This window comes from Rhyacophila brunnea, unplaced genomic scaffold (genome assembly GCF_057557595.1).
Source record: "Rhyacophila brunnea isolate RB1 unplaced genomic scaffold, BYU_Rbru_1.0 scaffold_15, whole genome shotgun sequence".
Taxonomy (NCBI): domain Eukaryota; kingdom Metazoa; phylum Arthropoda; class Insecta; order Trichoptera; family Rhyacophilidae; genus Rhyacophila; species Rhyacophila brunnea.
Genome location: NW_028232806.1, coordinates 23,188,269 through 23,476,626, shown reverse-complemented (window position 1 = coordinate 23,476,626; position 288,358 = coordinate 23,188,269). Strand labels below are relative to the sequence as shown.

The window sequence follows — 288,358 nt, the reverse complement described above, 5'->3', positions numbered from 1 at the left end:
GAGTACAAAAAAGATAAACTCACAAACAAAAATAAAGAAGTCTTTGGATGAAAAAAATCCTTTGGCAGTAAAAAGGTTTAAAACGTGTACCTACGTTATTTGTTGTGATCACCCTTTACCCGTATAGGCTGTTTATCTTTATCCCGCGTATTTCTGCGCATCGATCCATCTTCATAGGCGTCAACTTCGGTTGCTTTCACCTCTCCGTGCATCCTCTTCATCGCTATTCCATCCGCCGTGCCAATATTTGATATCGTCCCCCTCCGTCCCTTTCTTTCCAGTCCCGCAGTACGCCACTGAAATATTAATACAAAAGCGTGCTTTACATAAATGCTTCGGTATTTTTTATCACGCGTGTTTTCTCGGAATATTGCGAAAAGAATAATTTATCTACATACATGGATATAAGTAGTAGGTACTTGCTTATTTTTGAAAAAATATTAATCATAGATTCGACTTAAATAAAATCATAATTTGAACTATCCATCCCTATATATTTCATAAAAAGAGATTTACATGTTAAGTTTGTAACCTTTTTACTGCCGACAAATTTTACGATAAACATATCACATAAGCGTGGAGTACAATAGTTTTGACAGAGCGACTCAAAACGATGCAATCGCAATTTGCTCAATTTCAATGTTAGGTGTTTCCACTATAATAGGTTGATACCGTACTTTATCCAGCTATTTTTCAAATACAATAAATCACTTTAATAAATAATTACAAGCTAAAAGAACTTTTTATAAACAACGTTTTTAAATTTTCTGTTGAATCATATAAACTTGACTCTACTAGCTTAAACGATCAAAAAAAAAATTGTATTTGATAGAAATAACACTGAAATGTCACTTTGACACTCATATTGATTTCCATAGTAACTCACGCATATATATTAATAATTTCCTAGCGACTAATAATAGTGGATTGGATTACGGATGTCTTCCAAAATAACTTTTCATACAAAACAGAATTAACTGAAAATGAATTTAATTCTACTTAAAAATGGCTAAAAGTATTTTAAAAATGCATTGTAATTGTTTTCTGATATTTTCTAAAAGTTTAAAATGTCTAGCTAGTCGGAAAGTTAATTAAAAATCGATTGCAAGATTTGTACCGGACAAACAACCACCGGAATAACATTTAGTTAGCTCGAGTGACATCAAGAAAGCGGTCACATGCTGGTTTGTTATAGTTTAGCCATCGTTTACCACAGAGTGACTCAAATCGCGTATGTTTGACTTTCGTTGCGTTAAACCTGATACGGTTTGCGCGAACGTCGCGTCTATCATTCATCTTGAACTTTTCATCATCATTCATCCCGAAACCAAGTAAAACCGTGAGAGTAACATTCCGAACCGTCCGTTTACTAGAGCGTACGTGCGTGAACGGCTCCAGCGAAAAGTGCCACCACCGCCAAAATATTATTGTAACGTCGTCCTGAAACAACTTTTGCTGGTGCATTTTTAGAACACTGACCATTGCATTAATTATGCCTTTTTTTTTAATAACATTATTAATTTAAAATATATATATAACTTCTGAAAATCATTATTAATTGTTTTCAGAGGTTTTAAATTGCATTAAAAAATAATAATATCGAGGTTACTGAGCCAAAAGAGCACAATATTAGTATGTTTTCAGCGTCCTAAAATGCATCGGAAAAACTTGTTACAAGACGTAGCTACAATAATTATATATTCGTATGTCGCTCAAAAGTTAGACAACAGTCAACAGACGTCATACAGCGGTAGCCAAGGGCAATAAACGAGTATATTACCGAGCTATTTGATGCTTTAAATTTAAATAATATAGTTACATTTACAGCATCAAATCGTAAATCGAGAGTCCCTTGGCTACCACTATATAATATGACTACGATATTTGTTCAGCCATCGTCTACTATCAAAATAACAATATATTCGACCTATTACCTTTTCAGCAACCTCTTGACCTCTAACAAATACCCAACATTATGTCATACTTTGCAACTCGTAGTTTTTTAATTTCTTTTATATTATAGATTAATTTAATAAAAAAAGGTTTTTTAGTACTTATTCCACATTTATTAAATTGAATACGTGTATTAAATAAGGTTCTAAGTACCAAAAAGTAGTATTGCCTGTAGTTACAAAATACCGAGTCATTGCAGTAAAATTTCATGAAGCAGACCTTTTGAAAAATGTAGTTTTACAGTGTGAAGCAATTACGGCAGCTTTCTATAATTTTAGATATAAAAAACTCGCAAGTATCAACACACCATCGTCAGCTATTTTATATTGAATGCCGTTGACCACTGCAGTGCTACTTACACCATTATAAATAAAACACGCCAACGGACTTACAACGTCGACAGGTTTAATTATTTTGCCGTATTTTTTTGACTTGCTTGAGGCACTTAGATTATAGTTGAAGTTATTGGCGTTGGTATGTAGAACATTTTTCTATAAAAATGTCAGTTTTTATGTTTGTGGTACTTAGCGCCTTAATTAATACACGTATTCAATTAATCTCGACTGGATTCGTTCGCCATTTTCAACTGAATAATATTTATAAAACAGGCATTTACCAAAATAAATTCAAAATGCGACACAAATAATCTACCAATACAATAAAACTTTGTCAATAAAAAAAATTTAAATGAATGAAATTTCATATTAATATTTCATACTAAGTACATCTTTATGATAATAAACAAAAATTTTAAAACTAATAACATAAAACAAAAAGCACTTACAATAATATTTCAATATATCACCAAACAAATATTTATGATTAGTTAATACAATAAACTTTGATTAATAATTCATTTATAAAATTTACAATAAATAATAATTACAAAATAAAAAGAACTTTTTATATACAATGTTTTTAAATTCTCTGTTCAAATATTATGCTCAATCTTGTACTTGATTTGAAGTAAATAAAAAACAAACAAACAAACAAACAAATCTAGAATACTGAAGTGACATTTTGATTTCCATAGTAACGCACGTATATATTAATAATTTAGTTGCTAAGACAACCCACTTAGCAATCAATAATAATGGATTGGATTACGGATTTCTTCCGAAATAACTTTTTATACAAAACAAAATTAACTGAAAATTAATAAGATGGATAAAAGTATTAAAAGATTGCATTAGCATCGTGTTCTGATATATTTATTACTAAAAGTTTCAAATATCTAGCTAGTCGGGAAGTTAGTTAAAAATCAATTGCAAGATTTGTACTGGATAAACAACCACCGGACAATAATAAGAATACGAGCTAATAAAAACATTGTTAAAATAAACAATATTACCAATTGATGGATAAACGAATATAAACAAAAATATGAGTCAAAATAAAATAATAAATAAAATAAAATAAAATAATAAATAATGTACAATCGATAAAGTTATCTGAAATCAATAAGATAATCCCAAATATTATATAGGATACACAAGATGAGAAGAAGAGATGACACAAATTTCAATTGATCATTAAAATTATCATTATGCAAAAATTTATACATAATAATCTCTAAGATTTCCTGTTTATCCAATTGATAAACCTACTATTAGAAAAATATGAACATTGATATATTTTTTTTGGTTAATTGCTCGAGCATTAAAATATAGAAGATGACATTATAAAAAAGAAAGCTTTAACATTATTATCAGTGGCTGATAAATTGAATCCGTCATAATATTGATTGAATTGAAAGTGAACAAATAAGCTGCAACAAATAAGCTTTAAAAAAATCTGCCAAAAAACGCAAACAAACTAAGTAATAACCCAATTATGTCGCGTAAATAACTTTCAATAAAGTCGAACCATTCATTGTGTTACTTAATGAAACAAACAGAGCAATAATTAAAGAATAACACAAAGCGATTGTAACCAAACAATTTGACAGAGCTTTAAGTTATAATTGAATAAATTATCAGAATTCTCGTTTGAACAAAAATCAACAAGTCTCTTAGGTGTCATTCATTTTTCAAAATTGTTCAATGAACTTGTGGAGCTTTGCATAGATCTGCATTTGTAATTTATTTCAATTAGAAAATTGAACAGTGCACGTGGATTATATTTAAAATTTACTGTGGTTTATAATATAATATAACTCTGTGCCACTTGATTAATGTTAAAACTTTCGAGACGTCGTTCTTTATGGAAGGTAGTATACATTTAAATAGAAAAATATAAAAGTACCTACCACCGGTTACCAACCCTTCAAAATATGTTTTCTTAAATCAAAAAGGTTTCAAACACTTAATCTTAGTTTTAAAAATTCACAGAATCTGGAAATGGATTTAAGTTTTGTATTTTTCGACTTGATTAATTTTTTTCGACCTGGGTTTTGCTTTTCGGTATCTTCAGGCATTATGTGCAGTCACTATAAGGTAAATACACACTGACAACGAATACAAAATTAATTATAACTTATGTAATAAAACTTTATCACCTACTTATTAAGTCAACAAATTATGAATAGTTGAAGTGTTTTTGTAAAAAGCACCTATCACTTATTATACAATCAATAGGCGTATACATCGTCAAACTCTAATAATAATAATAATCAATAAATACATATATGGACTAGTACAAAATTTGGTACAAGTCGGTTTACTAGAAGCCAGGGGAAACCTGCGCTAATTATCATAGACGATTTTGGCAAAATTCATAAATTCATAAATGAAAACCTAACCAAACAAATCATCCAGTATATTGGCTATTTTCAAAATTTGTTTGCCACTGGCTTACCTTAAACCGACAAGAGTCCAAATCTTAAATCCATTAGAATTTACATTCAAATTCCAAGTATGTACCTTTGGTCGATAGTATTAAAATATGGTTATTTTTAATTTCTTTGTGTAGCAAAATAATAATATTTATAACCAAAGTAATATATTTGAATGTTTTCGCTTAACTGTAGTTATTACAAATACAAAAACATTAATAAGTCTAAATAAATGAAAACCTGTTTTATTTAAAACACTAAAATGTTAATAAACAGTCATCAAAGAAGTAATTTTAAAATTTTCTTTTGAAATAGTAATTAAATATTATTTAAGAACTAAACATAATTATATTTACAGAATGCGAAAAAAAAATGTAGATTTTACAATTGGATATTTAACTTTGATGTTGATTTGCTTAGTTTAGTCACGGTACACTTGTGTTAGTTTAAACCTCTAATATGATTTTTGAACAATTGTTTGAATTTTTTGTGTTTCTACGTTTTATATTATTGTAATCGTCCCTTATATTCTTAATTCTATTTTTGATTACATGTTCGTACATTTTATGCGGTAAATCTTACGAATTAATAAAACTTTTAAGCCAATTAATTTATATCAATGTCGGAAAGATTTTTAGATTTATTCGGGAACAATTGGCGACAACACAAAGATAGAACCCTACAAACTAAACCATCCCGCACCACACTCGGTTTTAATTGAGTATATCACGTTTGAATGTGAAGCATTAACAAGTTCCTTTTCGCTTGGGAATATCTCAAGAGCAGACACCCAAGACTAAGGTCGTAACGCACTCAAGTATGATTTGACTGATTTTACGATGACTTATTCTAACAAAAAATTCCCACGAGAGAGAGAGAGATGCGGTGAAATGACAAAAAATAAATTACTCTAATTAATACATAAATATTTTATTTAAAAAAAAGAGTTAAAACAAGACTGAATATGTGAAGAGACCTTCTCAACCACAGTAAAAAGCTACATTTTTTAAAAATTAATAATTTTTTCCTTTGTGGCGACCAAGTCGGATGGCCCGATCGGACCAACAGTTAGTTGTAGACTTAAGTATATTGCTTGCTTTTCGTAAACAATTTCGGATATTCCCATAGGATGTGTTTGGAGTTTGACCAAAAAAGAAACCAGGATATCCCCCTTTTTCACTGTGTGCAACGTTCGCTGTCAGCTAAATGTAACCCTTTTCACATACTTATGTGACGATTTCATTCTTACTAATTATATTCAATGGCGTGAGGTGTATAGATGTCATAGCATGCCGGCATAGATCATGGCCTGACGCTGGGCAACATGGGGCTGATAGGGCCCTAGCCTGAGGACCCGAGGTCAGGGTCGACCAGATAAGTGAGATTACATACATCACAAATTTAAAATAATAGTAAAAAAAGTCGCCTGCAGTGCTATTTTACTTCAAAAGTAGAGAACAATTTTTGATTATTGGGCACTCGACAACTCCATACTTAAAGTGGATATGTTCATAAAAACCAAAAATCATTAAAATTCACTGAAATACCTTTAATTTTACCTCGAGCACTATTTGAAAAACGCTACTATAGATCGTTGCATTTACTTTAATCTTAGCGATAGGTAGGGGGTCCGCCAACAATCCTAATCTGGGGGCCCACTTCAAGATGTGGTGGCTATGCTGTAGATGCTCTGCATCCCCAAAAATAATTGATGTAGAACTATTTCATAATAGTATGTACCTACCTAAGAATTTATTTATGCAAATCGTAGGATAAATTTTAATTAAGTATCTAATTCTCCTTCAAAAAAGTGTTTATTACCTACTTAATTATTTTCAAAATTGCTCAAAGCTACTAGGCCACAACACGACATACATTTTGTATATTATATTTTCATCAATATTATTAATTACGTAACTCTAATCAGATAATAATACGAGTATATAACAAATATTATGTATATATTTTTTTTAAATAGCATACCTATTATAAAAGTCACCGCACGCAATTGGTATAAATAGTATATTTTATTTTTTTGGAAGGGCTTTTGAATCGCGTCCAATCAAAAACATATAAGAAAAAACAAAGAAGTAACACAAGAGTGACAACCCCAAATACGATAACAAACAACCGTGAAAGTCTTAAACAATACGTATGATCGTATTTTTTATTTTATCTGTGCGTTGTAAATAAGGTGAACACAAATAATAGCAACACAGAGATAACTAAACTAATATGTTTAGTAAACATTTGCAGTACACCTGTATTATTCAATTCAATGTCTGTACAAGACAGGCTCACCCGCATTTCCGGGAACTCTTCGGTTTGCTATATCAATATTATTATTACTATGATGTGTAGCATGCTTTGAATTCATGGTACATACTTACATATATGTAAACTGTCCTTGTTAAGACGTTTAATTGTTCAAACAATAATAATTTAATACTAAAGTTGATAATCATTACATCACAATCACCATCGTCAGCCAGGGTTCATTCATCCACTACTAAATGAAGTCTTTAACTAGCTCATTGCACAGTTATCAGCCCCTAGTATTTTAAAAGACCTAATAATTTTATATTATGTATTAACAAAATAAAAATGACAGTTTCCATTCTCGTAAAAGCTATAAAAAATGTCATATTTCTTTCTTAAATGCATATTCTCTTATTTTATTATTATCACACATATGAAATTTTTAAACACTTTGTTTAAAAGCTGTTTCATTGCCATGTTCGATCATTTCAAGATTATAATATAGACCTAAGCAGAGTGGAAGTTGTATTAACAGATTATTTTATGAGACATTTATGATAGCTATTTTCTCAACCTACCAGGTCCAAAATCTGACTCTAAACTCACATTTAAAATGAATAATATGTATATTTACGAGACCCAGGATCCACAACATATGCCAGCATATTATCCGCTTGGCCATCATGTGCGTTGCTATAAAAAAGAAATTACACATTTTCTTCGTTTTGCTAAGATTTTATGAAAATTAAAACTGGCGTTCGTGTTTTGCAGAGCTTTCAAATGCTGTGCGATCATCGCAGAAGTAAAATCACTGCATTGGTGCCTAATATACGATACTGTATTGGGTTCGAATGGCGCTCGATTCGATTGTCTCTATTAGACCACATTACTTCTTTTACGACCTTCGAGACAAGCGGTCATTTTTTCATTTAATAAAGTAATTTAATTAATTTTGCAACTCATAACAATATACAGTTATGCCTCCGATTAATATATTAAACTCTAACCAAATTGTCGATGATTCAAATTAGTATAATACATTGCGTAAATGCAAAGTCTGTGTCTTGATTTTTTTAGCCCATTTCCTTAATAAAAAATGTTTCATAAAATAAATTAATCTTTTAGCTATTCTTATAATATTTTACATACTTAAAATTTTACATTTTTTGACGTAATAGAAAATCTTTTCAACAACAACATACGAACTCATAATATAACGTGCATAATGATATCCTGAATTATTATCGAATCTATCGTATTCTAAACAATTGGTCGTGCCTTCGGAGCCCACACTTTTCTCCTATATTGCCTTCTGCGTATTCATGAAAACGTTGATAGAGAAGATAAGAAAATACTTACCATGTTAGCAGCGTGATTCGATTTCTTTATGGTATGGATGTTAATACCTATTTACCTTATCAACTCCATGAAACCATACGTCATACTCTTGAAGCTAATTATTGTCTGCTAGATTATTCTGCATAGGTCTAGGACGATTTGGCGCCGAGCCAACTGGACGCCACGCAATTCAAAAATAAATAGACATTTGGCACTTTTACGTAATTTAAAAAAATATATATATTATTATTTATATTTAAATATTTATACTATGATTTAATAGTTGGTGAGAATTTAAATATGCAGACGTAAATAATGATTTAATCGTGCATATGTTTAAGTTCTAACGAAAAAAGAGTTTTTATTTTTAATTTTTATATAAAGCCTTAGGCATGGTAATTCTCAATCCGTAATAAAAAAACATTATGTTAAGAGTAAAATGAATTAAAACTACTAAGAAGTAGATAGAAACTGATTAAAATTTATCATCTACGTTCTATTTACGTATCTACGACAGTGCAGCGTCCAATTTTCCTGGCGTCCAGTTGTCCCATTCCTTCCTGCGTTAAGCTCTCCTGTTTTTTGGTCACATATCATGTAGAAAGGATAAGAACCTGGAAATTCGTGATATTTTATTTGGTTGAAGAAGACGAGGAAGCACCACATTGATGGCTTAAACCAACAGTGCTACTCGGGTTATTTACTAATACAGGCTCTAGGTAGAACCAAGCCGCAAATAAAGCTGCTTCTCAAAGGCAAAGTCACCTGGGTCATGAGATCCGAAAGGAGAAAATAATGCAGTCAAACAAAAAGTACCTACCTTCCACAAACAATGAGGTAATGTGCGTTGACTGTTCGACAATGAAAGTAAGAAACTTGCTGTGTATACAATCGTCTCAGGTAGATGAATTATACAATAAAATAGATCTTTCATATTAGTGGGAGCCACGACCACAGGCTGGCAGAATAACTTACGAGTATCATGATAATATACACTACCGTTTCCAATCGACGACTCACAGAATAAACTGCGTTCTTTATAATATTATGACGTATACTTAAATATACAGTCCACTTGGACAAAAATTGATATTTTGAGAAGAGTCGGAAAATAAACAGCTAATTTCCAAATATTTAAATAAAGTTTTGAAATGTGACTAAAAATGTCAGAAATATTTTAAAGCCTGAGTCCAAATAAAATTATTGAAAATTGTTCACTCCGTGGAATTCTTAATCAGTAGCGTTATTTTTCGATTTGGCGAGTGCACATTTTCTTGACAGTTGCGGTCTTCGTGTTTCAAAAATCGCTGAAACTGTTTATATTTAGTTTGTTATTTTTAGTTGGGCACGATGCCTGCCTAATTTGTATGTAAAAATATTGAAATTTGATGAAAATTATTATGCATTCATTAAATCAGACTACCTCAAAAAATATATGCATATTGACTGTATAAAAACGTTTTAACAATATTATTTCAAGCATAATATAACACTTTCACGTAATTTTCTTCTGAATTATTATTTTATAAAAAAAGACTGAACAACATGAGCATAGGTAACTGCGAATATTTTAAAGGTAATCTTTTAAAAAAAAATTGGGTACAGTTCGGTTATGAGGAATACAGCAGAAAACACATTTTGAAAATACCCGTCATACTGGATTATTTGTTAGGTTAACCTAACCAAACCAAACCTAACCTAACCTAACCCAACCTAACCTAATCCAACCTAACCTAACCTGAACTAACCCAAACTAATAAATAATCCAGTATATCGGGTATTTTCAAAATGTGTTTTCCGCTGTATTCCTCATAACCGAACTGTACCAAAATTTGTTATGTCTTTTGAATAACTTTTTTCTAAAAAATATCTGCCCAGTAAGTACTTATCTATTATGTTGTATATATATTATATTTTGTTCCCATGACCAAGCGGTAACGTGTCGGCTAACAAAGTTGTCGGTTTCGAACCTGGAAAAATCACATATTTTTTCTTCAATATGTGTTGGGTTCTATAGCATGAAGATAATAGGTTGTATAATTAATAACATACATTTATCTTAAAACATCTTTTAAAGCGGCTAAAATTAACATCGAATTGTCAATAAAATTACTATAATAATATATTATATACAAATAAATGTGTATAGATTATAGAAAAAAAACAGTCATGAGTGTACACAGTCATACAATAAACAAGATAAAAGTACACGTCACAATGTTTTAATTCAACTGATCCTATCCAATAAAACACCGTTATGTACATCCAAAATTAAATAACCAGACATTTACATATATTTTTATTCGAAATAAAATATATAATTTTAAAAACCTTTATTATTTCGCTTTTTCAATTTTTCTAATGTCAATAATATATTCTGTGTTTCAAAAATGACATAATTATTATATAATTTTTCTTCAAATAAGGATAAAAGAAATTTTGCATGTACTTTTAACACATTTTTTTCATAACTTAAAAGTATATTTTTTAAATGTCTGTAAATAAAATTATAAAAAAAACTTCCTTGTTTAAATTTAAAAACTTTATAATATTCTATATTACCATGGTAATAATTTGGTTAGAGCTTAAAACTTTTTAAGAACTATTTTATATTCCTAATTATTTTCTTTAGAATAAAAATACATATTAATGTCTGGTTATTTAATTACGGGTGTATATTGACTATATTTTATTAGATTAGAACTGTTGTATTAAAACACAACGATCTTGTTGTACATGTCTCTTGATTATTGTATGACTACTCACATGACCGTTTATTAAATGTTAGAATTATTTATTAAATTAATGGTGTATGGACTGGGATATTATTAGGTAATAATTAATTATTTAACTTTATCGTGTAATTTTAATATTCGTAGTTGGTTAAGCCAATTATTGCGGTATTTAATACAATATAAATGTCTTACCCGCTTAGCATACTATTAACAGTTAGTCATTGATCATTCTTTAACCACGTGAGTGTAAACACTTATAACCTGTAAAGGATTACAACAATTACGTGTACAAGATTTGAACGTCAACTGACGCGTACAGGGTGACTCAATAAACAGTTAATGCGCGAGAGTGGTAGTGCTAGTGAGTGAGAACCAGACCATAGAACCAACCTCATCATCATTAAAAATCAGTGCCTGGCATCCTTAGTATAACCCTATCCCTCCAGCATCCTAATCATTCCCGTTATATTACAGTCCAAAGCGCCGCCAATAGTTTAAGTCTTCACGGAGCGATTAATTTTTATTGTTAGATGTATTTATATGGGTAATATTAATTATTACATTTAATCACTATATTCAATTTACTACGGTCGGTGATACCATTAATTATTGGTATAATCAACGTATCTAAAGTTGCGTGTAATTAACACACACACTCAATTTTATTTTATGTATGATACGATTATATTAGTATATATTTCATAGCTAACAATTGATCAAATTCATATATTTTATAGAATTACCTATAAATATTCAAGGTAATGCAAATGATTCATATTTTAAAATATTCACGTCACGCAGGACAGTTGTAACTGTAACAGCTGGGTAAACTTTATGAGGGCAAATGTAATATCTTGGCTATTCCCATTCGATTAGAATCCACTAAATATATCACGATATTAAATATATATATGTCTAGCATCAGACTATTACAGTTATAATAATAATATAATCTAAAACATCCAAAGCCTCCAATGGCGCGACCCGCCCACATCTTTCTGTTTACAGTGGCGCGTCCACGAATATTTCAATATTTTCAGAAGGTTGTGAACATAATAATATTATGATATAATTAAATCGTGTGCTATTTTTTACAACTACAGTTTCATATTTTTCCACAAAGAAATAATAATAAATAAAATTACACATAACTTAAAAACATCTCAGAAATATACATAAAAGAAAAAATGTGACGCCAGACAGGACTGAAACCTGTATCCATCGGATTTCACTTAATGTGCTTTACCAATTATTTAGCTAGCTGCGTCATACCAAATAGTAATGCTACTGAATTTTTTTACAAATTTTATTATTATTGTCCATAGGCTTTTTTGATTTGATTCATAATACTAATCACCAAGTATTCACCTTATTAACGAGCCAGCATCAAGAATATACACTTTTTAACTAACTATTTTTTTTATTCAACGAATAATTCACAAGCTTTAAGAATGCAATAAGTATTCTAAAGCTGGTGACCTATTACAAATGTATAATGAAACACAGAGTATTGATTTGAATGCTTTATATTAAAGTACCGATGATATTAATAGTGCAATCGATAATTAAAAATTATTAGAAAGTTCAAGTAAGTTACAACAAAAATCTTGGAGTGATCCGTGACGTCGGTTAGTAAAATGAATACCTACAAAATCCGATCGTCAATAGTTACTTAATTTGGAAAGCGCTTTAGAGAGTATTAAGAGCCATTAGTTAAAATTTGTCGCGATTAAATATGATGCCTATAGCATAGTGGTATATGTGCATGGGCGCGAAACCCGAGAGATGCGGATTCGATTCCTGCTGGGTGTCTTACTATTATCAAAAAAAGATTTTTTCTATCGTTGATAATATATTTTCTCAGAAGTGTTATTAAAATTAAGTATGTTCAAGAATGTACTTATACCTTTTTTGCAACGTTTTTCTTAGCTCGTATTCTTATTTTTCCGGTGATTCTTTGTCCGGTACAAATCTTGCAATCGATTTTTAACTAACTTCTCGACTAGCTAGACGTTTAAAACTTTTAGAATATATTATCAGAACACGATGCCAATGCATTTTTTTAATACTTGTAGCCATCTTTAATACTTTGGACGTGGAAGACGCACACGGTGCGTAATGACCAGGCGGCCGATCGATGTAATTAACGTGCATTTTAAAGAGGGCAATTAAAATCTCATTATCTATTCAGCAGCGAAAGCGTTAGGCAGAATTGAATTCATTTTCAGTTAATTCTGTTTTGTACGAAAAGTTATTTCGACACCATTATTGGTTGCTATTGGTCTGGGGTCCTAGCAATTAATTTAATAGCGATACTACTGAAATCAATATGACATGTCAAGTACAAATTTTTTTGATCGTTTAAGCTAGTCAAGTTTAGTCAAGTTTATATGGTTCAACAGAAAATTAAAAAAACGTTGTATATAAAAAGTTATTTTTATCTTGTAATTATTACTAATATACTTAACTATGTTTTCATTCAATAACGAATACGTTTACAAATAATTAATGTTCATTGAAGAATATTCCATTCTTAAATTTTGTGTATTATTATTCTTTGTGAATAAAATCAATAAAAACATTTCATTATAGATTTCCGATATAATATTATGTTATGTAGGTAAGAGGGTTCTTACAAATAGGTAGCACAAAGGCAGATTTACATTATTACAACCACGTAAGTACGCCATTTGGTGTAAGATCTTAGATCGGAGACCAAGCGTGAGTTATGGCGAACCAATAAGTGACACGCGGCCCAAAGCTCTGGTCTTATGCCTAACTGGAAAAGCTCGCCTTTGTGGGGGGGACAAACTTCGACGGTGCGAAGAGACGCCGCGGCGTCAATAATAATACCCTGATCGTAAGCCTATGCTCGATATTCGCATGTTAAATTTTAGGGAATTTATTGTGGTAAGTTTTTACGTGAATTTTATTTACCTACAACTTTCTCAAATATATATAATGGAATATTACATTAGAATAATCATTGCTACATTACTTGATACAATATTGACTAGTATGTACCAACTTGTTTTTAATGAAAACAAGTCAAATTAAAATAATATAAAATGAACATAAATCACTAAGTAAATCAAATATTATGTCTAAGATAAAAAGTATCCTTACATATTGGATCAATATGTATTTTATGCAGTTTCTAACATAATTTCAACAATGATTGTAACGATATACCTACACAAAGTCCAAATAAAGTAATAATATAAAGCTTAAATTTGTTTTTATAACTCGGATTTTTAGCATATTCAAACATTATAATCGTACACTTTAATACACAACTGACACAAAATAAAAGTACTTACTTCTTACACATTCAAATATGTGTACAATTTTATTATTTGAAAAAATTAAGTATAATATATATACACATACAGAATATAGACAGTGAAACCTAGGTCACTAAAATGATTTAAATTGAATACTAAAATCATCTATCAATTAGAAATTAAATCCAAATTCCGTCATATTGATAATATTTTATTTATAAAGTATGTATAAAAATCAGAAATATAGTATCGTCACTGTTCTGGCAGAAGACACTAATTCGAAAAAATGACATATTGAGTTAGTTCTACCAAAATGTTTCTTATTTCGAACTTTACCGTCTGGAAACCTTCTTAATAAATATACAGTCTTTATTTTAAAGTCATCCTTTTTACGACCACTCAATAAACTCACATGATAGACCATTTCAAACATTTTAACAACTTTAAAGTTAAATTACTCAAAACTAGTATTCTCCAGTTAGTGTGTTCTGCCAGAACAGAGACGGTATCTACTACATATTATTTTATTAACAAAAAAATACTAAATTTGTGAGATAAACATCGTTAATATTAAACACGGACGTGGGTCAGAGGCTGTCGGCTTATATTATCATAGGTCCCGGGTGCAAATCCTGGGTCTGACAATAATATACATGTTTTTTTCTCTCAATATAATATATTTGGACCTGGAGAATGGACACATTATATTAAGCAAGTGGCTAACATCTATTTCTAGTAAAAACAAAAAAAAACTAATAATACCAAACTTCCCATAATAATATTAATAATATGATCTTATTTGGATCATACATGGTTAAAATATAATATAATCATTAAACACTCAGATTTAAATTAATTTAGAATGTTAAAATAGAATAATATTATAACTAAGAATATTAATACTGTTATTCATTCCACATATTATTTATATTGCTATCTTAATTGCATGCACAATTATTACCGTTCGTGGTTTCCCTTATTTAAACTTAAAAGATTATCTAAATATATCCCAGCTATACGATTTTCCTCTCGGTGAAATGTTTCAGAGACAACTGTTACCTTAGCAAAATAAATATTGAATTTAACAATTAGAATAATGTTATACCTTATTACATAGTATATCTATTACGATTTTCACCGAGAGCTATTAAGCCCAATCGTGATCGTCAGAACAAATTCGTGAGTAGACATTTTAAGGCGTATCCTTTCCGGATTCCCTCAAACAGAGGTCGTGTATGGAATTCTTATATAGAAGTGTACGAGAAACATGAGTGTTTTATTCAAAGTAATTTTCACATTTTAATGTAATAATATTTTATTCAAGGTTCGTATAACAAATGTGTTGAAAACTTTTTATTATAAAATATAAAATTGGAAAAGATTCAGAAACATAATTGATTTATCCATCTTTAATTCATCAATCAGAGTTAAACTAGTTTTTTCTTTTAATTTATGTTAATAATAATTATTTTTTCTGTTCAATGAATAATTCACAAGATTTAATAATGTAACATCTTTATTGAACATAAATTATTTAAAAAAACGCCTCAGAGAAATAAATAACTAATTACTAAAAAAAATCTTTTTTGGAAAAACTGCGACGCCCAGTGGTACTCACATCACATTCACAGAATTTACGAAAATGTGCTGTATTAACTAAACTTTGTACATACGTCTTATCTAATTGCAACGAAATTAACTAATAATTTTAAAATTTTTGAAGCGCTTCACAAATTGCGATAATTATGGCAGTCGGCTTTTGAATATATTTAAAAGCAAAGTATGAATTACCTTAATTACTAACAACTGGTAAAGATATATTTCATATGCTAAGGGACACCTATGATATAAAGAGTTTTGTGAATACATTCATAAGTTAACACTTTTTCAAGATACACTTGAGATATGTATCAGCTACTGGCCTGTAGTTATCTACTGATGAATCTGTATCACGAGGTAGATTTCTGTAATATTTTGAGAATTATATTATCATTGAATTTTAAATTCAAATAAATATAGGTACTTTTGACATCGAATAGCCTTTTTTGTTCCGTTACCAAGGTTATAAATTATTAAAAAAGATACAAAATGATGCAAATGTAAATGCTATACTTATCGACTGCTAAATCTGCAAATCAGCAAACTGCAATTTTAACCAAAAATGAGATTTTGGTAATATGTTGTTATAAAGCAAACAAAATTCTCTCTCCGCTCATTATATAAATTTTCTTTATAAATAAAAGAGACGCTAAAATAGTGTATTAGTTCATAGCGCAGCTTATGAAGTGTATTTTTGGAATTGTTAAATTCCGCTCGATAGATAAATTAGATAAAGTTTTTTCTCCTTCCTGAACAATTTGCCGAAATAGAGTTAGCCGGTTTGCAGATTAAGTAATCGACATTGCATTATTTTTCCTTCTGTGTATGGTCTAATGTATATGGTAAACTTTCAATATCCATATCTAGTGAATACAATCACAAATCGGTTTTATTTTTCTTAACTTTGACCAATGAATCTTTAGTACAATATGGCATCTATGATTTTAATAAACAGATAAACTATTAAAATATTAAAAAGCCATTGTGCATTCATCCCAGGTGATGATTTTACTTGCTAACAAAACTTTGGCCATTGCTGAGTATTTCGCAATGTTGCATGTCGGTTTTTCAGTCGGCAATTTCAACGTTGAATGAGGCGTTCGGCATCCTTCTAACAACGTGGTCGCTATCCCAGAAGAAGCAACTGCTACAGCATTTTTGTATCTCGCACGAACAGTAGCCAAAATCAATGACATGAGGAATGTCTTCCTAGTTCCATTGGGCGCGTCGAGGAAAAATAAGCCACCATTTCCATCATCAATGGCCTTCATTAACGTATCGTACACTTTCTTCTGTTGAGGGTTCAACAGTAGATAAATTAGATAAAGTTTTTTCTCCTTCCTGAACAATTTGCCGAAATAGAGTTAGCCGGTTTGCAGATTAAGTAATCGACATTGCATTATTTTTCCTTCTGTGTATGGTCTAATGTATATGGTAAACTTTCAATATCCATATCTAGTGAATACAATCACAAATTGGTTTTATTTTTCTTAACTTTGACCAATGAATCTTTAGTACAATATGGCATCTATGATTTTAATAAACAGATAAACTATTAAAATATTAAATCCTCGGCCATATATGGTAGACTAATCCACAATTGAATGAAACGATCTTAAATATTTGTCGCACGCCTTCCGCGACTTCCGATCGGCAAAAAATGCGCCATCTTTTATTTACTGCGCGCTTTTATATATCGCCGAAATGCGCGAGGGAATAAAAATTCAAAAAAAGTACTCGGCTCCCCGCCACGCAGCCCCGAGACATTTTGTATGAATAGGCTTATTCTTTGAAATATCACACAGCATACTGTCGATAAATTTTCTATATCACCTTGCATACAATATTTTTTACTTTATTATTTTTTTACCAATACACGCCAGGATAACATCGTGATAAATTGCAAATTATGCTCTGTATAATTTTGTTTATTTTTTACCCTGGGAATACCGGATATGATTAGACAAATTTAAAAAAATGTACCTATGTTCTTTTCGAAGATATCGTTTGAATTTGGAAAGTTGTATTTATTTACTTTATAACAAAAACGTCATAGTATAAATATAGCTGAATATAATAATTGACCAGAGGCTAAACTGGGCAGGCTATGTCCAGCACATGCCTGAGTCACGGATACCGAAGAAGATCCTCGAAGGAAACCCAGAGGTGAAAGACCAGTGGGAAAGCCACGCACACGATGGGGTGATAACATTACAAAAGATGCCAACCAGCTGCTAAAAATCAGGAACTGGAAAAGACGTACGGAGGACCGTTCCGGCTGGAGGACGGTGGTGGAGGAGGCCGGGGCTCGACTTGAGCTGTAGCGCAATCGAAAAGGAAGAAGAGTAATAATCGACAATAATTACTTGCAGTAGACAAACATTTATGTTAAAAGCACAGTACAATTATTAATAATAATGTAAATTTATAAATGCGGGCAGTATAAGGTGTAGCCAAAATGATCTCTTACTTATGTAACTTTAGATAGGTGGCTAGTGACGACAAAATGATCACCCCTACTCTTTTTTCATTGTTCACCTAATACCGTCGCGACGTTGAGTTTCCGTGTGCCCGCCTTTCTTAGGATTTTGGCTAATTGCAACATGTCGACTGTAGAAAGGAAAAAGAACGTAACCATCAGTTTTTTTTAAATAGGTTTTGTTGGATAATAACGTTGTACATGACAAAATACACCCTTTGTCTAAAAGACAAAAGCTGTAAATGTTGATTTATTATTTAAATTTAGTTGGCAACAAAAAAAAAGTACGAAATGATGTGGGAAAATCCATATTTTTTGTTGGTTTTTCTTTAATTAACTCAATAATTAATATCAGGTTAGGAATATAAAACCAAATTGTTAATTAACATGCACTACACGATTATGTCTATTTTGTATTTTAACTTTCACCAAAAACCATAACAAAAACGTTTTTTTTGTGCCTCCTGTAAAATTTGATGTGGATTACGTCCTTTTAAAACGTCATTCCTCCTCTAAAGTCGATTGATTGAGAAGACAATATTTAGTTATAATTATTTACAATATTTTTAAAGCTAATTTTATTTTCACAGGAACATAAAATAGCTACAACTAGATCTTAATAACCCAGAGTAATAAAGTTGAAAGTTGGTTCCGGCATAATTACTGGTGAAGAATCAATATAGTGTTTGCCATTAGATGAGATGTGTTTTTAAGGCGTAATGTACACTGGAATTTAACGTATTTCAGTCGAGACGAGTTTGTATGTGCAACCCAACTTAATCATTGCTTCATCTGCGTTTGTAATAAAATAATAATAAGTCATTATTTTAATATTTAATTCCTAATAAATCAAAAATATTGAAATTTCACATACCTACTATAGGTACTGCCATTACACTGACATTTCTTTAGGAATACTATTGTAGTTTCAAGGTAAAAGTGATTATGATAGTTTGGTTGCAATTTTATTGAAATAATCGCTTTTGAAATAAATCATAGTTTTCAAAATACTCTTGCTTAAAAATTAATTGGTATATGTTTTTTTTTATTTCTTTTATCTATTTATTTTGCTTACATGTGACAAAATCTATAATATTTAAAAAAGGGCACAATCATTTACAAACATTGTTATTATAATCTTAATTTCGTAAAAACGCGACTTGTGAGCTTTTACCCTACAACCATAGAAGTGTACATTTACCATTAGCAATTGCACATGGTGCTAAAGATGCCAACAACGAAACATTTTGCATTCTGGCATATTTCGATGATTTCATAATTATTAATAAATCGCGGAAATAATACTTTAACATAATAGTATGCAAGACATTTCCTTGTGGTGGTAAAAAATATGAAAATGGAAATATGTGCCAACATTATAGAGAAACTTTATGTAATTTTTCTGTTATTTTACATGAGGCACGTTTCTAAATTGAGCATAGTTATACGCAAAGCAGCCAAGCCACACAAACCTCAAACAGAGATAGAAGCACTTTATGTAGAGTGTGTTTCTTCAAATCCACAAAGCCTCTGTATACTATTTGTACCTTTTGAATGATAGATATTATATTATATTTATATGATTTTGTGTAACTTAAGCATAAAATCTATGAAATTTTGGTGTTTTAGCAGTCCACGCTGTTTTGTGCAAAACGGGCTTTTTAGAATATTCATTCTTGAATGCAGCCAACTCTTATTTTTGTAAGAAAAATCGTTATTTTTGCATCTATTTTCTTAAAAAAAACTTCTAAGTTATTAAAGTATTATGTGGAATTTCAAAATTATGAAAATAATTCGAAAAACTTGGAATTTATACTTTAATATTTAGCTGCCTGTATATAAAAATCCTATATGAAAAATCTGTATAGTATAATTGGTATATTATATTATATTATATTATATTATATTATATTATATTATATTATATTATATTATATTATATTATATTATATTATATTATATTATATTATATTATATTATATTATATTATATTATATTATATTATATTATATTATATTATATTATATTATATTATATTATATTATATTATATTATATTATATTATATTATATTATATTATATTATATTATATTATATTATATTATATTATATTATATTATATTATATTATATTATATTATATTATATTATATTATATTATATTATATTATATTATATTATATTATATTATATTATATTATATTATATTATATTATATTATATTATATTATATTATATTATATTATATTATATTATATTATATTATATTATATTATATTATATTATATTATATTATATTATATTATATTATATTATATTATATTATATTATATTATATTATATTATATTATATTATATTATATTATATTATATTATATTATATTATATTATATTATATTATATTATATTATATTATATTATATTATATTATATTATATTATATTATATTATATTATATTATATTATATTATATTATATTATATTATATTATATTATATTATATTATATTATATTATATTATATTATATTATATTATATTATATTATATTATATTATATTATATTATATTATATTATATTATATTATATTATATTATATTATATTATATTATATTATATTATATTATATTATATTATATTATATTATATTATATTATATTATATTATATTATATTATATTATATTATATTATATTATATTATATTATATTATATTATATTATATTATATTATATTATATTATATTATATTATATTATATTATATTATATTATATTATATTATATTATATTATATTATATTATATTATATTATATTATATTATATTATAATAAAATGAAAAACATATTATGAAATTGAGAAAATAATGTTTATTAATTGAATGTAGAAAAACACACCTTACAGTCAGGATTTTAATAATTAGGTAAGTACATGATATTATCATTTGGCTGCTTTTGCTGCAGAACGAATGTGGCATATTTTTAGAACGCATTTATATGACATTTTTGTATGACAGCAGCTTAGTTGCTTTATGCAAATCGAAAATGTCATATTCTGCGATTTGAAAAATCTCTAAAACGCATTTATATGAGATTTTTGTATGACAGCAGCTTGGCTGATTTGTGTAGAACGTAAATCAAACGTGTGAGATTATGGAAATCACAATAACTCATTTTCTTCAAAATTGTGACTTGGCTGCTTTGTGTATAACTACGCTCAATTATAGATTAGTTCTTTTTTCGTATATTGTATTATAATAATATAGAAATTAAATGACATCAATACTAAAGGCATACCTACAGGAACTTTTATCGGGGTAAACATTAAAAAAATTATATGTATCTAAACAATACAATAGTTAATGGTACGGGTGGTTTGAATAGCAATGCATTAAAGCGATCAAAACTTACTACTCGTACTGAAATAATAATATAAAGGATTATACTGCACGTAATAACGATTGAATATATTACAGTTTTAGCAACGCTGGTACACGGCATATTAATATATTGAACGGTGCAGTAACTCTCGTACTTGATATAGCAATTAAAAGACTTCTCAACATTTCAATGGGTTTTGACTTTTGTATTGTTTAGCATTAGCATAATTATTTACTTGGACATAATGTAACTTAACTATATTTAATATTAGTAAATGTATATAATATTATATTATATGTAGGTATGCGAAAGAAAAATATATGTCTAATATCAGTTTCTGTGAAAATATACTAATGGATGTTTTCTTTTTATATTATACTAGCTGACCCGGCAAACTTCGTACCGCCTCAGAATCAATAATCTTGTGTTAACTTATTAGCTGAATTAAATTCAGTTTTTTATTAAGTTAAAATGAATACTCAAAATGAATAAGTTCAATAAATGTGCAAAAATAAAATCAAAATGAAAAGTATTTTAATTATATTGACCTGTACATACTGTACACACACGATGACCGCGTGGATTAAGCGCCGGTCTATAGTGTCGAGGGTCTCAGGTTCGAATCCTGGGTCTGGTAAGTTCACATATTGTAATTCAATTTCAATTCAATGGTGACTACCGAGCCAACTTTCAGTCGTAAATTGTGCGGTGGCAAGCCAGGCAGATCCAATGACTTTAAAAATTCAGTTGGATAGTTGGTTGCTTCGTCTTCGCTTGTACAACAGTCGATAGATTTGAAGGAATGCAGTGGACCAACGATTTTATTTTGAATTGTGAAGTTTAAGTGATCCACATCTTTGTTCTTTACCGCAAGAATGCTCGTTCACTCAACCAATTGTCATGTTTATGATTAGCAATGATGTTTGGTAACACTTTGTTGATGAGTTCGTCCTTAGTCAAATTTAGAAAAATTCAGCGGAAACGAAATCAATCCGCTTGATTCATCGACAGAAACACGGCCGTTACCGATAGTCAGCAATTGCTTGGAGAAATCTTTGGCAGATGGATCGTTTAGCAATGTAACTCGCATGTTTGTCGTCAGCTGAAGTGTCTTCAAATAGCACCACAGAATCGATGATTTGAGGCAAGCATTTATTTCATCAGCAGCGGTCGGTCTTGGAATGACTGGTAGTGTTTGGCGAAAATCGCCAGATAGTAGAATCATTGTGCCTCCAAAACTTCTTGAGTCATTGCGCAGATCTTTCATAGTTCAATTGAGTGCTTTCAATACGCGTTTGTGCGCCATTGTGCATTCATCCCAGGTGATGATTTTACTTGCTAACAAAACTTTGGCCATTGCTGAGTATTTCGCAATGTTGCATGTCGGTTTTTCAGTCGGCTATTTCAACGTTGAATGAGGCGTTCGGCATCCTTCTAACAACGTGGTCGCTATCCCAGAAGAAGCAACTGCTACAGCATTTTTGTATCTCGCACGAACAGTAGCCAAAATCAATGACATGAGGAATGTCTTCCTAGTTCCATCGGGCGCGTCGAGGAAAAATAAGCCACCATTTCCATCATCAATGGCCTTCATTAACGTATCGTACACTTTCTTCTGTTGAGGGTTCAACAGTAGTACATTCCTTCGAACTGATTGGTCCAATGCATCTCGATCATATTCACAATCACGTTCCAATTCTCGATTGAAAGCGTCGTTCATTCCACGATGTGGCGTTGGCATTCCTAACTTGACTAAAAAACTGCCACACATGAGGTAACACATGTATTCGATCATAAGCAAAGCCTGGTTATGTATCTCCTCATTCACCTCGAGATCGGGATTCCCTGAACTGACACGAATTCGATGTAAAATGTTTTCTGACATGTCATCCTTGTATTTGTTTTACAGTTCAGGTGGATTCGATGGGAAGCATGTCGAAATAATGATAGTAAATAAAGTGCGTATCTGATTTAGAGATGCAGAAACAATTGCTTCAGCGATTGTCATATCGCAATGAGTATCGTTTTCAAGCAAATTCAGCTGTTGACATGAAGCACGAAATGTTGGGCACACCACACCATTGTCAGTTAGACATTTCGACTATCTTTCTTTCTTTTGTTTGTTTGTTTCTTGTTTATTGTTTCTGTCATGTATCAGAGATGGCGTTGTATACGGATTTAATTTTTTTGTGATTTTCTTTTATTTTCAAATGCGCGAATGGTTCATTGTTCAAAATGTCAAAATGTATGAGAAAATTAATTTTATTCATAATTTTCTTTTCCGTGAATCTTTCCGATGTTTTAATAGTTATTCTGCTATTCGGGGCTGAGACAAATCCAACAAATTAAAGATCGTAAAAATCGGTCCAGCCGTTCTCGAGTTATAAATGGTGTAACTAACCCGACTTTCTTTTATATATATAGATAGATTATTAGTAAAAACTCCTTTTAAAGTGATTATTTTATTATAATAATTGTTAAACTTGTAATCTTTTTTGAAGAAATCATAACTGTTTTGCTCACTAAAAAGTAATTAATGGTAGAGAAATTCTAACTGAATTAACTATCTCTATTATTTACGATTACTAAATGCATGTAAATACACTTATCAATGGAGTCAAAAACAAAATTTTAAATGGTGTAGATAGGTGAAACGATACGATTTTCAAAGAGCACACGGTACACCAAAAAATTTAATTATGTGTTTCTGTAATATTATTTTTATAGAAATAATAGTATAATGTGGAGTACAGTGGCAGTTTTATTTTTTAATGGACACTTTCGGATTGAAACTCGGGTGTTTGTTCATAAAATAATATTGTCAATGTTACATTTATTTTATTATATTGAACGTATTAAAATTACAACTTCTATGTAACTTACTGTTAACTATCATAGAAACCATATGAAAAGTACAAGAAAATATCAACCAACACAATATGGACATATTTTAAATGTAGCAGAATAGAATTGTACGGATTCTATAAATATTTCAGGATACGCTGATGTTTTTTTAGTCATTTGCGGTGCTTTTGAACTGTATTTTTTGCATTCCTGTGCAATTTACCCCTATTAAAAAAACTTCACCGTTTTGGAAGCTGTGTTAATATTTGCATTTTGTCGGTCACAAATTTAATATAAATTGTTTTAAATGCTTAATAATTAAACGTTTATTGGTAACCACAAAACCAATCCCGGATCCGCTGCGTGGTAATGTTTGCTTTTAATGTTTTCATAATATCACATGCTAGCGACTTGTAATATAATAAAATATATTCAAAAGTTTAATAGTTTAATAGTCATTATTTTAAAATACATCATTTTGGAAAACCTCAGAAACACACGTATATAAAAGTTTGACCTAGTAAGATTCAAACTAACATTATTGTAACTGTCCAAGCCGGTGTTCTTGTCCTTTGAGCTATCGATCCGTCTACGATGCATGCTAATAATTATCATAACTTAGGTACGCTTACTAAGAACTTCTTCTTCCCCCAATGGAAAGGCGACCAGTTTTGTAATTAATTAACATAAATAATAACTTAACTGTAAAGTTAACCATTTTTTTAATGACTTAGTTTTACATTCGAATAAGTATTTTTGTATTCAATATCAGATATATACAAGATTTAAGAATAGATTAATGTCTAAGGCACTATTCTAATTTACTGGTGTAGAGTAATGTGGAATAGAGATTACGACATTGTTCGCAAAGAGAGAACACAAATTAATGGCAGATATTTTAAAGTTACATCACAGATTCAAACTAATGACTTGAGTTACACATATAATAAATATCTTTAATGTCAGATTCTAACTACTTGACGATTTTAATACTTCCATTTTAACGGCGCTGCTTTACGGTAACGAATCCTGACTTAAATCAACCGTTAACTGAGCGCCAATAACATATGCATACAGCGGATATAAAATACTCTCTTCAAGAGTACTTATTATGAGATAAGATGGCATACCCTCTCGTTATCTTAAAAGTAAAAAACCAATGTTTAACCTGAGTCTACCACTTACTATAATCGCATTAAGAGAGTCTCAAACTGGATAATCCTTCCTTTTAACTGACGTATACTATACGGTTGAGCTACAAAATGCTGACATGACCTGAAAAAACTCAAAAAGACTGTCGAGCGATATACATTTTTGAAAACGCCGTGTGGTGTCCATATGCTTCAACTAAAGAGTGTATATGGACTAATAAATATGAACACTATAACAAACCATGAGTAATAATGGAAGTAGTGTAAAGAAACAGTAATGTAGTAGCAAGTAGTTGTAGTGAAACAATCACAGACAATTCCTTAGACCGTGTTAGATGTAATTGTAATCTCACATTGAGTCCTCTGATGAAATTTCAGTGCCTTATGCATTCGACTATAAGGTGCTGAGTTCTATTGCTGGTGAAGTCATAGTATATTTTTTATGCTATTTTCTGAAAGCCTGTTTGTTTATGACTGTTTCACTTGTATTACTAATTACACACAGTCATTGGGCTAATGGCCCCTCGTAGTTATCAAAAATGTAATATTAAAAAAAAAAAAAAGATACCTATTGAACATTAGTTGACTAAAGTGTATCAATATATAACAGAAAAATGAGAATAATATTCGAATTCGCATAATAACTGTTCCTAGTCTTGTTATAAACACTAGTAGACTGGTACTACTATACAGAAGTAGGGTAAGAGGTACAATGATGGGCCAGTTAAGCGAATGGCTTGCTTTGATCGGTCAGAACAAGCTTATTAATGCGGTTTTATTGAAATGCAATTTTTTTTCGTGTTTACAAAGCATGTATATTGATATATGTGTGTACATATTTTATAATACCAAACATGGTTATTACAAAAAATATAAATGAAAAAAAAATCGCAAAAAGTACAGTGATGGGCCACGCTCAGATAGTGATCGGCCACTTTCCAGACAGTGATGGGCCACCCGTCTTTTTCTGCATAAATTAAACAACTAAGGCTTACTTTTCAATAAAATAATGAATCAACGTGTCTAATCTTATGATATAATCAACAAACATACTCCTTTATCTCACCGTTGATGTAATAAAAGAGGATAAAGTGACAGAGAGTGTATTCTAAGGTCTTAGAAAATTATCGACCTATCTGTTGAATACTTCATCATCTGAGTCACTAAATAAAACATCAATCTCAATTGGGACATGGACCTGCTGAGATTTTGGAACGCAATTTGAATGGAAGCTATCTTTATATACTGAACATTCTAATTTAATAAGATGTTTTATTATTATTTCACAAATCGCACAACGATTTTGGCCGCCATTTTTTAAACTTTATTATTTTTGATTGCCTCTACTTTCAATTGCCTCATTAAAATGTGTGGTTTTTTCTTTTATTCTTTTTATCTTCCTCTGCACTTTTCTTGTTTTCCATTTTTTGATCTTAAATATCTCTATATTTTTGCGAAGTGATGGCGAATGGAACTCTTTGTAAAACATGTTTATCGTTTATTTTTGGTATCTGAGGCCATGATAATGTTTGAATTAGAACTGTAGATATATTAACCATATTATGTTCATTTATTTCTTCCATGCGTTCAGTATCTATTTCCATGTTGCATTCTCTGACGGCACTGACACGTTAGATACATTTAATTGGGTTATATTTTCTATGCTCTTGCTGTTGTCAGATAATGACTTAATTTGATTAAGTTTTTCCGCAATCGGTAGGTATGGTATAAAAATGTTTTATCTGTTTACGTCAGCTAGTATTTTGAATATTTTTAAGCTTCTCTTCTGTTTAATTGCCCACTACATTCGTTAAATCTTTAAGGATGAAAACAGCATTTTGCGATATTTTGCAGCTTTAACTGGAGGGAAAACAGTTATATCTATAGGCTGAAGAATCCTAGATGCATTAGGATTATAGTGCTATAAGATTTATTTCAAATACAATTTTAGACAAAGCTCACTAACTTGGTAGATAATATGTGACTTATGCCTTTCGATAAATAATATAGGAAACTCTATTCACAGAGTAACCAGATTCGGATAGAAAATATTTCCAATGTATTGTGTATGGTGGCACTCCGATTTTTTTTTTTGCAACTTCGCATAGTGATCCCCCATTTTTATAAAAGTATGCAACAGCATCATCTATAGTTTAGCATCATATTTAAACTTAAATTATTCAGTATTTTGATATTCTGAAAGAAATGGGAAGTTAAATGTTTCTAAATACAGTGATCGGCCAGTACAAATTCAGTGATCGGCCACGTGGCCAACGACTGTCTAAAATTAAAATAACATAAAAATAAAAACGGCAGGTACCATAGTGCATTATAAATATTGTATTTAGCATAAAAAAGTTAACTAAAAGTAAAAAACCATTTTTTCAGTCATGGGCCAGCCCGGCCCATCATACAACTGCTACATATATTTAGTGCAGTAAATGGCCACCCAGCTAGATGTGTCATTTTAACTTAAAATAGTCGTAGACTTAACATAATTATATGTTTGAATATCCAGCATAACGATTATTAAATAAAAAGTATAATTAGTAATATAGTTAAAGAGATCTTACCTTCCAAAGTATGTTATTTCCTTAACAAAAAGTTAAGCAATTGTCTGACAAAATGCAAAACGTGTGACTTGGTATACAAAATGGTCACTTATAGGGTCAGTTCTGCTACCTATACAGGAAATAATGTGCTAGAACCGAAGTATATGATGTTGTGAGTCACATATAGGAACAAATACCCATCACTTAGGTTTTTAAATACCTATTTTTTGTGTTTTACTGCTGAGTGGCCCATCACTGAAGGGTGGCCCACGATTGTACCTCTTACCCTATAAATTAATATTTAAAATAACATAAAATTTTATATAACATGCATAAAATATTATATTCATGTTATTTTAGAATAATATTATATTGTAGTAAACAATGCATTTTCAGGTGGAGTTCATGGGTTCTGGCATGTCTCAAAATAATACTAATACACAAAATACAACTTGCGTTTACTACGTACTGATATATAGTATATTATTTCCATCAAGCTAGGTAGCTGTTTATCTCTTTCCATTTCGTTTGGCATACTCATGGGTGAATAAGACAGCTGTATAACACAAAGGTCTTGCCGGGCTATTATGAATTCAGCTGAACTGGAAATTCGCTAATGAGATTGCATAGTTAGTGCTACGAGTCTGTTCCTAACTGTATTGCACATTTTTTAGTCGGAAAATACACTTCTGTCCAGAATTGCAATGAATGTTCTACAAAGTTTCTCTCGTGATTTGCATATTATAAACAAAAAATAATTGGTAGTAAAATAATATTCAAAGTAAATAGTTTCTCTATCCTCTCTCTCCAAGGCCGTCTATATAGGCCGCAGTACTAAATAGTGATAGTTATTGCCTAACTTGAAATGCAAGGCCGTAATATAATATTCAAAGTAAATGATTAAGAATTTAAGTTGCATATTATTTCATCTATTTTAATTACGTTTTACCATTTTTTTCAATATGAAATAATCATTTTTTTCAATAAACAGTTTAGCTTATTATTTCATTCGAGATATAAGTAATCGCTAGTATTGTCTGCGCTTTTGTGTGGACTGTAAATTGGAATGATTGGGGATGTGGTTGCTAGAGAGGGCGGTTAAAATGGGAATCGATCCAGGCGCTAACCTTGATGTCGTTTGGCTTTATAGCAGGAGCAGGTGCCGGGTGATCCATTCACGCATTACTAGGCAAATGGTTTTATTTATCACTTGGACGGTATTATACACTTCTAAATAATATGAATGATGATAACAAGTTAATATGAGACACCCTGTGCCGGTAACACGGCTTGATAGGTGGTCTAATTGACTGAGTTTTCTATGAAACTCGAATTGAATTGTGGCTTGGACGACGGTCATATGGTAGCAAGTTGACACGGTCGCGGTCTACGAATAACTGCATTGATATCAATCACGGCCGACTGATGACTTGTTAAATAGTTAAGCGCCTGGATGACAACAATAATTGAGTATAGTAGGTATGAAATATTTGTGCTGATTTAAGAATTAGATTGGGATCATAATCATAAGTATTATTGTGATCAAAATGCACAGTTTCGTACCATGACATGAATATAATATAAGGTCTTGTTTTCACTCCAAAGACGGTTTTAAAGGCTTACGTCATAACATCAGTGTTGTCATCTTTTTCTATGCAGATTAAGAAAGTCGAAAAACCCTTATATATTTTGTATATAATCAAAATTATAGTATTATAATTAATTTATGGTAAATGTGAATCCTCTTCTTTCCTGCGTATCTTTTACATGTCCAGGCATAATATAGGTTGCCAGCTATATTTAAAAACCTAGTACTAAATACATAGTACAACTTACTTGTGATTGTGTATCATTAAGCAATGATTAGGTAATCTTCCGCAAAGTCCACTGGAAGTGGCGTGCGTGTTATGGATGGCGCGAGGGATCTACCATGTATTATCGGAGGCAGATACTACCTCCGTGCCACCCATAATACGCGCGTCGTTTCAAGTGGGCATTGCGCCATATATTGCCAAGATCGGCGATTTAAGTGGAAGTGAAAAATATAATAATATATTTATTTATATGTAAATATATGTATAAGTATGCTCGATATAAAGTGTTACAAAAGGCTAACCTAATGTCGTAATCTCTGCATTTGACACTTAAACTCATGTTCATTTTTATTTAAATATACAGGTGACTATGTTTAAACACCTTAAATAATAATATATTGTCAATATTGTCATTTTTTTAAACAAAGAATTAACTGTATGTAGCTAGCTCTTACGATGACAACATATTAAATATTATTTATTATTAGGTCCTTTTGATGACTAAGCGATAGCGTGTGGGTTTATAAAGACATGAGTCTCAGGCTCTAATTCTGAGTCTTTCAAATTAACATGTTGTTTTTTTGTCAAGTATAAACCAGATAGGTTTAGCAACTTCACTCTGTGGAGGCTTATTAAGCATAGTCCCTATATCTTGAAGCGGACCCCCTACCTACCACTAAGGTTAAAAGTATTCTGACGCTCTACACAGGCGTTTTCTAAATGGTGTTCGAGGTCAATACAAATTCAGTGTATTTTTAGCGATTTTCAACACAATGGAGACGAATTATGGAGAATATACAAGAACCAAAAATTGCATCGTACAACCATAATATATACCAATTTTAAAATGTCATTAACCCTGAAGTCAAATAGCGCCGCAGACGACTTTTTTTACTATTAGAGCAAATTTGAGATGTGTGTTTATCTCAATTATGTGGTCGATCCGCCACGCCGGGCCCCGTCTGAACCCGGGCCCCTGGGCTAGTGCCCTGTCAGCCCCCCGTTGTGAGGGCCATGCTTATAGGTATAACTCAAGATAGAACATAATAATATTATGTTCCATCTTTAGCTATGAGCTAGAGCTACACAATATTATTGTGCATTAATTTACTTTAATTTATTTACTTGTGTGACGTAATAAATAAGCATATTATAATATTTGAAGTATTAAACTTGTTATCTGATATATTTTTAATGATTGTGTAAGAAAACATTTAATAATAATGTGTAATTTATAATCCGAAAACTTTGTGTCAACATTGTAGCCAGCTGGCCTTTTTGAATCAGATTTTTGGCTTTACACTTCCTCCTAACCTTATTAATTCTGGCACATGGCCAGCTATACGAAAGTCTACGTACAAAAATCACAATCAAACCCTGCAAACTGACTATTACCATTACGTCGAACAATTCTACCTTTGATTCTATTCCCTAAACCCTCATTTTCTCTGTCTGGAGGGAAAAAAGTCCCTCTCCATTAGTGAATTTACCTTATCTCTCTGATACGAATGTAATAAAATTTAGTATAAGTGATACAAAGGAAACATTTCTCTTTGGACATACGTTCTTACCATCTGGCCACTTATATGCCTGTTCTTGGCGATAATAAAAAATAATTTATTGCGACTGAGGGAAATTCAACACGTCATTTTCTACACATAAACCTGTTGTAATTATTTGTTATGAATTGCTAACATTATACACCGTAGACTGCTGCGATAAGAGTTTTACGTTATTTATCTGCTGTTTTATTGTGTTAAATATTTTTTTTTATATGTATAATAATATCATAATAACACTAGGGTGCAATTTGCAATAATATCAGCCTACCTGCTAACACATTTTTTTTAAATATACCTCAGTTCTAATAGTATTTTGAGTCTTGCCTGTTTAGTGGAAGCCAGCGGCAAAGGAATTTTGAAAATAGCTGATACCCTGGACTATTTGTTAGGTTAGATTAGGATAATTTAGGCTTCAAGACGCCCCCGCCTGCCTGCGACGGTCGAGTATAGGCTTAACGCTACAGCGCCATCCATTTTCAGGGCTGGTTGCTTCGGCAGGTGAGTAACAACACTCCTTAGCGGATTCCGACGTCCATGGCCACCGTCCTGCTGTCCTTAGCGACCAATGCCTATTATGGTTTCCGATGAGCGTTCATTGGGCGCCTTAATTGGCCCACTTTGCACTCCCATCCGAGCTCCGACTTCATCTCCGAGCAAGACGGAGTTAGGATCATTCTTGAATTCATGAATTTTGCCGATTTACCTGTGAAAATTGCCGCTGTTGCCACCTGGCTTCTAGTAAACAGACCTGCGCATCTTTTCTATACAAAAGACTGATATTGACCACTATCGGCAGCTATCGAGGGTAGAGGGTAGTTTTTCACTTTTTTTTGTATCAAAGTATTAGAATTTATTGTAACAATTACAATAAGTTAGCCGTCTAAATAGTCAACACTGTCTACCTCACTCTAAAATTTAACACAGCCAAGAGAGGTGCTATTAAAACATAGCACTTATTGTAACAGTTACGACTAACTTATTATTGTAATTGTTACAATTAGTGCTAATACTTCGATACAAAAAATTGAAAACTACCCTTGATAGCTGCCGTTGGCGATCGATAATAGTCTTACAGTGACGTCCCGTGGGGGTAGGCAGATTGAGCGTCGCTTAGGGGCGGTAGTTACTCGAAGGACGGCAAATCGAGGAGAATTATTTGGTATATTTAGAACTAGCTACCTAAGATGAGTACTTAATAACGAAGATATCTTCCCTTTAAAAAAAAATCAGCCCACTGGGACTGTATTTTTTGTCAGGTCCGCGATGTTGCCGCATTTCTTCTAGAGATGTCACTGTAGTTTTGTGTATTGAATAGATGCGCTGAACCCAATAATAATTTATTTTTATTTATTTGCTATATTCAAGACATGTGCTTCATAAACTCATAAGTTGGCCACAGCGGCGGACCTCGAAATATTTCAGTAGGTAAAACTATAAACAATATGTTTTACAATTATATATCTATATAATGAAATTTGTCAGATAAGATTTTTTTTATTAAAATATTTATATTGACCGAAAACATGATGCAATATGCATATAGTTATAATTATTGTTGGATAATATTGCCATTTGCTAAATCTGTAAACATGTGCTTATGAAGAACTGATCGATATCAGATTAGATAATTCGCTTGTAGTGAAATTCATTAAAATAATCAGAGTTTTGGATAAGGCAACATCAAGAATATCTAAAGAATGTCTATTACAAAATCAGCACAATATTCGTCATTACCCAGAATAAAAAAAATGAGCACAAGTCATGCCTTTCAACGGAAATTTTTGAAGATTCCCTGCGAATTACCTTTTTTAACATTAAAGCTAATATTAAGTATTGTTATGTAAAAACATGCAACCACATCCATGTTATTCAATTGATTTTGTAGGCTATACGTTATAGTAATGTTTTATTATTTTATTTTGTTTGTGATAAGTATATTAGGTATATATTACTTATACATAACTAAACTACTTTATTTTTCAATAGAAGGGGACCAGGTTTTTTTTTACAGATTTTGGGAGTCTTGGTATGAAAAACTTGGGAAGGACTGTATTCTAGACGAAGCTTGATGTTAAAACAGTTCCCTCTAACCATTAATGTATTATTGTATTTTGGACGAAGTGCACGAAAAACAAAATGACACCAAAAGTTACGCTAAAGCTTTTGTCTGCCAGAATGATTACTCTATCGGCATTATAATAAATGTCAATTTCTCAAATTGCATTTTTTTTTGTATACATGATTGTAGTTTTTTTCTCGCCAATGCGTCTGCATATTATTAGTACTCCAGGTGTTTATCTTATAAATACATATTATATTTACTTATTTAAAACCAAACTCCACCTACATTGCAATAAGGTCGATTCTTGCCAATTTTTGTCAGATGTCAGAATAGATTTTGTAAACATTAACGCAAGAAATATACCTAATGAGATCATACGTAACTTAGGGGTAGTATATTTTAAATGACCAAAAAATGCGAATAAATACAACTTTTAACAGTAGATTTCGTAGAGTTGAAGAGCATTTCTCCTGCGACGCTAGCTGTATATCCAAAGTTGTATATGTGGGTAATAAAAAAAAAAAAACCTTTTTATTTCTTACAGATAAAAAAAGTAAATGACAGTGAATTGACTATATCTAATGTATATATATCCTATAATTATATCTGTTATGTATATATATATATTATATCTATGTATGTTTTTTTTATATTTTATCTAAGTATATTTTATATTTTTGTATGTTATATATAATATATATATAAACATTAAGATTTTTATTTTGTATATAATACTGATAAATAATTTTTATATATTTAAACAGTGGTATGTAACATTTATATAGTATATATTTTTGTATTTGTAACTTAAATAATATTTTGGTTTGGTTGGTTGGTAAGAACCCCTCTTCAGGTGAACGCCTCCTCCAAAGAAAGAAGTCCACTGGACTCTGGGATTTGTTTGTTTATTAGTTTGTTGTATTGCGTGGTTGTATTTTCCTTTGGAGGGTTGTGGTCGTGATCTTCCTCGGTAACTAACCGTATTGGAAGATGGTTTTTGGTTCTTGTTATAATATTTTCATGTATGAGATCTTCGTGGGGGGGGGGTTGGTTGCTATGTATTCTTATCTTTGTTGACTTGGTTGTTTGTTATAATGTTGCTATTTTTGTTGACTAAGAAGTTCAGCATACCCGGTTTCGGGGCTCCTTCTGATAGGCTGTTTGATTTTCGAAACGATGTCTGTGGTTGGAGCGTTTTGTTCTTTTCGGTGGCTTGAATGTTTCTATCGTTCTGTGGAAGGGGGTTATATGTGGATAGTAGTATTTAGATGTCTTTCTTTGGATGTATGTATCCATTTAGGGTCTAGAACATTTCGGCGCTGGGACAATTGGGTGCCACTTAATCGAATAAAATTCGAAAATAAATAGACGCTCGTGAATTATAATATGTACTTTTAAAATATATACCTATTTAATATTATTATTTATAATAAAATTATTATACTAATATTTAATACTTGGTGAGAATTTAAATATCCACTACAATACAATATAATAATGATTTAATTGTACATCTGTTTAAGTTCAAATGAGAAAAAAGTTCTTTAATTTTTATATAATGCCTCAGGCGTGATAATTTTCAATCCGCAATAAACATCATTGTGTTAAGAGCAAAATGAATTAAAACTACTAAGTAGTAGTTAGAAACTGATTAAAATTACCTATCTACTTTCTATATAAAATCATGAAGAACCTATATTTATTTCATCGGCAGTAAGGCGCCTAATTGTCCTGGCGCCCAGTTGTTCGATTCCCCCCCTTTATGATAGACATATATACAGTATAACCTCGTTTTTACGTGCCCGGTATTCACGTTTTCCCGGCAATTGCGTATAATTTTTTCGGTCCCGATGTATTTCAGTACATTTAATACCCGCATTTACGTTTTTCTTTCCCGCGATTTACGTCGGAAATATTCAAAATATGCAAGTTACGCGCGCTTCTGAAGAACTGTCTGATGAAGACAAGGTTGATATTCCAACAAAAGAGGTTCACCGAGGGTTTAAAAACCTACTTTACAAACTTTGCTGATATCCAAGATGACACTTTTAAATGTTTATATAATCTTGAAAGAGAATTACATAACAAAAAAACAAAAATGCAACAAACTAATATACATATTATGTACATGATTTTTTCAATAAAAATTTAAATTGAATGTTGTTTTTTAATAAAACATTATTTTTTTAGAAACATAAAATTTTATTGTTTTTTTTTCAATACCCCCCTTTTACATTTTCCCTCCAATTAGCTTTTTTTTCCAGTCCCTTAAAAAACGTATAATAGGGGTTATATTGTATATATATATTAAAGTAAGTAGTATAATATTATATAAAATTTGATTTCATATAATTTGAAGGGTGCTCAAGACTAGCTATTTCCCTAGGAATGTGCATCTACCACAGTACACGTAATTTCTGTCACTAATGTAGTACTCTGGTTCTTAATATAAATGTCAGTCAGGTTTCGCAAAATAAATGGTGCATGCATAATGAAACAACAGAGAAACCCTAAAGAGGAACTCTAAAGATAGTGGTTGAAATGATGATGATGATTATTTAATATAAAAAGTTAAAACACAAGTCATTTAACATAATGTCAAAAAGTTACAAAATCAGTGACGTCCGAGATACGTCGCAATAAGGCCTAATATGGGCAGCTGGGGGATGTCAATTCTGTCATTCGGGCAGTGGCGTGACGGGCTGTTTTGCATGGCGCATAAAAATAATGGCGACCCCGTGTCACTTGCCACGTGACAAACGACCGCCCCGAGCGTGAATTATGCATCCCTGAGGATAAACAGGGAAGAAATTAGCTAAGTGCGGGATAGCGTGGGACTCTACCGGAGAGTGATTCGCCTGAGTATTCCGGCAAGTCGCAATTCAAACATGCTACTAAATGGATAGGTACTTATACGAAAGTAAGATCCGGAATGTATACCTTAATTTTCACCGAACAATTAAGTAACAAATGCACAGAATGTACATTGTGTTCGAATCCTAAATCCGCAGTGCACAGCTACTGGCTCGATCAGGTACCGTTGGAAAAAAAAACATTTCAACCTCTGACGACTATTTTCCAAATAATAAAATAGAGGAAACTTATGAGTTGGGATGTTTTACCAAATTAAACCAACAAATCAACAATACTTTACTCGAGACAGAATATTATTATTTTAACAATAAATTTTAATAATTTGATAGTTAAATAAAGACCTCCATGCTCGAAGGGTGGGTGACCATAAGTGTAATATTAACCCAAGTGTCCAGTGCGAATCTTGAAAAAAGAACATTTCTTGGCGCCATAACTCGAGACTCTGTTCTTTCTGTACATATTCTCATAACTATTGCAACCCAACTATTTCATCGTAATAATTTAAACCAGTGTTTTCCCTGTTTAAATGTGTTTGCGCGGATGAGAATCTCTAGTCACTGTTTTAATACGGGTCTAGGACGATTCGGTGCCGAGACAACGGGGCGCCATTCAATCGAATAAAATTTGAAAATAAAAATAGAAGTTCCTGAACTAGAGATACTTTTAAAATATATATTTAATTAATTATATTTAAATTATTATTTAACAGTTGGTCGGAATTTAAATATACCCACGTAAATATTGACTTAATTTTTCATACGTTTAAGTTCCAACGAGAAGAGATTTCTTTTATTTTTATAATAATACAAAGCCTCAAGCATGATAATTCTTAATCCACAATAAAAACATTATGCTAAGAGCAATATTAATTAAAATAAGGTGCTAAGTAGGAGATAGAAACTGATTAAAATTTCTCGTCTACTTTCTGTATACAGTCGTAAGGTCTATTTATTTCATTCGACAGTGCAGCGCCCAGTTGTCTTCATGATATACATACTAAATCCACTCGTGTCCTCCAAAGCTTTCCTCACTCAAAACCCAATTAATACTACAAATTAAATAAATTATGTATATAATGAAGTAAAAACTTGCGTAATCAGATCATGCGTATCACCGGAATCACTCCACAAAACTCAGTGTAGCATAGTTTCAAACTTGTATTGTGATACTGGCAACACACAACACATTGTCACGATACTTGCAAAGTGTGAATATTACTTGTGATGCTGTTTATGAAGGGAGAGGCTGTTATAATGATTAAAATCCTTTGTTGGCATACTTACATAGTGTAATGAAATTTAAATTACTTACAATTTTTGTAAAAGAAAATGTGTTTAAGGATAATAACAACTAATGTTATTATAAAGTTATCCTAGCAACACTCATTCGAATTTTATTATAAAATTTCATTTACTAGATTAAAACTACATCTTTATCCGAAAAGGAAACTTTTTTCAATTATTATCAATTTTCACACATTTTTATAATTCTAATCATTATCAATGAGTTTTAATTTCGATGGAAATGCCCTTCAGTTTATGGTTAACTGCATCATAGCAATAGAAATGCCTATTAGCTAAAAACAACTCCATGCTACGAGTTTATACTAGTGTGTGTATACTAATACCAATATACCGACCAATAAATGACCTTGATTGCCTTACAGACTATCAGAAATTATGTACGCATCAAATCTATGCAAATTTGACTAAAAACCTGTTCTATATGGTAAATCCACAGAACAACAAATTAATGGGAACTGGCTTACCCTAGCGGCCCTAGCCTAATTGTTATAACTGGGTACATATCTCGAATATGGAAAAATATGTGATAATACGTGTTAAAGAATATGATATTTTCAATAGTTACGTCCGTATCATAATATGCATTAAAGTTTGTCACGTAAACATAACGCGCATTTAATATTTGTGGACAGTCGGAACGCTTTTAGTCCCTAGGTTTTATGGCTTAAAATATTAAAACGAGCCCTACATCAAAAATACTAACCTGCCCGGCAGGGTAAGCTAGTTCCAATTATTGTTGTTCCTTGGGTAAATCAATGGTCTTTACATAATTAGTAGGCATTGTTTCCTATATCCTGATAGCTTTAAATTTATTGGTTAATATATTCAATAATATTACATACGAGCGATCACCCGCGATTTCTTCCTCATGAAATACAGAAATAAAAAATAAACATATTATATAGTTATTATTTTCTCCCTCTTCGGCACTATAGCCTGGGTTGGGATATGAATTTATCCACAGGTGACGTCTACTAACCCCTACATCCCTCGCTCGTCCTCTCCAGTTTCTACGCCCTACCATCGTGCAACAGTCATTCCATCTTGTTTTTTTTATCTAGACAGATATAGGTATACGAGGGATGCTGAACCTTTTTGTGCTTAAATTCCAAAAAAAATATTTTATCTTGACAAGGGGTATTTTGAAGTTATACTTCTATTGGCGCATTTGGAAAATCAGATCAGACTGTATTTTTGGCGTGTGACATGTAACACATAATTTATTTTTTCACACGAAACAAAACGCACTCGATTGGATTCAAACCACCGATTGTTCGGTTATCAGCCGAACGCACTACCTTTACGCCACAGTATGATACTGCAATCGTGACGATTATACAGTACCTATAATATTATAGTTTAGAATTGTTCCGTTGCCAAGGCAGCAAATTTATTATTGTCGGCCATTTGCAATTCCTTACGTAAACAAACCATTAAACGTCAGAGTGACAGTTGGTACTTTAAAAATAAAAAGAAACCATTATATAATTTAGTAATATAAATTAAAGTGTATAGAAATAAACCAACGGCGTTCCAGTAAGCGGTCCTTTTTCTTGAGTGTGTAATTTAACAAGATAATTAAGAGCTAGTCGAAGAATCTAGTTTATCAAAGTTTTTTTTTTTGTTTTGTAACGCCAAAGAAGTATAACTTCTAACGCGCGTACATAAGTACACACACCGATTTTTTTTTTAAAATTAAGAACCAAAGAACATTTTTAATGATCAGGTTTAGTTGTATATATAGGGTTATTATATACTTGTGGTACGAATTTCACAGTCCTGTCATTTGATACCTGTCAAACATTTCGCGCATATTTTTCAATTAAAAGTCTACCATTTGACAAATGAACCATCTATTTACCGCATAGTGCATACAAATTGTACAACCATACTACGAAAATGCCAAATCTTTGACTGTCGTCTTGCAAAAATGAAGGTCAGAATTCTGTGAATACCTTTACGCCACAGTATGATACTGCAATCGTGACGATTATACAGTACCTATAATATTATAGTTTAGAATTGTTCCGTTGCCAAGGCAGCAAATTTATTATTGTCGGCCATTTGCAATTCCTTACGTAAACAAACCATTAAACGTCAGAGTGACAGTTGGTACTTTAAAAATAAAAAGAAACCATTATATAATTTAGTAATATAAATTAAAGTGTATAGAAATAAACCAACGGCGTTCCAGTAAGCGGTCCTTTTTCTTGAGTGTGTAATTTAACAAGATAATTAAGAGCTAGTCGAAGAATCTAGTTTATCAAAGTTTTTTTTTTTGTTTTGTAACGCCAAAGAAGTATAACTTCTAACGCGCGTACATAAGTACACACACCGATTTTTTTTTTAAAATTAAGAACCAAAGAACATTTTTAATGATCAGGTTTAGTTGTATATATAGGGTTATTATATACTTGTGGTACGAATTTCACAGTCCTGTCATTTGATACCTGTCAAACATTTCGCGCATATTTTTCAATTAAAAGTCTACCATTTGACAAATGAACCATCTATTTACCGCATAGTGCATACAAATTGTACAACCATACTACGAAAATGCCAAATCTTTGACTGTCGTCTTGCAAAAATGAAGGTCAGAATTCTGTAAAAATCATTGCCCAGCCGAAGGCTGTATCAAAGAAAGGAGACTGATGGTGTTTTGGATCGCCTTACACTTGTTTATATTGATCAAGAGATGCCGTTAGATGCTGTGAAAGTTAATTTTTGATAGGATTTTTGGACTAGAGAAATCATTTTGTTGTCCTTCTTCCTTAATGTTAATGGTGCCACCGTAATAGTCAATAGCATCCGCTATAGGAAAATGACAATTGACTTTTTTCGGCTGGAATTAAAAGATTTTGATTTGGAAAACATGACAGTGTCTTCAAACGGGTGGTATCACAATATGCTAACAGCTAATGAAACACTGGCTTTATTGCATGTAAATTCAATTCAATTCAATTCAATTCAATTTATTTTTTTAACATATTATGGACATTACAAATTATAAGTTTAAAAAGTTTGTAACATGACATGAAACATTAATAATAGAAAAAACGTTATATAACGATAAAAATGAAAATATAAAAAGAGAACATAATATAAACATACAAAAGCAGTGAAAATACAATTATACATCAATAAAAGTTCAAAGAAGTACACCGAGGTTGCTAAGGAGACCCTATTTTAAGAATTTATTATATTGTGTCCACTTAAACTCACCTCACGCAAGTGGAATATATCAACACCCGAAGCAATTTGGATGAACATAGTTATCGCCCTCCCAATTGGCATTACCAGTGGCAGGTTGGTTCTGCACCTTGGGAGAATAAACAACTGATGCTTTGTATTTCTAAGGTAGTTATCAGGGACACACAGATCATTACTGCCCAGAATGGTAGAGCTCTCATTTATACCTCGTATAAGTCGACAAAAATATAAAGACAAATTGTATCAGAACATGGATAATCCTTCATGAACAGACTTATTTTTATCGTCTCTTTTAATCATTGTATGCTGTATCCATTTGTATGTCAATGATACGAGCGAATGAGTGTTGTGATTATTTTTACCCATTGGGTATATGTGGGTAGCTATTATCATTTTTTTTCTCAGTGGACGTTACCTTAACAAAAAAAACACTTTTATGATAATGTTTAAAAAATCATAAAGAAAGAGTAGTGTAAATTTTGATTATATTGAACATGTACAATTTTTATTATACACGTTCGATAAAAAATATTCAAATGAGTATGTGATTTTATATTTTTTGCAGTAGACGAGCCTTGTTACACCCCATGTAGTACCAATCCTATTAACATAATCGAAAGCTCTTCCACAGAGCTTTTGCGATTGTTTCAAAAGTTCCTAAGCACTGCCATTATAAAAAAATCCGAGGCATTCTTGTCTCTTAAGGTTTTCCCTTTTTCAGTTAGGTTAAGTGTCACGGGTCATGTATTGAAAATAGGTTTCGCAAATGGCGGTCGACTTGCACAAATAGAGTCTGTTCATTTAACTAAACTGCCTTGTCGTGACCGGGAATGTCTTGAGGCATTTTGAAAAGGCTTGTTTCTGTGCTATCGATGGTTCTGAATAAAACAGCCCGTGGAAAACTCAATTGGTTTATGACCTTTTCATTACGAACCTTTTCATTGGAAACTATTCATGGCACACATTTTTATTTATTTTGATAATATAACGACAAAACACATTATGTATCACACATATTTTAAAAATGTTTTATTATTTGATCTTCCATCGTTTTTGGTATAATTAAATTCGTAGCTGGAAAAACGATATATTCTAAACGGTAGGATAACTGATTTATTATTATTATGATCACAGAATTAATTGAAAGAAGAATATCATAGGTAGGTACATAAGAAAGAATGAAAAACCAATCTTTTTGTTATGACAGATTTCTTTGTACTTTGTATAAGCGTCAGCTTAAGGCGAATCCTCCACCTACCAGAGGCATAGGCTTGGAATTTGAGACATTTGTTTGATAACCTACAATTTAAACTGTATTAATTAATAATGAATATATATCTGAAAACATTAAAAAAAATATTTTTTATTTAAGTCAAAGATAAACTTGCAATTTTAAAGTAAATGTGAAATTGTTAAAGGATCTCATCTTATTATTACTTAATTATTTGATGGTCATATTTATTAATAAAATTTAGTTTATTAAGTTTTCTATAATCTCAAGAAGAGATTTTTGACTAATTCACAGTTTTAATATTTTTATATAATATATTTTAAATAACATCGATTTTTATAAAAAATATAAATGTGTATAACTTGAAATCCTTTTTATTTATATCTAATCGTGCTTCAATATTGGGAATTGGGACCATACCAAAATAAGATCTTTTTAATATTTTCATATACATGTGTATTAACTAATACAGTTTAAATTGTAAATTATCAAAAAATGTCTCAAATTTCAAGCTTCGTATTTATCCGCTAAGTGCATCTCGTTGGTAGAGACTTCGCCTTAAAATAATAAGAAGTTGTGATATTTAAGTTACTATAATATTTGGATTTCATGAAATAGGTATACAAAGGAAATTATGACATCAAAATTATAAATATGAGATATTTCTTTGACGATAGACGCCTTGAAAAATCTAAAACATGGTATTTCAATAAATTTAATTAAAATATTATATACCTACTTAACTTGTCACAGCTCACAACTTCATCCGCATAAAAAACGGAAAGAAAAGTAGAAATATATACTGAATGTAATGTAATATAACTTTACAAACTTTTGATACATATAAATGAAAGTTTGCCTAAATAGTGACAACAATGTAATCTTAAAATGTGGAAGTTTTGTTTATCAATAATATCAATTGGGTCGTTGAGTAGCAAAATCCAATCTTGTGATTTTTTCTACTCATCACAAAAACGGTTTTTTTTCATACCTCTAAGAAACCTGTGGAGATTCGACATAAATAGTACAGTCGTGTTTATTTTTTCTTAATGAACTAAGAATATACATTGCATATTATGGTATTGGTAAGATTTTAAAATTCAATTAAACTCTTCCTAGACCAAACCATAATAGTGGAGGTAGGCTCTGGAGATCTGATAAAAATAATACACACCTTGTTAGTCATAATTGTTTGTTTTCATTAAACTAAGATTAAAAATTGCAGGTGATTTTAAAAATTTCCTTATACTTTGCCTAAACCAAAACATAACAGTTAAAAAATATTCTTCAACCTACAAAATACCTAAAATTATTTATAGTTTAATGGCATAATTTTAGATATTTTATACATTACTTCGACATGGTTTCATTGAGGTTTTAAAATTAATCAATACAATATGCAATTTGTATTCTTAGTTCAATGAAAACAAATAACTATGACTGATAAAGTTTCATGTGCACTATTTATGTCGAATCCTCACACTCCATCTCCACCCTTTGTCACTGCTATATGGAGTGATATTATAAATTTTAGAACTTGAAATTCTCATATAGAAGTATAATATCGCAATGTAGATAAACAATCATCATGTATGCCATAAACTCATAGACTCAGTAAAATAGATACGTCAAAACAGAAGGCGATCTTTTAATATGCCAAAATATAAAATATTTAGTTTACATGTAACAATCATACCAGTCAGCATTAAATGAGCAAGACACTATTTATGTTTTGTTGTCAAAATAAAACAATAGAGCGATAATGGTGATCAGTATTTTCTCAATCATAACCAGATCAGTAGGGTCTGTTATGATTTGTTAATTGCGACAAATATCTCTTGTAATATTATTATATACTGCATTTGTATAAATTGAAAGGTGGATTACAAAAACAACATAATATGTCGGTTTTTTCATATTTGAGATTTATATGTCATTTTGTTTTTTGAAAAGTTGTCTATATAAATGTTCTTATTTGCCGCTCTTTCAAAAACAGCACATAACACGAATTAAAAGGTGTTATGGTTTTTTTAATCTAGCAAATAATAACATTTGCCCTTGTTTCTATAAATACATCATAATAATTTAGTCAAATGGCGTTGCTTTATTACATAGTACTTCAAAAGTTCTAGTGATTATTATTTCTTATTGAAAAATAAGTACGTATTGTGTAGTATCGCATCAAAAAAAATCATAATCCACAATGAAGAGATTCTGTTTTTTTGCTTTTCTGTAAAATTGTTCAGTTTTGACATATTACGTTGTTTTTTAAAATCCACCCTTCAATTTTATTATTGGAAGGACAATACATGAATCCTGACTCAGTCACGCGACGCACTACTATTGTCACGAGTCCTTTGCTCGACTTAATCAACCGTCATTCCACTCGAATCAAGTCTCTCAGTTCATTAATATAATCAATATCTTGATCACATCGATCTTACTAGTACATCCGTATCCGCGATTATGACCTCACGCTGTCAAATACATACTGTGACTATCAATTTTATTCAACTACACCAAATAATAATATTGTAAATTCTAATAATTCTGCCACGCTCTTGGAAAACAAGACGTCGTTATACACCATTTATATTATAATACAATTTAATATAATAAGTTTCAATGCGTATCATAAAATATAATATAATATATATATATATACTAATATCTTGAGATTGTGAGATTGCTGTTCCAATTTAACTTTTACTGTCGTAATGTGGCTATTAGAATCACACAATCGCCGAATTGTAAACGCAATCAGACCAATCGTAAATTTGATGTGTTCGCTGAACTACCCCTTTCTTATGCAATTTAAACGCAATAAGATAACAGATCTGTAGCAAACCAAGGGTGTATAAATAACAGAACCGGTGTAAAAGATTAGCCGCCTCTGGTTAGAGTAAATGCAAGTAAAAGTTTAAAAAAATATTATCTTGGATGATATTTTTTTAGATATAACCAGAGATATAGGTAGAAATGACTTATATTTTCTTTATTAATACTAGTGATAACCAACTGTCTTGCTAGGCATTGCATCCAGATTGGTGTTATAATCACATTGTGGTGGATTCAAATGTAATTCGACAATAAATCTAATAATAATGATAAACATTGACTTGAAGTACCTGATTACTTTTTGTAGTGGTTATTAAATTTAGGAAAACGGCATGGTTTTTACTTTAGAATATTTACCGTCAAATACATTTACGACTTGAAATAAAATGTTTAGAAAAAAACAAATAGTGAAATAAAATGTCCTTGATATTGTCATTAAAATTAATAAAAAAAACATGTTTAACGTTAATCGGCTTATGAATATTAATGATATTGCAATCAATTACCATTTTATTTATATTTAACTAGCAAACAAAGCTGGGTTTAATTATTTACTTAATTAATATGTATTTAATAGCCAAGTACAAAATAAACAAGTCTCATATTGTTATAGCCAGATAGTGTGTTTAATATTCTTGCTCTGATGCTATCACAGAAATATTAACGAGACTGGCGAGCTTCGATTACCCATACCTTTACAAATATTCAAACTAAAATAGAAACGTAGGTACATCGATGTAATAGTCAATGTCAATAGTGATGTAATACGACATAAAGGAGATGGAGTTGTATAAAGAAATACAAGCAGCTATTTCCGATTTTAGATTCAGCCGCCGGTTTGTCAGGCACACTTTGCCCACAGGCACGCGGCGGCTCTGTGGGGAGTTTCCCAGGGTTTATAGTCGCTGCCAATGAATGCGAGAATATGGCCCGCCCAAAAAAGGTCAACAATGAATAAAGTAGTAAACCTCGGCGGCATACAAATGTTAAAGTCAACACTTGCACGTTGTAACAATACGAAAGTACTGTAAATGGCGCGATTGCCGTTGTAAACTGTATGATTAACAGACCTTGCGTATGTCATACTACCTATATAAAACTGTACCTACGAAGTATAAAAAAAAATGTTCTCAAAGAAAATTTAGGAATAGGAAATTTGTATTTTCCTATCGAGTGTGTTTTACTGCTTACATATTAATATCTACTATCTAGCATGATCCGTTTACGTATTATAATATAGACAACATGACGTGTTCAAAATAAAATTAGGTACTACACAATATTCTTTCGTAATAAATAAATATATAAATACAGATGAGTGACGGGAAATGTTTGGAAATGCAAAGTTTTGTTATATTTTAATAATAATGATTAATTACTAAACAACGTTTTTGTATAAGTATATCAATATTATTACTTTAATTTTAAATAGTGAAACATAATTAAATTTAGTGGAATATTGTCTAGGATATTAATATTAAAAATAAAATACAGCATGTAGGTGCTTACAATGAAACTACATATTATATTGTGATATATGTGATTTTTATAGATTTTTCACACATGTCAAATAACTATTACATTAAATAAAATAAAGCAAAATATACTTCTTCACTAGTTACACTTCTTTTAATATTTGTCAGAACCGGTTTGGTCAAAGTTTCAAAGGGAAAAGGCCAACACGAGTTGACAATCATTGTTCCTACTCCGGTATATATTTAGTTATTGTTTTCATATCCTCACGGATTCTGAGCCACGCCAACTACTCACTGTAATGTATATCTCTTAACACTATTTCGATTTGACGGCTTTGCATTAAAAACTTTTCAGGATGATCGATATGAATTCACTGATTGTATTGGATTTTATTGAGCTCCCCAAGTTTCTCGTAAAGTTTGTGTTTGTGAGATAACACACTAATAATAATAATCTATGAAAACCGTTTTTTTTTTTATAAATACAATTTAAAGCTTAACGCTGATCCAGTTATGAATACTTGTAATATTGTAAAATCTTCACTCTTTACAAAAGTAACTTACTTTATATTCGTTAAGAGGCTACGCATATGAATGAAACACAGTTTTCAGCATATTCGTTTTCATAACAATAATACATTGTGAATAAAATAATAAACTTTGATTATTTCGAAAGATAACATAATGTTAATACTTAGTATTTTTTAAATGTACTTACTCAATTATCAGATGTTATTTTATATCAGAACGCAAGCAAAATTTCAAATTAATGTTTGCGTCAAAATATCGAATAAGAATATGTAATCGGCTCATAAAACTTAACATTTTAGTAAAATTTTGGTGTACGAATAAACGTACTACTAAACTTGCTATAAATAAGCCACATAAGCGTGAAGTTTAATAGTTTGGACAGAAAATATGACGTAGTTAGAGCGACGCCGACCAAGAGAAAATGATGCAATAAGCCTAATCTAAAATCAGTCGGGAATAATATTGGTAAAATTAATTAAATTTACTTTATTTAATTCATCCGCATTAGAATAAAATAAATCACAATGTCAAGGTTAAGTTATTCTTTTTCCGTAATGATTAGAATTAAAAAAACTATTTTATGTATCGATTGTCAATCATTGACACCTCGTACCCTGACATTCAGTATTTTTAATAGCGGAAATTAAAAAGTTATAAAAAATTAGGTAATCAGATTAAGTAAAAACATAAATACAATAAACTTTAAAAATAAACTCAATTATTTTTGCACTAAACATATTTTTGTTTTTACTTCATTTCGTTTAATATTTTTTTTATAACATTTTAATTCCCCCCTGTCAAAAATGTTGAATATTAGATACGAAGTGACAATATTAGAGAATCGGTATGTATTTCTTATTATTGAGCAGTAAATTAATTAATAATTAATTTCATGAAAAATATCGTAAAAGTAAGGGATGTTTTAAGCATTATCATTATTAAAAATCACAAACACCCACGGTTTGAGAAAATCACACATATATATTGTATTGTGCCATAGGAGCCTTATGCACTGGACTACAAGGACCCATAGGTATACAAAATAATAAAAAAGTGGCTTACACAATACTATATCAGTTTATTTAAATAATGCTTATACGTGTTCATAAATACAGCAAAAAATATAACATCTCTTAACGGCCCCAAGTTAAATATTGTTGGTAAATTAATCATTATAAAATTATATTAGAAATCGTTATTCTTGGTTACTTACAAAATAATTTTATTAAAGATGTAAATCTTTAGATTCCTCTGAAGCCTTTCAGTATTATTGTATTATATTCCGCGGTATGGAATTTTTAAATGAGGTGTTTACAAAAGCGGCCGGAAAATTCATTCAATGTTGAAAAGCGCTAGCAAACAATATAACAGAAGTAACTGAAGCTATAAACAGGAAAAATCCTAATTGTCTGTCGTAATTTTTTCATGACTGATGTTTCCCTTCAATTAACCTTTTTTATTTTTTTAATTTATAGCCCAATAAAAGGCTCTTATTTTTTACGTCGGCCATTTAAATATTTTAAGTGCGGTGCTTGGTGCGTATTCTCCCCTAATTATTTATTCAAAACTTTGCAAAGGACATACGAGAAAAAGAATTTTATATTTGAAAGCTTTTTTCCCATGCTACATTTTAAAATATCATTTCATTTAAAGATAAAACAATTGTAACGTAATAAATCAGTACTCCAAATGTAATATGGCAGTGCACCGGAAAGATTGTGGAACCTTTATTTTGTACATGCTATACTCTCCGATTACTGTTATCTTGCAAAAAAATAGTATTATTGTGTCAACAAAATATGTGATAATAGCGTTACAAAAAATATTTTCAAAGGAATCATATTATCAACGTTAATATTTATTACGACTAAAATTAAATGTGTGTTTAATTTAAAATATTTTGCGCCCTATGAAATTGCTTGAAGTTTTTTTTTTGTCATTCATACAGTACATAATAGTATGATCTTATCAACAGAATCTCCCAAACATGATTGATTGGACTGCATTTGAATTCAAATCATCCTCTTATAAATATAATATAATGTTTCCTTTTCTCGAGAAATCATATCAATCTAATACCCGTAGACGCAAAATTGCAAATATAAAAGTGTGCGAATTGATATAGTATTTTTACCATGATTTATTTTATATTAACTCCAACTGATCGCATTTATAGTAGGTAATTTTTGTGCTGAATATTCATTATAATCATTTTTTGCGAGTATAAACACAATGTTCAATAGTTATGTTGAGATATTTGTATTATTATCCACGCCCAACACTATCACAATCCATGTTCATGGTCTCCGGGCAAACTACAATAATAAAATTATTGTCTGACCAATTAACTGCAAATTGTTTCATATGTAGTTCAATAACATTATTACAATATATGAAGTAGGTATTAAATATGCAATTATAACTCAAATTATTATTTCCATACCGATATTTAGGCTCAAACTTTTATTATTAAAATTCTAATAGATTTATATTTTATACTATCCCATCTGCGACCCGGGCATATTCAGACACTATGAAATAATGTCTAAACAAGCCCCATAAATATGCACCAAACCAATATGTATGTATTAATACTATCGACTGAAGGTACTTGATGTAATTAGAATTTCAATATGTATGTATTTTTAAAACTTTTTTAATACCTTACATTAAGAACATAAAATCGGAGTTAAATTGAACTATTTTTATTCACTAAACAATTCCTCTTGAGAAGTGCTCTCGAAAGGCTGTGTTTTTTACATATCTTTACAGATTACTTTTAAATTTTTTTTCACTATTTGTAATATTTTTTGTGTAAAGTAAACGACAGTCAACCTCTTTGTTATGAATCCGTAATCATTTCATTAGTGTAGATGTAACAATCAATATTATTCATAATAAGCCGAGATTTATTGACGCGGTAAAGTTATTCTTTATCTATTCCCTGGCGAAAGAAGCAGGCTCACTAAATTTCTTCCACCCCTGTGATTTTTTTTCCATTCTTTCGCCCGAAATATGGGCACCAATGGCCTTGATATCTTTTTCAATACAGCAGCTATCTTTAGGCGATCTTTGGCCCTTTTATTACGTCTTTAGAATAACTTATGACGAAATTTATTCAACGATGAATATATAAGTCATAATATGTATTATATTGAAAAAACCTTTATTGATATAAAAATATCATAGTTTTATTTTATATGATGATCGCATATTGATGAAATATTTTTTATATAGATGTAGGTAGGGGAAGGTGTTATACCTGTGGAAAAATTTTGGTTTTTCATTTCTAAATCATCAAATATATTATATGCCATGTTTTTGATTTCAACAGTAAAGTTGATTATCTAGACCAGCGGTTTCCAACCTATGGTACGCGTACCACCGGTGGTACGCGAGTGGATAGTTGGTGGTACGCGAAAAATAATCAGTAATGGCGGACATAAAAAGTTTAAAAAAAAATCAGTCATAAAAATAACATTTAAACTATTGTATTTTTTCTATAATTAAAAAATTTAATTAATAATATACAATCGATAACTTTTCGGAGAAAATTGCCTGCGGCGCGTTCCGTTTTTTGTATACAAATAATTTTATTTAATTCTATGTAATTTTTTTTTATTAAAAATTAGTTAAAAAAAAACTTCTTTAAATGTCCTGGTTTTGAATTTCGACAAGAAAAGTCACCCTATAAAATTTATAAAGCAAATAGAATAACAAATTTCTCGAAATACAATCATTTTTACGAAGTGGTACAATTAAGCGTGATGTACTACCAAGTGGTACGCGAAACAAAAAGGTTGGGAAACGCTGATCTAGACTTATAACTACAAAAAAAAAAACATATTTATTGCAAACAGTTTTTATTTATTGTCAAATATCAAGGTATGGAACTTGTCCACAGGTACACACTATATTGTACATGTGGACAGCATAATATATTGTACTTTTGGACATACAAGACAATAATATACTACTAGCCATCGTATTTTCACCCAAAATTTAAATTTTTGAGGTTATATATTGTATTGAATGTAAATTGATTTTTAACTCGATCGGACTTACCCACTATTTGAAGTAAAGACAATTTTGAAAAAATATCAGTCCTACCGACAGAATATTTTTGTTTTAAATACTTGATTTCAATATCATCATCATTTTTATTTGAATAACTCAAGCAGCGTAATATTTAGAAGAATTTTTTTGTTTTTAAATTTATGAGAACATAATCGTCCCCTTTCATAACATCATCTTTCTCGATTGGTTTCAAAGACGACTCTTATGCTGGGTCCACACTCGCAACAAATTGCTGGTAACCTCGTTAGGTTTTACGATAATCATGATATTTATCCTAAAGTGTAATGAGGTTGCCAGCAGCTTGTTGCCTGTAAAATGTAAAATGCTCTCTCGTGAAATAGCTCCACAGGCGACTTTTTTACCTGCTATTAGAGCAAATTTTTGATGTGTGTTTATCTAAAATATCTGATTGACCCGCCACGCCAGGCCCCCTCTGAGCCCGGGCCCCTAGGCTAGAACCCTGTCAGCCCCCCCTTGTGGGGGCCATGCCCTACATTACTAATAATGTATTTATTATTAAAAATATTCGATCGGTGTGATTTTGACTATTGCAATGTATAACCCAATACTATAGTATTAATCAACCTCAGCTTATTCACCCGATCTAGTTATGTTACTACACACATGATAATAAATCCTTGTACATGAACTAAGCATCACTAATATTATTTACTTACTTTTCATGATTATAACATTTCAAAATGATTCTAATACCTGCTATATATCATAAAATTGATTAAAAACGTCTTACTTGAACAATAACGCCATTTGAGTGGCTAAGAGACTTAATATCTTTTATTTTATTCTTACAGTTACAGGCACTTCGTTAAGTCCGGTGGCATGATCTTGGACGCGTCTCCAGGATGCTCCGGAGGCAGCAACGACACCGCCAGTAGCTTCGTCACCAGAGGCATCGGGAGGATAGTCGGGAATTGGAGTACAGGCAAAGGGGGAGCGGTGGTCGCCGCGCCATGAGACGCGCGAGTCCTCGCCGGCCGCTGCCACTCACGATCCTTACCATCCTGTACACCGTTCTTGGTGGATCGGCCTTGGCCAGTACAGGTGATTTTTTAAATTAATATTAATCACAACACGATTAAAAAACGTATAGTATATTTTTATACCAATTCAATTGTAGATACCCACGTGGTTACGTTTTGTTGTAGGTTTAATAATGTTTATTATTTTGCTTTCGTATTTTTGGGCCCAGAAGATAAACGGTTCATTTTAGTCGAGCCAAAAAACTTATCTCAATTGAATTGTTTTTGTCACCGATAAAAATAGTAGTACGTTACGTGAATTAATACAATATGTTACTTATTAAAGTGGTGATTCTCTTTAACGAAAATGATACAATCGATTCGATTTTTTTTTTAAAAGAGCCTTTAAACAATTTAAACAAGTCATATACCTAATTAAATTATTCCAAAATCTACTAAAAATTAATCTTTCTGACCAATTTGTAATCGTATTTCTTTTATAACATCGATTTAGATTTCATAGAACAGATAATACTAGACTATCATTAAACAATAACGTCCCGTGTTAGAAGGCAGATCATGCGTTGCTAAGAGACGGTAAATTAAGACAGAAATTGCATTATTCAGCAACATAATATTTTATAGTGGATTTCACGAACACGATATTATTAATTTTGGCCCCGAAATCAATCGGTGCGTTGGATCTCTCCGTCACCAAACGCGTCACTACATATTATGTCAAGTGTAATAGTTTTTTGAATCCACTGAAATGGTTGTTGTTTTTAGACTTACCCAGTTTACCTCTCGATGGGAATGATTAAATAATCAATAAATTGGAAATATGATAATTCGTACACGTCTTATGTAAGACTTATGTAGGATTAATATATTTTAAAGACATAAGATAATTTATTGATAATCGAGATTACATCATTTTTCAATATTAGGAAAAATCCTGGGAAAAGTTTAGGCGAAATGGGAGTCAAATCTCATATCATATCAATGTGCAGGTAACTCTGGATTTATTTCTAATGTGAGTATATTATGTTTAATAAATTTTAACGTAAGTGTTAACCTAGTCAATAATCTTTTTCTTCAACTGTTTTAATATTTAATTAAATTTAAAACTCTGAGAAAAAAACTTAAATAAGTTAGAGGACTACACCAATGTTGATGATGAACAAAAATAAAAACAAAATGTTATCGTATACCTATAACTACGCTCTCGCTGTATCGCTAGAGTATCAGATAGAGTTTAGTTCAACTGTTCGAGATTGGAGACATGTTGTCCGAATTTTCAACTACTTATACCTACCAGAATGTTTTGAAGATGGATTTATAGCCAAAAATTCGATTCAGTTAAAATAGAATTAATAAAAAAAATGTTTAAAAATGACGACAATGAAGTTCTATCACGTAAATGGTATTTCAATTAACAAAAACTATTATCATAATGAGTGAGTAATAAAATGGAGGCTATAGTCTATAATTTAATTTCCCAGCAGGATCATATTTTTGTTTTTAAGCATGAGGATGTACCTACCTATGTACTAAAGAGATAATCCATTCTGAATTAATTACAATTTATATTCTACTGTAATCTATTTTTAAAGAATCGTAACAGTTACTCTTTTAAAGAATAAATAAAAACATAAATAACTTAGTATTTTTTCTCGGCGATTCTTTCCGCGCAATACCTGCGTATCATAAAATTTTAATCTTTGTTTTTGTTGTTGTGTTCTCCAATATTTGTTTCGGAAAAAGCGCTTTCAAAAAACCGTAAAAGTATATTAGGTACTTCGTTTTTAATTCGAATGCAAGGTAAGTTTCGATAAAATGCGAAAGATTAAGAAGAGAAAAAAATACAAATAAAAATGTGGGTACATCATTACAAACCGTGTAAATACGAATGCACAGGTTTTATTTACAAAAGGAGCTTTTGAATCTTAAAATATATATACATTCTTTATATACAGAAACATTTATAACATTTTTACTAATTCCAAAGTGAAACAGGCATTCAAGTACCTGTACATAATATGAAAGACGCTTTTTCTTTTGTGATTCGTTTCGGTGTGACAATAGTATACACGAAAAGTCATAATGCCAGACCCGTAAGTGAGATACTGAACTCTATAAATGAATTACTTAGGTAATGATATTAGCTTACTATTATGGTTTGCCTACACGAAATGTGTGGTCTAACTTGGTGCGAATCATTCTTTATCTATCTAATAATGTCGATTTCAAGTGTTCAAATCAATACATTACGACAGTCACTATTAATTATCTAGGGTAATAAAAATCATAATAGTCATTGTTGAACTAGGTTATTATTGAGAAACTTGCTGATCGCAGTGTCTTACGACTACGAGGCTATAATATCATTGCCTGTGACAAAATGCTGATGCTAGATGAAGCAATAAAATTTATAGTGAAATGACTTGTTGATTTTATTTTGTTGAAATTCATGCTGATCATGCATAAGATTATTGATCGCTATATTTCGCTTGCCTCTTTTATATTAAGTTGTTTCAAAACTTACCTTTTATTATAACTGGACAACTGTATTGTTAATTAATTTTTTTCTTATGTATAACTGTATTTATTTTTTGATTTAATAGTGCTTTTGTATCTGCTTGTTATTAGGACTATCGCTTATTCATTTATAATAATATTTCTTATGCTTATTATGTTGTTTTGATAATTAACTGTATGAATAATAACACAAATACATAACTTGTAAAAATATATATATTGTTGAATACAATTGATAAGTGTGCTATGGAAGTTAAAGGGTTAAGTAACACGTTCTTTATAATTATGCTTTTAATAAAAAATCTTTATCAATTCATAAAAATACTGCTTTAGATTCATACCCGCTGCTGTACTATGGGGTGCAAATATTTGTATTTGCGATTCCAATAAAATACTTGAACGTAACATAAAAAATGAATGCGAGCAAAGCGATTTTTCCTGGTGGCATAAGCAGCTTACTAGTCACTTGTGTATGTTTTTATCGCTCCCACACAGTGTTTGTTAGTTTACGTTCTATTTCCCGTATATATGTGAAAACATCTCAGGAACGAGTATTGAAAAGAAAATAAAATATAAATTGAAAAGATTTCATTCAAATAAGTATAATATGATAACATTGTTGGTTGGGCGCTTACGGGCGTTAAAACCTCATACAGCAAGACAAAAAACATTCCTGCGAGGAAGACTCTTGGAAGCTATTTTTTTAATTGATCTATTACAAAACATGCCCTTACTTTTTCGTACAGACTGGTTCAAACATATACTTATTGAGAGTTCTGTTTTCATAACTCACAATCTCCGTCAATGCTTGTTTTTGGCAAATCGAAGAAAAAAAACAGTTTTCTCAGTACAATTTAAAATAAATAGTGTGATTATTATAATTGTATTCAATACATTATCAATAAAAAAATGGGTTGTTATAAAAAAATGGTAACTTACTCAATTTAAACATTGAGAATATTAGTTTTGCTGTGAGTCTATGGATAATGTTAGTTAAGAGGCATGAAACAGACGTTTACACCATCACATATAAACAAAAACTGTCTGCCATGACAGTTCAATGTGGCACTCTTATTGGCTGGAATGAAGGTTGTTAGTTTAGAAAATAACAAGTAGTTGGAGAATGTAAGTTTTAAAAGTAAATCATATTTTCACATTCGTTTTAAATATACCTTTGTGTGTTTAGAATATTACGTCATACTTTCAATGGACGGTGTGAATACAACGAACATTGCTGCATTCAAAACTCATTTTTTTTTGTATATTATTGAATTTGTGAGTTATGAAACCAGAGAGCAGCTCTACGGTGTCTTTGTTTTTTTTTTGTTGTTGCGTAACTTACGAGGAAGTGTGTGCTCTTACAAGCTACCCAATTATAATGAATACATACGCGTTTAAAAAAATCCAACAATCTTTATTATAATATTATATTGTGGGATCATTACAATATCCAGTCGCATCGGTTTGAAAATCAACGAGGAAAGAAACCAACGTTTTATACAATAGAATTTGCTCCATTCCTGATTTCCTACTGATTTGTTTTTAATATAAATTGTCTAATCCTAAAAAGATCATAAAATAGGCCTACACGGAGTGGATATTTAAACTATCCCAGTTTTGGTTTTACGATAAACGGCAGTAGCGAAGACTCCATACTAGGCGATTATTTAAAGCCTACCTTCTTAAGAAAAATATTTTTTAATTTTATATTGACATATTACATAATATAATCACATAATAATATATTCAATATGCCCAACGACATCTATCGTATAATTGTCATAATAATTTTACGATCTTTTCCACTATTTCAATAAGCACTATTTATGGCATGTCTCGAAGGTTTAAAAAAAATAAGCGACATCTCGTTTCGCTTCACATATTGTATGGATTACGTTCGCGACTAAGACAATTTATTCAGCCAATTATGTAAGTTGAAATCTGATATTGTATCTAAGTCTGTGTTTTAAATACAGAAGTATTTTAAAATGCCTAGTTTACGGGTTAAATTATAAATTGTTATGGAACAGATTCACAACAATGGATATTTTAATTATATTTTGAGCGTATCTTGCGAGAAAATATATAGTTCAAATTAATTGCTTAATTTTATACCATCTGTAAGCTTTTGAAATTTTTTCGATTTTTGAGTACCTACCTATTCATCAGTAGTTGTGTCGGATTATCTTCTTATTTCTCGTAAATACATCTAACAAGTGTGCTTTCTGCACAGCCTACCTGTTTCCAAAAGTAACCCTTCGCCACTGATAAACGGATATTAGCGGTTAGCCACTTGCTCAACCTGTTAGGTCTATACCACACTGAAAAACCATATATTTGTCAGACCTAGAATTTGAACCTAGTACCCACAACATTATAAGCCGACGTGTAAGCCGCTCGGCCATCGTGCATATCACGATAGATGACACTTTATAAAGAGCTTGCTAACTTATTCGAAATAGCTAGAGCAACATTCAACTCGATGCGGAATGTTTAAGACACCTAACTGCAAGTGCTCTGTTCAAACCAAATGGCCCATATTCGAAGCCTACATTTTGGCTGTGTTGCTTTACAGTAGCGAGTCATTGGACCTTACGAAAGCTCAGAATAACCGTATACTGAGATTTAAGCACACATGTGTTGCTAGATTTCAAAATCAGCCAAGTCCATAATAGATGAATAGGAGAAAAACAGCTTTTTGTTTTCTCAATTACACAGTCACAAGGGTGAAAGTTTATATTATTTCGAGTATAGAATATTTAAAATTAATAAATTCCACATTTTGATAACGCAGAAATGTTAGAAAGCAGTAGTTTTTCAGCAATTCACAAAAAAGTCAAAAATACCTAAAGGTGGACTTGGCTGATTTTGAAATGTAGCGACACAAATATTTGCGGTAGATACCAAATGTATGGATCAAGCAATCTATCATCTTATCGAAGATAAAGAAGCAATTTTATAACTGGCTCGGTTATGTATTACGGATACATAAAGACAATTTAATCTAATTTGCCTGTTTTTGAATCCAACTAGATTTCGATGTCCAACGCATATATACATCGAAGCTATAGGATGCTTATATGATCTGGGAATATGCAAGAATACTAGTAAGCATTAGAGATTCTTATTGACACCATATGGTGTTTATATGCTTTAACTTACTGAGGAATAGATATTATCGAACTAAAAAAGGAAGTGGGATCACGTAACAGATCCAGTTTTTTAAAAATCAGCCTAGCATTGCTAGACTAATTCACGTGAGGCGGGTAAAAATGTGACTAAATATTAGCATCTTATTCTTGAATGAAATACGGTTTCATTTTAAAACATCGCACGTCTCAAAAATAGTTTGGTTGGTAAATGTTAGTAAATGATACGTACGCATTTTTTTTAAATTTTGCATAGAAAACAGATTTTTCTAAAACATGAGGTTATTCTTTTTATGACACAGCTAATTTAAGACATCGAGATGCTGTCTGTGAAATAATACCAGATGAATCAGAAAGTATTAACCTTTTTCAACGATGGCATACCATACGAATGACCACTATATTATTCAGTGACGTATCAGAATAATTATTTTTATACTGCCATCATCGTACAGTGGTTTTATTATATAATGATTATTTTACAGCAAAAGTTATGTTCTTAAGCGGAATGCAGAAACATTTGTCATACTCATAACTAAAATTTCCTTAGCAGAAAACACTATGCAGAAACATTTGGTCATAAGTTAAGATCATTTCTATTGAAAATAATACCATATTTAAAAATTCTCTTTCCTATAGTTTAGTGAAATTATTTTATAATTGTTAAACGATAACAAAAATATGACAACTGCATTTTATAAATGCAATAACTATAAATACATATTAATATTTAATTATAATACTCTTATGTTTCCGTTAGTCATTAAGTATCATAAGTCATTATACGTGATTCCACAGGCACCGCAAGATATTTTTTTAACATGGTAACACTAGCGTCAAGTGTCATTCTTCACCTAGCATTTTGTATTTCTGCGGGCTGGCGTATAAAAGTAAAATAATATTCTGCAAGTGCATGCCAAACGAATTAACACTATCAATATCCATATTGAGATACATTGTTAAATAAATTTGAGTGTATGGACTGTTTTATAGACATGCGAATTTATTTTGACAGCAGCTGTCAGTGGTAAATGGTAATACAGAAGGGGGCGTGTTCATAACAAAAGTAGTCTATGGTTAAGGGTTCCTTAACTCTATAGGTACTCAGGATTGTCTATAGTTAAGTCGTGCATTTCGGCGACTTATCCTTAAGATTGAAATCTTAGATTGTGCATTCCGCTCTAATTTAATATTATATAGGTAGTCGCAATTTTATAGTCGTAATCATATTTGAGAGTTATTTTGTAACTTGTCTGTGCTTCCGATTGAAATGGATCTTTTAAAATTCGATCTAAGTATTTTTTTTAGTATTTTTTGAGCTGCCAGTTAAAAAGAATATTTTTTGCATTGAGCATTTTAAAGTTAAGGCTCATTTAGACGAGTCACTGCGGATAATCATTGCGGATGATCATCCGCAGGGAATTGCATTCAAGCATTCACTTATTGTTTATACTTGTCACCGAAAGTGAAATATTCAATTCATTCCAAAATGATGTCAAGTGAAATTGCGGTGCAGGTTGGAATTCAAATAAGTTGTGATTGTTTGTTATATGAATGCAGAAATTTCGTCTAGAGAAAGAGAAATAGGAAAAATAGGCGTTAGTGGATAAAACCATGGGTAATACAACGTAATATTATTGGAAATATGATGATGATAACAGTACTCAGGGGCGCAGTGCGCATGTTCAGCATTTTTGAAATAATCCGTAGTAATCAAAAAATGATCTAAAAGTAGAACCAATTGAATTTCATTCGCTTTGATTCCGGATGATCACGTTCGATGATTCATTGATGAGTGTGCGTTTACACGGGTCACTGGCAATGATTCCTCCGCGATGATCGTCAAAAATGAATCATGTGAATCATGATATGAAATAACTGAAAAATTTAATCTAATTAAACGATACTTTTCAAAAGGTTTGGACATGGCCTCCACACGGGGGGGGCTGACAGGGCTCTAGCCTGCGTGCCCGGGCTCAGGAAGGGCCTGGCGTGACGAGTCGACCAGATAAATGAGATAAACATAGATCAAAATTTGCTCTAACAGTAAAAAAAAGTCGCCTGCGGGACTATTTTACTACATTATTATTAATAATTAAAATTATCGATACAATTTTAATAGATGTACATATTAAAAATACAGAAAATCGCTAAAAATACATCTCAATTTTACAATGTACACCATTTGGAAAACGCTACTGCAGCGCGTCACACTGCCTTTACCCTTAGCGATAGGTAGGGGGGCCGCCAAACATCTTAGCCTGGGGGCCCGTTTCAGGATGTGGGGGCCATGGGGTTGGATATTATTGGCAAGACTATGAAAGAACGAGAAGAATAATTATATTTGAATTTGTTTCTCTAGGAATTAGTAAAGTGAGTTAGTCAGATATCAGACGTGTAATAATATGTTAATAAATTTAATCACACCAGTTAATATTATGTTATAATATTAATATTAATTAAGATTCAAATGTTGTCAGCACTTTTTAAATCATGTTTAATTTTGTTTTACAGTATCGATGACAGAACCAGCTAAAACAAGAAGCGAGTATACACTACAACTGCAAGAACCTTCCTTTCTTTCCGGACACATTGAAGTATCAGACACTAAGCCTCCAAGAAAAGAGAGAACTTTGCAACTACAACCTACCCCACGAGCTTTTCCGTTTCAAAAAAGCTTTGACCATAAAAACTCATCATTCTTATATTTCAATCGAGAAAAGAAAAGTAAAAACAATACCATACGCGCAATTCAAAACTCTCAACTTACTAATAATAATAATATGTTGTTTTCAAATGGTAGTGAGTGTAACCGGTGTGCTTTTGTTAATAGTGAAAAATTGGATTCAGTAAATTCAGAACTATTACGTAAAATACGAAGTGATTCTTTTGAAAATGCATCTAAAGTGTTGACGAATAGAAATAACAATTCAATAACATTACTAAAATCGCGTTTAAGAATTCTATCGCAAGTTTTGGAACATGTGGGAAATGCAACATATTCCCCATTAGAGATAGAAAATTTAGTGAGAACCAGAATGAACGATACTCTAAAATCGTCGCTCGGCTCTGTCGACGTGATGGTGCCCAGTCTGGCAGGGATGGGCGAAGAGTTTCTGAAATCTGTTGAAAGAGCTAACGCTTCGGGTGGAAGTGTAAAAAATAAATCGTCCATTCAGAGACTCGGCAGGACTGATGCGCCGATGTTGAATTATATTTTCGATACGTATTCGTCGCAGAATAAACACCACCATAGAAACGACAGGTAAATAATTACTAATGTATTAATATATTTTTAATATTATATTGTATAAAATGTACCCATATGCTATTTTTGAGTAAAATATCTAAAAAACTTCCTTGCTCATAATTAAATGTATTCAATTTTAATTTATTTTTTAACATATTTTGGACATCACAAATTATAATTTAAATACGTTCACAACATGACATGAAACATTATTTTAAAGAAAAAAATAATAAAACGATAAAAAATGAAAACTTAATACGAGAACATAATATAAACATAGAAAAGCAGTGAAAATACAATAATTGTATATGTATATGTTTATATAATTATTATACATCAATAGAAGTTCAAAAAAGTACACCAAAGGTGGTAAAGAGATCCTATTTTAAGAATTTATAAAATAGCGTCCACCGAAACTCATCTGCAGCATGGCAGGTTGATTCTCCATCTTGGGAGAATAAATAACTGATACTCCCTATTTCTAAGATAATTATCAGGAACACACAAGTCAATACTGCTCAAAATAGCAGAGTTCTCATTTATACCTCGTATAAGTCGAAAATATGTAGTTACAGTACAGCAATAAAGCAAGAAATCGATGATAGAAGACACTTTATATTATGAAATACTTGCTTGACATTCTTGTCTATTACTAACTATTCGAACTTTTTTTTTATGATTGCAACTATCTAGGTATCTAATATAATATATATATATAACTGTGTATGGTTTTAACAGTATCAAAATATATATTATGAATCATCATTCATCAGTTACATCACCATCATGAATTGACTTGTCATTGAGGAAGACATTCATTCATTTGATACCAAATGTGGTACATTTAATAAATTCCTTTTTCCTACTATGGATTATACTTAAACATTATTTACTCGTCTTTATTTATTATTTAATATGAGACTGTCAGTATCAAAGTCGGTAACCGTCAAGCATATTTAGAACTTCAAATAGAATAATAATATCTTTTTGCAAACATAATAATATTAAACAATAATTATAAAAAGCAAATAACGAAATAAAATAATATCTTTTACGTTAATAAATGAATAAAAAACCATATAGAAACATTACTCTTAAAATATACAAAATACTGATGAATATAAATTACCTTTCAATCAACCTCTGGTTTAATTATATTTAACTTACTAATGTAGATAGGCTTAATATTTTATGAAAGTAATAAATGCGATGTAAAAGTAATTATAGGCTGCCGACTTGAAACTAAGATCCTCATATTTAGTGACATGTTTCATCAGCTAATTTTATTACGTTTTCAACACTTTACCTAGTAATTGTATTTTATTAGATTTACTAAATATATTAACCGGCGGGGGTTTAGGATCACATAGGTCTATCTACAATAACGCAGTTTTGAGTTAAATGCAAATAAAGATTATAATACTATGAAATTCATTAAATAAAGTACATATTACTTAACTAAATTATCTTGTAAATGGAACTTTGTGTAACTAATAAATATGATTATGGCATTTTCGAATTTCGAACACTAGATTTTAAACATGATTTTTTACTTAGAAATAATATTTTCACGTTTTTTTATTGTATGCATTTGCTATAAACGATAATTAACTATAGAGTGGCTCATGGATACGTATATCTGAAATGATACTAATGATGCTCGATTTAAGGTCTTTGACGATTCACATTTTCACGACGAGAAATGACGTGGTTGGAAAACTTTTCCTGAAATAAAAACATTGTTTCATCAGCATTATGACAAAATGTTTAATTGATTCAAATAAATATTGAATATGTCAGATATCGATTTTAATTTAAAATTTCAGTTATTGTTGTGCCACCCTCTATATTATCTGTCTCTCTAAGATGCCTGAAGATGGAAAAAAAAACAATATTATTGAAGCAATTAGGATTTAAACTCTATAAAATATCTACCCTCAGCCGATAGTATTAACCTAATAAATAATTTGATGATCGCAAAAAGTTCGTATTGTTTGCTGATCATTTATTTAAAAAAAATCGATCCAAACAATAGCAGTAAAAAATACAAAGCAAAAACAAATCGTTAGAAGCCAAACCAATTTTTCCACCTAACATAATTAACTTTTATTGTATTAAGATAAAAACAAAAAAACGTCTACAACTTAGAAGCTATGTTGTTAATTTTCTTCAAGTTACCAACCGGCCCAAAGAGAAACCTAAGAAGTCTTGTTTACTCTTCGAAGCAAAGTTAAATAAGTTTCCAGTGAGTTGCTCCAGCAAACCAGTTCTCTTTAAATATTGGCTTGGTACACCAAAAAACTATGCATGGATTCTCATTAAAATAATAGATTTGATTTCTTTATTAAACGTTTGGCAGTAAAAAAAATCGTGTTAATGAGAAATTAAATTCATTTTCTTACTTTTAAATAAGCTTGTTTCAAAACCCACTATAGTCTGACCGTAACACAAAGCTGTAAACTTCAATAATATTGTTAGTTATAACCAGGAATTCCAATCCCAGGATCCCGAACTATTTTCGATACCTATGAATCCCGGGATTGGTAAATATAATCCCGAAACTCTCGGAATTGATTTTTTTATCAATTTTTATAGAAAATAAATTTAAATCGAAAATATAACAGAAAAAATAATTTTAATAACATATAACTATATTAGAAATAAACTGAGTTTGAATGAAGTTTGATTTATTACCCATGTGTTGCAAATTCATTTTATTTTTTTACATAAATTAATAAAAATGAGAAAGATTGGAAAAAACAATGCTTCACACTTTTAATCCTTAAAGCGCGAACGCCACAGCAGTTGTGTCCTGATAAGGGAGCCATTAGATATAATTAGCATTTTATAAGTAGTAAAGTGATTCCACCATGATATCATACGTTTTACGATAGTTTCATATTTGGCTGACTAGTTAGATTTATGAAGCGAAAAGGCCATAGTATAAATTATACTAGATTTATTTTTGACCGATTTGATCAATGTTATTTGTACATTTATAATAAATTTATATTATTAACTATTGAAAAAATGCCAATCTCGCGACCAGTCCCGGGATCCCGGGATTGTCAAATTTAATTGTAATCCCGAAATCCCGGGATCAAGATTTTGGCTCGGGATTGCATTCCCTAGTTATAACCCATACTTTGAATGCAATAATTAGGTAAATTTAAGAAAATGATGACTGTTGCATATTGAAATAAATGAGTTAAAAATATGCAATCATAAATCTATATTTATTAGTTAATTGTATTATAAAAAATAATATTAGCAATAATGTAAGAGCTTGTGTATAATGGCATACATTCAATTATTATGAGAGATTAAATTAAGGACGACATTAATTAAAAATTTTAATAATACTACATATTGTATTATAATTAATTAACAAATAATATAATCTAATAATATTCGACGAAATATTTGGATTAGTCTGATTTTCAATACTCATTTATCAAGGTTAAAATTTTATTATGTTACATTAATCAAGTTCGTCTATTGAATTTTAGTATATCTGACTATTAAAAACATATTTCGAATTTAATTTCCGTTCATAAATTAAATGAAAATGAATTAACGTCAAGTACGCTCGACTATTTTGTAATGAATGGTTTGAATATTTAAATTATTAATTAATGATAAACTCACTGAATATGACATGTCGTTACTATTAATCAAAAAACTCTGCTTTATATGACATTACAATATAGTTATATATATTATATATATAATATGTATGTTAGCTTCATATTTTTATTATTCTCAACTACTAAAAAGTTTATTAAACTAAGTATTTATTTAACATTTTTTTCCACCAAATAATTCACAAGATTTAAGAATATACTAATGAAATGAAATAGAATATTAATTATTTGCATGGTGCTTGCTATTTGGCTAAAAACTATTTTAATAATTCCATTAGAATTTACTTTCCATGCAATATACCTAGTTAGTCTCGATAGTGATATAAATATGAATGTAGCTACATACTGAATATTAATCTAGTCTATGGTTCTAATAAAATTACCAAAACAAATTTACCGGTAGCATCCACCACAAGACTTACAGTATATAAGATAACCTGGAGATGACTGATCCAGAATGTCATTACCGAAGTGATCACTAAACTTGATGTCAATAAAATATTTATTTATTCAACGAATATTTCATAATACTTAAGAATCGAATACTCTTTTTTGAATATAGATAATTTATAAATACCTTTGAAACATAGGTTTTTAAAAAATCAGACACTATTGACTTACTACACTTGTCTATGGGATGTGTGATATATTGTTTATAAAAAAACTTACGTGCTTATTCATTAACTACCTGATATAATCATATATGTGCTAAGTAACAATTGTGTATGTAGTAAATACGTATTTACTGAAAAAGTACAACTATAAACCATGATATTTTAAAAATCCTTTTTCACAGAAAAAAATGGACTTAAAATAATTAATGTTAGCTTTGAATTCCTATAAATAAATAAAAATATGACCAGCAATGTAACATTAATTATCAATAACTCAAACCCTTATTTCTCACCACTAATAATAAAATAATAATATGTAATTAATTCAAATTTCGTTTCTCGTACTTATAGTGAAACACATTGTGAATAAAAACATTTTATAATATAATATTATAAAAGATACTATTTAAGAAAGAAGCGTATACTAAATTAGAAATTATTATATCATTACTTGTCTTGTATGTAGTCTTTTTTGGCGCTGTCTTTTATCTAAGATTAACAGTCACAAGTTACAGTACATCTGCATATTCAAATCAGTTCACATCAAACCTCATTACTGATCATTTTATCGGCTCGAAAAATCCACATCATTCTGCGCTATAATATCAATATCTAAAAATTTTGATGATTCATTCCTTAAACGTTAGTGAAAATATAATGAAGTACCTGACCATCCTGAGTATTAAGAGTGATAATTAGATGATATCAGAAGAGATTCTAATGTCTTACAAACGTGCTTCATGCTGGTTTAATTCTAATCTTGATTTTATTCTTCGTGTAGGCGGAATCCGAGAAATTTGGCTGGCTTTTCCACATATTTTGTTTACTTATGACATTTTTTTTTTGTAAATTCATGCTAAGTCCACACGTCTTATTTATATGTTATTCACTTATTTACAGTATGAATCCCAATAAAAAAGTTAACAACCTCTGATGTTATATATATAATATATATATATATATATATATATATATATATATATATATATATATATATATATATATATATGTAAAGAGAATGTTATAGACATTCTACAGTAGCAATGCGGGTAGGCTTTCATTTTCAAGTTATCTTAAGGAATCGCGCCAACAAAATGTTTAACTTTGTAAATCTCTGAAACAAGACTTAAATTGGTTTGTTGCATGTTATTCTGTGGAACGTGTTTCCGAATCATCAGAGATTAATTATTAATAGTGAATATTTCGATTTACTTAGAGAACTAAGTATAATAAATTATTATCAATGGTATTTAAGCATTAATCCAACTTGTGATTTGTTTCCTTGTTGCTTACTTGTTTTTATAGAAAGTCAAAGTATACTTTCGGTAGACGTATCTTGAAAACTTCTTGGACTTACACGATGATAAAATGTTGAAATCCTTTAAATAAATAGGGAGGAGCAAAAACTTTTTTATTCTATCGAGTATAGAATACTACAGTGCCTTAGCCATATCATAAAATATCAAAACTACAGCTTTCTTCAGTTCATCTTTAAAAAAAATCAAAGATATAATAATATGCAGAAGAGAATAACGTCAAATTTTCCGGTTTTAAAGCTCCATGATTAGTATGACTACAGCTAAAACCAAATTGTTCTACATAGTAAACGATACAGTTATGAAGTTGTGGTTGCGCTCTTTTAAGTAGTTGATAGGCGCATATAAGTATGAATTCTTAAGAATGACAGAATTGTAAACCATTCCTCGTAAGAAAACGCAAAAGTATCTTAAGAGTAGAAAGAGATGTCCTACGAGTTTCAAGAAAGTGCAAAATAAGTTATTTGGAAAATAATCATATAAAAGTATCAAATTTAAACTTAAAATACCAAAAACTAATCCCAAAATCAAAGTTAATTAAATACTTCAAAATATGAAAATAAACTCAATTTCTATCGCCTTATATTCAATCAATACTATGATTGTATTGTTTTTGTTGTCTTACTGTAAGCTAAAAATTATCCTCCCACCAGAACTTGAAGGCACCACTTCAGGTAGCGGAGTTATTATGGTAATTTATACGATGAACGTTTGATGGTTACATATTATATACATATATATATAAATAAATTTACGTTTTTTTTTTCGAAACAATGAGATGTCGTATTGGAGAGATATGGCCGTTTAGCTTTAAGATAACAAAAGACGCATTGTCCGTAGAGCATTTCAGATAGTACTGTGTCAATTTTGTAAGATTCAATAAGAACATTAATTTTATAGCTGTCTTTATTATCGAATACTTGATACTTACGAACACGTACTTGTTGACCTGTTTTATAATCATTCAGAAATTTATGTAAATATATACTACTTATATGAATGTACATATTTCTAATTTTCTTATGTTTTATTTAGACATTAGTTTAATCTCAACACTACACGGTCTTCGATTTCCGTTATGACATCTCATAATGATCTGTGACATGGTCATACATTCAATTTTCTAGATACATAATATACACCACGGTTAATATCAGCATAACGGACATGGTGATGTGGCGGGTGGTGACGATAAAAGCTCAACTTATTTATTAAAAAATAATATTACTGTGTTTTTAACTGAATTTATTACCGAATTTAAGTTAATTTTCTTTAGCGTAACGAGATCCAATTACTTCTTCATTATTAAATTTAATCCTTGACCGGTGCTTTAAAAAATGTCGTTTATAAATAAAGCCCTCTCTTAATAATTAGGTTAATTATTTTTGTAGAAAATAATTTGTTAAATTTTGAATTTATAATTTTTCAGCACTTTTTATTCATGAATATAATATTACGCAATTGCCAATTATGTCAGTTAAACACAGTTTATGACCTTTCTTGATGATCTCGAAGTCTTTTATCACTTTGAGTTTATTGAATCAACCACTTAGCTGTATAAAATAATAATAAAAAAATCTTAAGAGAAAAATGCTTTATTATGAAAACCCTCGTGAGATATTCTGAAAGTCATTTTTGTAGAAGAAGACAAATATAAAAGAGAGAGATAATGTTGTAATCGATTCGGATTAGACTCTATATTATGATCCTTTAAAAGGTTCCCACGATATATTAAACGGAGGATTACATTTTAATGCTGCATGGTACAAAGCCTTATGACATTTTTTCAAATATTATAACAATGCATATTTTACAAATTTTGTAATTTATCGGTTCGGTAATACGCACTTCATCCGATCTTGATTTTTTTAAATAATATTTCATTACAAAAGTGAGAATTGCAAAAAGAATATTATTTTTTTTTACGAATATATAATTAATATAATTAATTGTTTCACCAATCATTCTTCACGTAACGACATGTTATTAGAAATATAATATATTCATTTGTGTTAAGTATTTTCGAATATACCAGCATTATTTTGTATTATTTGTTGATAGTTTGTAGATACCTAGTTTATGTTTTATTTTATTTATTAAATTCAACCAACAGAATCAATTAAGAGATTAATTTTACTTATAATAATAATATAGAATAAAATAATATATAATGGTCCCAATATAGGTGTATACAAAAAAACATAAATCAAATTAAATTAGATGAAATAATATTATAGGTAAAGCTGTCATGAATATAATTAGAGAATTATTGAAAATGGTTAAAATAGAAAAACACATTATTAATAATCATAATAAAAATAGAAAAAAAAAATTAAAAAAGAAAATATGTAGAAAAGTACATATTATTATACATATAGACAGTTAATATAAGAAAAGAAAAAAACGATAAAAAAGCATTCTTTCAGATATTATTAGTTGTAGATTTTAGAGTAACTTAATTTGAAGGAGTCAAGAGAACAAAACATATCCACTCGATCACTGTGAAAATTCAAGGTTCTGCAGAATCTGGCCAATGGCCAATTCTGACCTAGATTGGTTTTATATGTACCAATTTATACAATATAAAGATATGCTAGGTAATGATATAATATTATATAATAAGTATATTATACTATAACCGATTAAAACACATTAATTCGTGTAGATATAGATTGAAACTGATTTTATAAAAGAAGTCAAACATTAAAATGGCTGTAACTCTACAATACTTTTTAAGATTAACTTCCGGCATTAACGCCAAGATATTTTCTTCAAACCTTTTTGCAATGCGATTCCACATTATATAGAGATTATCAATCAGATTATATAATCAAATATGCAATATTATTTCAACAATAATTATTTAAAATAAAATCTTTTTCGGCAATAATATTATAATAAATACATTTGAAAAAAATACTAGCAGTAGATCGACCCAGGCTTATGCAGAAACTTTCTATAAAATATATGCACAGCCAAAGATATCGCATTAAAAAAAGTCTTTTGAAAAACGTAAAAATAGATCTTACGACCTTTTGATACTTACAAGATTAAAACTTTTGAAACGAAAATCACAAAACTCCAGAATCGGCTGGCGATTCTGCCAGTATGAATAAATTTCATCTAATAATCTTTAAAAAGATTAGTTACCTATCTACGTCTTAGTTTACTGAATTACGGTTATCGAAAATATTTTTCAAGTTATTATTATCTTTCCATATTCTTACCATAAAAATAAATAATTTAGTTTAAAAACAAGTTAAAATACTTTCCACATTATTTTCATAAAATTTCTTTTTTAAATAAAACAAAAATACGCCATTTTTTTATATTTCAGCAGTAATTTAAAACATGATTTTTTTAAATGGCGTTTAGGACATTATAATGTTTCAATAATTTACTAATTTGTTTGCAAAAATAAATTAATGTTTTATTTGTAGTAGTAAATTATTTGAATGGCAGGTAACCATGGTTACCGACTTTAAAATTAGCAGTCTCAATTGCTTTTTTACTTACTAGTTCAAATCTGTATAAATAAAAAATAAAAAACTTTCAAAACTATTGTATTACATACTTATTTCAAAATTAAATTCAGTAGACTTGGAACGCTTAATAATTTAACCATTTATATAATTATTTATAGGAATTTATTTTTGCGGATGGCTGGAAAATGATTTTCCAAAATCCTTGCTCAACGAAATATAATAATACCCTACGCTGGCTTAATCGATTATGTTCCTCGGAATTATCCAAAGCCTTCGAAGGCTCTACGATATGTGCGTGTTTGGATAATTCGGTTAGTAGTGATTATGGAGGTCCAAACTAGGAGAATTAGTATTCTGTACGGCCGCTGGTCGAAGCGGATGTGTTGATATACTTTTGGTAGGAACCCTTTCACAAAGGATAATGTTATTTCTATATAACCAGATAGTCAGTAAAGCAGTGTCAAATTTTGAAAATTTAATGCAGGTATTTTTGAACACATTATTCGAAACAATGTCAGAAAAAAAATATTCAAAACAATCCTAAAAAAATAGTTTCGGTGAATCTACATCCATCGTAAATCGGATTGTGATCTTTATTGATAAAGTAATCAGTACAATAATTGCCCAGGTTTTTTAATGTGTTTTATGGATCTAAACCTAGAAGTCTACTCTAGTACGGGGGTCGGCAAACCGGGGCTCGCGAACCATATGCGGCTCTTTGAGTATTGGCGTGCGGCTCTTTGCCAAATTCTCAATTCTTAATTGTTACAAAGTCTTTTGCAAAATTCACAATTTTTATTTTGTCATTGATTTGTACACTTATTATAATATATAATGACATTATCGTGAGCCTAATTTTTCCTCCCTGATGGTTGGTGCAAAAAGGTATGATTGTTGTTGTTTTAAATCCGCCCATTGCAAAGGTCGAAAAATTAAATGCCACCAAAATTGAGGATTTGGAGAGAGAAAAATGCAATTAATTTCACAACACAAGTGGAGCGCTCCAAAAGATCTACATAAGGTAGATACTACGATATTAAATACATGGAATAGCTTTCCGAATTCATATTCGAGTCTACAATATGTATAAACCTGAAACGCCTGAAATTAAAAACTACAAGTTACATAACTAACACACAGAAACTCTCCAAAGAAATGCAAGGAAGGTCATTGTTCACATTAGTTTTAAGGAATGCGTGAAAATTGTATGTATTTAACACTTTATAAATAAACAATTATAAAATGTAATTAATTCATTTAAATAAATCATATTTATAAAAATATACGAATGGCTCTCGAATTTTTTTAACCGTTGTGCCACTCATATTTGGCTCCTTTGGTTTAAGAGTTTGCCAATCCCTGCTCTGGTAGGTTGAGCGGCTAACACCAATTTATTGTGAAAAATAAAAGTCGGTTAATACAACCTGCACTCTGTGGAGACCCATAATATGATCTAGTTAGGATCAAACATGGTAAAAAAAATACATTGTTTCAGCATTTTTACTGCATCTATCGTTTATCATTATAAATTCAAACAAAACTATAATAAAATATAATAATATCGACTGTGATCACTTGATGGAATGTTAAATTAAATTTTCGAACACTATGCGAAGTAACTGCATATTCTCACCTCAAAAGGTAGAGAGAAGCGGCTTTATGCATTCTTTATTGTTTAGTTTAGTGTATGGTGAATGGCGTCGTCTATTATTTGTGTACTTTGAGTGATAAAAAAACACAGATGGTTGCTTAGAAAACGGCGAGTTTTATTCGCAGGACATAGATTAGTGACGTATCCGCGCAAACTCTGTTTCAATTCGACGTTCTCTGGATGAGCAAAAAAAAAGGGTATTGCCACAGCCAATCGGTAATAAGGCGACTACTACATGATTCATCAGTTCTAAGCAAAACAACTGTCATAACACATTTTTATTTAACATATTTTGAATATTATTATAAATAACGAATATATTTTGGGCTTGTAAGTCTGTTGTCGTGTAGTCATTGATGCTCATATTTTTATGAGTCTACCCGATAATTTATTTTGGCCTCTTTAGGGTTCCATGGAATTAGATCCTAAAGGGTGTCACGTATAAAAACTATGATCTAAATAAGTATAGCATATAATATTATAAAGGTAACAACAAAGAATAAATATGTGCCGACTAGCTAATGATACGAACTCTTATCTGGGGTCGTGGCGATTCTAGAGTTCCAATCTCTCCGAGAATTCCTTACCTCCCGGTGAAATAGAATACCTGTGCGTGAGTTATAATAAAGATAGTTAATCCATATCAGGTGGGCGCCAACTCCAAAGCTAGAGTAATAAATAGTATGAAAAGGAAGAAAATAAAAGATAGGTTAGATTAAAAAATGAGGTTATATTATGACATTACAAATTTTGACAGTTGATAACCATTACGCCTTGCACAGACGTGACGCTGTTTGAATCTACACGTGGAATCAAACGGCTATCTGAGAAATTACGCTCTTCTTGCAATTTTGTAGAAAGACATGGATAAAAACAATATAAATGGAACGATACAGCTTACTAGATCAGAAACTTTGGTTTGATCGGAGAGCCGAGAATATGTCGTCAAGATTTGACATATTGCCTACTTTTCCATACGTCCACCATGATGTCCAATGTAGCAATTAGCGGACTAACTCCGGTACGTCCGACCTGTACCGAGGTTCCCACGTAAGCTCCTCCAAAAAACCTATCTTCTTGATACTTTTTATTAATCTTCGCCGATCCGCCAATCAACAAACATTTTGACACTCGTTTCCGCTCGGCCGCCATCTTGGTACCATAGACGTTCGGTAGTTGCCAGTCTATAAATCTCGAACGTCATACTAGTGGGCATATTTTTTATAACATGACAAGGGATGATACCTTTAGTGATGTTAAAATGCATACTGACACATAATACAATTAATTTGGCACTGGTATTAATTTTGCAAGCGGTGTGACCACTCAACCAAAATATAGTACAAACAAATAACTCACAAGGAGTGCCTCAGCAATACATTGTGTGGACGGATTTGATAGATTCTTCTTCTTTTCTTTCGACCCTGTTCGATCCTAATAGTATCATATGGGCCTCCACAGAGTAGAGGTTTGTATTAACTGATATTGTTTTTACGAGAAATGGATGTCAGCCACTTGCTCAACGTATTAGGTCCATACTTTGACTAATACATAAATTTAAAAAAATGTGTACTTGCTAGAACCAGGATTCAAACCATTCGACGATCCAATCAATTTTTCATAGTCAGTCATTACATATATTTTAAAGTTTGTAGTCAATGTACTTTACGAGATAATTGAAGACATATATTCCACGTATGTGTAATAGTAAAAAATGTTGAGCTTTGCGCTTAATAGCTTAGATTTTATAATTATTAATAAGCTGAAACACAAAAATTGTATTTTTCTTTGTATCAATTTCAATAATTACTGAAATGTATTGATTATTTCGATGAGTTTCACTAAATGACATTCGTTATGAATACTTCTGAGGAACACAACAAAGATAATTATTTAGGTATTTATAACTTCTAAAAATAGACGTCGTTTCGCCCCTGGTGAATTTTCATATCACCAATCACCCAAACACAATATAGCAATCATCTATACCTTTACCTATTAGTTTTGCAAATACGTGTGGGTGAAATAGAACCTTTAAGTTTTGAAGGTTTCAGACTTTTTACAGCAGGCAGGCAACTGGCCTTGTTAGAAGGTTTTTTTATTAGCATTCTAAATAAAATACATACATTCAAATTAAAAAAAAATTGTTTACTCCCTAATAATAACTCATCTTGTACTTATAATCAGTCTTAATTGGGCGTATTACACGGGAAACAATAATTAGTTATGTAACCGATCCTGATACGTTCTCAGGTCTTAAAACTTCTGTCACCCAGGGACTCGAAATTTCAATTTGCGTGTATTGACGACGGACTCACTTGATTCCAAATGCATCCCATTAGAATCTCTAATTGTATTTTTATAATCGATTGGAGATTGACGGAGAGTCGACGCTAACTGCAGTATTTTTTTTCCCATTTTTTTATATAAATCACATGTTTACTATGCTTTGTCTAGTAATTGCCACATTATAAATAAGATTTGGCTCATTTACTGTCTCAACAGCTAATTAAATTAAAAAAGATTTGAGTAAGTACAAAGTTAGTATTATAAGTCGAGATATAACTGAAGGCTTTGGAAACAAAAACGAAACTTTCCATTTTAGTAAAAATGTTGGTAAAACAATAAAGATGTATCATTTCTCTGTTAAAGTTATAACTGTTTAACTCTACAACTTTGAATAACAGTGTTTTAAAAAGTAATTTTTAATTAATGTTTTAAAATCATTTTTATAGATTATCTATAAAAAAGAAACATAACATTTATTATAGAATCGAGAATGGTGTTCTTGTTTCCTAAAGCCTCATTACCGTAATTAAATTGTAGTATCTTGATATAGGTATCCAATCAAAACTAATAATTTACACCGTCCAATAATAATAAGAACTAGAGGTTATGCTCTTTCGGCTATCTTTGTATATTTAAAAAAAAAATATTTGTAAAAAAAATATACAACTACCTAGTATTATTATTTTTAATTGGCTCTATAACCCATTATGAAACATGATGCTTCACAAAAATCCCGAAGATGTTTCTTATACAAAGAATATTAACAAACAATGCTAAAAAAGAAAGATAAATTTAATGGATATTAGCTACTTGCTTAATGAATAAGGTACATGTTTTGAGTCCAAACAAGACAAGTATTGCATCTTCCAGTATTGGAGTTCGAACCCAAGATACATAAATTCGTCAGCGAACATGATATTACTCGTCCATGGTAGGCGTAGCAGTAAAATATCGAATTCAGTCATTATTGTGAGTAACTGATAATATTGTAAAATGAAAGAGCCTAGTATATTATAGTGGTATAAAATATATAAAAATCATTATAATAATTTACAATCAACTATTTCTTTTATTCAATGAATAATTCACAAGATTTAAGAATATATCATTCTGATTATTGAACATATATAATTTAGAAAACGACTTTCTGAGAGAGTATAATATTATAACCAATAAAAAAAATATTTTTTGAAAAAAGTAAGCCACCCCGGCCGGGAATCGAACCCTGCATCTCCACGGGTTTACGCCCCATTCCGTCGCATTTAATCTAGTTATTAATCAAAGTTATAGTAAATAGTTACCTATTTTGATTTAAGAAACAAAAATCGATTGCCAAAGTAGCTTGATTTGGAAGAGCGCTGATGAGTAGGTATTAAAAGTGACCAATAGTTAAAATTTGTCGCAATTAGTATGTCACGCCGTAGCATATAGGTTAAATGCGACGGAATGGGGCGTAAACCCGTGGAGATGCAGGGTTCGATTCCTTTTTTTTTCAAAAAAGATTTTTTCTATTGGTTATAATATACTCTCTCAGAAAGTGTTTTTCTAAATTATATATATTGTAATAATTATTTGTGGAATTGTTAATTACATTTTATTTTGACTAATTTCGTTCGATCAAGTAATAACGGTAGAGAAAATAGAAATAAGATAAAATATTTTATTAATAAATTATGAATCTTAAAACATTTCAAAACAAGATTTTCTTAATACAATATTCATTCAAGACTCAAGACAAAATTTACAAAAGGAACACAATTATGAGCCTCTTTTTTGTTCGATGTGAAAATTCTCCCCAGATTAAAATACATTAAAGCTGTTTCATTAGAAAAAGAAATTCAAATAAAATTTATTTCACAATACAGCGCGCCCGATTTTTGTACCATTCAGAGATGGTAAATTTTTGAGACGGTAAATTTTAAAGATGGTAATTTTGAAGGGTTCAAAATGTTCCCTCGAAGTCGGTCACTTTCCAGCTTTGATGTCTCAGGCAATTTTACGCCCGCGTATATTGCTTCCGGTTTTTAACAGTAATGGCCCATCAGATGTTCCAAAGCCATTTTATTCTATTCTGAACGTTTTCTCTTCTGGTATCGTTCCTTGCAATTTATCCTAAACTTGTAATAAATGTTTCTTCACTATAATATATAGCTACCTAGAACCTATATATATATATATATTATATTATACTGTTGTACTCAGGATTATGGTACTTTACGGGGAATTGAAGGAAACTGGACATGTTCACGATTCGGGAATAATTGATAATGGGCGCTTACCTTGTGGTTATGTCCGACTAAACAGTATTTATTTTTTTGATACTAATTGACATTAAAGCATAATATTATTATAATATGATAATTATACACGGTTATGAAAGTGATCTTTAACTTATTGGCGATGCTTGAGATAACACGATCTTTCGGCCCGAAAATAAAACAAATCTCTAGAAGTCACATTTTTTAAATCAGCAACACGGTATAAACACAAGTAACAACTGACGTTTTCTCAACTACCTGCCTGCAATTGAAGCGCTTATAATAATGTTAGGTACCGTTTTTGCAGTGAAAAATGGCATCTTGTTAAAAACACATATTGAAATTTGTTTGTTTTATAACATAATATATTTCGATATACGATAAATAATAACTTACTAGTTTGAATGGAAGGCTGAAAACTATTCCTCCTAAAAATATGTTAATAAATACCACTCTGTGAAAGCTTTTAATCTCAGCATAAGAGAAAAATAGTTTTAGGAAGGTATTTATTTTTCACTACAATATAGATATTGTAAAAAATAACAAGGCTCACTATAGTCAAGCCGCGACACAAAACTGTGAACTTCTATGATAGTGATAGTTATTGCTCAAACTTCAAATGCAAAATGGTAAACGATTTGTAGAAAATTAACTGTAATAGGTACTTTAAAAATCTTCATTTATTGCTAATAGGTTACCGCATTGCATTTAAAGATTATCAATTACTAGCCTACCATCGTAATTCACAATTCAGTGCCACGGCCTGAATATATTGTATAATAATGGTGAGTTCTAATCTATTATCATACTATTTCCACTATTAATTCACAATTTTAGAAAAAAATGTATAAGTTTCAACAAAATTGAATAAATATTGCGCTTCCAGTGTTGAAGTACAAAATAGTACAAAAAATAAAAATATATTGCCGACCAAAATTAAGTTCTATCCTTTACACATTGTTAAACTTTTAGAATAGCAATCATGCTGAAGAATTAACTGTTTTCTTTTTTATCATAGCTTCATGATTTAGAATTAATTTTCTCATAAAAATATTCCGGTTATCTTTTTCATAAAAACATCTACTCACATTGTGCAGTATTAATACTATCACGTAGACAAAAAAAAATACTATGGAGACGGACATTCACGTTTTTCTTAAACTCTAAATCTTATCGATTATCTACTATACATTTTACCAAACGATTAATTCCGAGCAGAGATTATGGCGCTGTCAAATTATGACTATTAATAATATTCACCTCCGGTGGCACAATTAAAAACTGATACACAATAAACGCATTGTAGTGATTTGTAAAATTCAGGATTTTACAAATACATTACATAACGATAATTATGGAGAAATTTTGATTGGCTTTTTTCACTAAAAATACAATTAAACTATTTGCTAAGTTTTTTCTTTATAAAAAAATATGCAGAGGGTAACCTTTATAGCAAAACCTATTATTTAATATTTTAATCATTAATGATTTTGTAAAATATGATATTTTTAACGTATTTTTATTAATTTAAAAAATTTCAATTTTTATAACAAATAATAATTTGAATATCATGATTTTATTAATATTTGTTATTCATTCTTTCGAGGAAAAACCATGTTTATTTAATAGGAGGGCAGTAACCATGTTTAATGAAATTGCTTCGGATATTGATATATTTCACTTACCTACCTGAGGGTGAATTTAGGTGGACGTTGTTTTATAAGTTTTTAAGATAGGGTCTATCAAAGTTCACTCTGTGTGCTTCCATCTACTTTTATTTTGTTACTTATTTTATTTATTTTCTTATTTTATTTCTTATTTTATTACTTATTCTCTGTATTGTTATTTTTAAAAAATATTAACACTTATTTTATGTCATGTCGTGAACGCTCTGAGTTTATAATTTGTTATGTTCATTATATGTAAAATAAATAAATTTGATTTGAATATTAAAAACAAGATAAATTCAAATTATATTTTTTATTAATCATTTTGTCACCTTCTAAAGAACTTAATAAACTACATTTTAATAATAAAAATATTCATAAGATACGAATACCTACTAATAATAATATTTTTTCTAAAAAAATATATTGTTTAAAAAATAATCTTTTTTAAGTACTTAATATTTTTAGATAACTATTGATTATTTAAAATGAAAATTATCAATAAAACGTACTTATTTAATTGAAGTTTTCAAATTCACTTACAGAGGCATTAAAATATCCTTTCACCCTAAAAAATATAAACAAATCTCATGGCCACAAACCATGGATTCAAAAATAACTCTCATACCCGAGAAAATTCATTAAACTTTCACTCGGCAACCGCAGCCGTTTCTCTTGAGATCAAAGCTGCTAAATAGGGGATGGCCAGGAAGGGGTTTTTTTAATGCGCCCATCCCTATTTTACCAAGCCCGTTTAAATTTAAGGAGAGCATTAAATCTTCATCTTTGATAATATGGGTGCTTCCTTTCTTTTTTTGACGCGTTCAAATCCATTTTAATTGTGATTTATTTCTATTCATTTGATTCATAAAGAAAGTAGATGTTATCTTTTTTATGGACATTTTATGCCGTAATTAATATTAGTCTACACAATTTGGATTGCCTCAGAAACATTATAATATTATAGATATTGACAAATTATTTGGACCGAACGGATAATATTTGTAGATTCACCGAATTCCGACCAATTGTATAAGTTATAACGAGAGAGTTTTCCTGTTCATTTAATATTTGAAAACTTAATTAAATTATTAGGTAAAATATAAAATGTGACAATTAAGTCATAAGCACTAATTTAGTAATAATATTAAACTATCCAAATAAAACGCATTATAAAAGTCATTTCTTTAAATTGTTTATGTTGAATACCCAGTTTTGCAGTTTACAATTACATTAATATCTATTTTTAACGAATTATTCACAAGATTTAAGAATGCCCATTTTTATTGAACATACCCACATAATTTGAAATATCTGAAAGAATTATGTCAGGCCTATCAGGCACCATTAGCGAGGGGTGCAAGACTAGTAAATGCGCTCCCTAAAGACATAGACATTTTCAATGATGTACTTTGCATTTTATTTTTGAAACTGTATTTTTCTGTATAAAATTGTATATTTTTCGTTCTCAAAAATTATATTTTTCTGTAATCAATTGTACTTAAGTATGTTTTGATTATTTTTTTTTGTTATTATTATTGTTATTATATATATATTTCTTTTTCTATATTCTCTTCTCTGTTGTGAGGGTAATGTTTGACTTATAATGTAAATCTCATGTTGTGTACGTTTTGAATTTAGATTTGTTATGTCCACAATGTTTTGTATTCTTAAATAAATAAATAAATTAATAATCACTATGAACAAAATATTGATTATTAGCAGGTGCAGATACGTTATAACTAAATTGTTGTGTGATCCTGACACCGGTTAGTAATTTTAATAGTTTGGTTTAAAATAAAACAGCCAGCTGCCAACAATAATTAACGCAATTTAGAAAGCGCTTGAGAAAGAATTGTAAAAAGTAATAGTTTAATAATAATAGTAATAATTTAATAATTTTCGAATTAGATAAGAATCATGTAGCTTAGTTTTAGAGCACATAGGCACAAATCTCAGAGAAACAGGTTTGCATTCCGCTGGGCATCGTATTTTTTTACATTAATTATCTTGGATGTATTACAATAATTTAATATGTAATTTAGTTATTAAAATAAAAAAAAATGTTTAATTCTCTGGATTAAGTATCTTTAGATGAGTACGGACTGTAACATGCAAGGACGATAATTGCATAAATGATTTATTGTAGCTGACTTAAAAAAGAATAAGGTACCTATAGTAAGTATGTACGCAAATAGATTCTTCACCTATACACAATAAAGGCTTTGCATGATTCATGGACTTACGTTTGATGGAATTATTTGCAGTTGAACACTAGATAGTATTTTTGGTCACCTGAATAATGTCTTAAAAATTGGCCTCGTGTTGTGCCTCAAAGTATTCATTTATTTCGTAGGTATCTTAATCCATGTAATCACATATGCATGAAAAACATGAAGTTTAATCCGACAAAATAGAGGTCCAGAAACTTTGAGCAGCATAGGAAGTTGCATACTAAGCATGTTTATGGTCAGAAAATGAGATACTTTGATAATGAAAGAAACGAGCGTATGCGATGTTATAGAATTCGCTAAAGGTATTAAATAGAAGTATATGGGCAATGTATTCATCCAGAAGTGTTGAATAGATGAAAAACTTTTGAAAAATGGACCTAGAATCCAATGGATTGAATAAATTAATAACGTAACTAACGGAATTATCTGACAAAGAAGTGCACGTGGCTGATCATAATTAAATCAGCTTAGAGAAGTATTCGTTCAGCAGTCACATACCAAAACTATTATAAGAAATAGTATGATATGTATGTTGATTTGGTATTACATTTTTTCGTTGCAATGCCTACAAAACTGTAAAATACGCCCAACAACAGCGTGTTCATACCAGTGCTATAAATTTTAAAAATAGTACCCACGTAAATTTAACGTACTTACAAACTTGTTAAAAAAAAAACAAAATAAAGACACGCGTGGTAGTTTATAATATAGGCTACTAAATTAACCGAGTTTAAACTTTCCTAACCAACACTATAGTAAAACTTTTGTAATATTTTATTTTGCAATGAGCTTTAAAATTCACAAAGATTGCGTCGTCGGTTGCGCAGCTTTAAAAGTTTCTTTTCGAGAGAGCTTTTCGCCAAATCATGTGGGAGCTATTGACTTTAATTTTTAAGAACGTGAAACGTGCTTAACACCTTTATCCCGCGGGAAGGAAATTGTAATACATTATTTAACCTGCACTGAATCTTTGTTACGATTCTTGCCTTCTTATTGGAACTGAATCGCTATACAAATGGATGTTTTGGGTATACATTGAATAATATATTATCATTATTCTCCCGTTTACTATCGGCAATAATCTACACATTATTACACAAAGACATTTTCTAACAGATTATTGTATGTTTATTTTGTCGACATATTACTATAAGCACTGATTTAGCTTAATAGTGTTTTTTTGTAAGACGAGCTACAAAGCCCATCCAAAAACGTGCGGTAACAATGTAAATCAGTGGCTCCCAACTGGGTTTCTACAAAACTCAAGTGCTCCGTCAGAATTTGCATACACTTTTTGATATTAGAGCTATAAATAGTTTAACACGACATTTTTAAAACAGCGAGAGTTTTACTTTGGAGAGATTTTTTTAGTTAAAATCAAATTGTAAGTGACGCCACCTACTATGCACGGTGGAAGCACGGCTTAAGCGTTGGACTATAACGCCGTGGGTCTCAGCTTCGAATCCTGGGTCTGGCAAGTACACATATTGTTTTTCAATTTGTGTGTGAGTCAGGGTATGGACCTAATAGGTTGAGCAAATTGCTGACATCCATTTCTCGTAAAAAAAAAAACAAAATCTGTTAATACAAACTTCTACTCTGTGGAGGCTCACATGATCCTATTAGGATCGGACATGGTCGAAGAAAAATTTGACGTTGCAGTTAAAGGGTTTTGGTATTAACCATATACCGAATACTACTAGCAAATTCCAGTTCAAGTATTTATTATTCAGGGTTCGCATATTATAAAGCAGCGGCAAATGTTGCAAATAATAATTAAAAACAACTTTAGACAGTAGCGTGCAACTGATAAAATAGTCGCCTGTGTTGCTATTTCTGAAACAATGGCAGTGGATGCATCTAGCATTAAACAGTGACGAGTATATTATAGACAATTCCTAGAGGTGTTCAAAATACAGAATACGTTGTCATGTGAATGATTATTATAATAGTATTGTATTGAAAAAAATAAACCTTTCTCATTGAATACATCTTCTAACAATAATTATTTATATATTGTAATACATAAACCAAATTATTTTATTTTTCTCAGGTTTGGTGGTCCCAAGTTTGAATCTCCAGGAGGCGAATTGTCGGTCGATACTGACGCTGATGCTGAACTGGACTGCAGAATATCTTCACTACAAGACAAATTGGTAAATTTATCATAATATTTTCATGTATCAAAATATGTCAGAGATTTTAGAAAGTAGCATTCTTTATTGAAAATATATTACTCAAACCATCTTCAAAAATATACTAGGTACCTAGTTAAAAAATCATAAGATAGAATATTTAACTGAATTAAGATTCAAATACACATTTTTTTTTTAATTTCCAGTGACTTCTCTAACCAGTATGCTGTTTACCAGCGTACATTTAAATCACAATACCAATATTTTTTAACTTGATAACTGCACACATGATTTTAATTTGGATTTATTCAACTATAAAAATGATAGTTTTATCGGAAGTGAGATGGAATAAGGAACCGGAGGGTAGGTTGACTCCAATGAATAACTCAGAATTTGGTGCGTGAATGAAATGAACCCTGGTTTTATTATCTCCTTCCAAATAAATATCAATTTAATTATTACAGGTAAGTTTACAGATTATAATTTAGATGCGTGAAATCACGAGTATGCGTTCTGATGGATTTACAAAATCGATCGGGCGAAGCTGAACGATAACATTACGGTTACATCTTTGATAACTGACTGACGTATTGATTTCATGTACTGAGTGTTTTTATAGTGATTCGATACAATAGAAAATGCTGCTATCACTACTTGAATATTTGATAATCATGCTTTATTGTGTAACGCATGATTCGTTTCATAAAGTATAAACAATTGATTTCAATTTGAACAATTATGCACTTTTTAATAATTAGGCAAGATTGATTTTATACAAATAACTTTGTGCATATCATAGCAAACTTAATTAGCATTATTTATTAATTTTCTATATTATTGATTAATTGAATTATTAAATTATTTTTGCTAAATTACCTTTCTGTTGGATTTTGATTGACTCACATGAATCGCTTGTTTTATAATTTTAACAATATAATGTTGCAAGATATATTGTAGTTGTACATTAATGGTTTCATGCCAAGTCATGCGGACGGTAGGGTATTGCCATACAGTTTTATTATATGCCCCAAATATACATAAATTTTATCCGCACTAAAACTGAAATAAAATAATGACTGTAAAATTATCATTAGCAGGCAAATTTATCAGTAATTATATAAAAATAAACCCATAGTTCTATTGTTTAAACTGTATTATTGGGTATTTAAACGTTTAGATTTTTCTATGTCATAAATATTTTGAATTGAGTTATAATTAGCTGCTTTTATATTTCTGTACAATAATATTGATATCCGAAAATAGTATTTAGATAAATAAATATATCTCTGATGGTGAAGTAATGGACAGAATACTCACGTAAATCTGCAAATCACGGGTTTAAATCACATAGCTTTACGTCATATTGTTATTAAAAAAAAATGTATCCGTAGTACGAATCCAATTGGCCAATGATGTTATCTTTTTCTTTAAGAATCGTCTTCTAAATGAAGGCAAGATATCATTGTATAAATCCCCATCTTATGTATTGCAGTTCGTAGAATGTGGTTTAATTAAACCACCAGCACAATTTCGCTTAGTAAAGTAATGCATCGTATATCCTGCTCCCTTTCTTCAACTGGAAAATTCTTCGCCGAATATATTCAAAAAAATATTTCAAACTTAAATCAAAACTGTGTTTTTTTTTGTTGTGCATAATATACGGTTTGGATAATTTTTGCAAAAAATATTAACGTATATAAAATTTTGTTTGTGAAAAAAAGCTCATCACTGACTTAGACCACTAACAATTATGTATTATTATCTTATCAAATATTTTGTAAGGGCAGTGATCAAAATTAATAGCGTCACCAGAACCAAAACCGCCCCACACCACGCCCGGTTTTAATCGGACGTATCACGAGAGCCTACGTTTGGATATAAAGCGTCAGTGTTTTTTTATGATTTGGAATGTATTAGGAGCAGTTACCTAATACTTATGTCACCATGTAACTCAAGTAAGCTTTAACTGAATTTATATCACTTTCAAAAATACTCATGTGAGAAATAATTACATTGAAGCAAAAAGAAATTTAAAAAAATGTGGTAAATAACAAAAGCTAATACAACATTGTCAAATGTAAAGATTTTTTAAATACGATTAAATTTGCTTTTGCGACAACTAGGTCGGATTGTATGGTGGGACCAATGACATTATTAATGGACAACGCACTCAATACAGTAGCTAGCAAGTAAATTCGCGCATAGCGACATTCACACATGTATGGGTAGACGTCACGCAATTCCCATTATGCGATATCATGCATGGGGAATTTATAGCAATATGACCTTTATTGTAATGGCGTTAGAACAGTGTTTCTAGTGGCAATGTTCATTATTTGAGCGAACCCGTTCGAACCAAACCATTCGGCAGACCCGGCAAAAAGCATCGGGAATTTATAACAATATCACCTTTATTGTAATGGCGTTAGAACAGATTATGCCATTCGGCAGACCCGGCAAAAAAGTGAGTGTCATTTTTTTCCAGATGCTTCGTCCATATTTATGTCATTGGATGGGGCGAACAGGTAGTTAAACCGACTTTAACAGCTTTTTCCTTTCCGTACACATTTTAGGACGTTCCCATGTTGCATTCTGTATTTTCAATATACGCATGTTGAATGGGTAACAAGTCTAAGCCACCGTATTTATTAAATAATTGACTGGTTTCACCATTTCTTATTATTTGGGGAAAAAACATAATATGTATGTGCCTGCCTCTGATGGTGGCATTCCATTTTTCTGCCAGGCTTGAAACGCCGCAACCAGCCCTTTCTTTTCCATACACCATACCGTACATATTCCCAGAGTATTTGGTTTTCGTGGGTAGTTTTTAATAAATATTTTTATTTAATAAAATTCTGTTTCTATGATATCTGCCCCATTGCCCTATATTCTGCCATATCCCGGTGATGCAAATGTAATTATCTGGAACGTTACAAGTCTCAAACATTATCAAGTAACTCGACCAAAGTATGCAATGTTTCTCTAAAAGACAAACAACATTAACATAACAGCGAAATTGAAATCTCCGACATCTCGCGGCGTCTGACAAAACTTTGCGTGGGGCAATTCCGAAATCGTTACTGTTCGAAATTTGCGTTTTGTATATTGTACGGTTTTGAATATTTATGAGAACTGCAAACTATTCGATTCCAAAGTTACAATGTGCTTTAAATGACGCTCCGCCTTTATTTTACGTTAGTTATTGCGCATAAAATACAAATTCGCAATTTCCAATTGTCGGTCGTAAAACGCAAAATATTTACGCAAAAAGAATATTGAATTTTTTAGAACTTAATTTATTTATTAACATTTTTTTTAATCTAACAATTTTGAACGTAAAATTTTCTTACTAATAGTAAGGAGCATTCTATACGAATATGTAAAATGCAACGGATTACCGGTTACCAAAACGTGACCATCAAAACGAGGTTAATCTGGTGCACAGAACACAAACACTGTGACTGATTACACATGACAAAATAGTATGACATAACTGGTAGGTACATCAAGATAACTGCTCAATATCACCGCCCGAGGCGTTATGAATGCTTCCTTTTATGACTAGTAAAACGTTTGGTGAATTGATACACTTAGCGTTATCTATAAGATTACTGCCTACATTTAAGGATATGACATTTAGTGGTCAAATAAGTTGAGTTAGCTGCAATATCTGTGATCACAGAACAGAATAATAACATAGAAATGCAAATCCCATCACAAAACATGACGGAGCCGAATTTTGTTTATAATTTTATGATGGTCAGACCAAAGATTGCAGTACTTATAATAATTACCAATATTAAATGCGCGTTTTGTTTGCATGACAAACTTTAGGACATATTATTATTATAATTACAGACGCAACTATTGATAACTACATATTATTTTTGTACATGTGTTTACGTGTACATGTCAGATATTTTCCCCATTATTTTAGTTTTTCCTCATGATGACATATGAGCCACCATTTAATCACTTCGATTAAACTGTTTTTTCATTATTTATATGCACAATTCAGTGTGGATCTTTGTCGCCTCACGAAAAGTGTATGTATTTGGTACAGAGAAAGCACCCGATGATTTGAAAAAACGGCTTACAACCTTCATGAAAAAACGGTCTTTCACTATTATAACCTTCACTCTATGGAAGCACATATTATCTAATTGCGACCGAAAATTATTATTAACAATATTACAATATAAAGCTATTTTTATTGTGACGAACCTTTAGTATGCATTATGTAACATATCAATTAGCACAAAGAGCAAATTAGTAATATTTGATTCTGTTTGAAGGTATCTTGGGCACGAAGAAGACCAGGAGATGACAACTTGGAGCTGCTGACGATTGGACAGCAGACTTACACTGGAGATATAAGGTATAACGTTTTTATTATGTTATAACCTAATTAGCCAATATTAAAAAAATGTCTAGTTAGGTTATAGACGTGTGTTGTTCAGTTTGAAACCATTGATTATAAAGATAGTACGTAGACAGGTAGGTGCAGTTAAAAACTATACGCCTCATATGATGATCTCCTATACGTGATGTCTGTATTCGGCAAGCCATGTCTCAATGATGGAAGATAGCGAACCACACCAGATGTTCCTTTTCAATAGATCTTAAAGAGGAACATGATTCAGGAGACATAATATAGTGTAGTTATTAGACTGTGTAAGACTGACACTAAAAAAGCTTGCAGTAGATACAGGAAAATGATTTTACTGCATGTATTTTTTTTTTAAATAATTTTATAAAATATTTAACTTTTAATAGTAGGGGATGAAAGGTTAGCTTTAAAAATTAAGCTGTAATTAATATCTACTTTTGTTAAAATTTACGAAATGTTGTATTATTTTATTTCAAAATATTTTGAAATATTGTTTTGTTAATACAGTTTGTTTAATAATTATTATATAATACTAAACATTATACACGATAAAACAAAAAGTGATGAATAATGTTATAATAATAAATCGTTTAACTGCAATAGTACCTACGACATATTATATTAGCTACGGAATATATAATATTTATTAATATACAAAATAAATATCTAATTCCAAGATTGATTTTTTATCATTCATTAAATGCAAACATTTTAAATCGAAAAAGTAATTTTATACTACGACAAATAATTTTATATTTAAAAGTGTAGAATATAAAACCCGTGTTCTATTGGCATGCAAGTCAGACGATTTACAGTAATCGGATTTTTTTTCACGTAGAGCACTCCAATTTGCGGACTTTTAAGTCCACCGAACAGGTATGTTGGATTTCAAACATGTTTGAAATTTTACTCTCGGAGTTTCCAGAATTATTTGTCCAACCACGGCGTAATTTCGATTTGACATTAATACGCAATCATTTGGACCAAAAATACCTGTAATTGTTTGAAACATTTTTATTGATTTATTTATTCATTAGAAAATGAGAGATTTATTAATTATTTTTTTATTCTAATATATTATGAATTTTTTAAAGAAAACATAAAATTTGTGTTTTTTTCACTTGTATATTATTTAATGCAAACAACACAAAAAATTTCGTGATTATCAGAAGTCATTATGATATTTTTAATTATCACAACACTGTCAAAGTTCGTCTTTTTTACTAGTTCGTTAATCGTCCATTGGTCAGTAGTAGAGCATAGACAATAATCGAACGACTCGGACTTTTGGCTAGTCAATGGAGCGCCAGCACAAGAGTTTATTTGGCAGTACAATGTTAATAAAAGAAAAATGTTTCAAATATTGGCATTCCGTCATAGTCTTTACTTAGTACGAATCAAAATAATAATTTTATTTATAAAAGTTATAAATGCTTTGTCAAAAATATTATGTATTTCTCTCATTAAAATAATAATAATGCGTTCAGTAACTGGCAACACAGAACTAAAGTAAAATAAAGTTATTCTCCGCCCGATGTAAAAGTCGCCACGCTAAATTCAACGACCGCTCTCGTAAACATTGCCTAACAAAGCACGAATTCCATCTGGTTTATTCAAGTGTTAACTCTGAGATGTGCCCAAGGCAGGGAGGTTATTAAAAACTTTTTATTTCGTAGAGAGGAAGAGTGGCACGAAATTATCTCAAAGCAAAGACATTTTGTGTAATAATTTAAGTAAGTGTAGGCGTTTTGATCAATTATTCCGTTAGTTCCCTTTATCATCCGCCACAAAGTATTGTATCGTAATTAGGGCTGTTATTTTATATCACAGAAATGCGTCAAATACTTAATCATCACAATATGTGCTGTCACGTGCTATCACAGTAAGCTGCCGCTACGGGAAAAAGTGTGTAATGTCATCAGACTGATGCTCCGATCCCGTAGCACATTTTGAACCTTTAAAGTTTAAACGAACATTGTCAATTAGCAAAATCTACTGAAATCACCACAAAAACAATGAGATCACCTTACGCATATCGCGCTACATCGCCAACCACATGACTCGATGAACGTTTTTTATTATGTTCTGCATGCCTACACATTTTCGACTCACGTCAAAATGCGCTCTCTTTGTTTTATTTTTTCGCGATTGAGTTTCTATTAAATTATTATCTGTCTGGTGTTTAGATCTTGTTTAATTTGTATTTTTCTTGAATTAGGTATTGTTATTTTTTTATTTTTTCTTCTCCTTTTTTCTCTTTTAATTTGATTTACATGTACTTTTTATTCTAAATGTCATGTTTTAAATGTCTTGAATTAATATAATAATATAAATTTGTTATGTGCTCAATGTGTCGTTTTTAAATTAATTTAAACAAATACTAAACAAACCATATGAATTCATCTAGGTGTACAATCCAAACTCTTTTTCTTCTTTAAGCACTACGGTGCATGGTTGCAGCATCAGTCCCGTGCGGTTCCGTCTCGGGACGGAATGAGCACTTAAAATCACTTCTTTCAGACACGTTTAAAGCGTCATAGAAAGCGGCCGTGCATATCAACGGTTGTGCATATATGACGGGTGGTGGTGGGCACTTTAACGTAGTACCTAGGTAATATTCTTTTAACTAATGATATTAACTACTAAATTTCATATGCAGAATGTATATAAAAACAAGGAAATTACTCGTTCTGTTTAAAAATATATATGTTTATTTTACTGTTTAAAACGTTATACTTGATTCTAAACATCAAAGATTTTACTGAGTTGAAAGCTTACAAAACACTTAAGTGAGCTTTTCCGAAGCTATTTGCAACACAATCTAAAAGCTCCGAACATACAATATTGTATTTCTGCACGCAGGTTCTCAGTGGACTTCCGACAGCCTGATAATTGGCGACTTGTTCTACGAGGAGCGAGGTCTCACGACTCCGGCACTTACGAATGCCAAGTCAGCACACATCCTCCCCTCATATCCAGGCTACAACTGAGCGTCAATGGTAAGTAGGCTCCGTTACCTTAGATACCTGTGGTGAATATTGAATGCTCACATGTAAATTAGTAATTCAATCGGTGTTATTACATATTATTTAAACTGGCATTTATGTGGTAGAATTATAATTATTATAATGGTCTTGAATGAAACGTTTTTTGACAATTAAAAAAGTACACGATAGAAAAATAAAACGTATAAAAAAAAACTGGGTAAAGACAGTTTCTAATAAACCCAAATGATGGAGGCCTATTATACAATTATAGTCTCCCTACACACATACCTATTGAAGTTCTCGCTACTATGCTAATAAAAAGTATAAACATTCTAAACTAAATAATATCTACTACATACAACTTTGTATTTATTTCATCATACTCTAATCAGTGTCTAAAACTCTTTGCTAAACGAATTTGAAACGTTTATCTTGACGTGTGAAAATGTTTAAATACGAGAATTTTCAAAACTATTATTATCATCTTATTTGAGAAATAATTTTATGCCCACAAAGCCTGCATTAAATCCGTTCAATAGACGACAAATTCTCAGGAAGTACATGGACAGCATATAACTATGGATTAGCGTCACCAACTTAACGTTAGTCTTACTAGATCTAGCATTTTTTTCTATATAATATATGACATTATATTCATAGTATTTTTATGAAAGCAAACCGCTTAATTAAAAATATTATAAGAATACTTTGAATATCCCTTTACAGCATATTGTCGCAAATTTGCAACATTTCAAATTATTTCGATGTAGCCAATGCCATCCGTGTAAATGATCAAATAATATCCTTTTTCGATGCCTAGAAAACTGTTTTACCATAAACATCCTACTTTACCGATTTTATTTGGACATTTCAAGAAATAAAGTATTTCTGCATTTCTGCTTTGACAGTTGACAAATTCGTATGTACGCGAAAATCTGCATTCGTAAATAAATAAAAAAATGTACAGAAGATTGAAATTGGTTGAATAAAAATATCTACACATCAAATAAGGTGTGTACATTAGTTTTTTTATAATTGTTATCATTTGGTTTTGTATTTTGTCATACTGAAATGTAAGATTTCCTAATGTCGTAAATCTGCGACACCACAGAGTAAACATACAAAATTTAATGGAATTTTCGAAAAAAAAAAATATTATTTTTCCTTCATTCGCAAGGCATTTTGACACCAAGAAAAAATTTTAAATTTCAAAAAAAAATCACGCAGTGAAGGAATATTACACAAGATTTGCTTGAAAATCTTAACATAAAATGTAAAATACGATATTTTAAGCACTGATAAAATTTCCTACTTATGAGTTATTTATTAATTGCAGAACAAAAACTGTATTACTTATTTTTATAATGTAAAAATAATGGTTTCTATATATTTTAATCTAATTTTGAGAAAATCTAGCATTTAGAAACTCTACCTGCCATTGTTGTGAATGATAGATAGTTGAAAACTCTGCTAGGGTTCAATTGCAATAAAAATTTCTATGGGAAGCTTTCAACCAGTAATAAACTGATCCTGGCTAATAATGACAATGATTGATAATAATATAAGTATACCTAGTCAACGAATAAAACAAACCACACAAAATTACTAATTAGACTGAGTGTTTGACTGCGCAAAATTAGCTAAAGTATCAATGCTTCATGATAATATAATTAATGTCATTTAATGACGACATGTCCTTTTCCAATGTCGTTAGTGTCGTACATTGTCTACAGATATCTTTTGCTAATCACATGTTTAGTTTGCTATTCACTTATCAAAATAGTTTTTGCTATTACCGTTTCAAATTGGAATTAGAACGTATCTACACATACGCGTTTTATTATGCCTTCAATAGTTGGAAGGTAGAAATAGTTTGATTATGCGAAAACTATTTATAATAAATATGTTTTTTTTTGAGATACATTTGTGGGTGTTGGTGTGTGGGTTATCACTTTGGGAGTCGTCGATGTATCGTAGGTTATGTGTTGAGGATGATGATGAAGAAGTCGAAGATGTTTGCAGGAGCGAATTTTATTAGGCGTAACGGTTGGTACAATAGTATGTTACAGCAGTTATGTTACAATACCAAACTTATGATAGGTACGGATCCGAGGTCTGCATCTCGGTACAATCAGATGTTGGGCGAAGCGATATAGACACTGCGATGATAACAGACTGGAAACGTATATTCGAGTGACATTTTGATAAATCATTATTCGTAATTTATACAATCGAAAGTAATACCTAAACATTATATTCCAGTACGTAATTATATTGAACGAGTCAGCGGTTTAAATACGAGTAGCTGTGAATTTTATTTGTTATTACAGCCATAATATAACATGATACTATGGGAATGGATATTAGACTAATTTTACATTACGATACAGTATTTAATATCGCCAATCAATCTGCTGACTCAGGTAAACAGTTGTTTAGCGGTATATGAGTCCATGGGAATTTATTATTGCGGTCGAATAATTTGATACATTAAAAATAGATATAATGATCAATAATATACTGACAGCTACACATTCATAAATAAAATACTTAATTGATGAACCTTTATCTATCAGGAAAATTTGACATTTTGGCAAGCATGAGTAAATAATGAAGCTATAGGTATAGAAGGACCAAATAGGCTGGAGAAGTCTATTGTATTGACATGAATAATAAGATTAGATTTTTTATAATGCCACCTGTAGCGCACCATAAGTGTAGCAGTGAGAGTAATTCTCCACCACTTTTTAGTAAGTTTACCAATAATTAAATTCTGATGTCTAAATAATCTGCCACAGTGATACAGATAGTCAATAAAATCGTTTTGGATTACCATAAAATAAGTAGTGAAAAAATGTTGTTCATTATAAAATATGACTTTATGATTATTCATCGGTGATCTATTTGGCAAATTAAAATGGCAACTATTTTTATAACATAAATTGATATTTCCATTTTATCTACAACATTTCCCGAATAAAAAATAGACTTTTAGTTACCTACTTTGCTAATAAGAAAGATTATTAAATATCAGTGTTGTTTGGCCATGACTGCTTATTTGATAATTTTATGTTAAAAGTAAAAATTGGCTCACTATGGTATTATTTTCCATTTGCTAATAACCTGATATCTGTATTTCATTTGAAAATGCTCAGTACGCTATGGTAATAATATGATGATATGTGAACAAATAGAGCGGTTAGTTTGGTAAAAACAAGAAAACAAATAAGACCTTGTCACCTTAAGTGACATTTTCTTTCCTAATTAGCGGAATAATTGAAAACCGTATTATTATCATATTCTTCTTTTTAAAATGTATTCTCAATATTAGACAAAAAAATTGAACCGTTATTTATCGGTAAAATTTAAAGTTTAAAATTGCTATCCAATAATTCAACACTTTGCGATTAATACTATCGACCGAGGGTACCTACATACTTGATGTAATTTGAATTTAAATTCCGATAGATTTAAGTTTTGCACTATTCCATATGAGTAGTTTTTTTGCGACCCGGGTTTCACCTTTCGGCATCTTCAGGCACTATGTGTACTCAACGAAGTGCATTAGACCACTAGAATTCAACATTTTGCAGTTAACAGGTTATTCAATTCAATTCAATTCAGTTATTTTACATATTGTGGACATTACAAATTATAAGTTTAAGATGTTCACAACATGACATTTAGAAACAAAGAAATATTATTAAAACAATATTAGGTACATAATAAAAGAGATAGATCAGTAATAAGTTATTCTACAGTATAAATGTGTAAATATAAAAAATTATATAGTTACAAGGAAGTACACCGGATGAGTTAAGCAGACCCTATTTTAAGAATTTATAAAATAACGTTCACCTATACTCATCCTCCCGTAGATGGAATATACCAACATCCGAATCGATTTGGTTGAACAGAGTTATTGCCCTCCCAATTGGTATGACTAATGGCAGGTTAGTTCTGCTCCTCGGAAGAACAAACAACTGATGCTCCCGATTTCTAAGATAGTTATCAGGGACACACAAGTCAATATTACCAAGAATGGCAGAGGTCTCATTCACACCACGTACAAGTTCTAGCACTTAAACTACAGTATGTAAGCATACCTAAGAGAAAGTCAGTTGGATAAAGCCACGGATAGTATCCATATAACCTCAAATAAAGGAGTCTCAAAAATTTATTTTTTACTCGCTCCACCATAAGGTCATATTTCAACTGATGCGGGGCCCAAACAATCGACCCACTCTCAAGCCGACTTCTCACTAAGGAATTATAAAGAATTTTTAATACAGTAACATCTGAAAAGACCCGGGAAGTACGCAAGACGAAGCGAAGGTTATGTTCAAATATGGCTGCTATATTCTAATAATATTTCAGCATTTGACTTATGTGTTTATACACAAGTGTGCAGAATCACTTTGACTTATAGAATCAGTAAAAACCGAAAAATTGAATTTTTTGACTTATGTGGTTTTACACCCCGGCCATAGATATATTATAATACTGACATCAGATGTACAAAAATATAAGTATATTTTTAATTTTATACAATAATACATTTTGTATTAATATGATTTATAGTAGATAATATGAGAAAAGATAGGGCATAATAATGACATATTATACTTTTTCAATGCAAAAATTACAGATTGTTTAAGCTCCAAAAATAGCCCAAAGTAAAAGAAAATGTTCTCTACTCATAAAGTATTACTAGATTGTGTATAAAATGAAATGTGCTTTAGCTAAGACGGTATTATTGGATATACGTAGGATGTTAATTTAAGCAGTAAGTTGTTGTAGAAACGACCTCAGGCCATTATACTTAGAGTGTCATGTCTCATAATCCCCATACAACCGACCGGAACACGACCGACCTGACCGACATTTTCTTTTAGTTTCATTATGGTTACGCTCAAAACGGCAAGACAATTTACTTTTATAGAAGGTAAGCGAAGTCTGCAATAGAGTATTTAAAAAGTAGAATGTAAGTTCAACTTTTTCTATATTTTGTTAGATTTATAGACGTAGAGCAGAAAAGTTATATTGCTATTTTATTGTTTCCAAAACAATACGTATTTTTTCTCAATCTGTTTATTATTTCTCGTAATTATTTTTTTTTACTTTTTTTTACTTTTTTTCATGTACTATTAAATTTATAACTATCACCTAAGCTATATCTACTTTATATTTTACCGTATTAGAAAATATATATTAAGAGCAATAAAGTAGGCTTGAAAATAAATGTAACAAAGGCGAAAGTCATGTTCAACTGCTTTGCGGACCAAAAAGAGATCCTCATCAATGGCACTCAGCACGAACAAGTCAAAAACTATCTGGGACAACAAGTGTTTAAAGATGGGTGTATATTTGACGAAATTGTTCGCAGAGTAAAATTGCGCTGAAGTGCTTTTGGCCGCCTGAATAATGTCTTTAAAAATGACCTCCCACTGTGCCTAAAGCGAAAAGTGTTTAACCAGTGTGTGCTTCTCGTAATCACATATGCATGTAAAACATGGCCCTTAAGTAAAATCCAAAAACTTAAAGTACCACAGCGTGGTATGGAGAGGTGCGTGCTGGACGAAAGGACAAAAAGCGGAACAAACAAGGGTTTGCGATGTAATAGAGTTCGCTATAAACCTCAAATGGAAATGGGAAACACATAGATCGAAGAAGAGACAATCGCTGGACAAATCTAGTCATTCAATGGTACCCAAGAGCAACAAAATGTCCACAAGGTAGACCTAGAGGCTGGATCGATGAAATGGTTGAGTTTTGCAGAAGTACGTGGAAACGCAACGCACAGGACCGAGAGAAGTGAAATCAGCCTGGAGAGGCCTTCATACAGAATTGTTTTCTGCATAGTTTTAATTTAAAAAACGTTATTTAAGCCAACAAGTGAATATAGCATTGCTATTCCCATTACGCACTAAATAATAGTTACTAATTAAATTATACGCGCATATTATTTAAAGGTTTTTGAAGACATTTTGGCCATTTGAATGACTTCAATAATTATTACATAATTTTGTTAGCAGTGTTTAATGATGATGGGATAAGTACCTACCAATTGTAGGCGATTTAGGCAATCTTTTTTGTTATTTTAAGTGAGGCGAGTTCTTAATAATTAACAAGAATTAAGATTTTTTTCGTACATCCTTTGATGGGATTTTCAATTAGTACCTATTATAATATTAGTTAGTAAAAGCTCCTATTTTCGTTGGAATTTTTTTGTCTAGACAAACTTACACTTTCTAATGGTAAACTTATGTAGCCTTATTTAGTAGTTTCCGGCCTTCCCGACATTAGTTATTATGAGTTCAACAACCTTCGTGATGCTTTTAAATGCTGTTAATGTTTTAACCTAAGTTACAACTGTAGTTTTTCAATCTAATGTCACACCAATGTAAATGAGCTTTTTTGGTATTCATATATTCCCCTTTTGAATCAAATATTTGTCTGTGCTCCCCATACATAAAATAAAAACCCTAGAGAAAAAAATAAACATTGTAAATTTCACTGTTTTTACAATAACCATCATGTAGGGTTAGGAGTCGATACTCTAGCTTATAATAAGGAAGGAAAAGGGCAGCAGATATATGGGTAAGAGAAGAAGAAAATAAGGACATCAATTCCCGCGGAATTTGTGGCCAATGTTTGATAGATGACGGAACAGAAAAAATAAATATTGTTATGTCACCGGGAAACCATTACCTGGAACCTCATATGAGAAGCTAGTGTCTTGCGTGTTTCATTATGGCGGTTACGTACAATGTATAATATACGTCATATTTTCATATTACACCGCCAATGTATCTCTCAGTTTACTTAACTGTATCGCTACAATGTTGATCAATAATCTCAGCTAAGCTTAAAGCTCATACTTACGCAAGTCTTGAATAAGCTTCACTTAGCTTTTGTTATTTCTTTGGTCACGAAACACCATTATTGTATAAAATATTATCGCCTTATCAAAATTTCACACGTTGCTGTAAGTCTGTGGTATATTTAAGTTGTAATGATTATCACGTTGATAAATTCATGGGGTAATCTTAATAATCGACTATGCAATAACATTATAATATACATTTAGTAAATATATATATTTTCATAAGATTCAGCGTTTTCTTAGTGGCAATTCATGATACATTTAAAGGGTAATTAAATTTAAGGGAGGACATGCTCAGAGTAGGTCAAAATGGAGCTTTTATTCTATTTTCAAAGCATGATCCTGGACATTCCTTAAACGTTGTAGATAATCTATTTATATAATTTTGAAGCCTTATTATCCTTTATTTTTTTTTAAAACATTTGATGACTGCATAAAGTATTTTTATTACATAAAATAGTATTCTTTTAAACCTCTCGCTCTAATGTTTTAGAATATAGTCATATTTCAGTACATGCATGTGCAGTGGTGTTAAGATTTTTTACATTTATTAATTTTAAACGCATTTATTAAACCATTAGAATAATGTATGTCGACATTATTATAGTGAAATATTTACAATAAAAAATTATAATGATAATCTCTGTGATCCCAAATTTGACAAGAATTAGGCATTTTATTTTTCAAAAAATGGGCAAGATTAACACATTTGAAGATAATTATGAAGATATTAATTATAAGCTATGTTTTTGACCATTCAAGTGTAATAAACATCCAACGAATAATGATTGCAATATAATAATTATTGACCTAAGAATAAGGTAGTGTTTTTTTTTGAAATACGCCATTTCTTTTGGCATTCCCCAGTAGTTAAGCTACAAAATACGGCCGTAGCCATAAATTGACAAACTAAAACTGAAGTAGGGAGTAATATTATGATAACGCGCGTGTTTGAACATGTAGGTACTGTTTAAAAAAAGATTTTTTTCGGTTAGGAGCACGTCCGCCCTTAATATGAGATATATTATATAAATAATATACTGAACTTTTCTCTCAATAAGTTGATTATGCCACAAACTGTATGGCATGTAGCACCATCTTATTGGAACCACGTATAATCAAAATCATCTAAGTTATACAAAAAAAACAGTAATCATGTATCTGTGGAGTTCTCCATTGACAACACTGCACTTTTAAAAAAATACGGTCCAATTACACCTCCAAATCTTAAACCAAACCAAACTATTAATTATTGTTATAGATGTAAATCTGTTTCAAGAATGGCATGTCATTCATTACTTCAAATGCAACAATTGTGCTATTTTAAGAAACCATTTAACCAAAAATGAGCTTTATTGCTGAAGAATTTTCCCAAACAAGTTGCCCTAAAGCCCAATCAACCAAATATATATATATATGTCGTTTTCTCCACATCCTAGTGTGCCAGCGTTTTCATGGAGGTCCTGAAATACTTCTCTTACAGTATTTTCATTGCATTCTATATCTTATTCAGTAAATATATTTTTTTCCGAATATGTCCGATCCTAATAGGATCATAAATGGGCCTCCACAGAGTAGAGGTTTGTATTAACAGATTTTGTTTTTTACGAGAAATGGATGTCAGCCACTTGCTCAACCTATTAGGTCCATACCCTGACTCACACACAAATTGAAAAACAATATGTGTACTTGCCAGACCCAGGATTCGAACCTGGGACCAGAAGGTCCAGAGAAGACCAGAAGACCAGAGGTCAAAAACATCCGCTTGTAGATTGAGGCTAAGCCAGTAAATAGGGTGGACCACGTAAAGTACCTATGTTGTCATCAACAGACACTATAGTGAATATGAGAGTATAATTTAAAAAATATTCTGCAATTGAGATAGGTACAAGTCTGGTCACCGGAAGGAGAAATTAACGAGGTAAAATTTTTCAGTTGTCAAATCGCTGCGATATGTTACGGCAAGCGAGGTATTTGCTCATCATAGCTTGACCGTAATATATTATATTAAAATATAAATCATAAACTCTCAAGTAAACTCCAACCGAGATCTTAGAAAACTCTCTTAGTACATTCATTTTGAAAGACATCTAACAGTATGTGTGGAGATTTGGCAGATAGTGGGGAAGAAAAAATATGGCAGTTAAATATCCTTAATTACAATGTTATTGTATATTATTCATACAATACATAATATAGGCAGGCGATGGTCTAGTGCAGGGGTCGGCAAACTCTTGGACCAAAGGAGCCAAATATGAGTGGCACAACGGTTAAAAAAAATCAAGAGCCGTACGTATATTTTTATAAATATGATTTATTGAAATGAATTAATTACATTTTATAATTGTTTATTTATTAGGTAAAGAAGATATCCCGAATAAAACTAACGTAAATATATGTTTTTATTGTTGAAATTATAAGTATAATTTTTACAGAATATGAATTAGGTACATAAAGTTTTCACGCATTCCTTAAAACTAATGTGAACAATGATCTTTCTTGCATTTCTTTGGAGAGTTTCTGTATGTTAGGTATGTAGCTTGCAGTTTTTAATTTCAGGCGTGACTCCAAATAATTCTCATCGGTTATTTGGCTTCTCTAAATGCTATTTATATTGTTCATGCTTTAAAATAGTTGTTCTCATAAATATTGTTATGTAGACTCGAATATAAGTTCGGGAAGCTATTCCATATGTATTAAAAATCGTAGTAACTACCTTATGTAGATCTTTTAGAGCGCTCCACTTGTGTTGTGACATTAAATTGCATTTTTCTCTCTCCAAATCCTCAATTTTGGTGGCAAGACCCACAAATTTTGAGCTTCATAACCCTTTGCTTATTAAATCCACCAATAAAATTGTATTTCAAAAGTGCTCGTGTCAATATCAAATGGAGAAATATTTAATTTGTCGACTTTTGCAATGGGCGGAGTTAAAACAACAACAATCATACCTTTTTGCATCAACAATCACGGAGGAAAATTAGACTCGCGATATTGTCATTATATAATATAACAAGTGTACAAATCAATGACAAAAAAATTAAAATTGTAATTTTTTTGTAAAAATTGGGAATTGGGAATTTGGCAAAGAGCCGCACGCTAATAGCCAAAGAGCCGCATGCCGCTTGCGAGCCGCGGTTTGCCGACCCGTGGTCTAGTGCAAAAAACCCTGGCCATACGGCATTCCCGATGAGGTCATAATATAATATTATTTATGTGATTTTCTCAAAGCCCGGGTGTTTCACTTGTTTCACTGATTACACGACTGTTTCACTGAACTATCATCATTGGGCTTAATGCCACTCTGTTGTGGTGCTAAAAATATATTATAGTATGTATATATATTATATTATATATGTATTATTATCCAATCTTAATATTATATAAATTGTAAAAGTTTTAATATTACTAAATTCTCTACTAAAGTCGGGGAGGGAATATCGAATCAACTCTTGTCAATGACACAACCACAAGACTCACCTAATATACCCCATTTTCATCGTTCTCGGTTGTAATTTTATTATTAATGAAACACTGTACATGTTGTATTATATTGTAGAATAATTAATAATACCAAATCAGCTGTTTACTCTACGCTTTGACAAAAAGTGAATCATATTATATAAGTTTTTTTAATAAAGCAATTTATATTATTCCCTCTAGTTGTATTGTGTTAAACGTACATTTTTATTACATTGTATTCCAAATATGTATATAATTTTGAAAGACCTTACAAATATTCGCATTTGAAAAAAATTGAGTGAGAAAGAACCGAGTGAGATTTGAGCTGACAACTTTCACTAGCCGGGCGAGTGCTCTTATCTTTTTAGCTATCAATTCACTTGTGACTCAAGCGAATTATTTCTTATTGAAAGTTTTAAATTTTGCCAAGAAATGGTAACAAGTTTTATGATGAAATCATTGCAAAAATATTACTAATATAATTTATAGATCACGTGATGATGCCTTCGGAATGTGGTGTTTTTTTGATTTATTTTTTACAGTAAAAATATATATATATATATAATACATATATTATAAACCTATATACATATTATATATTCTCAGTGTAGTGAAACAGTGGTGTATTTATTATTAACCCAGGCTTTCAGAAATAAATGTATTGTGACCTCATCAGGAGCCGAACTCGGAGCCCCGCACTAGACAACGAGGTCTGCCTGTTGGCGCCGAATGCTTCGCATTTCTTGAACAAAGCATAGGACGAACCTGTCAATCATCCTCCTCAGACTCAGATCCCAATCAGACTCCAGATAAGGGAACGGTTCTCGATAATTATTTTGCTTGAGACACATTCTGCAGTTTATTGAATATAAATATATGAATATACATATTATTCGGCGGGAATCAGATAATTATAGTAGATATTAATAGTTTTGAGTAGCCTCCAAGGAAGATGAAGCAGAGGAAAAGTCAAGTGAAGGAGCTAACTGTGGGCAGCCTTTACTGAGAGGTGGAGAGTCTAGGTCAGTTAGAAGATGACTACGTTTCAGGGTAGCCAAGATCCTCAGTCATATTAAAAGAACGACCAAGTAGAAAGTACTACTATTCTTTTATTCAATATAAATACACAACACTTAGGTAAAATTAGATTTAAATTATTGAAAATAGAAAATGTTATATTGATTGTATTGAGTTTTATAACTAGATGTCACTAGTAGATACGCATATCATTAAGACCACAAAAACTCTCTTCGCCTGTCACTATTTAAAATGACTGCTTTTAAATCGATACCCATACGTAAATTGGCGGCTACAGACTTTCCGCTTTATTTTCATCCTATTTAATTGTTTTGACATTCTAAGCTTAATTATTTCACCCTAAAAACTGTATATTATACTTAAAGGTTTAAACAAAATATATGATAGTAGTTGTGAGTTATTTTGCAAAAAGTACACCTTACATTTATTAAAATTACTTTGGCAATTATTATTCCCAGCTACTTTTAGTATAAGTAACATAATAGGTACTGGTTTATAAAATAAATAATAACATTGCCAGTACCGGAGTTTAGCAGTCTCGAAAGTTTCCATAACATTTGTATACATTTGCATACATTTTCATATATTATTTCCATACAAATATTATCCAGTTTAGTTAGCAGCCCACACTATAATCATATTATGTTGTAAGCTTATCCGTCTTTAATTTTTTTTCTGATTTAATGTTCTGATAACGCCTCTAAAAATATTGTACAAACTAATATTACTAATTACCAGTACTGTAGATTTGACAGATTAATGTAAATTTCCCAGCGTTTTATTTGTATTTCCAAAAATGTTATATGTATAATCCGAAATGAGTTCAACCTCTATTAGGGTAATTACATGTGAACCTTTAATCCGTGGACCCAAATAAATGTTTACTTAATGTAATGTATAGTTAAAAAGAAATGGGCTTAGCATAATTATTTGAGTGAAATAATTTAAATCCAAAGTAGGATAACATACCCGCATGAAGGGTTTGTGTTGAAGGATTTCAGTATATTTAGCCATTTTTAACGTACAATCATTAAATATACATAATTTTGAAAACATTTCTGAGAAAATATAATATTATAACCGATAGAAAAAACCTTTCTGAAAAAAATAAGTAATCAAAACTGCATCTCTCGGGTATTGCGCCCACGCACTTAGTCCACTATACTAAAGGAGTCATACTTAATAATCACGACAAATTTTAACTTTTGGCTTTTTAATACTCACTGAAGCGCTTTCCAAATTTATCTACTTATTGGCGATCGGCTTTTATATTTTCCAAGATGTTTTGTTTGTAACTTACTTAAAGTTGCTAATAATTTTTAATTAACTAATATAATTTTGAAAAACACTTTCCGAGAGAGTATATTATAACCAATAGAAAAAATCTTTTTTTGAAAAAAGTAAATCACCCCGACGGGGAATCGAACCCCGTATCTCCCGGGTTTACGCCTCATCCGTCGCATTTAACCAATTTGCTACGGCGTGACATACTAATTGCGACAAATTTTAACTATTGGTCAATTTTAAAACCTACTCATCAGTGTTCTTCCAAATCATGCTAGTTTGGCAATCGATTTTTGTTTCTTAAATCAAAGTAGGTTACTATTACTATTACTTCGATTACTAACCGACGCCGTGGAATTTCTCCAATATTTTTTTAGATGTAACCACTTGCGCTTGCTAATAATTTATAATTAACTATTTCTTTTATTCAACGAATAATTCACAAGATTTAAGAATATGTCATTCTGATTATTGAACATATATAATTTTGAAAAACTTTCTGAGAGAGCTAAAATTCATCGCAATTAGTATGTCACGCCGTAGCATATTGGTTAAATGCGACGGATGGGGCGTAAACCCGGGAGATACGGGGTTCGATTCTCCGTCGGGGTGACTTACTTTTTTCAAAAAAAGATTTTTTCTATTGGTTATAATATACTCTCTCAGAAAGTGTTTTTCAAAATTATATATTATGTTCAATAATCAGAATGATATATTCTTAAATCTTGTGAATTATTCGTTGAATAAAAGAAATAGTTAATCAAAATTAACTATTTTTTTATTCAACGAATAATTCACAAGATTCTTGTATCTTGTAAATTATTATTCGTTGAAAAAAAAATAGTACAATCATTAGCATGAATCATTCCGCTGTTATAGGAATGTCCCTCCATGCTGATTCCACTTCTTTCTGTTGCGTACGTTTCGTTTAACCATCCAGCTATCTAGGTCTACTTTTTCAACTAATACTTCAACATCTTGAGTGCCTATAAATCACTATTTTTTCCAGAGATACAAGATTTTTACACAAACACTATTACATTTTACACCCATATTTTGATCGCTTACAAAACACAAAACAATGTGAATAATAGTAGAGGAATGACATATTTTTCTGGCATTACAGCCACGACGACATCACTTTGCAACGGTGTTAGTGACGAGACGCCTACAGTACCAGAAGAATCTGATACCATTTTATCTTAATAGGAATTGTGAAATTAACCAGAAACTTGACTATTTTTTTTTCAATATTAAATACTTAATAATCGTATTATACAAACAGTTTACTATAATATTGCATTCGAAGTATAAGCAATAAGTAGCACTACATTATAACTAGACATCCATAATTGCCATAATGCTACGACCTTACTATTGAGATAGAGGTCATGATAATTTATAACCCTTGGTAAATTTAACTCACCCCAAGCATTATCCTTTATTTCTATTCCTAAAATTATCGATTACTCAGTAATTATTTATAGTATTCATCGCTTAAGATAATAATATTATTACATTGAATGAGCAGGCATAGCGTTTTTTTTATAACTAAGTATAGTATTATATAATATATTATATTACATGAAATTGAAATGTTTCTCGTATATCAAATATAAATCATCCACTCTAAAAAAACAATGACATCTCCACATTAATCGGCCCCATTCGAAATGACAGTTACCACGAAAGGGGATCTGTCTTCCATTCAGGATTATTGTTGATTGATTGATTGATCAAATGCATTCAAAGGACTTTACTTACAATTCTGTACGCCACAAATCCTTTATTCTAATCGTCTAATGCGTATAAGTAATTTAGCAAACAGTCTAGCAAATCTCTATTAGAAATATACTAAATTCAAAATTAATTTTATGATATGAAATTATACATATACAAATACCTTTTAATTGTATGTTTTATTTTATATAATGAAAAATATTCTATCATAATCTACACTTGGTAATATTATGTAGTACACCTATTAAATTTTTTTTTTAATTCGATTATACATACAATGATTGCTGATAGTTTAAAGAGTTTACATCAACTGGTAGAAAAGGTTAATGAGGTCAGTAATTTTTATGGTTTAAAAATTAACCTCAAGAAAACAAAACTATTACTAGTATCAAAAATAGCGACACCAGACACCAACACAAATTTTGACATTAACAGCGAACCAATCGAACGTGTGACCCATTAAAAATATTTAGGTACATGGGTCAATGAGAAATGGGACCAGTCTCAGGAAATAAAAACTAGAATTGAGATCGCAAGGAGCACCTTTTTCAAAATGAGACGCCTACTTAGCAATCGAGATCTTAACCTAGGACTGAGACTGCGTATGGTATGTTGTTATATGCTCTCAATCATTTTCTATGGTATGGAAGTATGGACGCTAAACCAAGAGATGTCACGGAGACACGCTTTCGAGATGTGACTGTATAGACGCATCCTCAAAATTCCTTGGACTGACCGGGTGACAAATGTTAAAGTTCTCAATCGAATGGGGAAGGACCGAGAAGTTCTACGTAGTATCAAAACGAGGAAACTACAGTACCTCAGCCACATTATGAGAGGACAAAAATACAGCATTCCCCAACTTGTCATTCAAGGAAAGATCAATGGGAAGTGTAGCAGAGGACGGCGCCGCATTTCGTGGCTTAAAAACCTCCGTGATTGGTACGAGTGCAGCTCCACTGAACTGTTCTGGGTAGCAGACGACAAATATAAGATCGCCTTGATGTTGGCCGACCTCCGCTAGGGGATGGCACAATAAGAAGAAGATACATACAATTACATTTTCTTCACAATGATGATATACAGTATTGTTCAACATTTTTCGACCAGTAACCCTTTTTGAAACTTATATTATTATTTTATCAGTAGCGAAGACTGGAGATATGCTGTTAAGATTCGCCATACATAGTTGCATTATACTCTGTTAATGATACGTATTTGTTTTTATTGAACTAATACTGCAATTATTTACAGATGGTGTTGGCTAGTTTTTAAAAATCAATTAAACCCTGCCTAAAACAAGCCATGATAGTTTTTTATACTTTGGGCGACACGACAAACTTGTGCACAATTTGCATTCGTACTTATTTGTTTTCATATTAGTAATATCGACCGAATGTACTTCATGGAATTTGAATTTAAATTCTAATAGATTCAAGCTCTGTACAATATTCCATTTAAGTCGTTTTTTCGACCCGGGTTTTGCCTTTCGGCATCTTCTGCTTCCCGTTTCATCTTCGTTTTTTACTGACACTTCAACTATTCATAATTTGTTTATTGTATTTTTGTGACCTCTGACTAGATAGGTATGTAATGGAGTTTTTACCTACTTTATTGTATTGATTTACTTTATAAGGTAAAGTAAAGAGTGTTCGTTGTCGGTTTGTGTTTACCTTTGGTGAGTATACACGACGCCTGAAGATGCCGAAAGGCGAAACCCGGGTATTAGAATTTATTTGTTTTCGTTGGATTAAAAATACACATTACACGTCATCTTGTTAGTTCATATTTTTTAATTCAAAGCTCTACCTTATCCAAACGATTATAGATAAAAAATATTAGTCCTATAAAATATCCAAAGTTATGTATGATTTAATTGTATAATTTTAGATATTTTATAGATATACAAGTATTTTTTGACTATTATTTATTATGACTTGGTTTTGCAGAGAATTGTGGTCTTGAACATACTTACATAATTTTGAAAAACACTTCTGAGAAAATATATTATAACTAATAGAAAAAATCTTTTAAAAAAAAGTAACCCCGACTGGAAATCAAACCCTGCACCTCTTGGGTTTACGCCCCATCCATGCATTATCTTCTATGCCACAAGGTGACATGGTAATTGCGACAAATTTTAACTATTGGCTTTTTTATTACCTACTCATCAGCGCTCTTCTAAATCTTAGTGTTTTTCAAAATTATGTTATGTTCAATAATTAGAATAGTACATTCTAAAACCTTATGAATTATTCGTTGAATAAAAGAAATAGTAAATTATAAATTGTGGTCTTATTTCATTGAACACATTAAATACGACTGACAAAGTTTAGTGTGCACTATTGATGGTGGATATTAACAGCCTAGCTCCACACATAAATACACATCAAATAATGTAAGATTCAAAAAGGGTTACTTGTCAAAAAATGTTGAAAAACACTGATTATTCTCCATGTTATGCTACGCATATTTACTTTAAACGTCAATCACCCGTCAAATAGATAATTAATATTTAATGATTCTTTAAATTGTATACAACTCTGCAAAGAACATTAAATTTCTTTAAATAGCCAATTGAAAGCAATAATTGTGGACAATATAACTAAATATTTAAGTCTTTTACAACATTCTTAAGTGCCTTAAATTTTTGACATATTTTTCATAGAATTCTTTCATCATCACGAAAATACCGCAAAGATTAAATATTCAAATGAAAGTATTTTTTAAATTTGTATTATTATCCGAACGAATTTTTTGCTGAATTATTTTTCAGCCATTTCTTTTTGAACTATTCAAAAATGATACTAAAGTAAACATATTTTTTTTGAGAGCTCCATAAATATTTATTCAAAAAATATAAAGCATGAACGAAGTATTTAATGAAAACAACTCTTTTCGTGGATATTTGCATAAAAAACAAAAACACTTTTGCGAAACAGAAATCTTTCGAAGGAAAGATTTTCCTGGTGATTTTTGCTTTTTATTATATTTTTTTGTTGGTTTTTATAAACAGTATGATTTGGAAATATATATCAAGTGAGAAGATATTATGCTCGTGTGATTTTCACAATGTATTATTATTCATACTGAGAAATATTTAAATAAATTTCGCATATAAGTATGCCCTTTTCAACCTTATGAAAATCACTTTCTACTATATAAAGTAATAGTGATAATTATAACAAAGGTGAAACATATTGTATAGAGGCTTAAAATAAATGTTATTATCAATCGTTTATAATATCTGTTTTATCACAATATGATAAAGTAATAATTAACAATTCTCGTGAATTTCCAGCTATTTACAAGGTATTTTAAGAACATGCTTGGAATACACTATTGTCCATTACCCTTAAATGCATGATGGCAACCTTTTAATATCGGTACATATTACCTCTATAATCTATCATATTTAAAATTATTTTAATATAATACCCGTCGAAATAAACAATGACTATTTTTTTTATTAGTACAATTTCTCGACTGCGGAGAACTGCAAGCTTTTAAATATAATTTAATTCACACAAAAATTTAAGAATAGTACAGTTTTTTCCTAAAATTTCGCTGAATGCACACAACAAAATGTCTTAAAGCGTAACGCATTAAGTACAATAATCGATTATTTACAATAATTGACAAAAGCGATAATATATTAATTTTTTATCGGCTTATAGTACATATTGTATTAATATTGTTCTATCTTGAAAATTTATAACGATGGAAAAAGAATACTATCGATAGAACCAATAAAAACTTGGAACGACGAAATATTTATATTAAATAACTGTAGACCCCTCTGTATTTTAAAATATGTACTTACCTTAATAATTGTATTAATGGTTTTTCAAACATCATATACCTAATTAGAAAAAACACAATTATAAAAAAACTCAGAAACATATTAGAAAAAAAAATCAAAAAAAATTTAAGCCGAGTGGGACTCAAACTTACGTTTTCACTTTCCAAATGTGTGCTTTCGCCTCTGAGACCTTGTCTAGATGGCGCGTGTTCCACTCCGCTTTACGTTCGAGTACCAAAAATGTGCTACGCCCATATAACGCGTTTCATTTGGCTGAGAATAAGCTAAGGCCAACAACTCAATCATGATACACGGTTCCTTTGAGATTGTGTAATGTGTTGAGGTGATGTAATTTATTTTGAAATGGCCATTATCAAGAGTTCCGCGATCGCTCGACCTTGTCGCACGACAGAGGTGTGGATGGCTCAATGAGGTCACATGTACCTGGAATGCGCGCGAGTTAAATCACGCCATCTGGAAAAGGCCTATGCAATCAATGATTAATTTACGATTCATTGGATTTTCTTATAACTACGGTTTAACTGAGGTTTTCATCAACCATGAGTCAATTTAATTTGTGATCAATTAATGTAAATGACAATACAAACATTATAACAAACGTCTGACGCTAGTTTAATTTTACAACGTTTTTATAAGGTCGTATTCTTATTTTTCCGGTGGTTATTTTTTTTCCCGGTACAAATCTTGCAATCGATTTTTCCTAGCAACTAAATTATTAATATATACGTTCGTTACTATGGAAATCAATATGAATGTCAAAATGACATTTCAGTTTTATTAATTCTATTAAGTACAATTTTTTTTGATCGTTTAAGCTAGTCAAGTCAAGTTTATACAGAAAATTTAAAAACGTTGTATATAAAAAATCTTTTTATCTTGTAATTATTTGTTATTGACGTTCTTGTATTGATGAATAATGAAATTATTATTCTTTCATTAAATATTAAATAATTTATAAGGTTTTATTATGTTAGATTCAGGCAACTCTCGCACAAGAAAAACATGTAAGCAGACAATATTCCTGATATTGGTATATCCATTGAACAAGATGAACTGTTCTCAAATCATGGGTAAACATGTTATGTTTTGAAAAAATATGCAAAGGTTGAACTAGTAGATATATTTTTGAAATACTAAAACATTTTTTCTTTATACGAAACCACTCTAAATAAAAGCATAGATTTCTAATAAAATACTTCGGTAGAAAATTTTTTTTTTACCTATTATATAAACAGCACCCCTTGCTACATACTCGAATTCACAATAGTCGACGATCGTTACCGAAGTCATCAATTACGCCCCCGTTTTACCACCGTCCTTTTGGTATAAGTTTACACTTTGCGGTGGGAAAAAAAACAGCAAGAAAGCGCGGGGAAAAACATATTTCCATTATAATTTTAAACATCACAATATAAAAGTTTACTGGTTTTTAATAAAGGGGGGGTTGAAAGTTTTGTGCCACTCGAGGGAGAGGGAAAAAATAGAAAAATTTGCATCGTATTACGGCCGGGAATATATTCTAGACTTAATAAGCTCGTCGCGGGGCTAGGGACTTTTTTACGTTTGGTTTTATTAGGCATTGTTTTTTTTCTTCGTTGCGAAGTGTCGGATCGATTTATAAAAAAAATTGTTATTACAGTTTTGATGCTCTTGCTCTTAACGTGTATTCAAAATATTGTTTTCAGATCTCTTTTAACATTAATATGACGTATTAAATTATAATATATATTATATTAAGAGTCTTTCAATTATTATATCTGTAGATGGAAGAAATAACAGGACTAGACTTAAATATTAAAAAAAATATTTAATAAGTATTCCAAATTAATCAGAAAGAAAAGATTTTAATCTAATCAAAAGACAAGTGGTGATTTTTGAATTATCTTCCATTTTGTTTTTCACACTTAGTAATGTCGTAAGGGAATGACGTAAAGTTGGTTTATTGAATGCTTGACCAATGGTAGGTTACGAATAGACAGAAGGATTTATTGCGTGATAAAGTAGCCCAATTTTAATTTCGCTTAACCAACAAAAATACAATCTTAATTACAGTTCGTACAATGAGAAGTTTACAAATAATATTTACGAAGAATTGTGTTTGCAATAAAAATTATTTAACGTCGAAGCGAGAAGCGTGTAGTTAGTTTGAATGATTTGAAGGTTCTAGTTACTGTTGTATTGCCACTTTTGTTCTTATAGTAAAAGAAGACAAAGGGAAATCAGATTCAGCGTGGGTTGACTGACCACTGTAGGTTCCCACCCTGTGGATTATTTCTTAGAAATTTGTCTGTAAAATTTGACTATGATACAAATGTTATCAATTAAATAATGTATTTCTGCTACAATGTCGCAGTAATACGTTTTTTACTCGATGATTCTTGCAATACAACGGATGAAATTTGACGCGTAGACATTCCTTTGGACTGCGAGAAATGTAAATGCGTCGGTTCACACAATCGAGTTTACTGATCGTAAAAATTATATTGCTGTGAATTTTGGTTTGAAATACATTTTGAGATTAGTTTTATGATGTACATATTTCTAGGTTTTTTAACTATGACTTAAATGCTATTGACACGGTGCACGTTGTCTGCGGAATCTTCTTCAACCCACAGTAATATATAAAGTTTTTCATGCGCTCTCAGCCATATTCGTGTATTTTATATATTTTTTAAATACTTATATAATATAAATATTTATGTAAATATTTTAATCGATTTATGAAAATAATTGCAATTGAATTTTTGCATTGATTGATTGGATAGATAGTAGGTATATTCAGTTTTTTGTCAATGTGTGGTTGCACAAGCGACCTGGTAATAAATAAAAATATATCCATCCCTTAAATGTGGAGTAACTATATAACGCTGCCTCAGTACAAGGGTACACTATTTGACAAAAACCTGTTAGGAGAAAATGGCTGTCAAAGTTTTTGAATACCAATAAGAGAGTAAGTAGATATTTTTATAAACTATTTATATATTATAATTACGTAAATATACAAAAAAAATATTATATAAACAATTATACTCTTTTGATATATATGTTGATGTCATACAAATTTATCTGAAATATTATGGTAAAATAAATTTCTACAAAAATAGTGCACCTTTGCCCAGAAACTTCAACTGATTCTCCATATTTTGTAATTCATAAGTCATTTTGTATAGTCAGTAATATGACATTTTGTTAATATCCTATAGTGTATTCTTGTCCTAAGGCAGCGATAAGATAAAATCAAGCTTTGGTTCAATTTATTTATGCGAATCATTATTTTTTTTTAATATAGTAAAATTGAAATACAGATTGTGGCTCACTGATGCAAATCTATATAACTATTTAAAAATAAGAATATCCACATAACATATTCTTAACTATGAAAAACTGATTGAATAAATCGAATGCCAATTAATATTCCACTAACAAAATTAATATATAAATCACAAAATAAATTAATAAATTATATAAATAAGCTAAATATTACATATGGCGTTCATATTATATATTTTAATGCTTTTAAATAATATTACAATTGACTAAGGCTTGTTAAAAAATTATAACTATAATTTATTTATCAAATATCTACCTACTCATATATAAGTTACGTAAGTAAAAAAAATGACCGCCTTTCCATTTTTGGCTATAAATGACATGTTCCTGATGAAAACATGGTTGATAACCACTAATGCATATATTATCGTGATATTATCTACTGGCAAACTGTCGTAATAAATCGAGAAATTACACTAGTTTGAAGGTTTTTCATTTTAGGTTTCAAGCAAAATCGTTTCAAAAAACAAAATTCTACCCCGAAAATATTTTAAATAATAAAACAGACATTTTAACTCTTAAGGTTTTTTTTATGATTTAATGTTTAAAAACTAATTAACAGCACCTATTTTCATAATTCTATGATATTAATATACCTTGAGATTAGTGTGTACCTATTAATTCATCTGTAATAACATCATAGTATTATTATTATCTTCATAAGTTACGTAAGCATGACTGACTAGTTACCCACCTATGCCATATGGTCTTCGTAAGTAGTATTAAATTAACTCTATAACTATAAAATCTATAATAACTCTATAATAGACAATTCGCCAACCGACGAATAACGAAATTTTTATAACAATATGACTTTATTTTATTTAATGCATTAGTTGTAGGTAAATATACTTTGTCGACTATGATAGACTAAGTATATCTAAAAATATTAAGGTATAATAATATTAAATTATGACGATCTATATCGTATAATAATATAATAATTTCAATTTGCAGGCTATTACGAATCTTTGTCTGGTAATATTACAATCTATATTATTTTCTATGTAGATATTTCATCCATTAATTAGTATTAATTATTAAAAATTCGAAAGAAAACTATAAGAATATCTAAATTAATAAATATAATATGTATGTTATTCTCTAATTTACTATCTGAAAATATTTAAATTCGTATAAATTACCGCTTCGGCAGATTATTGAACAATGGAAATTCCATTCGACTTAAATGATTTTACATGTATTTTTGTTCAAATTACTGGCCGAAAATGTTATTATGATACAGTTAATTAACTGATATTCAGATAGAATCAAAACCAAAGCTTTTTTATTCAGACTCTAGTTAAAATTCAATTTATCTCTCAAACAAAATCCAGTGAATAACCGAAGTATTATAAATTTTCGTTTAGTATGTATGAGTATTTTTCATTAATTTTGTTTGCTACATCCTCTTTATTTTAATTCTTATTTGCAATCAATAACTCTCAAAGACCTCTTTGATGTATTTTGTATGTAAATACTCTTCTCAGTAGATAGATATTGAAAGTGAACCATTTTAAAAATGAAGAGATATTTCTCGTCTTATATAAATAGACAGACGAATTCCCTCTTCCTTCTTTCAGTAAAAAACAAAAATTGCCTACATTACTTAGGCTTACGACACGCCTACTATAGGCAACATACTTCCAAAGGAATGAGTTATATTTATAAATAAATTAACACAACCAACAAAATTCTTAATAAATCAAATTAAGTAAGTGCTTACATAATCAAGTAATTTATCAATATTGGAAATTAACGTTACCACCGTATTTTGCTTAAAGATTTGTTTATATGATATAACTATATCACTATAATTAGGGAATCCATTCCCGGGATTTAGGGATTATAATTTGACGATCCTGGGATTGGAATTGTTTTCAATAGTTAATATTTAATTTTTATATATACAAATAACATTGATAAAATCGGTCAAAAATTAATAAAGTACGAACGTATAATTTATACTATTTAAGACATTTATTATTAATATATTGTACGTTCAATCTTAGAAATACATTGGTTTAATGGAGTTAATAATATTGTAATATAAATAACAATGTCAAAGTAAACCAGTTTTATTTATTTATGAAAAGATAACAAATGAAAATAAAGTTTCAATTATAATAAAAAATAACATTGTATTGACAATAAATACAATTTAAAAAATTAAAGATTTAAGTGATTAAAACATTATTCTGAATAATTTTCCCGAAGTAATCTCCAGAATAACATTTGCTGGTAGTGAGCAATGTTTTATTTGTTTACTTTCTATAAAAAGAAGACGCCTTAGGTATAAATGGCTAAAACGTCTAACTAAATGTTTCTTGATTTATTTATTCTATTTCTCAAATTCACTTCACGTATGTTACCTGTATCGTACTTAGATATGTGGAATTTTTATTTTATGTCAAACTACATATTATTTACAAATACAAATGATTTTCATTTATAAAATGTCGTAGAATCAATATTGTGTTTAGTATTTACATATAAGTATTATATGAGAATGCTGTTTCTGATAGTAAAGACTTTATGAATGGGTTTGCGAGATTTAAAATAGTAAGTAAATAATCATGGTTTATGGGCTTTCCACTTCATAAATCTATTTAGTCAGCCAAATATGAAACTGCCGTGAAACGTATGAGATCATGGTGGAATCAATTTATTAAAAAAGTGTAGCATTGTTTTTTTCCAAGCTTTCTCGTTTTTATTAATTCATTTGAAAAAATAAAATGAATTGGCAACACATGGATAATAAATCAAATAAAAATCAAATTCTTGAGTATGGCTCCATCATCTGGAGTCCTTATGAAATTTCCTATAAGCTTATTTTAGAGCGTGTTCAGAAAAAATTTCTTCGTCATCTCTATTTTAAAGTTTATAATTATTTTCCTTTTGACACCTTCTCAAACGAGTCTTTTCCGACTAATTTTATTCAAGGCATGCTCGCCTTTCATTCTCTTGAAGCTCGTAGGTCACTTCTGCTCTTAAAGCATTTTTCCCTGCTCTCACGTGGTATCATTTTCAATCCCGATATTCTAGAAAATTGAAATTTTTACACACCCGTCAATTACATGCGTGGCCGCAGCCATGACCTATTTTGGGTGAAAGCTGTTTCCTCATGTCAGGCTCACCAGGCACCAATAGCGAGGGCTGTCCGGTTGTTCAATGCACTCCCTAGAGATGTAGATATTTTTAGCGATCCATTATATATTCTGTTTTTTAAATTCTATTTTATTGTTTAATTTGTACTTTTTGAATCATTGTTGTTTTTTTAAATTTTATTTCTTTTGTACAAAACTATTTTTGCTTTTTTTTTTCTTCCACTTTGTTTTTTCTGATTTTCCGAACTGATTACTTGTAATTTTTATTCTAAATGTCATGTTGTGAACGTCCTGAATTAATAATTTGTTATGTAATCAACGTGTCTTTTTCAAATAAATAAATAAATCATTCAAATTCAGTTTATTTCTAATGTAGTTATTTTTTATTACGTAATATGTTCGTTTTTATTTTATTTTCCATAAAAAATGATAAAAAAATCAATTCTGAAAGTTTCGGGATTATGTTTACTAATTCCGGGATTCATAGGTATTGAAAATAGTTCGAGATCCCGGGATTGGACTCCCTAATTATAATGGTTTTGAAACAATTTTTTTTTTGTTCAGAAGTACAAGTCATCAATAAATAATAATAGTAAAGAAGAAAACGAGTAATATACAAGAAATAAAAACATTTGATAATTATGTGTATACCGTTATTAGCGATCATCGGCTATTTTATTAATTTTGGTCTAAATCAGTGTTTTCCAAACTATATACCGCGGCACCCTAGTGTGAAAGAAGTATGTGACCTTTTTCTAAGTATGTTTTTCATATCCTCCAGGATTACAAAATATTCGAGTGGGTCATTAATCCGGTTATGAATATGGAAGAAAATCATGTGCACAAAGCCTTATTTTCTGACCGGTTTTTGTATTCCGGTTTGGAGTCATCATTCTTGATTGGCTACTACAGCCGCCAATCTGTGTTTGAATTAGAATTTTCAGCGCTCATGGAAATGAACTAATAAAACTGAAACGATTAAAGCTGATGGTAGGTGAGGAGGTTCGTGTTTTTATTTCTTATTTAGAGCCGCGTTTTCATGGGGTCACCATTTGTAGTTTCTTTGAATTTCAATTACATTTAATTCAGTTAGTACATACAACTACTAATTTTAGTTTTCATATGGATTCATATTTTATTAACAATCACAAACATGTTTTTATTGGTTGTTTATTGTTTCACTAGCGCGACTCGACTACATATCGACCGTTTTTAAGAAAAAGAGCGTAACCCTCACAGAACAAATGTTACAGGAGGGGCAAAAAACGTTTTTTGAATGATTTTGTTTAAATATCAAAAAAAAAAAAAAAATAGGCACATACATTGGGTGCATGACGATTGATGATTTGGTGTAATATCTTTTCGATATAATAATAACTAAAGAAGTTATTACAGAAAAATCAATAATATTGAGGGTAAATGCTTTTTTCCTTAAATAAAAACCTAATTAAAGCTCAATTAAAACCTGAATAATTAAGATAATAATTCGGCATTTGTGGCTTACTTCCTTTTTACAGAAGGTGTATTTAGTTATACATTGTTAATATGTAATAAAAGCACTTTTTGAAAAATTGAGGGTTACGCCCTTTTTCCTAAACACAGTCGATATTATAATATATTATTAAATATAATAAATTGAATATACATAACTTGAAAATACTTTGAAGCACGATGCTCGACAGGATTTGAATCACTGGTATCGCGCCAATATGCTTTAACCAATTAAGCTACGAGCCTCATATCTAATTGCGATAATTTAAACTAGTAGATCCTACATGAAATGCTCATCAAATCGCATTATTATAAACATATCAGTTTTTGTTTTTTAAAGCAATGAATATTAATTACCTTAATTACTAACCGACGTCCGGCTCTCGCCAAATGTTTAGTTATGCTTTATACTTACTAACAAATTTTTATTATCTGAGGTGTTTTGAAGTTATGTATGTTCAATATATGGAATGCTATGCCGTGTCCACGGCTTGTCCATTTGCTTGCAACCTCATTAAATTTCACAATAATTATCAAAATTTGTTTGACAAAAAAATATTTTAGTCAAAATTTAATGTGGTTGCCAGCAACTTGTTGCTAACGTAAACACGGCTTTACATTGTCAAATATTGTGAAGTATTCGTTGACTAAAAGAAATGGTTTATTAAAAATATATATAAGATTACATTGTAATATTATAATCTATAATAAGATAAATAAATAACATGAGTTTATGTCAACTGATTTTGTGACAAATGCCTCATTATATAAAAATATATTGATAATAATATAATATTATATTATCGGTACCTACATTATAATATATCTACTATTATTTTATTTTTGTATACATATCAGGTACCCAATAAAATACACGGATTGGGATAATTATGTCGTGTGCCACGAAACCACTTCCCCTTCCGCAGTGTAAAAAAGTTTGATAGACACTGGTTTAAATATTAAAAATTTTCATTGTTTAAAAATATGCTTGTAACATTTATAAAATACGTTAGCACTGGAAAATAATATCCCGTTTACACGAGGATTTACTACTGGCAATACATATTTTTGCGCACATAACAAGAAAATGCACGTGCACGATGCAATAGCTGCTTATGCAAAGTAAAATAATAGTGGCAAACCTGCCGGAAAAAATACGAACCACACCGCGTAAAGCATTTTGATGTTTACAAATTTTATTAACATATCAAATAACACTATATAAAAACAACAACGCGTCTCGCTTACGCATAAATAATGCGATTGGTGAGACAGTCAGCACTCAGCACTATTGCGTGTAAACAGTAATTATCGCAATAGTTTAATTTACATTCTGAAATGTGTTAATTTGCCTATAACTTCTCCTCTAATACAAAATGAATTAATAATCCATCAACTTTAGTTACCATCCTCCATGTGAAAGGAATATGTTTTTACAACATATATAATATATGTGTAATAAACTTTAAAATGATTAGAATTCATTAGTATAATAATTTTAATCGGAACCAATCATAGTGTTTACATAGATTAGAAAAATACAGCTTTTCGACTACGTCATAAATGATAAAATATCAAAATATATTTCATAAAAAAATAGTACCTATCTTAATTGAGGGCACGGGTGGAAGAACAACTTGACTGCAAACATTGTGCTCTGATAGTATTCAACGATAAGGATTTTCATGTCTTTATTCTACCTGTTTTGGGTTTAACGCGGTAACATGGCAATGGTTATCCGGACGGAATAACAACGTGTGAGGTATATTGGCATTTATGCATAAAGAGATCTATGTTAACTTAACTATCAACGTAAAAATACTATTTGTGTCGTGGTAATAGTCATTCTTCTTCCTCTTTTCTCAATAAATGTATTTCCAATATGTTTCTTAAATTTTAGAAACTCACAAAAATGAGATAATAGGGAAAAGGCACTAAAAATAAACATCACAATATAAGTGTCCTAGTCTAAACGCAGCATCAGCTGTCGAAATTTCTAAAACAATTTTTTTAAATCTGTGTAAAGATTTCTTTAATTAAAAATTATGATAGAGAGCAAACTGTGCTGCTTTTTATTATATTATTTAATGTAAAGTTGCAATGTTGGACAACTAGATAATATCCACATGGTGTATACTATATACGGTGGAGGTAGAGGATGTTGGCATGTCCTGGTAAAACGCAAGAACACTGACGAGTGACAGGGATTCATGGGGTCGATACACTCCATTTTTTTTGGAAGACATTGGTAATGGAGAAGAAAAATAAATACCTAATCTTGTCAATTTTCTCTCTCAAAACGTGATGAAACTCCGCACAGCGCCTTCTTCCAAGGCGGAAATAACAATATCAAGAGCCAGCAGTCGTTGATTGATTTTTACCTCTTCCTTGAACCGATTGCTGGTGCTTTAGTCTTTTTTGATCTTTCCAAACCAGCTAAATCCACCAAATGGAATTTAGATGTGGTAGTTTGATTCCTGAAATCAGGACAAATAAATTTTCATAGATACAGCGCCACTTCTACATCAACAAAGAGCACTTTAAGAGTATTTTAGGTGGATTCGAGGTTGTTGGTATTCTCTCTTACTTACTTGGGTGCATGCTCTGGATTCATAAATGCCCATTCAAAATAAAAATATTTTGGACTGCATTAACATAATTGCACATTGTTTACATACGTTACGTGCAAAATCCGATGTCCCCCTATTTTACAACATTTTTATTAGGTCGTATTCTTATTTTTCCTGTGGTTGTTTCTCCGGTACAAGTCTTGCAATCGATTTTTAATTAACTTCCCGACTACTTCAACATTTGAACCTTTTAGAAAATATCAGAACACGATTCCAATGCATTTCTTTTATGCTTTTAGCCATCTATAAGTAGAATTAAATTCATTTTCAGTTAATTCTGTTTTGTATGAAAAATTATTTCGGAAGAAATCCGTAATCCAAACCACTATTATTGGTTGCTAGGAAATTATTAATATATACGTGCGTTACTATGGAAATCAATATGAGTGTCAAAATGATATTTCAGTATTATTTCTATCAAATACATTTTTTTTTGATCGTTTAAGCTAGTCAAGTCAAGTTTATATAATTCAACAGAAAATTTAAAAACGTTGTATATAAAAAGTTCATCTTGTAATTATTACTTAGATAATTCATCGTGATTAGGTAAATTACAGAATTGTATTAGTAAAAAACATTGTTCGGAATTCAAATATTGTGTGTCAGAATATATTTTTTTAATGGGTATATTTCTTGTTAGATATTTTAAAATATTATATATTATTATGTTAAATTATCAGACGCTACATTACTGAGTCTTGCCAAGTATTATTTTATTAAAAAAATGTTTATTTAATAAATAAGTATTCTCTGTTTTATGTACATATTGTGTTATTTTCTTCTTCCTCTTTCTGTGTCATATATTGGATATGCTAGTGTTTTACTTACCGGATTTTTTTTTCCTTGGATGATAAGACACAAGTTGATATCACAGGAAAAACCTTTCTTGTGTGATTTCCTTGTATAAACAAAATACGAATTTAATTAAAAATATATATTTACCTAGATATTAATAACGGGCCTCCATAGAAAGGAAATTGAATAAATATTTTTTTGTTTTTACGAGAAATGGATTTTAGCCACTCGCTCAACCTTTTAGGTCCACGTCCACTTTCACGATGGCCGAGTAATACCGCGTCGGCCTGTAATGTTGTAAGCCTCGAGTCTGATAAAAATTCACATGTAATTTTTCAATATGTTTAGATCCAGAGTAAGGACCTAATAGGTTAAGCAAAAGGAAAATATTTATTTCCCATAAAAACAAAAATCTTTTAATACAGAAGTGGGAAAATAATTCTTTTCAAAAACAGAAAGTAGATTATTTATTATCCTCTTCTCATGATGCCGTCTTCTTTCGAAGATTGGAGAACAACTCGTATCAGATCCCCAACATATTGGATATTGAGCTGCTTACGTAGGTTACGTATGCAGGAAAATTTCCTTCTATCTACGCTTCTGCTGCTCTCCTCATGGCCTTAGGTTCAGTCTTCATGGAGACGGCAACCGGATAAATATCTCCGATTTTTTTTTGCATATTCATGCACGTAGATATATTTTCTAACTTACATATTTACTAAAAGTTGAAGGTCATTGGCATTATCCGCCAGAAACACTGTTTCGTCGACATAACAAAGAATATTTATCTATCTACCATTGATATTAACACCTTTTTGGATGTCATCAACAAAACGTCTCTTTATTGTTGAATTTAATACATAAAATAAATATCAGTGCTCATCTTTCGTAAAATTGCTTAAACAGAACGCAACACGTGTGGGTTTAGTATATTTATGGTGGACATGTTCCAATATTTTGAGATTATTTTGTCCCAAACACTGTTTTTTTCTTTTTATTCGACATTTTGAAGGGCCACCCAACCAAATAGCCGCAAGAAGAAAAGTTACTACGGTATAATCCCTGGATTAAGAGCCCCAAAAACAGACATATATTATTAATATGAAAACCGATTAAATGGGATGTTTTCTTAAAATAATATAATCTATTTTTTCATTTGCAATTATGACGAAAATCCTTTGCAGCTTTTTTGAGAGAAAATTCCATGAATATTAATTGCATTTTAGTCTATAATGCACAGGGTAAGATAATAATAAATCGGTTAAATAATATTATATATATATATTATATTCATCATATTATAGGTGTGTAATTTATCATTTTTGCGATAAATGAAATCATTTTATTATATACAATGTAGCTAAGACCAAGAAAACAGCTTACATATTATTCTCTCATCAACATATTATTATATGAATACAATTTTGTTTACTACTTTACTACACCATCATAATGTAAATACGTTATCACAATAGTTGAAGAAATATCTTGGTGCAATGCACCAGTGTCAACTCCCAATTTTTCTAATTACATGAGGTTTCAATATTTCTCCAAAAGTAAATATTAATAAACGGAGCTTAAATGATAGAGATGTGTCGTTTCACAAGCTCAGGAAGTCCATTACGGGCTTCGGCACAGTCAATACGCATACTTCAAGTCATAAAAAGCTGTCATGTGTTGCAGATAAGCAATACATAAATAATATGAGGGGTGTATTTTCAAAGTGAACTTATTCCACTACTTGACGAAAATGAGTTATGAATGCCAGAATTTAAAGGATAAATTATGAACAAGTATTTTTTGTATAAAAGAGCCTAATTACATTCAATCCAGTATAAAAATCAACATTAAAATCGGTGGTAGTTAAAAAGTAACTTATTCCAATACAAAAAACATATATAACATCAACACCGTAAACAGTTTTTTGGCTTTTGCCAACAATTTGTTGAAGTGCACAACACATTTATCACTATCTGACTAGGTATTATTATTGTTTCCATCCAACAAGCTGTAATAATCGTTGCTATATTTCAATATTTAATTATTTAAAGAATTTTATTAGCAGGTTGTCGATAAACCTTCGTTAGTTCTACTATATTATGACATTGATCCGGAAAAAAATGAGTTGTTTTCGTACAAGAACAAGCCACGTGTTTTAATAACAAGGAACAAAAAAGGCAACACTTCAATATAAACCCGGATTAAGAATGTTGAGATTGGGGCTTAGTTTTGGAAAGCGGTCCGTAAGTGGTGCTTGTTTGCCTTCGGAGATTCAGACGGTTTTGTCGAAATTGTACAAGGAGCAAAAAAAAGCCTCAAAATCTTAATGGAACCATATTACCTTAAGAGTCTAAGACAATTTCATTGCTAATGAACAAATGAAACTAAGTTTTTACTTTGTAATTTGTTTTTCGGTGAGATTGTTTACCACTCAGTTTTTGTATTCCATTGTGGCAGCCGCCTGCGTTAGATCAAAGGCAAGTAACTTGCGATTTTAAACTGTGGATTACCATCTTTGGTAACCTATTATAGCTGGGTATAAGGAACATGATATTTTTTTTAATCAACATGTACCTATGTGAATCCACCCAAAATGTGAATATACCAGCTATTAAACGAGGCCGAGAAAAAGGCTCTACAAAGCATTTATTTGTTTTAGTTCAGCGTCCTAATAAAGACAAAAAATCCGCCATCTTGGAAAAATGCCGCACAAAATCGATTTCTTTACAATAGATCTCTTCACCAGTAAGAACAGCGTTAAAAATAGTAAATATTAATTTTATAGAAAACATAATTCTCTACATTTTGTTTAAACAAAATATTTTTTTATATATTTAAAAGATAGCACGCTATTTCTCTGTAAAGTGGAGAAAATTAATAAAAATTTACAAAACGTACTGTTTTGCACATATTTTATATTAATTATACCTATTTCATTAATTTATAATTTTACTAAACCACTCTGTGTAGTACTTAATATTTAACATATTTTCAAATTACGATGACCAGTTTTATCCGAATTAAATAGGTAGACCAGTGTTACCATCTTTTTCTATGCTGATTATAGTACAAAGGCGTAAAAGATATAGTATTTCTGTAAAAAAATATAGTACGGGAACATTTTTCGGCTTAAATCCCTTAAAAGTATAGTATTTTGGCATATTTGGCGTAAAATTATAGTATTTTACATTTTTTGCAGAATCAAAATTATAGTATTTTACTATAAATATAGTACGGTTGGCAACACTGAGGTAGACCCATCTTAGTTAACAAATAAACTTTTAATTACGATAAATATAAATAAGATGTTATCGCCATTTTTTTTCGTTAAGTTTTTAAACATATTTTGGTATGTAAGTATACTTTTGTGCAGGTTTTGAAAGGCAAAACCTATTATAAAATAATTAATACTGTGTTATAATATTACAAAAATAATAGTACCTACTAATTTTCGTTAATTTATAGTAATAGAGACCTTATTTAATCAGTTTAGTCATTATATTACAATCGTTGAACAAGCATTTTTCTCCGTATACGCAATATTTTGATGACCCATTGAGTTATTAATTGTGTTTGCTTTGAGCATTTCTACGCAACCTCACTTACTTTTTCATTATGACAATATTATGAAATGACGTTCTCATCTAAATACTGCATTATTGTCGTTGAGATATTAAAACCTCGTATGTGTTCATTTTGTCTAAATGGTTAATTATATATTATATTTTATTTTTATTTATATTAGACCACAATGCAGTTTAGTAAAATCCCTCAGTTTTCAATAATATATGTACCACTAAAATTATAATCAATTTATTATTGAAATCTCCGATTTAATTGTATAATTTTAAAAATACAGTAATATTTCAAAAAATAAGAAAGTTGGCGTACAAGTCATGGTAGAAGAACATACTAGTTTAATAATCTCAGAGAGGCGGCTCTCGTGGTTCAGTGGGTAAGGCGCTGGCCTTCCACCCGAGAGTTCTGTGTTCGATTCCGGTCATGACAAAAACATTTATCTGAATTTCTCAAAGCCTGGGTGTTTGTGGTTGTTTAGAATTACTAACAACCACCTTGTACGAAAAAGCAAGGGCATTGTTATTGTTATTAATAATTCTAAAAAAAAATAATCTCACAGACTGATTCGAGCACAACAATTTTTCCCTATTTAGAGCAGTAACAGATGGAAAAAAAAATCCGAAACTCAACGTTTACGTCACATAAAGGAAATTATACAAATAATAAGTAATATTACCAATACACGTAGGAGTCAGATATATTACAAAAAATCAATAATGATGAGCTCTCAATTACCTATAATTTAGACAAATCAAAATATTCAGATACTAACAAAAATAATTAAAAACTACATTCGATTTTGGCTTTAAAAACAATTTTTGCCTGTCTTGTAAACTTTAAATTTTGTGACATCAGAGGTTTTAATAACTAAATTACGGTATAATAAAATGTGTAATAATTACTCTATAATAATATTAAATTGTACACGTTGAGGTGCGAAAGTGCGCAATTATAGTTAATGTCCAGTTTAAAGTTTAAATGATAAATCATCAAGTTTAATGGGGATAATGTTGTCAAATAATATATTGTGTACAACGTAACTCAAACGAACCCATCACTTCTGATAACTTCTTGTTTGAATTAGTACCAGAGATATCATCTGTGTGCCGCAAAACGTGTCGAGCCTACACAAGATTTAGATGTTCTACAAGAAAATAGTAGCAATCACAACTATAAGTTATTCTAAAAGGAATTCATCATGTTTAGGTAAGTAAAATATGGTAGGGCTGGTCCACTACGTGATCTTAGTCCTAATGCTGTGTTCTGTGTTAATTTTTGTTTGTTGAATGATAGTTGAAACTAAATTAATAACTGTTAACCACATTTTAATATAACTAATCAACTTTTTAATTGAATAACTTATTTATTTTGAATGCGATTATGCATTTTAGTGCATTATTTTGTCTTCCTTAGTAAGTACAATATCTTGATTTTAAAAAAAGTTTTAAAGCAGTCGACAATATGACGTTAACGAACTAACAAATTCATTTGACACCATGTTGGTTACGATCATCGATTCAACTTAATCTGGTGTATTGTCACGGTCTCAGAAGTTTAATTTTTGTCATTCAACTCCACCTTGAATTACATTAAAAAGTCAATTGATAAGTGGGAACCATATTTCAACCAAATTAATCAAATTAATTGTAAGTTTAATTGAATGGTTCTTTCTACTTTTAGTCTATTCAATAGCGAATCATCATTTGAGTCAAATGATTGCCTAAACATGTTGTCTACAATAACCAAAGCGCTAATATCTTCCATCGGCACTTGAAACTTGTTTAGATTATTTATATTTATATTTAGATTGATTAGATAATTATCGTAGGTCACAGAATTTTATTATTTTAGTTTTGGAATTACGTACCTAATTTTATTAAACTAACAAATTGACGCCATCTTAGTTACGACATAGGTTTAACTTACATCGATAAGTAGGAACATTTTGTTGCACGGGATGGAGTGAAGTCGGTTTAATTGGATGGAATCAGAAGGTTTTGATGCGTATAAAAGTAATTCCCCAAATTTATTATCCCTTAACACAAATTAGAAATTCAATTTACAGCTTGTACAATACAAAGTTTATAAATTAGATTTACGACGATAGTGTTTGTAATAAAAATTGTTTTAATGTTGAAGCGAGAAGCGTGTGATTAAGACGAACGAATTTAAGGTACTGATCTCTTGTTGGATTGCCACGTCTGTTTTTATATTGAAAGTAGACAAAGAAAATGCTATCCACGGCGTGGGTAAATTATTATTGCTTTCGTTCCTACACCGCGGATTGATTCCTGGAATTTTGTCTGCGAAATTTGATTAAGGTACAAACGTTATCAATCCAACAATGGATTTCTCACGACACAAAGACAGGAATGCACTGTTTACTCGTTCATTCCTGTGATGCGACAAATGACACCCGACACGCAAGTATTTCTTCGGCCGGCGGAAGACTATCATATGTCCGTTCGCACGGCAGCGTTTTGCTGATTATTAAAATATTGAATAAAATATATTAAAATATTGTGATTATTAACATGTTGTAATTTTTAGGTTTTAACTGCTATCTACACATTGCACTGTCTGCGGACTACTTTAATAAACAATAAACAGAAAGTTACGATACGTTATAACAAACTCCGTTTGATAATAGGTATACAGTTTTAATTGCTTTTAGTTTTGATGTAAAACGTCTTAATTTTCTGTACACATATAATACATAATATATAAGATGATGTTAGATTCTTCTGGTAGTGTAAGTGACTCTTTTAGGTGTTGGTGTCGTTACTTTCAAATAACACTAACACCATTCCAGAGTGATTTAGTAGTGGCCGCAATACCAGAAAAATCCTTCCTCTACAAGTGTTCACGTTCGGCATTCACGGTATCAGACTAACGCAGTATCTATGTGTGGTCATAATTATAAGACTTCACGTACTTCAGGTACTTGAACTAGAGCTAATGTGATACTAATAATATATAATTTTAACGGAAAAGAATATGTGTATAGATATGTAAAAAAAAACATCAAATCGTCACATCATCTACGATTTTTCATAGTCTCGCTATCTAAAACATTTAGTATCACGTGAACCACTCAACAATTATTTCACTCTTGACCGAATTTACCATAGGGAAAGGGGTCTATAGCCCAAGGTTCTAAATTGATAATAACCCCCGGATCCCGACAAATAAATTGATATAGTGCAGTTAACATATCCCGTAATCACATGACCAAAGACATACAATTTGAAAGCGAATCAAAATAATATATCTAGTATAAATAAGACTAGTGTTACATTTTAGTTGTTTTTTTCGAAATAATAAAGATTTTTTTAAAATAACGTTTTAATAAATCGATTTTTTTGGATAGCCCACTCTTAAGTTATTATTACATCCACAAGCATTAACAATGGGTTTCTTAAAGTGTAACATTTACGAATAAATAAATAATCTCCAGAAAGCTCTAACGATGCTTAAAAATATCGCAATAAATTTTGGTGTGACCTTTTACGTAAAATTTGCGGTTAAATTGTAGCTGATATTTTTAGCTGCCAGTGAGTATTCCTAGAGTTGCAAATCTCAAAATTTGGTACAGTTCTGTTATGAGGAATACAGCGGCAAACACATTTTGAAAATAGCCGATATACTGGATTATTTTTAGGATAACCTAACCAAACCTAACCTAACCTAACCTAACCTAATCTAACCTAACCTAACCCAACCTTACCTAAACTAACTCAAACTAATAAATAATCCAGTATATCGGGTATTTTAAAAATGTGTTTTCCGCTGCATTCCTCATAACCGAACTGTACCTAAAATTTTTATCAAGAAGCCATACTCATCTCAGTAACATTTTGTGTAGTAACGACTTACTGAAGAGAGAAAAAAACTATACAAATGTATGTCAATTGAAAAGTTCATGATAAAAATGGTGATGAAATATAAATAAATGAATTAAAGCTACAGAAAGAATAGCGTTAAGTTATTTTGCTTCTGCGATGATGCTACGCTAGGAAATTTTCTTTTGTTAAAATCATACTAACTTTTTCATTTTAAAAGTTTCATACGTTTTAGGAAAATTTAAAATATTACGTACTATTTAGAGATTCAGTTTAAAAAAAAAAGGTTTCTATTGGCAGGCGCGTAAAAAATGATGGACTAAATATAAACAGCGAAAAAAAAACAAAAGGGAAATTATACGATGGTAACTTACACAATATACCAGTGATTTTGAACCGTTTTATATATAAATTTAACACAATAATATCAACCATATTACGATAATTAATATTATTATGTGGATATTATTTTTAAATGAACATGTAATCTTTTTAAATTAATTAAATCTATATCAATAATGTATTGATTAATTAATGTCATGCTCTTTCACCATGTGTTGCTTTACTATCGGTCAGTGGCGAAGGGTGACTTTTGGAAAGAGGTAGGCTGTGGAGATCTAATAAAAGAACATACTTGTCAGGTATACTTACGAGAAATAAGAAGATAATACGATATTACTACTAATCAATAGGTACACACTAATGACAACGACACACTAATTTAATAAAACTTCAAAAACTCACTGACGACATAAAATTAAGCGATCAGTTTAAAATGAGTACTTATTCTTTCAAAACATTTATACACATCAAAAATCATTAGATAAACGTTCTTTTTATTTTTAAAAACAGTCTTTATTTGTTAATATTCGATTAAACACCATAGAAATTATTTTTTACAATTATCTAATTATTAATTATTTAGTTTTAGGCTCTGCGATCGGAGCTTACCTCAGTTCATACAATTCGATAGACTGGGCGGGGCTACGTGACATAAAGTCTATATGAATAAATTAAGAATTATTTCAAACATAATCCGACCTTTATTTACGTCAAGATAAGTAAAACCTTTGCAGATTGTTTTGTAATTATCTGTGTAATACATTCCTATACATGCGGCATCTCTCGTTGGAAAAATAAATTATTTTATAGACTATATTATTATCAAGTGATTATATAAATAAGTCAATATGCAATTAAAAATATTTTTCTAGGCTTCAAATAATTGCCTAGTATGGAGTCTTCGCCACTGCTATCGGTACAGGTACTGTGGGGAAAGCAAAAAATCACCCTCGTTTCAGCAACAAGTCACGCGCCTCATTTCATCTCATAATTGCAGCATATTTAATTTTCTATTATTTTGTTATCTCTATATGTTACTCTATGGCATGAATATATTGACGCTAAACTATGAAAATATCTTAAAATTTCATATGAAAATGTGACAAAATGTTAACCTTAAACGTATTTGAAAGGGGAATGGTACAACTGGACGCCAAGACAATTGGACGCCGCACTGTCGTAGACACGTACACAGAACGTAGACGAGGAATTTTAATCAGTTTCTACCTACTACTTAGTAGTTTTAGTTCATTTTACTCTTAACATAATGTTTTTTTTATTGCGGATTGAGAATTACCATGCTTAAGGCTGTATATAAAATAAAAAACTCTTTTTTCGTTGGAACTTAAACATATGCATGATTAAATCATTATTTACGTGTGCATATTTAAATTCTCACCAACTATTAAATCACAATATAATAATTTTAATATAAATAATAATATTAAATATTATTTTTAAAAGTACCTATAAGTATCTAACGTCTATTTAATTTCGAATTGCGTGGCGTCCAGTTGTCCCGGCGCCAAATCGTCCTAGACCCATTTAAAAGGGACAAGAAATTTTACGTTACGTCGTAACTGGTAAACAGTACGTTGGCTATATCTTGAGAGATCAAAAAGTACAGTATTCATCAGCGCATTATTCAAGGCAAGATTAATGGTATACGTGACAGAAGATGTTGTATTTCGTTTACGTAAACCGAATAGGATCTGAAATAAAACTGACTTTTCATATATTTAATGGACTCACTAACAATTTACGAATGGGCTCTTTAAAGTTTATGATGTCTTATTTTATTTAAATAAAATTCTTTCTCTTCGTCGGTACCTCGTGACTGAAAATCTTAGTCCAGATAATTTGGCTGTCATAGTCTGGCAACTTTCTTTGCGGTTTGGCTCCATCTCTTTCGACATTCGGCAGCACGCAGGGTCAATGACAAGGGAAACCAGATGGCATTTTTTTATTTAGTCTCATCTTTTTAAGGGACTTCTTCCTCCGCTTTTATATTCCTCAACCTGACAAAATTGGACCATTTTTTTATAAATTATCATTCTTCATGTAGACTATATTATGGCAAAAAAAATTGGAGAGTTCAGTATAGGGACATCGGTTTGTTTGACCATACAAAAAACTTTTAGCATCCACTTATATCACTACATATCAATTTCTTCTAATATAATGCGTGAAACCTTTTTTAAATGCCGGAAAGTATTCAAAAGGTGGTACCTGGTGAGCCACAAATTTCTTTAAAAAAAATAAAACTTCAGAAACTTCATTATTTATAAATATATCATAAAGACCTGTAAGACTTGTATGAATGTCACCATGATTATATAAGATGGCAGTATATTGTGTATAATGTGTTAATTTATTTTAAACAACCGACCGAGGTGTAGTACGTGTACAGCGTGCATACACGCTCATTGTCTATGGCTGGACTTGCATGCACGAATTTGTAGAACGCGTAAACGCGCTTGTGACACACATAAAAATATATAGGATACATAATTTAATATTGATTAGAAGATGTTTCCGCTAATTAAATGTAGGTAGACAATGATTCGTGCTACCGGATGTTAGAAGTTTGGGTAGCAAAAACCCAAAACCTATTTGATAAAATATGCCAAAATCTATTAAAGAAGAGCAAGCCTTGATACATTTATGCTAATTTATGGTAATTCAAAAACAACAGTTTTACTCTTACAATAAATTGTGGTTAGCGTTAGATAGAGGTTGTGTCTCAAAACCCACTGTAACAAGGCTATGACACGAAACTGTAAGCTACATCGTTAGTGCTAATTATTGTACATACTTCTAAAGCGGTTATGACAATTACAAAAGCTTGACAGTTCAATTGAAATGGCCTTAAAAAAATTTAAAAACATAAAACTCCAACGAAAAACGTATTTTAGCTACAAAGCAAGGAATAAAAAAAATATTGGCTTGCTACAAAGAAATTCTGCATGAAAAAAAGATGGTATTGTATCGTCAGACGAATTTGTCAGATTTTATGAAACCATCAAAATAACTTTTTTACGTAACACATTTATTTTTTAATATATTGTACATATTAAGGGGGGACATGCTCGTCGAAGGTCAAAATTGAGTTTTTATTGTATTTTCAAACCATGATCCTGGACACTCTTTTAATGTTGTAGATAATCTATTTATGTAATTTTGAAGCCTTATTATCCTTTATATTTATTTTAAGCATTTGATGACTGCATAAAGTATTTTTGTTACATAAAATAGTATTCTTTTAAACCTCTCGCTCTAATGTTTTAGAATATAGTCATATTTCGGTACATAACTGTGCAGTGGTGTTAAGATTTTTTAAGTTTATTAATTTTTAAACGCATTTATAAAACCATTAGTATAATTTATTACGAGATAATTTTTGTAAAATATTCACGATAAAAAATTATATTGATAATCTCTGTGATCCCAAATTTGACAAGAATTAGGCATTTTATTATTCAAAAAATTGGCAAGATTAACACATTTGAAGATGATTCTAAAGATACTTATTGTAAGCTATGTCTTTGACCATTCAAGTGTGATAAACATTTTATGAATAATGATTGCTTTATAATAATTATTGACCTAAGAATAAGGTAGTGTTTTTTTGAAATACGCTATTTCTTTTGTCATTACCTAGTAATTAAGCTACAACATACGGCCGTCGCCATAAATTGACAAACTATAATTAAAGTAGGGAGTAAAATTAGGTTAACGCGCGTGTTTGAACATGTACCTAACCGAATTTTTTTTTATTTTTTTTTAAACGGTACATGTTCAAACACGCGCGTCAATATCATTTTACTCCCTACTTCAATTATAGTTTGTCAATTTATGACTACGGCCGTATGTTGTAGCTTAACCACTGGGGTGTATATACTATATTATGTTAAACTGCTTATGGAGAATGATGATTGTTGTATATTGAAATAAATGGTAATAATTTGAAAGAAATAATCGAAATCGAAAATGTTTCAAAATCAAGTACTACCATTCGCAATTCCGTACAATGGCCTGAATGTAGGCGGCTTTGTTGATTCTGCGCTTGGCCTACAATTTTAAATTAAACAAAGTATCATGTTTGTAATCTACAAAATTATTTAGAATGGGTTTTGTTTTATTTTAATTAAAACAAAACCAATTTAAATAAATATATGTTATGGAATAAGAAGCGTATAAGGAATCTTGGCATGAGAAAACTAAAAAAACCGTAATGTTAAGGCCGGCTTAGAAGTTGGCTTCTTGTAAAACATCATTGTCTTTAAACATTTCACGAAAGTCATGCCGTAAAATTTAAACAACAACTTTTAAACGGAATACACTTATGCAGATCAAAACCACGGCAACATAATTTGACGCTGCGGCAGTAGTGAATCACTGCCTCAGATGAGAGTGTTCGAGGTCCGACGATGTCGTAAAAACAAAGTGGAAAGCAGAGGCCAGGCTCCAGAGTCCAGCGGGGGCTGTTATCCCCCCGAAATGCCGGAGCGCTCGTTACGGCCGCTGCGGAGGGGGTCCGAAATGCCCCCCTTTTTCGTAGACGCTACACGATCGCCTGTATTTTCTATATTATTTTGCGTTTAAATTCGGGACTGCGGAATAAAATATATGAATTTGTATGCCGTCTACACAGAAATGTGCCGACTCGTTATTATGCCAATTTTAGAAAATCATATGTAATATGATGACCTTATCATTTTTTTTAAATAACTTCTTTAGCTGCGGTAGCGTTAAATCGCATGAAAGAAAAAAATGTGAGACCTAAAATTCATCACGAAATATACTACTTTTTCCACCCTTACATAGAGCTTAGAGAATGTAGCCTAGAAAAGATGTGGAAGGGCTTATATGGCGCAATCAAGACGTTATTATCTCAATTTTTTTTTGTTTTAATTATCTCGGAAAATAAACCTATTGCATGTTTTTTTTTTATTTCCAAAATCTCACATCGACGGTACCAAAAACGAAAAAAACAGCATTTTTTACAAAATACGTCTCCCGTGTCGATAAAATCGACCACTTGTGTTCCTGTTTCACAGACTCACACCCATTGGTTGAGTTTTGCGTAAGTAGTTATAATATTTTCTAAATATTCAGCCGCACAGTCGCCCCGCCACGCTATGTGGGCTTTGCGGCTAAATTTCTGGCGTATTATCGTCTCATACCCATTTATATTTAAAATCTACAGTAGTCTATAATTATAAGAGTTATTAAACTAGGAATCTTGCATTAAACTTTGGTGAACAAAGAACTGGGTAGTTTTTTTCTTGGGATACCATCACAATTTCGACGAGCGCATCTCATTATGCATGAAAGTTTATGGAGACGTGGCCGTTAGTAGAGAAGAAACATATTATGTATACCAGATAATATGTCCATTTTAAGTAAACTGAAATATTTCTATACAGTATACAGTATCAAAACTTACAATGATCTCTACAATCTACCATTGCCATTCTTCAACATAAATAAGTAAATGTATTATATTTAGCTGAGGATCCTACATTTATTGGAAATGAAAATTATTTAGGTATTTTTTTACCTTGAAAGTATGAAATGTATTTATTTTAACTTAATAATCGTTATTTCATGTTTCGAGACGTAATTGAATTTTTGCCATTATATTTAGAATGGAAACACAGTCCTCCATTGTTCCATTTGCGCCTGTCAACTGCTAATTGAATCGTGTTTATTTTTTTAATAATTTCAACATTATAATTGTGTTACAGTATATAAATTTATCTGACGCATCTACATTAATATTGATTGAAACATCGAAAATATGAATGATAGCTTAAAATTTACTATATATTTTGAGTTGGTACGCGATTTGGTGTCATTTTTAGTTTTGTATAATATTATGTTTAAATCTGTTTTCTTAGAGAATATTAAATTCTTTTTCGTAAATAAATACAGTGACATTTTTAAAATCGGGTTTTCCCCGCTTTAAGAAATACAAATCGGAACTAGGTATGTCATATTAAACGTATCGATACTCACAATAACGATATCAAATAATCTTTCCGTGCGGTATTATAAAAAAAAAATATTTGATGTCCGTAATTAGAATGCTCCTATTTCAGAATACGATTTGAGTCGTTACTGCAAATAGAAAATTTAGATATATAAACTAATACATTTTAAGAAGTCATTTTAAAAGAATAAAACATGACTTTTTCAATTAAATAATTGATGTAACGCTTGATTTCATCATTGCTAATAGATGCTTCTAAATTCTTAGATAAATACATCCTAAGTATTCTCCTACAGATAGCGGATGCTTTCGACAGTGCCTCCTGGCAATTAGTATTGTGTAAGCTTCGACTGAAGCTCTTCCCAAGAGATATATATACAAAATTATTTCAATGACAGATTCATACTATATATGATACAGGCTGTACAGTAACTTCTAGGAAAACCAGAATGGAGTGTCCCCAGGGCTCAGTCCTTGGTCCCCTTCTATAGAATATCCTCTTAGATGACCTTCTGTCGATCTGGCTTCCATACCACTGCAGTATTATTTCGTATGGGAATTATGCAGTTTTTTTTGTATCTAAGGATTCCAATATCAAATGAAAATACCAATATAGTATTTCAGAAGTTCCTATCGAATACCAGTATTCATGAAATATATGGGGGAAAAAACAGATATATTTACCAATAAATATATTTTTTTTTCGACCATGTCCGATCCTAATATGATCATATGGGCTTCCACAGAGTAGAGGTTTTTATTAACAGATTTTGTTTTTTACGAGAAATGGATATCAGCCACCTGCTCAACCTAGTAGGTCCATACCCTGACTCACACACAAATTGAAAAATAATATGTGTACTTGCTAGACCCAGGATTCTAACTTGAGACCCACGGCGTGATAGTCCAATGCTTAAGCCGCGCGGCCACCGTGGGTGTATATATATATACCTATATATAAATCTCCGATACATCTAAAATCACGCCTGATAACTTTTAAAACCCACGAGCGTTGAGCGAAAAAATTTGGATTAATTTAAAATTAGTGTATTTAGAAAATCTGCACATGTCAGTCAGTCACCAAGTACGTCGAAAGACAACGGAAGTAGACCAGACATCATGTAACCCGACAAATAAATGTACAGTCCTAATAAACCTTTTACGTTAATTAATACATTTTATTTAAATTTTCAATGTTGAATATAATATTATCAGTATTTTCTGATTCTAAAAATCGCTATTTCGGTATCGAAAAATACTGGGATACCGGTATTGAAAACCTTACTTGTGCTTGGCTAGCTTGACATGATGTTTTCTGCATCCTTGAGGAGGATACTATATTTCATTTCATTAGGAGCAAAAGTAAGTCTGTTTGCAAACTCCTAGGACCTAGACCAATGTTGTTTCCAAATCCTTGTTAGTACTGCAGCATCGGTAATAATTATTACTTCTGCCAGACAATCATCTACTTCAATAAGACCTTAAGTGCAATAAAGACTTGAAAGCACATTTACAGTGTGCATAGTGATTAATAAACATTGGTAGAGCTATTTTAAACCATATTCGTATATATTCAATCATCTGTTAACCCATTAAATGTGAATTTCTATGAAAAGTTAAAACCTTATAAACAAATATTTTTTATTCCCTATCGGGTGTTTAAATGGACCCTACGTTTAGTGTAAACTGTAAAGCATCAGTAATTCATTTTATGTCTGAGGATGCTTCAGGAACAAATAGAGGTATTTTTTATTAATAAGAAAACCTATACCATAAGTTGATAAATCGAAATGAAGATATCTTTACATTGACAGTTACCAGGATGCCAAAAATTTTCTGAATGTAACGAAATAATTGATATTTGTGTCGACCAGGATGATTTTTTTATTATTCAGCTACCAAGTCCTAGCTAAGGCTTATTTAGCTAATCATTATTATACACTTTTATTGCATTGGTGAATACATATTATTTATAATGGAGGAACATAATATTTCAATAATTTTAATGATTAACTTTAATTATGTAGTATTACATTTTACAGTTGCAGTTTACACACTCTCTCAAAAACATTTAAATATACAAAAACTATTTGATGTTTGCCCGAGCTATAAACATTTCATGGTTAAGTAGTAATTGATACTCCTTTTTTAATTTTCAAGAAACCTTTGCATTTGATCATAATCAGTGACTTCCCTAGACAAAATGCTGCCCCTAGGCAGCGCCAAAATGCCATCTAATTTTTTATACAGTTTTTTATCATCTTTCCATGACATATATATACCACTAAATCTAATTTAAATACCATCTCTACTTCAATAAACAATATTGCGGGTCCACGGTTTTCAGATACATTTAAATATACACCTGACAACTTTCAAAACTCGCGAGTGACTGGCAAAAATATTTGGATAAATTAATTAACTAACTATGTACCTACCTATAATTCAAATATAATTCTCAAATCTGCACATGTCATTGCTGGTCATCAAGGAAGTGACATCCAAGGACTACGGAAATAAACTAGATATCGCAAACCCTACAAAAAAATATAATCTGGTTAAACATTCTATGGTAATTAATAGGTACATTTTGTTTCCAACCAGTGAGCTGAATTTTTTAATGGAGAGATATTTTCGTAAATACTAAGTTTAGGTAGTTACATATTTCTTTATATTCCTAATGATTCTTCACGATTTGCCGCCCTTCGAGTAACTGCCGCCCCCAAACGACGCTCAATCTGCCTACCCCCACGGGACGTCACTGGTCATAATATAGCGGACATTGCCAAACAACGTGATTAATATCTTCATTATCACTTTCACGTTATAACTTAGGATCATTTTTATACCTAAGCGAGCTGGGGATGCTACATTATTGTAGTGATCAGCGTGTCAGCGATTAATTGTAATATTTGTTTCCATATTAAGCATTTTATTATCATACCAGGGTTTAGTTTTACGACTTTAATACGATTGGAAATATGCACATTTTGCCTTTTGTTATACCCTATTCTTTTAACGTTCTCTCTGTTTTGGGTTTAGTTGCTTTCTTAAATAATTAAAAAAAAAGTCTGTATAGGGTATGGGGAGTTTATCTATGCTTAAAACGAAGAACAATATAGAGCAACACGTCGCTTGTTGTTTCTCACTTTCACTAAGTTCCATATTCTAATACGACCAATACCTATAATACGTTTATGTCTCACTTACACTAGGTCATCAATTTCGGCATCGTATATTAGGCATATACAGTTTCTACTTACAATTTACTACAACACCGATACCGATATACTACGCAAATCTGTATGGATAATATAGTAAGTTCTTAGGATAATAATTCTCAAACTTCCATTGAAGAGACGAGAAGAAAAATAGAAGACGACCCAAGAAAAAAGACGTGAAACGTCGTTTGCATTTACTTTTCCCAGCTGGCGATAAGAAGATTTCTATTATTCAGTTAGAAAATAAATGTCGCTTCGCGATATAGCTATGCGTACTACAAACAAGAAAATTCTATAGATTTCTTCAGTTAAAATGGTATTTCTTTCCTAAGGTAAACAAACAATATTGCGTTTCACATTTAAATACATTTTTAATTGATATTGTAGGTAACGATTAAAGGTTTAGTAAGGTATAGCAGACACGACATAAATATTGACAAAATGACAGTTATACTAGAAACACATTAACCTCACGTCACGTGAGCTCATTTAACACATGGCATATTACGCTTTAATATTCATAACATTCATATATGAAAACTGACAGCTTACAAAAACATTGTATAAATTACCTCTCATTTGTACCCCCTTTCAAACCACTATTAATCAAAGATACAATATGAGACCACGTGGAGTAAATTTAAAAAAAATTAAAAGTTTTATCCCGCGTGAAGGTGGTAGTATGGCATGATACGCGTAAGGTGACCTTAGCGTGGATTTGATACATTTTGGAAAATTTTGATTTAGGTTTCGGTTCAAAATGTGCTACGGATTGAGAGCATCTGTCTGTTATCATAAAACATTGCTCACTTTTTGCCCACGTGACGTGTCCGTATTGTATTTTTAGCATTACACTCACAAAATCATATCATCAACACTAAATCATATCATCAAGACAGTATCACCAAATATCTGTATCTTACATTATACTTGATTCATTCCGGTACATTTTTATCAGCGGAAGGTATATAGGATGCAGGACGTCTCAACAACATGCTCAGTGGCTTGAATTTCTCTACGTTCACATAAGGAGCGGGATTTATTTTTAAGTAATGCATGTTATATGCATATCGCTCATAGAATATGTCCGCAACGTACGTATATACGTAGCTTAGGCTGGTTATTTAATTAGTATTTAAGTAGTTTGGTACCGTTTAACACCTCTTAGATGTTGCATATAGATACCATACGGTGTCTCCAAAAATTCCAGTTGCTCGCTAGTCTTCTTGCATTTTCCCAAGACAAGCCAGTATTTTGTGGTTTTGAATATACATACACTCTGTGAATAGTAGGCACCGAACCAAGCTCAACGTAGCCTCTTTACTCTCAGCGTAGTACTTGGATACTTGTACCTATGTTTAGTCCCCCCTAATGGAAAACCACCTGACAATGCTACAGATGACCAATTTTAGTTAGGCCTTCTAACAGTTGAGAGGCGTCGCTATCCATTATCACCGTACAGATGACTTGATATTACGTTGAATCCAAGCAAATCGCTCCAAAGGCCTTACCAAATTGGACCATCTGTAGAATCCTTATCACTTGCCCGAGCGTCACAATAAATAACTTATTTACCAAAATATAGTAAAGAAAACAATAAAATATGTATTCACCATTGATATCTTTTGACGCCTGCCTGTCATGTACGGATCGTGGGCCCTGTATAATGTCGTCTTAATTAACGCAGCCAAGTCTTAATTCGATTCTATCAATTTTTATTCTTGTCTTCGAGTTTGCAGTCATAAATATTATATCTTCATAACTTAACCAAATCTGCTCTTCTTGGCCATGTCTAGAAATTTGTACGTATGCAGCTGACCGTATCACAGTTCATCGTGAGCTTTTGTATCTGATTCCGATGGTGATATAGTATTGAGATCAAATTAATCAATAAATAAAATACTTAAAAATACGTAATAAAATCCACCAAAGTACAAGACTAAAACAAAGACAGAAAAAATTATATAGATAAGTAAATTAGAGATATTTGTGTAATATTCTGAATGATTAAAAAATAAGTTAGCAAGTAGGTGCTCGTTATATCAAATCATATTAATTAATACCAAATTGATGTTCTTATTGAATCTTATAAAATTAGAATATTATTAGTGTCATTACTATACGAGCAATGCATCATTTTATGATCTAAATGCTATACGACCATCTCTTTTCAATACGGTAAACTGTGATACGGCAAAATTTATAACGTACAACTTGCAAGTTCTCCCAAGGTGCAGAACCAACCTCCCACTGGTAATGCCAATTGGGAGGGCGATAACTATGTTCAACCAAATTACTTGAGGTGTTGATATATTTCTCTTGCGTGAGGGTGAGTTTAGGTGGACACTATTTTATAAATTCATAAAAAAGGATTTCTTTAACACACTCAGTGTAGGTACTTATTTGAACTATTATAGATGTATAATTGTATTTTCACTGCTTTTGAATGTTCATAATATTATTATGTTTTCTTTTTTATTTTAATTTTTATTGTTTTTATCACTTTTCTTCTTTATAATAATGTTTCATGTTATGTTGTGAACGTCTTGTAATTTTTAATGTTCACAAAATTTTGAAAAATTAATTGAAATTGAAAATTCATTCTCCAGAAATCATTTTCTAGTATATCCCCAAAAAATAATGTTGGAATACTCCTCTCAAATATAACAAGGATATAACTAGAATAATACAGTTGTAACAACTTTTATAGCTGAATCATAAATAAAATAAAATCACTGCTAGTCTTATTATGTGCTCCAAAACTTAAAAATAGATTACCTATATATCAATTTTCCAGTTTCCAGTACGAATTTTCTATATTCTCTTACCCTTGAACTTTTTCCGAAATCCGCGTGTGTTTTATAGATGGCAAGAGAGAACAAAAAAAAACCGAAAGAAAATACATAGACGCCAGCATTGAAAAGCGAGAATGGATAAACACGCGTCGATACATACCGAAAACCGATCGAGAAAATCATTTGTAAGCAAAACAGAAAATGAAATAATATACTTGCTAGAAAAAAATAGGACCTTTTTATGCGAACAGCAATTCATTTAAATTTTAATAAAAATATATTATGCTGTTCATCTAGTTCCCCAGAGAATAATTCTCTCATGGTCTTAGGATAAAAAAGAAATACAAACAAAAGTACGTACTGCTTTTATCGCTAATAATTACTTGACGGTGGCATTTTGAGCTGAGGGCATATGTATTTTCAGGTTTGACTTGCATTTTGTGACATCCACTATTAAGGCTATATGCACAGTCATACTTCAGGTGGATAACTACATGATGCAAACCATATCCTCTGCGAATGTCCAAGAATGTGCTCCGAAAGGGAAAAGATGCTCTAATCACTCTAACCAGCTGTTGGGCCCTTCGGGCTGTCCGACCTGGTCACCACAAAGACAAACTACAATGCTTTTTAAAAAAATCGGCATCTTATTGCGGACGCAAAGAACACAGCTCTTCATATGGTTTCTTTATCCGTATTGATTTAGCTTTATTTTTTGTATCTTATATAAATATCAATATATTCATTTATTTATGTTTCCATGCCTTTCTCTTCAATGGCACTTCTTAATTAAGTCTTTTAGTAAACTCAGTCAAAGCTCACGAGAGAGACTTGAGCATATTATATTCCTGAGAATGGCTTGCTTCATGCTTCACACCAAACGTAGAGCTTCGTGATACGCTCGATTAATACCGAGTATAGTGCGGGGCGGGTTGGTTTGGAGGGAACTATTAGGTAGTCATAATTATATTTGTAAAGAAGTCGGCTTAAGGAACCGATTTTATATCAAATAACGCATAAAACCGCAAAACCAACGAATGGCTCCTGAAGACTCCTTGAAACAAAAGTGACAGCTCTTAAGAAATACGTTTCGTAAATAGAAATCAAGTAAATATAGTACTTATTCAGCTTTATAACAAAATTGTATCGATTAGTTATTAACACTAACCCAAAAAACACCAACCCAAAAAAAGATCATTTCAGTAAATAATTTAGAGTAATTTAGTGTTTTTACACGAGATTTGTTAATACTGAACACAAATTTACGATATGCGGACATATATTTTTCAGTTTTCATACTTTTACGACTGCATGTAAATTTTTAAATCTTACGAAATACGGTGATTATTTTTAAAATGGCAGCACTTTCGATTACCAAAAAGCAACGTTGTCATATTATTGTAATAATATTATTTTTGTAAGCTATCAATTATGCATAGAGTTCATTAGTATATTTTTTTTATTTAGCCCTTAGCAGTTGAAATATCGAAAGGCATTTCGCGTCTCTGTACATGTTCATCTGTTGGTTCTGTATTTTTTTTAAATTCCTAATGTTATTTTTTATCGCGTGTAGAAAATTTAAATAAATTTATATATACTGCAAAGTATAAAAATTAAATTATGCTTTGACTGGATTTATTATTTGAATAGTACGACGATGATAAATTGCTTTTTATTTCAAATTCAAACTTAACATTCATATTCATCACATTGCTTCAGATAAAAAATACTTACATATTAAAAACTTTATTTTTACTATTCAATGCTTTCCTGAAAGATAAATCTTTTTTGAACAGCTTCTTCTCTGCATCGCTTGAGCTTTTTTTTTTAAATAAGCTTATGATTTTCTCGCCAAAACTTTATTCTTATAGAATCTGTCTCCGGGGAATTTTTGATACAACCTTTCTGATCAGAAATCTTCAACATTTTATTATCAGCGAATTAACATCAAAAAGTATATTGTTCCATTTTTATAATATAAAATTTGGGTACTGTTCGGTTAAAGCGGATACAGCGGAAAACGCATTTTAAAAATAGCCGATAAACTGGATTATTTGTTGTGTAGAACATAATATAAGTATTTAACATATTGGTTATTCTTTTAAAATCTGTTTATCATATTTTGATCTGTCGCCATTTTTCAATTCATTTGTTTAAGTATTCATTTCTAGTCAGAACCAAGTCTCGTCTGGAAAAATAGATGTCTATATTGACAAAAAGCAGCATTCTTTGCATCCAGCAACGTTCCATATTACCTTACTCAGACCCTTTTGACAGAAACATTTGGCATTCATTCATATACCTAACAGTAATATTTACCACGGGATATAAATAGTAAAGAAGCACTTTTTTATGAATGGCATAAAATCTAACAAGACCTAAAAAATATTTGAAACCATAATAAGACATTTATAACAAAATTTATGTAATGCAGTGATTTTTAAACTTTTTAACAAAAACCAACAATAATCGTTAGAATGGGTAAACTATAGATTCTGAAATATCAAACTCTTTTTTATTTAACAAATAATCCACAATATTTGAGAATGTTACATTGATTTTTATTGAACATAGAATTTAAAAATACCCTATATAATTACCTACTATTTAGAAAAAATCTTTTTCCGATGGCACTCGAACCTATATCCACTGGATTAATATCAATATGCTTAACCAAATTAGTCATGTGCATCCTTAATTAATAGTTTTTTACATCTTGAAGGACTTAACACAATCACTGCTGACCTGTTAATTAATATTTAACTACCGCATTTAAATATCATGTTAAATATATCTAATGGCCAACTTACACAAACGCGCCAGTCGCGGTGTTAGCACTAAATAAGTTTTAAGAGATTGCGCGTTACTTAATTACTAACTGGCATCTGGATCTCACCAAATTTTAGTTATAACGTACATGCACGTGTTAATAGTTTATTTGATACAATATTTTTTATTTTATAATTAATAAATTATGTAATGAAAATAATGTTACATTCTGAAATATTGTGAATTACTCGTTGAATAATAAAAATCATTTATTAAACTATTATCTAATTCATTTTGATTATCTTCCTTCATTGATTAAGTAAGGTGGAAATTGGGTATTTAATGAGTTTTAAATAAATACGAAATTCTGTATATTAAAATAGGTTCTTACTTCTTCTTGGTCGTACACTCATGGCTGACGATCGTGACCACATTTGAATCTCGTCATCCTTTGAGCGACCAAGACTTTCCATCCTTCTCGATCTTCCGCTTCTCTCAGGGCAGAATGGATGGTGCCCCCAGTCAGTTCTTTCACTTCATCACTCCAGCGCGCAGATGCTCTTCCTCTGCTTCGCCTTCCCTGAAGGCCACCCAAAACCACCAGTCTCTCCAGGTTGTCCAGTCCCCGCCTGACAATATGTCCAAAAAAACTGCAGAATTCATCTCAGACATATTGTCAAGAGCCGTTCCTTTATCTAAAGTCTCTAGATGATTGACTGATTTGTCCTGTGCTCCGTCCGAAAAATACAAAGCATTCGGCGCCAACACCACATATCAAAGGCAATTGATGCCTTCCATTCCCTTGCCCACGACTCAACTCGTATAAAAATATCAAAAACACTAATGTTTGCACAAGCATCATTTTTGTGGCAATCGAAATTCCCCGATTTTTCCATATAATGGTTCATACATAACTTGAAAATACCTCAGATATATATATATATACTTACATTTGAAAAATTAAAAACAAATTAAATACGAGATTTTAACCCGCATAGTTATTCACTGGTATCGCGCTAATATGCTTTAACCAATTAATCTACAGACCTCCTACTTAATTGCGATAATTTAAACTAATAGTAGGAGCCTACATGAAATGTTTATCAAATTGCGTTATTATTTACTATCAGTTTTTGTGTTTTTAAATCAAGGAATATTAATTGCCTTAATTACTAACCGACGCCCGGCTGTGATTTTTTCTAGTTGCTATATATCTGAGGTGTTTTCAAGTTATGTATGTTCAATATAAATGGAATGTGACATTCATTGAATAAAAGAAATAGTTTATTAAAATAGGTTCGCTTTAAATAAATTATTTATATTGTAATAGAAAACAATTCCATTAAAAATCACAAGTATCAGAGTATTTTTTGTACAATCTACCCATTTATGGATGATTTTATTATAAAACTTACCACTAGTGCTTTGTTGTGGCTGGCTTATGTTATCACATGAAGAACATAACCACCGGATAATATGAGTATAATTTATACAATTGTGACCATGCATTTTCATATTGAATTGAAATAGTCTAAAATTAACATTTTTTTATTATTCTGCTGTGCTCACTTTGAAAACTTCACCATTAATACGTTAGGTACCTACTTGTAAATACCTAGTCCGTATTGTTCAATCCGTTTAATTCATAACAACAACATAATTATCTGAGCGAATGACCATTTACCTTTCCGGGTAAATAGTAATCCAATTAATGATCTCTGTGAAAACCAAGGAACACAAAAATAAAGGAAGCGTGTTACCTTATATGTGAAGTTATAAGAAGGTGAGTATGAAAAAATGTATTAATCACGTGTTAAAGAATATTATATTATTTTGAATAGTGACACCCGTATCATAATAATATTAATATGCAAAAGAGTTCATCACGTAAACGACAAGCGAATTTAATTTTGGTAATCCTTGGCTGAGTTTTATGGCCTGGCCGTTATTAAGTTCATTAAGTAATAAATTTAAACTGGCTTCAATCATTGATCGATAATGACTGAGATTCATATTTATATTTTATGTGATAGAAACCAATATGCCCCTATTAGCAATAATTTTAGTCATGTACTTTACTTTTTATCTCGTTCGTGGTGGGATTAAGGACTGGAGTGGTGTGTGAAGGTTGAGATTGAAGAATTTTGGGAATCTTTGCAAGCTTAGCCTAGATAATCTATAGTTTTTGTAAGAAAAAATATATGTCATTGTTATGCCTTGTCTTTTCTCACATTAATAATTTACATTTAACCACATATAAGAATACCTACGGAAAAATAGTATTGGTATACATGTCGTCGTGTTGAAATCGAGAATAAAGCCATAATTAGTATATCCGCGAAGCAAGGCGGGTATTGACTGTAGTTTATCACATTTATGTATTGAAATGGTTAATTGTCACAATAAGTTAACCGTCTAAACTGTCAAAAAGTGCTATGTTTTAATAGCCCTTCTCTTGGCTGTGCTTTTAGAGCGAGATAGGCAGTTTTGAAGTTTAGATGGTTAACTTGTCTATATATCTAGATATCTATCAATTATTCATATTTACTGTATAATGCCATCGGTTATTATAATAATATCATTTTAATTAGATTTAATATGGGTAATTCTACGAGTAACCGAAATATGAAGATGACTAAGTGCATATTATCTGAAATATTTGCATTTTAATGTGCTGAGTAACATAAACGTGACATTACGGTAACGGGAGTGTTGAACTCTTAACATTGTGATTGATCATTAAAGACAGTCTATTGGCACATTAATCTCAATGCCACTCTAGCAAATTCATAAAACTATTCTCCGTTCAAAATATATTATTACAATATTGATTATTACTTATACCTAGCCCATAAATTTTCGTTGACTCTGTGACTCCAGATAATATACGGCGGGCTGTATCAGAATGAATTGGGTATCACGCACTACCCCGTGCTATAGGCACTATAGTAAACCGTAAACCTCATACGATGCATAGGAAAGCTATCTAGAATTGTCAATCTGTGCAACTAAATTATTACCTATTTTTATATTTTAATTAAGTATTCTTTCTACGAATGCTCAGCATAAGTGAATAAAAAATCTGTCATTTGAGCTAATCGTGATTAAACTTCAATGTAACAATTTGGTTAAAATATATTTTTTAATTCGTCTCTGTTCTGGCAGAACACACTAACTGGAGAATACTAGTTTTGAGTAATTTGACTTTGAAGTCTTTAAAATGTTTGAAATGGTCTATCATGTGAGTTTATTAAGTAATCGTAAAAAGGATGACTTTAAAATAAAGACTGTTTATTTATTAAGAAGGTTTCCAGACGGCAAAGTTTGAAATAATGAACATTTTGGTATAACTAGCTCAATAAGTATGTCATTTTTTCGAATTAGTGTCTTCTGCCAGAACAGTGGCAATAAATTATGTTCTATTCACTTACAAAATAATTATTCGACTTCATATTTTAAGAAAACCACAGCCATACTAGAATTATTTCAAAAACCTTCAACCAAGTTCCTAGCACAACCAACTTTAATCGAAAGATTTTTTAGTAGATATTTCAGTTATACCCTGTTTACACGTGCATGGATTTACTGCTGATAGTACGTTTTATCGCACTAATAAAATGCATGTGTAAACACGTATTGTCGTACAAGTTGCAAGATTGCATGCATGTATAAAAAAAGTTCAGAAGTTTCTGAATTTTCACCTAATTATTGATACTCGCATGCGCAGTAGACAGTAGCGAACCTACCAGAAGAAATATGAGCTACACTGCACAGTATAATATTTTGACTTCTATCGATTATTTACGTACTTGTCCGAATCTGTCTGAATCTGTCAAATAGCACAATACGATGATAACATCGCGTCTCGCTTATGCTTGAAGAATGAGATTGATGAGACAGTTTTACGTTTAAACAGTTATTATCGCGATAGTTTAAAATATACACTATAATTTCAAGTAAATCCATGCATATGTACAGACGCTATTATTTTTATAAAGCCTGTACACGTGCATGGTATTACTGTCGGCAATAGTGCTTATTTTAAAATATCGTGACAATAACTTACTGTTTACACATAAAAGTGCTGACTGTCTCTCCAGCCTTATTCTCCAAGAATAAGCGAGACGCGATATTGTCATTTTTTTTAGTACTATTTTGACAGGATGTATTGAAAATCGGTTAACCTCAAAATGAGTAGTTCTTTTTTTTACCGGCAGGTTCGCCATTATTGTTCAGCTGCGCAGGCGCAGATCTTACTTGGGCATAAAAATCAGAACAATTCAGTAGCTTACAAACTTATTTGATTCATGCACGCAATCTTGCCAACTACAGGATAATACAATATGTTTCTCCATACATTTTCTTACTGTGCACAATAAATCCATGCACGTGAAAACGGGGTATTAGATTAGCCGGTAACGTAATACTAGGTCCATACAAACTCCGAGAAACTATGAAAAAAGCTATATTAAAAATGATATTCACGAGAGAACATTGAAAAAACAATAACTAATGTCGTTCAAGCTCTAGAATAAAATAAATAATATGTTCATTTATCTTGACTTATAAATCCTTGACAACAATCGCCCAATATGGACAATAAATTATTATAATACCAATGGTTGTACCATCATAACGTAATACAATTATTTGAAATACGTTTAAAATATAATAAAAAACACAATATAAATTCATGAAAATAATGAAAAACACAGCCCGTTCGGTTCGCTGCGATATGTTATCCTAAGAATGTGACAGGCGTTCCTTAGCCGTGCCCATGAACGGCTGGAAATACCCGAAAAATGTAATGTTATGAATTATGGAGATCGGCGGGCCAACTCCGATACGAACAGGGTTAAAACAGACCGGCCTCGGACCAAACGGGATCCGTTTTCTATAGACAGGGTTAACATGACGCGGGCTCGGACGAAACCGGACTTATCCTGCATGGACAGGGTTAAATAGGGTTGTAACGTATCCGAGATTTTACTGTATCCCACAGTATGTAAATATATGAAATTCGAAATCCAATACCATGAGTAACTAACAATTCCGGTAACTATCTACTAAATAGAATTGTACCAGTGAGCGAGTTTAGTAAATCATCACCAAAGTTATAAATTCTACATCTATATTTTCTTTTGAATTATTAATAACCATCTACTTGCTTATTCGTACAAGGTAGTTGTTAGTAATTTTAAACAACCACAAACACATTGTGTCTTCACGGAGATTCAAACCCAGAACTCTCGGATGGAAGGCCACCACCTTACACACTGCACCACGAGAGCCGCCAAAACATCTACATAGGTATTATATTGAAACCCCGATTTTACATTCTTGAAGAGACTCTGAAAAACAACGTAGGTTTGTAATAGAGGAAACAAGTAAATGGGGAGTAAAAAATACAAGAAACAAAATCATTTAAGTTGATTTGGTGCATATTTTTGTTTTTACCATTGATATACTAATGGATGAATCATATGCTTCTTAAAATGACGCCCGATTTTCAGCGACTCGGCTAGTGTTAAAACTTACTGTTTTAATATCAGCGGACTTAACTCGATATAAGCTCACTTAATATTTGTCTCGAAAACGACCTGGCAATAATTATGAGTAAGCCCGGTCTAGCTTGCATCTTACTCTAACTAATAGTTAGCGCATGACGACTTGCTCTGTCCGCTCAGACATGAATTTTTGGTAGCTTGCAAGCTTTGGGTTGCAGAACCCTTAGGGTCACTATTCCAAGAACGCAAATTTAGTTTTACAGCCAGGGCAATACGGGTGAAATTCGGGAATCCATGTTAACGGTCTTAACGCATTATACCTACAAGGAAATATTATAAGACGATATTCGTAATATCTTCTTTTGTGGTACATTTTTAAAATGACACTTGTATGGGAACTCCTCATCTAGCAGTATGTCAATGATTTATACTATAAAACTCGTTCAATATTATAAATTGATTTGAAGTTTTGATTTTTTGCCATAAATTTGAACGGGTGTAAACAAAAAATACAACACAAAACAACTTAACTTACTTATCAAACAAAACGGAAAAATGTTGTAAATAATATTGCGATAGTTATCCGGAGCTAAGCCAGAGAATGAGAAAAAATACCAAAGTAAATGATCACCCGCCAACTGTGTTGTATAAATTTAGCGTTGCACATTGAAGCCGTGTCTACAAAAAAGGATTGAGAATATGCGTCAGTACTTACACGACTAGCGTTTTATAAAACGAAATACGGTTATATACGCCTGCAACTTATGATTACCGTACGTAATTGAATGTCTTTAAATTAATTTTACTTCACTTGGATTTTACATATTATGTAATCCAGAGGTATAATGCCGGAAAAATAAAAACGTAAATCCGGGAATTAATAATGTAATACAATAAAACGGGCTGCAGAAACTATACGCATTATATAGTATATTCAATATTCTGTAAATGAATTCTTTCTGGCTATAGTTTCACAATTTTTTACAATACATGTCTCACGGAATAGCAACGTTGTGTGTCTAACAGTTTATTATGTCAGTATCAATAAATATTAGGACTTGTATGCTATTTAATAGAGAGTGAGGAAAACTGTAGAGAGACATGCATAAATTTAATTGATATTTTTAATATTTCTTGTGACGTTTTCAACTTATATATTGTTAAAAATATCCTGACAGACAAAACAGTTTGTTTTTAATTGAAAAAAATACAATATTACGTACATACAAATTTTTCACACTACATGTATTCATAAAATCTGTCATTTTTATATAGTTTTTATTCCTAGTCACTTTTATTTAAATAATTACCTATATTCATTTGATAATGTTTTTAGTTTGCGCTGACTCGAGTAATCTTAAGTTATACTAGTATTTAAAAATGTTAATTGCAAGAATTTTCCGAGATTTCCGATAACAGTTTCCGGGTATTGCGTAGCCCTAATGGTACAATAATGTGTGCCAGCACGAGTCTAGACCGTTTGGTTATTTATATTGTTCTTTGTAAGGGATTAATGCCTGCAAAAAAGTCATTTTGCTAGATGCTTTTTGAAAAGCTTACTTAACGTTTTTCTGGTCTATTGGAACGTGATCTTGATTTAAGCGTTAGGGGTTTTTTTTTCAATAATTTATGGGCTTCTTTGTTTGTAAGGTTTTCTGGCCAAAGCTGGATTTTATTAAAATTTACGAGCTGATTTGTAGATAATATTGCAATTTGATTTATAGAATTGCTTTAATGACTATATTACAATATATTCTATTCTTTGTTTTTCATATGCGGCATGTTATGTTATTAATTTTGTTTTTACAACACTTATTACAAAAATTTATCCGTATTATAATAATTTCAAATCACAATTCGAAACATCGAAACAATATAGCGCCTGTAGTATGCGTGCATGGATTTGCTACCAGCAAGAGCGTGTAAATTAAACTATTGCGATAATAACTGTTTACGCACAAAAATGCTAATTGTTGCGCCAATCTCATTTTTCAAGTCTCGAGATACGTTTGTTGTTGCGTGGATGTTTTCTTTCCTGCGAGGTGTTGTTATTAATTTTATTGTTCTTGCAGGTTAGCCACTAGCTTTTTGCAATTTTCAAGATATTATGTGTTTACACTTGCATTTAATTGTTATAGTCACGATAATACCAACTGTCAGCAGTAAATTCATGCACATGTAAACGGGTTAATATGTTAATACGAAAATATTATCATTCAAAATGAATTCATTTACAGTTATAATTTTAGTACAGTAGTTAGTAGATATAGTTTAGGCCCTAAACTATATCCATTCACTACTGTACCAAGGGTTTTAGTTTCAATTTTATTCATAATATTGTTTTTTAAACACATATCTTCCATGTCTCTATCTATCAAATCTAACTCTTTTTACTATTGAAATTATATTTAATTATGATTTTGCAAAGTCATGGAATTTTTTTCCCACTCTGGATAACCAACGTCTCCTCAAGCATGCACTTATATACAAGAAAACAAAACTATAAAATTAAAAAAAACGACTAATTACTAAAATACAAGAGTGGCGAAGGATAGAGGAAGGCTGTTAACATCCGGCATATTATATAGAGCATTTGTGGCCAACCCGCGGCCCACTAGGTGTCAACTTGTGGCCCGTGGAGCAGTGAGAAAATAAAAATAATATCAAATACTGCCGCTAGATGTGCTAATTTCGCAAATTGAGATTCGATATTGGCTCAAGATTTTAAAAAGCACCGTGTGCTTTTTGCTGCATTTACAACGCCATTCTCCGAAGACGTGAATTTATTACCGGGAAATTTACAAATGGAACATTGTGAAATATGTTGCGATGAACAGTTGAAGGGAAAATTTCATTAGGTTGGCTTGGAAGAGTTTTACAAAACATATTTGGACAAGGAGAAATATCCTGCATTTTACAAACATGCTCTAATGATGACTTTGCTAATACTTACACGAGTGAACAGCTTTTTAATCAGATGAAGCATATCAAATCTCGAGTGAAAACACGAATCACTGATGTGCATTTGGAAAACATTACTGTTGCGTGTAGGAACAACCTCACTCGATATCGATATTGATGCACTTAGTTCTGCCATACAAAATCAAACTTCTCACTAAAATTTATTATTTTTATATTATTTAGTTTAGTTTTTATTATAAAAAAAAAGTCTAATCTAAAAAATATATTAATTCTCATTATTGTTTTATTTTATTAATATATATTTCTTTTTTGTTTTGTATAATAATATATTTTAGAATTTTATAATATTTTAGAATCTGGCCCGGCTGCTAAAAAGGTTGGCCACCCATGATATAGACCATACTTTTTTAGTCATACATTTTCATTGAACTGAGACTAAAAATGATTGCAGATAGTATGTGCTAGTTTTTAAAATTTAATTAAATCCTGCGTAACTAAACCATAATAGATAATTTAATGTAAAAAATATTCGAATAATATAATACTTATATCAAATATTTAAAACTATGCCAATAAAATAAATCATACATAATAATTTTAGAAATTTTATAGATATACGAATATTTTTTATCTATTATGGTTTAGTTAAGCAGGGTTTATTGAATATTAAAAAAACTAACCAGCACCATAATTTTATGTAATAAAATAAAAATAACGAAAACTATAATTAGTATGACTGAAAAGGTGTGCACTATTAATTTTTGTCGGATCGCCAATAGCATACCTAAACTATTATGGTTTTATTTACGCAGGGCTTAATTGATTTTTAAAAACTAACAAGCACAATTTGCAATAATTTGTGTTATTAGTTAAATGAAAACCAATTAGTATGATTGAAAAAGTTTAGTATGCACTATTCGTGACGGATGTTAACAGCCTTCCTCCACCCTTCGCCACTGCAATACAGATAAGATGTAAACTATTTCTCCAAAATTAATGTAAACACTTTGAAGTTTTGCATATTGATTTGCAGATACATATTATTATGTTACCACCCGATAGTATATTATTCAAGGAATATCAAAATAAAAAATAAAATATAACTAACTTTGCAACTAACCATCCGTCAATAGAAGCATCATGTTTATATAAAATTCAGCTTTCAATAACAGCCTTAGATACCTATTATAAGTTATCATAATATATATTATCACAATATAAACTTTTGTTTCACTGAAAAACAAATAAAAATATGTTACCAGTTATTTTTTTCATTCACGCCAATGTTCATAAATAGTTTAATAGAATTTCATCACATAATTATAATATTATGCTAGATTTATTACATACATTTTATAAATTTCTTTTTTATTCTTGTTTTTCCTGAGATTTAGTTTTTGTTTTGTTTTCAATATGTTTTGGTTGTTAGTGTAACATGCTTTAATTTTCTAACGCGTGCTATCTTCGTAACATTAATAACTGGTGTTTACGGAATTATAATTTTTGAGCAAAATATTTGCAACCACACCATAAAGTATTAGTTGAGAATATTGTGATTTCATTGTTAATTTTAAAGGAAATCAATAATTTTAACTTAAATTAACCATGAAGAAATCCGAGTGCCTCATAATATCACTTGATTCATATCATCACATCAGTCACGGCCTGCTGCAGAAGTAAGAGAAAGAAAATATTTAAATCCCTGCGCTTTTAACTGTTGTGTAGTTTTCTTATACCATCACGTATTATGCTCTTTTAATAGATGATACAATAGTTTGACGGCGATCTTTGCATAATATTTCACGTAATGGGTACATGTAATTTCTATTAAAATCTTATTTAGAGATTAAAGTAGTGGTTTCCAAACTTTATGTTACGAGTACTACGCCTCACTTTAAAAAAAAATCTAATCTTGGCGCCCCCCCCCCCCCTTTCTTTATTTCATTAAATAATACAGACACTTTTTAACTAGTCAACAATGTACTGATACAAAAATGAAAAAAAAATATATTAATTACAAGATAAAAAGAACTTTTTATATAGCACGTTTTTAAATTTTTAAATGCATCATCGTTCATTGAAAAATGGATTTTATCAAGGGCCCCACATCCTGAAGCGGACCCCCAGGTCAAGATCTTTGGCGGGCCCACCTACCAATCGCTGAGGTTAGGGCAGTGTGATGCTCTAATGTAGTGTTTCCTAAATTATATACGGGAGTTATCATTTATGTATATCAATCATCATATATGTATCACATCAAATTGCAACGCACAACCACATATTTAAAATATTTAATAGTCCTGAAACAGGTGACTTTTTTTTCTGTAGTTTATAACTAGTGGCCGTTTTATTAACAATGCATTTGCAAACTGCAAACCTGTGGCTACATTGATTGTGTTAAACTTTTCACGCCTCCCTTTGCAACACTCCGCGTCTCCCAGTTTTGAAATCGCTGGATTAAAGTATATTGCACTCAATTAGCAAACTACCTCTTGAAAATGAGATATATTTTACAGAGAGAGATAAATAATTTTGACAATTTGTGCCTAGAGATTTGAGTTATAGACCGTTGGCAGTTTCAGTACTGGACATTAGATCACAACCAACATGAAGTTAAACATGCCTTCTGTATAATAACGGATAGATGATAGGCTTGCATTTATTTCAAAGATCAATGGTGGTTGCTGTAGATGGCGATGTGCACTAATAGAACTGAAATATTTTGGTAAACGCAAAATATGTATGAAATCTCGCATCTCACCTGAGCTTCGTTTAAAATGCAGTAGGTACTTTGTTATTTCGCCGATGTATGGACTTATACCTGTACACGTCCATTAATTTATTTGCAGCAATAGTGAGTATTTTAAACTATCGTGACAATAAATGTTTAGATACACGTAAAAGTGCTGACTGTCTCTCCAATCTCATTCTTCAAGGGTAAGCGAGACGCGGATGTTGTCAGTGTATGGTACTAGTTGACAGGTCGTAAAAATTGGTTAATCTTAAAATGAGTATCTACGTGGAGCCACTACCATTCTACTGCGCAAGCAGAAGCTTCCGAAACTTTTTGATTCGTGCGTGCAATCTTGTCACTTGCGTGACAATACGTGTTTACACGTAGATTTACTTGTTATGGCCACAATAATACGCACTATTAGCAGTAAATCCATTCACGTGTAATCGAGGTATTAAACAGGTGTGCACTGTGTAAATTCACACTTACTCTGGAGGCCAATCCCCGAATGAAGCACTGCAAAACACGTCACCGAGATGCTTCAACTGAAGCACGTAAAAATTTTAGTTTTACAGGAGATATCGTATGTATAGAGCTTCGAAAGGAATGGATAAACGAAATATAAGTGCGAGTGAGAAAGCATTCAGTACGCTTATACCTCATGTCTATGCGTTAGAGTAAGATAGAAAGTAAACATATCATGACGGGACTCTTGTCAATTTCATGGAAATTAAATAACATTTTTATCCATTTTGGCAATGATTTCATATTTAATCAGTACTTACCGTTAACGTTGCATTATTAAACCATTCATTGTTGAAGTACGTAGCCAATTAATCTTTAAACAAGCTAGTTACGTCTCCAATATAACAATATTATAACACGTAATTTCCGTTGTACTTTGCAAACAAACGTGTGTGTTTCTGAATTACAAAATCACAATAAATATTTAAATGAGAATTTAAACACAAAATAATACTTTCAGCGGTAATAGTTATGTAAAATATAGAAAGAAATTGATTCCCTCTTCCTACGTACGAATTAATATGTCAAACAGAGAGTTGCTAGCGTCTCTACCGCCAGAGCATGACGTGTACTTCAATTCCATACTGCAGTCGACACTACCGGTTGAGTTTTAATATACTTCGTTGAAGTAGGCTTGCGCTTCCGTTGCGCAACTGGTCATAGTGCTTAATTCGGGAATTGGTATCCTGGAATGTTATTGTTATATGGGAACCGGGGTTTTGGAGGTTGGATAAGAAAATGGACCAAACAATATTTTGGCAATTATAATTTATCTAAGATAATACATATATTTATAATTTTCTTTCAGCTCCAGTAGTTCGCATTGTAGAGGCGGGTGGGCGCGAACTGCGCGATAAATACTACGAAAGGAACAGCACGCTGAAACTAGCGTGCCGCATCAGGCACCTGCGCGCGCACGCCGTTTTCTGGGCGCACGCAGGGAGGATACTCAACGACGACACTTTGAGAGGCGGTGTCAGGTCAGTACAACTTTATAGTTTTAATATTTTTTTTAAAGTCATGTCGAAATACGAATATTTTATATTATATGAATTTGAATGTGCATATCAACGAAACTATCAATGAGCCACCATTCAGGTCACCTGAAGCTCTAAAGGTACCTATTTTATTTTTATATAATCGATCTATAGTTGAGTTCCCTTCTGTCATGTGGAATCCATAGTATGTTACGTACCTAAACACTATACAAAATTTTAAAGCTTAGGCATAAAGCCCATTGACGCAGCGAGTGCGGCGCTCGCGCAAATTTTCTACAAGTGGCGCGTAAATCATCAAAAATACAACGTAATCAAATACGCCAGCGCCCACTGGACTTAACGATGCCTTGCGCGCCGCCTGCTGCATGAGTCACCGTTTTTCGCTTCTCGGCGATACGATTTAATGAAAATACAAAGAAGTTCATTCATTGAACACGGCTACCAAAATTACGCTGCTTGAGGCGTCGTCGTACGACGGGCGAAAAGCAATTATTTAATTACAGAGAAGTCATTGTTTAATTTTATTGCGTGTTCAGTTTATCGCTGGTTGAATAATATCGTCGTTAATATTAATGACAAGCCCCGAAATAATATAATATTTTTATTGCTTTGTTATGAGAGACGCTGTAAAAATAATTGTTTTGTGCTGCTTGGGCCGCTTATTACATAGGTGAAGGGTAATGCGCGGCGAGAGACGTGTGATTATGGTTATGAATAAACACTAAATACGCCGACTTCGCGCGCTCGACGCGTTCTGTGGGCACCATCGCTTGTTGTTATGATTTATAATATTTATATAATAACAGAAACGACACGGCAGATCCTTTTTCTATGTCTCATATCGTCGGTAATTTTTTACAAACACGTATCTCAATTTTTGTCAGTTTTAAGTTGTTTGATGTAATGAATTCAGAATTTGAATACCCACATATTCCACTAACACGTATCTCAAAACATACTTTACGACATAATAGATTTAAGCATTAACAAAAACTCGTATCACAATTAAAAGACTTTTATAAATATTATAAACTCGTATCTTGAGTTACGTGTTTGTAAGTATACAGAATACTAAACTCCTACATATAATTATACTAAAGCTCTTTCTCGTAAGTTAAGATACGTGTTTGCTGCAGTAATATTCACAGTAAAGTTGCAACGCATTCTCGTATCTCCGACAATATGACTGATCGGTCGAAAGTATAGTGCGATAAATTGAAAAAACATAACATTTTTTCATGAAAATAAATGTGTAACTATACTAATGGGCCATCCATGGACTGAACCCGTATGCGGTTTAGAACCGTGTGCCATACTAGCCTTATCTTTTCTGTTCATGGAAATATATTTTCACAAACTAGGTATATTATAAGCATCTGATCGTATCCGTTTATACCATACACTTACAAATTTAGTGAAAATATATTTATTTTTCATGAACAAAAATCATAAGTTTAGTATGGCACACAGATCTAAACCGCATACGGTTTCAGTCCATGGATGGCCTCTAAATAGATATTTCATAGAAGAAATTTTATTTTTTAATTAAAAACTGAGAGAATTAAGTTGTTATCTGCCTCTCCTGAAAAGTTGTGATTTTTGAGATACGCGTTTGTAGAAAATTACAGACGATATAACAATAATGAAAATTGTCTTACATCTGTATATAATTATATTTTTATATCGATATATTACATTATAATATATTACCATAAATATATCATTACGGTATGTACAAGTAGACGTTGTATTAACAGATTTTGATTTTAAGATAAATAAATAATAGTCACTCTCTCAAAAGATATTTTAAGTTCAAACATACATTGCAAAACAACAAGGACTTACGACATTATAAGCCGACGCGTTATCGCTCGGCAATGGTAGGCGTGACGTCATACGAAATATGTAACATTATATAATATTCTGAAACAAATTATCTTTGTATACTATGATACCTACAAAAAAAACACTTACTAGTTATACAAAATATATGTAGATATATATATATATATATATATATATATATATATACGAAACACCACAATAAACATCATAAATGCATTGCAAATCCTGAAATAAACGAAAATATAATAATATACGTATATTACAAGGGGAGTACAGCGAGTTATATTTGTTTTGTTTTTCGTTGATAATAATAAATACTCCTTATTATAAATTACTTTTTATGTGAAGTAATTACGTTGTTATTTTGCAAAAGGAGAGACAGTTTCTTTATATAAATTGCCACCATAATAATAGCATATTTTTTTCAGGTAATAAATATATCGTTTTCAAAACGCATTATTTTGGATTCACACACATTACAGAAGAAAAGCATTTAGACACTTGATCACGACACGTAGGTACTCAGTGTGTGACTTAGCATACAAAAATTTGCTCTATGTTAGATTTATTAGTTAAAATTACAGTATTACTACAAAGTTACGCAATAGGTGGGTCAGACGCATGGTCTAAAAAGATCGTGACTAGGCGATGCGCGGATTGTGGAAATGACGCGAGCCGAACGAAATATAATTTGTCATAAAAATTCAACATGCGTCCATCTAATGTTATGTTATTGTTATATTAGTAATAATAATAGTATATTCATTGATTTGTTTTCTTTTTCAAGTAACGGTAACGTTTTTTAGTCATCTTTACACGATTTTAGAATATATTCCTCCGACGCCATCACAAAAATTGACGTGCTTACACCTCGACTATCGGTCTGAAAATTATTTGCCGTTTCACTTATGTATGCTCTTAAGTCGAATCGCGTAAGTCGGGGTAAAATTATACATATAAATTTTGATTAATTGGGACCAAGGACTAACAAAAACACAAGTTTAGAAGAAAAATATTTAATAAAATTACAGTTCTTTGTACCTACATTATAATTGTACAAAATATTAAAAAAATAAATGAGTTACGCAAAAAAGTTATTTCTATGGTTTCATAAATTCTGACAAATTTGTCAGACGATTAAATGCCTTCTTTTTTTTACTCTGAATTTCTTCGTAGCAAACTAATATGTCTTTATTGCTTTATTTGTAGCTATAACGTATTGATTGATCGAGTTCTATGTTTTCTAAAATTCCTAAGACATTTTCAAGACCTTCTGTCAAGCTTACAATTAATAATTGCCATTTGTTTTTCTGGCGGAACTATGTTTGAAGTGTCGTATACCCTGAGTTTGCGTAAGTCGGGGTAGCGTAAGTAGGTATATTACTGTAAAACGATATAACTCATGAAGTTATATCAAATACATGTTAATATATTTTTATATGGTGATGACTCCTTACTTAGAAATTATAAATAATACTAAATTTACGTCATATGTAATGAATATCTTTTATATTATACTTAATCCGTTTATTATATCTTCCCAAAAATGTAGGTAAGTACTTACAATTTCCTACATTTTATCTCGTTACGGCTTATAACTAATTGAATCTTGATATGCGTCCTGGAATGTGATATTATAATTTGGTGGTTCTAATAATATATTTTGAAAATATACCTTGAACCTTTTTAAGTACAGTAACGTAACATGTTTCATACGATTATCACAATGAATACATACAAAATGACATTGTAAAATATCAATTATATCTGCGGATGCAGAGCATCTACATTCTACAGCATCTATGGACCGCACGCCACTAACTTATAGGTACGAAGAATTCATGTTTTTATAATCGATAATAATTATTATACATACATCGCTTTTCATGGATTTGAGTTGATTAAGTGTTGTTACTTGTTACACCACCTGTGTACCTTAATTAGAAATGTTTTCTTTTGCTCCGAGTCACGTTTAATGAAACTTTATTCGTTTCAACGGCTTGTTTAATTAAAAATTTCTCCCAAAAACCAGTGCGTGTGTAACTACAGTCTGTTCCTAATAATACAGCATAATATATGCCTAAAATAGCACATATTCACACTAGACTTGTGTTAGCTCAATTGATTGACAAGTTAAAATTAAACAATATTGAACAATATTATTATTTTTCACTTTGATAAGGTAATAAATAACTCTAAATGTCTCCGTATTATTATTATATGTTGATCAAGTATATTATTCAAGGCAGATAATAATAATTAATGTTGGGTACATATATATACGTAGCTCAAAAAATACATATTCAAATAAAATCAAAATAACTTGCCATTTTTTATCACAAGCAGAGAACATGGGCCTCCACATGGTATTAAAAATTTTACGAGAAATGGGTATTAACCACATGCTCAACTTATTCGGTCCACACACAAATAATACGTAAATTTGCCAGACCTGGAATTCGAACCTCTCGAATTTATAAGCAGACACATTACCGCTTAACTATCAGGGGACTTTTGTGTATTATTTTCTTCTTTTTCTTCACTTCGACCATGTCCGCTCTATACCTGGAGCACATGGATATTACACAGCGCATCCAAGAATACTTGTAGCTCACCAGTCTTCTTGCGTATTTCCATATCATAGCAACATCCCATAGCTCCGTCGTATACACTCTAAAGATATTATTTAGTGGCCTTCCAGGACGACAGAAACTGGCATCAGCAGCACGTGGCCGAGCTCTTATCTCCTCGTTACTCCTAAAGTCGCTACCGCATACCCAGTATCCATCGCGTGTATATTTAGAAAGTTAAGAACATCCATTGAAAAACGTGACAAGTCTAATTATTATTTATATTGGTAAAATATTTTAGTAAGGTATAAGTACATAGGTACATTAATTTATTAAAATATAAGTTGTTTAAATCCGAGATGAAGCATAATGCTACTGTAATATAAAAATAACTTAATGTTAATACGAAATTTAAGTCACGTGTAGACACGATCATTAACCACAGTGACCTGCAGTCGTCACAATATGCTGAGGACTGCATTTCTCATACTTAGATACTGTTTGTATGGAGCGTTCAACACAGCATCACTGCATTCAATAATTGCTGCAAATTATCAATCTGCCAGCCCACAAACTAAGATCTCCAAATTCGTCATCTTATATTCAGAAAAACAGTCGATAACCGCTTAGTACTGAAGTTCAAAATGTATTATATTAGAATTACCTACCTATAACTTTTGAAGAAATAAACATAGCGAAACCAAAAGTTGTATCACTATGAAGAGAAAATTACGGTAAATATCAAGATTGACTCACTTATTGAGCGGCTTACGTATCAGCTTATAATATCGTGGATCCCAGATTAGAATCCTGGGGCTGGCAAATACATTTATAGTTTATTTTAATTTGTGTTTGGAATCAGAGTATTGACCTAATAGAGGTTGGGCAAGTGGATAACATCCAGTTCTTGGAAAAAATGTTAATATAAAACTCCACTCTATGGAGTCCCATAATATGATCCTATTAGAATCTAACGGAGTCAAAAGGAAAAAAAATCAAGATTAAATCGATCGTTCTCTCAAAGAAAAAGAGGTGGGAAAACCGACCTCGATAACTACAATACGGTTGCCATTTTATTCGATTATAGCTCTATGAAATCTCAATCGATCCAAACGTTAACGTTGTACTTTTATGATAATTTTGCCCATTAACACCCTGGTTTATTTATAAACGTATGTAGTAAGTCAGCATACATAACCTATTATATACAGCTCATTTTGGTAATGCACGAATGATTTTTTTATTATTATTCAAACTTCAATTTCAATTTGTCACCTCAATATAATAACTCTGATTTGATCATTGTTGGGGAAAAGAACTTTACACTTGACTTGATTAACATAAATCTAGGCTCTAATTATTATTTAAAGTAAAAATGGAAAAATGTGCTTGTCCAATTGGGAACAATTAAATAATTTTCAATTGTATTAAAAATTATTATGGATATATTATTTTATTTATTTATTGCATTTATGGTTTTGAAGTTATCTAATATTTTCAAACACAAAATAAATACAGCTCCCATTAATTTCTGATTTGCCCAGTTTTATCACATTGTAGAGAAGGAAAATGTAAAATCATATTCGATAACTATCAGAAAAACAGTAAAAATCAAGTTCTCTAATTACTTAATCTAGTATCTAGTATTTAGGTGACAAATTAATTGAAAGCAGTTAAATCATACCAGAGGATAAAATTTAGCTGATATAATAATTAAACAAGTTAATTGTATATGTATATCATAAATATATTCATTGGTATATCAGTAAAATAATATATAATATACACGCTGTACATTTTGCGATTTTAACTACTTTTTGCCTGGCTACAGCCGAATTTGAAATTAAAGCATTTTTAATACAAATTTTATACAACACAAAAAAAAATTCAGGTCACAGCCAGGCAGGACGGCTCCGACTTTTTCTAATTAGTGTTAAATTTTGACTGACAGTTTACCCGGCGCGATTTCGGAGGAGAAATAATGTTTTTTTAATGTCAAATACCCCATACTGAGAGCATGGTTAACCTTACAAATTCAATAATTATAATACCTGTCGGTGGTCTAGATGCGGACCTGGTTACTATAACAAGTTGATTGTTTTCATTGGTGATTAAATTAATAAAATATTAATTAATGTAGTAAACCTGATTGTTATTAATAACTATTGTGTGTACTGAACGTCTACAAATAAGACAAAGTGATTAATTTGTTTTTCTTATTTTGTAAACATAACTTTTATTGATATAAATTATATTTACAAAAATATAATAAGAGTCACCATCCATTAACGTCGTCTGTGGGTAACCATAATAGTTACCTTATTATAATATTTTTTTTTTTAAATAAACGTGTCATTGCTTTTTCGTACAAGATGGTTGGGGGGGGGGGGTTAGTTACACTTTGTTTCTCTATTTATATATTTTATTATTTTCTTTATAACCAGAATTCAATATTTTGTGTAGTGTACTTGTGTTGTTTGTTATTTATTATTTCATAAGGTTTTTGGAGGTCAATTTCATTGTTATACGTTATACTGTCCACATAGAATTATGAGAGTCCATCGCTCCTTTTTTAGTATTATAGGGCAGTCGTTGATGACATGCAATACAGTTTGAGATGTATAGACATCACATGGACAACAGTCATCATCCCTCAATTTTAATCATTTTAGATAGGCTCGTACTGCTCCTTGGCTAATTAGTTTCAATGTGAGTTCATGTGATATTTTTATGTTCCTAGCAAGAGTTATGGAAGAGTTTATGTTTGGAATAAATTTCTGCATTATTGTTCCTGTGACGGATATTGTGTATCTGTTGTTCCATAGCTCTATCGTGTGTTTGTTTAGTTTTTGTTTTGCGTAACTTAGAGGGGAGTGTATTTAGGTTGAAAGTCTTTTATCTGGTGTGGCTAGCATATTTATCAGCTTTCTCGTTCTCGGTTATCTCTATGTCACTTCTTATCCAGAAGACTCTATTTGAGAAACTAACCGTACTGTCCACTGTTGTTGTGCGTGTTAATCGTGAGATATGGCATCTTACAAAGGTTAAAAGCTCTTGAGCTTTGGGCTTTAATAATCGATATATCCATCAAATTTCAGGGTTACATCGGTTAGAACATGTTACAAATTAATACTGAAGATTGTCAGTTAATATGTCAATTGTTGGTAATTAATGTAACCACAAAGTGGCGCTTCACGTGACTTGAACATGTATTCCAAATACCTCCAGAAAGTGCGACATTCCATACTCTTGTAGTGCTGCGTCAAGGATTCCATCGTCATCGTCAACCTTCCCCAACCTGAAATAGAGCTACGAAAGTGATCAACGTGCTACTTAACTGTTCTCATGTGTTTTTGAAATGTGGCGCGATCTTGAACTTGACTTATGTTAGAGCCATAACATGGTGTAGTATGTAAACTCTTCCTAAAATTGAACCGTATTTCTATATATTTCAGTAATAATGCCTAGTTCAATCTAAGATACATACCTGCATATCAGTTATTAAAAAATAAACATTGTATAAAGACTGTTGACTGAATTAAAAACACATTATACAAATTTACTGATAAATATGCAAGTGTGGCAATGTTTCCAGGATTTTTTTTTTACTATTTTATCGGAACTAGCAGCATGTGTGGTGTTGTGGTGGCGCGCGATTTTTAAAATTACTATTAATATTAAAACTAAGTTTAATTCGATATTTTTCATATCGCTAATCGAGGCCACGATGGCTAAGCAGCTTACGCGTCGCTTTATCATGTCGAGGTTCCCAGGTTTGAATCATGAGTCTAGCGCATACACATAGTGTTTTTCAATTTGTGTTTGGAGTAAGAGTTAGGACTTAATAAGTTGATCAAGTGGCTAACATCCATATCTCGTAAAAAACAAAAATCCAATATTACAAACTTACACACTATGGACGCTCATATATGATTCTATTATGGTCAAACATGGTTAAAAAAAGAAGATTATTTATACCTATGGATATGCGTTGAGTTTCAAACAAATTATTATGCACGTCTATTTGTACAAACCATTGTATAATTTGTATGCAAACATAATAATTTATGTTTTTTTGATCTTGGCTAAGCATAACCATAAAATGGATATTATATCATTATAACAGTGACCGTACGTTTGAGATATTTTTTCAAACAAAATAAATAACGACCGTAAAACGCATCATCGGTTTCCGATATAACTTCGAAATGGCAAAAACGTTTCCTATTTTATCAAATAGTTCAACAAAAGCAAAGAGTCAATTTATATTTTTAATATTTTTGTTTTCCCTCACTTTTAGCCAATAGGTACCAAATCATTCTTTCACTTTCGCACTGACACCAACCGAATAATAAAAAAGTTTTCCACTTTTCAGTAAAAAAATGTTGCGCAACATTTTACATTAAAAAAATAAATTGGCCAAAATTTTAAAATTATAACTAAACAGGTGACTGAATGTGATTAATAGATTTCTTCATTTAGGTTACTTATATTGTTTAAACAATTCTGGTCTTTCATCTCGAATTTTGCTTCGTCATGAAGAATCATCATCATCAGGGGCGCGACAACCCGGTGTGGGTCGTGGCCTCCTCCAACAGCTCCTTCTACCTGTCCCTATCTTGTGTGGCCATTTTCCAATTCGGTACTCCCAGAATACGGCAGTCACTAGCAGCTCCATCCAACCAGCGAATCTTTGGCCTGCCTCTTCTTCTACGCCCAATTGGATTGCTGGACATCACTCTCTTTTCCGGTTCATTTTCATTAATACGGTGCACATGACCTAGCCATCGTAGTCTCCCAATCTTAGTTGATTAAACTGCGCTGCAATCTTCGTACAGCCCGTAGAGCTCAGCATTATATCTTCTCCTCCAACTGGTGCCGTCCCTGACCGGTCCATATATACGGCGGAGAATTTTTCTTTCAAAAATTTTCAGGGCTCGTTCATTTCGTATAGTTAACATCCAGGTTCTCGATGCGTAGGTGAGCACTGACTTTACAAGTGTCTTGTAAAGAGTGCTTTTACTTCGAGATGAAGATGCGTCATGAAGAATAACAATGTTAAAATTAATGAGCTCTTAGTTCACTTATTATGTGGAAGTCTTGGAATAAAAGTCCCGGTTATTATATCCGGGACACAAAATGTCCCGGTATTTAGAAAAATCTACCTACTAACCGATCATAAAGGTAAAGATTCGAAGATGACAGGTAGCGTGCCAGATCCAACTAACGAGTGGCCTTCAAAATGTTTAGCAAAGCGTCGTACAATAGTACCTATGCACTAAATTCCTGCCTTCTCGGAATCGGGATGCAACATTCGGTAGGTAATTATTGTGGGTTATATTTATTAAAGCTAGTTTGTACCTAAATAAATAAAACATATTATTAATAACAAGCTACATAAAAACAAGGGAAGCGGATATCCTTCTGGGCGTGGCTGTAAGAAGAGAAATATTGGTATAAAAATGTTATTTTCAATTGTTAATTGTGTCGTAATATGCATTAAAGGTTGTCACGTAATTGCTAATATTAAAGGACAATGCGCAAGATTTGTATACCTTGCGTTTTATAGGCTGACAGTCATTAAATTATAAACTAAATCTAACTTCAAAGTATTGGTTTAAACCGACCGCGTTTGACATTTTTGTTTCGAGTATATCAAAATTTCCGCTTGACGTCAAAAAAATGATCCCTCACATAAACGTAAGGTTCCGTCGATTATAAATTGGCGTGGTTTGGTGGAGCCATTAACTTCAATGATCTGTGATTAAAGATGTTGTATTTATCTTGACTTTAATTTGACCACTGAATGCCGGTTATGGCTTAATTTAGGAGATTTCATGTAATATAGATAGGTATTAGTAGATATACGTAAACGTGATATAGGGGATGGTGAGTTGGCATCAATTTAGAGAAAAAAAAGTGTGAAAATTCAATTGAAGTTGTAACCAAAGATCTTTTCTTCGAGAAAAATGGCCTTCCCATCACTTTTGTCCCATATATAACCATGTCTAAGATCTGTGATATGTCTGTTTTCCGTATGTCATATAAAATAACATCTTTACTTACAATTTCATATACATAAAACCTACACATTCAGCCATTAATTCCGCTACTCTTTTTCTCCCATCATGAGGTGTTTACTTGGAATTTTATTGGCATTAAAAATACATATTACACTCGGCGTTTTTCATTACCCCGTAAATCATATTAAGCCATTATAATCGTCAGATTTCGAAGTTAGCGGTGCAGCGACGGGGCAGAGCAAGTGTAGAGGATGGGGGCTCTTTATGACGCTGCAAATTTTTATTGAAGCTTTTATGGGCTGTTAATACGTCAAATATTAACTGAGGGGAAACTGTAAAAATGTATTATTTGCACTTTTAAGTCAAGCATTAGCTACTTGGAAAGTCAACAAAGCTAAAACGTAATAAGTTATCAAGCTACCATCATCTTAACCATTCTTATCCCACTGTAGGATGAAGGACTCTCCTTGCTGTTTCTCCTCTTTTTCGTCTATAGTCTTTCTTTCACATGTACTTCCACTAAACTTGATTATATCGTTAATCCAGTGTTACCCTAAAGATTAATGTTAATATCTCTTGAGTATCACTGGCCCAGGTATGTCCAATGCCGTAATTGAGCCATAAAAATGTAAAAAGTTCGTTCATACATTCAGTTTTATTATGATATAATTTAATTGAGATTTTGAAGAGGAAGCACCATTCCTTTTTTTATTTCCATAACCAGTTTACTTAAAATTAATTTTTAAATTTATCATTATGAAGCTCGTTTGACATTTTCGTATCATTTGATTCGTATTGCATCGTTCACTGTCTGTCGCAGGAGTGAAAAAAGAGAAGATATGAATCCTCACGGTTTAAACTGAAGTGTAGTTTTCTTTACCGTTGTACAGTAGACTCTTCCTACAATTGAGTAATTTTTTGTAATGGTGAAAGACAAATTAATGTTGTGATTTAATTTATCACGTCTCTCAGTCAAATATAATACGTTTGTTCAAGTTTAAGAACAACAATGGTGGAAAGTGGTAGATCACTGCCAATTTTTATACCGTATAGTACATAATAGCCTATATCTTGTGGTTGGACATGTCTGAAAGACAGTATTTCTGAAGAGTATAATTATCTCATTCAAATAATATAATATCTTCTTGATGCCTTTTGCGCCAGACTATCGCTCCACTGCACGGCGTAGCAAAAGACTGCTGCAGTCTTCATGGATGATTCGGAATAGTTTCAAATTTTAAAAATATACTTACATTTTTGTATATACTCTTTCTGCTGTTTAATAACGTATTACTGCATATTTCTTTTTTTTATAAATTATACTGTTTTAATACCATTTCTTTGTTTTTAAATATCATGTCGTGAACGTCTTAAATTAATAATTCATAAAGTTCACTATATCGATACCCAATTTATATGGGGAAACAATTCAGCATTTCAAGGTTTTAAGTTAAGGTTATACCTCAGTTGAGGCACGGTCTAAAAAGCTCGTGGCTAGACGATGCGCGGATTGCGGGTCGCGGGTGCAAATGACGCATGTCAAACGAAATATAATTTATCATATACATCCAACATGACGTCCATTTAATGTTCTGTTTATTGTTCTTCGGCTGTGCATATATGACGGGTGGTGGTGGGCACTTTAACGTATGTTCTATCAGTAACAATAATAATATATTCATTGACATGTTTTCTTTTTAAAGTAAATGGGTAACGTTTTTAGTCATCTTTACACGATTTAAGAATTAATACGCCCGTCGCCATCATGAAACAAATTGACGTGTTTCCAACTCGACGTTCTCTCTCCGAATGGCAGCGAGTCCAAAATTTCGTCGAGCCTATAGTTGAAAATTATTTGCTGTTTCACTGATGTATCACCTTAATAATTATATACAAATGTCTTTTCTTTATGAGTCAACAAAAAAATAATCAAAAAATTCTTCAACGTGTGATAAAATCGAATAATCCTTTCTGACTTTACTTATTAATCCAATTATAAACGGGAATTTCTGAGGTGATTATTTGTTAAACTGACAAATTTCATTGTGTGTTGCTAAGTTCATTTGAACTAAATAAAAAATAAACACGGCATCTATTTCAAAAATCAAGGCTTTAATACTGAAATGAGAATGTGCGCATTTTTTTTAATCGCCATTATCCCAGAACAAAGTATTTTGAATTGTTTCCCTTTAGAACTTTGAAAAAAATTGTAAAAAATCGAATATTGTAGTTTGAATCACGCAGAGTTACATTTTTTTCTAAGTTATAATGAGCTCATAAGTACTTATCTTAAAAACCAATTCCTACAAAAATTCTTATTTATACAAGAACCTTAATAATATAATACCTACCTACTTTGCTTTAGCACGAAGAAAAAATCGGTAAAATTCTAATGAAAATAAATTAGCATATTATTGGAAAAGTATAAAGAGCCTGGTCCCGTTTTCATAAACCTAGTCCATTTTCAGGCCGGCTTGATAGGTATAGCTATACGTTCCAGTTAGACGTCTAATGTGTGAACGGATAAGAACTATTAGACCGAAGCGAGCTGCTGTGGTTAATGTATACCAGTTATCTATCTTATATGTAGAAGAAGCGTCGAGGTTTCTGCTTCACTAGAAAAAGACGTCATTTTCTTCTTACTCTAGAATAGGTTTACACTTAGTAACAGGCTATCCCATCAGGAGCTTTAAGAATATCTTTGCATATCTTGCATACAGGACTTTTTATTAATTTTATCTTAAAGAAAATATACTAAATATTTTAATTATTATTATCTACCTATAATGTCTTTCGACGAAGGATTAACATTCACTATTATAATCGTTTTCAATTTTTTTCACTTTGATATTAAATTTATAACAATTAAATACATTTTCTCTGTATTGTATTGCACTCACTCACCTATCACTTCCACATCGAAATATTATTGTTTAGTTTCTGAATAATACATAATCTATCTAATACTATTACTACGCTCAGAGATCTTGGATTACACACTAACATTTCTTATTTAAGCGCCGTTTTGTTTATTTTTATCACGTTTTTCTTAGCTCGTAATCTTGTTTGTCCGGTGGTTGTTTATTTAGTACAAATTTTGCAATTGATTTTTAACTAACTTCCCGACTAGCTAGACATTTGAAACTTTAGGAATATTTTAGAACACGATGACAATGCATTCTTTTAATACTTTTAGCCATCTTTAAGTAGAATTGAATTCATTTTCAGTTAATTCTATTCTGTATAAAAAGTTATTTCGGAAGAAATCCGTAATCCAATCCACTATTATTGGTTGCTAAGGGGGTGGTCCCAGCAACTAAATTATTTATATATACCTGCGTTACTATGGAAATCAAAATGACATTTCAGTATTCTATATTTGTTTGTTTGTTGCAAAATAGCAAAAAAAATGATTTGTTGACAATTGCCTTATTTGTCCTAAATTATTAATAATTATATAGAATTGTCAAGTTTATAATATAATACAACAGAAAATTTAATAACATGGTATAATCTTGTAATTATTAAACATTTTTACTGCCGAATTGTCCAGCATTTGAATTGAACAAATTATAAAACTATTTGATGAATTTACAGAAACGTGACGTTTAAAATAGACATTACACATATAGGTACACACAAATTCACATACACGCACACACCCTCTGCCTGCCCATTGAACGCATTGAGAGTATTAAGGCTATACCTCAGTTGAGGCATGGTTTAAAAAGATCGTGGCTAGGCGATGTGTGGATTGCGGATCGCGGGTGCAAATGACGTATGCCGAACGAAATATAATTTGTCATATCAATCCAACATGCGTCCATTTAATGTTTTATTAGTAACAATAATAATATATTCATTGACATGTTTTCGTTTTCAAGTAAATGGTTAACGTTTTTAGTCATCTTTACACGATTTAAGAATTAATACCCCCGTCGCCATCACGAAACAAATTGACGTGTTCCTAGCTCGACGTTCTCTCTCCGAATGCCAAAGTTCAAAATTTCGTATCGCCTATAGTTGAAAATTATTTGCCGTTTAACTGATGTATCATCTTAAGCTCATCGACAAGAATAGTGGCACTGTCACCTAGTCATAATATAAAAGGAGTATTGTAAGGTGCTATAATGGTCTATATTATACTACTAATATACTCTATAATGCTCCAGCATCTAAGAATAGAGTAAGCATAAAATCGCGACTCTGCCTTCGGCCTATCGTCACGTCTCCAAATTCCTCATTCCTCCAAATGAGACGCGCTTTCTGTCCCTATGACAATATTCGCTTCTCAGTTAGAGCATATGGACATCACACGGTGCCTCCAAAAATCCTTTGCGCTCGCTAGTCTACTTGGACCTTATCAGCAATTTAGCTATGGATGGTAATAAGCGGCCTTCCAGGTGTATCTTGAAGAATAGGCAAGCCAGTACCTCGCAGTGTGATGAAATACCACACGGTTCACTTTCATATCTCCTCTTTACTCTACTAAATGTATATTCTTGATATGAGACCTACAGCAAGTAGATTACTTTGTAACAACGCTGCAAGACGAGAAAGGATCACCCACGATGACGGAATCCTTGAGAATTCCACAAGAGTACAGGAAGTCACACTCTCTAGCGGCATCATATTTTTTATGTTACAGATACAATATAACAAATATTTTTTGTAGCTAGCTACCTTGTTTTAATCTGAAATTGTAGGATAGTTCAATGTTTAATAGAAGAAGCATATTCTGTGAAGTCTTGACATTATAATATAATATTTATATTGTGAATTTTAAAATTTATATAATAATGAATAACAATCAAATTATGTTATTCCTCACATATTTTCTCAAAAAAATATACTTTTTTTTTAAAGAAAAAATGTATTACTTTCTATAATATATGAAGAATATTAATAAGAAAAGATATAGCTACATATGAAAAAAATATTGAACAAGAAAGCTTTGTTTTAGTCAGTTTTTTTCTTATATTATTTTACTAAGAAAGTAATAATAACAGGCGAAGAATTTCACATCATAGAAAAAACCTTTTATTTACATATACGAAGAAAGTTGAGAAAGTAATTTTTTTTTGCCAATAGAATCTATTTTTTATTGTAACCGAAAAACATCTCTATTTATTTTTTTCCAAATGTCAGACATCGGATACACTGAATTTTTATGAGTATTGGATTTTCTTTGAACTATGATTAAAATAGGTAAAAGCGAAAATCTTATATCGATACCTGTAAACCAAAAAATAATAGACTGCTCTCCCTTTTCCCCTTAGGGAAGATACCTCGAAGTCATGTTTATAATCAAACTTATCCAGAGAAATTTTAATAAAACTAAAAGTTTATATTTAAGGGTATTTAATAGAGATAATTGCAATCACACAGAAAATTATTAGGAATAATTAAGTGTATAGTAATGGGTAGGCGATTAGCTGGCACTGACCATGAAGATGAACTGAACTTAAGGTTTTGGTTTTTTTTTTTTTTTGTATATGCATATAAAAATTATAAATTAGCAAAATAAATGATCTAATTCAATTTCCTAATACAAAATAAACTATCCCACACAATCAACGAATGGAGTCTTTAATTTGTCATATATTTTTTATTTTATTTCAGATCCTTTATTATTAGTCTGACAGATTGGCATATTTATATGTAACATACATAAATTTGAAAACACTTCTGAGAAAATTTATATAATATATATAAAATAAAACAAATCTTTTTTGAAAAAAGTAAGACACCCAGCAGGAATCGAGCCTACATCTCTTGGGTTTCGCGCCCGTGCAATTCAGAGAGTATTGAAAGCCATTAGTTAAAATTTGTTGCAATTAAGTATGACGCCTATAGCACATGGGTCTATGTGCATGAGCACGAAACCCGAGAGATGCAGGTTTGATTCCTGCTGGGTGTCTTACTTTTTTCAAAAAAGATTTTTTTTATTGGTTGTAATATATTTTCTCAGAAGTGTTTTCAAAATTATGTATGTTCAATAATTAGAATGTAACAATCTTAAAACCTATGAATTATTCGTTGGATATAAAAATAGTTAATTAAAAGTTCATATGTATTTACATTTTAGGTAATAATGGGCATATTATGCATTTGACATAATTTTGTATCTCTTAAAGTAATTGCATATATCGGGCATTCATGCAAAAAAAGTGTTTTATAACGATGTATCGGGAAATTGATTTTTTCTACATATTCATGTACAGTTATTTTTTCATTTATTTAATTGTTTATTTTTAATTTTTGCCTATTAAATTAAAGCCTTTTACACGTTTTGACAACGAAAATGATGTATAAATTATTTTTTTTACACAATTATTTCATCTCAATTCAAAGTTTTCAGTTAATAAGCACAGTCGACAGTAAAATGATACAAGCAGTATTAATTCATCTTACTGCAATTTTAAATATAGCCGTCTAGACTGATTTTTTAAATTTATTTTTCGTCTAATTGTAAATTTTCAAAACTCATTAAGTTTTTTTGAATAAATAACCGTAGAAAGTCATTTAAGGGGTGTTTCGAAAGTACTTATAAATACATTTAACGTAAGTAGTTAGTCTACCCTTTTAAGATTCTCGAATATCGAATTGAATAAGTATGTCACTTGAAAGGTATTTTGAGATAATAATATATTGCGTGTATTCAAAATAATTTAATAAATGAACATCCTTGCGAGTAGGTACATTTACATTTATTGCGTATTAGTTAAACATACGTATTTTACCTATATCACTTTGTACACACCCAAAAAGTGTCTTAAGAATGGTCCAGATGGCGCAATTGGACTCACGCGTTAAAATTCGCACGCATTCGAGGTACATGCAACCTCATTGAGCCGTTCACATGCACTCACGGCGTGACGTCTGTCGCATGATAAGCGCAAGCAGTTGCCTGACTCTCGAGTTTTTATGGCCATTCTAAAATGAATTACGACAGCTTTGAGCTCTAAACGATAGTTTTATCGCCAGTTCAAATTTACGTCACCTAGTTTGTACAATGGCAAAAATACATCTATCGCGAGTTATCGCAGTTATCGCGACATATACAATCTCAAAGGAAACGCATGTAATTGAATTGTTGACCTTTTTTCTCGCACTCGCGCTTATTTTTTATGCCGATTCAAAAATGAATTACGTTACCTAGTTTGTTCACTGTTAAATGAAACGCGTTATATGGGCGCAGCACATTTTTGGTACTCACGCGTAAAGTGAGGTGAGTCACACGCCATCCGGACATGGCCTCATTGTGCCTTACGTTGTTTTTCGATTTAATTTGTTTTAACCTTTGCAAATATTATACCATACAACCTCTTCGCCAATAAAAAAAATGAGTGACTTTAACACCCGATAGAAGAAAAACTTATTTACTATGCAGAGATACAAACCTTTCTAAAGAATTATTCTATTACACATAAAATTAAATTACTATAATTTAACTGATTTACTAAAACAGAAAATACGTTAAACAAGAAGGTAAGTACCTATAATAAAATGCAAAGAGAACTTTCAATAGTATTAAAATATAATATATAAAACTAAGCTCTGGTACGCCAATAAAAGTCTTAATAAGGAAATAATAATCATTCAGTACAATTTTGCAGCATTTTTATCTCGCTTAGGTATATTAAATGATCCTAAATCATAATACAGAAGCGACAATGGACGTCTAAATGAATGTTCCTTGAAAAGTTAAAAAAATTATAAATTCTTAGTTTATAGGTTAGCCAAATATTAAAGCTCTTTTTGTATCCAGGTGTTGCTGATAGAATGTAACTTGCAAGTATAAATTATAGTTAGTACATGGTTGAAGGTAAAATAATATACTCAATATTATGTAGGTACCTACTTACTTACTTACTTTTCCCGGATTCATTTTAAAATTAGAATTCTTGTCCAAAAAATATTTCAAGGAGGTATTTTATACACTAACATTTATGGAAACAAAACTTTATTATTGAATGCGATTATTTGAACTATTCAATATTATATGACAAAAATCCACTTAGAATATAATATTATCATCTAATTCTATTGGGAAACGATTTTGTTAAAGAAATTTTAGATAAGTTCTTTTTGCAAGATGGTGGGCTTGATTCAATCAAGCTTTGCCAATAATAGTATCATAACGATAATGAGAATAGGTTTTTGGTTACTTAAACCGTGTATATAATACGCATAGTTCCTATTTTCATTCATCATTTTGAATCATACATCTCAGAAACATACCAATTTAAAAAATGTTGCTACCAAACAGGACTCATATTCGCCTCTATTAGATTTAGACTAATGAGCTTTTCTAATTCAATAATCCGCACCGCACTTATCTTACCAAGCCAAAATTATCTAGTTATTAACTTTTTTCTTGTATTGTGTACTTATTTATTGAATAAAAATAGTTTATTCGTGGTCTATAATATAAAAAATACATATTATATGAAAACTCTTTCATAAAACGAAAGGCATATTTTCCCGGTACCTACCTAATAAGCCGTCATTAAGCACTAAAATTTTATTGAAATATTACCGACAATTTTACATAAATACCGTTCCATTGTTAACCTTAACAAAGAAGTAGTTAATATCAGTTCGTGACCATTTTGATTTAATTTCGCATTAACCTTATTTTCGTTTTATTTTTTTAATTTCACGAATAAAATTAAGTCTTTGTTGTAATTATAACACCTACATAAATTGGCTTAGTGGGTGGATTAGTATATTATGTTTTGTGTCAGCGTTAGTCATTTAAATGTCTTTTTTATTCTCCAAATCAGCTTTTCCCAAACTTACAATGCATACAAATTTGTAATGAATAAAAAAATAAACCACCTTTACAAATAAACTTAATAACCTCGTAATGGAACAACTTCAAAAATACAAAAATAAAAAATAACATTCATATACTTTACTGTTACTTTTAAGGGTGGCGCGGTGGCGAATCCATGAATTTTGGTCATGTCGTAAAAATTGAAAATGCAATATATTTCATTGGATTTTTAAGGGGAAACATTAACCATTCCTAGGTTTATTTCCTTAATCAGCTAACATGAACAACATTTTAAAATAATGTCATAAAGAAGTCCGTGTGATTTTGTTATATCATTTTATTCTTATCAATCAATCACAACCTGATGCAGGATACAACTACTTTAATTTATAGAGAGAGGCACTATGTGCCCTTTCGTAATAATGACAAAAAATAGGCAATGAATTTTCTTTGCGATGAGGTCGTTTCTGACCTGACATTTCTTATCAACTTTAGGTCACATCAATATAACGAAAGCATACACATAGATCAGTCTCTCACTAATGCTCAGGTCCAACCAATATAACGTCGGGCCTCAGAAAAACCGTTCTGAGTATGAAAATAGCGTTTTAGGTTTTATTAGCTTTTTATAGTATTCATTGTTTTGTGGATCTCCTGTAAAAAATTCGGATCTCTAGCATAAAAATTGACGTTGTCGACATTGACATCGACAATGGTGCTATCGAATATTGTTTAATTACAATAATTAAGGTAATCTGTAAAACTTGCAGGTCAAATGTTTATCGCCAGACTCAAAAAGATCTTTGCTAGATTGTATTACCCCATTACACTTACTCCTTCTGCCACCTTAAAATTGACCCTTCCCAAACAATTTTTTTGTTTTAATATATATCAACCAGTTGTTTCGTGTGCTCGACGACAGTCGGACGTCACCAAACGAGATAGCGAGTGTTTACAAATTAATAATAACCAGTTGTGCGTGCGGCGTAACAATAAATTATTGTTACAAAGTTGTTTACATTTAAGTGTCTCTGACTACAGGGGCGCTTATTAAAAATCAAAAATACAACGTTGCCAGCAATGGATCACCAAAAAGAAACCCAACAAACAATTTCTTATGCATCAGTTGCTCAAAAAATGCAATTTCCGAAGAAGGAGCAAGCCATCGTTTTAGATGCTATCGAGGGCATCTCTATACGAGAATATACACTGTCAATCGGGAATAAGGTAGGTCCATATCATATAAGATATGTATCTAGGATTTCCCAGGGAAGAATATGTATATACTTGAGTAGTGAAGAACAAGCAGATAAATTAACAGTAAATCAAGAAACAGTTAAAATTGGAAACCACGTACTAGAAATCAGGCCGCTGATCACCAAATCAAAGAGGATAATAATATCAAACGTGTGTCCTATAATCCCACACTGCGTTCTGGAATCAAAACTCAACGAATTAAACATAAAAACTACTTCACGTATTACAAGCATCAGAGCTGGTATTAACGAACCGGGCTATGCACATATTTTAAGTTTCCGGAGACAGGTTTATGTAAACCCAGAAGACACAATTAAACTGCCAGAGTCAATGCAAATAAATTTTGATAATACCCTGTACTGGATTTACTTCTCCACCAAAAAATTGACATGCTTTATATGCAAAGAAGAAGGCCATCTGGCCAAATATTGTAAAACAACTGGAAATAATGAACCTCACACTGTACAATTGCCTGACTCTCTCAATGTACCAAAAGTGTTAACTTCTCTTTCGTTAGAGAGAAAAAATACACTCCAGGAGGATGAACTAGCCGCAGATATAGAGTCGGACAACTCTATTATCAACAAGGATACGCCAATCGGTTCAAAAAGGCCGTTGACCAGTCCAACTGGTATCAGCAGCGTAGAATTTGAATTTGAAGATACAGTGAAAAATAATGCAATCTCACGCATTTCTGCACTCCAACAGACACCAAAAAAATCAAAAAAAGAAAGAAAAAAAGTATCCACTGAGGATACAAATGAACTTTTGTTACCTGCCAAGGAACATGTTGAAAGTAATCGTCATAGATTTCCAATCGATTATGAAACATTACTCAGTTTCCTTGTGAAAACACATGGAAATCCCAATACCGAAATGATTGCTAATGAATTTACTACTGATATAGAAGCTCTTAATAACATGCTAACAGAAATCTATAGTCATTTAAAAGAACGCAGCATTAAAAGTCGCATAACAAAGATCAAGAAAAGACTCAGTAATCCACAATTAAAAGTTTCCAGTGAAGATATTAGTTCGTTGGAAGGACAAGAGGAACAATAACATAATACATAATTCCAGCAACAAAGTTAACCAATTTATTCAATCTGATATACGTATTGTTTTCTGGAATACAAGAAGCATTCTTAATAGAATAGAGGAGCTTAGAGTGATGCTAGATGAAATTGATATTTTTATAGGCGTGGAAACATGGTTAAGCGACACCATTTCTCACATAGTTATTAGCTTCCCAGGTTTTATGGTGCTTCGGCGAGACAGGACGTACGCCAGAGGAGGAGGTATAATTTTTAATATTAGAAATACTATAGCTTACAAAGCTATTAACAACCTCATCATTCCGAACATATCCACTGAAGTTTTGGGCATTACACTGACTAACCTTAAAGATAAAATTAATATCATTGCAGTTTATAGGCCCCCGAGCAATAGCGGAAATAATACAAATCTGTCGCTTCAGAAATGGGATCAAGTTTTTAGTAATACTCTATTAGATGATAAAACCATATTGGTGGGAGACTTCAATGCCCACAATGTCGCGTGGAATTGCAATAGAAATGATATAAATGGTTCTAGAATCATCTATACTTTAGCTGATTACGACTTAGTTTTAATAAACAATAATACTAAAACCCGTATTGATCTGCGACGAAGTACAAAATCAAATATTGATTTAGTTTTTTCTTCTCCTAATCTTCTACAACAGATTGTATTAAATATAGATGAAGACCCCGGGGATTGGATCACTATCCAGTGCGTATTAATTTATCTGTACAAAAAGCAATTTATTTCAAAAAGACTTTCAAGTTGCAGACCAAAAAAACCAATTGGGTTAAATTTAAAAATACAATGGCTGAAAATATTAATGAATTCAAAACAGATTCTTTTCTCAGTTTAAGTTCAGTCTCGCAGTATAAATTCCTCATTAAAAAAATCACACAAGCAATCATAGACTGCACCCCAAAAAAAGGGAATAATCCCCAATTTCGCCATAGCAATCCAGTAGAATGGTGGGATTCAGAGTGTGATAAGGTAAAGAGAAAAAGAAAAGCTGCCTTAAAAAAATGGGATTTTACCTTAGATTTTAAAGACTTAATTGAATACAAAAAGAATGCTGCCATAGCTAAAAAAACTTTTAAAAAGAAAAAGAGTGACTGCTTTCGAAAATTTGCAGAGACCATCAATTTTAGCACAGACCTTAAGTATACATAGGAAAAAGCAAAAATTTTTAAAAACAAATGGATAAAAATTAGACCCGATAGTATTGAACAAAATATGCAAAATAAAGAGAAAATTGAAGCTGCTCTTGAAAAACTATGCCCACCGTGGGTTCCAAGTAACCCTAACATTTTCCCTGTTACCAAAAATAACACGCTATTCGACACTCACTTTAGTTTCATAGAATTCAGCATATCATTAAATTTTCGTCAACATAATTCCGCACCTGGAACGGACGGGATAACGTATGAAGTCATTAATATGCTTCCCACTCCAATAAAACATATATTCCTTGACATTTTTCACCTCATGTTTCATAGCATGGAATTCCCTGACGAATGGAAAAGCATATTTATACATTTTATTAATAAACCTAATTTGGATAGCTTAAGACCTATTGCACTGACCTCATGTGTCTGCAAAATCTTAGAAATCATGGTCGCAAATAGATTTCGCTGGTAGCTGGAAAGAGAAAAAATTATCCCAGATACACAAACCGGATTCAGAAAAGGTTTTTCCTGTGCGGATAACCTAACAAATGTTGCAATGTATATTGAAGAATCTTTTAATGAAAAAAAAACATACGCTAGGTATTTTTTTGGACGTGATTGGAGCCTTCAATAACGTTCAATCAGATATTCTCGTTGAAATATTGGCACAAATAGGGTGCCCCTTTAAACTCGTTAAATTCTGTTTTTTTCTTGTCTACGAGAGATTAATCTATACTAATTCAAACATAGATCTCCCGAGGACACTGTATAAAGGCGTTCCTCAAGGAGAAATTTTAAGTCCGCTGTTTTACATTATATACGTTAGCCACATTGTTCGCAATATACCGAAAGCTATAACAGTCTTTCAATTTGCAGACGATATATCTTTGTTCCTTAAAACTAAAGACCCCAATCAGGATAAAAATATAATGGAATGTGCACTAGAAACAATTAGAAATAATCTATTCAAACTGGGTTTGGATCTATCTCCGGAGAAAACGGTATTCGTACATTTCAACAAAAACAAAATACTGCCGGGAGAATTTCAAATTAAATTGAATGATATGATGATTAAATCAACTGAATCAGCCAAATTTCTAGGTATTTATTTTGACTTCAAGCTTTCTTTTGATAAACATGTCAATTACATTGCCCAGAAAGTCAATAGAGCCACCAACATTATAAAGTTCCTCAGAGGTACTTGGTGGGGATCACACCCTTCCACTCTAATAACTTTCTATAAAAGCTACATCAGATCCATAATGGACTATGGAAGCTATATTTACTTCCCAAAAAATAAAGGAGCAAAGCTACAGTTAGAACGACTACAAAACCAAGCTATCAGATTGGCTCTTGGCCTAAGAAAAAGTACACCTACTAACATACTACTTGCCGAAGCCAAGATAACATTACTAGAAGAAAGATCTAAATTTCTATGTAAAAACTTCTTGGTAAAATGTATGTCAAACCGTACTTCTAATACGAGATACAATGTCAACAGATTTCTACAAACAACTATAACGCGAGATCGTACTCCGAAGAGATTTCAATTTTTAAAAGAAAGTATCCAAGCTGTAAATTGTATTGATCATCTGATTTTAAAAAGAGACTTCTACAACTTTTTTAATTATACATATGAGGATATTATATATAACTTTTTAACTAATACAAAAATAGGAATGGAGCTATCGCACTCCGACTCTCCCGACTTATTATTCAAGTCCAAATTTAGCAATCAAAATGTAGTCCAAATTTTTACGGATGGAAGCAAAATTCCCGATTCACCTTCAGTAGGTGTAGCAGTGTTCTTCCCCCAATCCAACACGTCGGTTGCCAAAAGTGTCCACAGATTCACTTCCATCTATACAGCAGAGTGCTTAGCCTTATACGAAGCCACTAAAATTGCACTTAATTACAAAAATAAAAATATCAACATTTTCACTGACTCCTTAAGTCTGATTCGCTCGCTCGAAAATCCAAATTTCAGCATCAAAACTAATGACTACATTCTTAATATTAGAACCAACATTTCCAAATTTAGCAATAGTAACGAACACGGTACAAATATACAGATATACTGGATTCCAGCACATAAAGGAATTAATGGCAATGAAATTGCGGATCAATTGGCAAAAAAATCTGTAAAATACCCATCAGAAAATATAAGAATTCCATACACAGATTTTAAAGCCCAGTTTAAACAAACAATGAGCGAAAATAACGGTAAATATTTAGAAAATCTTGGGAAAGAAAAGGAAACACACTACTATCAAAACTTTTATAGTAGATCTCCTAAAACTTGGTTTAGTAAACATTGTAAAATAAAGCGAGATGTAATAGTGACAATAGCTAAAAGCAGGTCAAGGCCAAGTGGTAGATAGCCCTCAGTGTCAGTGTGGACATCCCACTCAAGATCTTAACCACATTGTCTGGCAATGTGATGCCTATGACCAGGAGAGAGAAGTGTTATTGAATAAGTTGGGGAAATGCAGGTTATACCCTCCTTTTACGATTAATTCGTTCCTGGCAAAACCAAATATTTCAGTTATGAAAATTGTACATGAATTTCTCCAAAAATGTAACGTAAATGTCTAGTGTATAGTGTAACAAAAATGTATTTCTGTATCATTAATAATGTAACTATGTATGCCTGTCGTTAAAAAAAAAATGTATCTATACTTTTGTAAACCATTGTAAAGCAGAATAGCCTTCCATTCAGAGAAGAGCTCAATTGCTTCCAAATAAAGAAAAAAAAAATATATATATATATATCAACATATCGCATCTACCATATTTGTTTTCACAGAAATATCCGAAAAATATAGTCATATCTAGATAAAAAAAAAGTGTAATGCTCTCTTTCTTATGAATACGAATCACATAATACTAGCTGTAACGTTCTTTTGCAGAGATCTAACGAGACTGCATGGGTTATATTGACTTATCACATTAAACTCGAAAAACATATTGGAATTTCTTTAAAAAAAATATTGGTAATTTCAGTAGATATATATTGTGATTTCAGACTTATAGCGGTTCTTCGGTAGCCCGACGATGTGTATATTATACAACCATAAAAACGTTCTGTTTTTACACCGTAAAATAACTCTTTGGTCCTCAAAAAGTTTTAGAAACGCTGTAATAAATAAATTTATAAAAAAAACCGTAAAATCCTTCCCGGATTAATTCGTTGAAAATCTCCCCAAATAATGCGGATTCCGCTGACAGCATTACCAGCTTAAGTAAATCACGTACGTACTCAGTTTAAAAGGTTTACTCCAATTTTGTTATTCATTATGTAACTCAAATAAAGCTGAGACAAGGAATTAGATTTTAAATGGATTACTCAAACTAAACTCACGACGCGATGTGTATGCAAAAATTGCGTAGCTGCGGATTTTCCCAACGACTTACATTTTTTTTGTCAACCCAGGCTTTATTTCTCATCAGTGCGACAATTAGTAGGTGAACTAATAAAAACAGTTCCATTAGTAACACAAATAAACTGATTTTACAACGTTTTTCTTAGGTCTTATTCTTATGTGTCCGGTGGTTCTTTGTCCGGTACAAATCTTGCAATCAATTTTTAACTAACTTCCCGACTAGCTAGACATTTGAAACTTTTAGAATGTATAAGAACACGATGCCAATGCATTTTTTTTAATACTTTTAGCTATCTTTAAATTGAATTGAATTAATTTTCAGTTAATTCTGTTTTGTATGAAAAGTTATTTCGACACCTTTATTGGTTGTTAGGGGTCTGGGTCCTAGCAACTAAATTATTAAATATATACGTGCGTTACTATGAGAATCAATATGACATGTAAAGTACAACTTTTTTTGATCGTTTAAGGTAGTCAAGTCAACTTTATATGGTTCAACAGAATTTAAAAACATTGTATATAAAAAGTTCTTTTTATCTTGTAATTATTTGTATTCAGTTCATTGTTACTAATCATAAAATATGTTATTCACTTGTGGTTTATAATAGTTTGGTCTATGTCTTCATCACATCTCAAACGAATAACCGTACAAAGTTACATCATGTGCAGGTAGAGGAAAGTAGTTGGCAAACTTATCCGTAGCGTGATCGAATGTAATTAGTGAGAAATTCCGAATGGCTTACGATATACATATGCATAAAAGCGTCTTATTATCTTGTTGTTTATCCTTACGTTACTGTAATGTTAATATGTTATTTACTTGCTTTTCCTTCCACCACCCGCCACGTCTTCATACCCATTATACCGTGGCGTAAAGAATGTTAGGCGCCCTTCACAGTTGTGCTGAGAAGGTCCCAGGAGCAACTTCCCAAGAACTTGGTTATCGTGCACTAGAGAGTTAGATTTACTTCTCACTTCTTAACCGGTCGGCCGGTAACTCGATCGAAAGAGAAGAGCTTCCGACTCTCAGTCGAAACGGTCGGCCATTGTGACTTGGTATCTCGAGGGTAAATTTCTTAGCTTTGAAAAAGTTTGCGACATTTTACAGTGAGCGAGAAAGTTTTTTTTTATAAAGAATTGACCGTAATGACTGACCTAAAAAGACTAAAAATGTCCGACTGTACACGATTCATGAGCGACCTGACAATTTGTAAAAATTCATTCTTTATTACCTACTGATTCAAAATATAAAGTGATCCATAAAATAACTAGAAATTATCAACACATACATACACCCGATGTCTACATAATATATCCATAAGAATAAAAATTATTCTGGTATATACCTACTTCTCGTATACTCAAATAGGTATATTCTTTAAAAAAATAATAATAATTATATGTTGCAATATAAATCATAAAATAACATGATACCGTTTTTCACCTAAAATTTCCCAATTGCTACCATTAAAATTAGCTTTTATTTATAATTGAGAAAACCTATCAACCAATTACGAGGCATTGTACTTCTCTAGTAGCGCAGCACAAGGGGTCTCCGGGTGCGATTCCGGTGAAGTCACAATATAATATTTAGGTATGTGATTTTCTTAAAACCTGGATGTTTATGTGTTCGTTTCGCTTTATACTACTACAATACTGTTTTACTACATTACAATCATTGGGCCTCGTTAAGCCTCGGGCATAGTTAAAAATAATAAAAATGTATCTACATTACGTATTATATATTTTTTAATTTGAAAAATATCATTCAGAAAAAAATACTGGGCATACATCCAATGAGTCAATTGCATGACAACTAATTATAGTAAAAACGATTTTTTTAACATGTCCAATCCTTAATATGGGCCTCCACAGAGTGAAGGTTTGTATTACGAGAAATGGGTGTTAGCCACTTTATCAACCTATAAGGTCCATACTCTGACTCAAAACACAAATTTAAAAAAAAAACCTTACGTGTATTTTCCACACCCATGATTTAAACTTGACTTTACTATGATATACGGGTACTGCTATTTAACAACTAACGATACCAGAAAAAATACGTCCATAAACCTTCCCAAATTAAATTAAATATGGTGTGGTAAAACCTATTAAACCAAATGTTTAATATTATATTTGGTATATTCTGATGTATAGATAAATTCAAAAGCTTTTATTTTTCCAGTTCAATGACCCGTATTTTCTATTTCCAATACTTAGGAAAATGTACAAGGTTAGGCAGGGGAGGGCAAACTGTGGCCCGCCGGGTATTTTTTTGCGGCCCGACATCATTAATTGTACTTCTGATTACGAATAACTTTTTTATAATTTTTTAAAAAATATTGACAATTGATTAGAATTTGAAGAATTTGTTGTTTCGTAAATGTATTATCTCAGTACGTCTTCTTTGCAGTCTCGTCTCACACTATGTACCCACTATTTTCTACGTTGACCATCGTGACACATAATATATGCCCATGATATGGTAAAAAGTTTGAATGGATTTCAATTAAAACTCAAGTTATTCCTTCGACAAATATCGAATAATAACGTGGACCACTTTCCAACTGAAAAAGTTGCTGAATATATCAGAATATAAATTTGAAGAATATGGTAAAATTATTAAAGCTCTGAATGACAATTTTTCACAAAGATTTGGTGACTTCCGAAAAATTGAGACACGTTTAGCAATAGTACGCAATCCATTTTCAATAGATATTGATAGTGTACCGACAGCGCTACAACTTGAGATTATTGACACTGATTTAAGAGAATTGCATCGTCGTGAAGAAATCTCCAAATTTTACAATGCCCTTAATTCAGACAAATTCAACCAACTTAAAGATTATGCAAGAAAATTTTTCGTTATTTTTGGAACAACCTATATATGTGAACAAACATTTTCGATCATGAACCTCAATAAAAACTCTTTACGATAAAATATCTCCGATGCCCATTTACAAGCAGTTTTGAGAATATCAACTACAAAATTAACACCTGAATTTAAAAAAATGTTAAAAAATGTAGAACAGTTTCATTCGTCTCATTAATTTTTTTGTGGTGTTTATTTTCCATTTAAAATGGTATTTTACTTGCGGCCCGCCACTCATTTTGAATTCTTGAATTTGGCCCTCCATCCAAAAAGTTTGCCCCCCCTGGGTTAGAGCATTGTATCAGTTAATATAGTTACATGTTTACTTAATGTTTTTGTCTGAAAAGCATTTTCATTTCTTTGGGTGTGCTACTAATTGGCTGATGGGTGAAACTGACTATCGGGAATTCCCGGTGGATTTATGCGTGTTTTGTATACAGACAGGTTAATAGTATACTGAATATTGAATGTGACAGCGGATTCAGTACGAATTCTTAAAGACAGCTAGACACGTATAGTAGTATACAAGACTTGTATTATTATGCTTGAACAACTGTTACTTAGAATATAATATAATGTATATTATAAAATACGAATTAAGATTTAAATGCATGTTCAAAGCTCGGTGGCTACCAATATTTTTTTTTATATCTAGTAGACGTGTTCTAAGTTGCGTGTATTTAAAAAATCTTGTTTATTATTCAAGTGTAATTAACCTTTTCTTTACGATGCTAATAAATTTCGTCTATTCCGGCGATATCACTTTAGATTACCGTATAAGATTGATAACACTACAGTAAGTAAAATAAAAATGCCTATTTTGGCAATATAAATAAGTCTGATAAGGTTTCATTATTATTATTTGCTATTTTTGTTATCTGTAAATTGATCAGTTTGATCATACAAATACTTATATATATATTCTTACAGCCTAAAAGTCATAATTTTATCTTGATCTCACCCCTTACTTTTATATCTCTTTCTCACAATTTTAGTATGTCTCTCAAGTTGTGATTATATTATGCTGCGCGTCGGGTACTATCACGTAACGTCACAGTAAGCTCCCGCTACGGGGGGAAAGTGTAGAATGTCGTTTTTTTTAGTTTTTAAAATGGTATCAGAATGATGCTCCCATCCTATAGCACATTTTAAACATTTAAACGAACATTGTTAATAAGCAAAATCTGCCGAAATCACCAGAACAACAATGAGGTCACCTCACGTTATACCGCACTGCATCGACACCTGCATAACTCAATTAACGTTTTTTGGTACTTTTCGGTTATCAGGAATACAGCGGAAAATACATTTTGAAAATAGCCGATAAACTGGATTATTTGTTAGGTTAACCTAACCTAACTTAACCTAAACTAATCCAACCTAACCTAACCGAAAATAACCCAAACTAACAAATAATTTAGTATATCGGGTATTTTCAAAATGTGTTTTCCACTGTATTACTGATAACCGAACAGTACCTACCCGTTTTTTTATCATTATTTACAAGCCGACATATTATTTTCGACACAATGTCAAAATCGCGTGTTTTTTTTTATTTTTAGCGGTTGGCACTATGTAATTTCTATAAGAATGTTGCCTTTTATCTATGGTCTGCAGGTTGGGTTCTGTTCAAAATATTATCTTTGATTATAATATCGCAAGTAATTTTAACGTACGCATACGTAGAAACTGTTAAAATTAATCGAAATTGGCATGAATAATAATTCAAAATACTAATACATTAGAGTAGGCACTCCCCATCATAGAATTTACAGAGATGGTGATCGCTCAAAATATTCTGCAAAATGACGAAATCATAGACTAAATAATGTTGTCGTGACAGTAAGCAAAATGCATTTCAATTTAATCACAACTTCATTGTCGCATATGTATACTTTTAGATTTATCTCTTTTGCTCGTAATGGAATGCGACGCTCTGTTTGCAGTGTGAATTTATAATACATTTATGTCAAGTGAATAAAATCTGACGGATATTTCTCAATCATATGTATTTAATGGATAATGCTATCGATTTTGAAAATGTTAACATTTTAATTAGATGCAATATTGATGAGTCTAGAATTAGCCAAAATATAACGATAACGGATCGCATAAAACCTGAAATATTTGCAAGCGTAATTTACTAGAATTATTGATACATATTATATACAATATACAATCATTTATCAGGTACAAGAGCTTCAGTAGTTTGGTATTTTTTTCCAATATTCGTAATAATTCTCTCGCGAATATTATCATCTAAAAGGTATGTCGGCTCCAAGTTAGACAAAAAATTGACGTTTACTGGCCACATGGTTACCATCAGAAAAAATACACTACAAAAGCTAGACTTGAATACTTCCCAAGTCGTTATGGATAATACAGTGTGAAAGGGTATTTATATTTCCTGATATTTGCAGTATATTCAGATATATCTGTTATTTGAACTCCGTATCGGATAAACCAGTGTTTCGCAACTTTTTCGTTATCGTGGACCCCCTTGATAAAAATATAATATATTATGTAAAAACCACGCTTTTCCAAAAAATCCTAAATTTTTAAAGAGATTATATATGATTATATATGATGATATATAAAGAGATAATTTTGAACACACTAAAAATTAATGATTATATAATAAAATATTCAACATTTTTAAAAAGCTCTGATAACAAACCGTCTACCGTAGAATTTACTGACATATTGGCTAAAATTGTTTTCTTTTGCTTTAAGTAAATAAAAAAAAAATCAGTTTTGCAGAATACAGGCTACTTGTCGCACACTGGGTAACAGAGCAACATGAACTTTTAAACGGTTTTTTCTACTTACTTAATTAATTAATTTAATTACTTGATTCTGATCCGCATTGAAATATATTGATTTAAATGTAAATATCCGTCCTTCAAAAAACATGTGTCAGGTTTCCTAAAAACTATTGCGATATTGTAAGAATTTCAAAAAAATTGTTCACAATTTACTTTAACACAGGCATAAGTATCTGTACATATGTCTACATAATGACAGAACGTACATACCTGTTTGCAATGTAAACCGGAATAAAATTGTCAGATTTAAAGCTAGCTTTTGAAATTCGTAGGAATACTAAAAGTGCAAATGCAAAATTGCAAAGTGTCTTATGGCAAATTACGTGTCGCAGTCGACGGGAGAAAAATTGCATACGAATATACGAGGACACCTACACCACGATGACATTTATTTGCAGTCATATAAAACATTGCAAACTCCAGCTATCTTCGTAAATATAATACGAGTATTATGTACATATAATAATATCGTTTGTTTAATGTCAGACTATCTCGAGTGTCATTTTTTATTGAATAAATTCGATAGCTTCGATATAGCGTCGTGGGTCCCAGGTTTGAATCCTGGGTCTGGGAAGTACACATATTTTTTTTTCAATTTATGTATGAGTCAGAGTACGGAGCTAATAGGTTGAGCAAGTGGCTGACATCCATTTCTCGTAAAAAAAAAAATCTGTTAATACAAATCTCCACTCTGTCTAGGCCCATATTATGATCCAATTAGGATCGGACATGGTCGAAAGAAAGAACGAAATTCGATAGGTAAATAAAACTTGAAACTTCAATGAATACATTATTCAAAATGAAATTATAATATGAATACAGACCACATTCTCATATTATAATATACATATATATATATATATATTATAATGGATGATATTCCATGAATAAAAGTATCTTATAAGTGTTTCAAAACTTTAATATTGTGAAAAAATACTGGAAGTATCAAAAGTCCTGGCAACACAGCGATCTTATTATTATAATAATTGTATATTTTCTTTAAATAAATTTTCCTATTAGAAGTCTGAAATGCGTACAAGTCTTCTATCTACAGCTGTTCCAGTTACATCATAAAACATATTGGAGAAATCCACGACGTCGGTTAGTAATTGAAGTAATACGAGTAGGTATCTACTTTGATTTAATAAAACAAAAACCGATTGCCAAAGTAGCTTGATTTAAAATAACGCTGATGAATAGGTATTAAAAAGGCCAATAGTACGTCGCCTTGTAGCACAGAAGAAAATGCAACGGACGGGGCGTACCCAGGAGATGCAGGGTTCGATTCCCTGCCGGGGTGGCTTACTTTTTTGAAAAAAAAAAATCTATTGGTTATAATAATATATTTTCTCAGAAATATATGCATATTTATTAATCAGAATGGTTCATTCTTAAATCTTGTGAATTATTCGTTGAATAAAAGAAATAGTTAATTATGAATACATTAAAATTAAACAAACTAAATAAAAACAGCATCGCTGTCATTCGCATTACGCACTGTTATTAATTGAATTAATTTACGTGCATACGGCATACCAACTATATTATATTCAGGTGATTCCTTAAAATAATTGGAAACATTTTGCGAAACATGAAAAGATTTATTGGAAGTTTTTAGAATATATTCTGATCACTTGGCATACCTGTGTACCTGTAGGTAAACGTAATTATAGAAACAATACTCTTACATGTACGCATTGGGTACGCAGGACGATTTCCTTGACAATTAGCGGGGAAAAAATCATGATAGGATAAGGTAACAGTTTTACAGTAGAACTTAGGTAACCTTTTTCTGTTATTTTGAACGAGGCACGTTTCTAATTAATTATAAATGCTAGCATACTGTTCCTAAAATTAAGAATGTTTTAGAAAATATTTCGTTTTTCCTTGGCTGTGCTTTACACGTTGTATATTATAATATAAACATATATAATATATGAGCATATTTTTTTTATATTATAGAGTAGATAGATACAACAGTGTATGTTTCACTACGTTATGTGCCATTAAAATTCAAACCCTTATCTCTTGGCAGATAACTCAAATAATCATAAATATACTTACCGCATTGTTGATTTATTCAAAAATATAAATAAATAACGCGCGGAAAGTGAGATCAATTTCAATGTAGCTAGTATAAATTTTAAGAAAATATTTTACTGTGTTTAACAACAAATTTTCACTAAAACTAAATTAATATCTCAGAACAATAATACTAAAGAGAATAGGTTTTGTCCAGCTATATAAAGCCGTTGTCTTTGTATATGATCCACAGTAGGTACAACCTGAATTTTTATTGACTTACTTACAAAACGTTATATCATCATCTTTCTTCTCAATATGGCTACTAAATTTAACACATTTAATCATCTTTTCCACTAAATCAACAGAAAATTGTTGCCACAAACTTTATATATCGCATAAAAAAACTATATATGTTTCAGTAACACGTACTCCGGTTTTGCCCTAAGCCATGGGTGGCCAACCTTTTCAGCAGCCGGGCCAGATTCTAAAAATGAGATTTCCCACCGGGCCGCACAACTGATTTTTTTACTATACAAAACAAAAAATAAATATATGTTGTATAATATATTAATAAAATAAAACCAAAATGAGAATCAAACATATTTATTAGATTAGATTTTTTTTTAAATAATAAAAAATAATATAAAAATAATAAATTATAGTAAGAAGTTTGATTTTGTGTGGCAGAACTAGTTTCATCAATATCGATATCGAGTGAGGGGTTGTTCCTACACACAAACAGTTTTCCAAAAGCACATCAGTGATTCGTGTTCTCACTCGGGATTTGATATGCTAAGTGTTCCCAAATAGCGAAGTCATCATTAGAACATATTAAATTTGTAAAATGCAGGATATTTCTCCTTGTCCAAATATGTTTTGTAAAACTCTTCCAAACCAACCTGATGGAATTTCTCATTTAATTGTTCTTCGCAACATATTTCACAATGTTCCATTTGTAAATTTCCCGGTAATAAATTCACGTCTACGGAGAATGGCGTTGCAAATGCAGCAAAAACCACACGGTACTTTTTAAAATCTTGAGCCAATATCGAATCTCAATTTGCTAAATTAGCACATATTATAGCGGCAGCAGTTGATATTATTTTTTTTCTCACTGCTCCACGGGCTACAAGTTGGCCACCCATGCCCTAAGCACATCAGTCAAGTCAATATTTACGGGCTTCATGTCTAGCTTCACTAATTCGTTTATTTATATTATTATGTCTTCTATGCTACTTTAACGCATATTGTGGAGATTATACGCGAGCTGAATGCTTTCTCACTCTACTTATAGATAGTTTTTGTTCAGGCATTGAGTATTATAATATACTAGTTGAATTTATAGATTGCCATATAAAAAAAACAATATCTTCTGTCGTGACGCACTGACACATAATCGCTATCTTTTGCAGCTCTTTGGTTATTATGTATACCTATTTTGTATATATTTATCTAAAGCGTCAATTACATTGAGCTTCTTTACGAGCTGTTTGTTGGCGAATTTATAATCTGCCTGTAAAGTCGCCCAGTGTAATCATCGAAATGTCAGCTTGTTCGATGATTACACTGGGCGACTTTACAGGCAGATTATAAATTCGCCAACAAACAGCTCGTAAAGAAGCTCAATGTAATTGAGGTTTAAGCCTGTGTACGCAAAATAATAAAATCGTCGTGGCTTATTCTTTCAGTTAGTTATAAGCCGCATAATGTGCATTTTAATTTAACTGTTTTATTTCACGTAAAAGTCGTATTATTTATTGTTTGAAACGTTTGGTGTATATAGTACATAATTAATAAAAACAAACGAACCCGTTCATGACTAATTAAACTTTCTAGATTTATCTTTATTCATTATTTTATTCATTAAATTGCTTGTGGTTTTTGACAAATCCAGACAATTTATAGTGTTAAGTTGCTTGATACAAAATGATTTGTAACTAATTTAATCATTATTCTAAGAGGTCTTTCTTTAACTTATTTTCATATATTTAGGTTCCGTATTTATATAGAAGATTTCCTCGAACATCGTTGGTTTTAACTGTTTAAATATTATTATACTTAACAAAGTACAACTACTAATTAATGTCCTAAGATACGTTAGTCCTCTGAAATTAAGCGGTAACTGTCATCATCTTTTAAAAAAGACTTAATTTTTAAAAAATACGCAAGTGAAAATAAGTTTGTTTTTATCTCTACAATAAGCCATACGTGATCCAAAAACAGTACCTAGTGAAACGCATCACAGTAAATCTCATCAGGAATTAAACACAGGGCCTCTGGTATGAGTGCCTTGCGAATTGAACTACGAGGATCACTAATCATTATTACAAATATTGTCGAATAGAAATTATTGATTGTACCACGCTAATCGTTAATGAGAGAAATTTCACAGAGCTGATACACCAGGTAGAGATCGCAAATACGGGCTCATTTTTAATAGGAATAAGACCAAATTAATAGTTGTCGATCGTGTTAACCTTCCACCAGCAGCAAGTATACTCCAAAAACTAGAAACAGTGGACGAGTTTGTATATTTAGGATCGACCATTAGTGACAAAGATGGATTTGAAGCAGAGATAAGGTACACATAGATTGATAAAATGCAATGACATATATTACCACTATAATTATGGAATGATAGGAGAACTTCAATTGCCATGAAAATGATGGTGTGAAAACATAAGTATTCTCCATATTTTTGTACGGTGTCAAGTCATGGACTATGAGGCCAAAGGAGCATATAGTTTTGAATGCTTTCAAGATGTTTTGTTAGTGCTAAATGCTTTGTATTTCTTAGACAGAACACAAGACGAACCAGTTAATCATCCAGAGACAGATGCAGATAACAGAAGAGCTCTCAAAATATTTTTATATAATATTCAGTGTGGACTTGATAACCTGGGGAGACTTATCGTTTTGGATAGCATCCAGGGTAGGTGAGGTAGAAGAAGAGCGTCGGTATGCTGGATCGACCAATTAAAGGAGCTAACTGGGAGCAGCCTTCACTCTGCCCTGAGAGAATTAGGCCCTTATCCCACGGTGCAACTGAAATCTGACGAAACTGGTTGGCGATGAAACTCATAAACTGACCAATGTGATGCTTCGCACTTCGCTACTGAAACCCACTTGAAATAATAATCACATAACCTCAAACTGTCACACTGGACCATCAGCTGTTTTGTACAAAAAACCGACAACACGCACGATGCTGCGTTTACTCGAATACAATTAGGTTATTTCAATTTTGCTTGTCTTATTAGTACCACTGTTTTACGATGACTGGAAACTTGAGAGACCGCGCAACTAGCATATCGCGTCTCTTCGCGACCGTTTTGAAACTGAGAGATTCCAGTCTCGCCGTCAGCGAGACGCCATTGAAATTCATTAGCTAGATACTGGTTGGAATTTTAGTTTCAGTTCCGTCGGATTTCAGTTTCTCCATGGGAGGAGGGCCTTAGAGGATCGTGAGGAGTGGAAAGTATTGGTCGTTCAAAGATTACAGAATTTAAAAATGGCCACGATCCTTAGCTTTGAAGGAACTACCAAGAAGAGAGATTGTTTTTTCAGAAAAGAATATGGCAAATGAATACGGAAACGGTAATTTGGAATAATTTTATATGGTCATTATCAGAAGAATAAATTATACTTAGTATAAATGAATTTCTAGAAATAATAACGCATTGTTATCCGAGTAATATTAATATGAAGAAACGCTTAGGAATATTAGCATTGTGGGCGTTTGGTATAATCTTGCTTTCACTTCCTTATATTACTCGAAAGGTCAGTGATGTGAAACCAATTGGATTTGAAAAATAAGTATTTTAATAGCATATCACTATCTAAACTATTTTTTCTTCTATGAACGACACACAAGATTTAGTCTTACACATTCATTAATAAAAAAGTCAGAAATATTGGTACCAAAACCGAAGTCCAAACTATTACCACAGATATTTGCTTCACTTATTTTGAATTTTCTTTTTTCCAATAATTCATAATATAATTGCTGGAAAGTGTTGACTTTAATTGTGTATATGCAGTTTTAACTGATTTTAGAGGATTTTTTTAACAACATAATAATGACGAATTATTGTATTATTGGTGACATATTGTCTTTTCATACGCTTCGCAAATTGGCAAATAATTGGCAAATAACTGTGAAGTTATTTATAAATAAAACTGCAATGCTCAAATCAATCATATCTTCACTGTATAGACCAATTTCCGTAACCCTAATTTATCACCAAAGTGACATTTTGATGATAATGGACTTATTGCATACTCTTACACGAACTGGCCAAGTATCATAAATTCCAAAAAAAATATTTCAAATCAAAATAATTCAAAACTATTTTTAAGTCATTTGTAATTTGACAAACAATATTTCAGCCAAATGCTGTAACCCTCTCTAAAAGTCAGCCACAGGGTACGTACATAGTAAGCCACTCAATTTGTAATAAAATAATATATATAAAAAAATACTACATAAAATAATAAGTAAATCCAATGCCCACAATTCTTTTCACTTCCTGAACAATTTGATATTAGAGAGTTACACTACTTGGCCTGTACAGTGACGATATGTAACCTAAACTGTAAACCTATTTATTTTTTTACTTTGCTTAAGTTTTCTTTGATATATTATTTGGTTTTAAATTAAACTAAGTATTTGTTTTTATTCAACGAACAATTCACAAGATTTAATAATATAAGACTTTTATTTATTATTATAATCATCAACAGCTGGAATTGATCTACTACTCCATGAAGACATCTAGTAGCTCCCTCCACTCTTCTCGATCCCTTGTTCTTCGCTGCCACATACATCCACCGAATGTAATGTTCGGTGGGTATATTTTATTGAACAATCCAGCGAGTTTTAGCGTGTCCCTGTGTTTGTTTAATACCGCTTTAGTACCACTGTATGATGGCATTTCTCGAACACTCTTTATAGTACTTACGTATACATATTATAATATGGAAAACCTCAGACATACACATATTATAAAAAAAAATCTTCAATTTGAATAATTTATAGATCTGAGTTTTTGCAATGATATTAAATTTGGAATTATCTTGGCGCCATCTAAATAAGTACTATTTATTTGTTATATATTGATACAAATCGCAATACTGTGTCTCTAATATTAACTAAATTGGATAAACACTTCACTCGCATAGTGTTAAGTTAATTTCGTCATAGTTGGATATAGTGCAGACAAGAGATGGGAAAACTGGTCGATTTTAAAGACTTAGTATACTTGCTACCAGTATAAAAAAATACTTAGTATAGAAACTTGTTCCAAAATACTTACTAGTATTTGGAATTCTATATAGAGAGTTTAGCGTGCGTATGCGACAAAAGTTTCATATTCAACTGAAACTAAAACCAACTCCATATTAGTATTTGAAATACGTATCGGCTCAGGGAACTCAGACTGTGTATCGGCTTCAATAGAATTGCTAAAAATACGCTGAGCTCCGCTGGTCAAAAAGTCGCATTTTTATAAACTTTTAAACACATTTTAAATTTATGAGTAGTTTTTCTGTTAGGTTACAATATTCTTGTTAACAAAAATGAATAACAGTATTTTTTTTAAATTTTAAACATGTTTTGAGCGATCGTAAAACAAGCCTTGCGTCATCTCACCACTGTGCTGCGATACAAAACATTCGAACGCAATAGACTAATAAATTAAAATATACCTATATTCAAGTGCTATTTCGTTCGCGCGCATTTAATGTCAATAGTTTTGAAAGTCTACCAACTAGCGAGTGCACAGAACAGCGACTCGCGATGACATCATCAAAAGTTTTTTAAAATAAGTTTATTGGGCCACACATACTAAGTATGGGTAGTTCCATCCAAAACTTGAGTACACAAACTGATGACAGTATTTCCAACGCACCTCTTGTGCAGACTGCAAATGACTAAATATTGGTAAAGCACATTTGCCGGAAACCGATAGATGTGTGTCCCGCCCTGTACCTGTATTTTTATAATATGTGTGTTTCTGAGGTATTTTAGAATTATGTATAGTTGGTTTTGTTTAATATGACTCATTTATGGTAGTGTTTTTTTGGAGGTTTCATTGTCGCATATTTTATAAACTCCTAAGTGTTTACCATCACTATTCTTGTCGACACATACGCAACGCATACCTAGTACGTATACAGGGTAAGTAATACGATTAAACGAAGACATTTACTATTAATGTCAACTAAATATGCTCGGCAGTTAATTCTGGGTGGATTTATTATGTAACCATAATCAGTATAATCTTGATAATACGACCTTGTGTCAAGAAGACACTGCGTAATTATTTTTGATGAATGAGGGAGTAGGTGACGATAGCTAATCACTTGAAGAGTTTACATTGCAAAATGTCTTATGTCTAAAATTGTGATTTTGAAATATATACCTTATCCTTTTTACTGGCACAATATTTATTTTTCATGAAAAATATACAGTTATAAGTGAAACATAAATGAACATATTATTATAAATAAAGAATTTTCACTCTATATAGAAATTATCTTATAATACGCATTCCGTAATATGAATTTTTAATGCAGTTTGATGTTCAAGTCGAACTATTGTATACGTATGGTTATATTGGTAGCAAGTTCATTATTTTTTCTTATTTTGGCAGCTCTAAAAATAAAATGGCGTCTTGTACTTTGGTTGTTTCATGGGTTTTAGGTTCCAATTCCAGGGCTGGTAAATAAACGTCATATTGTTTTTCAATCTGACTGACAACTCCTGACTGTTACATCAGTCAATTTTTGACAAGCCATGGTGGATTCGCTGCCAAGCTCTATGAGTTTGGACTTGTTACCCAGCCAACGTGCCGGAGAAATATAGGGTACACACCACGTCCTCTGGTAATATTCGAGAATCAGCTTGGAGAGGGAATATCAGCTGTTGACCCCATCGGACCGTCTGACCTAGTCGCCACAAATGCCAATTATATTGCATTTAAAAATGTACGGAATCTTATTACTTAGATCTCTTTACATAGTTTTTCAGTCCGTATTGTTTTAGCTTTGTTTTTTGGTATCTAATATAATATGATTAAATTCATTTATTTCTCTCAAGTCTCCGTGCCTTTCTCTCTCATGCCACTTTTTATTAAATTACGTCTATCAATAAACTCAGTCAAAGCTCATTCGAGACCGTGACGATCTCAGTCTTGGGTATCTGCTCTTGAGACATTCCCAGGCGTAAATAACTGCTGATATGCTCGATTAAAACCGAGAATGGTGCGGGGCGGTTGGTTTGGAGAGTCCATGTTTGTGCTGTTAAGAAAGCTCTTCATGAGGTGGCCAAGATTCACATAGGAATGCTGGGCTAATATAAAAAATGGATTGTCATTGGTATTTCCAGACATAACAAAGCAATAATAAAATTATATTGTTACTTTGTATTTATTATAAAATTTGAATTATCATCCTAATATAAGTGACTTGACTGAATGAGTGAGTGAATGACTATTAATAAAAACTAATATTTCTTACAATATCATATTAATATTTCACCAAATAACAGTGGAAAATAAAATATTAAAATGCATATGACTATAAATTTGAGTACTGTAATACCAACAGAATACCCCGAGTAGCTTTTGTCGCACAGACTTTCTACAAAACTGATTTTCTTCCTTTCAAAAATAAATTTAAAGTTCATATTTTAGTAACAATTCAATTACACTAAATTTTCTACTGCGATAAAAACAATTTAAGTTTGATCTGAGATAACAGGTGTTCTCCAAGTTAAATTTACCTGTTCGGAAACCTGCCTCTCCTTTTGTGAGCAAACATCAAGTTAACTGTGCGATCGCTATCACAGACATTGATGCATTACTTTGCCAGTGAAAAATGCACAATGATGTAAACTTTCTCCTCGATTTTCAAATAAAGGCTGCTTTAGAGGTTTTTCCGATTCCCAACTGTGGATTTTACGGAGGTTCCATCGCGTAGAGGTTTCGAGCGTTTCCTTGATAAAGTTTCCCGAGCGAAGTATTTTTATTTCTTTTGTAGCAGTGGAGTTCTGAAAACTAAATTGATCAAAATATATATTTTTTAAATTTATATCCTTATTATTATTATTGATACTGGTTTAAATAAATAACTCTTTATTATAAAAAGGTAAGCTATAATCTGCAATATTGTTCTATTATATTTTTCTCCAGAGACTGAAAATTTGGTACACATATCCAAAAATATGTTATAATAAAATTAAGGGGCGGTTCAGTACTCCAAACATGGATTCTCCGTACAACGTTTTAAAGTATTTTTTTTTATCATCGACCCTATCCATGAAACCTTCAATAATTGATTCGTCGTCGACGTTTATCAGATAAAAATAAACATATACGTCATCTACCTATTTTTTAAGGTAATGTAACTTAAAAAATACATTTCTATCTCATGGTATTAAAAATATAATTTTGTTACTGATGATCATATCAATCTGAAACTTTTACTAATTCATTTTTCATGAACGATTTCCAATTAGAAAAAATGTCTATCATTGATTTAAATTTTGAGATAAATAAATTTAAGCAGTTCACGTCATCATAAGGTTCTTGCGGGTCGTCGGAAATTATAAACCGTAGCCTCGTTAATAAGTATAATATGTTAATAACATTATATACTTACCTATTTCATACAAACAGAAGAACCTAAATATATTATAATAACGCCATATCTACATTGTGACACATTTCAACTGTTAAAATAGTCTAGTCTAAATACAGGACCAACCTTCATAATATATACGCCTCTCATGGTGCGCTGTTTCAAAGGTCGACGATTTTAATCATGCAGTCAACCTCTCTAAATAAGCTTTGCGTTATGCCGGTGTACCATTCTCGTAGATTCTAAAACCATGATATTCCTAGCTAGGCCGCTTCCATACATTTTCTCTTAACCCCTGTCACTTAACCCTACCGCTGGGAAATACTGACCACCTCACTGCGCCGGGAAAGTATGTGTATGCTTTTCGGCCTAGGGAAACCCCCCGCGGACGTCTTTATACAATCGAAAGTACGAATGGATACAAATGACTCGCCTGGAAACGACGTGTGTGTTGTGTGGCTATGTACTACTGAAAGTTGTTTTTTTTTGTTAACACTGTTAAACCAGTGAAATGAAGATTGTTAAAGAAATCTAAATCTTTGTAAGGCAACTTCATTCATGAGAAAAGTGGGTAGCCAAAGCAGACGATTCGCTTTTCGGGTTTATAGTGAGAAAGGTTTCTAACAAAAAAAATAATTGATAAAGTTTTATATTATACGAAAATTATATCAATGTGATTTTGTTATTCTTTTGATGTCGTCTTATATCGAAGATTGGCTACTAAATTACAATACATATCTTTGTCATGGGTCAGTTGTATTAGATCACTAACGCTTTGGATATTGGGCCAGTTATAGAAGTAATGTAGCAAAGAGAATCTCAAGAAAATTATAAGCTGGAATAAAGCACTGCGGAAAATATTATAGCATTTAGAAAATATAGCATATAGTTAATTTGCAGCTTTCTGTCGTTTTGTCTTAAAACCCTCTGTTTGGTAATGTGATTAGCCAAAATTTAGATATTACACGATTGGAGGATATAGGAATCTTAATTTAAAATATATTATTCTAAAAAGTCTCAGAAAAAGCCTTAAAAAATCGTAGGTCAGTAGAATTTTAAATATATATTTAAAACAGCGATGAGCGATGGTTTTTACCACTAAGCTACCGATGAAAAACAAACTTTTTTGCTTTTATTTTCATTCCGACTTTTCTCGGTCAAACTTTATTAGCATTAAACTTAACTTAAGCTCTACATTGTTATATATTATACAATATATATATCTGTGCTCATACCTTTAACTGATTTTTTGCGTAGCCTATACGTAGCCAGACTTTTAATTCAGTACACCAACGCTGAATCCGTTATTATAATATAGTAATTTTATCGTCATTTGCTCAGAATATATTTTCTTAAAATAGTCCCCATTTCGAAATCTTTGCCGATCGTTTTTTTTTTAGTTTCATTTTATGTCATGTTTTATAAAATGTGAATTCATTATAAACGCCATAACTACAGATTAAAATAAATACCACAATCCTATATTATAATATTAATTTAGTAGTGATCTATTTGTGCCAATACCCATATCCAAATTCCCTTTCTTTCCTTCACGGCGGTACAACAATATACCTACTCGTGCAAGTAAAATAAAATTTAAAGGAGCAAGACAATTAGTATTTTATTTTACATCGGTGACAGTTAGTGGTGTCAACCATAAGTCAACGCAAGCTCCAGCTCTACGATCAACGTGACAACATTTATATAGAATTATTCTAAATCAGTGATGTATAACTATTCGTCTCATTAAAGTTGTCAGCTAGTCAGTCAATATGGTATGAGCCAATCATCACCTTCAACATCAAAGTTAGTGTCTGTACTCCCACCTTTCCGCCGTTCTATCCCCGACATCCATACAGTCCACTCTTATTATTTACAACTAACAACATATACATAACTCCATAATATATTTATCATTGTTTAACGTTAAAACTTCATCCTAATTTTGATTTCACATATTCTAAAATAAATTATAATCGTAAATCCAATACGCAAAGTGTCCTCTTACTAATTTCGATTAAATTGATTTTTTTCTACATCTTGCTTTTGTCATAATGTTTATTTTCAGTTATTTAACAAACTTGATTCAAAGTTTATAAGTATTTTGCTTTATTGTTCAGTGGATTGAGGGTGACTTTACATTTATCTTCAAAATAATATTTTAATGTAATGGCCTATCATTAAAATGTTGACAGGGACAATCGGTTAAATACCACCTTGATTGTTCACCCGTGCGATGGCCGTAATTAATTAGATGAATGAAGTATATTAATTACTAAGGGGGTAGTTAGTAGCTAGTAATAGGCGGGGTTATTTAATATAATTAATTGCACTGTCAATGATCTGGTAGATTGGGCTTAATATACATAATATTCGATATACTGCACTGGTTTACTACAGTTAATTTACTTTTTTATTTATTTATATGTATAACAAATCGCTCTTAGAGTAAACAACTGCTGAACAAAAATGCCGTTATAAAGTGGTACTCAAGGGGCACTAAATATCCATGTGTCCCTCCCTACAAACTCATAAAATTATAGATGTACATGGCATTGAATATATATGAACTCAAAAGAGTGTAGGGAGCTTCGGAAGACCTTGTCTAGCAGTGAATTGACCCTGGATAATAATGAAGATGATAATGAATATATTCTTTACTTCAATTAAATCTGTTAGAATATGCTATTTTAAGACATTTTTTATAGCATTATTTAATTTTGGACTTATGAGCTTATTGTAACAAACGATTCTTTGATGGATGCATTGTGGCTCTTTCTTTAGCTGCATTCTATTGCAACCTTTACTGGCCGTCTTCCTATATTTGTGGCTTTTTTGGATCACCCTGATGGATTACCTTGTAAACAGTACATTGATAATTTTCAAATATATATTGACTAATTATTTTATCAGCTTTAATGGTACTTACATAAAACCGATAGGTACTCAAATAGAATTTTTAAGACATTCAAAATAACATTATTTGTTTATTTAGAAAAAAAGAGTATTACGCCATTACAGATATTGGCCAATGCACCATAACACACAATATATACAGAATATAAACATAATTTAATTACAAATAACTACTTATTCAATAAAGTAGAAGAGAAAGTACTAAGTATGTTCTTATGGGAATATTAAAGTAAAATGATAAAAATAATAACAAATTTAACATATTCACGTACATTATATAATCAATAAACAGTTTAAACTTGCCGTTAAAATGCATAATTTGGGTGCCTCAGGAATATGTATAATTCAAAGATATTCCGAATTATCAATGTTTAATAAAGAATGCTACTTTCTTAAATTTTGTTGATTATTCGCTGATTAAAAAAAAATATGGACTATTCGATTTATACAATTAATAATTCACAATATTTAAGAATGTAACATTATTTATTCAACATATATATTTTGAAAACACCTCAGATAAGTATAATTTATCATAACGACTAGAAGAAATCCCGGCTGATGATGACGATACCTATTTATTTATAAACGGCGCATGCACTTATGAAAGAAAATATATATAATACAACAGTAAAATAGAGCATACAGAATATCAATAAAGAATTATTACATTCAATTATCATACTCAATTATAATCTATACAATGTATCATTAAATTTTAAATAAAAGATACAGAGCAAACATAAAAGCAGTTTGTCAAATTACGAAAACGAAAATCATGTAATGCAGTGCAGTTCAGACACTCGAACTGAAGTATTTAATATAGGTACCAATAGAAGATATATTCGAATGAGAATTACATTTTTTTAAATGAAGAATAAACCGAGAAACTATATTAAAAAAAAAATAACGTGAAAAGGGTCGCAACTTTTTATCTACCTAGTAGAAACACGAAACTGGATCATATTCAATATTTTGGGACTTGTCTAAAATTAAATTTACGGCTTTAAACATAACCAAAAGGTCAGCCATTTTGCCACCAGCATGGATGTGAACAAATTAGTTTTGTTTTCATTAATATATTATAATATACATTTTTGATCGATTAATTTGGAAAATGCACTGGCATATATTGAGGCTTTCTGTGCCTATATATTGATGTTAACAATGTGATGTTATGTTACTGTAACTGTCTTTTTGTTAATATACTCGTATATATATATATATATATATATATATATGTATATCACGATGCCATTGAAGATACGTTGTCGCCATACGAATAAATGAATCTTGTCATGTGAACCAAGGTTTGCGATCCCAGTTAATATATATTATATAAATCATACAATATTCTATAATATAAAGTTTGGTTTAAGTATGAGTTTTTTGTATAAAAGCTTACAGCTTAGCTTTTGACAAAAGCTGGAACATATCTATCATTTGAGAGTAATTTAACTTTCTGCTTTAAGCCAGCAACCCAAATGTATTATTATTATATATATATTATATATTAATTATTAATTTCTAAGTTACAGTATTATGACATACGTACTCGTAACATTGTATGAACGTATCTTTGACGTACTATGTTACATTCATAAAATCAATCCAACTCTTAATTTAACTAGGAATTGACGACATTATTATTTAATTCTCTATTTTTTATAAATACATCAGAACACAGAATAAGTAGATATTATTATTAAAATATTACAATACCACCGACCCTTGTCAAATGTTACAATTATTAGGTACTGATCAATGTTGATATTACATGTATGATGTACTAAATTCTCATTGGTAATTGCTTATCAAAATAATTCAAATATCACAGTGGAACAGCATATATATGCCAAATTATAAAGGTTAATAAATTCAGTTGTTAACTGAACGTATTGTCCTTGAAATTGTCATTTTATTATTATAATAATCGCATATATTCTGGACCAAAGTCAAGTGTATAATAATTATTAAGTCATTAATAAACATATTAAGTCGAAAATGTCCCACTGAAGCGGACGAAACCGGTCCTAATATAATAATTAAAAGTGGAATAAGTACTATAAAAAAAATTGCGTTTTATTAAATAAAAACAACAATTACAAAACTTGTTGATGAAAAAACATTAAATGTGTGATATAGGTACTTACAGATATTTTTTTTACAAAGCTAGGTAGTTAATTAATTTTTGGATAGAGAATTCCTAAAAAAATGGATTACGGTTCATAATAATATTATCTTCGATAAAAATGTTTACCTTTGAAAATTGTCAGTATAAAAATACCAGTAATATTGGATATTTTGTATCAGTTGACGATACCTCATTAGAGCCAATAAAACCGGTCCCGATTATTTAGAAATAAGTACTGTTTATTATGTTTATTTTTATTAATATAATTTGTTGTAGTAAGCCAAAAAAATTTTCGTGTATGTAGAAATTGTGAAGAGGCTGTAGGGAAAAGTAGGAAACATTCATTCAAATATTCATACACCACACTTTGCTTGTTTTTGCCTTTTTGCGAAATGACTTGCAGGGTTGTCGATATAAATGTTAATAAAAATTTTGTATATCTGTGTTTTCTAATAAAAAATCCTATTTTGAAAAATAGTTTTCGTTTATAAGTAAGATGCTAATGCCATCTGAAGATATTATATTTTTCTTCGTTGTGTTTTAGGTTCAAGCGTTACCCCCCCCCCCCCCCCCATGTTTATGTGCCTAGTACCTATAAAATAATATTATTATGCTTAGTGAGTAGAACATCCAAGGATATACGAATAATATCTAAATTCATGTTAATAACGTAGGAATTTCCCTCATGCAAAATACCAGAAAAAAATGCCTCAAGTCCCGTACTTAATCTCGTTATCAGTTTGTACCACTGCTAAGGAAAATCCCTTACGCACGTAAGTAAAAATATTAATTCCACATATTATAATCATATAATAATTATTCACGTCCAGAAATTTGTAGTTATTTCAATTCAATTTATTTATTTTTTACATATTGTGGACATTACAGATTATAAGTTTAAGACGTTCACAACATGACATTTAGAAACAAAGAAATATAAAACAGTATCACATTAAAAAAGAGATAGGTCAGTATAGAGATAGATAGTATGTTATTAAACAATAAAAATGTGTAAATACAAAAAATATAAATTAGATAGGTACAATGAAGTACACCGGATGAGTTTAGCAGATCCTATTTTAAGAATTTATAAAACAATGTCCACCTATACTCATCCTCACGTAGGTGGAATATATCGCCGTATCACACTTCACCGTGAATTAATGTTGTATCGGAAATATATGGTCGTCTATTAAAGACCGTCCAACCTCTTTGGGTCGTATAGTACTGAGATAAATTTCATGTCTAAATAAAACACGGTTCATGTCGGTTTACAGGAAGCCAGCGGCAAATAAATTTTGAAAATAGCCTATATACTAGATTATTTGTTAGGTTAGGTTATGTTAGGTTATCATTCTTGGATTCATGAATTTTGCCAAAATCAAAGATGACCGTATAGTTTACGGTAATATCTTTCCGATAAAAAAGCTCACGGCGAACTGTGATACGGTGAAATGTAATACGCACAACTTACATGTAACCATAATAATTAACGAAGTTATCCAAATGCAAAACCTTCAATTAAACCTTTTTCATACTTTGCAAAATTTTCTCTCAATATTTTAAGGAATCACCATAAAATATAATATTCATGAGTATTTATTTAATTGATAACTTTCGTCCTATTGACGTAAGATAATGTATTTGTAATTGGAACTGCACAGAAAACTCATGCGAATTTGAAAGTTCATATTTTATTAATAAAATAATTTATAAAATGTAAAATTATATATTACATTTCACAATAACGGAATCAACCACATGTATCCACACTTATATTGAGATTTCACCTAATGAGATTTTGAATATTAGTATTATGATTAGTAAGTATTATATGAAAGCAGCTGAAATGGTGGACTGCTTTGAGAAAAAGATCCTGAGGCAGATATACGGACCCATGAATGATGATGGGGAGTAGAGAATTAGGTACAACACGGAACTATGCCGCTTATACCAAGATTCAAAACTCTCAATCTTCATAAAACTCCAGAGGCTAAACTGGGCAGGCCATTTCCAGCGCATGCCTGAGTCACGGATACCGAAGAAGATACTCGAAGGAAACCCAGGGGGGAAAGTCCAGTGAGAAAGCCAAGCACACGATGGGGTGCCAACCAGCTGCTAAGAATCAGGAACTGGAAAAGACGTTTGGAGGCATTCCAAGGCTCGACTTGAGCTGTAGCGCCATTGAAGAAGAAGAAGATTAGTAAATATACCTAGTTGTATAAATAAATCAAACAATTCGAAAGAAAAATAAAAATTAGACAATTTAAGATACTATTTTCAAATAGTGATTGCGCTCACTTGATTATATATCTTTGAACAAATTTCCGGTACGTAATCGAAAACACCGGAAGTAGAAATTCTTTTGGAACAAGACAAAATAAACTTAGCGCGCGCTTTGAGACAGGGCTCAGAAGAATGAATGTGTACTTTACAATCAAATAATGATAAATCAGGAAGGAACGTTTCTGACCTTTCCGATTGGACAAGGTGACACAAAAAACTAAATAGTGGAATGGAATATTTTCGTCTCCGCCAATTTGCCGCCGGCCATTTCGACATCAAACAATAAGCTCAAACTTCTAACATTATCAGTATAGTAATATACAATTCAATGATAGTGTAAATATTACTAGTGGCATAATAATAATCATCATAAGTGCTCCAATAACCCAGGGCGTGTCCTAGCCTAATCCAAAAACTTACTCCATTTTCTCCTATCCTGGGCCAGTGTCCTCCAGATGTCTGTGCCGGTCGCTCTAAAATGCATCAAATTAAAAAATGAATAAAAGAAATAGTTAATTATAAATTATTAGCAAGTTCAAGTAAGTTACATCTTAAAAAATATTGGATAAATCCACGATGTCGGTTAGTAATTGAAGTAATAGTTATCTAATTTGATTTAATAAACAAAAACCAAAGTCAAAGTAGCTTGTCAAAGTAGCTTGATTTGGAAGAGCGCTGATATATATTTTTCAAAATTATGTATATTTATCATATTATATTGTATTAGATATAATGCGTAGTCGATATTAAAACTTCCAATCAAGCAATTCACAAATAATCTCTCAATTGAATAATCGTTCATCACATAAATACTATGTTTGCCCGTAATAGACTTTAAACTTTCAAAATAATAAAGCTATACAAGCATGTTATATTAAAACAAATATTTAACAATTAACAACCGTTAAAACACTTCTATGTTTATTAATCAAATATTATATACATATTTTATATTTATTAGTAGTTGTACTCCATACCAAGTTAACATATCAAACAACCACAAATGGTGATCACAACAGAAAGTTAATAATAACTACACGTAATATAACTGCATACAAAAAATGTATCTATATTTTTTAATAGAGTTTTAAATTGTAATGCACATGCAAGCTGTTTCTCTTCTCTGTATTGTACGTATTATCTGAACAAAGTGAATATGCCAAAAACAGCGTTGATAAAAATAAGATTTTGTTTTACCGTCGGTGTCAAAACGGCCTGCGCTGTAAAATCATCCGCCAAATTGGCAGAAGCAAATTGGCGGCGGCGAAAACGCGAAGTCTACCCGTCCTAGACCTGTGAGTTAAGATGTAGCGGCCATGACGAGCTAGAGGGGGCTTGAGGATGTCGGCTTTGCGAATTCAAACACAACGATCCAAGAAACGAGCAAACAGACCCCAAAGAGATTTCGGGAAACATCTTCATGCCAAAAGGATTCGCTGATTACTTCCGGGGGGAGGTTTTCGCGCTAACGTGTACACACCAAACCGGATGTACTTAGATTTTAAATTAATAAACATGTATAAATAGTACATACATACGTCATGTCTAACTTAATCGTACTGTTAATACGATATAAATGTGAACGAAATTATAATTTACCGGTACCTATTTATAGTTTTATGTCGATAGTTAATTTTCACAATCTATAGCTTTTCTTATAGTTTAACAATATTTTTTTCAATGAGCACCTAATTGAATATTAATAATTTGAAAAGATTTAAGAAACATTAACCTAATTTTATAAGCACTTCAGTTGTATATATTACCCACTAATACTAGTCACAGTGGCCTAAATTGGATGAATGCGGGTTCGAGTCCTGTCCGGTTTTTTTTTAATTTCCTAGTATGTAGATATGTTTCTGAGATCATTTTAAATTAATTATTAAAATTCATTTATTGTCGTAGTTTATTAGTAAAAACATCTCCAATTAATTACTTATTTATTAACACAATCCAAATACATCAGAGTTGCTCGCAATAGACAAATAGTACCACTTATAATATAGTGACTCTCGGATTCGAATCCCGGGTCTGGAAAATTCACACGATGTTTTCCAATGTGTATTTGGATGCCAATCATTGATATAAGAGATTGGAGCAAGTGGCCATCATCCGTTTCTCGTGAAAAAATAATGCTAAGAAGCAAAAAAAGACAAAAAAAGACAAAAAATATTTGGTTATCAAAAATATCATCAACTATTTCTTTTATTCAACGAATAATTCACAAGATTTAAGAATGTACTATTCTGATTATTGAACATACATAATTTTGAAAAACACTTTCCGAGAGAATATATTATAACCAATAGAAAAATCTATTTTTTCCCGGCCGGGGGGTGGCTTATTTTTTTCAAAAAAAGATTTTTTCTATTGGCTATAATATATTTTCTCAAAAAGTGTTTTTCAAAATTATGTATGCTTAATAATCAGAATGGCACATTCTTAAATCTTGTGAATTATTCTTTGAATAAAAGAAATAGTTAATTATAAATTATTAGTAAGTTCAGGTAAGTTACATCATAAAAAATATTGGAGAAATCCACGACGTCGGCTAGTAATTGAAGTAAAAGGTATCTACTTTGATTTAATAAAAACAAAAACCGATTGCCAAAGTAGCTTGATTTAGAAGAACGCTGATGAGTAGGTATTAAAAAAGCCAATAGTTAAAATTTGTCGCAATTAGTACGTCGCCTTCTAGCATAGAGGTAAATGCAACGGACGGGGCGTAAACCCAAGAGATGCATGGTTCGATCCCTGCGGGCTGGCTTACTTTTTTCAAAAAGATTTTTTCAATGGTTATAATATATTTTCTCAGAAAGTGTTTTTCAAAATTATGTATGTTCAAAAATATCATCATCTGGCTGAGTCCATCCACTGCTGGATAAAAGCCTTCGCTCTATCCACTCTTGATCCTTTGTTTTTCGTTACCACGTAAATCTGTTACCCAACTTGCGGACTATCTATCGTCAAGGTATGCTCGCTTTTCACTGTCTTGAAGCTCGTAGGTAGTATAGTTTCCAATCCTGAAATCATAGAAAATTTGAATGTATATGCACCCATCAATTTTTACATGAGTGGTCTCAGCACTCTCAGCCATAACTTCTTTTGGATGAAAACTGATACCTCGTATCAAGCTTATCTGGCACCAATATCAAGGGTTGGTCAATACGTTTCCTAGAAACTTGAACATTTTTAGTGATGTATTTTGTTTTAAAACTTTTAATTTATTATATTAATATTATCGACGAGGCTTCTTGATGGAATTTTAATTTTATTTCTAATTACTTTAAATTTTCTATTATTCCATTTCGCTAGTTTTTTTGTAACATGGGTTTCGTCTTTCGGCATCTACAGATACCATGCGCACTCACCAATGGTATATACACATTGTCATTAGAATTCTATTATCTTGTTTAATTTTTTTTCTAAAAAAATTTGTTAAGATTTTTATTCGTTGCTTATTTTGTTATAAAATTTTGTTTTTGCTTGTTTTTCTCTTAACCTGATTTACCTATTATTTTTATTCTATATATCATGCTGTAAACCTCTCGAATCAATATTTTTTTTATGTATTTAATATGTTGTTTTTAAATAAATGAATACATAAATAAATTGATAAGTTTGTCGTCCCTGTACTTTCTTGGTGCCCCTTGGGTACCACTATATGACTGCATTTTTCCAGCGGTTTTCTACTCAACGAGAGCGACATATTCAGTCAATTGCCATTTCATCTGCTTGGCGACCTCTATCGCATCGCGTACTTTTGTCTGATCCGTTTGTTTATTTTGTAGCCATTTATAGAGGAGCACAGAGATCTAAAAAAATTAAAATTCTTTCTTATTAAAAAATAATACATAAATAATACATAACAATGCTAATTCAAAACTGACGAACATATTATGTGAAAATATCTTCACATAAAATGTTAGTGGTCAAGATGGGCACCTTTGAAGGAAGAAAGATTTGAGTTATCTCATCTCCAGCTGCGTTTTTTGTACGGCTGCCGTCCATGACACTATAAACGTGTCAGAAAAAAGTACCACGCTGACAGTGCGGAGCTGTTTGCTAGGGTCTGTCCACATACGGGCCACGCTGACTTGATATCAACCAAGGCCAACTTTGAGTCATTTGAAAAATTTGCTACGTCATATGAATATAAAATAATTCTGATCCCTCCTTAGATTCATCACTTTCAACTCCTGACTCCTCTGTTTTTGCAGAATTTCAGTACACGGGTACAGAGGACATTTCATATCGGCTTAAGCGTTGGACTATCATGCCGTGGGTCCCAGGTTCGAATCCTGGGTCTGGCAAGTACACATATTGTTTTTCAATATGTGTGTGAGTCAGGGTATGGACCTAATAGGTTGAGCAAGTGGCTGACATCCATTTCTCTTAAAAAAAATCTGTTAATACAAACCTCTACTCTGTGGAGGCCCATATGATCCTATTAGGATCGGACATGGTCGAAAAAAAAAAGAAAAAAAAAAGATAAATGATGGCAGAGCAAGTCAAGATTATTTTTATTTTCTAAAACTCTTTCTTTAAGCACCGAGGTGCATCATTGCTACATCAGTCCGATGCATCATCGCTTCGGGACAAGGAAGTGTGGCACTAAAATCTTGTGATTCTGACACGTGTATAGCGTCATGTAAAGCGGCCGTGCATAAATCGCGGCTGCATATATATGACGGGTGAAAATGGGACAACTCAAACCATTGATGTAGCAACCATACACATCAGTTCTTAAATAAAGGGTTTAGAAAATTTAAACATAATCGTGAATTGCTCTGGTATTTTTAGTGACATAAAGTATTTGTTCTTTTGAAACTCTGACAAAACAGAGGAGTCAGAATTAGTTGAAAGTGATGAATCTAAAGATTGGAACTATTCCGTCTTCCATACTACGAAGCAACCTTTTCAAATGCCTCAAATTTGGCCTTCATTGATATCAAGACAGCGCGAGCGTGGTCAATAATTGGGCCCGTTTGTGGATGGACCCGGATCCGGAACAGCAGCGCTCGGTCGGATCCCATCCAGTACGTGGTCATTGTCTTGGTGGTCATGTAAGTTTGCTGCAAAGTCATCATCGCTGATCAGGAACTGTCCTACCCAGTGTATTGATTTTAATTGTATCATGTGAAGCGAACAACCTAAAAAGTGATACATTGAACGTATTCATACGTAAGTAAGGTATAAAATATTCTGTGAAGATATTTTTTTAATCTCTCACACCAACAAAATTCGAATAGTATACTCTTTTAGCATTCCAGTGACGTACTGGACGACCTCTGAAATATTTTATTACATTTTGTATATTGTAGAAGTACCTAACTACGTCTGCTTAACCGGCGTCACTTTGTAATGTGGTGAATAGCGCAATGCGCTCTTTGACTCAAAGCAAATAACGTGGCTTACTTATAAAAAATGTAGGTTTTAGTAAACTGTGGTTTCAACCCCTAAATCTTAGTTTATACACATTACAGCATTCACAGGAAAATACAGTAAACATATTTTAATAACTACTCTAAATAACAATATGTTAATTGTTGTATTTTCAAGAGAAAATTACCACTTGCATAATTATTAGGAATTCAATGTACCTAGCTATATTCATTAAGACAATTATATATTATATTCGATGGCCGAGCAATAACGTGTCGACTTAAAGTCAAAAAGTTCAAACCGCGGTTCTGAAAAATTCACATGTTGTTTTTCCAATGTTTATTTAGATCCATAACATGGACTTACTAGGCAGAGTAAGTGGCTAAAATCCATTTCTCTTTAAAAACAAATCTATTAATACTTTGGACGCTGAAGACGCACCTAGCGCGTAATGACCAGGCGGCCGATCCATGTAATTAACGTGCATTTTAAAGGTGGTAATTAAAAAATCATTATATAGTCAGCAGTGAATGAAACCTCTTTGATACACATCGGGTTGTGAAAAAACATTTTGTAAAATAAGATGCTGGGTTATACTCGTTTCCGCACCCATTGCATTCCGGCTAATGCACGTTACTATTTAATCTACCCGCACCATACATAATCGGGAGAAAATTAACCAATAACTATGCGTGTGATATATATAATCAAATTTCATTACGCTACCTACACTAAGACGCCATTAAGATATTTCAGCCATTTTTATTTATGTCGCATATTCGAACTCTTAATTTAAATATTATTGGTGGGATAACAATTCAGATAATTTATTAAATGTATGATTTAATAAAATAAGCAAATGGCTAATAACCAATTCTCGTAAAAAATCTCGTATGGACTTAGCCCTTTTTTTCGTTTTTAATTTATATGTAAGTTTCAAACCGTACCATACCAAGTACAACACGCTATGGAATGCAGCAATGAGAATTAAACGTATGTTAATTTGACGCCCATAATAACTTGTCTTGTAATGTCGTGATTTCCGGGTTTGAATACCAGGTCTGGCAAACATATATGTGTGTTTCGACCCAGATTAGGGCTTGGACACGGAGCACTGGCAGCATAATATGGTTGACATACCTACATAGTATTCTAATAAAAACCGTTTTCATTTACACAATTTTACGTCTGAATTTACTCTTATTATAACTACGTAAAGACTCGGCTTTTCGTATGTGTACAATACTTAAGTACTTGCAAAACAGGGTTATTGAACACTATTCGCTGTATATAATATAATGAGAACTCATTTTCAAAGCTTAGGTTAGGTAAATAACCAAATATGCCACATACCAATTTGGTTATATTAGCAATCTCATCTTCGATAAATACCTGGTCAATAGACATTTATTTCCTGGGATAGGTATATGGAAGTGAGATGGAATAAGGAACAGGCAGGGTAGATTGGTTTGACTCCCAAATGAATAACTCAGAATTTGGTGCGTGAATGAAATGAACCCTGGTTTTATTATCTCCTTCCAAATAAATATTGATTTAATTATTACAGATAAGTTTACAGATTATAATTTAGATGAATGAAATCACGAGTATGTGTTCTGATGGATTTACGAGATCGATCGGGCAAAGTAAACGATAACGTTACGGTTAAATCTTTGATAACTGACTGACGATGTTGCTTTCTTCTACTGAGTGTTTTATAGTGATTCGATACAATAGAAAATGATGCGATCAACTGCTTGAATATTTTTCATAATCATGCTTATGAGGTTTATTGTGCAATGCATGACTCGTTTTTAAATTATAAACAATTGATTTTAATTTGAACAATTATGCAGTTTTGCGCAAGATTGATTTTTATACAAACAACTTTGTGCATATCATGGTAAACTTACGTAGCATTATTTATTAATTTGCGATATTATTGATTGATTGAATTATTTTATTATTTTTCTAAATAAGCTTTCTGTTGAAATTTGATTGACTCACATAAATCGCTTGTTTTGTAATTTTAACAATATTACGTTGCAAGATACATTGTAATTATAAATTAATGGTTTCCTGCCAAGTCATGCTGGACGGTAGGGTATTGACCCTATAGGTATAGTTATTTACAAGCTAAATTCAACTGCCGTCAAAGAGTATCGGTTTTTTGTCAGCTACATAATGTATCACTGCTATCCCTGATAACTATCTTAGAAATTGGGAGCAACAGTTGCTTGTTCTCCCAAGGTCTAAAACTATCCTGCCATTAGTGATGCTAATTGGGAAGGCAATAGCTCTGTTCAACCAAATCGCTTCGGACGTTGATATAATATTCCACCTACGTGAGAATGAGTATAGATAGGCGTTTTCTTATAAATTTTTAAAATGTGGTCCACATAGCTCATTCAGTATGCTTCCATGCTATATATTTTTAATAATTTTTGTATCTATTTATTTGTGTACTGTTTTTGTGATACTGCATGTTGTGACAGTCTTAAACTTATAATTTGTAGTATTCACTGTATATATAAAAAATAAATTCATCTATCCAGTTGTATAATATATAAATCAAGCAAGTCGAATGAACAACAAAAATTAAACAATTTAAGATACTATTGGCCTATTGCGTCGTGGGTCTCAGGTTCGAATCCTGGGTCTGGCAAGTACACATCGCACCGTGAGTGTAAAACCAAGGCATCTGCAAAAGACATATTTTGGATATATTTGGGTTTCAAGTCTTTGTTTTGTTAGGAGAAATAGAGTTTCTAAAAAAAACCATAATATTTGGTTTATAATACATTATATTGCATATTCTTTCAGTTACTTCACTTTTACATTATCAAGTTCACGACTTTTGCAGTTGTTCTGCATTTAATCACGAAATTAAAAAATTTGCAGTTGCCTTGGTTTTACAGTCACGGTGCGACATATTGTTTTTTCAATTTGTGTCCCATATTCGAATCCTGTGTCTGGCAAGTACACATATGGGTTTTTCAATTTGTGTATGAGTCAGAGTGTAGACCTAATAGGTTGAGCAAGTGGCCGACATCCATTTCTCGTAAAAACTAAGTCTGTTAATGCAAATCTCTACTCTGTGGAGGCCTATATGATCTTATTAGATCGGGCATGGTCAATAAAATACGGCATTATGTTATTTACTTGCAATCAGATACTATGAGAGTAATAACAATTTAAATTTCCATAAACTAACTACGGGCTATTGTAAAGCAAAGGGTAACATATGGGCCGATTAGTTTTTCCCATATACGTAATGCAGAATACACTATTTCACAATATTAAACTCGTTTGTAATTGAATTGTTCAGAATTGAAATGCAAATAGTCCCCAGCCGTGGCACACAGGAAGACAAAGGACATTTTATTTGTTTCCAACTAATTCAAAGTATACAATCCGGCTTGTTTCTAGACCAACATTAAATTAATTGGAATTAAAACTTGAGAATGCAGAGAAAAACTTTTATCTGAGCTTTTTTATACGAATAAAATACCAAGGTTTAGTATATCGAGCTTTGCCCGGGTAAACTTTTTTATTGCTGAGACAGCGGGTAATATTTGCTTTTTCACTCAGGACCTAAAAAAATATACCTGAGGATTTTTGAGGAAAATGATAAAGTAAATATCTTAACGAAATACTGTTAGAGTAAATTACTGAAAATTGGATCATATTTATGCTGAATGAATGCGATCCAAATTTACCCTGTCTTTTATTAGGTAAGCTTTACATTATGAATACGATATTTTCTTCAATATAAGCACCATTCATCGGCAATGACAGCTGGGGATTTTCATCTTGTTTGGTTTAATTTATGAATGACTTAATTATTTATTTAAATGCTGAATGTTATAATATTTATTGTATACTCTTTTTCTTTGTATAAATCATACATCCTAATTGAGGTTTACCTTAACGACTTTAGCCTTGTCAAATTACCATAAAATAATTACAAGATAAAAAGAACTTTTTATATACAACGTTTTTAAATTTTCTGTTGAATCATATAAACTTGACTTGGCTAGCTTAAACGATCAAAAAACATTGTATTTGATAGAAATAATACTGAAATGTCATTTTGACTCATATTATGATCCCCTTATAACCGAACACGGTGATGTATTTTTTTTCATTATCTTTCATAATATTATAATAATACTGTTATAATATATTGCTATGATAAATAATATATCTTCAACTCGAAAGAAAACGTAGCAGGTGGCAATTCTTAATAGACGTGGGAATTCTTTTTAAAAACAATTTTAAGTGGTAAAAAATAAAATGAAACGTACATTTTTTGTTATGTTTTATTCACAAATTGTGTAGTTATTCAAACTCAATACGCACGATAATTTATCGCTTCTATTTCGCACAATTTTGATAATGTGTACAAAAAACTATAAAGCGGTATAGGTTTTTTGTTAAGTATAACTCTCCAAGTGTTTTATGCTATCTTTTTTTGACCGAGGCCTGCGTACAATAAATCAAAGTCTTACAATAATTATTTTCACAGCCTCACCATTTCCAGGGCCTACTTGTAATAATATATTATAAACAAAGCTCGGGCCAGAAGGGTAATGGTTCACATATACAAGGGTTGAAGATTGTTCGAAAGGACTGCTAAACAAGTCCCTCTTTATTTATTATTTAAATCGCAGCTCTTTATTTATATTCTATATAATTAAATCAACCTATATTTAGTATGACTAAATTGTATCTTCTTTTTTTAATTGCTATATCATCATTCAAAGTATCAGTTGAACAAAATATGTACTTAACTACCTCATCTATATACAAAAATGCTTTAATTAAAATTCTTTTAATATAAAATACATTTAAACAGAAAAAAACTTGCGTTAGAGAAATTTATTTATTTTCTACTAATAAACGTTTAATAAATAAAAAATATAAACGTTTAAAAAATATGAAAAAAACTGCCAGTAAAATGTAAAAACATCACACAGTTTGCTGATATTTTTTCACATATTATAAAATATCTACTTAATGAATAAAATAAAATGTGAATCTTTTGAAAAATAAAAAATATAACTGTTAATGGATGCTGAATATTCCTAAAATTTTTAGTTATTAATCAAATGTTGATAGATTTTTAAGAATTTTAAAATTAACACCAAAAATTGCTTATCTGGATATATATCGAAGGTGTTTTCAAATTATGTACATTCAATATAAAGAATTTTACATTCTCAAATCTTATGAATAATTATTTGTTAAATAAAAAAAATAGTTTATTAAATCATTAGCAAGTATTTTTTTTAATAAAACTGGTGGTTTAATAATTATATGACTAGTAATATATATATTATGACTAGTGTGTACCGTTTCGAGATTATTTTTTAAATCTTTGGCGAATCGATTTCGTCATCTGCGTCAATAAAAATCCGGGGCTATTAGTATGCCAATGACAAAACACCATCAATATAATATATTATGCTAATCTTTTAATATTACCTAATTAATTTATATTGTTTCTTTATTTACAGCGTAAAAACCGAAACAGTTGAAGGTGGAGCCGACAGTACGCTTCTGGTAGCTCGATTAAATGCGAGTGACAGTGGGAGGTACACATGCTCCGTGGGCCAGGATCTTCAGGCAGTAGTCAACGTCCATGTACTAAATGGTAAGTTGTTGAAATTATACACAATTTCAACCTCATAATCACCATGATTACTGAAATTACTGTCACACCAGAATATGCTGTGGGATATCCACTAAAATCCTTCACCTGGCTTCTCCACCTCATCGTTTAGCCTAGCCAGCCCCTTGTCTCTTCTACCCGATACAATTTTTTTACGAGGGACATGTGTATAAATTATAATAATATTAGTAATTTTATTAATACTGCCATGCTAAATAAACGACAGTATTTTTTTATTTTAGTGAAAAAGAACTCAAGATTTAAACTACTACCACTTCTCTTAAAATATGTAAAATTATTGAACTGTTTTGTAATAATCTATAAATAGACAGTGTATATATACAATAAATAAAAAAACAGTATTGTACTCAGCAGGGCAGTATATTATATTACTACTACCACCACTTCACCATCCTCGATCTTGATAGGATCAATGGGTCTCCACAGAGTGGAGGTTTGTATTAAAAGATTTTTGTTTCTACGGGAAATAGATGTTGGCCACTTGCTCAACCTGTTATGTCCTTAAGCCGCTCGGTCATCTTGGGGTAACTAGTATATAAGCTTCTGAAAATGTTCTAAACTGAGAGAGAGTCTATGTTTAGTACCCTACACATATTTGATTGTACACTAGTTTAATATTTTGCATTTTAGACGCAATATTCTATTAACAGAACTGAGAAAAGTGGAATTATTTTAAAGAAGCTTTCATCTAGCAGTTGAATTATTAGTATATAGTATCATCGGTTGTTAAGGGCGATGCTTATACCAGCAGAATACCAGCAGAGGCACCTAGAGGAAAAATACGAAGTTTGCAATTTGTGACATTTTTATATTTATATATAATATCCATATTTATATCAAATTTTATTTTAGGTATGGTTTCAATATTGAAGCTTGATTTGATATAAATAAAAAGGATTTCAAGTTATACACAGTTATATTTTTATAAAAATTGATGATTTTTAAAATGAATATAAAAAAAATATTAAAACGATGAATTAGTTAAAAATCTAAACGTTAAAAAATTGAAAACTTAATAAACTAAATTTTAATAATAAAAATGACCATAAAATATAATGTAGTAATAAGATGGGACCCTGCAATAAATTTACATTTTAATACATTTTTTACAATAAATTGTAAGTTTATCTTTGACTTAAAAAAAAGTCGAAACAGTTGTACAGTTTAAATTGTAAATTATCAAAAAAAATGTCTCAAATTGCAAGTTTCGTATTTTTCCGCTAGGTGCCTCTGCTGGCATGCCTCTCCTCCTTAAATCACGTTCTTTTCAACGTGAGAAATTAATAATTTCGGTAGATTATTCTATGTTAAACCAATAATCGCACATAATATGATCGGGCTCGAATCCAGGGTCAGGAAAAAATTTAATGTTGATTTTCAATGTGAGTTTAAACCCAAAACACGGAGCTATTGGGTAGAGCGAGGAACTATCATTCATTTTTTGTAAAATAAATCTGTTCTTGAAGCTACTAAGGTCCAATCGGATTGTAGAGCCAATGATGGTAATATCATAATCACCAATAGACGGGGTCGATCCACTACTTGATTAAAGCCTCCTATAGCTGGTTTCACCCTTCTGGGTTCCAATTTCTTCTCTGCCTCGCTTCATATTAATTTTATATATGTTTTTAAACTGTCAAAGGCTTCCGAATAGCACCGATATACACCGATACTAGTGCTATCACAGTATGATTTTATTGATATGAATTGGCAGATTTTGTGCATATTATACCAGTGTTGACTTAAAACAATAATAATACAAGTTCGATATTTTTATATATTTATAATTGAATAAAAAATACATTCCATAAGCACATATTATAATTGTATTGTAAATATTGTAATACACAATTCACGACAATGCTGCATATACGATGAGTTAAAATTTAAAATGTAACTTATTTTTATACAACATATTTTATTCTCATACAAATTATTTATTAAATGAATAATGGATGCATGTATATCTTCTAATTTTCTTACGTTTTGTTCCCTTTGTATTTTAAGTGTTTTTCAAACTTGTTTTATTAATTATTATTTTCTTTTATATTATGTAACTTGATAACGCAAACTGCTTTCTGATTATGAAAGCTTATCAGATATAAAAAAAACAATCTTTAAACATATTATATCAGTGTATACGATCCACTATTGTTTTCTATATCAAAAATGTGTAGATTATATCATCGTTAGTAAGTACTTACTAAGTTTGCGATGATTGACAAGAGTGCAAACTGCCAAAATACTCCTCCCGAGGGATGGAATAGGGTTATAAGCGCCTTCTGATAAATTCAAACAACCGTACGATAGAATATAGTACTTATCGGTACCGAAAAAGTTTTCCCCAGAGCTTACGGTCATAATCTGGAATAAAAATCGCTGCGCCAAACTGAAAACTCTCTTGGTTCAAAAATATTACCTCATATGCAGAAAATTTGAACACATATTTCACAGACGAAAAGTCAGGGTGAACATTTCGGTACAGACACTTTTCACTGAGTGGTCTTATGCATATGGAAAATAAGTCGTCGATTTTTTTGTTAAATATTTTACGATTGATTTTATAAGAATATAATTATGTAATGCTTTCTAATATTACTATAGGTAGAGTACCTATACGTTTTATAACTTTCTTTTTACTTTTTACTACACTGATACGCCTCTTTGCCTGATTACCCTGCATAAAATTAGATCAAATTAATAGTATTCACTTGTAAATAAATAGATAAGTATTTTTAGAATATATTACATAATTTTCATCCTAGAGCCGGAGTGCAAAGTTATGAAGCATATACTCCAACACACAATTAATATAAACTGGTTTACCCTTCTGAGTGTAGAAGTAAGGTTTACTTTGTTTTTTATTAAGCCATTAAACCAAGGAACTCTTAGTGTGCTAATTTCTCTCAACTTTACTATGAGACAAGTAATTATTGAAAAAGACATTTATTATTTAATACGACATGTATAAGTTTATCTCATATTTTTTCTTACTCGGGATAGATATGCTGTTATTATACCACACCCAGTATGGCAAGCCAGTTCTTATTCATTTTATGTTCCCTGTATTATTATTTACACCCCAGTCAAAGCATGTGGTCTCTGCAGTGTAGATATACCTACATATTTTTTATAGTTATCGTGAATGCATATTATAATCTGTCTTATAATATCGTCACACTTGTTCTAACTAAACATAATTTGTAATCCATTGAGTCAATCGATATTTAAGATACATTGTAATTATATGCAAATATGGGATAATATATGGTAGAGTCAAATTAAAGACTTAGAGCGGAATGCAGAAACATTTGTCATAACCAAAATTTCCTTAGCAGAAAACACTATGCAGAAACATTGTCCTTAGTTAAGATCATTTCTATTGAAAATAATACCATTTTATTAAATTCTCTTTCCTATAGTTTAGGTAAATTATTTTATAATTGTTAAACGATGACAAAAATATGACAACTGCATTTTATAAATGCAATAACTATAAATACATATTAATATTTAATTATAATACTCTTATGTTTCCGTTATAAGTCATTATACGTGATTCGACAGGCGCCGCAAGAAATTTTTTTAACATGGTAACACTAGCGTCAAGTGTCATTCTTCACCTGGCATTTTGTATTTCTGCGGGCTGGCGTATAAAAGTAAAATAATATTCTGCAAGTACATGCCAAACGAATTATCACTATAAATATTGAGATACATTGTTAAATGAATTTGAGTGTATGGACTGTTATATAGACATGCGAATTTATTTTGACAGCAGCTGTCAGTGGTAAATGGTAATACAGAAGGGGGCGTGTTCATAACAAAAGTAGTCTATGGTTAAGGATTCCTTAACTCTATACTCAGGATTGTCTATAGTTAAGTCATGCTTTTCGGCGACTTATCCTTAGGATCGAAATCTTAAATTGTGCATTCCGCTTTTGAATAATAATATGATTGTTAAAAATATTATGGTGTTGTAGGTCATTTATTTTTATTTTACGCAATACAAATTGGAAACGAGGTGTTATTACATACTTAAATCAAATATTGAATTCAGAAACATACCCAATGCCCTATATTAATTTAGTCACTTGGGCGATATCTACTTATGATGAAATTAACAATGATAATAATTATTATCACATGTCACATGTATAAAGATTTTTCGTTGATATCGGCGACTATTTTTAATTATTTTGAATCAAATTATTGATGTAAGTTTCTAAATAGTGCCACGATCTCTTTAAATGTTTTCGAATTATATATGTTCGATAAAGAATGTAACATTATTGAATCTTGTAAATTATTCACTACATTAAAAAAATAATTAGAAATATATTTATTACTTGGCAATATGTAAATTTTAAACAGACAGCGAAAATAACAATTAATATGGAAGCATTAGGGAAAGTATTTTTACAAGTTAGAAACAGAAATGTTTATGGATTTAAATAACGACTTCGTGTGAATTTTAGTGTGTGTTGGATTTGAAACTTAACTTTCCGGTACCTATCTAACGAAATACATGTATACTTCTGTACGTAAGAGGGCGGCTTACATATATTGTTATATGTATTTTGTATTTAATGAGTAGGTACATAGTAAATATAAGCAAATAACACCGCATTAGGAATTTTAAAATCCTAAAGACTTTATAATTAACTATTTCTTTTATTCAACGAATAATTCACAAGATTTAAGAATGTACCATTCTGATTATTGAACATACATAATTTTGAAAAACACTTTCTGAGAAAATATATTATAACCAATAGAAAAAATCTTTTTGAAAAAAGTAAGCCACCCCGGCAGGGAATCGAATCCTGCATCTCCTGGGTTAACGCCCCGTCCGTTGCATTTACCTCTATGCTATAAGGCGACGTACTAATTGCGACAAATTTAAACAATTGGCCTTTTTAATACCTACTCATCGGTGGCTTAATTTTTTCAAAAGGATTTTTTCTATTGGTTATAATATATTTTCTCAGAAAGTGTTTTTCAAAACTAAACACTTTATTTTTTCTTCTCCAGCATTAAACAACCGCTTAAACCACTATAAATTGATTTTAAAAGACCAATCAAAATTTACAGTATGATAATTTAGTTTAGATAAGTTAGGGAAAATATATTAATATAATTTTAAGGGTAAAGTTGTAGACTGTAGACATGGTCGCTCCGATGAATGGAGGGGTGAGTTTTTATTGCAGCGTAAACAGTTGGTACAAGAGTTATGATACCGTTTCGAGGTCCGGTGGAAAAGATGCTGTGCGGAGTGATACAGAGACTGAGATATGACAGACATGGAGATTACTGATCGGACTAAGATTAAGATTGATACTAAGACTAACTCATCAACTATGACTCGCTATTTATATACATGAATATTCATCGAATAAATTTCGAGAGTCATTGTTGATATAGTTTGCAATTAGGAAACCTGTTGCCTTCTGCATTATTGCAACTGTAAGCGTTTCGATGACCAAGCTAGAGGCAATTGAACTCCATCGAATAGTTTCACGTATATAATATACAATGCAGACTGTAGATTCGCTGATTGTATGATAGTTTAAATGGCTTGCTAAATGTCTTACATTGTCGAACGCTAACAAAGCCCGAGGCCGTAGACCGCTACAAATATTGTAAATATTAAATTAACTGAATAACGTATTTATTAATATACTACAAAATTACTTATAAGATAATATGTATATATATATTACCTATATAAAATGTAGTAAGTAAACTTTATTCGAAGTTACATTCACGCGAGGGAAATATATGAATATTGCTGTCGATGTTATTTTTTAATTATTATTTATTACTTACGTACAGCAAAGCCTTCGCTGAAAAGTCTGAAAACTTTTCGCCTTCATATTAATCGTCGGGATTGATTGAAAAGCTCATATTTTACATTAATTTGCATCTAAATGGCTGAACCGAGTTTGAGGCTGCGAGCTTAATTCAAATGCAGAATGCTTTTGATGGGAACTTTGAGCTTTGGCTGAAAGCTCCGGTGATTTTTTAGAGCGGGTTGTCGTATGGTATTACGAACTCAATTATACCATCTTGAGCGCTGAAGTGTAATTTAATTAAAACTGATGGATTATTAATTAATATTTTACGATCCCATTAAATGAGGAAGGTTTAGTCGACATACGATTTGTATTAATTTCTACTTAAACAGTACTTTATATTCAGTTGAGCCTATTTCTTACCATCTCAGTATTTAATTCAGTTGTGTTATTTAGATAAGTTTCTTCAGTTGACAAAAAATTATTTCTATAATTGAATTGATGATATATTTTCAAACCATAACTAGGTATACCTTGTCGCAGATATTAAATAAAAATAAACAATAAATCGTAGAAACCTTTACTCAACATCAAACACGGTATGACAAAATCATATTATCTATATATATATAAAAAAGTCGGGTTAGTTACACCATTTATAACTCAAGAACGGCAGGACCGATTTTTATGATCTTTGATTTGTTAGATTTGTCCGTCCCGAATAGCAGAATAACTATTAAAACATTAATATTAAAAATAAACTCATTTTGATTTGAGTTTTGTACATTTATTGAACTTATTCATTTTGAGTATTCATTTTAACTTAATAAAAAACTGAATTTAATTCAGCTAATAAGTTAACGCAAGATTATTGATTCTGAAGCGGTACGAAGTTCGCCGGGTCAGCTAGTAATATAATAAATATTTATAAAATAACATTTTAGAATTAAACCATCTGATTAAATCCTACTCTGGAGATTCTTTCAACTTCAGCAAAATCACATAAAATGTTTTTCACTTCATACTTACAACGTAGATATATTTAATTAAAACTGTCTCTTGATTTTAACTGATATGAAATTATGATGGTAAATGCCCCAATTTGTAAGGAAATATCATATTATAGTTTTTTTTCTTTAAAGACTTTAAAATTGTCGAGATCGGATTTTGCGTTTCTAATACTTATTTACCCCATTTCGACCTAACATGATATTGTGTAACCACCATAATTATTACCCGTATGAAAAAAATACATAAAATATAAAACCAAACAAAATTCAACCAAAACTTAGTTTTCAGTTTGTAGTCGTCGAGAAAATTCGGCAAAGCAATGGATATGTAAATTAGATATCCATTTATAATACAATATTTATTAAAAAATCCATTTATATGCCATTTCACATAAACAATAGAACTACGTAATTTAACGGAAACTTTATAAAATTGCGTAAAGAGACATGATGATAATAATGGGGAAAGCTTAATCAAATAAAATTTATATTCAAATTCCATCAAACATCGTCAGTCGATAGTTTTAATTTTCTATATATAATATGTTGGCCGAGCGATAACGTGTCGAACTATAATGACGTGCGTTTGAATCTCGGATCTGGCAAAAAATTCACTTTTTTTTAATGTGTATTTGGACCCAGTATAATAATATGGTCTTAATAAGTTGAGCAAGTGGCTTTTATTTCTCATAAAAACATTTATTTCTCATAAAAAATAATAATTTATTAATACAACCCCCACTATGTTCAGGCCCATAATTTATGATCTTCTTAGGATCCAGCATTTCAAACAAATCTAGTAAAATATTCGGTACTGTTCGGTTATCAGAAAAACAGCGGAAAACACATTTTGAAAATACCCGATATACTGGATTATTTGTTAGTTTGGGTTAGTTTAGGTTAGGTTAGGTTGGGTTAAGTTAGGTTACGTTAGGTTTGGTTAGGTTAATCTAACAAATAATCCAGTTTATCGGCTATTTTCAAAATGTGTTTTCCGCTGTATTCCTGATAACCGAACAGTACCAAATATTCTTTATATAGTTTACTCCTCGTTAAGGTACTTACTGGAAATATTTACTTGATAGAAAAGGAACACAAAAATATTGAATACCTACTTCTATTAAGAAAGAGCCTAAATGTATGGAAAAAAGAATCATTGATCCGCATATCATGAAATTAGCGACAAGTGACTTTGCACTGAGGGCTCATTTACAGTGAACTTTACACTACTGCTATGACATGTATTTGCCAATTTGTAGGGCGTATAAAAAGACAATCAGACGAGTAGATAGCAGCCAATAACATCATATGGCCCTCCACAGAATGGAGGTTTGCATTAATAGATTTTTTGAGAAATGGATGTTAGCCACTTACTTGCTCAACGTATTAGGTCCATACTCTGACTCCAAACACAAATTGAAAAGCAATGTGCGTATTTTCCAGTCTAAGGATTTATACCTGAGACCTACAAAGTTATAGGCCAACGTGTAAGTCACTCGGTCATTGTGGGCGATATAATATAATACTTCGGCATAATTGTTGGGTCACTACTGTTGGTGTCACCACTGTGGTGTTCGATGTGTGGGTTATGGTATTGAGGATGATGATGAAGAAGTCGAAGATGTATGCAAGAGCGAGTTTTATTTGCAGCGTAACGATCGGTACAATAGTATAAATACAATGACAGTACATATTATGATCTACTGGATAGTTACAAGCCAGGTACTTAGATTCGAGTGACATTTTGATAAATCATTATATGTTATTTATACAGTCAAAAGTAATACATAAGCATTATATCCTCGTACATAATTATATTGAACGAGTCAGCGATTTACATACGAGTAGCCTGTGAATTTTGTTTATTTTTACAGTCATAATATAATATGATACTATGGGAAAGGATTATTCGGTTAATTTTCAACTGCGTACCGTATTTCATATCGCCAATCAATCTGCTGATCCAGCTAAACAGTAAACTTGTTTACCGTTATATGAGTCGCTGAGAAATTATTATTGCGGTCGAATAATTTGATACATTAAAAAAATAGATATTTAACAGATACATAATTATTTAGTTGAAAAATCATTAAAAGTTTGTGTAAATCCGTTTATAACTGCACTCAAGAATGCAAGATTGTTAGATAATCGATCTTAACTTTTATGAAATTTACCAACTTAACCATACACACCTTTGCAAAATAATTAAAAATATCATAACAGTAATAACGTATAAAACTCTTTCTATTCCAAACTCTTAAATGGAAAATGTTATTTCCAATTTTATTAAACATTCAATCAACTTCTAAATAATTGTAAAATGCGACTCTGGTTTTGCTATTCAGAATGTTTAAGTATTCTATACGATTTATATGTGTTCAAACTAACCATAAATCACAAACTATTATATCGTTTACTTCCAGACAAGTTGTATATGGATTTATATTCATAAGCCTTCAATCAACAACAACTACCAGCCAACGTTAATCGCATAACTTTCGCCCGGTACATTTAACTTTTCTTGTTCCACGTACGAGTACACCTACTAAGTTTTTATTGTATTAAACTTGTGATATGATGATCGTGAATCATTAATTACTCGACAATAAACAGTAGGTATACCATTCCATTAGTTAGTTTATAACAAGTTAATTACATACCTATTATAAATGTTTAAGTTAACTTTATGTTTATCGTATTTTAACCGTGTACAATCATACCATAATCAAAGCAAACTTTTTTGTTTATTCTTCAATACCAATGATTCAATCTCTTTTTAATTATTCTTCTATTGACAATATTGACATATAAATATGAGGTTGCAATACCAAATGAATACCGGTATTTCCGTATATCCGGTATTACCGGTATTCGTAAAATAATTGGAAAAACAGATGTAGTTATCTCCCAATAAATATAATATAATATTTAAACATATCTTTAAAATATTAATATATTATAGCATTTGTCATTGTTAGTCACCAAGGATGATGAAAGGCCACGGAAGTAAACCACATATCGCGTAACCTGACAAAAGAATTACAGTCATGTAAGCCTTTTATGTTAATTAATACATTTTGTTTCCACTGTCAATACCGAATATATCGGTATTATCAGATTTTTTAAACCAATATGTTGGTATCGAAAAAGACTGGAATACCGGTTTTGAAATATAGGTATTGCAATCATTAATATTAATTAATTCCTTCGTGCAATAAAATGATGAATTTTCTGATAATTATATAGTCACGTTGTTTTATGGTATTTTTCCTTTTCTTCTTTTGGTTTGTAAATACATATTATTTTAAGAATGTTTATTATAAATATAAACAATCTCGGTTTTAGTATTTATTCATAGTTCACAGAGATTAATCAACAGTAACAGATAATACTTCAAACGGTGCACAAAAATAGATTAACAAGATAAGATGACTCGGTCAACCCAATGAGCAGACAAATTTGCCGTAGAATTCAATTCAGATATATATCGCATTTGACAACTCGATAACCATACTTAACACTAGAAACGGAACTCAATAGTTTAAGGTACTTAGAACTTCAAAATAGTCAAAATAGAGGACCAGTATGATTAAAATGGTCTGATTTAATCAGCGCTTCATACTTATTGTAAAAAACGGCTGGTTAATTTTTGTGTAGTTAGATAGGACGCACATAGCTTAGCTAGTATAGCAATCTAGTGAACGTGGGTTCGAGTTCTACTGGGCGTCGTATTTTAAATTATTTATGTTCAATAAATAATGTATCATTCTCAAATTTCGTGAATTATTTGTTGAATAAAAAAAAATAAGTGTATTATCTGAGGGTTTTATTCAGTCGATTTTTACGACAGATGCTGTGAACTTCTCATGGCTCCGAGAATTCTTCTTGGGGCCTAAGTCTCGAATATATTATAATCAAGAGGGTCTTCTCATCAATGTTTCATATTACAAGTGGATACTCACTTTTAGTACGAGTAGTAATATCTTCAATACAATTATTGAGGAGCAGAGTAGAAAATTTTCTAATTGCTTAATATAAAACTAAATTGGAACCATATTATAGTTTTTCAAAAATTTTCTAATACGAATATAATAGGAGGTTGTTCATTAACATTCTAATAGAAAGAGATTGCTGACAAAACTCTTAATTTTAGTAATAAATAATAAGAGGTAATATCGGTAAGAGAATATTTCTCTCTAAATCGATGACCAGTTCAAGTGTTTTTACAGTCATTGCACATGACTCGCTTTTTTCCAATCACTGATTACCAATTATTCTGATAAAATCGCATACAATAAATCTCCTAGAAACTTTTTCGTGTTTATTTTTGTGCAACCTGCAAAAATAAATAAACGTTTATGACCTGCAAACTGCCAATGCAATTTTTGCGCGGGTAATAAATATTGCATGAGGCAACCTAACGATCATTATGGGAAAGTGATTGAAAACAGTTGCAGCTGACAAATAAAATTAAATATTTACTTATTATATTAATATTTTAAATGGAAATAAATAATAATCAACTAACTTAAAAATATAATAAAGAGTTATTTCAATATTACGACTGAATTATTTTTTTTAAACGGATTAGTCAATATATTATTTGGTAAAAATATAACACAAATACCCACATTCTAAAATGAAACGGTTTATATTGGAGGGTTTATTCACACTTAGTAAAACCATGGATTCGTGCAAATTAATTATTCAGTATATTTCGCTTTGAAGACATATACATTGATTGGGGTAATATTTAAATTATTTTCAATATTTCAAGTTTACGTACATTTTGGCGCGAAATGCAGCGAATTAGATTCAGACGCGATGGTCAAAGTTCGAGGGATAGTTCTCGACTGGCTAGTACCTACCCTCTGGTTTTCATCCACCCAGAAACAATAGTGTGTAACGGTATTTTTTCACTGATATCGACTCATTTACAGTTCCAGATATTATTATGGCCGAGTTTTTTTCTTCGTAACTCTGTCGATTGCAGGATTTTTGATGGAGGATTTAGGCATTTAATATGATATTTGGTATCAATACGTATTATATATATATTTTTTTCTTATGATCATGTTCGATCCTAATAGTATCATATGGGCCACCACACAGTGAAAGTTTGTATTGACTGATTTTTATTTTTACGAGAAATGGATGTTAGCCACTTGGTCAACCTATTAGGTCCATACTTTGACTACAACTTCCAAACACAAATTGAAAAACAATACGATTATTTGCCATACACAGGCGTGAGCCACTTGGCCATCATTATTAATGACAAATAAGTTAAACCTAATTGTAAATGGATAATAATAATTAATGGATTCTGTATTCAGCTAAAACCTTTTATCCTATTCTGACTCATATATTCTAATCCATAAAATTGATTTTAATTAAAAAGATAACATGTGAATTACCCACAGCCTTCAAAAAAATATAATTCTATCTATCACTTAAGCTTGAGGTAGACCTTGGATGACTCAATCAGAATCCTTCACTCTATCGACAGTAAAGTTAATATCCATATCTCCAAACCGTTAATAATTTTCAGTACCTACCTAAATAATAATTCCTTTTAATTCATTTTTTTATAAAAGTTATTTCGTAAAAAGAGTTTTTCAATCCAGATTATGCCTTTCGAAATCTTCAGGCTCTAAATAATACCTACTATATAATGTAAAAGAATGTTATAATAGGTAATACGATTGTTCAACAGTATATTATTATTATTACAGAGTGAATTTAATCTAAATTTATAAGGTAGGTTTTGTACTACATATTATAACTACCACTTACAGGTTGTAATAACAGATCGGTTTCCACGAGAAATGGATGTTAGCCACTTACTCAACCTATTAGGTCCATACTTTGTGACTCCAAGCACAAATTTAAAATGTATTTGCCAGACCAGGGATTCGAATCATGTGACACACGAAATTATAAGTCGACGTTTAAGCCACTCGGCCATCGTGGGCTACTCATTTCAGTTACTTCAATTTTAAAACGTGAAAATATCTTGGTTTAATATAACTGAAAAATAAAACATTAAGTAGATACTAAACTAAGAAAGAATAATGCTTCGTCATTTAAAAATTTCGATTTTCGTTTTATTTCGTTCCTCAATACGCTGTACATTTCTACCATAAGCCATATGGTTTTCCATGAAAAGTTGAAAGAATTTAATTCTTATTATATTTCATGGACATGGTAGAATATAAAAATATTTTATTTGAGTGTTTGTCCTAACCAATTCATTGAATTACTGATAAACATAAAAAAAGTTAATCAATTCTTTTTCTTATTATTACATGACTAATTCACAAAATTTAAAGATATAACATTCTTTTATTACACATTCATAATTTGAAAATACCTCAGAAATATATATATAAAGCGTTTCATGGAGTATTGTAAAAACTACTAATTAATTTCATCGCAATTAGATAGGACACACATACCATAGTTGGTAGTCACATAGACGTGAATCCCAGGGACGAGAGGGGTGGATTCCGCTGGCCGTCGTATTTTTTTCAAATTATGTATGATCAGTTATTATTTTTATCATAGTTATGGACTTTATTATTATATAGAATTAAACCTCATTTACAGAATGTTGGAAGTAGTTATGTATAGTTAAGATGGTTAGTTTTAATGTCGGTAAAATCAATATTTCCCCATTTTGAGACAATCGCAAAAAACCCGTTATGCTCATTTTAGGAGTGCAAATAGAATTTTTCTTTTTGCAAACACATTAGTAAACAATTCTATAAATCGAATAGCGAAATGAAATTTAATGTCGTTACATGTAATAAAAATCATGTTTAAAGTTAGTCGTAAAATATATAAACAGCAGCAACCACCGATTTTATTTCATTTAACTAACAAGCAGAGCTGTATTTGATATTTTATAAATTAATAAACTTACGATAGAAAAGTAATATCAAAGACAGAAAAACCATAAAAAAATAAAAATGGAACTAACTGACTTTGAAACTAACAACTTCAATTTACAGAGGCCTAATTTGTATTTAACTTTAAAATTGATTTACTCATCTTGATACACTCAGCGGCAATTTTTTTAAGCAGGTTACGTAATCAATTTGTCGAAATAGTAATTTATACAAAAATCTTAAAAGATGCTAATTTCTCACAAATTTACAATAAAATATAACACGAAAGACGTCAGATACCTCAAACTCAGTAAGCTAGTCGCACCTTTACGTCCCTTAACTCGCCACTGAGTGTACACGCGATAGAAAAGTAATATCAAAGAAAGAAAAACAATTAAATAAAATGGAAGTAACTGACTTTGAAACTAACAACTTCAATGTATCTTGATACACTCAGCGGCATTTTTTTACGCAGGTTACGCAATCAATTTGGCAAAATAGTAATTTATAAAAAATCTTAATATATGCTAATTTCTCAAAATTGTACTATAAAATATAACACAAAAGACGTCAGGTACCTCAAAATCAGTAAGCTCGTCGCACCTTTACGTCCCTAAACTCGCTACTGAGTTTACACACGATAGAAAAGTAATATCAAAGAAAGAAAAACAATAAAAAAAAATGGAAGTAACTGACTTTGAAACTAACAACTTCAATGTATCTTGATACACTCAGCGGCAATTTTTTACGCAGGTTACGTAATAAATTTGGCAAAATAGTAATTTATAAAAAATCTTAAAACATGCAAATTTCTCAAAAATTTACTATAAAATATAAAACAAAAGACGTCAGGTACCTCAAAATCAATAAGCTCATCGCACCTTTACGTTCCTAAGCTCGCTACTGAGTAGTGAGTATACACACTTGTATTCGTTGTTGTTGTAGTAAAAACGCGACTCATGCCAAAGGTCTCAACAACTGACGTAGCTTTTAGATAAAGGTAATATAATATGATTATATACACACGTCCGTGAAATATATTGTAACCACGTGTATGCAGCGACAGATAGACGCTGCAGAATTGCACGTGCGCACGTGTGCGGCGGAACATCGGATTCCTCGCCAACCCGTTTACCTCGTGGCGCTAGCAAACTGTCCAATTGCACGGATGCTGTTTGATATTACACTTGGTGCGATTGCAAATAAGCTTGGCACAGTTTCACGGGCTTAATTGAGTCAAGCGCTGGACTAGCGCCCAAAACGAAACTGCTTAAATATAACAGAAGGCGTATTAATTACCCACACTTTGAGAGAGTCTGTTTTAAACATTGACTTATACCAGACAATACAACCAGAAATAGGCCCCATGCAAATATTTAATGGTATTTAAATTTTAATAGATTTAAGTTTTGTATTAATCCATTTGAGTTGTTTTTTGCGACCCGGGTTTCGCCTTTAGACATCTTCAGGTAATATGTGCACTCACCAAAAGGCAAATACACACTGACAACGAATACAATTAACTCTAACTTATATAACAAATCAATACAATAAAGTAGGTAAAAACTTTATCACCTACCTATAAAAATATATTTTCTTTTTCTTTCGTCCAAGTCCGATCCTAATAGGATCATAATATGGCCCTCCACAGTGTATTGACTGATTTTGTTTTTACGAGAAATGGATGTCAGCCACTTGTTCAACCTATTAGGTCCATACTCTGACTCATACACAATTTGAAAAACAATATTTGTACTTACCAGATCCAGGATTCGAACATGGGATCCACGATTCAATAGGCCAACGCTTAAGCCGCGCAGCCAACGTGGGATGTATAACAAACAAAATATGAATAGTTCTTGTAAAAAAGTCCCTACTTTATCACCAATAACACACTCGATAAGCGTATAAATCGTCAAAACCTAATAATAGATCATTAGTAATTATGACGGCTCGCAAAAAACGACTCAAACTGAATAATACAAAACTTAAATCTATTATAATTTAAATTCAAATTCCATCAAGTACCTTCGGTCGATAGTATTAATATTATAATAATTAATGGTATTTAGTTGAAAACTAATCATGCATATAATTGACCCTATTGAAATGTAGATAAAACTCAATCATTAACCTCATCATCGTAATTTTCATCCGGAGTCAATTCAGTGCTAGATTAAGGTCTCCTCTAGCTCCTTCACCCTTCTATGTCTATAGTTATCTGCTGCCACTAACACCTACCAACCTTTATGAGTTCGTCTATCCAGCGAGATTTAGAGCGTCCTTGATTAGTGCTTCTTGTGTAGGTAGTGTAAAGCAGTTTTCCACTAGCCGAGTGACATATCCAACATATTATTGTCATTTAATCTGCTTAGAGACCTCTATCACATCACGTACTCCTGTCTGTCTCCATTTGTATATTTTGTAGTAATTTTGCGTCTTTCCATACCACGTTACACTTATTGCATTTTTTGTACTTCTCTTAGGTATATTAAGGTTCCATATTTCACATGTATACAATGTACGATATCACATATTTTTTTTATATTGAGAGATCAATTATTGTCAATGATATTTGTTAGCCGAGATAAGCCACACACACAACTGCATTGCCGTATATATAATAAAATATAGATACAGACATGGATTTAAGATATAATTTTATAAAAAGGGGTCAGAATGGAGTTTGTAATGTAAAAAACCTGATCGTATTAAATGAAAACTGTGGAAAATCTCCACTTGATTCTGGAAAAAACTCTCGGTAAAAATTAAAAATTCTATTCCTTTTTTTCTTGGTAATTTTCTTATATCAGTCATCGCGGTCATTCTGAAATGTAGTCAAATTCTGAACGACTAAAACTCTTTAAAACCTACCCAAACCACCAATCAGTTCAGATTATCTGATCCGCGTCAAATAATATTATGTTCAAAAACTACAGATTGCATTTCTCACATATTGTTGAGCGTTTATTTATATATTCCTTCAGGTTTGCTTAATTTTAAAACAATCCCTTGAATTACTATCATATATATTAATTGGCATCTAATCATAAAAAGGTCAGACACTCTTGCCATAGACCGTAATGTTGGATCGTCTTGTTTGTCGTTAATTTGTTTGACTGTCCCAAATTTCTTTAGAGTCGCGCTCGCTGGAAATGGACCAGTTAAGATTAATCCAACCCAACTACTTAGACTTTGGCGAAAATGATCATTAGCAGACATTTAACGATTTACCAAGCGTGAAAATTACCAGACTTTAAATGAAAACTTTTCATAGAGATTCAAAAGGAAAATCAATTATGTCTTATAAGAAGATTACCTACGAACTTTTAATGAAAAAGTTTCCAATACATCAACGCGTCTTCACGTCCATACTGTATAATATGTATATATATTTATGTATAGTAAAATAAGGTTCTACTTAAATTACTTTGGCTCGCTTTGTTAATTGCTTTAAAGGGAAAGGTATGGAAGGTCCTACGGAAAGTTTCTCCGGGAGCACAAGATTAGATTGGCTTTCCATCTACCCAGTTTACTGCAAATTGGTCTAGAAACATTTATTATATATTTTATAACAATAGACGGGTAATATCAAATTGCGTGTAAGCAATGAGGGTTCATAAGCATTAATGATTCTGTCTTTATCACTTTGGAATTTATGAATGTTTCAATACTATTTTGAAAGGATATTGAACTATAAATTACCATTGCTCATTGACTCATTAAATAGATTATGATCACATAATAATATTTTGTTGAATAAAGGTTAAGATACATTTTAAATGCATCGCAGATATTTCATCTTCATTGATGAATGTTTTTTGTGCATTGCATCAGTTATGCATTTTCAATTAACATAACTACTGAAGTCAGGCCCGGTCTTAGGTCGATTGGATCAATAGTTAAGCCACGCGCTTTACGCGAGTTACAAAAAAATAAGCGACAAGACAAATGTTTTAAGTTTAAACACTAATTTGATTTTTTAAATCCAGCCACTTTAAGAATTATTGGGAAAATTCAACTCCATTCTACGTGTTTATAAAATATTCAATAAAACATTCGAAATAAGTTTATTAGCATCATGGAAGATTGGGTATGAAACCTATTATAAGACGAATAAAATCGTTAAAAATATTTTGCTGTCTTGCAATTTTATCTATTATTATTAAGAAGCTAAGAATTTTAAAAAATAATATATACATGAATGACGTACATAGTATGGTGTTTTTGTTTAATCTTATAATTTTATAACTCTGTCGTTTGTATAAACATTTTTAAAACTGTTCACATTTTTCCCCATCATGTTATGAATATCATAAATTTTAGTCTTAAAAACCCCATATCTTAAAATAAATAAATTTTACTATTCATAAATTCTGAGATTATGACATTTTTATTTATGAATTACATAATATGCGGCCGATATCAATTATTTAGAAAGATATTTTTTTACGTACCTACCTACTTGAAAATAAAAAATATAAAATGCTTTTTGTGTTTCCAGTATTGTAGCATAATTAACAAGTACAGGGTCAGAGTTGTATATAGTTAGTATTTATCAGCTTTTAATTAACGATAACTTTGTATTTTAACTAATAAAAGATAAAATAACCACCCTTATTTCCGATTGAACATGAATATACTTCGATCACAGGGGTTTCAAATCTTGTATGTAAGCTGGCATTTCACGTGATGCGAGAATGATCTAATAGTATCTAATACTACATATAAGTTAGCTGGTTGTCATGAGGATAAGCTTTAACCTATTTCTTTGGACTGTAGGAAGGTAGTAGATTTCTTTTCTAGAAAAGCGTGTTGTGATTTGGATTGGGCATAATATTAATCATTAGAATTCACCTAAGTACTGACTGATTTTCACTTGTACAAATGATTTAAATGTCCATCTTCGAGGAAAAGGAATAAACATACTTACTGAATACTTTTATATCTTTCAGATAAAACTTACTTCTTTGGCGTTGAAATATTAAAAGAGGCAAATTGATTTTTCGAATTGCTAGCATTTTGGTGTTCAACAATGGGAGCATTTAAAAATCATTCCATTTTTAATAACATACTTGTACCAAAATATTTGGATTGAATTTATCCTTAGTAAACCAAGACACAATCAAAATAAATTACAATTGATTTTACCCACTGTTAAAATTTTTATCGAATTGCTCAATTTATTATTAATTATATTGTATGTACGTATTAGATTTAAACGTTTTTGGAAGCTAATCTTTTTAGGCGCTATATACGTGTAAGTAAATCTGATTCGGCTGTGTAACAATATCACACAGACAGAAGTGAATATTTTCTTCTGATCTCAATGGTAAACCGCGCCTACTTCTTGCGAACACGCTTATTTATTTACAATAAGAAGAAAATGGCGACATAAGATATCTCGATTGAACTTTAACCAAGAAACGTCAGTCTATTTAAATAATCAGCTGTTACAATGTCGCCATTTTGTTCGTTCATCGTGTTATGCAACTGGAAATGAATAAAATTGAATATCGCATATAATAATTATTTACAAAAAAATACCAATATAAATCCTTGTAATCACTTCTGCGAGGTACGTTGTCATATAACATATTTCAAATGTATTGTTGTTTTTATTTAATAAAACGCAATTTTTTTGTCGTACTTATTCCACTTTTAATCAATAGATTAGGACCGGTTTCGTCCGCCTCAGAGGGACATTTTCAACTGAATGTTCAGTTCAGCTCAGGGCTCGAAATGGACCGGAGCGCACCGGAGCGCCGTTCCGGTTCGTGAAATTTGTAAAATTATCGCTCCGTCTCGTGAACAAAATATTTTTACCGTCTGAGGTTGATAGGCCGTATAATATAAAATCTATTTCATTAGATCACACTTATTTTTATAAAATACACATAAAATTTTATAACTATACGAGCTCTATCGACCGCTCCGGTTCGTAAACTTTTCCATTTCAAGCGCTGGTTCAGTTGAAAATGTCCCTCTGAGGCGGATGAAACCGGTCCTAATCTATTGATTAAAAGTGGAATAAGTACTACAAAAAAAATGCGTTTTATTAAATAAAAACAACAATACAATGCAGTTCCACCATGAATTGACAGTTAACAAAATAAAAGATATTTCAAATGTGTTCCGTAGTGGATACTAGTGATATTTTTCGACCAAAAAATCCTAGTTGACGTCACGTCACATGCTGAGATGAAGATAGCAACGTTGAGATAAAGATAGTGAATCACATTAGTTTCCGTCAACGCAGTTGAAATAAACGTTATTTTTAACGTTTTATAGCCCTGATATAATATGTGAGTATTTAACATTCAGAAAAATTTATCGTGATTTCGAAGTAATTTCGAATCAATAAAAATAACGTTACAAGAGTTAGGATGTTATCTACTTCAAATAATATTTTGTGTTTTGTGTTGTTGTTTAGTTTAATTTGTTTACATTCAGTATATAGGTACTGGTGTTGGTTTAAATTCTAAAAAAGTGACTTATTCATATTGAAATGTGAAGCTACTTTTCTAGGGGTGCAAACATAAATAAAACATTTTCAAGTTGGAAACTCCTGCTCCAACATATTATTTAAACCTTTACATGGTTTCTCTTCAAAGTTTCTCCGCCAGCGGTAAATAATATTATTAACATATTCATGAATGCATGTTTGCTATCATTTCCGCTCTAAGAATACAGTTATTTGCCAATCACATTACATAAGTATATAATGGCTCCATATTATTTTGACACCGGAAATTCTAAATTCAAAACCCGCGCCTGTTCGAATGCCGGTTATGAGTCGGCGAAATGTCTGGCACGTGTTTTGGAATTCAGTAGACTTCTACGTGAAATGAAAATCCATACAAACAAATTCCACTCCTTGGAAGTGTGTAGAAATGCGTTCGACTTTGAAACGTGTAATTTCTCTGCAATACGACGTATATAATATTATACTACTGCAAGAAAACTTTTGATATACATATATATTACAAAATCAGTTATAAAATACTTTAGGTACCCAAGATACAGAACGAAGACTAAAAAGAATGAGAGAAAAATATTACAAAATTTATACTAAGTACCTAATTAATAACTGTTTTTTTTTTATTCAAATTCAGGCCTCGAAAAGGCCAGGAGCGCGATCCTCGAGTTTATCGTTCCATCTGGTGTAAAAAAATAATTTGATCGTTTAAGTCTAAGCCAAGCTGACAGACCACATAACAAATAATTACAAAATAAAAAGAACTTTTTATATACATCATTTTTAAATTTTCTGTTGAATTATTATGCTCAATATGCTCAAACTTGTACTTGATATGAAGTAAATAAAAACAAACAAACAAACAAATATAGAATACTGAAATGTCATTTTGACATTTCATTTTGATTTCCATATTAACGCACGTATATATTAATAATTTAGCTACTAGGACCACCCCCTTAGCAACCAAAAATAGTCTTTTACTTTTTATGGATTTTTCTGAAATAACTTTCCATACAAAACAGAATTAACTGAAAATGAATTCAATTCTGCTTAAAGATGGCTAAAAGCATTAAAATGATGAATGCATTGGCATCGTGTTCTGATATATTCTAAAAGTTTCAAATGTCTAGCTAGTCGGGAAGTTAGTTAAAAATCGATTGCCACCACCCGAAAACAACCACCGGAAAAATAAGAATTCGAGCTAATAAAAACACTTTTAAAATCTAACAGATTTATTTTTATAAAACATATTATGAAATTAGATAAATATGTTAATATTTTCCAAAAAAAATTAGTGCGCTTCGGTACGTAAAAATTTTCATTCCATATCTTACACAATTTTGTACGAATCATTTTTGAGAACCCAGATTTTCAATTTCTTTTATCTACTTAATCTTATTACTATAAAAGATTGAATATATTTAATATGACGACTTATTACGATGGCAATTATTTCAACATAAAATTTGCTCATCCTTGTTACTGAGAATCGTGATCATCCTGACATAAAAACAGCGACAATAGATCAAATGGTCCCAGCAAACCACTGCTGTCACATCCACACTCGGTTTTAATCGGACGTACCGTATTAAGGAATCCTACGGTTAGTCGTGAAGCATTTATTATGAAAAAAAATAATGAGTCGTCATACATACTACAAACGAGAATATACTAACTTTTGTTTTATATTTTACAACATTTTTCTTAACTCGTATTCTTATTTGTCCGGTGGTTCTTTATCCAGTACAAATCTTGCAATCGATTTTTAACTAACTTCCCGACTAGCTAGATATTTGATATTTGATACACGATGCCAATGCATTTTTTAAATACTTTTAGCCATCTTTAAGTAGAATTGAATTCATTTTCAGTTAATTCTGTTTTGTATGAAAAGTTATTTTGACACCATTATTGGTTGCCAAGGGTCTGGGGTCCTACCAACTAAATTATTAATATATACGTGCGTTACTATGGAAATGAATATAACATGTCAAAATGACATTTCAGTATTATTTCTATTAAGTACAAATTTTTTGATCGTTTAAGCTAGTCAAGTCAAGTTTATATTATGATTCAACAGAAAATTTAAAAACGTTGTATATAAAAAAATCTTTTTATCTTGTAATTATTATTGTTTAGTTTTTGTCTGTTACACCAATTGATAACAGGTATAAACAAATATGTCTATTTGTCGTATATTTAAAAAAAGTTACCTATTTTTTATCTATATATGAGTAGGTATAAGTGGAATAAAATACTGTGGATAAAAATATATATTTATTACCTAGTAACTACTTTTAATAGTGGTATGTAAAATACACGTGTTTGATGCTAGGGTAAAAACCGAACCCAATCCCCTAACTGTCTTATATACAATATTTTATTTTTCACTCTAATGAAATTGACGTCCGCCATTGTTATTTTTACCTGTTTCCTTCTAGGATCGTTTGTCACGTCATTTTATTACCTGTTTTTTAATTCCGCACACCACTCAAACACACTCCACTTTTATAGTATTTTCAGCATATACCACTGTCAACAGTTCTAACGTTTAAGTTGCGATTTTTCCGATTTTCACAGAAAATTTGATGTTATCCTTATCTAAATTATTGATCGCTCATTTTGTGCATAATACGTAATACTTAACTCTGTTAACAACTAACTAACAACTGGCTTTGTTAGTTTAAATTTTATGCACGCAATTTTGATCAATATAATAATCACGAGCGACACTACTTGACCAGCCCGTGAATTAAATTTTCGTAGGCAGTATTGCAATTTCCATTTACAAAAATATATCAAATTTGGTAATAAAACAAGCTAGATGTCAGAAAGATGATAGATTAAAAAAAAACTGTCCAAAAACTAGCATTTCAAAAAATGTGTCATAATTATAAACATTGTTTTTACCAGAACAAAGATCTAAAAAGAATTTTAAATTAAAAATGATTTCCAAGTAAGAAATTTAGTCATCATTTTATATGTAGGTAATATTAAGTTTATAATTATAAGATATATATACCTACTTATAGTACTTATGTCTTGATTTACCTGTCTGAATCGCAGTATAACCCAGCACACATACAGCACAATATCTCTGTCTGCGCATTGAATACACTGAACGCATCAACAATAATGTTGACAGGTGACACTGCCACCTGATATTTATTTTCAGTAAGATAATTATATTAAGTACAAAAGACCAACATGTTTATTTTCAAACAAATCGAGCGGCTTAAGCGTCGGCCTATAACGTCGTCGGTCGCAGGTTCAAATCCTGGGTGTAGAAATTATAACATATTGTTTTTCAATTTGTGTTATGAGTCAGAGTATGGACCTAATAGGTTGAGCAAGTGGCTAAGATCCATTTTTAGTAAAAACAAAAATCTGTTAATACAAACCTTCACTCTGTGATAATAGACCCATAATATGACCTTATTAGAATCGGACAAGGTAAAAGAATGAAAAGATTTAATATGCTGTTTGCTGTGCTGAAAAACGCTAGATTTAACGTCATACGACAAATGAAATTTTTGCAAGCTAGATGCCTATTCAAAAATAATAGAACTGCTAATAAAAACGCTGAGTTGGCAACGCTAGTCGTAGGTGTATTTAAGTAAGTAATACTATGTATGATGCATTAGGCTTAAGGTCACCATCCGAGAAATCCAGACTGAGGTAATAATATTTCTTCAGCAAAATGAAGGTTAAATTATATTTTGTATAACGTATTTATTATATGTCTGCCGATAATATCATTATAAGTAATACAGGAATTATTTATGAAACGTCTTTTCATATAATATATTTTATGATTAGAAGTGAAATGGTATAGTAATGAGTTATCTCAATTTATTGGGTGCTTTGATAACATAAAGTAAAAATGAATGAAGACATAATATTATTATTGAGTTTAATTACGTATTTATTACTTCCCGTTTATGTTTCGTAATATTTACGAAAATATTACTTTTTCTCAGTGTTTTATAAAAAAAATAATGAAGTCTGTTTAGTGTATAACCGCTTCTGTAAGGGTGGCAATTAATAGCATTTTTGTTTGGCAAACATCCACAAAAAAAGTATTCACACTTAAAAAAGGCAAAATTTCACCACGGATGTAGTTTGTTTTGCTAAATTTGCAACTGGTGGTGTTGAATGAATAATTGTTACATGATAATAATAAATAATAAAATAAAAAAGCCTTTTTATTTCTTACAAACAAAAGTAAATGACAGTTAAATGACTATATCTAATGAATATATTATATATAACCTATGAATATATCTTTTATGTATATATCTATCTATGATTGTATTATCTACTTATTTTCTAGTTTATATAATATTAATTATTATTAGTTTTTATATTTTTGTATAATACATATTATATATATATTAAGATTTTTTATTTTGTATATAATACTATTAGATAATGTTTATAAATTAAACAGTGATATGTAATTACTTTGTTTGGTTTGTAAGAACCCCTCTTCGGGTGAAGGCCTTTTCCAAAGAGTCCCACTGGGCTCTCTTTTTGGCTATGTGTAGCCAATTTGCGCCCGCTGTCTTTATGATGTCGTCTTGCCATCTCGCATGGGGTCTTCCTCTATAGCGTTTCCCTTTTGGGCCGTTCCATGAAGTAATTATTTTTGTCATTCTAACATGATACTATAATATAATTCAATACAAAAATGGAGATGGAATTATAGATAAATGAATATAGATAGTATATAATAATAGGTGTCTTTAGTAAAATATACATTTTTTAAATTCGAAATATGCATCGAAGAAAGCCGGCGAAATTTTAGAGGACGACAATTTTTTTTTACAGTTTGGTTTTCATTTTTATATTAAAATGTTAAAAAGTTAGTAATCGTTGTGTTTTACAAATTAAAATTTATTTATTTTACGTAAAATAAATATGAATTAAAACTTTAAGGCGTTAATGAGATGATATAAAAATAAATGAAAGCACACCAGGTGAACTAAGTAGACCCACCTAAAAAAAAACTTAAACTCACCTCACGTAAGTAGAATATATCAATATACAAAACAATTTTGATTAAACACAGTAGTTATTGCCCTCCCAATTCGCGTGACCAATGGTACGTTAGTTCTGCAGTTTCTGAGAACAAACAACGGATACTCCATATATTCTAAGATATTAGAGACACCCAAGTCAATACTGCCAAGTATGGCAGTGTTTTCATTTACACCGCGTAAAATTTTGAAAAATATGCACCTAAATATATATATATTTTAAACTACAGTATGTAACAGTGGCGAAAGGTGGAGGTAGGCTATTAAGATCCGACATAAATAGTACACACTAAACCTTTTCAGTCATACGTATGTGTTTCCATTAAACTAAAACTACAATTTACAGATTTACAGACCAAGCAATAGTAGATAATAATAAGAAAATATTTGTCTATCTATAAAATATCTTAAATTATGCCATTAAATCCTACATAAGTTCATATACAGAACAATATTTTTTATCGATTGTGCTTTGCGTAGGTATAAATTAATGAATTTAAAAAAATATATGTATTTTTAATTCAATGAAAACAAATAAGTATGAATGAAAAAGTGCACTAATTTGTCGGATCACCCGTAGTACACCAAAACTATTAATATTTGATTTAGGCAGGGTTTAATTGATTGTTTGAAACTAACAATCACCATCTGTAAATTGTAGTCAAAACAAACACGTTTAACTGACAAAATTTAATGTGCGCTGTTTATGTCAAATCTTATTAGCCTACTTTCACCGTTCGCCACTGGTATGTAAGCATACATATGATATATCCTTCCATTCAAACAAATGTCAACAAAGGCTATTGTAGAAAAGAATAGATAAAATGTAAAAATCCAATTTCAGCGCAATTGTTTCGTAATGTCTTATACTAAACTAATCATAGTATCACAAAATCATTTTATAATACTTTATACGCAGGAATATGTACAGAGTACAGTCATACTTGATTATAATACAAATCTGGGAAAATAGGTATTGGTTCCTAATTCGATATATTGTACTAAATAGTTTTCTTGTAGTTGTTTATCGGACGTAAATGGGGTGGCTTTTTAAATTTTGCACAGTATCCATCTCAGTTGAGAGTGATCTATATTAGTCAAGCAATTTTGACCCTAATTAGGTAGTGTTACACCCCCGAATAGCCCCCATTTGGGGATGTCTCTGTGTATCTGGAGAGGCCCGAGTCGGTATCAAACCAACAAATAGTAAGGGTTGATTGCGAAAATATTTAAATAATGTTAAATATTTGACCGGCAACATTGTCTGAATGCCGTTAAAAAAAATACGAACGGCAACGCCGCATTTGTACGGCTCGTAAGCGACCGTTTGTTTTAGCGGGAGAAGCATTTTTGACAGCAACGCAGTTAGCAGTGTTAACCTCGCTATCCGCCAAAATTAAATTGAAAAGAATTTGTATAAAAATGTAACCATTAGATAATATTAAACGTAGATACATCTCGCCGTTTCCAACACAATTCCGGTGTGTTATTTGTCCACCTCCAACTCCTGAATCCAGACGAAAAACCACAAAGAATAAAAGTGACAGCGTGTTTTCACTTTCTAAAATGGAGTGAGATGACAGATAGTACTCACATTTGAACAAAATAATATTTTATGTACATAAGTTTTATATTTTGTACTGCTCCAGATGCTAAAACACCTAGTTCCGCTACTACTGAGCCCATATATATGCCTTAATTTCTTTTATCGTACACACCATGTTGTTTGTATGTATAAAGGTGAACTTTGAACCCGCGAAACTCACTTTTTTATTATTAAATTTATTGTAAACACTACCCTTGTTTTGTTTCAAATATGGTTCAGAGACAATATTGGTACTACAGAGAGATAATGAGGAATACTTTGTTATAATAATAAAATATATAAATATAATTATGTTCAGTGGATAAAGCTAAGATTATAATTAACTAAGATTCTTTGATACTAGAACATCGAATTTAACGAAATTAATTTTTTTTTACGAATAACTAACCGTCCAACCGGTTTAAACCATATAAGAATTTAAAAAATATATATTATGGATGTAGGTTTGAGCAAAACAAGTTTTATTAGTGGCCACTATGCTAAACTGGCTCTCAGCTAGGTTTATTAGTTAATTATTGTAGAATAAGCAAATTTAGTACGTAATATTTTATTTTTGTCATACCAAACTGATCAGTTATTGACATGTCTTTTCACACAATTCTATTTTTTCTATGAATTCGGTTGGTTAACCATGTAAAATTACCCGGTTTTTTGGTTAGTTCAGAAACGAGCGGTTATTGGTTTTCCGGTTTCGATGCTCTACTTTACATTGTCGTGAAAAATTGCCAGAATAATTTATACACATCAGACGTTTTAGATAATATAGTATATTCTTAAAAAATCGATACTGTTCGGTTATCAGGAATACAGCGGAAAATACATTTTGAAAATACCCGATATACTGTATTATTTGTTAGTTTGGGTTAGTTTAGGTTAGGTTAGGTTGGATATGGTTAGGTTAGGTTTGGTTAGGTTAACTTAACAAATAATCCAGTTTATCGGCTATTTTCAAAATGTGTTTTCCGCTGTATTCCTGATAACCGAACAGTACCAAAAAATCTATTCCATATAACATTTTTTTTCTATGATTAAAATGTATCTTTGACATACAATATACTTTAAAAAGCCAATTACCACGTTATTTATATTAGAAAACTACTACTTACATTGATACTAACATTGCTGTCAATTATAATATCGTCTTACGTTTGTAATAATATAATATAATTTCATTTAATTAATTATATTTTGTACAATAATCAAAAATATGTTTTCACTTCAATAACTTTTCCAATAGGTAGGTGTGTTTCTGAAATTTTCCTGTGTTATGTACATACTTTCAATATAATAATGTATCCTCTTTCTATAATAACAATAACAATGGTAATATAATTATTACTTAAGTGCACTTATAAACAAATCGTGGTCGAGGAAAAAACTTTTTTGAAACAATTTAATGTCGAAATAAATAACATCCATTAGGCCGTAAATTGCATTTCCTGCTACACTACTGTGATGCAGTTTTTAAAAATCATTTGAATGCTTGCCAAAAGATGAGCGATACACATAACTGTAATAAAATAATCCATTTAAATAATTTAATGTACCTATTAGTTGTCATGCTTACTACTTCGAATGGATTAAGTACAAGGCTTCAAACATATTATGTTATAATTAATTATTTTTTTAATATATATCGCTAATCTTTTTTATGTGCCCCTCCCAGTGACAGCATTCTTTATTTTCTTTAGTTTAAATTACATGGTGGATCTATTATTTGGAGCCCACATCAGTCCAAGAATAGCGGAGTTAATTCAAAAGAAATCTTTGAGACTCCGTTAGTTGAAACTATGTCGATACTATCCATGACTTCATCTGACAGACTTTCTCTTAAATTTGCTTACACACTATAGAAATAACAGCTGGAAAATATATATATTTGGATACATTTTTTTTCTAGTTTAAATAAAAATTCTGGCATTATTGGTAGTATCGATGTGTTCCTGATAATTATTTTGGTAACGTTGGTTCTCTTAACCTGTCATTGGTAATAACAATTGGGAGGGCAATGTGCTCAACTAGTTTGCTTCGGATATTGATATATTCTACTTGGGTGTTGACGATTGGTTGCGCTTTTTATAGTGGACTGTAATTGATTTTGATGGAATGATTGTGACACTAGACGTGTATGCTAGGGGGCGGGGGTGGTTATACGGGAGTTAGTCCAGGTGATATCTACTATCCGCGCCCGATGGTGCTTAACTTCGGTGATCGGAAGAGAGCGTTCGACCACTCGGCTGGTAACATTCTGTGTAACGCTGGATTTTGTGCACACAATTTTAATATCACGGTCAACAGTAAGACATATACATGTCAACAATATTTTATTAAACCCATTTGTAAGGTGGTCTAGAATCTAGATAAACACCAACATAGTCATTATTGAGACTAAAAACATAATATATTTATATGCTTAAGTGTTTATTAATAGAAAGACATGACATATTTTTTTCTTAATTACTATCGTCATTATTTCTTAGTGATAGCTTAGCTACTGTGAAAGTAATTCCAGCATACTGATGTGTAAAACCTCCAAATTTATATTACGAGTTTTTCTACTATTTCTCCACAGTTGTTAATGGTATTGCATTAGCTAGTGTACCATGTCTTATATCACGTGAGTTATTATCAGTAACCCCCAGTAACTGCGGAAAGGTTTCCAAGAATGAAATAAATTGTTTAAACGCTCAGTCAAAAGGGAACATGAGGTCACGTTAAAATGTTTTCACGTCAATAATTTAACACTGGCCATACATCGATGCATGACCGTGAAGATGTAGTTCTATATTATAGTCTGGTTTGTAGTAATTACTTTTTAGTATAAGAAAAATAATAGCAATCTACGGCAGTGGTATTCAAACTGTGGTCCGCGGCTAAAACCCAAGGGCGTCGCAAGCTGTTTATACGCCATAATTATGGATTTCATTATTGCACCCGTTTGTGACCTCTAAAGTATCTTTTAACGATATATTTTATATATATCGTTATTTTTGATATACAATAATATTATGTATACAGCATGCGTGAAACTCTACATACGGTCGTGTAAATTCCGCATTAACAAAGGTGTCCAGCAAGGTGATACCATTTCACCTAAACTATTCACCGCTACTCTTGAGGACTTATTTAGGAAACTTGATTGGGAGGAAAAAGGTGTTCCAATTAACGAAGAGCACCTTAGTCACCTGCGCTTTGCAGATGATATTGTTATACTCTCACAAGACCCGAAAGACCTCCAAGGTAGAATGGAAGAACTCGCGGATGTCAGTCAAACGGTCGGTCTAAAGATAAATGTCTCAAAGACAAACGTGATGAGGAACTGTTTTTCGGACCCTGCGATTATCTGTATTTCTGGCACCCAACTCGAGCAAGTCAGCAGCTACATCTATCTCGGACAGCAGGTGTCCATAGACGGAAGCATGCACGATAAAATTGCTCGAAGAACAAAGCTGGGATGGAGTGCTTTCGGACGTCTGAATAGTATCTTCAAGAGTGACCTACCATTATGTCTTAAGCGTAGGGAGTTCAACCAATGTGTGCTACCCGTGATCACGTATGGCTGCGAGACGTGGACCCTCAACACGAGAGATTTCCAAAAGTTAAGTGTCACACAGCGAGGCATGGAGATGTGCATGTTGGGCATCACGCGAAAGGACCGTAAGAGAAACGAATGAGTTAGGAAGCAGACAAGAGTACGCGATGTAATAGACGTTGCCAAACAGCTGAAATGGAGATGGGCGGGGCACATTGCTCGCCGAAAGGACGGCCGCTGGACAAATGCCGTCATCCAATGGTACCCAAGGGGTACGAAACGGCCACAGGGTCGCCCTAAAAGCCGCTGGATTGACGGACTGGTAAAGTTCGGCGGAAATACGTAGCAGCGAACGACACAGGACCGAGAGAGTTTGAGAAAGCTTGGGGAGGCCTTCATCCAGCAGTGGATTGACCCCGGCTGATGATGATGTATACTTAAGTTTACGTGGATTCACAATCTGAGATAAATGCAGAAAGATGATGTGCCATTTGCCTATGAGGTCATGTGTTGCTTAGAGGCGGCAAAATAAGGAATTAAAGTGAATAATGGCCCATTTACACGTGCTTGGATTTACTGACTATATTAAGTATTGTCACGACGAAAATGCAAATATAAACACATATTATCGTACATATTGCAAGACTGCATGCATGGATCAAAACAGTTTAGTGGCTTTTGAATTTGCACGCCATTGTTGCAACTTGCGTGACGTATGCGCGTGTGCAGTATAACGATGGTGGTGAACCTGCCGATAAAAATACGAACTATACCACGCAGACCATTTTGACGTTTATCGATTTACCAATTTCTATAGTACTAATATAAGTAATTATATAAAGACAACAACGCGTTTCGCTTACTTTTGAAAAATGAGATTGGCGAGACAGTCAGTACTTCGCGTGCTGTAACTTATTAACATTTATTATCGTTAATTTACACACTATTGTACACACACAGTAAATCTATGTACAAGCACTATAATACTTTTAAAAGTAGATTCCACAGAATCAATAAATTTTTCGCCTCTGTTGCTATTAATCTATATATTGGTAAACATCAGATTTATTTTCTTCTATCCATTTAGAATAACAAAATATATAGTACTTGAATTAGTAAACACATCAAATTTGAGAGTAAAAATAATATCAAGCGGCATTTAGCATCTATTTCAAGGCGGGAATGTCTATCTTTTCCTAGCCTTGAGTTCATCATTTGAGGTTAATAACGGATGGGATCGCTCATTCAACTAATTGGCAATTTTAGAACATAATTGGCATAAGAAAATGAAAAAGTTAGAAAACCACTTGTGTGGGGCATTATATCTTAAACTTTTCATTTCGTGGCGCAATTACTATCGATATAAATACTATAAAGATTATTTTATGCCGCCGGCACCTCAAAAAATGTTTTAGGTTACAAACCAATTGTAATTTGTACAAATTTAATTATAACTGAAAACATTTTTAGGTACAAGTCGGTTTACAGGAAGCCTGGCGGGAACCGCGCTAATTTTCATAGCCGATTTTGGCAAAATTCATGAATGTAAACCTAACCTAATCTAACGTCACCTCACAAATAATCCAGTATATCAGCTATTTTAAAAATCTATTTGCCGCTGGCTTCCCTTAAACTGACTTTTTTTTTTTTTTTTGTGATTTTACCGAGGCTTTGACTGCGACTCGCTGTCATATCGCCTCTTCTCTTCTAGAAGGGGATCCTTCGATCAGGTCCTCACTCCTATTCTGTTAAATGGCTTTATAATTATTTTGTCTAGCTCTTCCGTCTTTCTTTATTTCTTCTTTAGACGCCAGTGTTTTATGCACCAGAATCGCTCTCCTCCGTATCCATCCCTTCTGTATTTTCGATACATCGTGTAATCATTGAATTTCAGATAGTCTAATTCAGACCTCAGCCAAGTCTCTGAGATTAATGCTATTGAAATTTTTTGTCTTATTAAGTAGAGTTCTATATCATCCTTTTTTTGCTTCATACTTCTGGCATTCCATTGTAAAATCCTAATTTGTTTTTTATTATCCATTTTGCTCCAGAACCTCCCCTAGAATTTCCTTTAAGTGTCCTTCTTTGAATTGTTTGCATACCCAGTCCACTGCTTTAATTATTAGTTGTTTAATGATCTGCTGCCAGTCTCCCCCTTTCAGCAAGACTTTCATAATTTCTCCCATCGCGTTAACCTCTGTCTTCCCCTTTGAATTTTTCTTATTTTTTGTAGGCTTTACGCTACTACCTGTAGATATTATTGTTGAGCCTGAAGCTTCTACCACCGCTTCTTCTTTCTTTTTGTTTTCCTTAGTTTTTTGAATTGTTTCGCTTTCATCTCTTCCTACGATTTTTTTTTGTTTTAATATGTCAGCATAGCTATTATTTAACATATTTTTTTTTGCTTCCTTGAAAGGTATGTTCATTTTTTTCATTGCTTCTTTGCAATTCTTTTCCTCTTGCCACTTTGGGCATTTTTGGCTGTTTGCCGCGTGGTTACCTTTGCAATTGATGCACGTAATTTCCTCATTTTTTTCGCAGGTTTTGTGGTTTTCACCACACTTAGGGCACGTTTCTACTGTACGTCCGCAATTGTTCGCGATATGCCCATATCGCCAGCATTTGTAGCATTGCATAACCCTGAATACATACGGTTCTACAGCAAAAGAGACTCCATATATGTAAATTGTTCTCGGTAATATTTTCTCCCCAAATTTAATACTGACTGACGAGGTCTTTGTCAGCTCTCCTGTATCACCTTTTCTTGTCAACCTCTTAAGGTTGATTACTTTTGCATCACTTTTGATTTCCATTTGCAGTTCTTGGAGGTCCATATCAATATCGACTTTTCTTATTACTCCATAAGAGCAGGAGTCATTCTCTTTGGTCACAAAACCGAGATCTTTGAGTTCTCCAGCTTGTTTCACTTTATCTGCTTCTTTTTCGTCTTCTACTTGGATGTACGTCTTTAAATTTTTATTGTAAATTTTCTGTACTTTTACTCCTGCCTTATGCAGCATCTGCGCTATTTTCAATTTTAATGGAATTTTACTTCCCGTCGCTATCATGACGATGTTTTGGTTTCCCTTTGGAGTGACCCCAGAGTCTCTTCTGGGTTTTTTTCCAGAAGTCACCGTCTGCCATTCTTCTTCTTTTTCTCCAAGCACTTCCTCTTCATCATCGTTTCTTTTCTTCTTCGTTTTTTTGGTTTCATTCACTTCCATCGTGGTGTTTTCCATTTTATTGCTTTTGCCGTTCACGCGGTCTTGGAATTCGCGCAACAGTGTGAACAAAAAACAGTGTGGATAACCCCTCGCTTCACAGCGTTTGACGCACTCCCCGCACAAAGTGCACTATCCGTGCAACAATAAATATTTTTCACTTTTTCTCAAGCACTGGCACTGATTGTCAAAATCACATGGGACCACACATGTTGAGTTTATTGTCAAATTCATTTACAAACAATATTATTTTTGTTGTATCCCGTATTTATAACCGTTCGCGAGTAACCGGGCGAATAGCGTCCCGAATACGCAAGCGAAGTTGTACAACCTCACTCCACCGCTGTTGGCTTCCGACTGTAAACTGACTTAAAACCGATGTTTTTATTTATTACACATAGCAGACAAGCATTGAGAATGAATGATATTTTCATCAACCAGCATTTTACCGAGAGTTATTTTGTAATATTTTATAAAACACGTTTTACCATTTATTTAATATTCACTTCAAGATAGTGGTGATGTTCCAACAATAATTAAATTTGATAACAAATATTTTATTTTTATCTTTGAATATTAAATTTTTATCTTTGAATATAATTGCCTACTATAATTATTATCACATATTATGTAATTTAATACACTATAATTTTACATATATAATTTTGAAGAACACTTTCTGAGAGAGTATATTATAACCAATAGAAAAAATCTTTTTTTGAAAAAAGTAAGTCACCCCGACGGGGAATCGAACCCTGTATCTCCCGAGTTTACGCCTCGTCCATTGCATTTATCCATTATGCTACGGCGTGAACTAATAGCAACAAATTTTAACTATTGGTCAATTATAATACCTACTCATCAGCGTTCTTCCAAATCAAGCAACTTTGGCAATCTATAATTTACTAATACTGGCACTATAATTTTAATTTGTATTTAGAACGTTTCAAGAAATGTATCCAAAATAAATGGCACATGTTTTATAAATTCGATTGTCATTTATTCTCATTATTTTGCCACCTGTAATGAGTACAAACACCATCGGGTCAAATGTATTCATACACTTTGCCGGACACAAAACCCAGTACATTCCATGTGATACAACGCCTTACTCTATCGTGACATATTTTGTGTATAAGCTGAAGTAAGAACAAACCCAATTGATTTATAAAAAAACACTTTTGCCTATTATCTCGAGGGATGGTTTCCAATCCTGGTGTCCTAATGAACTTGAATTTACATGCACCTGTCAATTACCTACGTGGTAGCAGCCATGATTTATTCTGTCAAGCCTATCAGACACCATTAGCGAAGGGTGCAAGATTAGTTAATGCGCTCCCTACAGACATAGACATTTTCAATAATGTTCTTTGCATTTTGTTTTTGAAACTTTATTTTTCTGTTTAAATTGTATGTTTTTTGTTTTCAAAATTTTATTTTCCTGATGTTTTAATTTAATTTTTTTCTGTTATATTATTATTATTATTATTATCTATATTCTCTTCTTCTCTTTTGTGAGGGAAATATTTGTTATAATGTAAATCTCATGTTGTATAGTCTTAATTTTAGATTTGTAATGTCCACAATGTTTTGTATTCTTAAATAAATAAATAATATTTTTTTTCTTTTTTTTACAGAAAGCTTAGCCGAACTCCACCAAGGAACCGGATCACATCTGCATAGTCCATCGCCCTGGAGTATGTTCTTGATTATTATGATCGTCAGCCTTCTCGCAGACCAAATTTGCGAGGACATCTTCCAGATGAGAGCGACTGCACATCGTCATCCTCAATCGCATTTTATAATGCCCAGCGTCCAAGTGCGCTGACAATGAGAAAAAATATATTTAATTAGGGAAAGTCAACATTAGAAGTGATTGTTTATATAAATAATATCGAACGAAGGTGCTTGATACAAGTTTATTCTGTAAATTAATTTTGTATATTGCAAGCTGCGACATAATAAGAATGTTTGAATATAATTAATTAATAATTCATTGAAAAAATGACAATTACTTGTTGAGGATTGAATGAAATTGCACTCGTTTTAATTTTTTTACACATATTTTTTTTAATTTAAAAAATTAATTAAGTACTTAATTAATTTTTAAAATTAATTAAGTACCTACTTACATTATATTATTATAAAAATATAAGAGACAAAGGCATTGTCGAAAGGCAACATTTTATTTTCGAGATATCTCCAATACGGAGTTCTGGTGATCTCAACTTGAGCTATTTACGCTATATCAGAGGGCACGAAATGGCATGTAAGATGGTGCAAACAAGATGTTCTTAAAACCCACTGGTTTCGTGTACAATTGCAGGGCACATGCAATTCTTGTGTATTTACATGTGGTTTTTTTTTGCATTCCCCTTGATTTTTTTTGCATTTGAAGAGATGAGTCAAAAGTCATTCGCTGCTGATTAGATAATGACTTTTTAATTACCACCTTTAAAATGCACGTCAATTACATCGATCGGCCGCCTGGTCATTACGCTCCAGGTGCGTCTTCAGCGTCCAAAGTATTAATGATGTAGGATTCATATCTCATATGCTAGTCGTGTGAGCTCAGAAGATGCTAGAACTACCAGAACATTCGACAATAAAACTAATAATCTACGAAAACATTGTATAAATTATCTGTCGTGTGTAGCTTCCTTTCAAATCGCTAAACACAAAGATACGTGACAGCATAAGACTCGAAAATATGATTTTTTTTAAGAAAATAGAAAAAAATTAATGACGCATGAGGTTTATGGTGTGGCATGATACACGTGAGGTGACCTTAGTGTAGTGCTGATACATTCTAGCAGATTGAACTGATACTACTATTCGTTTTTAACTAAAACATCATCCATCTGATAATATTTTAAATACCAAGAAAAGTAATATTGCAAATTGTTTGCCTTTACCGTGAGCTCACGTGCATTCACGTGACATAATATTAATGTATTTCGTGCGTGTTTTGTTTTTAATCCAGATTCCTATTTTTTGTCAATCGGCAATTATTGGCAAAACCATGAATGAGGGGCAGGAACGATGAAATCATTGAGTTTTATCTTTACGATTAGAATTAATATAATGGCTTACATTGTTTTTTTGGTAATATTTAGCCTAATTTATTCACTTAGTGAGATGTTTATCTTTAGTTCAAGTTTTTCATTCACACTTTAAAACTACTTACTATCTACTAGAGAGTATAATGTAACTTTTGAGGGTGGTGTGAATATTGATCAAACATTCCCTGGAAGTCCGGGCCATAGAACAGATTGGAAACCCACGAGGTAAAAAGTTTCACACAATCATCTAATTCCAGGAAACGTTATGGAAAAAGAAAATGTACAGGAAAAGGTCAGAAAAAATCAGCAGAAATGGCAGTTTTAGGTCAAATGTGTCGCTAAATTTCAAATTCCGCTTTACACGTCTTTTACAATATTTTGAGGAAATCATTAAACACTTTTTGAACTAAAAAGATTTTTGAGTGTTGCACGTAGTGTTATAGCTAGAATAGATAGACGCATTGATTTTGTATCATAAATGACAGTCAATGATAGCGGATTTTAAAAAAGGCTATAAAATTTTCGTGTAGACATTTTAAAAACGAAACCATTGATATTATATTATATACTTATCCTAATTATTTCAAAAAAGTGTTATAGCGGGTTTTTAAATTTAGCGATACAAATATTCTAGTGGTTCAGGAAAAACACTCTAAATATGGGTCACGGTCACTAAATGGTACGAAATACTAAACCTGATTAATCAAAAAGGCAAACATACTAAAATGTTGATTTTACACACATTTTAAACTTTCTCATACGATTACCTCGAATGTGTGTTAAATGCTGATTGTGACTTTTAACAAAATGGAAGCGATACGTTAAATTCATCATTCTATTGAATTTTATATTTTTATTCATTTAGTTATGCTCGTAATGATAAACTCGTCAACTTTTAAATAAATATGAAATAAAAAATCTACAATATACACGATGTATTACAATAATTATACGTCTATAATTTATTTAAATAACTTCTCAAATCTATGAAATAATAATATTCTGAAGGATAATAATAGTATGGTATTATTATTATTATTATGTACCTGCCATAAATTTTCTCTCCTTTTAAATATCTTTTGATGATTTTATCACCTTTTTGTGGACTCAAATCATAATACAAGTTAAGCCTCTCTCAAACAATTCTATGGAATTAACAAAATAAAGTTATTTTTTTCAAGAAATAAGTGTTGGTAAGAATTTCTTATCGCAAATTTATTTGTATTCACCGTAACGTCATATACAATTTATTTAATACGATACATGATGGACACATATAGTAATTTTTATCAAATATTAGTATACCTGAAAATTTTACGCTTAAGTTATTATACTTATTGTCAATGTTATAACGTCAATTATTATTAACAAAATCATAAATTTTATTGTTGTTGAATTGAAATAATAAATATAAATGTAGAATCTCGTTTTGCAATAGTATAATAATAATAATTTACAAATCAATACCACCACTATTTACTTGTATCATTATTCAGTACAATAAAATATTGTTAATAATGTCATTATGAATTGCTAATAAATGTCTAATAAATTGACTATATTGTCATATTGTTTTAAATTATAATAATTATTCACTACTTGACAGAAGTTTTCAAGTAAAAAAATATCTCACCCCATTTATTCAATATTATAATTTGAAAACTATCTCGTTTTTATATTTTATTCAATTATTGTCTACCCCCCCCCCCTCTCTCGGTTCTCCTTCTGGCATTTACATAAATTAATTATTTTTGTTTTAGTGCCATTTCTATTGAAGGTTTTGGACCAAATTCCAATATTTCTCCTTAGCCTATGGCGGTTGCATCAGGTTACTAACGCCTTGGGTTCTGAGTCAAGTGCATAATGTATATTATCTCAAATAATGTATCTCATCTGCTGCCCTCTATTATAATTTGTTTATTTTTTATTTCTCATTGCGGAAAACATGCAACTTTTCTGCGCTAGAGAGTAGCTATAAGTTCTCGAGGCTTATTGGTTTACGTTAAAACTTTCTTATTTGTAGTGTGATCGCTCAATGAAAACTTAATATTACCCCAATACAGCCACATGTCGAAAGCTTCCAGTATTATTATAATCCGTCTCTTTAATATCCAGGATTCGAGTCCGTAGACCAATTATGAACTAATTACGTATCGTATTAAATATTTGTATGAACGGTGTATACCTACTTTTTTTTAATATTTACTAACTTAGTAGCGCCATCTTCCTCTATCCATCGCCATGTCTTGCCATGTGAGACCTGCAACGCGTAGATCATCGGTGGGTAGCACCGCTACAGGGTGAGGGAGTGTCAACTACGGCGAACAAACCCTTGAGAGTCTCATCGTGATTACTTTAATCACTGAGGCCTACCGTGTCGCGGTCGTAAAGATTAGGTGAATATATCGATTGTCAAAGCTTAAAAGTCAGGAATTGAATCTTGGTAAGATGCCATGTCCCACAGACACACAAAATGCGTAAAATATTTATATTATTTAATTATATTTAATTATGTGCATTAATTTATTTTGTATTTTACAATAATAATTGTAAAGAAGGTAGAATTTCTAGTAATTTCAGTTTAAGGTGTTGGAATAAAACAGAAACTAGTGTATAAGTATTCGCGCCTTCTCATAAACCTTTGTTAAACTTTTTCGAAAGGCATTTCAGCTGGAGATATAGTGATTACAATTCTGTTTCAAATTCAATATCGACTTTTCAAATTACTTTCATAATGTTCTCTTCTCTATTTCTTGGTGAGAAACTTTGCGAATTTCGTAAACAAGTTACCTGCTTACTTTCTCTGATTTGTTTCGCATGATATACTGACGACGAACTTAACTTATCTTCAGTCTATTTAAAATTTTCCTCATACCAGAATTTTGAAATTTCGGTAATCATTGAAACAGAATATAACTAGATTAGGTTTTTTATATTAAGTAAACACAAACCAGAACAATACACTAAATATTGTTTTCAGGTTTCGTATAGGTAATAATAATATTTATTATTCCTAATTATCTGTATAACAACATTTTCATCATGAATTAATCAGGAATAGAGCGGAAAACACATTTTGAAAATACCCGATAAACTGGATTATTTTTTAGGTTAACCTAACTCAACCTAACCTAACCTAAGCTAACCCAAACTAACAAATAATCCAGTATATCGGGTATTTTCAAAATGTGTTTTCCGCTGTATTCCTGATAACCGAACAATACCGATTTTTCATTTGTTTACCTATCTTATAAATTTCCTGTCTTTAAATACCACAAGTCCATATTTCCATCAATGTTTAAGTAAACATAACGAAATGTTGTATGTACAAATATTGTTGAAAAATTTTAACATATTACTTATAATTACTTAAACAACTATTACGTTATAAATTTCTCCTGAAGGATTAAAGGGGAGATAATATACGAACCATGTAATTTAGAATTTTTTCTAATAATTTTTAATAATCAGTGCATATCTATCTAAAAACATTTACAATATAATTTATTTTTTATTCAAAGAAAAATTTACAATGAATTATAATAAAACCGTTATAAAATGTACATTTATTATATACGCTGGTTAAATGGATTTCAATAGCAAATGAAAATAATAATACCAGTATTTCGGTATTTCCTAATGAATACTGGTAATATTCATAAAATAAATGGAAACTACCAATATATATATATATATCAGTCTTTTTAAAATATTAATATTTTATAACATGTATCCATTGCTGGTCACTAAATACGATAAAGAGCCATGGATATAAACCAAACATCGCATAAAGTACAGTAATGTTAAGCTTTTTATGTTAATTAATATATTTTGTTTCCACTTTCAATACCTAATATATCGGTATTATTTGATTTTTAAAACCGGTTATTCGGTATCGAAAAATACTGCGGTACCGGTAATGCAATTTCTAGTTAGTTGGGCAGCATATTTTTATTAGTATATCATATTTAATGGTCTTTTATCAATAAAATTTTCAAATTCAAAAAAAAATTAATTGAGTTAGCATTTACTTGGTAGAATTCCATCTTACAAGAAATGAAAATATAATTAATATTAAATTCTACAGGTTTTTAAAAAGGGTTGTCGATAGCTATTTCGGTTGTAACACCATTATCAAGACTATCCAGTCTATCTAGAATATATAGTCTTGATAATGGTGTTACAACCGAAAAAGCTATCGACGAACCTTTTTAAAAACCTGTAGAATTTAATATTAATTATATTTTCATTTCTTCCAAAAAAAATGTTTAATTTTTACAGTTTTAATATTATTTTATCCTAATATTAAAAACAATGAATATTCAAAAAAAAATTGTATAATTTGAAATCATGTATCGACATATTGCAGTATGGTCACAATACATTTTTAGTTTCGTCGTCTTCTCATCATGCCATCGTCGTCCACCATCAGAGCGATCTTATCATTTACAATCCTATAATCTGAAATACTTCTGTAGAACTGCACCCGTACGCGAAAAGCATAGTCGTCTTACGCCACGTTCACCATTGATCCCTGGATAACAACTTGTAGAATACTGTACTTAAGTCATCTCATAATGTGCCCGAGGTACTTTAGTTTTAGATTAAGTTTTTGTTTAAGTTATTCTGAGACGGAAATCGTACCTATAGATTTAATGACCAAAGATATCTCCAGTGTACAAACATTCATCAAGATTTTTGTTTTATGTTTTATATATATTATTTTCAAAATATTTTGTCACTGATCATTATTATAGATATTATATGGTATGGAATGAGTGATATATGTAACTATTCTACTAATCTTGCTATACTAGTGTTAATATTAATATAAAATAGTCCAGCTATAGAGAATTAGTTTTTTTCGTAACGTAATCTTTGTCTTTTGTATATAAACATTTTACTTTTTATACTAAGTGATAAGTACAAGCGATTCTATCTAAGAAATTGGATAAAAAAATAGAAAAATATATACATATTACTATTTAAAAGAAACATATTTAAGATCTAACGTAAATGCTTAAGCGCGATAAAATGTATATAATGTTCATTATGTTATAATATTAAATATGAGGCCATTAGCTAAATTTATTACTTATAAGAAAAATCTTATTTATTTTTTGTTATGAAAAAAAAATTATCGTAGTTTATAGCGTCTACTATAATGTTTGTCGTTACCAAATAATAATTAATATTTCTATGTATGGCAAAAAATTTATGTGTTTAAAATCAGACCTCACAATTCTCTATAATTATTAAATTTAAACAAAATAATTATTTTAATGTATTCAGCGTTCACTTTGTGGTAATTCATGATAATTTAAATTGCTGTCGTATCACTTTATATTCACTACACATTGTTTTAATTTTTATACGACACATGTTTCGTTTACATTGAAAACTTTGTTGAATAGATAACGAAACATGCGCGGTATATAAATTTTGATATTATTTAAATTGATAATTTTGAAAAGCTCCAGGAAACTTACTTATTATAAATAATTACAAGATAAAAAGAACTTGACTTGACTTGACTAGCTTAAACGATCAAAAAAAAATTGTACTTGATAGAAATAATACTGAAATGTCATTTTGACATGTCATATTGATTTCCATTGTAACGCACGTATATATTCATAATTTAGTTGCTAGGACCCCAGACCCCTAGCAACCAATCATGGTGTCGAAATAACTTTTCATACAAAACAGAATTAACAGAAAATGAATTCAATTCTACTTAAAGATGGCAAAAGTATTAAAAAAACTGCATCGAATCGTGTTCTGATATATTCTAAAAGTTTCAAATGTCTAGCTAGTCGGGAAGTTAGTTAAAAATATCAATTTCAAGATTTGTACTGGACAAAGAACCACCGGACAAATAAGAATACGAGCTAAGAAAAACGTTGTAAAATAGCTCATACTATTAATTATAAATAATTCCTCGCAATATGGATAATTGTGTCGGTAGCATAATTATTGGTAAATAGCGCTCACCTGGAAAGTAAAAGATTTGTTTTCGAACACAACACTGTCCAAGATTTTTTTCAATGATAATTAAAATGCTTCTTAAGTTTTTCAAAATTATATAATGTTTTCAATAAAAATAATTTTACGTTCTTAAGTTTTATGTATATTTAATTTAAATTTGAAATAATTTCATTAAAAACTACATTATGGTGAATACACATAGATATTATTATTAATTTTTAATGAAATAATGTCACATTTTTTGTAAATAACCAAACAATGTCGCATAATGATTCACTGTAATAAGATTGTTAAGCCAAAAATGTGTAAGAGACCTTTTAGTAATATATAAATATATATATATATATATAGGTATGCAGATTCTTTAGAATGTTATCTTGAGGATCCAAAAGTGCGTCAGCAAGAATAATTATTCTGTGGCGAAAAACATTAATTTTTTGGTAGACAATAAAATATGACGAAACTTTTTCACATCACTATTATGAAAGTTGCACGATCAGCTTATTGTGTCGTGGATCCGGGGTTTCAATCCCTGGTCTCACTAAAGTTCACGTCATGTTTTTCAATTTGTATTTGAAGTCAAATTATACATTTATTATAATGATTGTAATGACATGATTATAATGTAATATTTCAATTGTTACTGACAAGCTTTTGGCATAGCAATCTTGATATTATTATAAAGTATACATCATATGATTGAAAGTATTTAATTATTTTTTTTATTTTACAATAATGTTTCTATGAGCGCATTGAGAAATAAATAAATTAAGTGTGTTTTTTTAAGTCATACTTATTATATTATGTAACTACAGTTTAATTTTTCATAACTATAAAAAGATCCATTTTAGTTAATTGATATTTGACATTTTAACAAAAAAACATATCGACAGAAAACAAGTATTTTTATAAAATATATCGATGTATTTTATAAAATTTAATGAAAACATAACACTGTTTCAATATCCAAGAACAATTTTTCAACTTCGATGTATTTTTTCGTTCAAAAATGTCTTTCATCTTCTTATGTAATTAGAAATTAGTGAAAAATCATTACTATCGGGAATGCATAACAGAATTTTCACAAAACTAAGTTTAATTTTGCAAAAGATATAATTATATATTAGTATATAATATTAAATATATTTATATTCTTGCCCCATTAACTTAAAAATGAATAAATACAAAACAGATTCCTTCAGTGTTACTCTGTCTCATTTTTTGAATATTACAGTCTCAAAAACATTACTTTAATAAGGTTATTTGGCAATAAACCCAATATGGAAATAATATCAATTGCCGGAGCAATTTTCGAAACTGTACTTTTATCATGTGTATACAAATAACGAATAAATTTTAAGAGAAATAATTATTGTCTTTTATTTATTTTATAAAAATCATAAATTAGGGTAATGATAAACTGCTTAGCTGACCCAGAAGTGATCTACATTAATAGCACATAAATTGAACGAGTCAAAAACGACATTATATTTATATTAGGACTACGTCATATATTATAACAGATGTTTATAGGTCAAGGCTTAGGATTATTATAAAGTATCATCCAAAATCTATCTGTATTAAATGATGCCTCTACGTATGCATCTTTAAAAGCCTCGGCATTTTCTGACATATATAATATGTAGAATATACAAATATGAGAAATCTGTCATATTCTAAAATTCATAATAATGGTGCCATACTTAAATAACAAAATGTCAATTATTGACGGTGTGACGATATTGCTCGCAGAACCAAACTGACATGGGCTGCATTTGGGCGTCTGAATAGTATATTCAAATTTAACCTCTCATTGTGCCTGTAGCATAAAGTGTTCAGCCAATGTGTTCCACCAAAGCTGTGCATATGCGTGCGAAACATGAAATTTGAATGTAAGAGAAATCCAAATAATTACAAGATAAAAAGAACTTTTTGTATACAACGTTTTTAAATTTTCTGTTGAATTATTATGCTCAATATGCTCAAACTTGTACTTGATATGAAGTAAATAAAAAATATATATATATATATATAGAATACTGAAATGTCATTTTGATTTCCATAGTAACGTACGTATATATTAATAATTTAGTTGCTAGGTCACCCACTTAGCAACCAATAATAGTGGATTGGATTACGGATTTCTTCCGAAATAACTTTTCATACAAAACAGAATTAACTGAAAATGAATTCAATTTTACTTAAAGGTGGCTAAAAGCATTAAAATGATGAATGCATTGGCATCGTGTGCTGAAATATTCTAAAAGTTTCAAATGTCTATCTAGTCGGGAAGTTAGTTAAAAATTGATTGCAAAATTTGTGCCGGACAAATAAGAATATGAGCTAATAAAAACGTTGTAAAATAGCTTGGGCATATCGCGGAAAGACCACTAAATAAACTAATGCAAAAAGAAGCAGACAAGACTACGCGATGTGACAGAGATCGCTAACCAGATGAAATGGCAATAAGCTAGACATGTCGCCCGGCAAGTGGACAACCGCTGGACAAATGTACAGTGGACACTAAACATCCATAGGGATGCCATAAAACCTGATAGATTATACGAACTCATAAAGTTCGGGAAAGATGCATATCACGGATAGACATAAAATAAACCCATAGATAAGAAAGAAGCATAGAAGACGACACGGTGTGATAAAAGTCGCCAAGCTAAGTCTTGGCGAATGGATAATCTATGGACAAATACAATCGTACAGTTCATCCAAGAGATACTAGATGTCCACAGCATTTGTCTAAAATTCGCTGGGTCAACGAACTCATCGCATTCAATGAAGGTACAGCAAACTGTTGACTAATATGAGTTAAAGAAGATATAGGGAGCCCTCCATTCAACAGTAGATCTACCACGAATGATAAAGATCATTATACAATACTGTCAGCGCTCGAAATCAAAAATTTTATGAACCGGAGCGCTCGATAATTTACCAAAATATTTAGGTGCATATATTATAAATATATACTTAAATACATAGTTATCGAATTTTATGTGTATTTTATAAAAAAAAATAAGTGTGTTAGATTTTTTGTTTGTCAAATTATTTTTTCCAGAATACTGAGCGATAATTTTGGGGATTATAATATGAACCGGATCGGCGCTCCGGTGCACTCCAACCCATTTTGAGACCTGAATGATGAAGATGAAGATTCCATAGCAGTTAAATGTACTCAAATTGAGAGTCGGTCGAAGTCGTAAATTATAATAACCTGGCAATGATCGTTTTTTCAAGTAATCAAATAGGACACGCCATGCCAATTTTTTACTGGCCAGATGAAAGTACCGCGACTGGTGACTGCCAAACCAATAATTTTAAATTTAAATACTCTCTCGTCACCATCGCAATCTATACGATTTTTTATCATTTTATTATTTTTTTTGTGTAAGAATAATTCTTATACACCAATCATTGCTGAAAAATAGTTTTGAACATTTTTTTATAAGCTTCCTTTCTCATTCTGATTAAACCGGCTCTTAGCCATTATTAGACTATGTGTAATGCGGCCCTCGTAGTCTAGTGCGTTAGGCGCCAGTTGATCCGGGTTCAATCCCAGTGAGAAAACAACATATTTTTTAGCTTTTCTTAAAGCCTGGGTGTTTGCGTTTGTTTCACTTCTATTACTACTATACTACTATCATTGGAGGCTTATGGTACTATGTTGTAGTGTTAAAAAATATGTATTTTCTATGTAATGTAAAATGTAAATGACTTGTTAATTTAATATTTATTTTAATTAATATTATGCTGTCTTTTCACCAAGAGTTTTATTTTAAAATCAAATAATAAAAGCATTATAATACATATTATGTAACGCAACATAATAGTGCCTCAGTACCTACAAGAGTAGGTACACTTTTTTACGAAATGTCAGTTTTGACTTATGAATTACAAAATATGGAGAATCAGTTGAAGTTTCTAAGCAAGCTGCATTATTTTTGTAGAAAATTATTTTACCATAATATTTCAAATGCATTTTTATGACATCAACATGAATATCAAAGGAGTATAATTATAGTTTTAGTACAATACTACACTTTATTACATAAATTGATTTAATTTAAAGATGGAAAAGAATGTAAGGTGGTTTTTTATAATTTTAGATAGTACTTTCATTTATTTAGGATATGTATATAATAATATATAAATACTTTATAAAAATATCTAATTACTCTCTTATTGGTATTCAAAAACTTTGATAGCCATTTTCTCCTAACTAGTTTTTGTCAAATAGTGTACCCTTGTACTGAGACAGTGATGAGTATTTTTCTGTATATTACTTCGGTACATAATATATCATAACAGCATTAATTAGTTCAGATAGTAATCACTTCATTAATAATTGTGAGTATTATTTAAACTGTAAGAAATCTTAACAGGTGTTTTAATAAAATTATGTTATTATTGACACTTTGATAAAAAGAAGTATCAGGGCGACAGAAATAGCACGTAAAAAGCTCGGGCACGTTTCGTATTCAAGATTTTGTCATCAGGTTGTCGAGCAACTAACGCCTCTAAGTCCTCTCGTACTTCTCGCAAAGCCTGAAAACTTCCGAGGCGAGTTTTCATACTGCCAAGTACATTTCTTAGTACTTGCAACGTTCACTGCTTATTACACCTATTATTATACTTGTAGTATACATTAAACCTGGAATGTTTACTTACATCTAGATAACGTGTAAATGACCAGTTAGGGTATCCGCTATAACAAGGTACGTCAAATTTTATGCAACCTTATTACCTTGTAGATACGAACACGCCAGTCTAGAAATGTCAGGTTGATATTGATCTTTCGTGTTTATGCATGTGAATATTTTCCCTTTGGCAGATGAAATTTAACTGCTTGATCTTCTTATATGGCTTGAAAAGGTCCCTATTTTGCGATTATGGTGAGGATCAGAATTCTTCAGTATTCCTTTATTTGAGGAGTTTCAGCCATACACTAGACCTACTAACCTTTTTCGTGACCTGCCCTAGCTCCCTAATTCTTTGCTGCCACGTACATCCACCAAACTTTATGAGTTCGTCTATCCAGCAGGTTTTAGAGCGTCCCAATGGTTTTTAAGTGCCCCTTGGGTACCACTATATGACAATATTTACTGAGCGACTGGTATCATATGGCATACTTTTGTTTGCTTCTTTCGCCATTGGTGTCTTTTGTAACCTTTCCACGTTATGCCCAACATGAACCCTTCCATGCCACGTTGCTAAAATAGGTTATTTTTTTATTTCTCTTACATAAAGAGTTCACGATTCATACGGATACGTGAGCACTGGTAGGACATATTGGTTGAACACTTTACGCTTAAGACACAATGGAAAGTCGCTTAAAGTTCAGGTGCTCAAGTGCACTCCACGCCTGTTTGATTCTGCGAGCAATTTCGTCATAATAGGTCTACCAGGTATATTGTATAACATTATTAATTTCGCTTGCAGTATGAAAATTTCCCCACAATCGATAATATCTATTTGTTGTTCATTTAATTAAATACCTAGTACTAGAAACAATTTTTTCAATATTTTATTTTTCCATACAGCTCTATGTTTCAATTTGGAAAAATTGTATATTTATTAGTTTTAAAAAGCTCAAATTCTACTGTATTACATAATATTAATTTACTTTTAATAATAACAAAATATTGAGTAAGAAATAACTCTATTCGCAAATTTAAAATGCTTCGTGTAATAACAACGGTTTTGAACGTCAGGAAAACATACACTATAAAAAAATCTTCCTACAGAGGTGAAGTCTATCAGAAAACATGTTAAGCCGTGTCTTCATTCTACCACGTGACATATCACGTGTTTGTATTGCATAATGAAGCGAAGAAGCGTGACTCACAATGTTTCGTACTGACACAATATTTTGCAAAACAATACTAACGTACAGAAAAGCACTCTACAGACAGTGGAAAGCGACACTTAAATCAGCTACCAGAAGTAGGTTATAAAAAAAAACTGTTACTAAAAGTATGAAAGTTTCTTTAAGAGTTTCTTTATTATGCAGTTTAATTTATTTATTTTAAGTTGTTATGTAGGTATTACAAAAAATATTTAAATAAAAAAAATGCAATGATTATAAGTGATTAAAGTACAGAAAAAATAGACAACTAATTAAACGTGAGTTACTTATCAAATAAAAATGTGAAACATTGATAATATATAAGGATAGAAAGTAAGTTCTTAACTGTTATTATAATGCTACTAGGGATCTGTAGAGTCTAGACCAGTGATCGCCAAACGGTCGCTCGCGAGCAGCATTTTTGGTAGCTCGTGTAGGATATATTATCATATTTTATAAATTTGAATGTGATTTGTCGCCTATTAATTGTATGGCCATTCGTATCAACAGAAAAGTATCCAACTTTAGTAGGAATCGCGCTCAAAATGAAGGCATTGTTTTGTTCTACCTACTTAATGTGAATCAACGTTTTCCACTATAAAGGTGGTTAAAAGTAAATATAGAAACCGACTCACAGATGTACATCTTGATAATTGCATTCAGATGGGAGTGACAAGGTAACCATAGGACCTACCATTTTTTCAATAATTATTTTTACTTTTACTTAATTTAAGATATTTTTCAATTATTATTTTGTTTATAAATAAATAAATAAAGTACCTACGAATTTTATATTTTATCGGAAGTCTGATGTCCTAATTTATTTTAAGTAATATAATAATATTATGTATGGTACCAGATAAAGGACGATGATAAAAAATTAGAAGGAATATGACGTATAAGTAGCTCACCAAACAATCTAAATTTCTAAAAGTAGCTTACATCCTTATTGAGTTTGGAGACCACTGGTCTAGACAGTGATAGAATATTAATTTAAAAAATGCAAATTAATACATTTAATCGATAATTTACTCCTTCAAGCGATAATCAATGCGTACAGTTATCTAAAAACATCAAAAAGAACTATTTTTCAATCAAAGACAAACTAACAATTTAAAAAAAACTGTGCGTTCGTAAACAAATGCATGTCGTTATTACATATTATTATTTGATGGTACTCGTATCTGAATCATTAAAATATCATAGTTTATTACATTCTCTCAAAATGAAAAACTGTATAACTTACAAATTATGCCTAGTTAAAATCTTCAATTAATATATTTTTTTCTGACCATGTCCAATCCTAATAAGATCGTCACCACAGAGTGGAGGTTTGTATTAACAGATTTTGTTTTTACGAGAAATGGATGTCAGCCACTTGCTTAACCTATAAGCCGGCTCGCACATCGCCTTGTGTGCCTGACGGCCATAAAACAAAACTTCCAAGACCGCCGGCGAATGTTGCATGCTACAACCTCGCACAGCGGTAAACGTCAAACGCGAAAAAGGAGAAGTCTCTCGTCTGCCATTTTTATTGTGTTGATTGTATGAACAAACGTCAAACGCGGTGACCAGCGATGAGCGAGCAATGACAGTGTAGACAGAGACAGAGACAGAAATGGCCGATTGTGCGGCTGTGCGCATGCGCCAAGTCGACATTTTTCGATATCGACATGCAGGCTCTAGCAAACGCAATTCATGGCATGCAGGAGCGTCGCAGTTGCATCGGCCAATCTGCGAAGCTCCATTTGATAACGTTTGTTTCTTGGTTTACGATGACGTCACATCGACGAATTCGTCGTAAGACGCATGCGGCGAGTTCTGATGTGCGAGCCATCTTAGGTCCATACTATGACTCATACTCAAATTGAGAAACAATAAGTGTACATGCCAGACCCACGATTCGAACCTGGGACCCACGATGCTACAGGCCGATCGCGACCATCGTTGGCGATTATTAAAATCATGGCCCCCACGTCCTGAAGCAAGTCCCCTTGCTGGAATTTTGGCGGGGCACCCTACCTATCGCTAAGGATAAAGCCACTGTGACGCTCTATAGTAGCGTTTTCAAATGTCGTACGCGGTAAAATTAATGTGTATATTTAGTGTCTTTTGTATATTTTAATACATACATTTGAATTATGGAGTTGAGTATTGATAAGCATACAATTAAAAATTATATCATACCACACAAGTTTAAGTAACAACAGTATTGAAGGAAAGTAGCGATTTTTTTTTACTATTATAGCAAATTTGTGATGTGTGTTTATCTCACTTATCTGGTCAACTCGACACGCCGTTCCCCTCCTGAGCTTGGGCCCCCATGCTAGAGCCCTGTCAGCCCCCCCTTTGTGGGGGCCATGATTAAAATATACCTGTTATGTACTTAAACTATTTTTTTTATTGAACGAATTAACGCAATTTTTAAAGCACCTCAGAGATATGTAACAAACCACTTGTGATTTTTTTCGCAAGAAGATGGGACTTATGGTAAAGCACATTGACACAAAACCAGTGGGTGCGGTTCGAATCCCACCGTGTGTTCTATTTGTGTCAAAAAAATATTTTCTAGAGGTTTTATATTTCTCTGAGATTCCTCAATTATTATAATATATTATATTAATAAATTAAAACTAACAAAATATTTTAGTAATAATACCTTATATGTTATTTTATTATATTAGTCTAGTAAAAACGACATTTGAAGTGTACTATTTTTTTCGATTACCAATCGCTTACATCCCTCCAAAAGGCTCAATCTTCCACTAAAAAATAGGTATGTACGTTTAAGGGTTATTTGTAAACTGTTCTAGTATTCTGAAGTCTCATTCTTTCGCCTTATGGAAAATATTCAAAGTGGATGGAAATTGAACACATAAACGTTCAACTGATGCCAGAAGTTTGAATCGAATTCTAAGAATTTTCCAAGTATTCATATTCAAATATTTTATTTTTCCAATTATTAGATGTACAACATTCCTGCGGTTTCTACTGAAACTCGATAGTATAAATTTATTTATTTTATACTATATTATTAAGTACACATACCAGAGGCACCTAGCGGAAAAATACTAAGCTTGCAATTTGAGACATTTTTTTGAGAATTTACATAAAATTTTCAATGTTTTAATTAATAAATACGTAGGTAGGTATAATATAATAAAAATATTCTTTATTTAAAGTCAAAAATATGCTTTTAAGTTAATTTAGTTTATAATTTTTTTTCTAATGTACAGAAATGCTTTTTGACTCATTCATAATTTTAATGTTTTTTTAAACTTATTTATTTTAAAAAATATCGATTTTTATAAAAAATAAAAATGTACATAACATGAAATCCTTTTCTATTTATATGAAATCGAGCAGCAATATTACGATCATACCGAAACTAGATTTGATATAAATAAAACTAATTTCAAGTTACTTATACACATTTTTATTTTTCATAAAAATCAATGCTTTTTTAAATAAAACCCCTAATTAATTTGTAAATTTATTATTCTCAAAAAATATCTAAAATTGCAACCTTCGTATTTTCCCGCATCTGCCTCTGATGGATGGAGTATTCGCAATAATTAATTGTAACTTTGTAACATATACTTTAGAATTAAATAAGCCGTCTGTGCACGGTTCGATCCGAACTCCAAAATTCGTGGCCCAAGATGATGTACCAGCCTATACACCATTTGTGTCCACACCAGAGCTGCCATCTTTTTATATGTTGATTAAAAGGGTAAAAATTATAGTATTTCTGCAAAAACTATATTACAGGAACATTCGTCGTCTCGCATCCAGAAAAATTATAGTATTTTTGGCATATTTGCGTAAAATTAGTATTTAATATTTTTTGCTAATTCAAAATTACAGTATTGTACTATAATAATTATAGTACGGTTGGCAATACTGGTCCACATAGCGAAATCTGCCATATCGAACAGGATTACGGATTCCGACGTTCAGATCGGACAGTGATCAAACGGCCTTATACATATTTCTGAATTTCTTATTTTACATATAATATTACAAATATTTATGACATCAGTCTCAATGACCATTGACATGACTGACAAAATACTAAGTGCCTATAAACCATATTATTTATTAAAATATAATTGACGATTTATTAAATCTTCTTCTTATTATTGTGCCATCCCCTAGCGGAGGTCGGCCACCATCAAGGCGATCTTAGATTTGTCATCTGCTACCCGGGATAGTTCAGTGGAGGTTCTTAATAACACAATCACTGCTAACTGCTGTCCTCAACGACCCCAACAGCATGCCGACTTTTGTGTCGCACGCAAACTCCGGAAGCACCCACATCGACATCACCCTGGCCACTGAGTCCGTCGCGAGACGAATCAGCGGCTGGAGAGTCCATGAGAGCGCTTCCATGAGTGATCACCGGTTGATCACTTTTGAGCTGGCCTCTGACTCCTCGCACGATGGCGTCTCTGACGTATCCCCACCCCCGCCCACGCGATTTAGAACGCGCGACGGAAATTGGGAAAAGTTTGAAGAGGTGCTTTCCAAAAAGCTTGACAGGACATCTAGAACCCGATTTCCGGACCTACACTCGGCCGCCTCACGACTGACTGAAGACATCACCGGATCAGCCGAAGCTTCACTCGGACGCTGCAAGCCCAAGCCACCAAGCCAGTCGCCGTGGTGGACGCAGCATGTTTCGCGCCTGCGTGACCTTTTCAGAAAAGCACGCAAGGCCCATCAACGTGCACGCCTGCGCAAGCAACCACCTGCCTCCATCGATCCCCTTGCAACCATGGCCAAATCCACCCGAATGGAATACAAGAAAGCGATTACTCAAGCCAAGAAAGACTACTGGCGTAACTTCGTCACCATTGAGGGAGGTTCGGACCCCTGGGGTCCTCCATACCGTGCACTGAGGCTGGGACTCAGACCGACGAGCCTCTTGTGCGGCATCGAGAAACCGGGTGGCGGATTCACCAGTACCGAGTCTGAAACGGCTGCGGTCCTACTCGAGGCCCTCATCCCCCTGGATGACGAATCCAGGGATGATAACGCCATGAGGATGGCCCGCTTTGAGGCTTCTCTTCCCATCGACACGGATCACTCATCGTTGCCTTCCGAACAGGAGATCAACCACATCATACGCACGTTGATTGCTGGCAAGGCCCCGGGCCCGGACTGCATTGACAATTTACTTGTCAAACGCACATGGGCCATCGCCGCGCCAGAGATTACAGCCCTCCTCAGTGACTGCATCAGAAGCGGCACGTTCCCCGACTGCTGGAAGAGGGGCTTACTTAAGGTAATCCCCAAAACTGGCAGCCGAGAACCGTCTAGCCCCAAAACCTACCGCCCTCTAACACTTCTGCCCGCTCTGGGCAAAGTGCTGGAGAAGCTACTGTGCCACAGGATTGAAGCCCACCTGGAGACACACTCGCCGCTTTCCGATAAGCAATTTGGATTCAGAAGAGGCAAATCAACAGTCGACGCCATAAGGAACGTGATTGCCATTGCTGAAAATTCTCGCCGTAAATACGTCCTAGGAGTTTTCCTGGACATTGCAGGTGCGTTTGATAGTGCGTCTTGGCCTCTTATACTCCGAAAGCTCCGGCTGAAGAGACTACCAGGAAATTTGTTCGCGTCAATTCAAAGTTATTTCACCAATAGATCGATCGAGTTTCGAGTTGGTTCAACCACAATAAAGAGGAACACCAGCATGGGATGTCCCCAGGGCTCAGTCCTCGGGCCCCTTCTCTGGAACGTACTCTTCGACGATCTCCTTAGAATTCCGCTTCCAACCGACTGTACTGTCATTGCCTACGCAGACGATGCGCTGCTGCTGGTCGAGGCCGACAGCAGGGCGAAGATTGAGAGCACCGTTGGCGAAGCTTTAGCATCAATTAAGGCTTGGGGTAGATTAACTAGACTATCATTCGCACCTTCCAAGACAGAAGCCATTGTCCTTAAAGGACCGAGACGACTTAGCTGTTCGAGACTACCCACAGTCCGATTCGGTGACACGAGAGTGAAAGTGTCGAAGATCGTCACCTATCTAGGCGTCAAAATGGACACAATGTTAAATTTCCTACACCATGCCGAAACCCAAGTCCACAAGGCTGGGGTGGCCTTCCAGAGGATCGGCCGCATGGCTGGTGAAGGATGGGGCTTAAAAGTAAGGGCGCTCAAGATCGCCTACGGCGCCATTTTTATGGGAATCGCGGCTTATGCCGCCAGTGCTTGGTGCCCGCGCATTCCCAAAAGTGTCAAACTTAGAATCTCTCTTTTAAGAGGACAGCGCATCGCGCTTCTGTCCATTACCAAGGCCTACCGTACTACCTCAACTGACGCGCTCCCGGTCCTGGCCGGCATTCTCCCACTTGACCTGCATATTCAGGTCAGCGGCGCTTCAATATTGCTCCTCAAGGGCGAGGAGGCCGACGTTGGTGATTTTCACCTCGTCCCTCCCCCTCGGCTAGCTGGCGAAGGAGTAGCATTATTGAGGCGCAGAATTAGACTCATGTCGCTTAACGCGGCCATTACGACCTGGCAGCGAAAGTGGGACGAATCGACCAAGGGCCGGCACACATATACGTTTTTTCCAAACATACAGTGGCGAATGGAGATAACCAAATATCTGACTCCAGACCATTACACCAGTCAATTTGTGACTGGTCATGGTGGATTCGCTGGCAAGCTCTTCGAGCTTGGACTTGTAAGCCGTCCGACATGTCCATGCGGAGGGGAAATACAGGATGCCAACCACATCCTATGGGAGTGTCTGAGTATGTGCTCCGAACGGGAGGAAATGCTCAGGTCGGTCCAACCAGCTGTTGGACCCATCGGCCCGTCCGACCTGGTTGCTACTAAGGCCAATTATCTTGCTTTCAAAAAATTTGCGGCGTCTTACTACGGGCGTGAAGATCTCTTCACATAAATTTTGCTGCCTGTATGATTAGCTTCGTTCTTTAATTTAATAAACAAGTAGGTTCATTTTCTTTTTAGTAATTTCCATGTGCTTTTTCTCTCCCTGGCACTTTGCATTAGAGTAAACTCAGTAAACTCAGTCAGAGCTCACTTTGAGCGTAGCAATCTAAGTCTTGGGCATCTTCTCCCAGGACACTCCCAGGCCAATTCTTAGATGCTTCACATCACCAATTGATGGGTCCCGTGATACTCTCGATTAAGACCGAGGGTGGTACGGGGCGGGTTTGGTGGAGGGACTTTAACTTCAATGCTAACCTTTTAATTACCACATTTAAATAACACGTTAATTATATATAATGGCCAACGACTCCAAACGCGCCAGTCGCGGTGTTAGCACTAAATGAGTTTAAGCTACGAAATGCGGCGTCGTTCAGTGCTATCTTGATCTTTCCTTGATTGACAATTTGGGGAATACTGTACTTTTATCCTTTATCTTCTCATAATGTGGCCTAGGTACTGTAGTTTCCTGGTTTTGATACTTCGCAGAACTTCTCAGTCCTTTCCCAATAGATTGACAACTTGAACATTTGTCACCCGGTCAGCCCAAAGAATTTTGAGGATGCGTCTACAGCCACACCTTGAAAGCTTCAACTCACCGTAACATCTTTTAGCGTCCATACTTCCATATTCATTCAATAATAATTAAATTATACGTATAGGTAAAAATAATATTTAAAAAATATGTAGATTAAAGAGGTAGTTTGCATAAATTAATAGGGATCGTCGAATTGTTCGAAATAAAGTGGATCTTTATTGTGGAATACATTACAACGCATATTAATATGTTGTTTGTTCGTTCCTTCTTATTTTGAATTTTTACTACAAAATAAAACAAAGTTATGTAATATTTTGGTTTCCATTTTAAATATTGACATTCGTTTATTTAATTTTACCGCTGTCAGAATATTTTTCATTTTGACATATTTAATTTTACTGCCTATATTAATTATTGCAATTACTGATCACCATTACTGAAGATAGATTGTAAATACATCAACAAAATAACCTCGATCGAAACCGAATAATTATAATAATTTTGTGTTATTTGATGTTCGTTTTACAATCATACCGTATCCATTTGGTAAGTTCCCTTACAAGTCGCCTTCTAGAAACGATGTCAATCTACACGGAAAGTATCTTCGCTCTGCCGATACTTAATTTAAAGTTTATTTGCTCAGACTGATGGCTGATCAACGATCACAATTGAAACAGGGCTGTTTCAGAAGAAAGTCAATTTGTTTAACATCAACTCAAACATTCAATTTATATGTTTTCGTAACTAAATGCCTGAAATGGTCTCCAGCTTTCTAGAAAATTTGATACACGACAGTGCGCTTGATTGTTGACATTTTTGAGGATTTCAATTTTAACTTTATGAAACAAATATCCGCATTGATGTTATAAAACAAACTCTTTTACCAATTTATCAACCAGGAAATGATTTTTTTTTATTTACTAATATTACCCTCAAATTATGTGGATTTGTAAATAAAAATATATATCTAAGCATTTAATTATAGTACCAATAATATTGTGATTTCTATGTTTTGGCTGATACGTCTCAAGGTGAGTTACCTAACTAATTAGATAAACTCTATATCTTGCTTATGTGGCAACTTTTTAGTGGGACTTCAGGTATTTATTTTTTTTGTTATTTTACAATATGAAACATTAAGCAGAAGTTTAGTGACATTTAACCTTCCACTGACTGATTTTGAGGAAATCTTCTCTCAAAGATGTAGGTATCTATGTATATAATATTGACAATTTCTAACAAAATTTGTCCCTGTTTCTTGGCAACAATACTCATGCCAACTCTCACGGGACGATACTCATATGTCAACATTGTTGAATGATTCTTTAGCATTTGAAATCTAAGCTGATATTATAACGAACATAATAAAAACATAAATTTGTGAAAAATACGCAACTTTAATATATTTTGGTATAATTTAATAATTATAAATGACTCCCAAAAGTTCAAAGACCTCCTAACAAAAATTCTTATGAGTCGGTTACGTCATTTGCGTTAAAGAAAATCACTACTGGGCATGATCCTAAATTATTATAGATGAAGTTCCTAATTCAAATATTTTTTCAAACTTAGGTATATCTTTGGATAGACGTATTTTTTATAGTCTATTTATTACAACTCAAGAGTCTATAGATGGATATATATTTGATGAAATTGTTCGCAGAGTAAAGCTGGGATGGAGTGCTTTTGGCCCTGAATATTGTCATCAAAAGTGACCTCCCACTGTGCCTAAAGCGCAAAATGTTCAACCAGTGTGTGCTTCACGTAATCACATATACGTGTGAAACATGGACCATAAGTAAAAGAGAGATCCAGAAACATAGAATAGCACAACGTGGTATGAAGAGGTACATATTGGGCATAACGCGAAAGGACAAAAAGATAGAGCGGATAAGGAAACAGACAAGGGTTATCGCTGTTATATTTTCTAAAAACGTCAAATGGAAATAGGCTGGACACATAGCTCGAAGAAGGGACAATCGCTGGATAAATCTAGTCACCCAGTGATACCCAAGAGGTACAAAACGTCCGCAAGGCAAACCTAGAGGACGCTGGATCGATTAAATGATAAAGTTCTGCGGAAGTACATGGCAACGCTACGCACGAGATTGAGAGAAGTGCTTTCAGGTTGGAGAGGCCTTCATTCATAGATTCAGGCTGATGATGATGATGATATATTCGAATAAATTGTCAACCAATATTTCCACCTCGTAATTGACACAATATCGTCACCTCAATACTACAAATAACTTGATTTTCACTGTTTTTGAGATAGTTATTGAATATGATTTTACATTTCCTTCTATACAAAATGATAAAACTGGGTATGTCAGAATTTAATGGGAACTGCATTAATTTTGTATTTGAAAATATTAGATAATTTTAAAACCATACATAATATGAATACGTGTATTAATTAAGGCGCTAAGTACCAAAAACAAAAAAACTGACATTTTCATAGAAAAGTGTTCTACACACTAACGCTAATAACTTCAACTATGGTCTAAGTGCCTCAAGCAAGTCAAAAAAATACAGCAAAATATTTAAACTTGTCGACGTTGTAAGTCCGTTGGCCTGTTTTATTTATAATGGTGTAAATAGCACTACAGTGGTCAACCTCATTCAATATAAAATGGCTGACGATGGTGTGTTGACACTTGCGAGTTCTTAATACCTAAAATTATAGAAGCTGCCGTGATTGCTTCACACTGTAAAACCACATTTTTCAAAAGGTCTGCTTCATGAAATTTTACTGCAATGACTCGGTATTTTGTAACTACAGGCAATACTACTGTTTGGTACTTAGAGCCTTAATAATTAATACACGTATTCATATTATATCCACAATTAATAGTTTTCATACAATTTAACATTATTTAATTATTCCCAATTAGAGAAGATTAATTTTCCAATTTTCTTTTAAATAATAATTATAGCCTAGATTTATGTTAATCAAGTAAAGTTTAAATTTCATTTTCCCAACAATTACCAAAAATTAAAGTTATCTAGTTGTAGTATTGAGGTGACGATATTATTTAATATGAATAAAAGGTTTTTTGAGACAATGTGAAAAGCATAATTTGCTGATGTATGTAGGTATAAATGAATTATATCTTACATGCATAATATTATTCTGGAGTTTGTACTAAATTTGAACTGACGTAGACAGATCGAAGATACATGGCAAACTGGATATACGAAGCAGACATTAACAATCTGCGGAAATTCGTGGCGTTACCACGACTTCCACGAAAATGCCCAAGTTTCAAACCACGATCCTCGTGTTTCAGTGTAGATACATAAAACAGAACGCGTTGCAATGTTGGAGGATAAAACAGATTAGGGTAATTACGGCTGGGAATGGGAATACGTGGAGGTAATCAATAGGGGAACGCGATATACCATTGATTGCCTATAACGTATAAGAGGCAAGGCACGCCGTTAACGGAGGATTATGCCACTATTATAGTACCGAGATTATTTATATTTTCAGGTAATTGGATATTTGATTATGTTTTCAACATTTTCTTTTATATATCGCCTCCTCCAGTGTTTCTCAAACTTTTTCACGGTTTGGACTGCTAAATAAAAAAAAACCTTTTAGAAAAAATAATATTTAATTTACAATTATCTATTTTACTTAATATAATTTCACACATTTTTATAAAAAAAAAACACTAAAATAATATTATAATATGTAATAAATGAGAGCACTGCAAATAAAAATGGCAGATTTTATTGTCCTTAGACTTAGATGTTGTCAAGTTAATAAATATATCCGTTTTCTTTTTTAAAGATATAGCTTAATACGGTATAAATAGATTATTAAATCCATCAAAGCTCTAAAAATACTTCCAAAATTAAAATATAATTAATTATAGAAACATTAAATTTAACATGTCTCATTTTAATAAAACTGTAATCCTCTCGAATTTACTTAAATCACAATGAAGATACAAGTAAAGTAAAGCTAGACTGGAGTGCGTTGGCCGCCTGAATAATGTCTTCGAAAGTGACCTACTACTGTGCCTAAAGCGCAAAGTGTTCAACCAGTGTGTACTTCCCGTGATCACATATTCGTGTGAAACATGGACCCTAAGTAAAAGAGAGATCCAGAAACTTAGAGTAGCACAACGTGGTATGGAGAGGTGCATGCTGGGCATAACGCGAAAGGAAAAAAGGAAAAAAGAGGAATGAGTGAATAAGGAAGCAGACAAGGGTTTGCGATGTAATATAGTTTATTAAAAGCCTTAAATGGAGATGGGCTGGACACATAGCTCAAAGAAGAGACAATCGTTGGACAAATCTAGTCATCCAGTGGTATCCAAGAAGTACAAAACGTCCGCAAGGTAGACCTAGAGGCTGCTGGATTGATGAAATGATAAAGTTCTGCGGAAGTACGTGGCGACGCAATGCACAGGACCGAGAGAAGTGGAAGCAGCTTGAAGAGGGCTTGATGACGATGACAGTAAAGATATTAAATTTAATAATACTTGAAAATGACAAACTCTTTACTACCTACCTGTTATTTGGATATATTAATTCTACGTTCATATTTTGTGATTATATAATATAGCAGTCTGTTTTCGATACTGTAAAATTTAAATGTTATCAATAAAATAAGATTATATGACGTTTTGTTTATTAGAAAGTATATTATTATGTATGATGATAATATAACAATAACTGCATTTATCTTTATTTTCCATAAGTTAACATACAAGTAATAGGTACTACTAGAATATATTATATTACTTACTTGCTGTAGGTATCAGAAGAGAGAAGAAAATTATGGAAGACGTTACTGTTGGACTTGTACTAATAAAATCATGATAACGCTAAATGCAACGGACGTACGCCAAGTCATAATAATAAAACAATGCTTTTATTACTCGTAGATATATATTATGAATTCGCTTTAATATTATGGTCGGTACATTTGGCATATTAAAAAAATTATATTTATTTTAAACAATGGTTACTATATTCTTCTTTTCGTATGGCGACAGGCTGCAGAACGCAATACAGAAACAAAAGATAGAACGTAGGCACGATAGAAAAATACACACGCTATGTAAGCAACAATTTCGCGTTTTAAATTTTGCAGCATTCTCATAATATCGTAGTTTGCGAAATTCGGAATATTTGCTGACAAAGTTTCATTAAAATGTCAAAGCTTTCAAACATTAAGCCCATCGTATCGTAAGAATTAGCTTGACGTTTTAAAAAGTTAACAAAATATTGACCAATAGGTTATACACCAAAATACATTGTCCACTTAATCCAAAAAAGGTTCAAAAATAAGTTTACTTAGAAACATTGGAGTTACAGTTTTAGCATTTATGTTTTCAATAGATTAGCAATATTGTATATACCGACAACAGCTATAAATTGAGGAGTAGTCTTTTCGCTATGCGCCGGCTAGATGGCAGCGACATGCCTGCGCGGTATAGTTTATACAACCTTTGTGATGGCCACACGGCACAAACAAGTTTGCGCAAACCTCATTACGACAGCTAGCAGTCGTCGTCATGAAAATACTGTTTTATCGGAAAGTGACGATTTCTTTTTGTCACACGCGTTTTTCATTTGTTTATTGGTTAAAAGAAAGAGAGATAAACGGCACAGATCCAAATAGGCCAGCAATGGCTAGTAAAAAGGAACATACACTCGCATATAAACTTACTCAACGAATTAAGAGAAGATCCCTGACTGATTCAATTATTTAACACTGTATGAATGACAAAGTATATACTGACAACATGTACTTTGAGGTTTTTAGCTACTGGAAGAGCATATAGGAATCTGAGATTTTTGGGAGCAATTTCTTTAAGATCATTTTACAAGACTTTACACAAAGAGTACAAAATAACTATTTGTTTGGCTGAATTATCTTTATTAGGTACGAGGGTGGGTCAATAAGTCCTTAGAAAAGCCGACAGGTGGCGCGACTAGTACTGTAAGCGGTTTGTTTTCATGCAGCGGCACTACCGATTCAGTATGCTGCGAAGTTTCAATCAGATTGGTCGGGTGTTGTGTGTTTCAATTGTTTTAAAAAAAAAATTTGCTTGTGGAAAATAAAAAAATGGAAAATGGAGAAAATTGAGTTTAGAGCTGTTATTAAACATTTTAATATAAAAGGGTTTACAGCAAAGGAAATAAAAAATGAGTTGGATTTAGTTCACGGCATATCTGCTCCTTCACTTGCAACTATTTATAACTGGTTAAATGAATTTAAACGTGATCGTACATTAACAAAGGATGAACCACGCTCAGGACGTCCTGTAGAGGTGACTACACCAGAAATGATCAATAAAATCCACGATATGGTGTTAAGTGACCAAAGATTAAAGTTGAGTGAGATAATTGAGGTTACAGGGATCTCAAAAGGTAGCATCATTTCTATTTTACATGACAAATTGGGCATGAAAAATATTTCTGCAAGATGGGTGCCGCGTTTGCTCACAGTCGACAATAAACGCAATAGGGTGGTGGCCTCTAAAGCCCTGTTGTCGCTCATGCAACGCAATCCGGATGAATTTTTTCGTCGCTTTGTGACTGTAGATGAAACATGGATACACCACTATACTCCCGAGACGAAAGAACATTCAAAGCAGTGGATTGCGAAAGGCGAACCATGTCCAAAGAAGGCGAAAACCGTAAAATCAGCTGGTAAGGTTATGGCTACTGTATTTTGGGATGCACGTGGAATTATTTTCGTTGACTATTTGGAAAAAGGAAAAACAATAACAGGGGATTATTATGCATCTTTATTGGACCAGTTAAAAAACAAAATTGAAGAAAAACGGCCTCATTTAAACAGGAAAAAAATCCTCTTTCATCAGGACAATGCCCGTGTTCACACATGTTTACGATCAATGGCTAAAATTGAAGAATTGAAGTTCGAATTGGTCGACCACCCACCGTATTCGCCAGATTTAGCCCCCAGTGACTTTTTCCTTTTCCCAAACTTAAAAAAATGGCTAAGTGGACAACGTTTTTTTTCAAATGAAGAAGTCATCGATCGGACAAATGCTTATTTTGAAGACCTTCCGAAAACTTATTTTTCTGACGGTTTAAAAAAAATTGAGAAACGTCTAACCAAGTGTATTGAGCTCCAAGGAGATTATGTTGAGAAATAAAAAAAAATACAAAAATAAAAACTGTTTTAATGCTTTTTTCTAAGGAATTATTGACCCCCCCTCGTAGTATCCCGCATCCCGTCCACACGTACTAGCTTTACCGCACAAACCGAGTTTGTACAATCCAAAATTTCAAGCAAGTCGAATTTTACGCAGGCCGCGCTTTTTGGTTACTTGTTACTTTTTGTTTGATACAAACCGGTTTTTGCAAGTAATCTTGTGGTAAAGTATAAGCGACTAGCCGGTGCATAATGCAGCGATATGAGTATTTCCATGTATGCGAGCCACTAGTTCTCTAAACTTCCGTACCTCAAGTTATAATTGTCAATCTACAACACACTAATTTGCACACGATTATTCTTTCCACATTATGTCCATCACGCCTATTTTTATTTTATCTACTAGTCGTGAAATGATCCGTAATCCCTCGGTGATACAAATTTTACGATTGTTTGACATTATATAGGACATTAATAGATATTATTTGGTGATGATCAGCGTTTCTTCAAATATGCATATCTAAATATACATTGAAAGTGTGTATTTACCATCGGTGTGTACGTATGTGCCTGAAAATGCCAAAAGACGAATCCTGGTCGCAAAAAACGACTTAAATAGAAAAACAAAACTTAAATCCGTTAAAATATAAATCTACATATTAATACATAATTTGAAAACACATTATAGAAATAAATATAACCACTAGATAAAATCATTTTTAAATAATAGATTCCCCCCAATGTGCCCTACTACCTGTCTAATTGCGACAAAATTAATTAGTAGTTTTTTACACGTCTCTGAAGCGCTTTATAAATTGGATTAATTATGGCAGTTTTTGTATTTTAAATGAAAACATCGAATCACAAAAAATAAATACATTTTACATAATAATAATATCTAATAGTTTTAAATTGCAACTACGCAATCTTCACCATCATCACTGTATCAGGATCCCGCCAAACTCTTGTAATAACGTACTTCCACTTGCTAATAATTTAATAAATTATATGTTTTATCAATGTATACATACATTCTCAAATCTTATGAATTATTCGTTTAATAAAAAATAGTTTACTATAATATTCATATCATCATAATATAACAATGGTTTGTTTCGATTAATGTTGTTACATTATAATGAATTTCAACAATTCTGCACTGAGTTTAAAAGTATAGAAATATAAACAAGTAATAATAATTGTAACTAGATGTTTCTATAAACTGTAAACTAGATACCTACAAAGACGACAATGTATGGTTTTGCTATAAGTGACACCTGTGCTGAGAGAGTGTTGCGCCAGTTGATACCACTTGCATATCTAGATCTTGGCACTAGAGACAATACCCACTTTAAGATAATGCTCCTCAAGTAGTTTCAAAATGATACGTTCAGATGAGCGCTATAACATATATGACAGTAAAATATTACTATTTCAATTCTACAATACATTTCTTTCGTTAGTAGTATGTCATTTGAATACGTGTATTAATTAAGGCGCTAAGTACCAACATTTTCAAAACTGACATTTTTATAGAAAACTGTTCTACGTACCAACGCCAATACTATTAACTATGGTCTAAGTGTCTTAAGCATGTCAAAAAAATACAATAAAATATTTAAATCTGGCGACGATGTAAGTCCATTGGCGTGTTTTATTTGTAAGGGTGTAACTACCACTGCAGTGTTCAACGGCATTCCATATAAAATGGCTGAAAACGGTGTGTTGACACTCACGAGTTATGTTAAAAAACGTCGCCAAAAAGATGAAGGAAGTGTCCAAAATGTAAAAAAAAAACTAAAAACTAGTGGCCAAGAGTACTCCATAATTAATAGTAAAGTGATTCCAGCCAAAAAACCTCGAAATTCTGAGGTTATTACATTTTTATAATTGTTTCACACAATCCGCTAATTTGTCAAGAAAGCGCTAGTGATGTTCAATGCGTATCGTTATAAATGTTATAATATCGATATTAAGCAACTTTTTTTTTAAAATACATTTTTCTTCTTGGTTTGAAATTCAGAATATTAAGTATATCTAATATATAAAAATCAATTTTTGTTTGTTTGTTTGTTTGTTTATTCGCATTTTATGCGCTGCCATACCGTTCATCTGATTGCGATGACATTTTGTTAAGTGGTTGTATGCACACCCTCAAAGGTTTCTGAATTAGAAAAATCATCATCTTCTTCTTCTTCTTAATTCTATTTTCTTTTATTCGTATGGTTCCTATACCATTCATCCGATTGCGATGAAACTTTCGTCAGTTATTGTACGCACACCCGCAAAGGTTTCTAAATTAGAAAAACTATATTTTTCTTCTTCTTCATTATATCTTCTTTTATTCGTATGGTTCCTATACCATTCATCCGATTGCAATGAAACCTTTGTCAGTTGTTGTGGTAACACCCGCAAAGGTTTCTGAATAAGTACAACTATCTTCTTTTTCTTCTTCATCATTATATCTTCTTTTATTTGTATGGTCCCTATACCATTCATCCGATTGCGATGAAACCTTCGTCAGTTGTTGTGGTAACACCCGCAAAGGTTTCTGAATTAGTGCAACCATCTTCTTCTTCTTCTATTCTATATTTTTTTATTCGTATGCGTTTCTATTCCATTCATCCAACTGCAATAAAATTTTTGTCAGTAATTGTGCCAACACCCGCGAAGGTTTCTGAATTAATACAACCATTTTCATTTTCTTCTATTCGTATGCGTTCCTATACCATTCATCCGATTGCAATGAAATTTTGACCAGTTGTTTAGCGCACGCCCGCGAAGGTCTCTAAATTAGTACAACCATCTTCTTCTATTCGTATGCGTTCTTATACCATTCATCCGATTGCAATGAAATTTTGACCAGTTGTTGTGCGCACGCCCGCGAAGGTTTCTGAATTAGTACAACTATCTTCTTATTCTTCTATTCGTACGCGTTCCTATACCATTCATCCGATTGCAATGAAATTTTGATCAACTGTTGTTGTCACGCTCGCAAAGGTTTCTGAATTAGAAAATCATCTTCTTCTTCAATTCATATGCGTTCCTATACCATTCATCCGATTGCAATGAAACTTTTGTCACTATGTTGTTGTGCGCACACCTGCGAAGGTTTCTAAATTAGTACTATATAAAATACAAAGTTTGTTGTTTGTTTGTTCCATCCAATTTTGATTTTTTTTACTACATATTAATAACATTATTAACGTTTTCATATTTGGGATTTGATTTTAATTTAGTGTTCTTTTGTTTGACCTTTACTCCTATTAGAATTATTTTCATATTGCCATATTGTATTAGACAGATATTTTAATATTAAAAAAATAATTACCTCTTAATATTTTTTAAATATCTAAGATAAATATAACCACGAAGCGACCCTGTGCGAAGCCGGGTACTTCGGCTAGTTATATATATATATAAAACACATTGTACCTACTTCTTCAATAATTTACAGAATATAATAATATTAATTAATTATGCCTTATTGAATTAAATGGGAAATATACATCCTTATATTTTATATTAATTAGTTCATGATTGCTAATTATTAAAAAATAATTATTGATAATTTATCAGTTTTATCACCAGTATCTGTTTATAATATGGACACAGGCTGGGTATTGTTTACAGGTAAAGGATAATGGGAATCACTGCACACATAACGACATAACATAACAAGTATTTTATTATGGCCGGCCTATTTACTGCAGAGTTCTAGAATAGTTGATAATGCACTTTTAACATTATTTTATTAATTGTAAAAAAGTCGCCTGCGGCGCTGTTATCTTTCGGGGCTTTTAAATATTTAGTTGAAAGATCCTGATCTTGGGGCCCGCTTTAGGATAAGGGGCCCATGATAGAATCCATTTGTCAATGAACATGATAAATTTGGATTGACTTCTATTGAAATTGTATGTGCTAATAAACAAGCACATTCATCGCATGAAAAACAAATTAATTTAAAAATGAATATATAAGTACTTAGTAAAACCTTGTTTATTTTTTTTCATTTTGTGTTGGTACATTGTTGACTATTTAAAAAGGTGTCTGTATTATTTAATGAAATAAAGGGGGGGGGAGGCGCCAAGATTAGTTTATTTTTAAAAGGGAGGCGTAGTAACATAAAGTTTGGAAACCACTGCTCTATAGTCTCTAGGGTCATATGCACATCGCCGAAATAAAACGCAGAATGATTGTATTAGGAGTAGGTAAATAAATAATTGAATTATTAAAACAAAAGTATCGAAAAACCTTCTTTTTTTAATTTATAATATTTTACCCATCTCTATTGAAAATGTCATCAGTGTCTACTTAGATCCCACCAGCGTCCCTGAGCTAGTACTTAGACCTTAAAATAAGATTCTTTGCGTGGTACTTACACCTTGACCGGAAATGTCAATTTCAAAGCTATGTACTGTGGAAATTCAAAATAAATTTAAGTTTTAAAATTATAGAAGCTGCCGAGATTGCTTCATACTGTGTAACTACATTTTTCAAAATGTCTGCTTCATACAATTTTATTTGACAAATCAGTATTTTGTAGCCACAAGCAAAACTTCTTTTTGGTACTTAGCGCCTTAATTAATACACGTATTCATTTTATAGATTATACGAAATAATATCTAAATTCTTGTTAATTATTAGAAAATTTATACTGGCATCTACAATAATGTTATTTAGAAGGGAATGGGACAACTGGACGCCAAGACAATTGGACGCCGCACTGTTGTAGACACGTATACAGAACGTAGACGAGGAATTTTAATCAGTTTCTATCTACTAATAATTACTAGGCTTAATTAATTTTACTCTTAACATAATGTTTTTTTATTGCGGATTCCGAATTACCATGCCCAAGGCTTTACATAAAAATAAAAAAAAACTCTTTTTTCATTGGAACTTAAACATATGCACGATTAAATCATTATTTACGTGTGCATATTTAAATTCTCACCAACTATTAAATCATAATATAATAATCTAAATATAAATAATAATATTAAATATTTTTTTAAGTACCTATAAGTACCTAACGTCTATTTATTTTCGAATTGTGTGGCGTCCAGTTGTCCCGGCGCCAAATCGTCCTAGACCCATTTAGAATCGTGTCTAATTTAAAATAACAAAAAAGGTTGCCTAAAGTATAATACTAGTAGGAACGGTACCATTGTTTATGAAAAAGTTTTGCGTATATAAAAGTATTACTTCGCAATTAATGGGTATACCTTTCTTTTTTTCATACTTTTGATTGACTATTGACAACAAAGCAATTTTTATTTTGGTTTTTTTCATCTGTCGTTGACTTCAAAATATTATTTTTTAAATTGAAATTGAAATTCGTTTAAAATTACGTTGCGCCATTTTTCTACGATCCGATGACGGACATTTCTATCCGGATGACGAAAGTACATACATGACGGATAACGTATTTGCACTACGTACTACATCAGTGAACCATAGACTAATCAGTGTTGCCATCTTTATCTGTACTAATTATAGTATGAATTAAATTTATATCCCTTTATGAAGAAATATAGTATAAGGAATATTTTTCGTTTTTAATCCTTTAAGATTATCCGGATAGTCTAGAGCAGTGGCCGCAAACCTATGGCACGCGTTTAAAGAGAAACAAAATACATATAATAATAATAATAATAATAACAGATCGCATTGCATAAAAAATATCATAAATACGGCGTGTAGTATGATTCTGATATGACAAAAAAAATAAGCAAAAATATTTATAAAAGGTACCCAATAATAATAATACGCCTTTGAATCGGACTAACTCCGACATAATGTACAGTTTTTACTCCGAAAATCAGTATAATAATCACCATCGACTTGGCACTTACTACTTGAAACTCTCTTTTTGTTTTTCCTTTGAGAATTGCGAAAAGTGTTTGCGAAGGTGGGTCATTTTACGTAATCTTTAGTGTGGAGTAGCTACCTCCCCCTAAACTTGTATATTACAAAGCTTTTTTAAAAAGAAAAGCTCTGTTTTGTTATTGGCATAATAATTCGTTCGGAATACGAATAGCGCCTTTATAAAAAACTAAATATTAATGTAATTTTTGAAGTGAAATAATATTTTATTATTCAAGCATTTTTTTCTTTTGTTAAAAATACAAAAAAAAATTGTATGACCTCCACGTGCGGAAGACCCATAACTTGATAACGACCATTAAAGGGAAAATTAAATAATAAACCATATAATCAACGAATAATTCACATGATTTAAGTTTAACCTTTTAAACATATTAATTAATGTATTATGTGTAATGTGCAACCCTAAATATTCTTTTTCAAATCCCATTGGTAGCCCAATTATACTAAAGAGACTATACGAATTACGAGTAATACGTATCTACCTGCCACAACATTATTGGTTACGATTACATTATCTTGTGTGATACGTAATGGTCATAGAAAAATTATATTCTATTCCTTTGCAACATTGAAATATAAAATTTCGTTACACTGTACATATTATGATATAGGTACTGTCATTTTCGATTATTTGTGATTGCCCATCCAAATATTTTAATGTATTTTTTTATCACATGCACATCTGGAAATATATCCGTAGAGCACGTGCCGAGGTTATATTGTAATGTTTTCAATAAATACATCTGCAATGCGAAATGACTCGCAGTTTATAATACAATCATTATCTTTAATAACCTTTTCTATAGTCAACTTTATTTATACATACGTAGGCATCGTCTCTATCTAAGTTTTCATCAACAGATTGTGAATGGTGTCAGTTTGAATCTCCTTCGATCGAATTATTTTCTAATATGTATATTTCTGAAGTTTTTCAAAATTACGTAATTTCAATAATAATAATAATGATCTATGATCTTGTGTATATAGTATAGAAGTGAATATAAATTTAAAAAAAAAATGATTTCAAGTATATCGTTCTACAATTTGTGAATAAAAAAATGTATAATGAAACATTTGCTATACCTTAATAGAAATCTGTTATTACATATAAACTTTACCAAAGGTAGATAAACATGTTTTAGTTTTTATGTTACTTTAAAACCTCTGGGCTTCAGGGTTTCTGTGTTATCCCCAAGGAATGCTTTGACAAATTCGTATCGAAGCTGCATAACAAATATATTGAACTTTTATTTAAAATATTTAAAATCATACAGTTATTCTTTGTCGCCTAAATAAGGGTATCATTTTGTTTAAAATATTCAGTACAAGGTTATACTAAGGGGGAAAGTGCGCCGCTTAGGTCAAAATAGAGCTTTTGTGGTATTTTCAAAGCACTAGATAATCTATTTATATAATTTTGAAGCCTTATTATCCTTTATATTTATTTTAAACATTTGATGACTGCATTAAGTATTTTTATTACATAAAATAGTATTCTTTTAAACCTCTCGATCTATTTTTTTAGAATATAGTCATATTTCAGTACATCCATGTGCAGTGGTGTTAAGATTTTTTACATTTATTAATTTTTCAACGCATTTATAAAACCATTAGTAAAATTTATGTTGGCATTATTATAGTGAAAATTTTACGATAAAAAATTATATTGATAATCTCTGTGATCCCAAATTCGACAAGAATTAGGCATTTTATTATTCAAAAAATGGGCAAGATTAACACATTTGAAGATAATTCTAAAGACACTAATTATAAGCTATGTCTTTGACCATTCAAGTGTGGACCATTAAACGGTTCATATTCAAACACGCGCGTTAACATGATTTTACTCCCTACTTCAGTTATAGTTTATCAATTTATGGCTACGGCCGTATGTTGTAGCTTAACCACTGGGAAATGGCAAAAGAAATGGCGTATTTCAAAAAAATACTATCTTATTCTTAGTTTAATAATTGTTATAAAACAATCATTATTCATCGGATGTTTATCACACTTGAATGGTCAAAGACAGCTTATAATCAATATGTGTCAAATGTGTTAATCTTGCCCATTTTTTGAATAATAAAATGCATAATTCTTGTCAACTTTGTCAACAAATAAAATCTGTATTTAGTAATTTTTATGCAGCGGCTGTTCTTTTATTCTTCCTGACGCCAAACCTTGTGTATGTCTTGGCTTCGTCAAGCGTCTGCCTCCATCCAGGTCTGTCCCAAGCCTCTTAGGGCGTTCAAGGCCCTTAAATCAAACTCGACACTATCCCTACATTTTGTACTAGGTCGATCAAATTGTCGTTTGCTTTTCAGTTTCCTGATTATCAGTCTTTGTCATGCTTGACTCGCCCTTCCTGTGTACATGGCCCAGCCATCTACGACGTCCCAATTATGGGCCCCGTACCTACATACTATACAGCTCGTAATAATTGTATTTTCGTCTCCACCATAATTGTGTATCATTGATAGCTAGATACAAGTGATAGAACGCAGTACGCACCACTCAAATGAGCCCAAAAAATTTTTCATACTTTTAGTCATGCACTAGGTATCCGCCATATATATATATACATATAATATGACAACTCTCTAATATGTATCTGTAACATATTATATAACAGATAATTTAAACGAATGTCGTTCTTTTATTTTTATCTTAGCATATTCTTCTTTCCTCACAAGTGTTAGTGTGCAGTACATCAGTGGTATCATTATTTGAGACTGTTAGTTTCAAAGTCAGTAACATCTATATTCCGACATTTACCGATAATCGCTAAAATCCGTCAAGCAAAATATTTAGGTCTGCAAATATTTTTACGAAATTAAATCTTCTTAACGTCATTAAAATTATCGAAAAAGGTTTTTGAGTTTTCACCACGTGTTCTTCCTCTTTCTTTTCTCGACGTTTTGGTGTCATTACAGAGGCCATTCTCAAAAGATATTGTGTTGATTAAGTATGTACATAATGTTCTTATTGAATCAGAATCAAGAAAAATATCGAAAAATTAATAAATAATGAGGTTACCAACTTTAACATTTCATTTTATTTGCAATATTTATTTTGTCCCCAGTATAGTTCGCAAAAAAATGATCATGGGTGAATTTTCCCTGGGGATATAAAAATATAACTCACTGATTAAAGGTAATACGTGTTTGTCCAAATGCATTTCTGGAATACTTTCGGTATGAATGAGATGTATTTATAACACCTTTGGAATATGGCGGTACCTAATTCTTTCTCCACAAGCTTTAGAAGAAGAGACATAAAACTTAAGTATGTTCGAATCTTTAGTGGCCAATTAAAACGGTGAATAAAACTTGGTTAGCTCGAAAAGAGCAATTGCTGGTTACATATTAAATTGCGGGAAAACGTTTCTACTATGTAGCAAACTAGAATTCCAACGAAGTATATTCTGTACCTTGTAAAAACTGCATTTGCGTTTACACCGTAGGTAAATAACATTTTCTTTGCAGTAGACAAAATATTATAAGGCATTATATAATGCAGAGACGAGCCGCTATTAGTCAGGCCGTGACACGAAACTGTAAACTTTGATATCAGTACTAGTGATTACTTATAATTCGAATGCAACATAAATGGATTGTAAAAACTGATGATTGTTGCATATTGAAAAAATGATAATACTTTGAACGAAATATGCAATCAAATATCTTCATTTATGGCAAACAGGTTACCACATTGCATTCGAAAATAACCATTAACTAGCACAACCATAAACCAC

At 31.4% G+C, this 288,358-nt stretch overlaps 1 protein-coding gene across 1 annotated transcript; it reads left to right on the top strand.

Moving 5' to 3' along the window:
- The first annotated feature begins 71,165 nt into the window (after window positions 1-71,165).
- LOC147075065 (zwei Ig domain protein zig-8-like) lies at window positions 71,166-250,991 on the top strand. Its single transcript, XM_085943298.1, has 7 exons — window positions 71,166-71,182; window positions 82,450-82,552; window positions 86,830-86,912; window positions 89,787-89,923; window positions 154,537-154,708; window positions 215,414-215,550; window positions 250,801-250,991. Exons 1-7 carry the CDS (start codon window positions 71,166-71,168, stop codon window positions 250,989-250,991), a joined length of 840 nt encoding a protein of 279 aa, XP_085799424.1.
- The last annotated feature ends 37,367 nt before the right edge of the window (window positions 250,992-288,358 follow it).

Excerpts from the sequence above, each read along its gene's own strand:
- LOC147075065 (XM_085943298.1), top strand. Across the intron at positions 82,553-86,829 it reads CTTCACTACAAGACAAATTG|GTATCTTGGGCACGAAGAAG; the intron begins GTAAATTTATCA and ends TTCTGTTTGAAG. Across the intron at positions 154,709-215,413 it reads ACTTTGAGAGGCGGTGTCAG|CGTAAAAACCGAAACAGTTG; the intron begins GTCAGTACAACT and ends CTTTATTTACAG.